This window comes from Trichoplusia ni, chromosome 11 (assembly GCF_003590095.1).
Source record: "Trichoplusia ni isolate ovarian cell line Hi5 chromosome 11, tn1, whole genome shotgun sequence".
NCBI classification, from domain to species: Eukaryota; Metazoa; Arthropoda; class Insecta; order Lepidoptera; family Noctuidae; genus Trichoplusia; species Trichoplusia ni.
Genome location: NC_039488.1, coordinates 2307383 through 2553195, shown reverse-complemented (window position 1 = coordinate 2553195; position 245813 = coordinate 2307383). Strand labels below are relative to the sequence as shown.

The 245813-nt window shown below is 35.7% G+C and overlaps 15 protein-coding genes and 1 long non-coding RNA gene across 23 annotated transcripts; 6 read left to right on the top strand and 10 right to left on the bottom strand.

The window, feature by feature from the left end:
• Positions 1-3346: 3346 nt before the first annotated feature.
• LOC113498432 lies at positions 3347-5698 on the top strand. The gene is made up of 2 exons (XR_003401021.1): positions 3347-3635; positions 3966-5698. It is a non-coding gene; the product is annotated as an uncharacterized LOC113498432 (long non-coding RNA).
• A 119-nt stretch (positions 5699-5817) lies between these two features.
• Positions 5818-8513, bottom strand: LOC113498431 (derlin-2). Its single transcript, XM_026878406.1, has 5 exons — positions 8093-8513; positions 7720-7953; positions 7278-7400; positions 6727-6890; positions 5818-6600 (listed from the first exon to the last, which is right to left on the bottom strand). The coding sequence occupies exons 1-5, from the start codon at positions 8183-8185 to the stop codon at positions 6477-6479; spliced, it is 738 nt and encodes a 245-aa protein (XP_026734207.1). The 5' UTR covers positions 8186-8513; the 3' UTR covers positions 5818-6476.
• Positions 8514-9150: 637 nt separating this feature from the next.
• On the bottom strand, positions 9151-10611 carry LOC113498428 (trafficking protein particle complex subunit 13). Its single transcript, XM_026878398.1, has one exon. It carries the CDS (start codon positions 10412-10414, stop codon positions 9206-9208), a length of 1209 nt encoding a protein of 402 aa, XP_026734199.1. The 5' UTR covers positions 10415-10611; the 3' UTR covers positions 9151-9205.
• A 294-nt stretch (positions 10612-10905) lies between these two features.
• Positions 10906-22442, top strand: LOC113498429 (cytoplasmic phosphatidylinositol transfer protein 1). Of its 2 annotated transcripts, XM_026878400.1 has the most exons (9): positions 10906-11190; positions 11623-11771; positions 12262-12350; positions 12479-12486; positions 12572-12643; positions 13180-13434; positions 14369-14494; positions 14891-15014; positions 21562-22442. In XM_026878400.1, exons 1-9 carry the CDS (start codon positions 11140-11142, stop codon positions 21585-21587), a joined length of 900 nt encoding a protein of 299 aa, XP_026734201.1. In that variant the 5' UTR covers positions 10906-11139; the 3' UTR covers positions 21588-22442. The 2 variants fall into 2 exon arrangements, with proteins under 2 accessions (XP_026734201.1, XP_026734200.1); XM_026878399.1 differs by lacking the exon at positions 21562-22442 and having other exon boundaries at positions 10909-11190; positions 14891-17277.
• LOC113498430 (trypsin-1-like) lies at positions 18696-25280 on the bottom strand. 4 transcript variants are annotated; one of them, XM_026878403.1, is made up of 5 exons: positions 24807-25280; positions 21790-22009; positions 21328-21434; positions 20796-20983; positions 18696-18877 (listed from the first exon to the last, which is right to left on the bottom strand). In XM_026878403.1, exons 1-5 carry the CDS (start codon positions 24913-24915, stop codon positions 18719-18721), a joined length of 783 nt encoding a protein of 260 aa, XP_026734204.1. In that variant the 5' UTR covers positions 24916-25280; the 3' UTR covers positions 18696-18718. The 4 variants fall into 4 exon arrangements, with proteins under 4 accessions (XP_026734204.1, XP_026734203.1, XP_026734202.1 ...); XM_026878402.1 differs by lacking the exon at positions 24807-25280 and adding an exon at positions 23412-23642; XM_026878401.1 differs by lacking the exon at positions 24807-25280 and adding an exon at positions 23361-23382.
• Positions 25281-28531: 3251 nt separating this feature from the next.
• On the top strand, positions 28532-58891 carry LOC113498857 (calcium-binding protein E63-1-like). The gene is given in 8 exon segments (XM_026879003.1): positions 28532-28626; positions 28628-28754; positions 35496-35528; positions 39643-39730; positions 50718-50861; positions 56427-56559; positions 57396-57544; positions 58056-58891. Coding segments are annotated over 8 exon segments (792 nt in total). The 3' UTR covers positions 58079-58891.
• Positions 58892-60092: 1201 nt separating this feature from the next.
• LOC113498856 (NADH dehydrogenase [ubiquinone] 1 alpha subcomplex subunit 6-like) lies at positions 60093-61872 on the bottom strand. The gene is made up of 3 exons (XM_026879002.1): positions 61639-61872; positions 60943-61058; positions 60093-60602 (listed from the first exon to the last, which is right to left on the bottom strand). The coding sequence occupies exons 1-3, from the start codon at positions 61757-61759 to the stop codon at positions 60474-60476; spliced, it is 366 nt and encodes a 121-aa protein (XP_026734803.1). The 5' UTR covers positions 61760-61872; the 3' UTR covers positions 60093-60473.
• Positions 61873-62130: 258 nt separating this feature from the next.
• On the bottom strand, positions 62131-63603 carry LOC113498855 (NADH dehydrogenase [ubiquinone] 1 alpha subcomplex subunit 6-like). Its single transcript, XM_026879001.1, has 3 exons — positions 63395-63603; positions 62812-62927; positions 62131-62346 (listed from the first exon to the last, which is right to left on the bottom strand). Exons 1-3 carry the CDS (start codon positions 63522-63524, stop codon positions 62218-62220), a joined length of 375 nt encoding a protein of 124 aa, XP_026734802.1. The 5' UTR covers positions 63525-63603; the 3' UTR covers positions 62131-62217.
• Positions 63604-63718: 115 nt separating this feature from the next.
• LOC113498849 lies at positions 63719-69263 on the bottom strand. The gene is made up of 15 exons (XM_026878994.1): positions 69078-69263; positions 68457-68604; positions 67758-68045; positions 67239-67361; positions 66900-67057; positions 66575-66607; positions 66413-66500; positions 65972-66124; positions 65526-65679; positions 65225-65444; positions 64921-64980; positions 64722-64848; positions 64509-64648; positions 64312-64424; positions 63719-64137 (listed from the first exon to the last, which is right to left on the bottom strand). The coding sequence occupies exons 1-15, from the start codon at positions 69123-69125 to the stop codon at positions 64023-64025; spliced, it is 1968 nt and encodes a 655-aa protein (XP_026734795.1). The 5' UTR covers positions 69126-69263; the 3' UTR covers positions 63719-64022.
• Positions 69264-69850: 587 nt separating this feature from the next.
• On the bottom strand, positions 69851-70980 carry LOC113498853 (putative tRNA (cytidine(32)/guanosine(34)-2'-O)-methyltransferase). Its single transcript, XM_026878999.1, has one exon. The coding sequence runs from the start codon at positions 70837-70839 to the stop codon at positions 69961-69963; it is 879 nt and encodes a 292-aa protein (XP_026734800.1). The 5' UTR covers positions 70840-70980; the 3' UTR covers positions 69851-69960.
• A 352-nt stretch (positions 70981-71332) lies between these two features.
• LOC113498851 (putative methyltransferase NSUN6) lies at positions 71333-81480 on the bottom strand. 2 transcript variants are annotated; one of them, XM_026878997.1, is made up of 7 exons: positions 81029-81480; positions 80704-80899; positions 80230-80386; positions 79908-80115; positions 79444-79734; positions 79087-79268; positions 71333-71579 (listed from the first exon to the last, which is right to left on the bottom strand). In XM_026878997.1, exons 1-7 carry the CDS (start codon positions 81149-81151, stop codon positions 71546-71548), a joined length of 1191 nt encoding a protein of 396 aa, XP_026734798.1. In that variant the 5' UTR covers positions 81152-81480; the 3' UTR covers positions 71333-71545. The 2 variants fall into 2 exon arrangements, with proteins under 2 accessions (XP_026734798.1, XP_026734797.1); XM_026878996.1 differs by lacking the exon at positions 71333-71579 and adding an exon at positions 78657-78797 and having other exon boundaries at positions 81029-81479.
• LOC113498850 (cytochrome P450 9e2-like) lies at positions 71541-78610 on the top strand. The gene is made up of 9 exons (XM_026878995.1): positions 71541-71998; positions 72261-72412; positions 72490-72613; positions 73806-73924; positions 74287-74465; positions 74740-74819; positions 75841-76056; positions 77225-77476; positions 77961-78610. The coding sequence occupies exons 1-9, from the start codon at positions 71743-71745 to the stop codon at positions 78122-78124; spliced, it is 1542 nt and encodes a 513-aa protein (XP_026734796.1). The 5' UTR covers positions 71541-71742; the 3' UTR covers positions 78125-78610.
• A 933-nt stretch (positions 81481-82413) lies between the features above and the next one.
• LOC113498854 (ADP-ribosylation factor 1) lies at positions 82414-87866 on the top strand. The gene is made up of 5 exons (XM_026879000.1): positions 82414-82524; positions 82908-83075; positions 83828-83937; positions 86160-86285; positions 86426-87866. The coding sequence occupies exons 2-5, from the start codon at positions 82928-82930 to the stop codon at positions 86588-86590; spliced, it is 549 nt and encodes a 182-aa protein (XP_026734801.1). The 5' UTR covers positions 82414-82524; positions 82908-82927; the 3' UTR covers positions 86591-87866.
• Positions 87867-92204: 4338 nt separating this feature from the next.
• On the top strand, positions 92205-157694 carry LOC113499108 (dorsal-ventral patterning protein Sog-like). 2 transcript variants are annotated; one of them, XM_026879468.1, is made up of 16 exons: positions 92205-92835; positions 124558-124661; positions 124863-124995; positions 149663-149731; positions 149831-150093; positions 150214-150347; positions 150945-151221; positions 151397-151672; positions 152319-152493; positions 153291-153451; positions 153858-154073; positions 154876-155055; positions 155347-155467; positions 155755-155996; positions 156103-156282; positions 156439-157694. In XM_026879468.1, exons 1-16 carry the CDS (start codon positions 92721-92723, stop codon positions 156583-156585), a joined length of 2793 nt encoding a protein of 930 aa, XP_026735269.1. In that variant the 5' UTR covers positions 92205-92720; the 3' UTR covers positions 156586-157694. The 2 variants fall into 2 exon arrangements, with proteins under 2 accessions (XP_026735269.1, XP_026735268.1); XM_026879467.1 differs by having other exon boundaries at positions 92207-92835; positions 151391-151672.
• Positions 157695-159195: 1501 nt separating this feature from the next.
• On the bottom strand, positions 159196-167084 carry LOC113498974 (serine--pyruvate aminotransferase, mitochondrial-like). Its single transcript, XM_026879254.1, has 8 exons — positions 166605-167084; positions 165235-165400; positions 164109-164301; positions 163603-163768; positions 160697-160852; positions 160424-160516; positions 159821-160069; positions 159196-159349 (listed from the first exon to the last, which is right to left on the bottom strand). The coding sequence occupies exons 2-8, from the start codon at positions 165391-165393 to the stop codon at positions 159196-159198; spliced, it is 1170 nt and encodes a 389-aa protein (XP_026735055.1). The 5' UTR covers positions 165394-165400; positions 166605-167084.
• Positions 167085-167933: 849 nt separating this feature from the next.
• On the bottom strand, positions 167934-173438 carry LOC113498878 (serine--pyruvate aminotransferase, mitochondrial-like). 2 transcript variants are annotated; one of them, XM_026879040.1, is made up of 8 exons: positions 173402-173438; positions 172465-172630; positions 170492-170684; positions 170041-170206; positions 169646-169801; positions 169000-169092; positions 168440-168688; positions 167934-168087 (listed from the first exon to the last, which is right to left on the bottom strand). In XM_026879040.1, the coding sequence occupies exons 2-8, from the start codon at positions 172615-172617 to the stop codon at positions 167943-167945; spliced, it is 1155 nt and encodes a 384-aa protein (XP_026734841.1). In that variant the 5' UTR covers positions 172618-172630; positions 173402-173438; the 3' UTR covers positions 167934-167942. The 2 variants fall into 2 exon arrangements, with proteins under 2 accessions (XP_026734841.1, XP_026734840.1); XM_026879039.1 differs by lacking the exon at positions 173402-173438 and adding an exon at positions 172917-172990.
• Positions 173439-245813: the final 72375 nt, after the last annotated feature.

Genomic DNA, 245813 nt, shown 5'->3' with positions numbered 1-245813 from the left:
TAACAAAAATATGATGCCAACATAACATAATACATACCTACTAATCTTGTCTCAATAGTAAAGAAACTTGCTAACATGACTTGTCAATTTTGACTGCACGTATAGAAACACTTAGAAACCTTGGCGTTTAAGGTCACTACTACAAAATATACGTATATGCTAAACACGAAGTAACATTGTTATTTAAAAAAAAAACATGTTTAAAACAAAATGCTTTATCAAGATTCCAAATTTTGCTTGAACAGCCAGTGTCATTCAATTAGTATATTTTTAAAATGACATTGTACTGACTGCCACCTAAAGAATTGCTGAGAACTTATTTATGTATGTTTATCTCGCGTCTTTGCTTATTTGATTAAAGAAGTGTAGTGCGTCATATTTTATTGATGATAAAATCAGAATTAGAGCGAAAGGTTACTTCAGTAGAGATAAATGTGTAAATGCTATTGATGGTTTCATGTATGTTACGGTTTAACATAATTATGTTTTAAAACATAGATTTGGCGCAAGGAAAATGCTCTAATGCATACATATCCTATTAGTGTTCACGGTTGGAAATTCCGCAATAGTTCGCAGACGTGTGTGCCTATTGTTGACAGTTTTGTTTTGGTATTGCGCCAAATCCTTTTTTATGAGACGTTATATTTTCATTTCATACTGTTGTTCTTTATTACAGTTATAATGTCGCTTACGAATAAACGGTAATTTGCGTGACTTGTCTGCTTTACCGCTATAAAGCAGTTGTAACTAGAGTGGCGACCACAAGCTGGTACCGTTCAGTTCCAGTTGTCGCAATTTAGCTACATTGTTAGGGTCACCAAACGGACCGCTTCATTAAAGAAAGATTTGGTACAGTAGACAACCGGCAGCAGGAAAGAAACTTGAGATGCACCGAGCGTGACACAAATACGCAAAATGTCGAACTATTATTAAATTCGCTATTTTAAACGGAACTCCATCAGTGAAAGTGTATTCTAATAAGTATTCTATTTTTAGCACGCAATCAAAGGCAAAATTAATGAAGCCTGAATTCATTATGTAATATAGGATTTACAAATGAGCATTATTTACAAACATTGTCAGTCGTAATAGTTTTATTTCAGACTCATCAAGTACCTACATTCATGAACTTAATATGACCTTGTATAACCGCGATAAGGGTCAGAGATTATCAGTATATCGAACAACAATATAATTAATGGATTAAAATAGTAGATCTCCGTTATCACAAGTCTACACAATTACGTCTACTCTCGTCCAGATTTGGTAGCCGCAGTCATAAGACCCATTATGCTACAACCACGAGAGTAGTCATGTGCTCATTCCACATACAGCTGTTGTATTTCTGTATGCACTAATATTAGAATTTTTAGCTCATTGGATATTTGCCAGGTCTTTAAACTCGCGCGTTCTCTTAAATTTATGGATTTGTGTTTACTTGTTTGCTATTGGCACTAAAATTACTTCTTTTAATTAAGATACGTATTGTATTAATCGCAATAGGCTCAATGCCGCCAGAAAGTGAGAATGAAATAGCCGTGAGGTTATGACACGATAATTGAATTACATCATTGACATCAAATAAATAGCATTGTCTGTCGTCACTGTGTAGATGTATGACTTATGTATTATAGATCTTAGATCCTTGAATGCGCTGTTACGTCTCAGCATCCCAATACGTAATATAGTTACTTAGTTGATATGTAAATAAGTGTAAAGTCCAACAATATTTTAACAATTTCGTAATAATTTTATGCGTATTTTCATTTTCTTTAGTCTGAGTTTGTACTCGTACAAGATTATCAATGTTATTGTAAATTATTACAAGTCAGTTATAACAGAAATACTTCTTCATGCATTGAACGCCTGATTTTCTTTGACTGATGTTTTGTTTACACATTTAAATTTGTGTGATCTGAAATTTGACACAGTTTACACCAACATGCTTATTAATTTGTGTTAGTGTCGGTATTAAATAGAATAAATTGAATAGTGTTTAAATTTTAGCTGACACTATAAAGCTAGCGAAATGCTCTTTCTTTGACAAGTAATCAATGATTAGGCTTTACGTAGCTAGTATAAAAGTATGATAATATCATACACATAACATTCATTCTGAGCTGTTTACATAGTGATTACTGATATATTAATGCGTGTCACTGTAAATCGTACCACTTTTGCTTTTATTCCTAGCGATTTAAAGATAACTAATGGTGTCAGTCAGTACCGAGTCACTTTCATGTCATGCGTTCGCCATGCAACTCTTTCATATTTAAATAGCTGGCAAAACACGCGCAGGAGTGTGTTTGCTACACACCGATCTGTATATCGAGGTTCAGGCAAATAGGTATTCGGAAAACGTTTAACCTTTCCTCAAAATTTAAATTTTAAATTCTAGCTCAAGATTTGTTAGTTGATAAATAGGTCTGAACGTCACAATACCGTCCTGAACGAGGTCAAATATTTACTTCACACCTATTGAATGTGTTTTAAGACTATTTCTACGTTAAATGTAATAACTAAAAAGGAACGATATAGAAAAAAGATAATATCTAAGATAGAAAGATAGAGCGAGGGACTTTTTACGAAGCAATATTATGAAGTGGCGTAAACACGTACTTCTTGCAATAAATAAAGATAATAAACACTGAACGATGACTCACATCCTCACTCACCGAGGATATTCTATGCTGAAGTCTCGTAGGATTTTACCTACAATATACTTATTTTTCGCTCCCTGAATGCAGTTTTAACTTGGAAAGTTAAAAATCCTTAAAATTGATATTTGTTAGAATTAGAAGTAACTAGCTGTTGCCCGCGACTTCGTCTGCGTGGTTAGAAGATATAAGTTATAATTTATACCTGCCTTTTATCTATCTATCTGCCTCTCTTGTAGGATTCAGTCAGCGTTTGCAATGTAAGCGCAAAAATGTGTTTTTTTACGACCTCATATTAGAAACCTCAAAAACTGTAGCCTATGTATTATTCTGATGTATAAGCTATATTGTGGTAAAGTTTCATTCAAACCCATTCAGTAGTTTTTACGTGAAAGAGTAACAAACATCCATACATCCATACTTACAAACTTTCGCCTTTATAATAGTAGTAGGTTCTAGACGACCTCCGTGGTCGAGTGGCGTACGCACCGGTTTCAAGGTGTCGCTAGCTCTGAGGTCCCGGGTTCGATCCCCGGTCGGGTCAATGTCTGGGTGTTTGTGGTACTTACGTTGTATCTGAATTCCATAATACAAGTGCTTTAGCAATTTACTTTGGGTTCAGAACAATGTATGTGATGTTGTCCACATTTATTTTATGTATTTACTTTTAGATTCGAACCGATTAATCATATTTACTTAACCAAAATCGTTTCTTTAGGCCAGAATCAGCGGAGACGTCAGAGTTCTCAGTGGAGTGCGGCGACGTGATCCTAGTCGCTACTGACGGCGTGTTCGACAACGTGCCGGAGCCGGTGCTGGTGGCGGAGATGCGGCGCGCGCAGGGCCTCGCCGGCGACACGCAGCGCCTGCAGGCCGTCGCCAACTCCATCGCGTGGATGGCGCGCAACTTGTCCTTCGATGGCTGCTATATGTCGCCCTTCGCCAAGAGCGCGCGACAGAATGGCATTGATGCTATTGGTAAGTTAACCAACATCAACTTTCTTGTAACGTTTAAAAATAAATGCAGAATGTCGACTGTCTAACGAATTTACATAAAAAAGATGAAAAAAACTATGATTTACACAATGTACAGGGTAAATCTTTTCGTTTATTACCTTCACGATATTCTACATAAATGCCTGCAATCTCTTCTGTCGTGGATCAGCTTCTAGTTTTTGTAGAAAGTGGTGCCATTCAATTTATAACAACACTTTGATTGATAAAATCTCAGTAGGTTTGTAATAGAAATATATATAAAAATTCAATTCTCAAAATATCAATTAAATAATAAATGTGTTTTGTTTACAGGGGGAAAACCGGACGACATAACGGTGCTACTTGCAATTGTAGCGCTATGAAAATGTCCCCATGTGATTTATGTAGCTAGATTCTAGGTACATTTTTGTTCAAAATTACTACAAAATTTAGTTAATTAATAGTGATAACAAATGAAGTTTGGACCTTTTTTTTGTAATTGATCTGTAATTATTTTTTCGAATGTCTTTGGTTACAAAGTGCAGGAGGTGCCCACTTCAAGCAATGTTTCATTGCGATTTATTATGAGACAGATATTTTCGAAAATCTGTTTTGTATGTATATTCGTCATTTAATTATTACATTGTGCATATTAATGTGTAAATAAATACCTTTTGTACTATATGACTTCAGTTTTGTAATAATAAATATTTCTGTATGATCTCAAAGTTGTTTGTATGTTTTTATAATTGTACAGGGCGAGTCATCAATAGGACACCTCCTAAACTTGATTCTGTCAACTATTAGTTATACAATAGAATTGTTTATTCAGAGTCATCACGCTGTGACGCCATGATCTGACTGTCTGCTTCTAAATAATTGTGATTCGAATGAAACTGCTTTGTGTTTGTTGATGACATGATGTAAACGAAGCAGTTTATTTTGTGTAAGATTAGAGAATTCTGAAAGTAATTGGGTCAGCGAAAGTTACCGTGACCTAGATAAACAATGTTTTGCACAGATCTACTTATGCTATCTGTTAAGATTGTACAAACATCTTTGTGAATTCATAACACCTGCTGTAAAAACACAAGTGATGCTAAACTTGTGTTTTACTTCAGATGAATGTTAGAACAAAATGTTTGAAGTGAAACAAACATAGCCACCATTTTTATTTAGTTGGCCCAATTGTACAAAATAGTAGTATATAATTTAATTACCAATTGCGTGATTTGAAAGATGATGATACTTCGTAAATTGATTTTTTTAATCAGCTGTGTCTTGGAATTGAGTGTGAAAGTTTGAATGAAGACTGAATACAACTAGATTTAATGTTCTTGTTGTTACTAGTAGTTTTAATGATGTTACGAAACTATGTTTGAAACGTTCACAACTAACGGTTCTATGTAAGACACTTAATTGTTCTTTTTATAAATTTTTATGTAAATTATATGTGTAATGATTGTATGTCTCATTATTTTTTATAAAACATTCAGACCTTTGTCGCAGCTGTTAATTATTTTTCGACTTAGTACCTAAAACCAAACACATTTTAGATGTAGATTATTAGAAAATTTGACACATGAATTTTATGAAATCGAAGTAGTTAACTTATAGCTGCAATCGTTTGTAAAGAGCACTTGACGATAATATATATTAATCGTGGCTAAAGCGCTACTTACAAGTCTTGTTATAAAAAAAACAGACTCGTTCCCCGACTTGTTTTTAGTAATAAAACTAAAAGGTGCATTTATACTTGATAATACATCAGAAGAGTTAAACTTATCTGCATTTGTTTTGCAAGTGTCGTTTTAGCCGTGACCTCAATGTTATTGATAGTGTTAGCTAAATCAGTGACAGGTCTTTGAGACAATATTTGGTTATTCTCAGGCTGTGGCTAATTATTTGTAAATAAAAATCGCATACAGATTACCATGCAGCTTTTATTAATTTGCTGTATGTAACAAGTTACTGAATAATCGCATTATCATTGACCTGATCCCTATCATCTTTCAATTATATCTGTGAAAATTGCGTGGAATTAGAATAAACAATTCTGATTACGATCTAGTCTTTGATTGTACCCCGACAATTTAACCACTACTTATTGTTATATACATTTAAAAAGTATGTAAAATAAGAAAATAGAGTTTCTTGATGTCATACACAAGGTATTTTTTTTATAAGCTTATCAGTTTCATTATGCTGAAGAGTTTATATCGTCCATGCGTTGAATATTACGCTTTTCAACCATATGATATCTTAAGCACGCAGTTAAGTTGTTTTGGTGCTGTGTTAATGAACGATAATTGATTCAAAAAGACTATAAACTTGTTTTTTTATGAAACTAAAACTCAGGTATTTATCGAGCACATCTTGTCAGTTTCGAACAATTATAATTTCGCACATTATCAGCCAAATATAGGAACAATAAGATCCTTCTCTGCAGTAAAACTATTTGTATTCATCAATCATTTGTATTCACAATTAACAGACCCTTAACAATTATCTTTTTACACAAAATACTTATATCAATTCATTGCAATGGCGTCAGCACGCCTGCATTGCTTTGTACAAATTCTTTGTTTTGCATTGAAAAATTAACATCTAAACCACAATCCCCAGAAAACAATATCTACAGTAACTTTGTAATTAAGCTCTTAATCATTTTTCCACTTACTATATCCTCTGAGTAACTTGGATATAGACTAGATTTTGTATTTAATTGTTTACAATAAAGAGCATTTCATCTGAAAGTTAAAAGGGTAGAAATATAATATTCTTAAATAAATATTTTGGCTTTAAAATTGCATTATATTAGGAGTATACAGTCACTGTTAAGTTTTATCTCGCGTCGTCTTCTTCTTCTTCAGGCCGACGGCGCCAGTCAAAGCCCCCAGGCCGCATGTTCTGGAGTTCAGGGAGTGGTACATAATCTGGCTCAGGGGCTGGATCAAATAGTTTCTTCCTAAAATAATAAATTAACTTAGTGATGGGAAGTTATTGAAGGCCTATGTGGGTGCACAAATAATAATAATAATCTTATTTGGTATGCAAATTCCATTAACAAGTTCCAATAAGAATTCACACTTACAAGAATCTCGGTGTTTTCAGTAACCTCTGACCTCCATTTTGTCTTGGCAGAACATCCTCCATAAAGAAGTATATGTGACCAATGGCCATCCCCACTAAATCTACTGATATGGCGTTGCCAAGGAGCACTGAGAATCCTAGTAACACCCAAGGTAGGTAAGGTGCCTGGAAACAGAAGAATAAAATTAAAAATAATTGTTTTGTATTATTAAAATTTGTTCTATCAGGATAAATGTAATTGTTTTATAGCCCGTTATAGATCCTTAATTATAAGCCATCAACCTAATTGATCGCGACGCCGCGTCAGCCACCGTGGAAATAGTTGGGCTATCCCAATAAATGCATAAATTTGAATCCATCACATGAAAGTTGTTATAATCAAATGTCTTGAACATTATAATTGCTTAGTAAAGATTAAAAAGAAAGTGATCTTGGTGTGAGGTGTTTTCTTTTTAGAAGCAAATAACTACAGTTACTAGCCTGGATTTTTTTTTATTGGAGTAGACATCATTCTTATTTTAAGCTTATATATTATTTTATTTACATAATTACCTGGAAATTCATCAGCCCAAAGAAGTTCATCCTTACAAAGACATTTCTTCGTGACCATACGTAAACAATCATAATGGTAAATGCTTGTCCTAAAAATAATAAGTTAACAAAGAAAGCACACAGCTGTAATAAATTGTTAAGGAGATTTTTGTAAACTTGGCAAACAGACCTCCTTTCTTATAAATTGGCAGTGATGATAGAGTAACAAGCCAACATTATTATCTAATTGAAATGATATAACATAGCTCTATTGCCCCCAAGCTCTACTGTTAGTTATTCAATTGCTATGCATTGTGTAGTGTCAATTGATATATTGTTTTACCAGATAATATATCACAATACAGTTTCATGTTGTTTATGTTGATTTAAAAGGGTTATATTTACCCTTTACATTCATTTAATACAAGTGAATATAAATATGTTAATACTATGAAAAGGATACAATCATTAGAACACCTCCAAACACAAACATTACAACAAAATCAGCTGTTCGCCCTCTAAAGGAGCCTTCCTCCAGCATCCTACAATATCTGTAGGTAAATATCATGTTGAAGAAGAAATTGAATCCCAGGTTTCCAAAGAAAAGGAATGTGCTTATTAACCTCCATAGTTGGTATTTTCTTAATATAAGATTTGGATTAAAATACAGCTGAAATGGTGAGACTAGGTCCAATTGCTGAAACAGTCAATGAAGTATATATGAGCAATGTAAAGGATAACTCAGTAAAACATATTTGATAGAACACCTAAATTAATAATGACTAAGCAAATAATAGGCGAAGAAGACACGTTTTTTGGTTAACAAAAATACTTACGACAGCTAATGTAGTGACAACACAAGCAGTGGTGTATGCTCTCGTCACCGGGGGAATGAGCATATATTCCTGAAGAATTGTCTGATATGCCATTTTTTATTTCAATAACGTACAATAGATTTATTCAATTCAATACTAAAAGAAAATTAACTAAGATAACGAAGCCACAACTAGACTTGTCATGATTGGGCCACATCAGAATAAAATTGTTCACAATAGTAACATTTGAAGTTGATAATTACAGGAAAAGGGATAGCGACGTTAACTTCATTTTGTCAATAAAATAAACGTTGTCGCACAGAGAAGGTCTCAGTAATTGTATTTAATAATTTGTCGCTGAAAGAATACTTATAAACTTGGAATAAAATACCAAATACAACAAAACTTGCAAACAGATGACAGAGATAGATAATCAGACAAATTAATTTCACAGATAACTTAAAAACGATCAACATTACTTTGCTCTGGCAATATTTACGATAAAATTAATGAAAAATTGCTTGCCTTAGATAAATTAGCAATAAAATATGAGTTTATATTTTATATCAAACATCGTACTATATTAATGTTTTCGATTTGAGCAAAATTACTTTTATATAAAATGAAGAATTTCGCTCAGTCCAGCTGTCCAAGCAACGCTGTCGGCTAGGTAGCACATGATAATCGTTTTAATTTATTTTGAGACATAAATTACTCAAACATATTAGGGTCTTGATATAATATGGTATCATACGCTGTGAATGTGGCATAGAATCGAGGCAAAATATTGTCAAATTTAAAATAAGGAAAATAAAATAACATGTTTTACCAGTTTCATTTTCAGTAAGATTTTTTGTTAAATCGTTCGAGATGATGAATCGCGATAAAATACTATAGATTGATACCACTTTTCCAAGATCATACTAGCCATTGGAGCGCGAAGCAACAACTTTTTTTTAGGGTACCCCTTACTAAAATAAATAAAAAAGTTGTTCACTTTAAATATGGTAGATGAGTTGATCCATAATGATTACGTTACTGATCAATATATAATAATCTTAATGGAATTAAAACAAACATTTCTTTGATATATAATGTATAATTATAACATTGACAACATCTAAATAAATTATTTCAATATACATAAACAGATGCTAAGTCATCATAATCATAGGTTCTTTTCAAAAATAAGTCTAGAAGTGACACTCCAGATATATTGCAAAGCCCAGTATTAATAGGAAGAGCTGTTAAAGTTACATTAAAAGCTTGACCAGGTTCCAAGGGACCTAGTTTCTTATTAGAAATACCACACCAAAGAAGACTAGAATCTTGAAGAGAGCGAAGTTTTAGAATCAAGTCTAAGGTTCTCTCACTTGCATTTACAATTTTGCATTTGAAATCAAAAGGCTCATCTGTGGATATCTTGGCAGGCAAGTTTTCAAATGTGAGCCTTATATCTCCATAGTCAGGAGTCATTCTCTGCAATTGACTAGTTTGCAACCGCCCCTTTTCACCCAAGTTAGATCTCCATACTATATCTAACTTGCCAATATTTTTAGCAGCTGCCAAGAGTTTTATTTCTTTTGAAATGTTTTCTCTTGGAGTCAAACAGTAGAGATACTGGCAGCTTTCTTGAGGCTGAAGTAAGGTCACATCTCCAAATACAGAGACTCCATCATCAATTTCATTGAGAGATTTGACATCAAACTGCTGGGAACTCTCCAATGATACCTGTTCCAGAATGATTGGACCTGAAGTTATGTTCTGCACCTGAGCTTCAAGATATACATCATCTGACTCAGCATTGTAAAACTTAGTTTTTACATCTAATGGTTTCATAACTTCAAATTTAAAGAACTTTCGGAAAGATGCAAGTGTGTTATAGTTAGACATGTATGTTACTTCACAGACCAGAATATGAGTCCCAAGATCTTTGACTTCATGATGTATTACGTCACTCAAAGTCTCATCCACATCAAGCATTGTAGGGGAAAGGTTTTGTTGAGTTGTGAGTAGGATCCTTTGAGAGTTTGTTTGTAAATCAGCTTTAATTGACACACTTTGCACAGGATTGTTGGTCTCATTGTGTACACATACATAACAGGAGAAGGTTTCGCCTAAATATATGTTTCCAAAACTTTGAGGAAGCAATAAAAACTGACCTGCCGATAAAGTCTCCATTTGATTAACGGAAGTAGCATCATCTTTAAGATAATTGTTTAAAATATTACCTGGCAAATCTTTCGAATCGCAGGTAACAATATTAGGACTTACTAAAGCAGGCTTAGTTAATCTCATTACTTTCAAAGCAACTAAATGTTCGACCACTTCTTTGGGATCCATTGTTTACCGATATATATTGATCTCCACTCTCCTAATATAGTTATAGATATAGAGATCGCTTTATGTTCTTCAGGCAATTATTTTTTTAGTTCCCTTAGCTTTCTTGAATTATAACATAACAGTATTGATTAATAAACACTCGTCCTGTTGACTGTTTTAGAATGATATGAGTTATGACATGACAGCCGAACGAATATTGACATCTTAGATTGACATCCCAGTCACAGACAACAGTCTTGACAGCACACTGCTTAGCTTTTTATATTTTGTGTTTGGAAATAGGGTAGTTTAGTTTTCATGAGCAGGATCAATAAAAATGACGTTTGGTAAACTGATATTCGGAAATAGAACCCAGTGTACTATATATTCGTCTTAATAAAATAAACTTTAGGGAAACGCCTAAAATTAAGCAGAAAAGTTGATTGATAGGATTATTGATTTTACGCATAGGACATTTTGACATAGGCAACCCTGTCCTATGTTAACGTCAACCCTCCAAATCTTCCCGTGTTTAGGAAATTTTCAATCAATCAAATCAATCGTTTTGGTTTCGTTCGTTCGTAGTGGAAAAGTGACATAAATAAAGAAAGACGTTTTGTCAAGTTGTCAGGTTGCGGTTCGATTCACATTGTTGTGAATTATAATATTATAGTTTAACTGTTATTTGTGTTTGGTAACCTTCTATAAACATATCATTTTCATAACATATAAAAGAAAACATAAAAATGGTACTAACAAAAGAATTTAGAATATGTATGCCGATGACAGTGGAGGAGGTAATATTTTTGTTTTATATTGTATTTATAATTATTAATAAAATTTATTAAAGTCTGTAAGTGTTATATTTAGATGAATCTAATAAATTCACGACTATTTGCTTGGCATTGAATGAATTTCCGTTGCAATGCTTACTTTGGCAGCATAAAGGACTAAACAACCTTGGAAAATGTACATCTTTGTATAAGGCATGTCCGCAATATTACGTATGTGATACTGCAGATTGATGCTGTGCAGAGCATTAAGATTATAATATATGTTCTTGAACACGAGACTTAGATAGTGTTTGTGTTAGGTCAACCTTTTATCATTTTAATTGATAATATCACTGGTTAATCTATCATAGATTTTAAGTTTAAAGTTCACCGTCTGAATAGCAATTAGAGAATCTATTTATGACATTTTGTGATAGTACATTCTCTTTGTTCTAGTATCGCATTGGGCAGTTGTATATGATTGCTCGGCATAGCTTCGAGCAGTCAAGCAATGGGGAGGGAGTGGAGGTAGTGGCCAATGAACAGGTCACTGATGAAGTCAATGGTGTGGGGCAGTTTACTGAGAAAAGAATCCATTTGTCCAGGTTACTGTCATGTTGCAGTCTAGACATTAAATTAACCATTGCCTGACCAATGTCATTCAAGAAAAAATACACATTTTGTAATAAGAATATAAAATACTGAGCACAGATTTATACTTCTTTCTTGACATCACACTTTATATAGATCTACTATGTATTTATGATGTCTAAAAAAATTGAAGTAGAAATTTTATAAACTATTTTTTGTTTTTTAATTCCATTTCATATCTGGAAGACTTAGGTTTATCTAACTTGAATTCTATTAATTTATAAAGGACACTGTATGTATTTCAATTTACAATCTCCTGATTTTTATAGATTTGTTTTTAATTGTAATTTTTTTAAATGTTTTATAAAATTGCAATATAAATGGCACTATGCTCATTAAAATTAGGCAAAAATAGTCCTCAAAGGAAGAAAATAAGTATTGATGTATTTTTAAGATAAGTGTATACATTATTTATATAATATTCTTGTTTTTCCTGTTTCACAGCCATCTACCTTATTGGGTCCAGTCTTTGATACCAAAAATATTCTATGTCACTGAGAAAGCCTGGAATTATTATCCTTATACTATTACAGGTAAAGCTATTTTATTTTTTTAAGGTAGGTACCTGGAGATAAGATTGCATGCCATAAAACTAAACAATTTTGATATATTTCATGTGAATAACTAAACCTCTTTTTCCTTTCATGTTGCTGAATTACAGAATATACAGTGAGTATTTTAATACTAAAATCGTACAATTTTTTTTTATTTCAATTAGGAAAACTGTTCCTTATATAATCTCTTTTCTTTTTAGTGCTCGTTCATTCCAAAGTTCTCTATATCCATTCAAACAAGATATGAAGATAATAATGGGACAACAGAGAATGTAAGTTATTTTACTGAATATTAAACACCACTATAGTGGTATCCTTTTTTTTGTTCTATTCTTCACTCACAAGATAAAAGGCTTCGCTGACTATTTATTAAATAATGGTTTGCTCATGCGTGTTTACCGGATAACCGTTATTGAATAAATAATTGCGAATCGCATCACAAACTTCATTTAAATGAGGCCTAGATAAGTTTAGAAATCAGTGTCTGTATTGTTAGCACATTAACTTTAAAAATTTACGAATGTTGAGCCACACAAAATAAATAGTTTGGGGAGTAGAATAGGAGGGAGGTCAACATGTGACCCAGACACACTTTCTTAAAATTATGTAATGAATTTATATTTTTATTTATATATATGCTCATGATTAAGGACTCCGGTTGGGTCCGAAACTAGTCGGGCTACCCCGATAAATACGCGTGAGAAAAACGATTCATCATTTGATAATATTATATACCTGTTCGTAATCGATTCTGGGCTTACTAGAAAAGTCTAAGGTATGATTTGAAAATTATTTCGTTGCTTTCCAGTGCCTAGGCATGACCCCTGAGGAACTAGAACAAAGAGAGGTAGATTTCCTAGATATCGCCTATGATGAGATCAAACCACATCATTACAAAGAGGCAGAAGATCCGAAGTTCTTTAAATCTGAGAAGACGGGCCGTGGTCCGCTCGTGGAAGGCTGGAGGGACTCCCATCAGCCCATCATGTGCTGTTATAAGTCTGTCAGCGTGAAGTTCGAGGTCTGGGGTCTGCAGACTAGGGTTGAGGAGTATGTACAAGGAGTAAGTGTGTTTTCGTTATTTGATAAAAAAAAAAATCTGTGTGACAGTTTTATTGGTGTTAAGTACGAGACGAAAATAATGACTACTTGGTAAACTAAATCGGTCTTCATTTATAGTGGATTTTGCTGAGTCTGAGAAGCCGTCTCTTATAAGCCGATCCGCGGCTTATAATTACGGATAAAACTTACGTATCCGCAAAATTTGGTCAGTATCATTACGTTTGAAACATCGTGGCCAAATTTATATCAATTTTCTAACATAAAGAAATTAAGGTATTCTTACATATAAAGAACATACAATATCTACTTCCTATAGGAATCTAAGAAGCAAAACAGGATATCGGTAGCGAGGTGAACCGCTAATCTTATTTGCGGCCTACCTGTACTATGATACTCTGCATTTGATTTAATTATAGCCAGTGATGTTTATAGACTATTGTATAGATGTGGGTATGGCATGGATGTAAGAACCTATTGTTACGTCATATAGCTATCATTTACCTTGATATCTTGAATATAACAGTCTATGTTTGTATTTCGTTATTGGTAACTCTTTATGCAGTAAAAGATTTTGATGATTGACGTCAGTGTTGAATGGGGCATTGTTTGCTTTTTCCTATTTGAATATCACCTTCAAATCAAGACAAAGGTATAAAAAAGTTAACTAGCGTTTAGTCATTTGACACCAATACTCTAAAGCCCCATTTATACTATGCAACATACTTGCCAATTTACAATAACAACTTACTAGTGCAGTAGTTCCTGAGATTAGCGCGTTCAAACAAATAAACAAACTCTTCAGCTTTATATATTAGTATCGATAAGATTTAGTAAAATAGCCTATTGCAATTCGGCTTTATCTTCTTCGTAGGCCTGGACGTAGTTTCAAACGTATTCATATTTATGTTTCAATTGTGTTGTTGTGTTTGTAACAGGCAATCCGCGAGATACTGCTGCTTGGTCATCGTCAGGCGTTCGCTTGGATGGATGATTGGTACAACATGACCATTGAAGACGTACGAGAGTATGAAAAGGAGATGCAGGCAAAAACCAATATAAAGGTATGTTAACAAGACAATATAACCTTTATTATTGCAGTGGAAATATAATCTCTTCTGGTGAACACATGACATAGAATGCATTTTCGCAAAATTACGTAATTTCTTTCATGGTCTTATGGGTTAGTCTTCTAAAAAAATCAGATTAAAATACTACCTAATAGCTATCGGCTTTCCGCTTATTGATTGTCAGTCAGTTATTTTTATCGATAACTACCAGATGCGACTAACAGTAAAAAAGTAAATTGCGTATCAGCTAACTGCGGACTAGGTCTACCATATCGTATTTAGTCACCGACATACGCATTAAGCACGCAAATCGGGCAAATCGGTAAAGAAAGTTTTCCTAGTATTTTTCCCAGTTACTTGGGCTAAAAGTATTGTATGCTTATTTTCCAGCTAAAGACCGCATCAGAAGCCGCCGAGGGTGCCGGTGAGGATAAAAACTCAGATTCTTCCAAACCTCAAACTCCAAAGACGCCTAAATCACCAAAGAGTACGAGCAGCACCCCGTCAGCAGAAGGTCGGTCCTGGTTCAACTGGTCTTAAGTTAGTTCACAAGAAGGGCTTGAACAGTGAACACTAGTCTTTTAGTCAACCCTGTCGCGTATCATTTGCTTAGATTAGTTTAAGGTCACATCACACATATTAACTCGGAAAGTGTCGCTGAGAAGGATAGTCAATCTGAAGACACCATGTAACAGTAACAAATCGGTCACATTTGGTCGTATCTTCTTTTCGGACGGTATATCATCAAATGATTTATCCCACTTTTGGTTGAGCGGAGAGTAGACTTTTACTGACTAAAAATTACCCACGTTCTTTCCTTTACCCTTTGTGTGCTGGGGGTGCCTAAGTCCATTCGGACAATCCCACTGGCTCGGCAGGCATTAGCCTTAATGGGTTTCACACAACTGGTCACCAGACTAGGTCAGATCCTATTCGGTCGCCGAAACTCCAAGTTGACCTCGAAAAGCAATGGGAATGTTCTCAGAGACGTTTACATTACTATTCCGATTTTTGTGTATTGTAGTACATTCAGAAGAGCAGTTTCAAATGAAGATTAATGAGCCGATTCAAATGATCCCTTTTCGAGTTGATATGTATGACCTTAGAATGTAATTATGTTTAGATAATGTAGCTTAGAAACTGACGGCTTGTTAGTAACTGGTTGAAATAATGTATCTGTGTTGTGATTGCATTTGTTTAGATTGTACACCAACTGACATAGTATAAGGATCAAATATGACTTAGTATAAGTAATATGGAGTACACTATTTTTGAAAGAGGAATTGTATAGGCTATGCATGAGTTCGCTTTTTAATCTATAAGACTGGTTTCAAGCCCTTCAAGAGGCCAAACAAAACCTCTTGAAGCAATATTGTTGTATTTGTTGAAGCGAGACGATATTATACTCTGTGTAATGTCCGTCTTTCTTCCACAACTGTAATCTTTCTTTGAGAGGTGGTGTTGGCCCAGAATAGCGTTAGCTTTGATCTCTTCTGCTGTCAGACAGGGTTTGATTTTGTCGAATTGATGTGTTCACCTATTGCCTTCGAAGGATCCCTTCCACAATAGTCCTTTAAATTATCGTTTTATATGAATTAGACACTTTGTTCCTAGTTAATTTACATTAAAGGTATACTCATGTTAAACTTTTTAGATAAATACAATATTGTTTAGGAAAGCCTAAAGAATGCGAGAAAACGACAAATACGTTTTATTTTAAGTTACACCCAGTGATAGAATATTTATTCAGTATATTCTATACCCAGAGACGAAATCAGAGGTGCTTATAAAATTATGTTTATCTGTCATCGAAACTGGCCTTAAAAATATTAGTTTCATCTATTTATATAATATCTACAGTCTACTTAATCATGTGAGGCGGGAAATAGAAAAAGGATATTACAAAATTTTTTAACAATATTTTATTCACTATCTATGAGTAATTAACTATTTTTATTGTCTATGGTAGAAAAACATGGAATACTAGTTTATTATGCATATATATTATCTGAATTCATTCCTTTAATATAAAAACTAAATATCGTCTAAATTATTGTTCCATATTTACATTTATTGATCTTATAAAGTACAATTATATTTTTTGTACTTAGATATAAACATTGAAAAGGTATCATCATTATTACTGATCAGCTAAAGACAAACAAAACTAAACCTTATGTAAGCTGCATACAGTACATTATATATCTATATCCCTACGACAGAGGTGGAATTTGAATATCGCTAGATCAATAAAAAATATGTCATTCCTAGTTAAAATTACGGCTTTTTATTATTCCAGAAGTATACTATTTACTCTATATATGTAATATAATATATTTGTTAGTTACTTCGTATGTAGCCTATATAACTATTGGATTGTTACTATATATACCTGTATAACTTTCTCTATTTAATTATATATCATGTATGTTTTAAATGACGTTATGTTAGTTGTAGTTGTTATTGGTATGTTGTATTTATTGTGTGTTATCCAGGGGGCCAACCAACAGTAAGACTATCGCAATAGTGTATTTGACCAGTTCTTAATAATATAAATCTGTATAGACCGTCAGACAGATTTAAAAAATATATTGAATACGTATTTTACATTTTATCACAACATTAAAAACTATAGAAGATAAAAAGCCCTTAAATTTCGTATTGGGGGCTTAACACATGGCTTACTAGTAAAAGCGTACCAGTAACTAGTAAGTGACGTCACAAGAGATTTTAAATCACAGAATCTCCTTAATTTTTTGTTTACGGGATATAAGAAAAAATACTTATCACAATATTTTTTTAAAAACTGTCAGATGGACTAAACACGTTTTTTTTTAGTCAAATAACCTATTGTGGAAAAGAGATAGCACTATACGCGTCTTGCTTCCACAACTTCAATCGCCTTACTGTGGGTAGACCCTAGTCCTTTTAATAAGGCCTTCACTTAGAAAATTGTTGTATTTTAGATGTCTAAAAATATGTGTTAAATTTAAGAGAAACGGGTACGTCGAATAAGCTGGATTATGAACAGTTAGCTAAGGATATTATGATTTGATGAAAACACAATATATATAAGATGTAGGTTAAATGTGCGTGTTAAGTGTGCAATATATTAGAATTTTGTTCTCGAAATATATGTATACTAATGACCAAAGTTTGAAAAGCCATGGTTTCCAAGTTTTTTTCTATGGCTCTATAACTACGTGTAGATAAGTAATTATTTTTACTATATACATATAATAGATCAATATACATCTTCTGAACAAACATTGACTGTGGTAGTTCCTGTCTGTAGAAACTCAGTTCCCACTACCCACTTCTTGGCTTAGTACCTAATTGTAAACATGTAAACAGGTAAAATAAGAAATTAAGTACAAATGAAGTGATTATACCGTTCAGGTTGAGTAAAAATATGTGACAACAAACATAACCAATTATTTATGATAATATTATTCCATTTTTTTTTCACCAATAATTGTGTCTTAACCTGTGTAGTGATGAGGTTCAAGAAAGAGATAGCAATACTAATCTCTCTGGCGTCATGTCTTTTTTTCTCTCAAAGAAACCGTCGTAGACTACAATTTGTAGTTCTTGGACATCATACGACGGACTTTGGCATAATTGTTGGTTGCGTAGAGAAATATTTCGCTTTCTTAGCTTGTTTTCTGACAAAAAGTCGAAAAGTCGTCCCAAAAGTATTGTAAAAAAATGTTATCGTTGATATTGTATAAAATTCGACTAAATTAGGTCACAAATACAAAACTACTACAAATACTCTAATTATATAGATTTTTGCTAATTGTTTTTAAAAATAACGTTTCGCTTAATGTTTAAAACAGTACGATAACAATGTGTTGTCTGTCAAATATAATTATTGTTTATCAAAATTTGTTTATATCAATTTCCTTCCCGTTTCCAACCTTCCTGTTCATCGTGAATATTAGGTATATGAACATATAATAATAATACTAGCCTTTAAACTAATACAATAAGAAAAAATAAGTTAAAATAATGCGAAAAAATTAATAAGAAAACTTTAAAAAAGGCAGAGTTTTGAACGTGGAATATAGACCATTACCTATATTAGGGGCCCAAAATAAGCCAGTCGGGAAAAAAACAGTGAAAGAGACTTCGTAAAAGATGGCATTTGGTGCAGATCGTAGGTGTTATGTTGGTTAAAAAAAAAATGCGAAGGTTAATCTTATTCCTAAATATTTATTACGGCGCATAATATTTCATATTTTCTCGGATCCAGTTCAGATGCGCCGCGACACTGGTATAAACGCCGGGCAGGCCGGGTACTGCACAGCTCATGCCGTAACTGCTGATGCCTTCTAGTTTACCACGAGAGCAGATTAGAGGACTACCCGAGTCTCCCTGTAATAAAAACGTGTTCGTAAAGAATATAAACTATGAAAAATGGTATTAGATGTCGGTGAAACGACCTTGAAGGTTATTCAAATTCAAATTTATTGTGCGCAACGTGTGGCGGGTTCGATCCCCACGTAGCAACACAAAAGCTATTGCGATATGAAAACCCCGAAACCATAACAAGTGCATGAATTTTAGGATTATTACATAAAACAAATATTTCAAATGAAATAGGTTAGGCCTAAGTCTATAAGTACCTAAACGCTCTATTTTAATTAAGTTAGCCCTGAACGAATATCCTATTTCTTTCTAAAAAGAGTACCCAAGTAAGTTCCACAAGGTGTTCCGTACATACGAGTGCGTAAACTAATGAAAACAAAACCCCATAAAGATTTGTTTGTAACGCCTTCGACCCTGAGATTCTGGCCAAGCTTTGAACTGACCTTTTTGTGGTTCACGAATTTGGGTCACAAAACTTAAAGTATCGTTGACTAACTTATCGATACCAAGCTACGCCGCCTACTTAGGAATTCATGTTAAGTAAATTTCGATTGATTCTAAACATGTGCAGCAACGTATAATATAATGAAACTAGACTATTACTTAGGGCACTTTATAAACTTACTTTACTTATTAAATTCCTTAGGTCTGTATTACAGTAGGCTACTCAAGTCCAGTTTGATCTTAAATCACCTGATCATGGTTTAAATATTGAATCTGCACTTGAGGGTCATTCTTATTTCAGAATATTATTCAAACTTCACTCAGCTGAATCGAGATTCAAATCGCGTCTCAAGAATATGTCTTGTCTATGAATCAGACAGTCTTCGTTTACAAATTTATCTTTCCCGAAATTCTGGTTCAACATTCGCAAAATAAGAATTTAGTTTCAAACCTAATTAATAAATATATTGTGATTTAAAGACGATTAAGCTTTCTAACTGTAGGTTTTATTTCAAAAACTTAATAAATTATTGTTAAATAACGTTGCGTGACGATAACGTTTAATAAATATCGTTAAATAAATTATCATAATAATCAAACTCTTCAAAAATATATATTATTTCTATTACAACACAATTATTTGCTTAACTCAATGGGAAATCTCTGCTCAAGCGCGGTGTCGACCACACTTGAGTAATCACAAATCAAATCTCTATTTGAGTAACTATCTAGAACTGAGTAATGATTTAGAATAAGATCTACACTCAGCTGAACTATGATCACCGAATCTATGCTTGAAACAGAGATTAGGACTTGAGTAGCCTCCTGTAATACGGACCTTAGTGCGGGAGAGTTTTTATTTAATTACATTAAAATAAATTTAAAGCCGTTTTCGTACGAAAGGATTTTTTTTGCCTGACAACCCGATCGTTTGCTTACCTACGTAGGTACTGTCTGCTTTTAAGGCTTGTATTCTCGCTAGTGACCCTGTGCATTTGGACGAGTGCGGATTTGATATAGATGCAGGATTTATACGGGTCGCATTTTTAAATAGTTATTATAGAAATCAGGCATATTTTAAAAAAGTAACCAAACCAAATCATTTTCCTATGTATTGCCAAGCAGTAATTTTTTTCTAATGTTCTTTTATTAAAAATAAAGCTGTAAAATGGTTTTATCTCTACGAATTGGAGGTGACTTGAGGTTTTTTTACTTGTTATGTGATGCTAATAGAAAAATTATGGCTAAACCAAATTACGTATCATATCATGTAGATTATTAACTATTTTTTGCAGATATAAATTCTCTGTAAGTGCCGACGAAAAGCTGTTTCATCTGCACGCTTTTTTCAAGCTTTTTACGAAAGAGGAGCCTTAAAGCCCAAACGCTTGCGCACTAATCTATCTCGCTCAATCTCTAAACTATTTAATTAAAATAGTTTCTGAGCAGTAAATAATATATGAACGTCGCTAAACGTTACCTGGCAGGCGTCGACGCCCTCGCCAACAGCGCATATCATCCCGCTGTCATAGTCAGGTGCGACGTACGGGCCCAGCTCCCGCCTGCATTCGTCCAATGACACTATTTCCAACTTGCCAGCCAGCAATTCCGTTGATGTTTCCTTTGTCTCGAGATCTTGGAAGCCGTAGCCATATATTGTACATTCACCTGAAATTAGCTGAGTTGTAATTGGGCTCAAATAAAGACGTTTTATATGTAGTTTAAATTTCTCAACTCTTTAGACGCCCGAAGTTTCCAGACACATTTTATTTAGCCACATATTTTTAGTAAAGTACTTATGCCATTCAATGGCATCGAGGCTAATCTTCAAAGATAATGTCGTTTTTACAAAATGATTTAGTAGATGTCTGGCTATAAAATATGACCCATTTGAAAGACAGTTCCAAAACAGTGTTTGGCAGGGAAATATAATGTGTATTTACAAAGCTCTGTTTTGAGGCAGGTAAGTTGTTAGGCACCTATCTGTCTGACTGGTTACTCAGATCAATTACCTGAAAGTCCAAACGATGATTTTGGTAGTATTTGCTCTTTTAGCCAGCTCTTATCGCAAAGGTGCAGGGTGATCCGTAAGAGAGCTATATCATGTGCTTTCGTGACGCTGAAAGAAGAAATATTTAATTGTCTCCAAGCAGAATTTTGTATTTCGATTAAAGCCCTACACAACACATAAGTCTACGTAACACAAAAACCTTTTTTAATATCAGTAATTTTTTGTTTTATTTCAGCCAGAAAATACAAAAAGCTTGTGTAATAAACTGCAATTTGCCCGTAAAAGAATGTTAAAGAGTTTAATCATGTCGCAGGGTTCTTCACAAACATTCAAGTCACAGCCCAGACCCAGGACAAGCATTGGTGGATGCCTAAAACTTTTATCCTATGGAAAGATCGAACTCGAGACACGTCGCGCAGTGAGTTTGGGGTGGTGACTTCATCTAATTCTAACGCCTTCTTACGGGTCAAACTTTTCGTGCTTAATAATCTTTTTAACGGTGGCAGTTGGAAACTTCGCTCCCTCAGGAACGCAGTAGTTGTTCAGCTGCAGAACATATTGATCCTCATTCGATTGCACGCAGTGGGCGGCTGTCAGCGCGTAATATGGCGAGATTATAGTTCCCCCGCATAGGTGTTGACTGGACGATGCATTTTGTAGAGAGACTGCACGTGGCTGTATTCCTGTCAGAAGAAAATACGGTCATGTTGAAGAACCACATTGAGAGTTAAGAGTCGACCTTGCCTCATGCTTCCTTGGTTACGGTAAAGGGGAATGTAGAGATAAGACATTTTGAGAACGTCACAAAGCAAAGAAAATTTGACAGTCGATATAGAAATACGTCAATTTATAACCGCGAAAGTTTATATGTATGGATGGATGTTTGTTAATCTTTCAAGCAAAAGCTACTGAACGGATTGGACGATGTTTGGCAGACAGATACTTAACATATAAGATAGTTATTTATCCTGATTTTATGTTTCCGTGGTATCATTTTCGGTATGACTTATTTATTGATGACCATGATTTATTGTTTCTTCTATTTAAATCTAGGTAATCCTTGCTTTTGCCATTTTAATTAAGTTCTTAAAAGCATTAAATAAATATTCATTGAAAGGGTTTTGTTCCGTCATTTAGCATACAAGTTGTGTGTTGCGCAATAAATGGTCCGCCTGACCTTTACAATCCTCAGGGAAATCAGATTTCCGCAATATGGTGTTATCAGTCTACGGCAATGTAAATAATGTAAGTGGAAGGTGCCCTCGCAAAATAATTGGAGAAAAATGAAGGTAAAAACGGTGATCGATGGAGCTGCGAGCTATTTGATAATGAACTCGCCGTCTTATAAGCATTGTGAATTTACGATGAACAGCTTCTTGTTTCCGTCCCTTTTGGCTGTTAATTGTCCCTGCTTTGTATGTTTTCTCTTGTAACCTACAAGAGAAAACATGTTTGTAAGGTTATTTAAAATTTAATATTAGGTGAAGATTAAGGAGTGGTCTGAACTGGGGCGATTTAAATGTTCAAATTTTGCTTGTTATATACCTTAATCTATCTGTCTTTAATAGGTACCGATTTTTTTTTAATAACACTGTTTAATTTGTTATTACTTAATTGGATGTCAAAGCTGAAGCAAGTTTAACGTCGTTTAAATGCCAATATTTAACTGCTAGTAGGTAAAACTACTACACAGTTAACACACGTAGACCCAGTGAAATACCTGAATGAGGCGCAACAAGTTACCAAACTATCTCATTCATATCTAATATTAGCCGTCCAGCGGACCTACAAGATTAGAGTATTATTTATACCTGACTTCACAAGAATAGTGCAACAGATAGATTTCACTATACTGCACATTTTGTAGCGACTGTCCAATACACATTACGTTACGTATACCTCACAGATTTATTTTTTAATTTTGTGCACAATTCCATCGTAAATACAATTCACGTGTCAATTCAAATTCAAATTTAATTATTTTCTCTGTACATTGAACTTTTTAGGGAAAATGATGGGTTATAGGTTATATACCCGTCATTGTAACTCCGTTAGCCAGGATAAACAATGAATCAAAAATATCACCAGAATATTCGGTGTAGGTAAACCAAGGAATCGATTGTCTATCTTGAAACTTGCAACGAAATCTACGTAACAGATCTCCGTGGTAACTATGTATACCGTAACTGTTCGTAAACTCACTTCTATAGGGAAGCCCCGAAAGTGTATTAATCATCTGCCTAGATGTATAACAATGATATCACTTTATCGAGGTTTTAGTCACGAAGCCGTCCTCGAAAAGATTTCAAAAGGCAATACTCAGACGATATCATTTTTTCAAATAAAGAACATTCAGTTTATGGTTTCATCATTCTCAAAACTACTGCTAGAAATGTGAAACTCTCCTTAATTCTTAGTCAGAAATATTTTACATATTATAATAAAATCGTAAGCTTTCTTGGTTACCACATAGATATTCATAAATTTCGGAAATTGATATTTTTCAGCATCCTTTTGACGTTTACTCTACTAAAAAAAATCCTTACGAAGGTGATACTTTTACGCTTTAACGGCTTTTTAAGGCGGATAATTAAACTCGCGTTGCCTGAACAGATACAGAGAATTAAAGGCTCATTTAGATAATACTATTTCAAGGGAGTTGCTGAGCATTAAAATGCCGGGTAATTTTGGACTGGCCAACACAACATACAAGGTAACGCGGCGTATTTCTTCCACAATCTTACCTACTTTAAAATATGATTAGTGTTAAATAAAGTGTTCAACGACAAAACACGATATTTCTCGCACCGTCTAAGAACGTCAACTTTAACACTCTTTTGACACAATATAAGTGGAATGCGTAAGTACGATAACCACAATCCTAGCACGTACGTCATAAATGTAATACATCGTGTCAGTAACATATCGCCGAAACGTGATACATTGACCTTTCTGATCCGCCGGCTAAAGGGTTGTGAATGTTGTATGGATCAAGATGGATAGAATATGCCTATATTTGTAAAGCTTTAAGTTTTAAGGTATAAAGAATAATGGAGAGAGCAAAACTTTTATTTATAATAATCGCATATATACATCCCACAGCTGAGCTAAATTCTCATCCTGTTTAGGAAGGTTTGAGCATTGATCGCCATGATTACTCACTGCGGGTTGGCGATTTTGGATTCCAATGTACCTGTAGAATCCAGGTGTCAACAGCCTGGATTTCATGTATTCATGCTTAGAACCGCGCAACCCCATCACGACACTGTTTTATTTGAGTTGTCCGAAATATTATAAATACCATTATATTCATAACAAATTGCTCATACTTTTCCCTCACACTGAAAATATATATGTATACCATCGCTCACCATTGTTAAGTGTTAATATTTGTAAATAGAAATACTTAGCCGTAATTTAAGATTTTAAACATTCAGTCAATAGCTATGATAAATAAAAATAACATATCGCTAATATTACCGCATTCAACCACTTCAGCTCCAATCACTCGTTTTACCCTCCCACATTCAACTGAATAATCAACAATTATCCCAACTATTACAATAGCTAAGGCATTTCTACAGCCCATTCTGAATTCCACAGTTATCACTATCAGTCAAAACTAAACACTCCACATTTAACGCGGTTCACGAGTTAAGTATACGTAGTACTTACTTACGTTTAGCCATTAATGATGACAATAAAACTATTGTGGAAAGTCGTGACGAAATGTACTATGTCTTCAGTATGTAAACAGGTGTGAAAACAGCTGTTTAAGGCAAGAAAATATACTTTTTCTGTTTTCTAATTATTAACCTTATAAGCCTTAACCCTAATACGCATAGATGTTAAACTTAAAACTCTCCTTTATTAAGCAGAATTTATTTCAGTGCATTCAATTCAGTTGAAAAAGAAAATAAATAATTTAGCATCCTCTATGGCAAATAAATAATTTAGGCTTGTCATTTAAGAACGAGGAATAGAGAGGAATCATTTAGTTGGTCTTTCGCGATTCACTTCTCACTTCCAGCCACACTTGGGTCTAGGTCTACCGCTGTCTTTTAAAGTAGAGAGGTGTTCGTTGCAGTTGTGAAAGAGAAAAAGAGACACTCATTCATCGAATGCTCTATCTCATTTCTACAATTACAGAAAAGATTGACCGTCGCACTTCCTTAAATTTACCTAAAGCACACACACGGTTTCATTAATTTTGGACTATTCATTCCGAAATTATATAGGTAAGCAATAAATGATCGTCCTTGTCTTAGTTAATTTTCCACTGACATATTTGTTTACACATTTTGCAGATGGTATTGCTGCAAACAGATCTATAGTTTATACCATGACTGTTGATGTATTGCAAGGAAAACCTTTGTGTCTTAAACTAATTATGTTCTGAAATGCGTGCGAGTGCCGTATCATGCGGTATGGTTATTATAATTTACATACTAGTCTATCTACTATACTATAATATAAATACCTTAAATAATATATAGGTATAAATGGTATATTATTTTATGTTATATCAAAAATGTATTAAAAGCCACGGAAATTTGTCAGAGGTTTAGATAAGCATAAAACTCAACCTTATTTACAATTAATATACCGGCCAGGAACTAGTGAGATAAAGGGTAAACCCTATTCTTATGCAAAAAAAGTAATCGTGGGTATTTAGGTCTAGACATTCCCCCCATGAGCGCACTTGCGAGATAGCAATTTCATATTCCAATTTTAAAATCTAGTGACATTAGGAAGCGGCTAGTAAGTTTTTTTTTAAATTCAGCCATTAGAGATATATAGTTATGTGACTGATATTACTTTTTCTCATAAATATAACTCGATTTTCTTTTACACAATCGAATTTACGAGCACTATGCCTTGATCTCTTTCTAAGTGGATCAAATCGCTAAATAATTTAAGATCTAATAAATTTGATCCATCTAAAGAATTTTAAAACTGAAAAGAACATATTTCTTTTCAGTTATTAACAAAGAAATGGATTAATCTAATTCTTAAAGTTTTTTTACGTGAGTGTGACTGTACTTACTATATAACGGTTCAGTTTTATGTATTTTTGATAGAGTTGATTAATAGCTAATTATGCAAAATAAAGTTTATCGTTCAGGAACTTAATGTCTATAAATCTATTTGTGGTAGATCTGTATGAGTGATGGAAAATTTATTGAATGTTTATTTTAAACATTTATTTTTTGCATTCAGCCAGTAATGAGACTGAAATTATTTTTTCTATTGCTAATGCCTAGATTACTCTGGTTGCAATCAATTTATGAGCCCTATTCTGTGGTATGCTGTGAAAACCTTTTCGTATAAACCGTGTTTGGTCCAAGCACTTTTAGAAAAAGCTTTTGTAGATCATCATTTCGGGATTGCAATACCTACGTCACTCAGAGGTCATCATGTTCTCCTTAGCTATCCATACAATCTAATCGTAGATGTTAAAAAACAGTAAGTCCAGTCCTCGTTACGGTCATTCCAATTCTCCATTTAGGTACAATAAAATACGGGTCGGAAGTCGGGATGAAGATAATCGGAAACTTCCTGCACATTAAGGAAACATTAATTTAGTTGTCACATACTTGGCATTGCACGTATTTGCAGTTCGTTGTGTGAGGTGAGTAAGCGAGGAACTGAATAATGGATCAGATTTGTTCAAGTGTCGAGTTTTTTGAGTTCCTTTTTAGATGGATGAGCTACTTACTTACTTTAATTGTAATATACCTAATCCAAGTTCTACTTGCATAAAGTATAAATTTGCAAATATTTTCTCGCGATTCCGCCGCGGTTATACATAAAATAAATAACAGTTTAATATGAAGATGTTATTTATAAATTTTGTTAAAAGTTTCTTTTAGATTCAAAATTGCGGACTAATAGTTGGTGAAGATTACACTGACAAAGATCAAGATTTATCAGTTAATCTTACCCTAACGATGACGTCATACTAAGGATCTTCATCTGTTTACGGCAATACAAATACCTATAATTATAAAACCTATCATAAAATTTAATTGTGTAATTTATTATCAAAAAATCTATTACGCAAGTTAGCCGACAAGGATCAAGATTGCACTATAATATTATCAATTAATCTTACCTGCTAATGACGTCATACATCATACGTTGGATCTTAATCGCCATGATAAAAATACCATAGTGGAACGATTAGACTAAGTAGGTACATATCTCTGTAGGTATTTATAAAATACCGCATAAGAAAAGATAAGATTTTAAAATTAATTATAAGACGAGTCTTCGTTAAAGTTGTTCAGATTCGATCGAACTCATGGCACATGCCATTTAAATTATTAGGTATCTGTTGTTTTTGCTAAAAAAAAACACATTCAGCAGTAGCTTCAACGTCAACAAAAATGCAGATAAAAAAACACAACCAAAATTTCCCTGGCTAAATTTGTAGAAGGCTAAAATACTTATATAAATATATACTTATATTTGAAAATACTTATATAAAAAAACACGAATTGCAAAAACAGCTTTGAATAAGACATTTAAATGTAACAATAGAAGGCAATAAAGTAGTGTTAAATACTGAGGGTAGCGGTCGTCGAAGGCCGCCCTAATGTTATTGTTATGTTCTTTATCAGCCTCTCCACGGACTACACGATACCAATTTTTCGCAAAATCCCTGTTGAATTTTGTACCAATTTTGTTTTCTGCTGAACTTACAATGTACATACACATTGTATACACACTGTATAGTGAACATGGTTTTAATAAAAGTTCAGTAAACAACAACATTGTTCTTAATACGTATTTTCACAACACTTCTATCTACAAAAAGCTTTGGTAAATAATGAAAAGCCTTGATAAATTTTTTCGATGTAAAGAAGTCGGTTGCGGCCAACGTTGAGTCCTCGGTCGAACGTAGGTCACCCTTGACAAGTCATTACTCATTATGAGTCTACGAACTTTGAACACGTAACGGCCCGCATTCACCGATCGCTTACTGCCCGACATTTTTTAACTCGAACCGCCTTCACGAATCACGGAAATCTGGTTACAACATAAAAATAAAAACATGTAGTCACGAACGCACACAGTTCATGTGCGTCTGCTTAAAATCATATGCTATGTTAAGATAAAGTGCTACAAATTAGTCTGACTCGGCGTTGAGTGAGCTTAAAATAGTATTTCTATAATTATTTAGTGTTATTGTTGTGGGCTGCATGTGATGCCAAAACGTAGCGACAACAGACAGGTGGGAGCGGGCAGCGGACAAGCCGCGAGGTTTATGTAACGCGAGGGGGCGAGCGCGGCGCCGGCGGCAGTGCTCCGCCGACCGCCGGGGCACACCGCGCCATGGACCGGGCGAGCGGCAGCCCGCCGCCCAGCCCGCCCGCGCAGACCGGCTTCAGCGCCTTCTGCAGCGCGCTCTCCGACACGCTCTCGGTACGTACCCACCACCTCGCGCGCACCGAAGCGCTACTTCACACCTACACACCTTTCCTCGTTTATTCTTTACGACACCGGCACCGTCCAAATCGCATTTTGGCGCAGATACACTTTATCCGTTCCCGATAAATAATGAGAATCGATGATGAGTGTCGCGTTGCGGGCTATTTCGAGGCGCACGTGGTCTTCGAGGTCGCCGAGAGAAGCCTCGGCCACAGCCGCTGGACATCACCGAGGAATCAGAATAAAAGTCATGGAGGGAATAAAAAATATAAACAAGTTTATTATTAGAGTGCTCGTTGAGGCCGGGTCGCACGGTCGCGATTTGTCCGATGGCTGTGATCTACAGAAATACCCGCGCATTAAACGGCCGCCCGCTGGTGCGCCGTAGTAAGGCCGGCCGCGACACCGCACTCTGCTAACTCAGCACCCCTGCAGCCACCACCGGCAGCACTCGTCCGCGCCGCCCGCCGCCCGCGTCTCCCGCTCGCAGTCGCTACAACTCATAGGTACTCCACTAATTACTCACATACCTTGAATTCTAACCGAGGGCATTTCCCTATTTACAACTAAGCCGCACAAATAACAAATGGTTTCGTTGATATATTTCAAAGTGTTGGTGTTTTTTTTTAATCCTGTGTTGTGATACAGTGACATTTACAGATGTCGGACAAATTAAACTTTACGAAATGATTTATTAGATATTGTGTTGTATTGTTGGTTTGTTATAATGAGTGCGGTTTGTTTATCTTATGGATGCGGCGAGTTGGTGTCTGCCGGTTGACCGAAGCTATGAGAAATAGTAGAGGTGTGCTTTTGTTTTCGTTCTACATTTTTGTATAATCTGTAGATCTTTTACATATTTGGAATAAAACCCCACTCTCTACTTAGAGGCTTTTTGGATTTAGAAAATAAATACAAACTAATTTAACGTTAATCTATAACCAATTCACACTTACCTGTTTATATTATCATTGATCTTAAATACCAACGTTATTCTGACTAAGTATCTATAATAATGACACAAATTACCCGTATCATTACTGTTATTCAGCCTGAACAAAGAGGGGTCATTTCTGAACGCTGATTAAGCACGTGTAAGTGATACTATAGGTATACTTTATATCCTATACACTATACCCTTGGTTACTTGTCAATAACTACCTACACTGTATAGGTATTATTGACAAGTGGGTACCAAAGCGTATTGCAAGGTTAGGTCCAACATTTAAACCGCATCGATCGTCGCACCCAGTTCACTTCTTTACTAACATAAACAATCTTATTTATAACTAGTATTTTCATTATATTTTTGAAACTACGTCTAATGTTTTAAAAGCTAAATAAATAACAATGTTTCAGTATAATTTTCTTTATAGTGACTTCAGGAAATTACCCAGACCTTTTAATCACGGCAATTTCAAAACTCTTTCATTAATAGTCGTCGCTTGAAAGAATAGCCTTGAAACTTAAACAATATAAAACTAGGCAATTTAATTTATACTTTGTCCTGAAATGGCATTTTATACAAATAAACAAAAATTATGTAGGGTTTCAAAATAATAAAGTTTAAACCCCGGCTTCTAAAAGGCTGTTAAATGTTAACTGTAATCAAGTCTCTGATTGGTCGACAACAATTTTAACTGCCAATCTGTACATAAAGATTTCGAGGTCAACTTCAATAATAAAAAAATATATTCTGACAATTATTTTTTTGTGTTGTGCAGCATTTGAGAATGCTGGCTGATGTTTGTTTTAATCAAAATAGGTTTTATTCACACATCAACAAGATGTAACTTATATTTCAGATATGAATTAGTAGACACTTGATTTGTATCCGAAATTTGACTAAACAAATATTAGAATTTTACCTAACATTTTCTTATTGTTATCAAAAATATAATTATTTTGATTATAAACGATGTTTATTAATAGCAAGAAACTAGCTTATCGTCTGTTTTATGCAAGGAGTATAAACGGACCTTAGTGAAATTTAAAACACTTCTTCTGTCACTAGATATTAACTATTTTTAAAAGGGATCAATCAAAAATCCATTCTTAGCAGCAAAATGTTGTAAATATATTATTATATTAGCTTACAAAATTGACATCAGTTGATCACAAATTGAGAAAAAGGACTATTTTCTTTTTAACCTGCTTATTTCAAAATGCAAAACCGGTACAATGATCAGGCATCCCTAAAACAAACTGTAAATGCACAAGAAAATCAAAACTACCGTTAACAAAAGAGAGACGTTCAATATTTTTAAAGAGAAACGCTTTAGATACCGCGACACTGGGGCTAGCTCGAGATAACAGCGTAATACAGAAACCGAGCCACCTTCAAGTCGCGTCTCGAGAATAAAGTTCAATTGAAGTACAAGAAGTTCATACTACGATCCCCTCAACGTTTTATGCATATAAAAATATTAAAGTCCAATAATAAAAGCATGTTTTCTAATAAAACCACACTAAAAATTTCGATAAATGTAGGTAATAATTTGAAATGTAGGTAGAATAATTTCAATTTGTTACGGGATTATCTCTGTTATCTAAAAACACGAATGGGATCAACTTTACAGTGGAAGTACTGTCATAAATTTATAATAATTGCACATTATTGTCATTCTAAATTTGCCATTTGTTAAACATCGTTTACTCTTACACTAATAAAAACTATTTTCTAACAAGAAATTATTTTCGACCCGCAAATCCAACCTAAAAATCTACAAGCAGACCGGATATTTTTTGTGTATCATCCAAGCATAATACAGTGACGCTACGAGAATTTAAAAGGTCACGATGATAATTACAATTTAAAACCACATTTCACTTTCAGTCTTTAGGAATTTGTTATTAATAGTCCATGAATTAGATGAACAAAAACCTTATTCTTCACTCAACTAAATAACAAGTAATGGATCAATCATATTGAGCGTATTGTAGAAAAAAGCTAAATGGCGTAGAGGTCGTAGAGGGACCGTAGAAGCGTCGTAGCAAACCGCTACATTAAATGTTGTAGCCGTTAATGGAATAGAATGCCGTGACGAATACTGAAAATATTATTGCGTCTTTTGAAATAACTGCTTTCGCTTTGGAATACATTACTAAGATTAGTTATAGGTTTTAATACTAGTCTTGGTTCTTGGTAGAGCAATAATTCGTAGATAAGTTTAAATAGATAGCGGGCTACGACATCTAGAAACTGGTTTGTTCTAAACCAATAATATCCCATATTCTTATCATAATGTTTCAAAGATTTCTTAAAAAATATTTTAAAATTAAAGTGATTTGTGTTATGTATTCAGCAAATTAGGGTTCTGCAAGGTAATCATTAAAACGGAACCCGTGTTTACGATGCGACGCCGGTATTCACAGAGATATCGCTGCTTAACTTTAACGGTTACTGTTAAGTTATTTTATTGAGTCAATGAACTTTCTTTGATATTTTATTTCAAGTGAATTGCATATTTAAACTTGAATTAAATGCATGTTACGAATAGAAGAAATTTCGAAATAAAATATGTACGAAACCCAAGGTATACAGTTGCGACTCGTGCGTTTCAGTTTTTATTGTAGCAATATTAAAAACAGCATCTGTTTAGTATTTAAATTATGATTTCGGATAGTGCGAAGCGTTTTTTCATTTCGTCCGAGTACATACGCAGTTGATGGAGCTTTTTAAAAAATTGCGTAGGTTTTGTTATGTTGAACCGAATCCAAATTGGTCGCAGGAGAAAGAAACGCGTGTAAAACTAAAGATGAATAACGTCTATCAGTAAGTCGTTAACGGTTGTGCAGTGTCGGCGATAGCGATTGTACGCGTTTCCCATCAGTCGGTACCGCGGACATTATAAATAGAAAATAGAGAACACAATCGGGATCTCGGCCACTGCTCCTGCTATTTCTGAACGGAACTTGTACCGAAATCAAGAACACGGCCAGCTTGCCGGGAACCATGAATCTGCGCTGTCATTGGGGTCACATGTTCCACAATATACGTGTCGGGTTACAGCGGTTCGCGAATTGCGTAAGTCCACAAACTAACATTCACAACTAAACCCCACCTCTGTTCCATCTCCAATTTATTTTCATGAACCTTATTTTGCATGTAAATTGCTTCTGTATAAATTCTCTCATGAAAATATTTCTAACAATAAACATACTTAAAATTCATAACTTGAACTTGACAAATAAGGTAGGAGCGTGTAAAAGATGAAAAAACTTGGGAATATCAATGCTTCATAACTTCGACCAATTAGGAGGTCACAACTTAACTGAATAACAATGAACCAGCTCCCTGTTGGGTAACCTTGACCTACATGCAGAAGGTCATTGACACCATTGGAAAGTCATGTGCTCACGTACGCAGTGTTAATGTACAAAATATATCATCTGTAACAGAGGTTAGACGTAAAAATAACTTCTTAACACAATGAATCTTGAAAATGGAAATTAATGCGCATTCGAGGAGGTTTTATGTAACCAACGTGAAGTATATAGTAGTAATAACATACACAATAAAGAATTTTAAAGTTTTAGAAGCGATAAATCAAATATCTCACAAACAACAGTGCTCCGCCGTGCATTAGGCGAAGTACGTTTATGTAACCGAAGTGTTCCTTTGAAATTATATAATTTTCTCGATGTTTACTTGTGAAAATAAGGTTTTATTCGAACAAGCGTGGGTGAAGATCTTATATAATATACCTAAAGGTTCGTCCTTTAAACCTCTTAATCTCCGGAATCACCAGTCAGATTTACAACGAACCCCGTTTTGTAGCACAATAGTTGATTAGGAAAGGTCTTAAGCTACTTAAAATTATGTTATTTAGGTACCCTTGGATACAAAGTTTCAAGTTAAACTGCGGAGATATCCCAGTAAAATTATAAACATTATTCAGTATTCTTCATGTCCAATGAGACCGGTCAAAGAATAAAGTATTACAATATATTCAATACATTTTCGTGATCAAAAAACACATATTTTCGGTTGATTGATTGTAGAACATGAATCACGTATTTTTTATCCAACCTTTGGTGGATTCAGGTTTAACTACAGACATTAGTTTTACGTTAAACTTGGTAACTTATACCAAACGATAAAAAACGACTACAATTATTAAGACTACGAGTAGTCAGATATCGATAGAGGAGCTCGTGGCTAAGCTCCGCATAAGTGATTCGATCACAGGTTAAGCTATGCTTGACGCGGTTGGTTCGTAGATGGGTGACCATCCTTGTCATAACGAGTTCCTCCGTGTTTCGAAGGGCACGTTAAATTGTGGGTCCCGGTTGTTATTCCTACATCTGTGACAGTCATTACAGGTAGTCAGAAGCTTGAAAAGTCTGACAACCAGTCTAACCAAGGGGTATCGTGTTGCCCAGGTAACTGGGTTGAGGAGGTCAGATAGGCAGTCGCTCCTTGTATAACACTGGTACTGGTACTCAGCTGAAACCGGTTAGACTGGAAGCCCAACATAGTTGGGAAAAGGCTAGGCCGATGATGGGACTGATATCGATCGATTATCAGTATTTGCGGATAAAATAAAAATGAACAAAAAATTCAACATTCGCATTTTAGTTTTTTGAAATCGTAAAAGCTTTTTGCAATGTATTACAATAGTTCCTCGACGTTAAATACCGATTAATGTCTGCCAAGCCAATATTACTAATGGGAATACTATTTACAGTCTTTCTTGAATATTTACTGTCACCTTAGTTTCAATGAATAGACGTGGAAACAATTGAACAACTATTGTATCCAAATATACAGTAGCACAGTAAAGTGATTTCGGTTATCAAGAATCACTTATAAATGTTCATTTACTAGAATAATAGAAATGACCTTTTTCAATATCATTGTCACATTATTGCAGATTAAATTGTCGTAACGTTATGAGGAATTAAATTTTAACTTGTTTGGAAAACGAAACGCTGATATAAACAGCGTATTTAGTTCACAAACATATTTGTGTTTCGTTATGGAAGTTTTCAATGTAAATTAATGTTGTTATAAGTATTGTTTATTATAGAAAATGGATTGTTTTCAACATGCACTTGTTTCGAGTTCGTATAAGACAAAATAATACTTGTAAACAAATCACTTGTCTTCAAGCATGTTTGGAGTATCAATTATCAAGCTCACGTTGTGTATACGTGAGTTACTTAGTCACATCCCATTAAGATAGACTTGTTTCCCACTTATTTTCTACGATAAGGACGAATATAATATTACTAATTGTAAGTTGGTATGTGAAATTTAAGTGGTGTTGTAATTAAGAGTGCGTGTAGACATCGGCTGTGTTGTAATGAGGCGACAGTTTTTAACAATTGTTTGAATAGAAATCGATCAGTGTTAACGTTTAATAACCGTTTGTGGTAGTCTTATTTTATAATTTTGTACCATTATAGAGGAAAGTCTGTCTATCAGTCCTTCCGTGACCAGGCTGTATGTAAGGAAACGTGATAGCTTGATGGTTGAACTTAGTACGGGTGATATATTTCTGTTGCCGCTAAAACAACAAACATTAAAAGGAAAGGGCCAGGTTAATTACCACTTGTTACTCATATTTCAATTAGGTGACAAATAACTTTACCCCACAATCAGTGTCCTTAATCGTAGTTTTTTTACTGCCAACTGTTTGAAAGGCATTGAAAACCAAATTTTATAAGTCCAAAACTCAGTTAAGCATCCAGTTGTGTGATTTGAATTTAAAAGAAATTTATTCTTTTCAGGGTATGGCAACTACGTCGAGGAGCAGAAGAAAAGTGAGTTGATTTCCATTACATTATAATCACAGTAATTTAAGAAGTGCGCAAGTATGTGCTGGTGTACGTTTGTTACCACTTAATCCAAACGGCTGGACCGATTTCGTTGAAATTTCGTGTAGAGTTAGCAGTTAGTCACCCTTTCTTTAAGCTTTAACCAATGTCCCGCGAAGTCGTTTGCATCTGCAAGTACAATAATATTTCTGAGAACGTTACTAAATACTCGTTAAATGACAGTGTTTATCTCCATAAAATTTACGACCGTTCCTACCATTGTATTTCCGTTTTTATGTTATAAGGAAATAGTGAACTGTAGCCAGAATTTGTTTAAAACGTCACGGTATAATGTAAATAAGAACAAATATACTGCCTGTGTCGTCGTATTTTAATGTTAGGTAGAGCGGTACGGCCAAGAATGCCTGGAGGCCATACCTATGACATTTGTCTGTTGGTCTGAAATGCCGGGAATCTTTCAAAGCGTTGTCCACAACGAGGGACGTATGCAACGTATGTTCCAGCCCTGAACATTTCACAACTATGTAATTTGAAACATTCCGGTTCGGCTTTCAGCTCATTTGTTTGACGCTTTTGACGGTACTTTGTTTGGGCCTGTTTCAAAGGGGTACAAACGGCACGTTGATAAGGTAACTGTGACGTTACTATTAAGATAGCGGCTTTACTCACATAAACAAAGACGATTGATATACTTAAATTGTATTTTTCTAAGGAATATTTTCTTTGAGCACAGACCAATTCTGACTTCTGGGGCCCATGACATTCTGCCCTCGTGTGTCCTTATCGCTTATCGTACATCACCGGTTATTACCATAGTTCTAATGTCAACGAACGCTCTCATTAAAACCTTTTTTTTTAAATGATTGCGTTCATTCTGATGGCCGGCGAGTGACCATCAACCTATTTACAGTCCGGTGATGAGATATTTTTTAACTCAGGTACGCCTATTAATAAGTAATTTATTACCCAATAATCGTCTATTTCATTCAATGTTTCTTGAAGTTTTATTGAAATTAGCCGTATTGCAAAGACATAAAGCAAAACTTCGTACAAAGTCTCTAGTATTCACATAATATATTTATAGTTATTGTTATTTTATCTATGTCAACGACCGTGTCACCCATTTTTACCTATTAATAAATCATTCAAAATGAGTCATTGCTAATCAATAGTAGTCATAATTTATCACGTCTATTTATACAATTGGATCAAAGTATTGCGAAAGCTTTTAAAAATCTAGTATTTATGTTTGTTTGTGTTACAATTAAACGCGTTGATTTAGGTATTTCTTTGAAAGCGTGTGTAGTTTATGCCCGATACATCACTCGCGTTTATTTACCGACGGAGAGCCACGCATCGCTGAGCATGTCACATTTTTTCACAAAGCGAGAGGTGTTTACCGGCCGCGTCGAGTTGACGGCGTGCCAACCGCGACACGGGCTATTTCAATGCGAACCCGCTCGGCCACACTCGCACACTCACACCCCACACTGCTACCCACTAATTTCTCTATCAATCATAGCATATACTTTTATTTAGACTACATATGAAAAATTTCCTGCAACCACGGAGGTAACGATTCAGGTCAATGTTAGTAAGCTTCGCGCATAAATTCGACTAAAGTAAACATTTCGATGATTTACGACGAATATTATCTAGTAATAAATAATTTTATTGCCTTAATATCCAAACAAAATATGTAATTGACTGATGAGTGTAGTTTTTCATTCGACGTTATAGATGTTTTCCGATACGGCGTGAGATCGTTTGTTTAATTAGGTCGTCAGAACTCACTTAGTACGTTTTGGCATGGTTATCGGCCAATATGAACGAATTGGCATCGGCCGCCGTGATCACGCGCAAGCTATGTCAAGGCTACATGGAACACCTTATTCTTATAAATAACGTGGATTTTTTTAACGCACAGTTTTATTTGTGTTCCTATTTTCGGGTGTATGAAGGTGCATTGTACTGCGATAAACATAAAATCTTTTAACAAACTGTTGTTATGCGTTTATTACTCTGTACTAAATTTAGGATTCTTAATTCAGACATTTCTGAATATAGAAAGATGTAATCCCATGCAGATGCTCAGGTGGGCAAATCATTGATAGGTTTCGGGCAAAAACTAAACCAAAGAAAGGACTAAGGAAAGCTTAGTGCGCAACTTACGTTTGGTAAAGTCTATTAAAATAGATACCTGTAGAAAAAGAAAAGCTAGTTGCCTGATTGATTCTTATTCAGATAAACTGTATTACAACATGTATTACAAGTGCGTTCGATGTATAGACCCAAAGACGGAATCTTTAATTTTGATACGAGTACTAACATCTAAGAATCTCACCATCTTACACCTCTCCAGTTAAACACAACTTTCTGGACCAAAAACTGTAGCGCCTTGGTACGTGCATTCAGCTTCTGTTTTTCACGAACAATTTCAAAACTATCCGTGGAACATGCAAGAAGGCCTTGACACAAAGGCGTAACTGTCTAAGTTGTAACCTTCCAGAGTTTTACATAAATTGGCTGAGAAGGTCAAACGGGCTTCCGGGGCCACGAAATGTTCATATAACGTGGGAAGAAGATGTTCGGCTGCGATATTACATTTTTACTAACTTTTTACTAGCCATAACCTTTGGGCTTCCTAAGATTTGTGCTGATTTTCAATTATGTTAACAGCAATATACATCTTAAAGTTCAGACACCAGTCCAATTTGTATCCCTTTATTTTGTTTGTCCACAATACATTCTAGCTCAGATTTTTTTCATACTAATTGGTAGTTGCTTTAAGTGAATCAATGGTTTTATTTGAACCAACCAGTTGTAAGACACGCAATGGAAAGCTTAAAGCTATTCCACAAATTGTTGCGTAAAGACGTATTTTTGAGCGGTTTGTAATTAGGTGACCCAAAGGGTAATGGGTCGAAAAATATGAACCAATCGAAGCAATCAATTCCATTGCTGTCCTAACGAGGCAAACATGAAAAGATTAATAACCGTATGCAAAAATAACAGTAGTTTCACAGTAAAAAGGTCGCCATTAGAAAAGCGTCGTTTCGTCTTTGTCATTTTCAAGTGGAAAGTACAGTGTATTTTTTACAACGTCACTTATGTAAGTGTCATACTTGCATTCTGATGTATGCCCTGTGTCTGTAGACAAGTTACATTTTCTCCGAGCGCTAACAAATCGCTTAAATGTATTGAACTAAAAGTCAAAGTCACGTCTCTTGTTCAAAAGGAATGTCATTCCCGTATATTTGAAGTTTCTCTGCGGTTTTATTACTCGAGTGTTCTTTACAGTTGACAACTATAGCTTCTTAATAATATCACAACATATTTTTCGTCTTATTTTTGCGTCGTCCAACAAAGTAGGTCCAATATTTGGCACGCCCGCATTTATGTCCAAAATTAAGATGTTTATATGATTATTTTACTCTATTTTTGGTTAAACAAACAATATTAGACAGGATGACTTTGAATTAATTACACCTACTTACATTAATTATATCTCATTTTGTACAACTGTAGTGATTATATGTAGGTATGGTGCATGGGTTGTGAGCCAAATGTAGTACCATGCATTTAAAGATTACAATGGTAATGACATGTTCCTATAAATAGTCAGGCGTGTACGACGCCAGAACAGTCCATTTCCCTACGTTGTCTTCTGGCTGTTGGCTGCGGGATCGTAAGAAGCGTAGTTTTAAGCTCACACATCGAACATGAGTCATGTACGTTTTGTAAACAATTTATACTAATAAAAAATGTCGCCTAATCGCAAAAGACTTAGACTCGGGGAGTAGGCGACGTTTTGTAAACTATTTCGAAGTTGCAAAATCATCTCATCTAGTACATGCTATTTTAAAACAAAATTATTATTATTTTAAGTTGATAAGCACGCTTTATTGATCAGACAATAGTCCGATAAACCGAATGACAAGATTGATAACACCAGTAAATTGATAAAAAAAATCCTGTATCAGTTGGCATTATTTTCTTACTTGTTGATAAACACTGTTGGTTAACGGTGCAGTATTAGTGGGAGATTTATTGTGCAATTGTGTGTATGTCTGATAACAGTCGGTTGTTTGATTCGCAGCAAGAAGATGAGAAAAAGAATAAGAAGAAACAGTCGCCGGTCGATGACAGGCCGGTTGTGCCGGCGCCCAGCGAAGCTATGCTCAACAGTAAGTGATGATTTTTAGAACCCAAACACTTAATTAATGTTTAATACAATTAAAACGTAAACTGAATTATAATAATTTTAATATAGCAAATGTCGTGTAAATTATTTTTCTCTTTCATCTCCTGGAGTTTCTTTTGAGTGGGTATTTTCTAATTCGAGTGTCGGTATCATTTCGTCAGCTTCCGTTGTTTTAAAGCTATGACACGGTCATGTCAGCGAAAAACAATAATTAATCATCTTTACGAAGTATTACAGAAGTAGTTTTCTCAGTAAAAATGTATTAAAATTTTTGCATCACTGATTTTGTTACGCTATGACATAATTTTAGTTTTTAAATTACAGTTACATGTTTTTTTTTGTACAATTTATTTTTAAATTTGAGTACATTACATTTTGATTTTTATTTACATTCTTAGTCGTTTTAAAAAAGCTTTTTATAACTTGATACTTTAATTGATGTTTACGTTCAGTCGAGTCGTAGGGTTGACGTGTAAATTGTCGGTTTAGGTTAATTGCATGATCGATTCGTACACCCACACGTTGACTTCTGGCTATCGGTAACCGTGTGTAGGAATCGGCGTTTGTTTATCTTTTGTTTTTTTTTAACACCACCTCTGCTTTTGTCCTCATTTATTTAAACACTCATTACTTTAATAAGAATAGATTTTCTTTGATGTATTTTTCAATGTTACGTAAAAGACTAGTTTAGTTCCTAACATACAGATTATTTTTACTTAATACTTTCTTGATTAAAAAGTTTAAATTAAAAGGAATTTCCTTTCAATAAAGCAACTTAAATTATTATCTCTATTATAATATAACATCTTTCCAATCATAGACAACCCGCATCAACTATTTTGACACTAATCCGAGAGGAAGATATTGGCACGCAATTAATTACATTGTCAACGTAGTGTGCAGAGCGTGATCTCATTAACAAAAGGCAAGATAAGTCTCGACAGTGCTTGATTATAATACATTTAAATACAAATTAAACTGCACTAATCAATCTAATTAAATGAGACATAACCTTTACATATAGATAAGATTAGAATTTGTAAGCTTTTCTTGGCCTAAAATTAATTTAAATTGTTTCTTGTGTAGGTACATATTAACAGTCTTAGTTGGAAAAGCGGAGCAACTCTTTGCTTAAAAGGGGATCTCCTGATAGCGAAATGTTATTGTAATATGTTACAGAAAAAAAGTTTTTTTTTTTTAATAATGTTACTGAGTGTTTCAATATTCGGTCGGATCGGAAACGTGACATGTTGGATAAAACTTATTAATGATGCGATTACAATTATATGACTCGCAAGTCGCTTTTAACTTGCTTTGTCACGATGCGCATTTTCTTTCGTGATTAGTTTTATTGAGGTCTTTTCATACCTATTGATATTAACCTCTATGTATAAGCTACGTTTATGATGGCAGTGTAGGTAGGTTGGCCAATAAAGCGGTATATCACCTTACTTTAAGGTTGAAAGTCGTTCGCGTTTTGTAGAACAACATGGTCGATTTTCCCACGCAAGAATATAGTGAAAATGAATATTGTCAAACTTATCACTATTTCAGTTACAAATGAAATTTTGACAAAACTGGTAGACCAATTTAGGGCCGGCTGTAATAGTGCGCTCAGCGACTTTTCAAGGCGCCGTGAGTCGCTACGAGACTCGTGCAGGTGCCTCGTTAATGCTTTCAAATGAATGTGAGATTTTGTCTTACGAAAATAAGATTCAAAATCATTTACAATACTTATAATCTGCGGCCGATGCTCTTCTGATGTGATTGGACCCTAGAAAATTCATATAACATATACTTACTTAGTTCAAATCGCAGCTAATTTAGGAAGAACACAGTCAATTGTTTCTGCATGGGTACTTTTTCTTATTAGAAAAAGGAATTTTAAGAGTAGGTGCTCTTTTATATGTGTACTTGAGTGATAACGACTCTTCATGTACTCAAGTTTAAGTGGAAAACAAACACGAGGATCGTAATTTCCTATTGAAGTATTTCAATTATTGATTTCAGAATATGTTTTTCAGTTACTTAAGATTCTTGAGAATTGTACGTTTTTTTTTGTTTATAATTCGCCAATCAATTGTGAAAGCGTTGTTTTGCAAGCAACATTACTTAAACACATTGAAATTTTAAAAAAAATGCTTAATTTTGATACTACAGCCTTAATTTGGAGTTTAATAGTTTCTGAGCTCATGTAGGTATAGGTATTGAATGAAAACCACTTAGATTTACGGAGTGATGTTAGAATCCTGACGTCGCTGAGGACGACATTGGCTACCGGCCGCTTTCTATATTCGATCCCGAATCTAAGATTCCGATCAATCCAGATTTTACTCAATCCTTCGATTGAGCTTGAATCTGCATTTCATTAATCGATCTCGTCTCGAAATCCATCGAAAAAAAACGGATAGATCGCCCTGCTAAACGTTTTGTTTTACGCATGTGCAGAAAAAGTACTTCAGCGATTATTTATGAGTAAAATGGTGGCTTTTTTCTTAAAGTTTATCTATTTTATGTATAAACACGAGAAATTGCAAAAAATACAAAAATAAAAGATTGGGAAGTCGTAGCGGACAAATACTGTAATTCTACCTCAAGATTAGAAAAAGCATAAACGACAATAAACGTTTATTGATGAGCAACGGAACGTCAGTCAATCAAAAAGTTGTCAGTCAGTTTGACATTAACATAATATATTTTAAAATCGCAAGTTTATTTGTTGTTTGTGTTTTCGATGTCTCAGTTGTAGAATAGAATACAGCGGCAATATTCGAGCGCGTTCAGAATAAGTTCACGCGCCATCTGTCCAAGAAACTGTATGGGGTGTATCCGTTCTACCTACTCATGGATCCCACTCTGTTTGTTCTGAGCATGGTTGGCAATGATCAACTGTATATGAGACGGGAGTTTGCACTGGTCGTCTCCTTGGTGAAGGTGATTCGTGGAATGGAGAATCACCCGGAAGTATTGCAGCGCTTGAGTGTGTGTACCGGACCGCTTCGTGCGGCGGCGGCGAAGCCCGCACCTACAGCGAGAACAAATTTGCTCGCCAAAGCACCTCTTACAAGAGCTCTCCACACCACCAACTTCTTCAAAATCAGACTAACGTGTTTATGTGTTTTTAATAATGTAATGTGTTGCAATTTTTGTTTAGTTTAAGTTCTAAGTTGTCGCATTAGGGTAAACCCTGTAATGATACTTCATGGTTTTAAATAAATAAATGAAAACGAGAATATTATAATCGTTATTTATTGATTCCAGTATTACAGATATTGGTAAAAGTGTACTTAGTACACAAAAACTATAAAACCGAAAGAAAAAAAGTTTAAGCGTCAGCTTATGCTTAGCAATCCAAAAGAATTACTGAGCGCTGGTCTTCAGCTTAAATCCTTGACCCCCGTTTACAAGTAAAGTACAGAAAAAAAAACAGCCACTCGATACATCACAATCACAATTACAAATTTTGAGGACAGATTTTGTTCGTCTTCGCTGTCACTACTATCCCAGTCCGATAGCTGAGCTAATACTTCAAGATCGCTATCACTATCACTTGAAAATATTTCCATTTTCACAGATTTCTCAGTACAATCCGTAAACATTTGGGGATCGCGATTATAGATCAAAAACGTCGAAAATCGATTTGTCAAAACCAGAGATCGGTTATAGAAAACGCATAACTGTCACTTTCATATAAATACCAATCTAAAATCTCGATCCGCCCTCCCAAAGATAGATTGAAGAAAAAGATCGAGAAAACGATCCATGGATCGGTTATAGAAACACTAAAAGTTGAAAATGGATTCAAATGTCAATCTCGATCCGTAAATTAGGGATTGAGATCGAATATAGAAAGCGGCCGTACAACATTTTTCAAAACAATAGATTCAACATGAATCATGCTTATTTTTCCATAAAAATTTATAACTAATGTTCTATTGTTTTTTAATCTGAACTAATAGAATATTTGCAATTAGTATTTTGCTATGATACGTATGTATAGAAGCTATAATGTAGAGCCAAATAAATACCATCTAGGAAGACCTAAGTGCGATATGTTTATTAACTCCAGCTTACAAATTATCCTATAAATATAGAAATTCACATTAATATTAGAATTTAGTACTTCCATTATATTGTGTTTACTTTTCCTGGCAGTTTGATATATTATTGTATCCTCTGCGTAGGTCTGTTGACGGGTTGAGTAATTATTATTGGCCAAACTAAATATTCGTCAAAATGTTTTGTAGCTTCCGTCAAGGAATTTTCTTATAGAAATCATGAAAAATTCCGTAATTTATTAATATTAAAAACGCTCGGTTAATACTCTTTGTAATTTTATAGATACGCACCGCTCTTCGATTTTAATTTCAATGTGATGCACTAGTAAGTATCATATGGTAAATCTTAATGCAATAGTGATGTGTGTTCTTCATTTAAAAAAAAAAGTTTTTTCCCATTACGCAATTACAATAACAGGAAAATTTTTAACACCGAAAAAGAAGAAAATGCTTTGATCAACATGCATCGAGATTCGATGTTTTTACAAAATACCCAATACTCAATACTCTTTCATTTATTGCATTCCATATGTTACAGAGATGGTAGAAAATAAATAGCAGTTCAATATGGACCCTGTTGGGCAAAAAATATAGGACACAATGACACAATCTAGTCGATGTTTTTTTTACACACACAATTAGTAATTAAATAAAGTTTCCACGAGTGTGTGCAAGCAAAAGAGCCACAATGCAGACAGAACTTATTATTATTATTCTTTTTCCCGGAGAACATTATCAATCAAAACGTTATCTGACCGAGTAAACATTTATATAGATAACGTATGGTCTCTAGCTATCTCTGTTCATTGAAACAGTTTATTATTGTATGCATGCAAATGTAACATGTTCATCTATATTGTTCCACGTTATTCCTTGAAAACTAGCATCTGCATTACTAGGAACATCTAAAATAATCAAGTAAATCAAAGAAAATGAGTTGAGTCACGTAAAAATTCGTTTCGTGGAATGTTCTATCGGTGGTTGATATTTTAAGAACGTTGGCGATACGCTGAGAATAATACGGAGTTTAGACTGGTCATTATCACCAAAAATACCTTCGTAATTCGTATTTAAATCAAACAAGTTGCCAAGCTGTTAAATGCGCATAGGACTTTGATATAATTTGAAAGTTTTGTTTGCTGTTTTCCATTAAAGAATTATATGAAAAACAGTACGTCGCGTGTAGATTGTAGAACCCAGTACACGATTGTAGTTTGTTTTTCAATTTGTTTTCTACAATGAAGGTGAAGGGCAATGTCATGCACAATGACGGTCAAACAAATGAAATTTGGAACGAAAACTGAAAGTCTTTGTTGCTTAAATTAGCTATTATGCTGAATAGTTTTAAGAAGGACTGTCTTACGTGCATCGCCGACGGGTAATGCAAATTTTATTACATTCATATTCCTAAAAATATACAAACAAGTAATTTAATCAAGTAGCATTATTAGCTGAGCATGTAAATATTACATTGTTTTGCCTGTTATTGGGAGTCTGAAATTGTAGTTAAATGCGTTCTATAAATACGACGAATGCAATTATCGCTAATTTATTTTTAGACAAATATTGATCTGATGTAAACGATAAATTTTATCACGTTTAATAACGTGGTAAAATTTATCGTTTAGTTTAGTTTCAATGAATATTTTCGTTTCGGTCTTTCTCTCGTTTTAAAGTTGCACCAATATTATCTAATAGGTTTTCGATTCGGTGATTTAACACTTGTTTTTCTATATAAAAGCTAGTGATTTTAATGTGAAGCATTATCATTTATAACGTAATTCGTGAATAACAAATAGGATATACGTATACCTAGACTAAGCATTAAAACTGCTATCTCGACAACTCCCTCATCCACAATTCCATATAATATTATTATTTTTATCTGTTTCTTTTCATAACACCAATAAACATTATCTGCTTTCATCCTAAAGTTTAATATTTAGACCTTCAAGCCATGTACTCATGTCCTTTGTTTTCTTTTATAAAACGCCGTTATCAAGATATCAAGAGCTCAAAATTATTTAGTGCTGAGATAAACACGTGAAGCGTAACAAACATACTTAATCTATTGTCAATATACCAGGGTATGTATATGATGTGTCGAGACGAGAATTTTAGTGAACTGAAGATAGTGGCAAGGAGTCTCAGATAGTGATACGTTAGATGTGATCGAATTAATTACGGTTCTGTAAAGGGTGTTTGTTAACATGTCCTTTAACAAGGGAAATGATTTCTGTAAGTATGGGATTATTGTTTTATAGTACGTTTTAGGTTTTAGATGAAACGTTTTTAGATTTTTTTACTAATTATGTACATTGTAAGAGTAAATATATAAGTCTGTCTACACTTTCGTTATGTTACTCCTTAAATATTTCTTCTTTCTTTAGTTATAATTAAATTTCTAAAAGAAAACCATAGCGTGCTGATAAGAATAATCGACAAGTAGGTACGTGTCAGACTCGCGATACTATTAAGGATTCCGCACAATTTTATTAATTACCCATACATTACCTCGGAAACAAAAAAATGTTAAAATTTCAACTGTTTAGCCATAATGGTTTATGAGATACAACCTGGTGGCAGATAGACAGGCATCGGAGCATCGGAGGCAAAAAAATAACTTTTCCTTCGGAGAATTTTCTTTGGGACCCATCGTTAATTCTTTTCTTCAAAATTGGAAGCTTACTAGCAGTTGCCCGCGACTTCGTAAGCGTGATAAGCGAACCCGTACATCATTTTGTTCTATTCTCAGCGTACGCAGAAATAGGTTTCCGATTTTACACATTTGGTTACATTATCGCAATTTCCTTACGGAACCTTAATATTTTTCAAAATAAATTAAAGCCTATGTTCAGCGGGGATAATGTAGCTTCTCAACAGTGAAAGAATTTTTCAAATCGGTCCAGTAGTTTCGAAGCCTATTCGTGTCATACAAACAATCAAATTTTTCCTCTTTATAATATTGGTATAGATAGGTATTTAATGTATAACCAAGCAAGCCTTAACCGTTGCCATTTTTCTGAAATATACTGCAGTTTTCTTATGGTAAGTTTTTCAAGTTTCCAAGCACTGATGAGTCATTTAAAACATGACAAAAATCTGTTTAAACACGATACATGTAACAACAACAAACATATTTTAGACTTCCACTTCAAACCAGTAAATAATAAAATAAAAAAGGTTCTTTCAATCCCGTGATCTTTGTAAATATTCTGAATTAATCTCCGCCGGTGTCTGCAAGAGTCATAACGGCAACGAATATAATTTCAAGCGCATATTAAATGGCTCCGGTTATTTTCTCAAGAATTTTACTGAGACTTGAAGGTGGCGTTTAATATTGTTTGTGGTCTTATAAACTTAATTGCTTTTTTAAACTGTATTAAAATCCTTTTAAGGCTGAATAAGCTAATACTTTAAGAATTATTTGAAAAGGTCGGTTAGTAATTTTACTTGAGAATAAGACTTTATATTTAAGGAAAATTGGAGGCTTAGAATAGATTTTGCTGTAGAAAAATTTGAAGCTAGGTATTTTGAGCACTAGTTTTCGTACTTTTTAGATATAACTGATATGATCAATAAAAATATCCAAAACCTTCCCACACAGAATATCTCGAAACGAACTCCAAAGCAATATGACCTCTTATAACCCTAGTTAGGGTTCCGCACCCAAAGGGTAAATACGGAACCCTATTAATGAGGCATCGCTCGTTATAGCAAGTTATATTTCAAACCGTGGTAGTAGATATGTATTTATGTTACCGTCATAAGTAACTACATATACGTAAAAACAAATATCGATGTTAAGCAATGATGTTGCGGTCAAAGAATCGTAGGGTGATTAAAACTGATTTGATTATTTTTTCCCAAGTTTTTATGCACTCACTTTTCTTTTTGTTTGTTGTTCCGGTTGGATTTTTGCAACTCAATTTTGAGGCACTTTCCCAATAAGCATGCTGAAATTGCAGGGTCGTTTCAAACCCGATGAAAATGAAATTTAACCCTCAACGTCGCAAGTCCGATTTACACTTGACTGTTTTTAATTATGAGTGTAGTTCACACAAGGATATTTTCCAACTGCTTTACTTCAACGGCAATTGACAAAGATACGGAGTATTATTGACCTTGAAAAAAGTATAATAAAATTTTCCTCCTTTGATAATTTTTCCTAAATTACCACCACTTTGTACTAATCACGGTAGTTTTGACAACGCCTAGCTATACTCACATAATTATATGATTCAATGGAACCCTCGAACCCCCCACCCTGATAGTTGACACCTACTGAGTGCTGATATTACTGAACAAACAGCCTGTAATCAATATTCAAGAAATGTCAAGGCACTTTTCATAATGTGGTAGGTAGTGGTGGTAGGTGGGTGATTCTCCGGAAAAAAGTAACACAAATTAAGAACATCATTATCCTCACCACACTTTTTCATACTACAGACTGCTTGATTTAATATAATTTTTACCTAAGCTTGTAAAGTACTACGGCTATTATTAGATGAAGTAAGAATTAAAACATTTTAAGCATCATAGTAAAGTGAACCAGTTGGCGAGGATAATGATATGACCTTATTAGTGTATTTTTTCCGAAGAATCACCCAGGTACTTGAAAACTTAAATATAAGGTGACTTTTTAGTTATATTGTGGCATTGTAAAGGAGAATGTTTATATTATTATCTCTTTATAGTCACGGGATCACTTCATGTGAAGAGACCCGGTCCTTTTTAAAGGCTTGCACGGGGACACAGGTCCAACATGTAGAGGCCTTGTTGAGAATTTTAATCTAATATGTGATGGGGTATCTACTAGGGATCATTCATCTCCGCTCTATGGGAGAACGGACATGAAGAATCCAAAGTAGATAGAAAACTATTGCAAGAATGTGTGTATGAACAATTAGGCTATTATATTATGATAAGTTATGTGGACCAGTTAGTTGGATTTTCCAGAAAACTATGACACCTGCCTCTCTACACATGGTAATGTAAATAAATTGGCAGGCGGTGACTCGCCGCTCACTAGATGGGCCCCCTATGATACCGTCACGATTGACAGCAGGTGGGCAACACCAGTGCGAGCGGCTAGGGGTGCAGAGAGGTGCGACACCGATTTCACCATCGCGGGCTACAGACCCGGAGCGGGTTTCCTCGTTATTACGCCATTAGACACTTCCACCCCCGAGCATATAGCTCTAGCGACCCCTCTCTAGCCAGCCAGTTAAGGCAAGAAAGAGCTGGGAGTCCCCATATTATTATTATTTGTATCTCTTTTCATTCACGGGCTAACTTCATGAGAAGAGACCCGGTCCTTTTTAAAGGCTTGAACGGGGACACAGGTCCAACGCACAGAGGCCTTCTTGAGAACTTTAATATACAATGTGATGAGGCATCTACTAGGGATAATTCACCTCCGCTCTATGGGAGAACAGAGATGAAGAATCCAAAGTAGATGCAAAACTATTGCAATATGTATGTAAAACTAAATAGGCTATTATATAAATGAGACATGTTAAGTGGACCAGTTCCTTAAAATGATTCGGAGAACTATGACACCTGCCTTTTTCCACATGGTAATGCAAACAATTAGGCAGGCGGTGACTCGCCGCTCACTAGATGGGCCCCCTATTATACCGTCACGATTGACAGCAGGTGGGCAACACCAGTGCGAGCGGCTAGGGGTGTAGAGAGGTGCGACACCGATTTCACCATCGCGGGTCACAGACCCGGAGCGGGTTTGGTTTCGTTACACGGGATATTATAAATGTCGGAGAATTAATTTTTTTGTTGTGAGCAGCAAGCACTGTGGTTTACTATATTATACGCGCTTAATATTAGTTTCCAAGTGTTTTATTTATCCACCCTCTCCAAGTCGACCTTCGTTCATGGTTATTATTATTATTATTATATTTTTGGATAGTTTAGGTTATGTCCAGCAGTGGACTGCGATAGGCTGATGATGATGATGATGATGATGATAGTTTAGATTAATGAAATAAAAAAATGTTGTTATATTTATGAAGGGACACAATAATAAATAACAGAACTGATCCAAATATCGTCCAAATTAAAAACAAATAGGTCAAGTGCGAGTCCGTCTTGCCACACTGAGGGTTTCGTACAAATACAGCACCTGTGAAAATTCCAACTGTCTTCCTATTAGGATTCATTAGATACAACCTAGTTGCAAAGGGACCAACAGTCGGTTAGGTAGCGGCGCCTCAGTAATAGGTTTCGTTTAATTTAACTCTAAAAACGATAATTATGTGAATCCTTTTTATACCTTACGAAGGTCAAAGGCTTCCTTCCTTTTCCAACCATCTCTAGCTTTTGGGACTTCCGTAAAACTTACTATCGAAGAAAATCATGAAAGAAAACGTGTATTTTGAATTTGTTTGGTATCAGTTACCTATGATAATATTTATGTATTCTGTTCCGTTATTGCGAATGTTAGCGAATTGACTATTACATTTGTTTTGAAAACATTTTACTTGAAACTTTGCATCACATTTCCACAGTTTAACGCATAAGTTCCTATCAAACAGCAGTTTTCCGTCAGTTTCTGATACGGAACAAGTTTAATCGCTCGTGTTTTAAAATGAATCCGATATTAGAACATAGAACTTTCAAAAAATCATTTAATTGTAAGCATTTATAAAATGTTTCAAAAGGTAATACGACTAAAGGGTAAAATTCGGATCAATTTAATGTTAACTTAAAGTTAAGCTAAAAATACTGTTGTTTCTATAAATTGTAACCACTAGCATAATATTCCAGTTTAGTTCGATTACAGGAATTTAAAAAAGCAATTATGATCCTTCGAGACTAATCTTAAGTTCTTTCAACCAAATAAATGCTTAAATATATTAAAATTATAAAAATCTCAATTGACCCCTCTTGTTCCAGATTTGCGCACAGCGTTCGGTCTGCTAGACCGTGACAGTGACGGGCACGTGACGCCGGCGGAGCTGCAGTTCATGCTGCGGAACCTCGGCATCACCGTCAGCGACGACCTCATCGCTGAGCTCATCAAGGATGCCAGTAAAACTGGTCAGTATAGCTTAGATAACGCGAAGAGGAAATAGGAATCGTAAAGATAACTGTAAAGCTGGTTCACTCTTAGGCGCCGTTTTGTTGGATTTTTTTGTACTGACCGATTTTTTACTTGTATACGGACATGTATCATAATAGAATCGGGAATAAATGAAAACAGCTTCAGTAATGTAGGAAGTTGCAATACAGCTCCATACGTCATCAATAAAAAGCTAATGTATCCGATAAAACGAACCATTTGTGAACCGGCTGATGGGATGTCGTGCCTATTTTAAATCTTGGTTTTGCGGGTAATTCAGCAAATATCTCGGTAAATCCAGGCCATCATTATTATTCCTTGATTCTAATATCGTAACTGTTGAAAAAAACATACCATAACTATAAAACAGTGATTTGACAAAATCAAAAGTTTCAAACATGAAAAACAAATAATTCTTGTATGTGTATGGTGTATTATTCAAAACGATAAATCACCCAAACTTAACACCAAGCAGTCGGAAATGATTAGCGGTATACATTAACAAGTGTACCTGGCTCACTCGGTCAAAGTGAACGTAACTCAAGAAATATAAAATAACATAGTAAGCTTTGTTCGCATGCAAGAAGACCATCAACATTAGTAATGGGCTATGGGCGTAATTCGTTCCTTCAGGCTCGCCCAACACGACACAATGTGCCTATCGACCTGAACATAGGTCACCTCTATTTTCTACAACATGATTTGTTGAATAAGGGGGCGAAAATTAATTTGTAATCGGTAATGAGGAAGTTTATTAGTCGCAGCGTGATGGTTTATAGCCTAAAACCTTCCTCGATGAATGGTCTCTTCAATACAAAAAGAATTTTTCAATTTGGACCAGTAGTTCCTGAGATTAGCGCGTTCAAACAAACTCTTCAGCTTTATATATTAGTATATATAGAGTATAGAAGTATAGATTCAACTCATCCGAATTTCCATAATTCTCATTTAAAAACTGTACCAAGCATATCTTTACGGTTCCCTGAATTATTTACTAAACTAAAACTCATTAAAAATACATATCTAGTAGATTTTAAGATTCTGTAAAAAAAACTTTAGCTTTGGATCGTTCCCAGAAATTTCTAATTAAAACTGTGGCTCTGCAAAGATTATAACGATATGTTTTTGCCTTTAATTAGCATGATAGGAACGCATATTATAAATGTATACGATATTTACGTTAACATTGTAATAAAAACTCCACGCTGTTAACGCAAGAATAGGAAAAGGAATGATTTCCATAAAATACTTAAAATACAGGTCAAAGATAACATATTGAGATTATAAAACGTTAGCTAATTTAGCTATGTTAATCCAAAGGTACTTTCAGAGGCTTCAGTCCTGACTCTCTACTATTTATTCTTTTTAGGGCTTAAAACCTTAGTGAAGAGATGGTTGTATAAAAGTAAAAAAAGTTATGCTCATACCCCGTTGTGGATCGTAGATTGCCGTTTGCAGCACAGCTAGGCGGGTAGAGGCATTGAGGGATAACGAGACCTAAAACTTTTGTGCGCTGTCTGAAAAAAACCATGATCACTTAGTGCTACTAATTAAAGGCCACCTAAGTAATATCGCTCATTAAAGTGAAGGCAATCGTTTACAATCATAGAAAAAAACCCGTCTAAAATTCTGCTATGCCGGCGACTTTGAACCATGACAGAAGACACGGCCGAAGTTCGAAAAGGATTTACCTATAATTTTGTTCCTTTATGTTTTCATATAAACTTTATATGTTTACTTTACGTTTCTTATTTATAGTTAGCGTAAATAATATATTGTTTATTTGATCAAACTATGAAATACGTTGCCGTGTCTTCTTAAATTCGGATAAAAGACGTAATGCTTTTTTGTACGAGTTTTTTGTAAATTTTAATGTGAGAAAACAAAGTCGTAAAAATAAAGGAACGTGTGCTGGAATATTGACATAAGAGCAGGAGAAATTCTATATAGTAAAGGATAGTTTAGGATTCCGAAACATATTATTATAATTATTTAAAGGATGTGAACATCGGCTTCTGTTTTAATATCTACTTTAACTTTACTTTTAAATTGTTACATATTTATTTGTCAGAGTATAAAATTGTACATAACACGTTTACAAATGTGTATTGAAAGCTTCGTAGGCGTAGGTATGTATTAAATATAACCCGAGTTAATGAATCGGTAGTTTATCTAATTACTTTGAATAATTGCCAACACAGCACGTGTTTTTCATAAACAAAGCGGCTGAATGATTCCGTGCAATCTTAATGAACACAGATTTTGCGACAAGACCTTCGTAGCTTGAGGAGCGAATAATTAATATAAATAATATAATTTATATCTATGTTCATAACATTGGTAGGTATTAAAAAATACGAAGTTTTATACTCAGACGTCAAGACGTCATGAATGATCGAAAACTTACATAAAAATGTTGTTAAAATTCGGAAAGCAAATTAAAAAGGCCTTATCAGGATTACTGCCTCATTATAATACGAAATTTCGTGACTCCATAAGTTTTGTTACCACATGAATAAACTAAAACTGATTGTATCGATGAAGCAGGTTTAATTTAGACGGTTATTGTAAAATGGCGTGCGAGTAGTTCGGGTGGTTTTCACCCCGACCCCGGACTTGCTGGGTTGATACCTGCGTCACCAAGACCGAGTAATTGATAAAGTTCCGCTTGATAACACTATTTCAACCCCTAATTATGTGACTTAGAAGTTATAACCTTATAACCAACCTACATGTATCCTCAAAATGATATTGCATGACTTCATTGCGTCATCGTGACGTTTGCCATTTACCGCCAAGTTTGAAGTAAAATTCTATGCCCATATTGGACTTATTTACGGTGCAAAGTAAAGACGAAACATTTAATATCACATTAGGACAGTCAACAAATGACGTAACATGTCACAACGAACAAATGTCGCCCTCGTTTATTGCAGCGACAACGAAAACGGTGCCAAATGCGTGCTCGCCATATTGAAAACATTGCATCGAAATATGGAGTAAAAATGTATTTGCTTTGTTATAAGAAAATCAAATACTTCAAGGTAGTACAAGCGACAGAGGAAACGAATGAGGTTTTGTATCAGAATAAATCTGAAGTACTTACAGTAATATTTTTAGACTCTATCTCTGACTCTGACCCCAGAAGACTAACAGCGGTAGAGCCACTTAAAAACTTGCGGAAGTGAGCTAATTTTTGACGAGCAAGATATTAATCAAGTATCTTTATACTTTCTTTTAAATACTCACCTTCCATTCTACCTTATCATTTCATTTGATGGCGATTAGACTGAAAAACATAAAGAAAATATCATCAGTAAAAGTAGTTTCATTTCAAATATAGTCATCTGTTATTTCAAAATATTATGATGTTTATGTGCATAGTCAATGGTAACTTGCTTGCAAATAGGCCAGTTACGCAAGAGAATTCACACAAAACGTTATAAAAGTCATGCAAGTTAGGGCAGTTATCGCGTGGTAACCCCACAACGCGCGCTACACGCTCTATCTACGATCGCACCCCTTAATCTCTTGATCCAATCAGAATCTGCGCAAGCTTCGACGAGGTTAGTGTTCAGGCGATAGAAAACTACCCACGATAGCATATACTGCACAAACTGTTATATCATCACTGTTAATCCAATTTTATGTGGTAGTGGGATTGGTTTTACTTACATCGCTGATTGCATTAAGGCTACTTTTTCTGGGTTTTAAAAAACCAGTCCAAGTTTTTTTTTTCTTTCAAAACGACTCCCGCACTAAGGAATTTAATCCTTGTATCGCGGGAGGTTTCACAAACATACAATTCACATGCACAAAGACACCCAATTTAATCCTTGTGTCACAGAGTGTTAACAAAAATCATATAAACGCTAATCCTATGCGGGCCTCGAAACGCGTCACTACGCTTTGTGTAGGTTTGGCGTCATGACCACAACCACTCGGCTATTCATGGATTACGAAAACTTTCAGTTTTTTTGCTTGCATTATTTTTTAATTTCAACAAGGAAATACTTAGGTCAACCTACTTAGTTGCAGCCAAGCCACAGGTGTCTAAATACCTTCTTCGTAAGCCCTACTGTCATTAAGACTAGGTACTAGCAACCTGCACATCTGGCACTCCTTGTAAAATTAAATACATTATACCTAAGCACAGCAAATATAAATTCCAAATGAACCCCGAATTAAGTAAAGGTAAAATTATTTTAGTTTATTAACCGGAATGAACGGTAATCTTAGTAAGCAACATAAAAATATATTGTGTACATAAGACTCCGTATCTTATAATAAAAGTTTATGAATGACGAGTCTCAGTTTATGGGCAAACATTGATAATTACAGTTATAATTAACAGGAGGTAATGTTGTAAAGGTGTAGGTACTGCTGACGTCACGACTTTAACGACTTCGCCAGCCACCGCGTTAATTAAGATTAAATGAGTTTAAGACCCTTTGTTAATTGTCACATAACATTTTGTTACGTATTATTTGGGCAATTCTAATGTTATATTAATAACACGGTAGCGGAATATACGTTTAATTACCCGTAAATCTTAATCTGAAGGCCTAAAATGGCTTTTGAATGTTATTTGGGTATGTGGAAACACATTACGAAGGAAAGTCGTTAAAACATGTTACTGTTCGCGTTTGTAGAGTTTTACACCTCAACATTATGTTTACTAAAATAATTGCTGTCGTCATTATGATATGGTCTGCCTAGAAACTACGTAAGACGGTTTTTTCAAATGGTTTTTTTTATACGGTTTGCGTAACTGGTTAAATGCCATCGAATCAGGTCATAAGTGTGTTAGGTACTCTTGCTGTGTACGATACCACTTCGGTTAGATGTTATCATAATTACATATTTTTTAAAGAAATTTTCATTACATTATTAAATATGCAACTATCAATCAAATCAGGCAGCCTAATCATGAAAATTATGTCGGTAATATTTTGGCTTAGTATTACCGGCTCAGTTAATTTTGTTCTAACGTCTTTTGGACACGCAGTTGTTCATTTTCTTTGCTTAAATTAGTTACTGTTAAAATAGTTCCTATAGCCGTAGCTGGTTTTATTTAGGGCGGCGGTGGGTGGTTAAACTATTACGGCGAATCGCAAAAAGGGGGCAAACACCATAAAACCAAGCCTTTTATGACTCAAATGTATTGGAATCTGGCTTTCGCCTAATAGGTTCGGAGTAACAAAAAGATTGCGGTTTCAATTGAGGATAGGTAGGTGTCTGCCTACATTCAACATACAATCTATTTATCTACAAAGCGTATTCATCGATATAAGTATAATCCGTTGCAATATTAGCGCAACGTGGTATTTAGTAATCTGAATTATATCATAAAAAATGTTATTGCTCAAAATAATACTACTTATATATCTTCCGAGGTAGACCTAGGCACCCTTAGGTATGATTTACGACTTTGAGGTGTTTGGATAGTCATGACTTTTTAAAACACAATGGGCGCCGGCAAACTGACGTGGCTGTACTTTTCATTAACTTTCTCGTACTAAAGCTAATCTCATTGATTGCAGGCAACGGTTTAATAGATGAGAACGACTTCATGCAGTGGGTGACGAAGATACAAGCAATACAAGGGCTAGACGTCACGACGAGCGGCGGCGACTCTGAGGAGGAGATCACAAGAGATCTACTCGCAGCATTTAAGTAAGTCTCATTTGAAATATAAGGCACATGTATACGATAATGCTAAGTGGCGTCATCAGGCCACTTACGAGTTATAGTCGATATGTACACTTCACATCGCCTCTTACCGACTTACCCGACTAAATGTGGGACCCATTGCACAGTGGTTCAGATTTTGTCAATCAAATCAGGTCAGTCAAGATTTAGATTTATCAGATTATGAGCATTTCTCCGCCGACCCAAAAAAAGAATCACTTTGGGTAACCCATAGATCATTGTTGAAACGGAGACCACTTCCTGAAGCAACCACAATTTTGTTAAACCCGATGAGCTAGATTGTCTTATGTAATACCCACCTACCTACAACTCCTACATAGTCAGTTATATCTATTTCGTAGGTAAGACTTAAATCTGTCATTTTCTGTTTAAACACGTTTCATAAACAGAGCATACATAAACAAATCGAGACAATAAATTATCGCCATCTTGTAATTTTGCATTCAATTGAGTCTTTGCCAAATGCACTTCTGGTGACAATGAACGCTATTTTGGAGGACCTAGACATTATTTTCTATAGTGCACACCGACTAAGCAAGCAATTTTAGTGACAAATCTCTATTTTGCATTAAAACCAAAGAATAAAGGAACCTACCCAGCCAAGTGGCATGCCCACAATAAAACGATTAATCAGAGCAATTTTCTATCGACGCTAATCAACAGTTATAATATATTTATTATTTAAAAGAGAACGAAGAAGATCAGAAGTTCCCAAACAGCAGCGCGGCTTACAAAACTGTAGCCCTATAGAGAAAATAACCCAAACGCAATAAACTAAAACGTACATCTACACATTACAGGGTCTTCGATCGCGACGACAACGGGTACATAACGCGGGACGAACTCCGATCAGCACTCGAGATGATCGGCGAACCGGTGACAGATGCACAGCTTAACCAAGTGCTGGCGCTCGGGGACATCGATCACGATGGCAGGATCGATTATGAAGGTACTGTTATAAGCCTTATTACAAGGCAATAGAGCCTAGCTCAGCTTTTCCTGTAGTGTAGTTTTCCATCACTGAAGTAGCTTATGGTGCATTTCACCCAGTGCACATAGGATAGAGAATTTAGTCGTTTGTCATTATTACCGAATTAACTGTCCTGGCTGGACTGGGAGATATTACATAATTTCAGAGTACTTCTTCCTCATAGCTTTTTTAGTACGATTGTCATCATTCCTTCATTCCCCCTTCTCTGTCATTTCGGAAACTCCCTCCCACGACCTATCCATCTTTCTTACTTTCTCTTCTTCCATACGTTTCCTTTTTAGCACATGTTAAAGGATAGCTCATAAGTGCATGAGTGAGTGATATCTACTACACGCAAGTCCAAAAATCCCTCAGAAGCGACACGCGATAATACCTCATACTTAGAAAGACCGTCTGGTGTCATGCTTACTCAAAAGCAAAAACAACCTATTCAACGAAAAGCCATCTAAATTCAAATCTCTTGTTGCAGAGTTTGTGAAGATGCTGTTGTAACGTGTACCTCGCTGAACAAGACCTCACTAGATTTAATGGTAGTGTTAAAGACATGCGGTCGTCGCCGAGTGTTCCTGATCTGATCCCGAGCGTCGGACATGTCGCAGCGTTACCTTGCCAGAGGCTTAAATACGATAGAATATATAATAATAATTCAATGCTGCACCTTTTTTTTCCAAACTTCTAAATAACCTAATAAAGCCCATTGGTGTTAACGCCGACCGTCCTGTGCCGCATTGAATGTGTTATAAAACTTGAGAACTGAGGCTCAAGAACTAACAAAAAGTTAAAACTTGCTTTCAGTACCGTTCGCGCCAATTTGCGTGTATTTTTTTTCCAAAGCTAATGGCATTGGTAACAAGCGACATAGATGTGGAAGTAGCAGTCGACAACTGTTGAAATTGTTGTAAATAGAAGTAATTTTGTAATTAATAAATCTAACATGTAATGTAGAAACTAATTTAGGGTATCGAAGTGATGTATAATTAAATGACTCTATATTTTGCATAGGTAATTTGTTTACACACGGCCTTATTGAACTCAAACAGTGATTTCGTGCCTAAAAGACATGTCAAGATAAAGCTTTACGTAATGCAACAGTTTAAACCATAAAATTGTATAATTAAGATACTTACCAACCTACTTATTAAATTATTTATTCATAAATAAATAAGGTTATGAACTAGTCAACATATTTGTTTTTTGAATAGGTACCGTTTTGAACCTAAGACCGTTACATAATTATTAATATTTTGATCTCTTTATCTATGTTATTCTTTTCGACAAGTATCTACCTGAAAACAATTTCCAAAATATTTTTTCTTTTCCCATCTTTGTTATGCCTAATATGCAAATACATGCTTACAATAATAATAAAATAATATTGTAATTTTATGGTTGTGAATGATAAGCTACATCGGAAATGTTATATTTACTTATGAATTACAGTGAAATGAGTACCAATTACCACGTATTTATTTTTGTTTAAATATGTCCCTTTTTTAATCGCCCGCGAATATATATTATACTAGCTTTTGCCCGCGACTTCGTTCGCGTGGAACAGTGACTTCCGGCAGATTTTTGGTTTTACTCACATAGTTCCCGATCTCGCGGGATTTTTGAGAAGCAACCAAGCTTAAAACTAAATAATTTAAAACGAACTTAGAATTACAGTTTTACTAAACAAAATAACTAAGTACTAATATTCGAGATCAAACCTACATCAAACAACGGAACCAATTTAGAATTTACGAAACAGGACCAATCCACATAAACGACCATACAACCGACAATACAATTTTACCACGACGGTACCGAAGCGCTCGGCCGATACCCAACCAAATGCGTGTAACGAAACCATAGCGCGATCTATTTCGATCCCAACGCCATCTATCGACCATAGTGACAACTCGGATTATTTATCTATACTCCGTTCGGGCATTTTCTTTGTACTAAAAGTAGTATTATATTTTTTATATGTTATTTTATAATTTTTTTCATACCTTTTTACTATTTATTTACTTTTTTCCGATGAATTAAAACAACATGAACCGAACTCGTGTAACGATCGACACCATTGCGCGTAGTACTAATAGAATTATCTATACTCCGTTAGAGCATTTTCTTTGTAGTAAAACTTTTATTATATTAATATTATTTTTTTTACACCTTTTTACTGTTTATTTACATTTTTCTGATGGATTTTCCGATGAATTAAAACAATAACATGAACCGAACACGTGTAATGACACCATTGCGCGATTAACGCCATCTATCTACGGAGCATAGGAACAGCTCGACATTTGACCAATAGATGGCACTATTATATAGTATGTCCGTAATAAATTTTATTTATTATTTTTATTTTTTGTAATAAAAACTATCCTATGTCCTTTCTCAAGTTTCAAACTATGTCTGTACCAAATTTCACACAAATCGGTTCAGTAGTTTAGGCGTGAAGAAAAGACAGACAGACAGAGTTACTTTCGCATTTATAATATTAGTTTGGATTAAGGGTTGCCAATGCACAGACTATAAAAAACCTGTATTTTTTTTTAATTTGAATTCGAATTGAATGCCACTTACTCTTCTTATTTGAACTATCCAGAGCCTATCTGCTAATAAAATGTCTGCTATAGAGAGCCTAACGCGAAAAGTACATGACCCGACCAATATCGTTATTAACTGCCCAGTTAAGTGTCTAAAGAGTGCGAAGAACCTAATACTGAACAATCCTAAGTTCCAAACTCCTGTTACAATAAGCCACGTAGGTACATGTATGTGGAATGAAATCAACCACTTAGTCTCTAAAGTGTTATTTATTTTAAGCAAACATAAGCCAGAATAAAAGATTTAAAATTAAAATTAAATAAAATCAAATAATAAACTATTTTAATCAATCCATTCCAGCTAAGAACTTGCCAAGAAAGTCGCAAGGCTTGGGCTCAATGCTTGGGTTCCAGTGCCTTATAATATGACCTTTTTGCTGCCATTGATGCGTGACTTCTTTTAATTCAATGTAACCCTGTAACCATTAGTTTTGTCAACATAAGTGATAAATATTCTAAGACATGCTTCTGATGACCACGCATCAGATCGATGGATCTCGATAGGCCTGTGGCTGAATTTGCGGTCTGCCTGACTGACTGCCACTACCCGATTTATGTTAGGTACTGCCATTTTGAAAGGGTTACTTCTGCAAGTCGTGTAGTAAGATGTCATATTATTACAACTGCGATATTATAACTATTAGAGGTGGCGATAGGCTCTCAGACCTAATTTTGAAAGTTTAGGAGGTAGTCTGTCCAGACGTAAGCCGATGATGAAACATTACCGAAAGATTTTAAATGATTGAATTGAAGTACCTTGATCACAAGCAGATCTATAATTCTTATATCGGTGATGCAGGCATGTTTATAGAAATACTCCCTCAGCTTCCAACGACAGTCCTCTTCATTTTTCTGAATGTCGTGATGTTTAACTAAGCGATCAAAGACAGGATAGGTAAACTATTATTATTATCCACAAATACCTGAATGTTATCACAATTAATGTATCTACCGACATAAAGGGTTACGTATTTATATCGTAGATGATGTGATTGAAGGCTTTCGACGATTTTAGATATGCGGAAAGAGAAGTAAGAAAGATACCAATTATACTATACATACCTTCAGCGTTCCTCTAATCTACGGTGCCCATAGCTGGGCAATCTCTCCCAAATCCTTCCACCTTAACCAATCCCGCGCCAATGCGAACCAGTCCTTTCGGTATATATTCGGTGCCGATTCGATTGGCTCAGAAAAATAATTATATTTGCACTGGCTAATTCAGAACTGAATTTGATTGCAAGTGAAGACTTTGAAGGGAAGCTAGTAGACAAAGTCTCTAAGCGCTAACGCTAACGAATCGGTGTAGGTAAGTCACACCATTTCTTCAAACGTATCGATATCTTTGCGATATCGATACGTTTAAAATATATATGTTTATATGCAAGTTTCATATGCTTCTGCGACGTAACATAAGCCTAGTTCGTCCAATGTATTGATGCTGGTACTCACTGATGTAGGGAATATATCGGTAAAACGCTCTGTATAGTCCAAGAGCTCGTCTTCGAGCTTCACAGAAGTCTGTGGACATCAAAGGCTTCACGGCTCTAGTTGCTGCTCGCTTTGTAGTCATTTTGAAATATTATAAAAAAAATAGTAGTTTCCACTGTCTACGCAGATGATTTAAAAATGACAGCACCTGGTGTCATAAAAAACAAAACAAGTGCAATTTTTGTTGTCTCTGTTAAAAAAAGTTTAGATATAATCAATTCTTTTTTAATTTATTGGCTAAGTTACTTTCTTAAAAACATTCTAAATAAATTGCCAACTAGAAGCGTCATTTCAGCAATTTGAATTATAGTAATTTTAGCTTGGAACCCAACCAAAACATAGCTTGAAAAAAGTTAGGTAGGTATGAGACATATTTATCTCCCTGTTATATTGTGACTGCTCGTGGGTCCATCATGTAGTATTTGCAGTACATTAATCTAAATTAAAACCACATTCACTTTGAACTGAATTGTCTATTTTTTACATTTGATTATAACTTAGATTCCGATGAGGCTATGTACAGATTTCTTTTTAAAATGTTCATTCATTAGCATTGAAGAATTTTGAAAGGAAATCTTTTGGTTTGGGTTCTTCCGTGGGCTTGAAATAGGTCATGATGTGTCCCTTTTGTTTCCACATGTTGACTGTTTCTTTGAGTTCCATCTGACCCTGTAAAAATAATAACACATTTATTAAAATATGTAACTGTATTTCCTCATTAATCTAGATTATCTAGATTTTTGTCATTATTGAAGAAACTGACTGTATCCGGAGACATTTTCTTGACCTTGTGGGATCAGATGTTTTCAGATATATACACTTTTCAATAAGTTATGACTTATTGAAAATGTCTTTAAAGAAAAAATGATATTTCTAACCTTAAATAGAAATACTCAGCCAAATATTTGTATAGTGTAGTGTATTTGTTAGTGTATAGTAACATCATGACTAAGTTTTCATATTATATGCCCTCAAATTTTTGGCTGTCCATACATGTTATAGCAGCAACAGAAATATATTATCTTTGAACATTTTAACTCTGGTATATTAGATGCAACCTGGTGAAAGACGTACAGACAGAGAGACGAGCCTCCCCGCGGTTAAGGAACCCTTAAAGATAGTATTATTATGTACCTTGATCACAAGTAGGTCAATAACCCTGATATCAGTGACATCTTTGTTCTTTAAGAACAACTCTTTTAGCTTAGCACAGCATTGTTCTTCAGACTTTGGAATATCATAGTCCTTCACTGAAAAGAAAAAATAGAATCATAGTCAATTTCTTTCTCCTACAAAATATGCAAAATAGCTTTGATAAATTGTCCAATAATTCCTAATGGTAGCTTATAATACCTGGAACAGCGGTGCACAATATAGCATAGTGGTTAGAAAGCCACTGTTTACTCGGTCTACAAAAATTGCAAGGTGCTAAACCATGTAATGTTTAGTATTGAATGTTCCATAATAAATTTAGAACTATTGATGATAACGGAAGATAGTATACTTTATTCTTAAAATATATAGGAGGAACTTGTTTCAGCACACAAAACACACAAAATGCAAATAGTTTACTGTTCAATTTATGAATTATTATTAATGTATATTTGGTTTTTATCAATTTACGCTATTCAGACATCAAAAACACAAAGTAACCTCACACATAAAGCGCAGAAGTAAACAGAACGAGGCTCTTATGATGACATAACAGGTTACTTACCGACGTAAGGAATCTGACGATACCAGGCCCTGTACAAGGCCAATACTCTGCGCTTAGCGTCTCCTTGGTTCAAAGAGAGGACAGCCCTGACGGTTTTTGAACCGACCTGAATCGATTGCCTCGCAGACATTATTTTATCTCAATAATATCTACTTCAGTCGCAATTTTCGTAATGTTTTGATTTGACGTGCTAAATTTGTCAGTGGTATGTCACTTTGACATTATTGATATGACAATGTTGCTATACCTAAAATTATGCTTAACTAATGCAGCCTGTTCAACATTTTTTAGTGTGGGGTCGACCAGAAAATGAATCTATAAACATATTTTAATACAGATTTATTCAGTTTTTATCCACACCATTTACAATCTTAAAGTCATAAACTTAAGTATTATTTATATAGAGTCAAATAGTAGTCATACTAAACATTAAACATTAAACAACAAAAACAATACTTTTTTGAAATAACCATTGAAAAAAAATACGCTACTTAAATTTACGTCACTCAGCAATAATTACAAACTTATATTTAACATGGAATACTTAGTTAAAACTAAAGTGGACAAATATTAACAGAACTGAACAAAAACAGGAACGAAATTGATGAAATTAGATGGGTATATGCCATTACGTGTCCAACGGACATGTTTTCGCTCCACATTTCGGGGTTAGGTCAGAGCTATACGGATTGATCAAATGTGTATCCTTCATACGGCCCGGCATGTATGTGAAAAAGATGTCTCTGAAAAACATATAAGTACCTAAATTATTACAAAAGCTGGTAAAGGGAAAGGATTCTACGTTCGGTGCGATTCGTGTTTTAAGGAAGGGGCCAGAAGAAACAGACTGCACACAGTACAAACAGTCAGGCAGCTTAGACAGATTAACTAAGTTAAAGTTGTTTATTTTAACTTACAGGAATGCTTTGCTTGGGTAGGCGTCATATTTCATTGTAGCCCACCAAAGGCGAGTTTGTTCACATTGTTTTCGTCGATTTCTGTCCACGAAATCTTCTAACAATATTTCAAACTGTAAAAAAGTAAAATTGATGATTTAAATTTACATCCATAAAATACAAATTCAGGGTACATTATTAAAAAAAAGATGTTATACCAATTTCTGTACTAATTTTCGATGTGACCATTTCATGTTTTCCAATTGCTTTAAAGTGAAGGGTATTCTAAATGCGCGAGCTCTGTGGTCCAAATGCTTTAAGTCAAGCCACCTTCGTTGGGACTTTAGTAGCATTCGTTCTACAATTAGAAATAAAAAGTTTTCAATATGTAAAATGTTGTTCGAGTAAGATCATTTGAAAGACAGTCTTACTATGTTGCTTCCCAGTTATTTTACCCTTAACCCGCTTTCTGACCCATTCTTGAAGACTGTTCAGCAGATTAGATTCCGGTAAATGTGGAGTCAGAAGAGGAGTATCCGTAAGATCAGCCATAAATGCCTAGAAAATATATTAGTAGGTAAATGAGGTTTGTTCCCGATCATCAATAGAAAAATATTAAAGTTATCTTACGGAGAGTAGCTCGCTTTCCTTCAGCCCAGATGCAGATATAGTTGGCGCTGATACCGTAGGCTGTGAATGAAAAACGTAACATTAACCGTGAACTGTAGGGAATCGATGAAAACGACACGTGACCAGATTTGTCGCTGCAATCGAGCGTCGATTGGCTGCACGCTGCACCTTTAGATGCTAGTACCTTTTATAGAGATTGTAAGAAAAACAAATTATGACATTAGAAGAAAACAGTTTTAACGAATTAAGCTACCAAAGTTGCAAAAAATATCATTATTCAATTTGTTGCGTTGATGTTACTCACGGTTGCTTCCTTTGATTTCAGCGCGTCTCTGAATGTGTCCCTGATAAAGTCTTCCATTGGGTCCATTTGGTAAATTTTCGCTGCATCAACCCAAAACGGTCCATGTCTTGTCGGTGGATAGAAATACTTTTCTGTAGATTTCTGAGATTCATGGTAGAAATCATACAAATGTCCGCATCGACATTTTGACTCCTTCAAATAGTCCATTACGACACCCTCCCTAAAAATAGTTTGAGTGATAAATATTCATTTTTCTTTTTATTTTTTTAAGATATCATTTATAGTTTAGCCATGTAAGTACCATTTAGTCATACAGTCGCATGTAATGTCGCATTTGTCCTCTATATCTCTAGGGTATTTCCAAAAGCCGATTATGCAAGTGACGGACTCTCCGTTCCGCGTGACTACTATGCCACCGTTGATTGGTATATACCCAGTTGGCAGCAAAGAAACATCTGTAAAAAAAAACGTCGAAATAATGATATAGACTTTCAATCTGCTGAGGAATTGCAAATTCAAGCACAGCTTTATCTGATATCGGTTTCAACAAACTATTTTAGTACTATGCATCTTCAAGAGAACTGAGTGATTAAAGAGTTAGAAAGAGACGTGAAAGAGTTGTACATTTAAGCGTTCTCAAAACATAGTCTTTTAGACAGCATGTTACAAAAGGGGAATAGCTCTTTGGGGGAGACCCATATCGAGCCATGTAAAAGGTCGATATAATGGTGAGAAAATAAGAATTACTGGCAAGTATGTAATGCGGTCTTCCTCCAGTAAACGAGACCCCGCTGATTAGGTACTGCACATTTTTGTAAGGTTCTTTGTACCGAGCTCTGGCTTTCTTCTTCAACATTCGTAGTTTATTTACGTAAGCGACCATCTTTGGATCCGTATTGCCTGGAAAAAGTATCTACTAATTTAAGTATTTATAGGTAGACAAGATAATTATAGGATTTTTTTTTATACATGGTTTTGAATGTTCAAATTATTAATGTTTTGTAGCATTCATCTACTCATTTATCATTACGATTAATTTATATTATATTACTTATATCAACTTTAATAAAAAAATCCTGATTGTTATTTTTTTCCTTTACAAAAGAAATGATTGAAAATTCAGTGATCTCTATTGGTACTTAGAAACTGGGCCCTAACTTATATAAAGATAGTTGATTAAAAACATACGCAAGGTACTCGGGGCTTCCCAGAATTTGTAATTACATATTCTCTCTTTTTGTTTCTCCTTTTTATTTCGTTCCTTGCGCTTTTCCAACTACAAAATAAAGAAAAGTGTCAATAATTTTGATGGTAAAATCAGAATTATAACTGCCCTTAACTTATACTCACAAAGCTGTCGTCATTGCATAAATCCGCATAGCTCTGTAATTACAGATTTATAAAAAAGTATATAATCATTATTGATGTATCGACAAAAATTCTTAATCGTTAAAAAAAGCGGCATCTACCTCTACTCTTGTTAAAATAAACAAACCCTGTATGTTGTTTTCGCAGATTTGCTCTATATATTGGGCAAATTATTAAGGAATGGCCCAAATCACAATCATCGTGATCTGACCAAGCAAGTCACGGTTGAACCTTCGGTCTACCACAGATACGGAAGCTCTACGAGATCTACAAATTTGAATGCTACCGTAATTAGGTATTAACTTACTTCATCACTTCGTAGTCTAAATTTGTAACCAAGAGGCAATGGTTTACTCCTCTGTTTGCTTTTATTAACGTAATTAGTACGAGTTACATACAATGGGACGTAAGTCTTTTGAAGGTATTCGCCATATTTGCAACTAGGTTGTGAGTTTCTCCGTTTTCCTAAAAACCATGGTTTTTTTTATATCCATAAATATCGGTGCAGTATAAATTACATAATTCCTACTAAATATAAGTAGTAGTACGGAAGGATTATATTAAACATTAGTAAGTCAATATTTTCGGATGAAAGTTGCAGTAATTTTAAAAAGACCTAAATGAGTAAGTTTTTGTGAATGCTTACTTTTCTTTGGAACTACTTCCTTCGGTTTATCAAAGTGCGTTAAATTTTCCAGCTTTTCAGTACATTCTTCCAAATCAATAAAAACTAAACAAGACATGAGAATCATGGCATTCATATCGTATTCTGTAAGAAATCATTACAAAAATATTTTTTCAATCAACATTAAATATTGAGTCAGTCCATAACTTGGAATAGATCAACTAAGTGATTTAGACCATTTTAAACACATAAGTCGATTAGATGATTAAATTAGATTAGGAAATAGGTGTCCATGAGGATCCCCCATGAGGTTTGCGCAGCGCCGGCGTTAGACGGCATGGGACATGGGTGACGCCGAAGGCCTGTTGCCAAATTTTCAGCTTCGAGGTGTGGAGCATACTAAATACTATTTGGTTGTGGATCAAAAAAATTCCTTTGGATATTTATAATTTATATGCTAATCCCTAAATGCTGAAGCGGTATTTTTTCCCGGGGTATCAATAACCATTCCACCGGAACTGGGTAGGTATAGGTACTTACTTGGGAGCAGTTCACTCGGCGACCTTTTATAAATAGCTTTATAAAGCGTCCATATAAAAACTCCAGGATCCTCAGAATACCTCATGGCATCCATTAACGTTTTTTTCGGAATCTTGAGTGTTATTCCCAAATCTGATAATGCTTGACGCATCCGCCGTGGTAGATCTTCTAACAAGTCTTGGTGGATATTCTGCTTTAAATGTACTAGAACATCTTTTTGAAACGATGATAGTTCGATGTACCAAGCTGGACCAGCTTCCTTCATTAGACGTTTTGTCTTTTTCCTTTCTGTTGAATTTTTAATTTTAGTTAGTAGGTAAGTAAGGCTCACGCTAAACATCGCTCTAGGCTTAGATATTAACTACAACTGTAAACCCATTATCTTTTAAAGCAGGACCGTTGTCGCCGTAAACTTGGAGAACTTACTGTCTGGGTAGTCACATAGGAAATGTCGACTCCAGCGTTCTCAAAAAAGACATGTAAAGGTCATTATATATCCTACTTACAGAGTAAATAATTTCATTTCTTTTTTCAGCAACGTTAAAGATCCTGCTTTATTTTTTTAATATGTTACAATTGCTTTATGTACATACGTGAAGTGATTCAGGTGATTGCAGGAGGTTCAGAATAATAACACCAGGTAGAAACTTTAACTATGGGTCAAATCTAAGGCATTGAAATATGTGTATAATATCTTACCTTCACAAAAATAATGATATCTTAAATCCTTTAGAAATCTCAGCCATCTGCCTGCTCTTTCGTTGTAGGGTTTGTTTTGAGCTACTCTATCCAGCATTTCCTTTTCCAAAATTACCCATATTGGGTCTTTTTTCTTGCCATAGATTGTCTAAAAAGAAAGTTTCACGATATAAGGTAGATTAGATACGCCTGTTTAACACGAGCAACAGCCTGCGGTGAGCAAGAGCGCCAAGAGCCCTCCCTGCTGAACTCTTTTTCAGAAATTGTGATTTCAACCACCACACTCGCTATTGTTGCCCTAAACTTCTGTAAGATTTAATAACACATGCGTACCAAGTAACTAGGAAAGAGAAACAGAAGTGATACAATAATAGTCTTGGTCTTGCAACACAATTCAAATTAATTGTATACCTGTCTTAAGTCATATCATTTTCTGAATAAACAAGTAGATACGCCACTGAGCACCTCATTTCACACTTCAAGCTTAGTAGCTTCAAGCTGTTTTTTTAATAACTTTTTTGATAAGCCTTTTTTTAGCTACGTATAAGTACAAGTTATGTGTATCGTATTAAGTGCCTTTATATTATATGTTTCGGAAAACGATAGGCAGCTGTTACCCACCTTTTTCTTGAGATATTGTTGAACTGTTGGCATTTTAAACTTCCCCATCTTGCTTAACTAATAATTTGTTGTTTAAACCAAAAATATTAGTTAATTATACTAAACAATTTTGACAAGGTGATTTACGTTCATTTTAAAAATTTACTCGTCAGAAATAGTTTTAAATTGGTTCCATCATTAAGTTGAAATGTGAAAATATTTTTTTTCAGGTTTTCGGGGCATGGAGTGGCCAAAGAGTTTTGATGCGAACGTTTTTTTTCTTTACCAGGATATAATAACTTCACCATTGCATTTCCATTCAAGTGAGATACTTCGTAATTACCTACCAATTTTTTTTTAATGCCGCGACACGGAACTTTCTGAATGGAATTCGTAGATTTCGGCAATGCTATGCTAAAACGAGACTAGGGTGATAAGTTAGTACTGTTAGCTGATATATCCACGTTGTGAAAAAGAATTAGAATAGGACCCCAAGACACAAAACAAAAAGTACTTATACCTTTAATTCCACCAACAAATGACTGGATGAAATAAATAAATTATGAATGGGTTTTACATTACCAGTCTGTCTAATGATACAACTCAAACCAGTTGCAAGTCTCATAGAAGAATCTTCTCCCAACCTATATTGCGGTTGGTACACATCTTCAAAATGTAATAACGCTTTGTTTGAATGTTTTGTCTAACAAGCTGATATTAGCTTTTCTATCATATAGGAAATGTATAGTTCTAGCATATAGTAGAACAGGTATACAAAAATTGAAAAGACTATATTTTAATAAGGGGTAATTTATTGTTCTCTAATCTTATTGCATTTATATACATATATTATACTAAATTTTTTTACTTAACATTAAATAATTTTAATCTTGTATACCTATAACTAGGTGTTTTTAATCTGTATATTTCTTGTCTTTTCTAATATTTCTTTGTAAGGCGGATTGATAGGGCTTTGGACTGGCTCTTTGTATTCATAAGATGTCTGTCCTTCAAGCAGCAGGGGGTATGATGTGTCAGAATCATAAGCACTCAAATCTCCACACGCATTAAAGGGAACAATTACTCTGTTGGGGCCCGTAAACTGATTGAAGTCACAGTATTTGTGATCTAAAAGTGGGTTAACCATATTTGGTATATAACCTTCAGGTGGTTGATAGTTTTTACACACAACAAATGCTTCTATACTTGAATTTCTCGAACTCCTTGGTTTAGAAACTGTGACATGTTCAAAGAATTGTTTCAATTGAGAATACAACAATGACACATCTTTTCCTCTAAATATTTTTGCTACAAACACACCACCATACTTCAAAACGTGAGTAGTTATATTAAGTGCTGCTAGCAATAACTGTGATTGCACATACTCGTCAATGTCATGCAGACCAGTTACATCTGGTGCCCCATCACAGACAACCAAATCTGCTTTAAGGCCTTCGAATTCCTGGATAATTGAATTTGCTGTAGACACTTTGGTAATATCGCCTTGTATTTGAATCACTCCAGGTAACGCAGCCATGGCTTGCAAGTCGACAGCAACAATTTTGACATCATCAACGTTTTGAGCATTCTGCCGTAGATTTTTAGTTAACACCTGACTCCAACTCCCAGGGGCAGCACATAGGTCGACTGCTCGAGTTACTCCTTTGAATATATTGTGTTCTTCATTGATTTGTAGTAATTTGAAGGCACTTCTAGCTCTCCATCCCTCCTCTTTAGCTAACCTATAATATATATCTCTTTTGTCTTTTGATGTCTTTCCCATTATTGGTGTTTGTTTTCAACTAATTATTTGCTTTAATCGTTAAGAAATTAATTGTTTATTATCAAAACTAAATAGGAAATTAATGGCACCACGCGCCGTATAATGACAATTTGTCAAATTCACATTCATTGAAAGATTGAATTCATTCACAAAATGACATTGACAGACAAAAGTAAATCTTAGACATAGATTATACACTCATACTGGTAATCTTAGCCACAGAACGCACTATGCAGATATGTACTTAGTACAGTCCAGTCATTTTTCCTAGCTCAGTTAAAGTAATAATTAAAGTTCCTCTCTATTTAATATATTTCAGTCCCGCGATATTGATGCTATCAATAAAACAGTTAATGGTTTCAGGATATTTGTAATTATAGAAGTTAGTTTCAATATTTGAATAAATAAATAAACATTCTGTTTGATTGGAGATTTTATTCCCATTGTGATATAAAAATAAATTACAATTTGAGACAATAGTGAAATATATACCGAATTTATCACCTACCGGGGAGGAGTGGTTAATGTAGAAAAATACGTTGAAATTGAGTCTTGAGTTCAAAGCCCGTAGCAGTCTTAACATTACCAGGATGACAGCCATGACAGAGAGATTTAATTGGCAGCTTGACAGCTGTTATCCATTACGATCTGCGTCTTCGTCTCTATCAGTATTTATTTATGTATGAATTGAAATGTATTGTCTGGTTCATAAGTTCGGCACAAAAGTCGACGGCGCAGCGCTATAAAAATAATTAAATTAATTTAACGTAATACCTAAAAAATTGGCACGTATAAAGACACAAGGAAAACAATACCCTGAGTATACGTAATAACATCACACTTTTGTGTGCGTCGCTAAAATTAAAAATTATAAAAAAATAAGTCTTTGTTTTGTCAGCAAAAATGGAATACTTTAGCGGCTCGAAGAAGTTATTATTATTTATATTAGAGGATTGGAAGTTACTCTTGTTTTTAACAACTCTGTTCGCATTATATTTTTACTATACGAAGAACTTCGACTTTTTCGAAAAGAAAGGGATTCCGTACAAAAAGCCAGTGATTTTCTTGGGCAATTTGGGTCCCAGACTTCGAGGGACCCAATCCTTCCACGATTTTCAATTAGAAGCATATAATTACTTCAAAGGAAATAGATATGGTGGTAAGTACTTTATTTTTACGAAACAAAGGTGATAAAGATAAAGCAGGTTTGTGGAGAGGATAGAGATAGAGGATATTCTTGACAAAACTTATGCTGTTGGTGTTTTAAAAACTCAACAATATCATAATAATTATTGACTACCCGAAAATTATGACTAACGAGTAACGCGTGATTTAATTTTTAATTAGGTATTTTGAAACAATTACAGAATATTATTACTATGTTTACTGCAAGATTTCCTTAAGGCTTTTCTTTTTTACAGGTCTCTTTGAAGGGAGAAGACCTATTCTAAGTCTTCTTGACCCTGATCTAATCAAAGTTGTTATGATAAGAGATTTTGATCATTTCACTGATAGAATATCATTGAACAGCAAAGAACCAAAATTTTGGAGCCGGTCACTGCTTAATTTAAAGGTAATTATTTTATTTACAATATTAAATTAAATTTGAAAAAAAAAATGATATACGAAATATATTTTCTTTCTTGTTAGGGTGCAGAATGGAAAGGTGTAAGAAGCACATTAACACCAGTTTTCAGTTCCTCTCGTCTAAGAAATATGCTGCCTCTTATTCAATACTGTTCAAATCAAATGGTTGACTTTTTAAAGCAATATGGTAAGCATATACATATCAAGTTAATATAAAGGTTATTGGAACAAAAGGGTTGGCATAGTGACCTATCAATAATTATCAGTATAGTATAAAGTAATAAATATTTATAAATTACTTGACAAATTGAAGTAAATAGGTCTGTAATTAAATGTACTGATTGCATCAGACATGTAACATGGCAATATGTAACACCATGTTTTATATTAGGCTTTGTCTAAGCCAGAAGAGCTAGAGGGGTAATGACATTTAACATGACATGGCAAAATTGCAATCATTCTTAAGTTACTTGTATTCTAAATAAAAAACGGATGCGATATTTATAAATGTTCGCCGGAGTTGCGACAGTGATAAAAAAATAAATACTCTTTTGCAGTTCAAAATAATCCTTTAATAATATCGTAATTACAACAGCATAGACCATTATACCCAGCATGACGTCAGGATATAGTGGTCGCCCTGTATTACACGTTCGAGATAAGCCTAGACGCGCACTAGGACTATTTTGTACTAGATGACGGATATTCGCTGCACCGTTATACCATTCCATATAATCTTTGGAACAAAGCGACGCAATGACATATCAAAGCAATCAAATGAATTGATCCTAGTTTTTGCGCATTCGGCAAAATCTCAGCAGTAAAAATGCATCAATGAATTTAAAAATAATACATTTATTTTGTTGCCATACTTCGGTACGACATTAGGCCGCAGGAGATATCACCGCGGTCAAAAATATCGCAGTCCGCGCCTTTTTCAGCCAATCCGGACTCTCCGGACTCGAGAAAGACTGAGGAAGGCGGAGAGGTGTGCCGGTCTCTAACCGGCTACACCACCGTAGTAATTAACACTTTCCCTATTTTATGAATCACGGAAACGCGATTCAATGCGTTGCGATGCGGCACCATAGAAACAGGAAAGCTCCTTTCTAAGAAACCACAACTTTGAGTCAAAGTTCCCACCTAGCCTAAACTTGGGACGAAGAGATTATTTCATTATCGCGTTAAGTAACATTGTATCTTACATCACATGACACGGATGAGTGATGTAACGATGCTTAAGCGAGCGAATGCGGAATAAAACGATGATGCATAAAGATTAGGTCGATTTGAGATGCATTTTAGAATCAATACTATATTTATTTAACTTTCTCTTTGATATTGGTAGGTTTTATGATAGTACTTTCATTATCTTACAGACAAAAAAGACGTTGAGATGAAGAAGACTATAGGGCACTTCACGTTAGAAGTAATTGGAACATGTGCTTTTGGAATAAAATCAGATTCCTTGACCGATGAAAACGCACATTTTTTCACCGTAAGTAATACCTACATACAAAAATATACGAATATTTACTGAAATAACGTCGCATTCATCAACCTTATCATTTAATTACCTTTTTTGTTTAAAAATATATTTTTCACAATGCATAGGTTATACTTTAGATTAAAAATTATCTCAGAATACAAAAAAGTTCAATCAAAGACCCCTAACAACTGATATTTGCAAGTGACAATAAAATTTTAATTGGATTTTATATTATACCTACCTCAAAATTTAAAAAAAAATGTTTATTTTGGAGTATGTGTCCAACTCTCTTTATCTAGACCTCTTACATAAGTAAAGCAAAACTCAAATTATGAAGATGTTGATTAAAAAATAGTATTCTATTTTTTCAGGTGGCTGAAAAGTACGATTATATGCCTTTGCACAAAAGATTGCTGTTATTCTTCTTCCTGATATTCATGCCACAATTGATAAAGTTTCTGAACTTCTCTTTTTTGAACCTGGACTCTGCAAAAGAGATGGTAAGGATCTTGAAAGCGGCGAAGGCTGAACGAAGAAAGTCGGGAGCAAAGTAAGTTGTTAAGAATAAGAAGATTTATACATACAAATATTTTTCAACTATTAAAGTGACTACATTAAGTGGTCTCAAGACCTTTCCCATTGATATAATTGAACAATAAGTGGACATCCTTACTAAGAATAGTTGAACGACACTTAAGCCCCTAGGTGTCGTTGCCCGTCGTTACGCCCGTTTCAACCAACTGCTATCATCCCACCACGTTGATTTAAGTTTCAGTGCACTGCTTTTACATCTATGAATTAATATTAAAATAACGCGTTTTCAGACAAAACGACTTCCTCCAAATTCTAATTGATTTTTCCGATAAAGAGAAATCAGAGTCGGGGAAAACGAAAGCTGATATTCGTAAGTATAGCATTCAGGTACCTCTATATAAAACAAACTTGCTACTTATCTGCTTCGTATTATGTGCACAACGATAAGACCGGACTCCTTGTTTATTTAAACTGTACCTATCGGTAAAGCAAATGATAGATGAATGTTAAATAGAATATGTCACACAATATTGCATTACAGTTCTAATGAGTGCAAAATGCACAATTCTAAATTGTTTTGACGTTGTATTATCTCTGTGTATGAATTAGATATGTATGTCATTATGATAACGTTTATTGTATAGTGTACATACTACCCGTGAGATCTCGTGTCTGTCATTGACCTGATTTCAAGACAATCACTCCATTCCCACTAGGTAAATTAGGAAAGATTTAATCTTAAATAACCTTGTGGTTGGATGGGAAAGAGTAGATTTAATTATTTCATTGTTAAGAAACACAAACGGGCTGTAATCTCCCTGCCTTTCTATTTCTTATGTTTTTTCTTTATTTCGAACTGGATTGCCATTCTACTCGGTACAAAAAATATATTATTAAGTTACTTAAAACAAAGTTGTTTCTATATATATCGATGTAGGTCAATACACTTCTCAAGCAGATGTGAAATATTACGAATCGTACACGTGTGTTGTATGTAGACAGTCGCACACAAATAAGCTTTAATATAAGATTTATTACAGAGTTTATTGTCCTAACGAATGGTAAAACATAAAACTTGAAAGTATTATGTATATTCGAATTCATACGTACATATATCGCCCCAAATATTTTTATACTACTTGAAGACCAAAAATATGTGCTCAATAAAATTTGTGCCTTATTTTTACTGAGTAAATGCCGTCACATGTTGTTGAGTTTAATATAGGTCACATTTTTTTTTAAGTATTTTTTTAAAGCTTGACAAAGGGTATATTTGAATTCCACTTTACGTACCTACGATATATCCTTGGTTGCGTTCAGTAACCTTTTGATGACTTATTTGACATTAAGCCTTGAATAAATATTAATAGCTTATAAATTGTGCCTTACAGATCTCGATGATGACACCATTGATGCGCAATGCTTATTGTTCCTGATCGCCGGGTACGAGACATCTAGCACTCTCTTATCCTTCGCTATCCACGTCATGGCTACCAAACCGGAGTTACAGGAGAAACTCCGGGCTCATATTAAGGAAATGACTGAAGGAAAAGAAGTGGATTACGACCTCCTTGCTCAATTACATTATCTGGAAGGATTTTTACTAGGTAAATAGTGTAAATACCTCTTCCTTTAACTGTTAACTGCTGTCCTTTGACTGTTAGATCCTCTCATACCCCGGCGAGCGCGTTGCTCCTAAACAAGCTGTGGCCTAGTTGACGACAAGCCCTAATTGCCCCCACTCTAGCACATTCGATGACCTAATACATGTGAATGATGTCACCTTTTAACTGTTCATTGCCTGCCTTTTAAGGCACAAAAACTTATCGAGACGAAAATATTGAGGATACACCTAATAAATGCATGTGGTCCAGAATCAGTTAATTAATAATTATCTTCTTTAAAAAAATACATATGTAGCTATTAGTAAGGGTTGGCACATATCTAACTCAAAGAGAATGCGCTAGTCAATAGTGCGTGAGTTCGAATGATTAAATTATCTACAATCTATCTGTTTCCTTAAATTTTATACATTACTAACTGTAACTCGCTACTTTGCCTGCCTGGATGTCGGTTATAGCTGCAAAAAAAATAACCCCCTGACGAAGTTGTATAGCAGCCAGAGTTAAAACATAACCCTCCTGTAACGAAGCTGGATAGTATCCTGTGTTAATCTAAGGTGCTAGCTCCATATCAAAGTGCATCGAAATCGGTTCAGCCGTTTAAGAACTTCTACATGAAACAGTAACAAGCATACTACACACGCACTAGCATACTATCGAATTTTTAATCATAATTTTAGTGTAACATTGGCCTGGTTTGGTGTTATACCTACCATTAATTTTCCGTGAGATATGTAGCAACCCTAAATGCTAACCTTTAACATTGACTTTAAAGCTGATAAAAATATGATGAACTCTGGTTGCAGAGATAATCGTAATGACCTCGATTATTTGTATTTAGAAACATTATTTGTTATCGGCACATTTTTTTTGTTGGTGTATATGTTTATTGTTTCAGTGCAGCCAATTATAAATTATCTTTCCACCTACTCCTCTATTTTTATTCATGATGCCGTCAGTATTACTTATAACATTTTTTTTTCAATAACGGCAAAGCAAATTTCAGTATAGGGTAAATATTGTAAATGGCATTTTATGTACTAGGTGCAAAAAATTAAACCATCTCTCTTACGCATGATTAATTTTGGTAGTTTTTATTACCGTTTTACATGGAAGTTCACGTACAGTTCTAAAACTAAGTTTCTTTTTTCAGAAACGTTACGCGTTTATCCACCACTAGCCCGTGTGGATAGAGTTTGCACGAAGCCATACGTTATACCTGGAACTAACATCACGCTGAGCCCTGGCAACGTGGTCGCCATACCTTTGTACGGTATCCATATGGACCCTGAATACTACCCAGAGCCGCAAGAGTTCCGCCCAGAGAGATTCATGAATGAAGACAAGAAGGACAGAGCTTCACATTTATATTTAGCCTTTGGTGCAGGACCTAGGAATTGCATTGGTATGTACTTCATCAGTACTGTTAAAGTAGCATTGTTGCGAGAGACGGCGTTGCGCGTAGTATTGCCCCTTGATACATTGTGTTTAGACGCCCTCTGACTGCTATACCCGAAAGTCGTGGTTTCGATTCCCGCCCAGAACCAATGTTTGTGTGATGACCACGATCATTTATTCTGTGTTTGGGTGTAATTTACTATAAAATATAGGTACATATTTAGAAATATATAAATACGTTTATCAGTTGTTAGAATACAAGTTTTGCTTGCGTTGTGTAAAAGTTGTGGGTTATTAACTACAGAGTTTACAACAGTAAACTTAATAATCAAAACCCAATAATTCACCTACCGTTACTTTAAAACTTTGGTTATGGGTTGGAGATATCGACGTACATTTACTGATTTTACAGGCATTTAAAGAAGTTGTGTTATATGTTTGTGTTATGTTTTATTGCTGGAATTTGATTTCGTTATTATTATCTATTGCAGGTCTACGCTTCGCCATGCTGTCGGCAAAATTAGCGATGGTTGAGCTCTTAAAGAACTTTAAGTTTTCGGCCTGCGAGAAAACTGTGGACCCAATACAGTTTGACAAGAGATCGCTGTTGCTCAAAGCCCAAGGTGGCTTGTGGGTTCACATTGAATCGTTGTAAGGCAAAATATACCGTTTGGGTATAATTTTAAAATGCATAATAAGTAAGTAGCTCGAATGCACGACATTATAAACTGTCAACTTTAAAAATACTCGATAGTTACCAGTGTTTAAAGTACAAATGATTGAAAGTATTGCTGTTCCTAATATGTTCAAGTATAATTCAGAGTTTAATATTATATAATGATTTGTTTGATAATGTGCATTTGATAACTTATACATGTGAATAGATTAATGAGAACCTTTTCGGGTAGGTAATTTACAATCTAACCTACCAATTCATAGTAATTTTGAAAAAATACCAGTATTATTTTGATTTTAGGTAACTAAAAAAAATGGATAGTAATGAAATTAAATTAACGACATGTATTGGAATATTTTTTGAAGTATTATTAAATAAGGCGTAAATTAAAAATTATTCTGTAGCCTTATTCATTAGATGATGGTATCAGAATTAAACTCAAAATATAAATGAGATTAACGAAAAGGTTTTATTTTATTAGTCGTGGAATCACGACATTTAAATACGGTAATATGCATAAGCTTTTATTTTTCATTTATAAGGTTATGGTAGTTTTATAAATGCCGCTATAAAGAATCCTATAGACTCCTTGTATAAGGTGTCTACTGGCCTTAGATCGTCAATTTCTGGTCCAAACCGCTGTACCAGTGATCTGTAAACAAAATATCCACAATAATGTGATAACAAAGTGCTGTGGAGAATAAAGAGTACAACAAATATTTAAAGCTTATTTAAATGATGCGAGAAATATCGTGCGAGCTACAACCTATTGTAGAACTACAAACAATTGTTATAAAAAATGGTGTTTTTATCCATAGCCGACTAAGAATCCCGACTTCCGCAATATCCTTGCATCATCTAGATCAACTTTAACGCAACAATATTCTTGCCAGTAATTTATATTTTGTAAAATTATCTAAAATAAAGATTTATATAATTACCTTTGTTCATCATTGAGACCCCTGTTAGGCAACCCTGGACCACCCAAAAGAGGTTCTGCTGGTATTAACTTTAAAGATGGAAACTTGTCAAGTGCCCAAGCTACCATCCCTTCATTTTCACTTTCTGTAATAGTACATGTACTGTAAACCAGTTTTCCGCCAACTTTTAACACTTTTACTGCCTGTAAAAGAAATAAGTGAAGTTGTGATCAATAAAAACAACATGTAATGATAATAAGCAAAGTTACAAGAGAATTTACATAGCCAAATAATCAAAACACATTTGGCCCATTCTACTACAGAGGCTGGCAACTAGTGGATACATAACTTTCTTATACATATTTATTTTACACTTACTTCTGCTATTAGTTTTCTCTGAATACATTTAAAGGACCCAACCATCTTTGGCGTCATTTTGTTCATAAGTTGGGGCCGTTGGCCCAATCCACTGCAAGGCGCGTCTAGTAGCACTTTATCAAAACTATTTGGCGGGAAAGGTGGCCCATTATTTATACCAGTGCTTTCTTCTGAGCAACATTTGGTTGAATCATAGGCATAAGAAGTAACACAAGAAATGCCTTGCAAATCACAATTTTCTTTGATTTTTGCTGTCCTCTGAGGAGTTTTATCTACTGCTATAATAATTGCCTGTAAAGATAATAGATAATATAGTAGTGTGTTAAGAATAAAATGTAAACAAAATAAGGAAAAACTGCGGCATGCAACACCAAAATATGCTTTTCAGGGTGGAAGAATGGTAGGAAAGTCTTAGCCCTGCAGTGGGACATGATAGCTAAAGAAAAAACAGCTTGATTACTAACTTGGTCTTTTGACATTTCAGCCAAATGTGTAGTTTTATTACCAGGTGCTGCACACATGTCCAGAATTATCTCATTAGGTTTAGCATCCATTACCCACCCACAGACAATGGAAGGTAGGTTCTGTAGGAGCACTTCTCCTTTGGGAAATAATGTTTCATTGACTACAGGTAATTTTGATGCTGGTAGGACAGTATGAATTGCTATTCCACTAAAACAAAATAAGTTATAAATAAGTGTCATTATAATGTGGTGATCTGATTTATGAACAGGTTGTAGGCTGCTTTATATTACTTATATAAAAATAACTACTGTTAATTCTCACCTGGGTTGGACTCCCTTATCATATAACTGTGGTCTTAACATTTTCAAGTATCCCGTCCCTACATACTGTTTTCTACCTTCATATTGTATTTTAAGACCTCTTTTGCAATGGCCTTCCAGGTCTCCATAAATATCTACTCTTTCTTCTAGTGTGCAATCTGAAATGTAATCACATAATTAAGTTACAGTTTTGTTTGGAAATTGATCAACAGCTAAACAAACAAGTTATTAATATTATATGACATTTAATTTATAAGGGTTCTTTTTAAAACTACTTTTAGGTATTTATTATAGTGTTGCAGGGGTGTCACAAACATTCAAGTCACATACACAAAGACATCCAAACTATACAGACATTCATGGATAAAATAATAAATATTATAAGGTATTCACAATTCCTTCCCAAAAATTTCAAAATCACTATTACACACATCACAGTATTTTACTCTCAGGATACCAACAAAAATAAACTTACTAACAGGAAGACCAAGAACTCCAGGTGCAAAAACATGAGCTCCCCTCAACACGGCTGCAGCACAGGCTGCATCCACAATCACATCCATCCCAGTTTTCTCTACTGTTACTTCATCTGACCATTGCTCAAGTACAAGGCAATCAGGTCTGACAAAGTAATATCTTGGGATTTGGCTTGCTCCTAGCTCTTTGCTTTGCTGAAATGTTTAACATCCGAGGCTGTAACTGTGACCTAGTCATATATTTTTAATTTGTTACTACAATTGATTTTATAACATTGATATTTTAGACTAATAATAAAAAGTCTAAATAAAAAACATACTTACAGACTTAAGAAATTCCTCTAATATACTTTTATCGAAGGTTTTCAATGCATTTATTCTAAATGTTGTGTACTTTGGGGGTTGCGATAACCAAAGTTTTAATTCGTTACATTCTATAACTTCCATGTTTTCACTGCTATTCAAAATTATTGTACGTGTAAATTAATATATAACATATTAGGTACTAACAATCAAAATTAAAATCTTGATGAAAATTGAAATTGTTTGCGTTATATAGGTTATGCCGTTTATAACTCATTGAAGTAAATAAATAAATGTATGGTTCAATAACCGATTATTCAACGTAATTTGATTATTTTATTTTAGAAACCATGTCTTATTCAACAAAATTCGAAATTGCAACTTATTGGGAAACAGTTATTATCCTGATTCACGCACCGACACCAGTAATGTTTACATCGCAATATTTACGTCGACATCCGTGACATTGACGTTTCTGTTAAGCCAGTACACACAATATCGGCACAACTTTACTGTAAATTTTTAATTACAGTCATTTTAGTATGAGTTGTAAAAATAAACTTTTGTCGTACGGTTCCGGGTGATCATAATGCTGGAGTCAAATGATTAAATTGCATTTCTTCTTAAACTTATTGACTAATAAGTTTTGCTGTTGCTTATCTTGCTGTAATTTCGAAATAGCTTCGACAGTATTTTTTAAACTGCCTACGAGTACATTTAAGACTTTTGTTAATAAAAACATTTCAAGAAAAGTTGCTTTATTTTTCTGTATATGATGTATACTTGGTTACTAAAAGCTTCCTTTATGCTGAACAAAAACTTAATCCCGTTAAACTGGTATCATTCAATCTTCTGCTTGTTAAAATACTAGATAAGTTTAAACTTTAAAACATTAGAAGAAAGACGACAGTATTCGCCTGCAAATTAGGCCTCCACATAATTTTAAAGTGGTTTTCCACTTCTTAACATCATCTAGCCTTTCATGAATCATAAGTGGATATGATGGAAGAAACACCGTGGCCACGCCACGTCAGCATTTAATAAACCCGATGGTATTACTCATGTATAATATTCAATAAAAGAGGAAAATGACTACCATTTGGCTACAGGATCTTGTAACTGAGGCGCATATAATACGAAAGAAGTGCTTATCACGCGAATTTTAAATTAATTGTTATCTAACGTATAGGACTCAAGAGCGTAGTGTGTCGTTTGTTGCGGTTTACCAAGTAGGTATTAATTAAGAGTGTTTCAATAAAACGATATTGTCACTACTTATTCCTTTAAAATTATAAGTCCATTATACTTAATTTACAGTAATAAACAATTAAAGACAGACGTGAAGTTATCGTGTATTTAAAATATTTTTTTATTGTGTCTGGCCACTTTTTTCCAATACGTGGCATAGGCACGAACAACTTCCACGTTCGCCGCCATTTTGACATCGAGCGAATTGTATAGAATCCACTGAAATAAAGCTTTTTTTCTTGATTGTGTTAAAATTGGCATCAGAAAGTGTAAGTTTTCCATTTGTTTGTTCCTATTAATCATTATTGGTATTGGAATATCGAAAAAACTCCGTAAGTTACGATTTGTATACTTTACAAACCGAGGGTGGTGACCGCAGTTAAGACCAACAGCGGTGTCGGGCAATCTTTGTTGTAAATTACCCTTGTTGAACGATGCAAGCGTAGCTAGTGCCTATTCTTTAGTCGTGTATATTTAATTATTTCGTTTTATCAAAGTATTTTGTAGTTGCAATTTACTACGTAAGAAAACATTCTACGTCAAATTTCAGTAAGGCCTGCCATGTCATTATCATTGATTGAAATAACGTGCAGACTTGACGGATGACTCAGTACGATTATGTTAAGTTTCTAATAAATGTTTGTTATTCCAGACTAATCGCAAAACTTCAAAATGGGGAATATGTTTGCGAATTTATTTAAAGGCCTATTTGGCAAAAAAGAAATGAGAATATTGATGGTCGGTTTGGATGCGGCTGGTAAAACCACAATCCTATACAAACTTAAATTAGGCGAAATTGTCACGACGATTCCAACTATTGGTGAGTATTCATTCATTAATCCGTTTTACTTTTTTATTTTGTCTTGAAAAGATAATCTAAAGTTACAAGAAAAAATCTCCACCAAGCAATATGTCATCATGATAAATGAAAAATGAAAACTAATGTTGTGCATGAACTTTATTGCCTCAAGAAATCATGTTATACCAAAAAAAAATAGTTCTAAGTATTTTTGTATCCATATGTTAAAAAAACAATCTGTGTAGATATACCATTTACTTAACAGATATGATTTCCATACTCTAAATAAGGAAATAGTATTCATGTTGATTTGATCTGTATTAAAAAATGATTGCCTAAAACATAATAAAGCTACAATGACTAATTGTTATCTAGCTTACTTAAGATTGATTTCATTTGTGATAAGTGATATTTATTAACTCAGAAAAAGGGATATGTCTACAAATTATAATCTAATTAGTATAAATACTAGCATTCTTAATTAAATTCCATAGCTGTAACTGTAGTGGATAACATGTTGAAAATCATTTTACAAAATGGATCAAATTTATGTTGTACACTGTTAAACAATTCAAATATGAAATTGCATGACAACCAATAAAAAAGTTTATTGAATCATTAAAAACACCATGAAAAACTATTGTTGCATAATGTACCAAGTTTCCACAATAAGTACTTTTCCCATACTTAAAACAAATGTAAATGAATGGTGGCAACAGTATTTTACAATTTTGTGTATGTGTGTGTGTCATCATTATGAAACTTGTTTTCAGGATTCAATGTGGAGACTGTAGAATACAAAAACATCAGTTTCACCGTGTGGGACGTCGGTGGTCAAGACAAAATCAGGCCGCTGTGGAGGCATTACTTCCAGAACACACAGGTCAGTGCTAATTCCCTTAAATTATTGTTTTTGTCTATATTTCAGCTATAAATCCTCAATCAGATTCAACATTCATTGCTATAGAAAAAAATGTCTATAATAATGTGATTTTATGGCAAGTGTAGGAGTGTTTGATTCAAGAATTACTGCAGTAATGTTAACCAATGTCAGGTATTAATACAAAATCTTGTTTATATAGAATAATAAAGTAAAGTATTAATATTCTAAATTTGCTTTATGTTATGTTACATATGAAATTAGCTATGGCAGGCATACTTCATAGGTTGGCAGTTCTCTGTGAGTCATAAGTTAACGTAGAACATGACAATGTGGCAGTTAGTATATATAATCTAGAGGTTCATTAGTAATAATACTGCATTCTTTCACAAAATTCAGTAAGCTTATTGAATTAACTGGCAGTATGTACACAATTGGTAATAATGGGTGTGGTCCCAAGTACATAGCTTATGCTGAATTGATTGATTTTTTTTTATTTAGTAAAAATATAGGTTAAATTACAATGTTTTATCAATTTATCTACAATGACAGAAAATGAATGTCACATGTGTGTCTCATGCTGTTTATAATCATACATTTGTGAAAGTAGGTCATTGTTTCTAACTTTAATACTTACAGATGATTTCACTTCTCTTATTGTTAAAGCCTAAAGCTTTCTATCTCATAAGATTTTAATGATACATATCCTTTTGATTTGTGTGTTCTTATTAAGAACTATTTTACTGCTTACATTTTTGAGGATGTATGTAGTTTGTTTTGAGTTATGGGACACCATTATCACACCACAATCATTTTTACTCAGGAGTGGATTGCTTTGTTGGGTAGGATGCTATGTTTTGTGTATGCATGTATGTGACTTTTATAGTTATCCATTTTAATATTTTGCAATATAGCAAACTTAGACATAGAATAAACTAAATTATGAAAAAAATCAGTAAAGTAGTGTAGTAACCCTAATTAGGTTAATTATTAATAAATTATGAATATCATTTTTATAGGTTTAATTATGAGTTTATGGCCATTTCACTTATTCACACATGACTCATTCATTAGTTAACAAATGTTTTATAGATAGTCCAACTGTAAAATTTTGTCACACTTTACACTACTTTTGCGTTATTTCTGCATCATAATTAACAATTACTGATTGAAAGGTTCTAATATTGTTTGGTAACTTAAAATTATTTATAGTCTAGATCAAACAAAAACTTCACATAGTAAGTCGTGTACTATTAACACACTAAATAATCATTGCAGTTATTTTGTTGTCTGTGTCGATTAGTAATTACGTAATTTATTAACTCATGTATTTAATTTTGTGCGTAGTTTATAGAATACGAATTACGACGTATGAATTAGCATACTGGAGTTGATAGGACGAATTTAAATTTACTTAGCTTCGTCTTAGACTTGTTTGCCTTGGCTTTTATTGTTTTGATAATAATTATTGAGCTTAGAAATATTACGATAAATTCGTTATTGCGATAAGAGTTATTTTCAACCAAATAGATTATCCGTGGCTCAGGCATATAAATATTAATTGATAAAAAATATCCAGGATCACTTTAATGGCTGCCCTGAAGGGCAAAGGGCAAAATTAATAAGTGGAAGAATTGATTTGTATGATAATTCATATAGTTATGTAAAATGCACTGCTCTTAAACTTTTTCATATTCAAACGTAAGTAGTATTCAAATTCACCATAAATGTGTGACGAATCGAAACTATGTATATAATAATACAGATTATGTTTTGTTCTGTTTCACATTCTGACAAAATTCGCAGAAATTTTATTATCAGATAATGGATAGGTATCGAGTTATATGTATGTGATAGTGTATGACTTGACTTGGTTATTTTAAAGCTTTACGGTTGACTTAAATATATTGTAATGAACTTTGTCCACAACTGGGCTAAAGTATTTGTGTAATCATAGATTAAACCAAGTTTTGTTGGGTATCAATTTATTGCTTCTCGAAAGTGTTGTAAAATAATTTCAAGATGGGCGGAATTATACTAGGTACAAATAAACTAATCTACTACTTCCAGCAATTTAATTTTCTCATATACATTATATTTATAAAGTCTTTATCATATACGGAAGTATTATCGTTAATCTTTTGAATGTTCCTGCCGTCAAGTAGTAGTGTGTAGAGGTACAATCGTCTCATACAAAATTCTATTCTATTGTGTTATTGTTTCAGGGTCTCATCTTTGTAGTAGACAGTAATGATCGAGAGCGTATTGGCGAGGCGCGCGAGGAGCTCATGCGAATGTTAAGTGAAGACGAACTACGGGATGCTGTACTTTTGATCTTTGCAAACAAACAGGTAACCCTATATTTTATAAAAGACTAGTATTTTTGTGTTAAACAACTTTACGTTTTTCTTAGCACATTTCCTCTGCTGATATTGGTGTAAATATTTGAAGGAGTACAATTATCACACTAAATGCTTTTTTGTGTTGCTAGGATCTGCCAAACGCAATGAATGCAGCTGAGATAACGGACAAGTTGGGACTGCATTCATTGCGCAACCGCAACTGGTACATTCAGGCGACGTGTGCCACTTCCGGAGACGGCCTCTACGAAGGCCTCGATTGGCTTTCCAACCAACTGAAGAACGCCAACCGCTAACCGCATGTGCGCTACCAACTCACAGACAAATCTGATTACTGAAAGAGACTATGGTTTAAGATATGTTAACTTTATTTGCTATTGAATATTGAATACAATGTATTATGTGAGTTAACCTGCGATGCATTACTGATATGCGTCGCCCGGTGACCGATCGAGCATCGCATTCACTCAGAACCACTTGCGTTCAAATGACGTATTAAATTAATTTTGGTATTTGAGTGGTAAGTGTACAAATAAACCATGCTACTTAGCGATGTGGTGTAAGGGTCCACTATATTTGAATGCGCTGTTTGATCGATCCCTGACGACGTCGAACAAAAAAATAGTGTGTAAAGACGATACAAAATTATTGCAGATTTGTTTTCAATATTAATAAATATACGAAGGAGCAAAACGGTGGTACCTAGACTCGCTGAATGATCGTGCATTGTGATGTGGATAGGTTTGTAGCTGACTCGTGATAAAGTGAATCACATCATAACATGTTTTATATGTATACTATGTGGAATAAGTTGTCGCAATAAAGTATTTAAAGTTAATTCACAATTGATGACTTTAATTATTTAGTTAATGATTAGTGACCTACAATATACATTACGTAGGTAGGTACATTTAGCAAACAGTATTCGGGAGCGTAGGTTCTATCGGTCACCGGGATGCGAGCAGGAGGGCAGAGCGTGCGCGGGCGCCGGTCGGCAACGCCGCTGCGGCCTATTCACATCGCTTTGTGGCTTTTACTTGTCGATATCCATTGTTTTTTCTGTATGATTGTCACCGGTTTTGTGCATCTAAGCGTAATTATCACCTGACCTATTATAACGATGGTAGTTTATTTTTATGAAGTTATCTAGGTAGTTTAAGCTGTTATGTATTTACATCCAAAACCCATTTCGTACAATTCTCGCTTATTCAAACGGCTCGTTGTGATTGACCTGCATTTACAGTCAACAGCTTCTCATGACGATCCGAGATTAATTTGTAATTTAGGTATAAATATGTATTAGATAAACGGTGTCATTTTGAGAAGTGTTTCCGCCTACAGGGAACAGTGCTCAGAATTTTCAGTGGTACATGCTCTACACAATTAATTGTAACTTAGCATTTTTATAATAATTTAGAAAAAAAAAATGTTGAATCGCAGTAACTATGTGGCAAGTGTGATGGAAGGAGGTTCTTTTTTATTTTTATGAGAAACAAGAAGTAATGAAAATGCGAATTGTGACATTCCGGTTTATCTTATGCTGTATTATGGAATAAAAATTATCCTCACGAATGTTTCATTTTTTGATTTAATACATTTACCACTCAACATCTGGCCGACGTGGGAAGCCAACTGTAATAAACCTTACTCATTCATTTTCATAAATACTATATTATTATGAACGTAATAAACACACAAAGTTACTTAAAAACAAGATCATTCATTTCAGTTGTTTTAGTTACGCTCATATTGGTAGCAAATATTTAATTTGTACTAAATATTTCAGATGACTTTTGTAGCCATAGTATTTAAGACAAATTTTTTAACACCTGACTTCTTCTCCCCATTCCTCGAAGTCATAACGCGTAAGATAACAGCAAATTGCCTTCCAGAAAAGTTGACTAAGGTATTTTAAAGTTTTGCTCAATTTCTGCCTTTCTCCCTATTTCTTCAAACATTTAATTGAAAGTCGCCTTTTTACACTAGCTTTTATCCAGCTTAGGCGTATGGGATGAGCAGAATTGCGAATGAGACGTTTTCAGATTGGCTTTCGACTTTAATGAACTCAACATTTCTAAATTTCCCTTAATTTTAAACATAAAATCGGCTTCCCAGCTACTCAGTGAAATTAATAGTCTTTTTTTGTCTTTGTCACATCAACAGAAATGCCAGCTTCGATGTTAATTTTCGCCCGTAAAGTTAATATAATTCGGCACACGCTTGTTCCCAGAGAAAGGTTTCTTGTTTATGGGCAACCGATATCTTATTTTTTCTAGGTTATCACTGGCAGGCAGCAGAGAAAATGTTTCAAAAAGTGAGCTACATAAACATTAGATACAGTTTTCGTTTATAAAAGTTTCGTTAATATGTGCATTTAATAGTTTATAGTTATTTATTCAATATCATTCAACAATTTACATTGTTTTTGATTTTCACATTAAATATAAAATTTAAAATTAGCATAGGAAATTATTTTTAAGTGAAAATTAATAATTTTTTAAGCACTTTTCCATTTTAATTTGATTTACTAAATTTTATTAAAAAGTGTAATTTGAATGTTACTGGAAAATATGAATAAAAAAATGTTAAAAACAATAATAAGGTATAAGTTGCTTACACGTACATTTGCTGCAGCAATTGTGCAAGGCACTTCAACTTTTATAATGCCTTTACAAACTTTATATTTGAAACATTACTTCATAATAAGTAGATATAATTAAATAATAATAATATTAACGTGTTGTACAATAATTGAAGACAACGTCTACGTCTATACGTCTTTGAAATTATTGTAAAAGGCGAACAAAAAAATAAAAAAGTATTCTTTGACGACATTACTTATCACAGTAGATCATCGATTCTCACTTAAATACGATACGCATTATTATGACGTTACGACCATTAATAGTTACCACATTGTGTAATGCAAGATAAAGGGAAACAGATGAGTAGGAGTTCTGCCTACTTAGTAAATATATTATTCAGTATAAAATTTCCATTTGTATACGTCAATAGTAATGCGATATATTGTGGAAGCTTTGTGTGGGTGGTATAGGCACTTAGAATTTATTGGACGGTAAACGCTTCGTAGCTGCGTAGTGCGTACTTCCGTAGCTCATAGCGTAGTGTATCGTAGCGAAGAACAATGTGGACAATAACCCTAAAGATATTGCGTAGATACAAAATTCATCCTACTTATATTATAATCGCGAAAGTTTGTATATATGGATGTATGGATGTTTGTAGCTCTCGCGCAAAAACCATTGATCGGGTTTAGACAGAACTTAGTAAACTGATAGTTTCTAATTAACACATAGGTTAGGAACATCCCGATTTTGTGCTCCCGTGCGATCATTTTAGTTTTGTTGCAGGCGTGCTCGCGGTCGCTAGCTAGTGCACAATTATTAAAAACGGTCAAGATTGTGCACATGTTGAGTAGTTATTTATTCTCTTCCATAGTTATAATTCATCGCATTGAACTGATATTTTGTGTTTTATACAAATCTTTAAACATTAGGACTATAAAAATTATGTAGGTAGGTACTGTAAGTAATGATATAGAATATTCAACAGTTCCTTTATAGGAAATCGTCAATAGGTAACTATACCTCTACCATGTGTTCCAGACAAAATTTTTTGAGGTTCATTAGGTTTTCATTAATTTTTAGGTAACATTGAGTTTTACCAGGTAGGCACTTAATTTACCGCGGAATACTAAGTATCTAAATTTGTTTTTTTTTTTTATGTTTTACGCATACCCTACTACATACATACATACTACTGTGCTCCAATACTGCTATTTACAATGGCCGATAAATAAAAGGAAATTAATTTTAATTTTATTATAATATATAGCTATAATTAATTAATAATTGGAGACTCAGTACGGGGCCAAACTCTGACGGTCAATACAATGATTTTCCAATGATTGTGTTGGCAAAATGCTTAGAAGAATACGAATAGTGTCAAATTTAATCAAATTTCCATTCATACATCGGCCATTGAAAAGTCTATTAAGCATTTTGCCAATACAATAATTGGAAGTTACTTGTGTTGACCTTGAGTATACCGTCCTGCACGGAATTTCCAATTATTGTGTAGAAAAATGCTTAAGAGAATAAGAAAATTGACATTCTAAGCCAAATTTCATTCATTCTTCGGTCGTTGTAAATAGCAGAATTGGCCCTGCTATGAAGCACGTTCGTAAATCAATTAAGAGAAATTGTTTATGACATAAACCAGTTTTTTTTGTATGGACTTTTAGATAACTGTACCTACCTATGGTATGTCTTATAACATGAAAAGGTATATTTATTTAGGTATACTTCTTATATTGGTACCTACCCCATGTATTTAATCTACCTGCCGATAATTGAAGTTAAATGTTGTGAGTTGTGATAAAACCATCTTAAAGAGATAAGTTTATGAACACTAACAATTTTTCCAATTAAATTTAAGATCAAAAAAAATCCCACGAGTGACGTATCTACATATTATATCATACTTTTCACTCTTCGATGAATTAAAATAGAAAGCTTTTTTTATTTGATACAAAAAATACCTAGATACTTACTAATAATGGTGAATGGTGGTTAAAAAATAGATTAAAGTAATCAGATATGCTAAAGATATTGTTCTTAAACTGAATTTATTCTTGTCGGTTAAAAACAAAAAAAAACAACACTGACATTAAATATTTGAATAATGAACTGTTATTAAAGTAGATTACCAAGACACATTCGGTTTTTTCTAGACTCACTGTCATGAAAAATTATGATCTAATATTATGCAATCCTAATCCAGTTACATTCGTAGTGATTAGCCTTGTACGATTATCCGTTGGTTTTAAATAACGATTTTGGCGCCATCGATAGTTCAGTAAATAATCCATTAGAAAAAATATAAACATCATCGATAAATTATCTTAGAAGATTTGAAATAGATTTTTTTATCCATACGTTGTCTCGTATACATACGTTTTTGAATACGCTCTCGTTTATATTTACGTACGTAGCGTGTTTGTGTGATTTCACGTCAACTTCACGCTACAGCCGTCATGAGGTCGTAATACTCATAATAATTATTTATAAATTCTCTCATCGGTTTTGACGTTAACACTTTTTACAGTAATTCTCTAGCATTGAGCTAAGTATTGATATTTCTGTTAATATTTGCCAAAGATATGAAATATTTATTATATGACTAGTTGGGCCCCATGCCAAATCCAGATCTGCACCAAGTAAATGTAAGTAATTTTGTAAATTCTTATGAATCTGTTAAACACGTCTGAATTAAGCGTATTTTGTCGCGGCGAGACAAAGCAATAACAATTTGCGTTTTTTTTATGACAGGCATTTAATTCCGTGGGCTCGTAAAATCAGGGATAACTCAATTCCCTTGTAAATTAAATCAGAAACAAAATAAATAACGAACGAATTATGTTTGACCTAAAATTAAATTATCGATAACTTTTGTAATTTAATTCGATAAATAATAATGAATATTAGTGTAGACGGCCGTAGCTACAACTAATAATAAATGTCGTTTTAATATAAAGACCGATGTTGATGACAAAAATTATTTCGCGTTTGAGAAATGCTTATAATGCTCATAAAAAATCTTTATGCCGACATTTCCCGCTTCTTGTAAAGCTTGTTGGGTTCACGTTGCCTAAAGATAAAGCGTTTGTATCTAGTAATTCACATTAACATTTAATCATTACTACATAAACAGAGCGACAAAACTAGCGATCAATATTCTTTTGGCTTCTACTCAGGCTAAAGATGTTCTATCGCATTTTTTAAATGTCTTGAATGCATAGACACATTTTTTATAAATTCGAATATATTTCTTGACTTGTTGACTATAAATTTTTACGTTTTAAACTAATGGCTCTACCACTTAAAAATTAGTTTTTGTTACTTTGATCCGGTTTTTTAAATAGTTTGGAAATTATATTAACAGTAAACGTATGCACGTTGCGTGTTTATAATTATACCCAGTATCCATAGGTTTATATTCCGGTACTGTTTCTTAACTTATAAAAGTAATGAAAGCAGTAGTAGGGATTAAGTTGTTATTATGATTGGTACTTGATAATGGTGTAGTGGAGTGGCGGGCGGCGCGCCGCGGCGACGGGCGGGGCGGGCGGATGACGGCGCTGCATTTTCCCCGCCCGCACCGCGCTATTGCCGCGTTTTCCACGAGGGGCGCGCCGGCCCCCTCGCCGCATCAGCCGGGAAATCGCGCGTCGTTCGTCTCAGTCCGGCTCAGCCGTCGCGCTACGACGACGCCTGCGAGTCGCGCGCTACGATCGCGAACCTGCGCTCGCTGCACCTACCGTACGAACACAGCGCGCGCGGCCAAAATAGTGAGCTCGTGGCCGGGAGCGCTCGGACCTGGTGAGATACAGTGTAGAGCGGCGCCATGCTGCTGGCGCTGGTGCTGCTGGCGCTGGCGGCGCCGGGCCCCGGAGGCGCGCGCCGCCACGCGCCCGACCTGCGCGAGGACGAGCCCGCGCGCCGCACCACCCGCCCCGCCGGTGAGTGCCCGCGGCGCACGCGCTGCCCCGCACACACCACATAGCACATAGCACGCGCTGCCAACGATACTGTCCGATGTAATTAAATGCACATCGATCTTCTCATCTGCCCAGCGTCAGCGCGCCGCCCGCCCGCGCCGCTCGGCCGCGGTGAGCGCGCGCACAGGGAAATAAGTGGCCGGCTATAGGCACGTGTGTTTATGTAAATAATTACATTCCGAGGTTTCCGCACCGGTCTCTGACTACTGGATCAATTAAAACGCACGTACGCATTAGTCTCACAGCGGGGACTAGCGTGCCGGTGGTGCTTAAAACTATTTATCAATATCTCGTCGTATCGTTATCAGTTGAGTCGATACTGCTTGGGCACTCGCGGATAATAAACACAATACCACGTGAGAGCGGTTGACTTTCGTCTCAACAATATCAACAAACCGAGAGAAATGTCGAGAGGTTCTATTTTAGGAGAATGATACAATAACTAATCTGTTATCGGACAGAGTCGCGTCGAAGGTAATCTCTTTAGTATTATAAACTGTCAAAATCTGAATATGCATATTTTCTGGTGGTTTAACGCTCACTAAACAGTTTGGAGGCAGGAAGGCTTAAAAAGCGTTCATCTTTGCTTGTAATAGAGTTTACGTTTGTTACATATTTAAATATCACCATTGTGAAATAACTAAAAAATATTATTTTACTCTCAAATGTCACGTTTTAAATAGATTCAAATTATGTAGACTTCCCAAACTGCACTCCAGAGAAAACTGAAAAGATTTTTTTAAAGTTGTGAATTCTAATAGAATGTAAAAACTTAACTTGAAAAAAGAAACGGCGCCAAAATATATTTTAATATCAAATACTGGTGAGAGCTTGAGTGCTTCTGTTTAAATTATAAAATCTAAAATATAAATATTCTTTTAAGTGCCAACTAAGTTGTACCCTAAATATAAAGCTATAACATCCGTAACCACTTAACAATAACTAATACATTAAAAGGTATTCTCGCAAAATAATTCGCAAGAAACGAATCAGCATGATAGTCCAATACATTGATTAATGTGATATAAACACGCCTGATCAAAATATAAAAAGGCTGCGTAGACCAGTTTTGATTGACAGCACTTGTTTTCGAACGTAGGCAATGTAGGTATCACCCAGGCATTGCGAAGGTCAGGTCCGCACCGACGAGGTCCAGTCACAAGACCCCTACCACGAGAAATGGCACTCGATTACTATTATATCCTACTAGTTTTCTGCAATTAAACGAAGTGGAAAATCCCGCTGCTTAAGTTCATGTATGATCTAATTATGTTGTTAGTTCAACAGACAGGTACAAACCGAGCTATCAATATCTTGTGATACAAATGTATTAATAGAAGGTTAATTTGGCCCACCCAATGCCCCTTATCACAATACAGTTTTATTAAGTTTTATTTGTGTTGTCTGTGTTGTTATATCATCGATACACGGAGCACATGTACATGAATATCAATGTCGTATGATTCTGCAATCTTATCTTATTGTATTATGACGATTGCCTCAAACGTACTAAAGATTTTATAATATGTTAGCTTAGGCCTTTATTTTATTACCCATTAATAAATCGTCTTATATTGTTATTGTTTATTGCTATATTTATGCATGTGCAAATCATTCAGATATTGCATAATACGTTAACTAAATTTAAATATATTTTTCCACAGTGCTGGTAACATGTCTTTATTTAATTTTATCGTCGCGTTGTATAACAATATAATTTCATAATGGATGTAAAATAATATTATCACATCTAATTAAGTGTTCGGCATTAACCTTGTGTCGCGTGTGATGTCATATTTTTTTATTATTTGAATAGACAGCAAGGACTGTTAAGTCCCGGTCGATGGCTAACGTGACTCACGGCCGACAGCTTTCATTCATTTTCCGGACGTGATAAAAGTTACAAATGTTTGCCAAGATTGTATTAAGAACTCTGCCAAAAATTGTATTACCGAGAAAAGAAAAAAGTTGTCTTCGTGTGTGATGTCTAGACAGCCAGCCGAGACAAGGCGTGACGTGACGGGAAATTTTGAGACCATTGTGGACACGTTGACAATCCTTTGACTAGTTTAATTTGGGGTCCCTCGTCGACTCAACAAGCTGTCTCTTAGAACTTTGTGGTAATTGCAGTGCATATACGATGTATACAGGTATGGTTAGTGATCTTTATTCGTCGTAAACGCGTGACGTGCGATGGCTGTGGGTGTCGGCTGAAAGGGCGTGCTAATTTCAGGTTTGAGGCTTGCGTAACTGTAGTACAAACGAAAACAACGCGGAACGACACCAATGCTCGTCACCTGACAAGTTCGGCTGTCACATTTGTGATTGATTGTGACGTGGTTTATCGTTATTATATTATCGATTGATACGCATATGTAGAGTCATGGAATCGTATCTTTACTGAACCTGAACACGTCACTTTAAGTATTTTCACTTTATAAACAGAATGCAAAACAAAAAATACAGGATGAGGAATAAGTCGATACGCCACGATCGTTCTTGGAAGTAGAGTTAGGGACAATAGGACCAATTTACGATTCAGGTATGATTTGCCTAAAAGGTTATTTATGTTATTCGACAGTAAAAAACACATCGTGTATCTTATAAAATATCATAATAAAACGTAATACCTAAATGCTTTAAGCGATACGGAGACAAAACTTATATAACCATGAAACAATGATGCAACTGAGATTGCTCAATTTATAACGTGCGATGCAATGTATGTATAATGAATATTATAATATTTATAACAAGTAAGGTTTTAGGACATATACAAAAATTTGAATTTCAAGTATCGAATCAATCAAATCTTCGAAAATGTCAAAACAAAGTGCATTATCGCAATTTAAAAAATAGAATATCTTATAATCTACCCATTTGTTAACATACCTACAATTTTACTAAATCTTAAGCTTAAAAAAAATGTACCTCATACGTAGGTCAAAAGACCTGTACCCCAATGCATCGAGAAACCGTTTTTACCTTAAATTCTTAACATTTTTTATTCAAACGAGCAACGGGAAGTCTCGAAACCCGCGGTTCGTTAATAAACGTGAAAACAAAAGTACTTCGCGCATTGTTATTTTTAACTCTATGATCTCTTATCGATCTGATCTTTTAACCCGTTGGCGGCACCGCATCAAAAATACTTTTTATGTACACTCGATAGCTTGTAGGTATAATGTTTGTTATTACTTCGGCTTTTGTCCAACTTGCTGATTGCTTTAAATGTGACGTCATTATGTTTATATTGTTTGTGCACATGTGAATTGGCTGCGTTTATAGAAAGTCGGTTATGATTGTGAAACAAAAAAATTTTTTTTTTTCAAATGTTCCATACTGTTTCCAACAGTCCACTTTTTCCGTTCCTGGCAATTTCGAACCATTTCTGCCCAATACTGCAATATTCCAAACATAAACCTTAAAGTGTTTCACTGTTGAAAATGTTGAAATCCTTAAGCTTATTATTTAAGGCAACTTCAAACCATGGGTCATTGTCACAAAGTTTATCATGAGTCTCTATTAGTGATAACCACAAACCATTTCGGTAACTAAAGTGATTGAGCTTAATGCTTATAATAGGTTAATATTGTGATATTAAAACTCTAGTCATCCTTACTTGGAGCATTTGTGTTGAGAATTTATTATGTAAATCCATAAAATCTAGTGAATAGTGATTCTTGTAACATAAAACCAAGTGTTAAACCGATATTTATTGTTTTTCTAATAAGGGCCTCAGGCGATGAATATAGTCGTTATTATATTCAAGGTAATGGAAGAATTACTTTAAGCATGTTTATAAGTAAAAACAATATAATGTTAATACTATGCACCGTATTTGTCTTCTGAAAGTATTTAAATTTTAATATAATTTAACGTGATTTTTTCTAGAGAAAAACTTATGTAGAGTCATGCAACTACAACATAATTAAACAAATTACGTCTATAAATTTATAAACAAATCAGTTAGATATACTCAGTAATTCTTTATAATTAAACAATAACTTACATAATGTCTAATTTACATCAATGTTTTAGACGTTTATGTGTATAGACGCCATTACGCACAAGCATTACGCTAGATAACAATCTGAACGTTCAAACGTCGAACGTGAAGTTGTAAAGTACGCAAGTTATTAGCGGACACACAACCCTTATTTGTGGAATGTTTTAAATGCGCATTTATACGCAAATATTATATAAGATTGTTTGCGTGCATGCAGTCGCATCGCGCGTGGAATGAAAATGTACTCGCGCTTGATTGCGCCTCATTGTAACACCGCGCCGCCGCCCGCCGCGCGAGCCTGCCTATATTGTTCACTAATTGTCGCTTTACCTACTCGTATTATTTTACAATCGCCTTCTCCTGTTTCGGAATTCTATCGGCATGTCATTTGAATAAACAGTTAATATAAACGGAGAACTTTATCCGATCTATTTAGATAGGATTTGAGTAGAGACATACCTACTTACCGTCGACTTTGTAAGTGGATATGTTTTACATTCATGCGTGTGCTTTGTTTAAGTGACTGTTAGTCAAATACTTGATGGGTTTACAGTATTATTAACCTTTTAAATGAACGGAAGAGTAAATTCTGCAGTTCATTGATGAAGTAAAGTTAATTTTGCAAGTTACAATCATATTGCATGGCGTCACTCGTAATGTCGTAAATCGTGGTTGGGTTGCGTTATGTCGGTAGCGCTGCGTCGCAGGACACTTATGTCCAATTTAGTCGCTGGTTCATTGCCCCGCAGCGAAGCTGGGCGTAACAAACGACCCGCTGACTGACGTCACATCATTACCATTGCACTCAAATTGCATTACTCGAGGGTACACAACATGTGCGCTCGCATCCTCCTACTATGCACTCCGTTTTATCTACGCGCGAAAACAAAACTGACACCCGTAGTCAAAAGGAGAGACATTCAACTCAAACTATGGTGATGCTTTACATCTTGAATATTAAAGAATACTTGAATAACATGAAACATGATATGAGAATGTCGGAGATTGGTAACCGTGATGATGAACTCCGATGGACAGACAAAATAAAATTGTAGAGTCAAACATGTGTTTTGGACTTCTTGAGTTTTTTCACCCCACTTTGGTAGAGAAGCATTTGTCAATTATTACTGATGCTGAAACACCATTTGAACTCTTTGTTATCTGCCACTTTGATGACTCTTTGTGCGCCATTCATTCACAATGGTCTTTTGCCAATTAAACACACTCAGCCTGAAAAAAAAACACGAAAATTAATTTAAATGTAATACCATCTACAATTACAATGAGTATGGTGTTTGACCGCTGGCGTGTTCTCCGCACAAATATTAGCGCACTTAATTAACGCCCGACGAACTCACTTCCACGAAATTAATTGGGGTCAAAGAATTTGTGTGCATACATCTCAATTAAACCCGACGCTCTACCAGGAGTCATCGCCACATCCGAACATCACATAATTCAATATATTTTAATCGGCCGAAGTTACTCATGGCCCCATGTATCTGGAAATAAATAACGCCGTGCCATTCCTAATCCCTGACGCCTCCTGCCTGCACGCAGACAATAGACATTAATTTTCAAAGGCGCGAGATAGGAATGTCGTCCCCGCAGGTAGAATTTTTGGCACCTTTATGATCAGATCCTGACGTGTCATAAGCCACCCACGGGTCCTCATTAAGCCGGTAGCCTACAAAGGCGCCGGGTCGACCATAATGCTGTCGGATTATACGGAGCGAGCGACGGGCGGGTCGACGGCCTGCGGTGCCCTCGCGTGCTACAATTGCACACAATATGCCCCCGCGCGACCCGCCAAACCAAAAAGTTAGAAAAGTATCGCACCGTGGTGGGACGCCGCACCGCCGCGATACCATCTCGGCGCCACGCGGCCGCCGCACCGCGCCGCGCCGCGCTGCGTGCCACCTACACCTTGTCTCGATCCTTAAATTCGATCATTTTGTAGCTGTCCGTGTTCCTAAGGAGCACGTCCGGTGTCAGAGATGCCACCGCTGGCATTTAATTAGAAGTTTACTCTTAAGAACCCGTGAAATATTGCGCACCTTGGAGAATTTAAAGCGCCCGAGATTGAATACGCAGAAACGATAAATGTAATTCGAATCTTTGAGCGATCCGATTTATTTTATGGACATTTTCGGCAAGACACGTTCGAATCCCGAAAACGGCTCAGTTTATCTTTATCGATAATAAAAGTTTTGGATAATGCGCGATGTCGCCGTCCGCGGGGCGCGGGTGTGTCGACCGAGTTACGGAGCTCCTCCCACGTACGGGTCTCGTTATGAACTTGAATTAAATGAATGACGCAGTTGTATGAATGGCGCGGGAATGAATGTGAGTCGGAAGTGCAAGCCGCGCTTCACCACGCTAGCCCATCGGCGGCGCACGTGCATCCGCCGCGCCTCGCGCCAGCGCCGCCCCGCCCGCCGCTCTAGTGCGTATGCAGCCGCTGCGTTTGTCAATCGTGACACAGGATAGTTATGATGCATAAAATCTAACGTCTTTGAAGTTGCATCATTTACTGTGAATGCAAGCAAAACTAATAATATCGGTGGCTTTACGCCTCTGCGCTCGCGACAAGGGTATAAAATTTCATCAGTCGGAAGATAAGAACAGTTGTAGTAATAATTAACATGATACAAATTACATATAACACTCGTGTACGAGTAAGTAATTTGCATGCGATTGTCTCGTAAACATCAGAGTTCACTGCGCAATATTTTAATTATTTATACTGAGGAATGAATAACGAGGCCCTTAGTGTTTGAGTTAATACTAGTGTCCGATATGGACGCTGGCGAGGCCGGGTAATTAGGACGCGGGCTGTGGCTAGGACGTTTCGGACGCGTTTTGCTCTAGCCGGACAACACTTGAACCTAATTGTCGAGAAATATCTACAAGTTAGTATGTTCACAGGTGTGACGCGTACAGTCATCTTTTGTTTACTGCATACACCCGCATATATTAGCAATTAATTACTATAATTGAAAAGTATTCTTATCACATGCACGACTAGACGAGTTACTGGCTTATGTAACGCAATGGAATGCGATACAGTACCTAGATGTGTTTTGATTAATATGCAAACGGTATTGCATTTCTAGGACATATTTTTAAATGATTCCGCGATCATATATTATTCTTTATGAAGGCTTTTCATCTATTCTGAAAATGAAAATTTATATTTTAATTTTGACTTTTAAGGAAACCATTCAAAGCGAAATGCTATTACTGAGTCTGTTTGTCTGTCTGACCACCTGTCACCAGGTTGAATCTCATGAACCGTAATAGGTAGGTAGTTTAAAGCTACAACAGCAAAGAAAAATATTCTTTTGCGTATTCGTCTTGTTCTGCCTATGAATCTTGAGACACTTGTTTTTATATGCCAACTTCTTAGATTTGTTCAGGTAAGTTCTCTATAATTGTATAATTTGCGTCGGCTAGCATTATAAATATTAAAATCTCAAAATAATAACATTTTGAGATTTATTAATGCTAGCCTACTTCTGTGTAATTCAAAAGAAATACTAAAACTATTATAATTTATATGAGGACTCAATTAAAATTTTATTACGGCTTCAAACCTTATGTGAGTTCTATTAAAATAAATGAAAGCTAGTTTAGGTACAAGTGGTTACTTATAATAAAGTTTTAATTAAAATACTGTTATTATGTGATAATTACAAGCCAATTAAATAACAATCAATGGCGTCTGTAATTATTAGTTAATTAAAATCCTAATATTCAACTTATTCAACATTTAACATATCTATATGTCTTTAAAGAAAACTTTATTTTACATATTAAAGCTCTCAAATTATTTTGTACTCAATATATATTACTAGTACATATTTATGTACATAAGTACCCAATAACATTTGACTAGAGTTTCTATTCCTTCTAAATCCGTTCAGTGTTTTATGCGTGAAAGAGTAACAAACATCCATACATACAAACATTCGCCTTTACAATATTAATAGGAATCATTATGCTCTCACCAAGAAGTAAGCTATTATGAAAATTGTCGCGAATTAAAAAGTCCGACATTTTTGTAAACATAAAAGCCGTTCTCGACGCGTACCTATCACCTTGAAGAAATAAAAAGTACTGGAAACCACATTTTAAAGTAATAGTATGCGGTTTGTTGAGGAGAGACGCCGCTAACGCGTTATAGAGCGTTATCTCCCTTCCACAAGAGCAGCAGTGGCAGTATGCCCATGGAACCCGTCAAACGTGCCTATAATAAAATTTCCTCGTTTCATACTCATATCACACTTGACTAACTGTAGGCATACAAACAGACCGACACACTGCAAATAACCGACAGGATGTGCCTATTCGAGTGTTTATTATTTGTTTAGAAGTTAATTTTCTTTACAGTACCTATTGGCATGAGAATGGTTAGCAGAGACTTGAGAAAACAAAAGGCGATCGTTTATTTTTTCACTAAGACGTTATGTACACATTAGTCTTGTTTGATGAGTTGTAGATTTTCTTAATCGTGCTTCTTCGTCGTTCCAGTATCTGTGATGTTTGTATTCTGAGCTGAACTCACTGTATTGTCTCTGATTCATAATTTACTGAGCGCTACACAAAAATAATACTGAACAAGAAATGCAATCATCTAGAGAACTTCACTTTACCTCTACATAGTGGGCCATATGCTTTCATTAAACAGTATTGTTAGCAGTATTTACACAATTTCTTCCTTGTCTGAAACTAGGTGCATTACAATAGGCCGGTATTGTCTGCTAACATTTGTACAAGTATACGTATATTACGAAATAAGTACAAACATTAAACCATTTATGAATCCAGACTCGATAAATATTTACCCGCGCTCAGTTCGCGCCAAATGGTGCACTCACAATCACTCACAGAGCTCCTTTTGGCGCCGAATGTCAATTTCCTAGAGATTGGCCATTGCCGGAGCCGTTCGAGCGTCGACAACAAACACAACTGTACTGGAACTGACGTATGAACTTCAGTCGTATTACGTTCGCAGTAGTGGCTAGAATCGCGTGGCGTCACATTGTTTATTCACGCAGCACGTAATGGATCCGAGCACTCTTCTCAATCGGTCGCGAAACGTGTTTGTATAAATGCTAGTGTGACTTTCATATCCAAGCTCTTGAGCGCTAAGCCTGTAAGTGCCTATGTGTGTAAACTATGTCCTTATGCGTAAGTATTTTAAGTTATGTTGTCAAACGACTTTGTGCTGTTACACAAAGTATGCAGTTACTTATTATCTTTCCTGACAGCGATGACACTTGAGAGTGTGCATTCAATTTCATATCAAGTAAAGTATTGTTGAACTTATATCTTTGCTAAGTAAGCAGCCATTCCTAATTGGCTGTCGTATTGTTATGAATAAACTATTCATTGGTTACATTTGAGACGCGCATCATGTCTCAGATGACTCTACATAGAGTAGGTTCGTTCTCATGAAGTCAACGGGTCGCTTTATGAAGGATATTTATTTATCTCACACATTTGTAGCATCATTATGATCCAGTCATTTAAATGTAAGATGCTTAAATTGCATAATTTTCGTGCCATTCCTGATCAAAATTTAAATAAATATTAATGTACGAAAGGAGCCGACAAACATTTGTCGCAGACATTTATTTAAATAAGATCATCCATTGTTTCGAAATATGTAGATGTAAGTACGCTTGTTTACAATCATGATTGTTTTGTAATTTCGACCGCAGCTAATGTAGTTGTCACACAACTATTTATAATTGTGTGCAGTACATAAATAATATGTGTGCACGTGTAGTTAGAAACAGGAGCGATTGATTGCGGTGTAGAGTATCACCGGTCGTCTCGCTGTCTGCGGACTGTAGCGACCTCGAGGGCATTCTTAACTAATCCTATATTGTGGGATAATCGTGCGGCGCGGCCAGCCTCGGCTTGCGAAAAAACTGGAACATCTGTAGTAGTGCGATTCCAGTATGCGATACGTATATCACGTCTGTAATGACAGTGCGACGACCTCGCGACAGGGGCGCTTCGAGCACAGCCTCGCGTTTGATGAATGTTTTCCTGCTATAAACCATTGTTTTACAGTGTTCATGTTCGATGTTCCAGAAAAAATACAATGTACACATGTTCGATGGGTACTGGAAACAAATCGTAGAGCCTAAAGTACTATCGTGCCTATCGAGTTGCACTGTGGCGTGAACTGCCGCAGTATGTGAGTGACGGCAGCCACTGAGCTCGCTCAATTGATGAACAATGAGCGTTCATTCATTTTGCTACACTATGATGGTTTCAAGCACACAATCTTTCAAAGTTCTCACTTTTACAATGCTAATGCATTGCGATATTGTAATAAAACATTCTAAGTTAAAACGGTGTGTTGAGTCGCTGCTCCTTGGTTGGTCATGTGCAACATGTCTGCCATTGCAGATAACGGTTTACACATTAGTAAATATGTAGTAGTCAAAGACAGTATTAATTAAAGCGAGTATTTATGCTAATTACGCGTTTACAAGGTTTAAGCTGAACGTCGAAGTAATATTGTAGTTTTATGAACACGGTTGGTATTTGAAAGTTCCCGATAAAATCACGGCTAAAGTTACTCAAATTAGTTTTAATGCTAAGCATACTCTCTTATAGTGGTTGCTTCTCTATAACCTATAAAGATTATTTTCAATTTGCTGATTACTCAAAGTGGCTAAGTCGGGACTCTGAGCTGAGATGTCAAGTCAAAATTACTGGCTGATCAGTCTAAATAGGGGGCAGTCGGTCCGGTTGTACAGTTGCGCTCCTTAGATGGGCACCGGCGGCGCCCGTTTCTCTCAGTGCGGGCTGAGCGCTGCGCGCGCGCCGCGGACTCACTCGCGGCGCGGATAAAGGGCACGCCTACTCTGACGACACACAAATACATTGAACGCGCGACGCCGGCGCGGCGCGCGGCACTCGCCGACCGATGTGGCGAAACGCACAAAGACTTTCATCTCTATTATAACCTACGCCCATTCTACTGGGCCCGAAATAACAACACTTAGTCTCATTAATAGCCACATCAAAATAGATCCTTAAGCAGAATCCGATGAATCACTATTACAAAACGCCGAGGAAATAAAAATAATGATAAAAGTCTCGGAGCCGGCTCGTAGTGGCCGGACTGGCCGGCTCTAAACTAAAGCTCCCAGACCGCACACTGTCAAAATATTGTCAAAGTGAATTCCACGCGTCCAATATATTATAATGATTTTCCACTTGGCAATAATCCTAGCGATTTATTTCGATCTCAGTAGATATTAACCGCATACCGCATATATCTAGACGAGGCGTCATTCTCGTTCTCAGCTAGGTTGTTGAACCTCCTTTTATTAAGGCTGACAAAGGCGGGCGCGTAGAGAAGTTTAGCACTTTCAGTTTTAGGCAATTATCGCGCGGCGGGCGGCTCGGCGGCGAAGTGTCTCATTGTCACGGCGATATATTTAGTGGTGATGGCGCGTCACGCGACGTCGCGGATGCGTCTGTCCGCACCGCCGCGCCGCGCCGCCGCCGCGCCGCCGGCCTCGCCCGCGCCTCGCCCGCGCGCTGCAACCCCGACCAGCGCCTGCACTACTCATTTGGCAAGGTCCCGATACTTAATGAGCTCGGGACACGTTTCCTGTACAACTCGTAAACGGTTCAACGTAATCTATTTGACGCGCTCGCCCATTGATTTACGTCAAACTTTTCCCACTGATAAACAACGCGGTTTTACTATTCCTTTGATAATTTTGTCACTTCCATTTTACAAACTGAGTACTCAACATCCTTAACGAACTGAAAACTTTCGAGTCTTCTTAATGTGATGATATATTAGTTTCTGATTGGTTTATCGCTTAGTTGAGGTGATAAACAACTAAGATGTAGGAGAAAACTATAATCCAGATTGGTGAATGTTCTCAGCAACAGACACGATGACATTTCTCGGAAGAAAAATCTTTAGGAAGAGTCATAGAAAAACACTTTTATAACACATAATTTATGTGTATTATAAAAGTTCGAAAGATTTACATTCCATGTACTTTTTTATTAAGATAACATTTTATTTTGGACTATTACTGTTAGAGATTTTCACGTCGCGATAACGAATCTGAATACCTGAGATAAGTATGTTTCCACAGTTTGACAGCTGATCGCGTTGCATAACACCGATAACATTGGTAAACAGTCAATGACCTCTGGTTATCGTGGCGCCGCAGAAGGCCGCCCCCGCCCAACACGCGCCGCCTAACGACAACACGCCCTACAGACATCACAAACACCGCGAACTCTGCAATGTATTCAATACTTTATAAAGCACCTATAAAAAGAATGTGACTGTAGAAATAGAAAAAAAAACTGCAAAGAAATGTTATAAAAAACTCATTTATCATTTTTATTTCTATGTTTGAATAGAAAATGTTTAAGTGATGTCGCTGAATTGCGAAGTTCTGAGTTGCTGTATTTGTTGTTGTCGCATAATATGTAGGGCGGCTTCGGGAACGTTTTTAGATGTACTGTGCTTCAATCTATTCTTCGTTTATTTTTTTCATTTTTCTGTTATTAATGGTAGAGATAAATTTCGCTGTGTGATCCGTTACAAGGTTCGAGTCATCAAGTAGTGTGGTGCGAGTGACAAGTCGTGTTGCGGCGTGAGTCACGTGCGACGGCTGCGCGGCGAGGCGCGGCGCGGCGCGGTGAGGACCAGTGCCGCTCGGCGGCGGTGGCCATATTTTTATTTGTCGATATCTGTGATCGGCGCCTGCTCCATTAGTCATGTGACAGTATCGACACGAGATCGGCTCTCTCGACCCTCTTTAATTCCAGTCGACGCCCGCGACTGCACTCGTGGTCGTATGCAAATTTACACGTTTGCAGCAGCTGATGAATGATGTACTGACACGATCCCGTCCGTCTGCTGGTCCGCGAACACTCTGCGCGCGATAAGCCCCTCAGATATTTGTATCATAGGCGGCCGTGTGGAACAAACTCAGTGACTCACTTCAATCCGTAGTCTCCGGGCTAATAAATAGGCAAACATTTTTTTCGAAGGTCGCATGAACTAATTTTGTTTACTAGAGTACATAGACCTTTGCTGAGATCATATAATATTATTGGTAGTACGCGTATAGTAAGATGCTGAGAGCGCGGTGGAACTGCACGCCGCTCGCCTCTCTTTAGTTGCGGAGGAAGTTGCCGATTGTTATGATTATGATTGACACGAGTTGTGATTTTTGAAAGTTAGCTAATGTTTCGAAATGTAGCAATGTAGTGCATGGCAGCACAGGAATAGTATGCGTCGGCGGGTGAGCGAGGGTCATTGAGCTCGCTCTGAGTCACCGCATGCGACGTACGAGTCTCTATCACATTAATACTTTCTTATAAGGTTGTCGCGTTTAAATAATGCATGTTATGCAACTGGTTGCAATTTGTGCTCTCTTGCAGCCGTGCTAAATTGTTCCACGGTCTCACGCCTCTGATACATACGACTTACTATGGATGCGAACATTATGTGCATATAAAACGACTTTATTTAGGTTATTATTGTTTTACACGCACTGTCGCATTGTTTGATGTTCGAAGTAAATTATGGATGTCAGGTGGTAACAGGAACTCATATTTTAATGTCGATGATTGATTATCAATCCGCAACTGTCCTCGAGTAATTTTGTAATTTCCTTACATGTGACCCTGATGGTATTGCAGTCGCCTACTGTATTTTTTCCTAGAAGCTTTTGTTAATCGGTTTATTTTTAACATAAATGGGCACATCATCGTATTTTTAAATGTCAGTGCTTTTCCTTATGCCGCTGCTTTAAGGTTCTAGAGTATATTGGTGTAGGTACGAGTACGTAGCGGGTTTGCGCTGACGAAAGCATATAAAAATCCGTGTTTGTGGTTGCCCAAGTGAGAAGGGCGTGAAGGCACGCGGCACCTTGCGCCTGCTCATATCAATTCCATCTTAAACGAGCGGCTATGTCGCATACCAACCGAGGGATCTTAGGATTTATGCGCCGACGCAGCTAACAAATCTAATGAACCAACCGATGTATGACGTTACTTCAAGTAAATTCACGTTTATTAGTCCCCGTACCGTTGTTGAGTAAGTCACGGCGCATGTGTGGAGAGATAATTATTTTAGTAAGTCGACAAGACAAAATGTAATGTTCAGAGCCGACACAAGCCCGGCATTAAAGACATTATCGTGTTATCGATCAGCGTCCTTAAAGCGGTTTGCAATTAGTGTTACCTTAAGCGATGCAAGTGCGGACCTCCCGCGCCGGCGCGAGACGCGCAGCGCCGGCGCCGCCTCTTGTCTTTATGAAATTATCACTAAATTGAGAGATAAAACTCGCTCTTTCTGACGCGATAATAGCCGCCCCCGGACCTGCGTTTTCCTATTTACGTCTCGCTTAACGTACATTCTGATCAAGCCTTTGATTGAATTGTAACTTAACGACTTGCAGTTTTTTCTCTTTATGCGCTGTAAATAATGTTTAATGAGATTTTTCCGACTTTAGCGTTTACTTACGCAAATAGCACCAATATCAACAAACTCACTGTAGCGTCTTCCACACGGGTGGGAAATATAGGTCAGGCTTATTGCTTTCCTTGTCACAAAAAATATAGAGTAATCTCAATTTTTATGATGCTTTGTTTACGGCACGGTAAACTACTCAAAACTTCCAATCTTACGTGAAATCATTGTGACACCATAAACCATATAAGCCATGATATGCACATACGCTATATTAATAAAGCGAATAAAATTTAGTTATATATATAAAGAGGCGCATACGACGTAAATGGTAAGTCGGTATCGCATAGGGCGTTGGGTTCCCTTAAAAGGCTCTGTCACTTTACAAGAGGCCTTTCATAACACTTAATAAGATGCAGTGCGAGTGTAAAATTTCGTGATGGATCCGTGAGAGCAGTCACGAGGCGCCCGGGGCCGTGGGACATGGCGACTTTGTTTTATTTTCATTGGCTTATGTAGTGCCGGCTGCTAATTACACGGCGGGTTGCTTTTTAACGAGCACTCATTCAGCTTAACGGCACGCGCACGCTCGCCCTCGTCGCCCGCGACGCCTGCGCCCGCGCCGCCGACGTTTCACGTCACGTTATAAATATGACCATGCTTTTTAATACCCACTCGCATTAGCGAAATTCGCTTTGCCGACTGCCGACCTAAAGTACATTTCGCATGAAATTGCGGGCACGCATTGCGGATTTAATTGCTGGGAATATCTGAAGTCATTCATGTTTACTTGGCGAGCCGTTCCATTCCTTGATGCACCAGGAGCTATAAAATGTCCACGAGTTTATGAACAGGACCCACCGGTAGTTAACGACTGTTGTTAGTAACGAGACTGTCGTTTTTAATATTTTTATCTCAGTTGGATAGTTGTCAGCATATTTTAATTGTGAGAGATTTCATCATATTTAATTTTAGTTATTATTTCATAAACATGGTCTCGAGACGAATATATTCGCGACTAGACTGCAGACGTTCAAGGCAGATCGAGGAGATACAAGTAAACAAGAGAGAAATTAGCTTGCTGTCTTTTATCTCAGCACCGAATAAATTGTCTTGAAATTTGTGTGATTTTTAACGACTTAATGTATGTTGGTCCATAAATTTATTAGCACATTTTACGTGAATGCTCAGACATTTTACGAGGCATTTGATAATAGAACAGAATGCGTTGAAAACTTGGGACGTTGTAATTCGGTCACAGCGAAATAGTGCTGCGTTGATATATAAGTATGAGCCCTCGTAAATGATCTGCTCGCACTAACTACACGCACTTCACTGCGCGCGCGCATGACGTCACGCTGTCCTTACGAGAGCCGTCGCCGAATTTATCTTTTTACAACTTACAACTGGATAGTAAATAATGAATAACCTTGAGGAGTTGCTAATTTCCTGCGTGATTCACACGTAACGTGAGTCTCATTTGATAAGATTATTATATGATAATAAGTAGTAACACGTATCTATACTTTTCATGAATCAAGATGACCAACTTATTAATTAGATAACAGTTTGTAGCATTTTCGCGTTCAGAACCAAAATTTAGTATGATTAATGATAGAATTAGGGAATAGGATAGGCATTTATGTAACTGCGTAACGTGTATACGTACTTAGTGCGTATTACTCAGTGTTAAATAATTGAGCACACGCTTAGCATAGGTCAAAATAATAATCGTGATTGTATATTTACAACATTATGGAAGCAATCGTCCTAGTATGTAAAGCAGTTTTAACATATATGACGTAGTTACTTATTAGAAATAATGTTGAATATTTCTTGTACAAAGTTGTTAACACATTTGAGCGCTCACTTCGAATTCAGGTTACCTTTATCGATTGTTTCAAGAACACATAAATTTCTGTGCAGAATAGTAACGATTTGAAACATGCAAACAATTTGAGGCGAGTTACATTTATAGTTGATGTAGAGTAACGTGGAATATCGATAAAGGAGGTTGCGTGAGAGTGACGGCAGGTTGACGGGCGGCATCGCTGCGCCGGCCGCTCGATATTGATCTCAACTCGAAACGCAGCCTTCCAAATAGGGAGCCCTCAGATCCCAAATAGGCAGTGGCCGGGCGACGTCGCCGCCGCTATCGAGGACGCCGCGCGCCGGCCTCCGAGCCTCTCTCATTGTCCTAGAGCTTTTTGCTCGCTATTTAACCAATATAGACCCATAGACCCATCGCTAGCCGACGCAGAACAATCGTACGACCAGCTCGTCTAGCCGCGTATTGCGTCATTGCAGATAATTGTCCAAGCTAAAGGTCGATGGTCATCAGTTCCTTTGTTGTTTGACGTTGTCAGTCGAAATAAACACTAAAGTACAGGCCTAATAGTATGTATATGATGCATGATGTATCACATGGTTTAGGGTGTACCCCTCGGCCACATAAACTGCACTCACCGCGTGATGAGTGGGCTCGGCGGTGTTGGCGTCTGAAGCGACACCCACAGTCAACAGTCCAGCCGTGTCAATATTTCAAACTATTCAACACAAAGTTTATCTTCACTTCAGACATGTTTATGCGGGCATTTCTCTTAACGAGTGGCGGCGGTTACCGAGACTTTATTGTCATGTGCGAACTGTTACGACTAAATGTGTCCGTGGTGGCAATAAGCCCGTAATTGTAATCCATAAGCTTCAATAGAGAAGGGTATGGAGTCAATAACACGGAGCTGCATTCAACGTTCGATCGTTAGTATTAATTGCAAATGGACTACAAATGGAGGTCAATTGGTACAAAAAGCATTCATGTCGTGGGCGTATGTCGGCGTATTGTTCACAGATTCGTAGATGTAGCCATCAGTCTTGCGGAGAATGTGGCAGATTTTAAATAAACTGCAAGGGATTATGCATGCGTGCACGCGGGCGGCCCTGAGGTATCGCGGCATTGTATTCAAATCCGGGCGCGTCACCAGCGCGGGCGCAGGGCGAGCGCGACGCTCAGCGCCCGCGTCGGTCATTACTCAAACTCGGCCGGCACGCCCTTCGCCCTCCATTTGTTATCACCTTTTCATTTTATTTTGAATTGAGCAACAAGCTAATTATAGAAAACACTTTTGTGACTGAACTCGTTTTCTCGCAAGTGGTCTGGCGAGCAGAAAAGGGAAACTAGTGCCGGTGATTATGACGCGAATGTACAGCGACTGGGGCCGTGTGTGGTGTCATTACTCGTACGTAGGTAAGGCACGGAGCGGGTCCTCATGCGAGCGGACGGGTCCGGGCGCGCTGTGCTGTGTCTAACACCCGCTGACGTATCACTCACTAGGACATCTATGGAAATGTGAAACCGACATGAGATACTTCACACAACGCCAGCGTAGGTCTGCTGCGGAGACCACACCTGCAAAGGAAACAACGAACCAAAGAGCCTTCACTATGCGACGGACAAATCAATTCTAAAGTAAAGTTTTCAGGAAATTGAAATGATTTCAAAATTGCTTTTCTTATTGTTGTATGACATTGTTTGTATGGAGTAATTGAGGAAGATTGTTACGCTACATTCGTTTGATCACATAACATCCGATGACCTTAGTTATTACGTCCGTCGCAGACTTCCACATGTTCCGCGCTTCATATAGGTATATATTAGATATTAATATTGAATCATAAAGCTCATGAAAAACATTTCTCACACTCCTTTTACTTTTATTATAAAATATTTTATTAAAATTAAATCTTGCTCAGTGACAGTATTTATAGGGTAAAGGTAGGTACCTAAATTAATCCTAAAGTCGGGATCCAAATTTAAATTTTAATTAGGGCGGCGCAGGCGCAGAGAGGCGCCCTGTCACCAAACACGTATAAATAACGCTTTTAGCTCACACCACGTGGATCTTTCGCCACAATATATTATATCTTGAGAAATAATATCACAATTATGATAAATTTAAAGTAAAATAATACAGTTTATAACCAAGTATAGATTTGAAAATATTATCTTGTAATTAAAATGATAATAAGTAATTCTTGGGATTAAATGATAGGCCTTTCCTTTCGTAGTTTAATATACTGGAAAAGTGCTTTATCATGATAATGCGATAAAAATTTGCGGAAAGTGCACATGCTGATAGAGGATATCGCCTTCGAGATAATCTTGACTGATTAGTTTGTTTCCAGAGAAGAGAACTGATACTCACTATTGTTTGTAGATTATCTTAAACGATAAGCTCTAGTAGATTCGTAATCTGTGTTTACATTGTAGAATAATGAACCGATTTTGAAGAAATGAAAGAAAACTGACGTTGTTTTGAGATTGTTGAATTGAGGGATACAAACGGAAAATGTAGAATGATAATTCTGCTGAAGTCGATTCTGTATTTAGAATTGGGGATGTTTACTGTAAAAGACTTTTTCACTCTTAAGTCGTTACATTAAGAAAGCGCTATTTAGTCGTAAATCACTAACAATTCAGATGAAATATATGTACCTATGCAGCTATTCCTTCGGTTCAATCAGACCAGTTTACTTTGTATCGCGTTTGCGCATTTGTGATGCAGATGTAGTTCAAATAGAAGTGCTATCTGACCCGAGGGAAAGTCAGCACGCACTTGACTCCACTTCAAATGCAAATTCAGTTTAAACCGTGTAATTTCTCCCCCCCACATTTGCCGCTCCTGCTCTAGCCAAACAGCTCTGCTCTGATATTTTAGTTTAAATATGAAAACGAAATCGATAAGATAATCGAATTAAAATGAGTGCCGCTCCGCGACGCGATCACTTGAGATGTAAATGACATGGTTTGCAACTATGCATCGGATATGTGTACAGGAGGCCACCCGCGGAGCACAGGTACAGTCAACGCCATCATTATAAACCAACATGCAATCATTTAGCCTTATTTTCAACTTAATACTTTAATAGGCCCTCATACTTTTGTCGATAATTATACGCACTCCTAGAATTGATGACGTTCCAATTTAAAAGGCAAGACCGTCATAAATAACTTAAGATTAAACTTTGATCGGTTTTCCCACTCAGTAGTCTGTCTAGTTAGGTTATATTTTAATTTATGTGACATTTATTGAGGCGAATTAATATAAATAAGCTAGCGTAGTTTTATATAATCAGTGTGTTTGGGTCGATGAGTTCCGAGAAGCGTAAGTGTCTGTAGCTTCAATCGGGTTCGTTACACATTAACGCGTGTTGAGTTTTGACAATTTAGTGTTTTGTTTACTCGCGTGGCTAGGAGGAGCGCGCGGCGTGTGCGAGTAGCAGTCGCGTGGCGGTGACGCGCAACAGTTCACCATGTCGCCGTGGTGTTTATTAACGTTTATACTGGCGTCCCCGCCCGCCCATTAATCTCCATATAATTAAATGATCAAGTAAAATTATATTTAGACCAGGAAATGGGGTCAAGCCCACGCGGCGCGGCGCTCAGTCTCGCCCTGTGACCACACCGAGAACCTCGTGGAAGTTCAAAGCTCCGTCTCGTAGTTCTGCTACACGAACAGCGCCTTATCTCGCGTCCGACCAGTTGACGCGCACTCTAGACCAGACCTGACACAAACAATATGTATCAAGCTCGCAGCAAGAGAAACTGTCATCGGCTTTTACACTTTATCTCAGCGGTGTCTGCTAGTGCCTATAATATACAGATTAAATCTTACAATTTAAAGTGACGTTTATGGTTTCTTATTAGTAGTAACATGATAATAATAATTTATTACAAGATTATTTCATTTGATTATAATCATAAGAGTAACATATTTTTTTAAACATAACAATATAATTCTGTCCACCGTTTTACTTTAAATTATTATATTAATGACCGTTCTGGGTTCCTCAAAACCCGTTTGTGAGTTAATATTAGTTAATTTACAAAGAACCTTAATAAAGTCCCTGTATAAATTTCGGCAGTTATTTGTGTTTATGGCAGATTTGTATATGATATGTTTACACGATGTTAGTAGCGTATGCAAGTGTAGCTGGGGTCTGTGTAATTACTTAGAGATTATTATGAGGCTTTCTACTAGGTCTGATAACGGTGCCACAAAACCATTAATGAGTGTACTCGTCTGGTGAAATCGCTGAGGAAAAATCTCAAGTCTTATTAACATAGTAGTAGAGCTAGTTTATTCATAATTGGCGGTTGTCTCCTCCCCAGCGCGGTGCGTGCGGGCCCGCCCCGCGCCGCATGCGCACAACGTCGTGCAAATAAATTGCGATCATAATACCGCGCGACAGCGACCCAGCCCCGGCCACAATTAAAATTTGCATTCTTGCGTCTGATTGATAACTCTGTTGAGTAAGTGAGGCGGTGTTTGATTTGGGTAGGCGTAGCCGAAGGCAGACACAAGCGTTTGCCATTCAATGCTTTATGCGGGTCTGCGCTTGCATCTGATGGCTCGTAGTTAGCACTTGTGTGGTGCTCGACGCAACGCCTCTTGATAAATGGCAGTGCATTAATCAGGACCAGGTTATAACAAATAGTGCAACACCTATCATGGAGCACAATCGCAAGAAAATAATATCGATGAGCGAAAGTGCAGAAGATGGAATCAGAAATTGAAAGCAACATTAAAATTTTCCCTTTATTTATTGTAGAAGTTTCTTATTAGTGAGAGACTGCTTCCAGTTCTTATAGAATGCCAGCGAATCTGTCGACTTGTTGCTATTTCGGCTCTGATTACTCACCATAGTTACAGTTTCTTAGTGACCTTACGGAACATAAAGGACAACTATTACAGACGTGTTATTTCGACAGAAAGTAATGTTCCGTCATTTGTTTTCTCCGTGAAAACTATTCCGAAATGACAGATATATTATTTTCCGTGAGAAATATAATATGCATCGCCGGCTAAATCCGTGGTTCGATGGCGACACATGTTCGCGAAATATTTTTTAAGTTTGTTTTTATGAGGTGCAACTGTATCACGCTCACTCCTCAAGCATCCGTAGAATGATACTCAATAAATTATAAACGATATTTTTGTTGAGTAAGTTGGCTCACGTCCACTGCTCGTTTCTGGACAGCTTGTTATCAAATTCAATAATAAGCCATTAAATATCGGAACGGTTTCACAAGTCGCGTCGCATACAGAGTTATCTACGGAATTGAACGCTGAAACACGAAGCTCGCGCCTCGTTCCCGATATGGCGATCAACGGCGCATTAAGAGCACCTTGTACTACTTAAACTGTCTTCACCTCGTAAAACTGTCTCAGTATAATAGTCTTCCGAAAATTATAAGAAAATAAAGAGCAGCCGGTCAACTGAAGCGCTCAATAAGGAAGGAGAATGATTTGTATGATTTTTATGGTTTCTACTAATTGGTTCGACAATGTAAACGGCCTTTACGTCGCCTTCTTGCATTTTAATCAGGATACACTGGAAATAAACATATATAAGTTGAATTATGGACATATAGAACGAGAAGAACCAGTCACAATTGCGACAAGCAGGCGCCAGGCCCAGTCAATGAAGTCTACAATAATAAATAAAAGTTGAGGGAAACGAGACTATTAATACACAGACAATTTATGCTCCGAGATACTGACGCGAGCCACCGTTGTGTTCTGCTTTTAAATGAATTATCATGTTTTAAATATCTGTTTAATTGAAAACTTTATCTAAATAATCTACATTAAACACATTCATTTATTTCACACGCCGCGACTAAATAAAAACGTTCGAAAGTGTTATTTATTTTTGGTATTCGTTGTAGCCGAGACGGCGAGAGATATGTATGTGGTGCTATCAATAACTAGCAGGCTCGATATGACTGGAGCATATTTATGTGCCCTTTAATTTAAATAGGATAAAGTCGGTTATGAATCGTTAAGGACCACCGGCGAGAAGTTAAGGAGGCCTGTCAGAGAAGGGAATGGATATGTCTGTAGGAGCAGGAAGGCGCGCCGATGTCGTCAACCTTGCAATGCATATTCCGTGTACATAATGTAAGCGAGGACGATTACACTCGAGCACAACTATAAAACGGCCTATTGCCATGATAACATCTCCCGCGCATTTCGCGAGCGACGCCGCGCCTGACGCCTCGCTGTCGCCCGCCGCCCGCCGCCATACACAACGCGAACACAAATTCACTTAAGTAAATATGCCAATTAGTATTTTATTAATGAAGTCGAGATTCCTTTGGCAACTGTTTATCCAATATCGATACCAATCGATTAATCCAATCTAGTCTATAAGATATGCTGTTCCACTTCTAAACCCTTTTAGTATATTAACATCTAGTTATAGCAACTATTAATATCAATTATGCACAGCCTGTCTATTTTTCTTGCCTCATGTTTAATGTTTTTGTAGAAATAATTTATTGCTTGCCAGGAGCATTGGTGATGACATATAAAGAGCGTATAACTATGCGAATCTATGGCGTTTTTTTATTATATGAATTTATTAAGCGTTTATCATTTACTAGTGACAGACAGTTTTTTTGCGAGAATGTCTAAAGCGTAGTCGAATTCTTTTTGTTGTTATTATACAATAAAATTTGTAGCAAAACAAATGACTTAATTCTAAATGTATTTTGAGCTAGTTCCAAAATAAAAGCAAAACATCAGTCAGATTCGCGTTCGGCGCAAGTTATGACAATTTTAAGGTTATAAACGGAACAAACGGCGCGACGATGTGATTCCGTCTGGACTTTGCCTCGTTAAATTAAGTGTGTAATAATTTCATTACACATTGAAATATTTTTCTTAATCCTCGAAGAAAAAATACAAATATTTATTGAACCCAGTCTAAATTTGTAAAAACGTATTTTATAGTGTTATTTTAAATTTTCCTGCTTGAGTATGTTTTTACGATAACATTTTTGTGCGTCATTTAATTTGGAAGGTTTGCATTTAATTTAGCGAGTTTGCGATTTCTTTGATCATACGAATAGTTTTCTGTCCATACCGTGACAATGTCGGGTTATCGTCAACATCTTCAGTGGCTATGCAGCCGTTGACATTAACAGTTTTTATTGCATCAATTATTCCACTCGCATTTAAACGACGCTAATTAATTCAGTTCACACGTTTAATAATTTAAAAAAACCTATTTCGCTGTTTTATTTGTTTGGACAACACGGGAATTCATGAGCGTTAATTTTTGCTGTTTTCTTAGAAAAATCCGACTTGTTTAACAGCTTCGTTAAATAGTAGAGCAACGTTATCTACTTGATTATTTGATCGTCGTTTATTCTTTATAATAAATTTGACTGAATTATTAACCGCTGTGACTAGATACAGACTTATGAACGCTTTTAAAAAAAAATCTTAAGTTCGGAAAATTAAGCACATCCGTCCTCCGTTGTTGCCATGTACTAAATCTAAAAAAGTTACAAATAAAAAAAGAAGTGATACGTATGTGTAACTTGAGAAGCTCCGTGCAGGTGGGGTGTGCGGCAGAGCCGGCCTGTCTGCCAAACTTACTCGTAAATGTTAAAATTAATATTAATTATTTAATCATGATGTCATTCTTATAATGTCACGGTAATATTCATAAGCTACGGTATTCTTAATTTTAAGGTCAATATTTTACTTAAAATATTTGTCTCTTCTAAGTTAGTTTAAAATAATAACAAAACTACTAAATGACCCAATTCAACAAGTTAAAAAAATCGTAATATTAGTGATAGTTCATTCGACATTTTTCAATTGTAGTCTGAGCTACAAATCACGGTACTACCGTTAAGTAATTAAAAATAAAATTATTTATTTTTTTTAAAGCTTGCGTTCCAAAATGTTATTTTTATGGTGAAGAACCGGCACGAAAGTCCATAAGTGATTCTTAAAAAAACGACTTATAACAGTTTAACCTGGTTGATTTTAAAAGTCGATTAATTCAACGTTAGCACTTTTAATAATGTCACTTATCCAAACGGTCAGGATTACAGCTTGCGATCACTAGCTACGAATGCGCCAACGACTCCCCATCATTCATACCACTGGGCCCCATTATTCATACCAAATGTGGTTCAGGAAGGATTCGTACCAAATGCGGAGAACATTTACAACTAACTTCTCTACATTAGGATTGGCACGTGACTCTATAAATCGTACAGATTACTGGTAGAGTCAGAGATGTACTAGAATCGTTCTTTGGTTAAAAAGTTTATCTTTTTACAGATTTTATTATTTTAAAATTCAATCTAGGAATCTGTTCATCCAGCCATAAAAAAATTAAGGCAGAAAAAGTAAAACCAACTACGAAATACCACTTTCTGTTAGAATTCAAAATTAAAAAAACTTAATGTCAAAGCATTATATTTTGCCGCTATAAAGCTGACTGGACGCGATCACTTTTGGCTAAATTAAAGAAACAACAAAATTAGAGACTCTCTTCCTTTATTTCTAGTGCCCATTAGAAGTTGCTAAACACAGTGAAGAAAAGATAGTGGGGAAATTATAGCTAGAAAGTCTTTTCAAGAATGTCTCAGTCCATGTCATTGGCCTACGGGTGGGCAGTTTTATTAAAACTGTAACGCGAGATTTTACACCATGCATACGACAAACAAAGAAAAGTTTAATTTGTGCGATATTTTAGACAAGGGCTGGACTACGATGATAAAGATTTCTTTAACAAATTTCCTCACACCATAACACTAATTTAGTTTATGTGTAACATTTAGCTTGGTTAGCAAACATTAACATCTAAATGAAAACTTCTTCAACGGCTCATTTAATTCGATTTATAAGTTGCCGACAAAAGCGTAATCTAAACTGCCCCGAGCTGATTTAGAGCATATAAAAATATGGCGTCGTTTATAGTTTTGTAAATAACGAAGGCATAACACGTTTTTAATGCACCAAGGAGACAACTTTAGTTTAAAATAAACAGGAGGCCTCATGTGACATTTCCTTGTAGAATCTCGAGAAATTGTTCAGCTGACAATTAGTCTTTAATGAAATAAGGTTTAATTTTCACCACTAGAGATTTGGCTAGGAACTTCTTTTCAGAATTTGCGTTTCTTTTACGAAACAATATTTTTGGTAAGCATTGGTGAGCACATAAAATTGATACATACCTATTAAATATTTAGTTAACATACTCTCATATAGGCATCAAAATAACTGGGGATGTATTATTAAAACATTCGCTGTAAGTCACCGACAGAGCAAAAGAGGCAGTGACACCTCTTACCATAATTTGATCCCTGTCTGAACAGAGCTAACATGGAATTAAACCGTCATAATACAGTTGATGTGTTTATTAAACGCGTAATGACAGTGTAACACTTGATTCATTGGAGCGAGTGATCAAATCAATGCGCCACAGTAATTCTTATTAGCCGCGATAGACACCTGTCGGTGACACTCGATACTCCGCGCTTTACATAATACGCGCCACTAGGGCTGTCAATTAAGAAAATATTTATTATTTTTATATACTGGTAATAATTTATAAATAGGCAAAAATAAAAATATAATATCGGTTTCTTTTTTTTTGCGAAGGTTACCTCCTTTTAGAGGGACCCAATGACAAAGAATAGAACATCAGAGGAATATTGCAACTGAACGTGTCTTGATATGAACTGAATTAAAAAAAGCAGGTGTGCAATCAAATGATTGCACACATTTCAATGTTTAATTTTTTTTTAAGCTAATCATGATCAAACTAGAGTATGTATAATATAGCTGGCAACCCTAGAGCGGGCTCGCCGCAGCCGGCCGCCCGCCGCGAGCTGAGCCGACCCCAACACCACCTGAGGACCAGTCCGCACCAAATCATGTCACACTATTTTTATAGATGTGACTACCTCTAGCCCATAGGGGCTTGCCATCTTGTGTCACACCAAGTCACACGACTCACAAAAATAATCCAAAGCAATGCCGAGCTAAAAATGGGACGCTCTATTTTTGTACATTTCGTTATGGATGTAAAATAAAACGTCTCATTGACTTCTAAAAAAGGAATAGAGGTAATTGGCAACAATGAGCTCGCTCATGCAATTTGACTAAACAAACAACGTTGAAATAAAACGTCGACCTGTTTAAGGTAACCAACAGTTTCACTTTATTGTTTCATACCAAATATGTAACAGTTTGGCGCAAAATAAAGAAGGTCAAGAAAAGGTATGAAGCTATAGATAGCAGTCGTGGGTTGGGTATGATAGCGTCACAGAGCGATGTATACGTAATACAAAGTGCAGGCCAAGGGGCGGCGGGCGGCGGGCGGCACAATGAGCAATCATTCAGCGTGTGGGTGTGTGTATCTAATGATACAGTGATCAAAGCAAATTGACTGATCGGCGGCGTCACCTACGCGCCGCATCATGCCACGCCGCGCCGCATCACGCCGCACCGCACCGCGCCTCGACGGCACCGGGCGCACTGAATCACTGCTGCACACTACACTCCCACAGCCGTTTGATATACACTAAAAAGAAAGTCAATATTTTATAAGGACTCGTTAAACGAACTGATACATTGTATGTTGTTGCATTTATTTGTGATGATAAATGATAATCTCCGCGGTCGTATCGTATCGTGAAGTATTTCCACACTTGGAGTGCGAGTGTAAACTAGTCAGCGTGTCGGCAGAGCGAATGTCAAAATATCCTGCTTAAGGCTAATTCAGAACGAACAATTTATGCGCTGCCCACGCCCGCTGAAATACGGCGCACGCCTCTTTCAACCCTTTTATGTAGAGGATTTATTGAAGCGACTTGCGCACACTTCAATGAGCCGACCATATACTTCTGGTTTGACATGCTGCTCATACTTATCGTGATCTATGCGGTGCTATGACACAATGCAGTAACCCTGAGGCCGAACATGCCACGCTTCGGAGATTACAAATTGTACCATGGATACCTATGTGACGGTCCGACGACCGCGCGCCGCTCACATGTGTGCCGCTCTACAGAGAATTCATTAATCCGTTGTGGCGCTTGCATCTTAAGATACGGCCTCCCACACCACACGGTCTAACACGGGAATGAAAGTTCGAGAGACGAGGTGTTCGGGTTAATAACACGTAGGTTCATAATTAGATTGAGTTATGACATCGAAATATTTTCCGATTCGCAAACGATAAATTCAAAATAAACAGCGGTTCGTATCGGGTACATTCCATAAACAGATCGTGAAAGAAGCATAAGACGGGCGTCGCCAATACTTCATTTCCCTGGCGAAGCGTTTTTGGCTAGTGGCCAACGTTTCCGAGAAAACGAAAGGAAGGTTACGCGATGTCTCGCCTCACTTTATATGCCTAAATCATGTCAGAGATAATATTTTTATATACATTCAAAAGTCCAGATACACGCAGCGGCTTATAGATTAAGTTGTGAGTGCGAACTGGGTGAGCTTGCGCCTCCCATCGCGACGGTTAACGATCCAGTAGGTGTGACGGTAAATAATGCTTTTTTGGCACTCCACGCACATGAAAGGAAAAAATAATAAACAAGTGCTTTCGTCTTGAGCTGCATTCATAATTTTCGATTTTAATGAAATGGACGTACGCACTTGTGCAAATTCTGTAATAAAATATGGAGATAATGTCAGGCGTATCGCATCGGTAACGCAATACATATTGATCGCTGCATCCTGAATATGGGTCGTCGGCGCATCATTGGCGTCACCCTTCTTCCTCATTACGCGTGACGTCGTTCACCGACTGTCATTAAACTAGACGATATGAAGTGCTCTTGTTTCACTATAACTAGAATTATTTTTCAAGCAATTTCTCATGTATCCAAATTCACTGTATTTTTATTTACCATGTGGTTCATTTCGTTCTGTCTGCGGATGTCAAACGGAGTAACATTTTAAAAGCTTTAAATTGTGGGCGAATTTTGTAACAATGGCGGTATAAAAGGTGCTCTAGGAGCAATATGTTCTCACGCAACATGTCTCATTCGTTATCAGTGCACTCGCGAGTGAGGTTAATTAAATAGTAACGAGAAGAAGATAAGAGTGACGCCTATATATAGAGGCCGGCCACCTTATCGACCCGACGCATCTGATACTGAATCTATCTGCGACACCTAATCGTTTGCAGTCTGTTTACTATGAACTATTATTACATAACTATTTTATTCAGATTTCGAACATTGATTTACCCTACCTTTTTTGTTTCGTGAATTGATGATCAATTGTTTTTTAATTTCGACGACGTGTTTCCATATTTCTTTTGTTTTTGTAGAGTCGCTCTACAGATGACTTTACTTAAAGCATATAGGTTCTATTTAGCGCGTAATTGTTGGTGTAAACCTCCTAGATGCTTAAGAGGAACATAAAAAAGGCGGGGTTAGTGGGGATGAAGTCAAGCCGTTGGATAACCACTCTCATCAGACGCTTCGTGTAAAATGAGTTAATTTATCGGAATAAATGTTAAGGTTATTGAATATTTTGTGGTTATTTGCCACATTTAGTCAGCAAAAGCTGTAAATACGTCATACGGTAATGAATTGGTAAAGTATTCGTTTAGAATTTGGTCATGTATTCAGGATCATCTTAGTTATTTTATGTTCTAGTTAATATCTTTACAATACATATAGGCTGAGGCTTAATTACATACCCATAACGTGCAGACATATTTTGTTATTGTATAACAATTCTGTTCCTTTCCAAACCAGATGCTATTGTAATGGGTTTTTCTGTTCGGGAATCTTTACTAGTCATACGATGAATAAACATCTGTAGGCGATTAAATAGCAAAATCTGCTTGTTTGTTTGTTTACTCTCCTAGATTTATGTTTGGCTTTTATTAAGTGAATGATCTAAATGTTTCAGAATTTATAGTTCATTTAGAATTGGCTGAGGGGATTTTTTTGGTAGATAAAAATTGCGCTACGTAGGAAAAAGTGTTCTATTGTTATATGAATAACGTGTCAAAATCATCCGTACTTCTACGTGATAATAGGGATAATTTGATTTCGCATCTTCAGGGTGGAATTTCCAGTGATTTTCCTTAGTTTCGCGTATAACTCTGATATAATAATATTCATATCCTGTTTTTGAAACCACTCTGTCCGTTCTACGAAGAAGTTTTCAGCATATCATATTTTTTTCCAAAAAAATCAGAAACTTCTGTTGCTATTCGAGCTGAAATTCGAATTGATTCCGGAATTTTGCTCTGAATTCCCTCGCGTCAGTGTTCGATCAATTTATGACTTGTCATAAGTTCATTTTTGAAACGGACAGTTTAAAAATGTTCCATTTCTGGGTCTGCCTTCCGTGACTTCAAATTTTCCTATCCACCTCCCCACCTCTCACAATCTCGTAATAAACAATCGATGTCATCATCTCGATTTAAATAATGACTATTATTGTAGTCATCAGTAATTTATGGCTACATACCTTCACGGCCATCTTAGACACAAGAACCATTTTGCAAGCACGCGTACCTTACATTCGTTTTAACACCACGATGCAACTTTTATTTTTAGATGTTCACTCACGAGTTCGGTATGTAAATGCAACTTGTTAACCTGACTTGAGCGAGTCCAAAGCCGCTAACTTATAAATCAAATAATATGGAGTACTACGAACTTCTTGGTTATTAAAATAAAGTTACTGACATCGGGCGCGTAAAGAATTTGTAGTTGGGTTTATCTTTGTTAATTATTCGTATTACAATTTCGGTTGTCATATATTTTAAACTCAAGCACTAATATTTGTAACTTTGCATAGAACTGGTAACCAACTTTATTCCTATTTGATTCGTCACATTTTTTTTGCATGCTATGGTCTTCTGTAATTGATAAAGTACACAACAAATACTTATTTTAGTACAGCCTTTGTTGAGAGCCATAAATAATTGCAATAATTATTACCTATGATCTATCGCATAATTGGACTTCATACCCATACTCTAAATTAAGGGCAATTAATCTATATTCAGTCATGTTGTCGTTAAAACAAAGTTGTCGCTTTTCCCTATTAAATACTTCGTTTTTTAGAACTTAATTTGTCTTGTCTTTCATTAATTACTTTTCATTTAAACGAAACTTACCTCAAAAAAGTATTTCGCTCTAATCATTGTTTCAAATAATTAAACAACATATTTAAGACGTTGTCGATAACATTAAATTATAGTTCTAAAAATGACAATCCTTTCGAGCCAACGTTTCCTAATTGGCTAACTTCGAGAAAAGTCGAAACAAACTTAGGGATCTATTGTAGCATAGTAAGAACCATCATCATCAGCCTTGAGTAACCCACTGCTGGACATAGACCTCCCTATTCCTGCCGCACTCCTTTCTCTTGGCCCTCGCTTCTAGTACAGATAATTATGAAAAAGTCATACACGTTTAATACACGCCAACACACGACTAGCGCTGCAAATCATTATTTGCATACATGAGAGATAAATAACGTTATGCCTACGTAACAAAATCAAATACGAATGTTTATTTCAAGATAATAGAAAACAAACTAAACATATACGTTTTGTTTATGCTTCTTGATATGAAATTTTGTGTGATTATTTTTAGGATTTAATTTACCGAACTGTTAGAGATTTATAATTAGTTAAATGACTAGCCTTTGCCACAGTTTAGCCTGCGTTGATATTTGTCATTGCTTTAAAAGTGTTTTGGCGCATATGACTAGAATGATTGCGCTACCACCCCTCGACACAAATCTCTTTTTATGTTGAGAAAGAGGAAGAAATTTTTCTCAATTATAAACTTCGCCAAGTAATTATCTATATAACTGTAATGAAGTGACCTAATATTACGTGTGACATAAAATATGAAACTTATGATGACATCTCACAATGAGGCAACAACTATATGTCATAAATATCTTTACATCTAGAGATCTTTATCAGTATAATCAAACATACAATCAAAATGACACTATGTAGTAGGTAGCGGACAGGCCGAAGTATGAAAAGCACTCATAACCACACATATATTAGAAATTCAAACCATCAGTGAGTTTTTCACTAAAAATATTCAATTAGTCCGTCAGATTTCCGAATGTTATCAGACCATACGTTTTTTTTATCGTGTATGCAAAAATGGAAGATGATAAAGTGTTTATGTATACTATTTTCCTTACTCATGTGACGTCACTTATTAGCCTTTCTTTCGGCTAAGGATAAGGGCAAAGACGTGCCTTAATATTAAATGTATAACACACAACACACTTACACATTTATAATTTTAAGACTCACTACACCTACGGTGTCAAATAAACATAAGATATTAATAAAAAAAATGTTGTTACAGAATGTTTGTTCGGCAAACAAGCAATGGAGCTGGGTTCAAAGTGGTTTGCTGACTTGGGCCCGCCCTTCGGAGTCATGTACTGCATCAAATGTGAGTGTGTTGCGGTACGTATTGACACAATTGTAGAATAACGGCCGAATACCGAAACGACAAACATTTTTAAGCCATAAAGTCTTGCGGTCTCTATCATTTTGAGGCGTATAGATGAAACAGAGATATTGAAGCTAAGTTGCGTTTCGGTATTCCTAAGCCAAAAATGTTGTTCGTAGAAGAATTCTTCTTCTCATAAGAGTGATGTGTTTCAGGTCCAAAAGAAAAGGAGAGTGGTGGCTAAAGTCCACTGTCGGAATATCAAGAATGAGTGCCCTGAACCGTCGTGTGATACACCAGTTTTGCTGCCAGGACGATGCTGCAAGACATGTCCAGGCGATCTTAATTGTAAGTCATTTTCAATTTTACTTTAACCTTGGATTCTGACTTATAGTAAAATGTATGATCGTCTTGTAACTTATAAGATCCACATCATGTCGATTCGGGTTGGGCGGAGGAAGTCCAATATTTATCAGTATTCTGGACACCCGGGAAACTATTTACTTTGACATGACTGTGTGTAATTCCATTTTATTGCCGTAGACGGAAAACCTTATAATTACCTTTAGACATAGGTAAAAACGACGTAACTTCAAACTCTAATACAACAGTATGTGTGTGTATATTCCTCAAAGGTACAGCTGAAAATATTCTCAAAATGAACTTTAGACTATCGAAATAACTAAACAAGTTCTACTTGGACTTAGTCGTTCGGTGTGGCGATTCGAGTGCGTCTAGTCGGTCATGCGTCAGTGTGCCGTGACGTACGCCTTCACGACATAGCTTCCACATCTTGTATCTCACATGTCTTCCGCACGAAAGTCAAACAATTGCGTGCATGCCGCAGACTCGTGCGTCAGCTCTGTAGCTATGTAAGAATACATTTAAAGAGAGAGAGAGCGATGTAGTAGTATTTAAACCTTATTCAACAATAGGGTTGGAATATAGAGGTTAACTCAATTCATGGCCTATCGTTCAAATCACAAAGGGTTGGACATTAAACTCTTCTGCAATACTTTTTTTTACTCATCCAGGATCAATATAACCACTTAATTCACTTGGAAATATTGTATTTTGAGTCGTTAGTAAAAGTAAACTTATTGGAAGAAAATTTAAACAAAATTAGGAGACCCTTTAAAACATCAAATACTATTTCTTTGATATCATACACTTTTATAATTATTTTACAACCATCCTCTTTTCGAATCTCGGAGCAATCTCTTTTGAGTCATCATACACCCGTACTTGTACAGTAACATCGTTAAATATGTGCTGTAGATGCGACAGCGCAGCCTGTACAGCCTGCCCTTGAACTCATTTGTCGACTTTTTAATACTAGTAGCGAGTGTGGCGACTGCTGATACACTTCCCATTAAAGTGACCCTGCATATGTTTCAATAGGTTATTTGAGTTAACTAAATCAGTTTAACTGTCTGCGAAGTTTTTCTTTTATATCGTAAACAAAAATGAAGGAGACACAGTGATTTGAAATCTCGTGTGACATCACTTATCAGTACGCTATTTACTAGCAAGTGATGATTTTAGCTCACCACCTAACTTAGGTGCTTTTTATTTTTCTTACTTCTTAATGATGTGATGAAAGGAAAAATACGTTTTTAATATTTTTTGGAAATCTTTCTGGCGTATTATACAGATTTATATTATAAAAAATATATAGTTAAATACCCTATTAGACCGCAAATAAGAAAACTTTTTTCAACGGGAAATGACAAGCTCATAAAAGTCAATTAAGTAGTAAACGAATACAGTCGTGTAATAAAAGTGTTTGCTTTGTAATTAGAGGATTTGATTACGTACTGAAATTGGACTTTGTGCATTTGTAACGTAGAAAACTCGTATATTTCCTAAGATATTAGTTAGTTATTATGTGTTAAATTGGTCTTATAATCAAGTACACGATTTAGGGTCTTATTTAGCGTAAACTAGATTACTCTTTCTTTTGGTCAAGAAAGATTGAGTTGTTCAGTAGTTTGGCAATAAAAAAGTATTCTTTTTCAAACTCCTACATCCTCACTGGTGACCAATAAAAAACAGTTTAATATTCGTCACGAACATTTTCAATTGCATTCCGGTATTCTGCCGGGTAGAGTTATATTAAATCGTGTTGGTCTTATTGTGGTGCCGTGAAAGAGCATCGTGATAGCAATAGGTCTGCGGCCAACACAGACGGTGACTTGAACAATATTAATGACGCGGGCGCAGTTCGGCCGGCGACTGTTTAATTAGGCGTGGTCGTCACGGGAGCAAGGCTCGCTCGTCGGCACCCCGCCTGATAATTTTATCGTAAACATGATAATGAAACTAGAGATAAGTGAGGTGATCGCCTGACATCTCCGCGCGTGTACTCCACGCCGTGCTCACCGCTTCCACGGCACGTATGCATCTCTCTAGAACTCTCTCGAAACGATACATATACAATGAATCCACGTCTCATTACACTCCGCGTGATGTCATCGCACAGTTTCGAAAATTCCCTTTCCTTGTTAATGATGTAATTTTTCCAATCATGTTCATAGTAACACGGCGCGGCGGTGATGTCATGTATAGACTAGACATTTGATATCCTAAAGTTTAACAAACAGGAGCGGTCGTTTATTAGGTAATAAAGTCTTTAATTTCGTCTTAATTGACGTGTTTAGTTTGAATTTGGAATCTGTTATTGGTGTAAAATGATTTATAAATATTGTCGTCTTGATTACATTGGAAACGTATATCACCGGCAACAGGTTGGTGAGTCACGGGCCATCTGTCGCGAAAACTATCCACACATGTGGAAATCGACTGAGCGATATACTACTATAAGGACTTTTTGCAAGTGGTCTCTTTGATGGCCGCTATTAATATGCCATTTTGGTGTGACCTGCTTCGCTGTAACACGAAACTTGAAACAGTTTTTGGTTAGCAGACATAAGTAGATATAAAAGAGAATTAATTGAAATGTTAAATAAAGCTATTTGAAATACTTGTGCCCATATTCGTGTTGAGTTTGCAATTTGCCTAGATTATCACAGGAAATGGCAACATTAATACTACATTATGACATTTAAAGTGATTATCGTGTTTGTAATGTTCGCCTTTACCTCAGCGTACCGGCGTCGGTGTAATTCTTGATTGTCGTCGCTCATCATCCCATTAAGTACATTTTTTTAATGCGATCGGCAAATTTGCCGACTTTAAAAGGTAATTGCAGAAAATAAGAAAGTATGCGTATGCGATGTGACAGGAACTGGCGATGACAAATGACAGCGGAGCGGCGAGCGGCGACCAGCGGCTCCCACGACCGAGTCTCATCAATATACATTAGGTATAGCAGCTACACATGGACGCCACGCTCGCGCCCGCCGCAGCTCATCATCATCTTCGACTTACTCGTAAATTCGTAATCAATTCAATAAAACATAAATAATGCTGTCAAATTATTGGCATGGCGTTATCTCGGATCTGCCATTGCCGGTGGCGACAGATAGTGATTTATGAGCTGCTTGTTCTGAGGCTGCGAGGCGAGGGCGTGTTGCGTGGCAGCGGGCGGACAGCGGCCAGTGGGCAGCAGACGCTCTGCGGTAGCCGCGGCGGCGACGCTGCCGACGCCGCGTCTGCCCGCCCGCGTCCACGCTTTACGACTATATCGAGAGCATTACAATGGCATTACTCAGATGCACCGGGCGGTGGTGCAGAAATGGCACGCGTTGGTCCCCCCTGCGCCCGCGCCGCTGCTGCAAATATAGCTGCTGCTGCTGGTTATTCCGGGCGCGGCCGTCGACCCGTCGCCGCGACGCCGTCTGCTCGCCTTTTTAGCGAACACTACTAACTTACAACACACATTTTTTGCAAACAAATATCGCCGATGTCAACGTACGCGCTCTTTTACTATATATACTAAGTCATATTCTTAGAAAATATGCGATGTATTCGTTCCAATAAATGTCGCGCCACTCATTTCGTACTCGTCGTTAAAAAGATTTCCCTTGGTTGAATATAATTTTGATTTACAGAACATTTAAACGTAACAGCTAATAAGTAACGAGAAATCGAACCATGGCTCTAACTCTAAGCTCGTTAAGAAGAATTTACTGCAACTGTTCTGTTGTTCTAGTTGCACAATTACCTATTCAGTGAATTCAATCCAGCTACCACAATGAATTAATTGTGATTCCGATATGGTTTATAAGCAGTTAAAGCACGCCATGGCGGAACTGTAAGCCGGCCGTAAACTCTATCTGAGGCTCGTAACTATAAAACGCATCAAATCTGATTCAGAGTTGCCTTTGTGAGAACTCCAGTTGGCGGTCTGCCGGCCGCCTGCCGCCTGCCGTAATAATATAGTTTATCGCGCTTTTAATAAATCCCAGTAGGTACCATACGTAGACAGTAAAACGGATAATTTTTAATTGAATCTCGGCCAGGTGTTGCTGTAATAAACTAAACGAATTTCATGCCTCCCGACAAGAAATGGCTAGAATAAGAGTTGTCTGAGCCAATACATATCCTTCAAAGAAATTGTGTTGATTTATTTGTGCTCAGAATTGTATAACCACGATTTGACGGTATCGTGTTGGCGTTGAGAGGATAATTTGTCTTGCTAACTACATGTGTATATATTTGTACTTGATGGCTTGTTTATATTGGCCAACAAATAACTCGCTTGCTATATTGAACATTGTCACTTCCCGCATTAGAACGGGGCATACCGATACAGTTTCGTAATTTCCTACATAGCCTACTCTTATTCCAGTCAATCCTAGAACAATCTCAAAGTAAAAAGGGTTACAAAAAAGAGGCTTTATTTTCGGTTGCTAACCGCGTTCTAAATTTGTCTTGAAATTTGAATGAATACGACACACTGCAAACAGTTTTCTGACTGTTTTAGTAACCCTAATCATTTTATAATAGATACTAGGTACTCCTTAAATGTATTGTGCTGCTAACTGTCCAATCACGTCATCAAGTCATTGACTCATTCAAGTTTTATAATCATGTATAAAATTTACACTGCAATAAAACGACCTAATTATTTTAATCAGAACTACATGCAAAGGTTAACTGTCTCACAATCGCAAATAATATCATGTCTATATTTAAACTTGGAAAAAACGGAACCGTATCTTTAGATAACCTTTTTATATAACTAAAAGTTTGCTTGCTATTGTCCGCACATGACGTCACGGTAACATAGAGGTGCAGTGAGTGGCGGCGTGCGTGCGCTCAGCAAGGGCGACGTGCTGCGTCAGTTGGTGTTCACGGTTCATCGGGCAGCCCCTCACCAGTCGATCACGAGTGTGTCTAATTCAGTGTACAGCAAGTGGCTCCGAGGAATTTGTTTTGTGCACGCCGGTCGCCGATGCACGATGCCGCGCACAATTGACGTTTTATTTTTGTGAAATCGGCGTCTCGCTGCAACACATTCCGCGGCGCATAATTTACTTTGAGCCTTTTTCGCCGTTTAATGCTTGATGCCAAAATGCTCTTTTTATGAACAGCATCACCCGATGTACGACCGTCGGCGCAGACGTGAGTGGACACGGATGATCGTTAATTCGGGATATATCACCGCGGGATCAGAGAGCGCGACAGACATAATTACTTTTGTAGTTGAGTTAACATTCAGGACGTCGCGACGGCGTTATCTTAAACGGTCTCAAAGGGGATGGTTGTCAGCCGCAAGCGCACTCGTTATTACTTTAATGTTGGCTAATGAGCCAGTGTTAGGTGAGTGCGGTTGCGGCGGATCATGAGTAATAGCGGGCACTTTGTGGTGCGAACTGTGCGTGACTCGGCCAGCCCAGCGACGAGCGCTGTGTGGCGCCAGGCCCTTTCTGATTACCTTAAGCATTAATCTTTTGATTAAACTGGGTCGCTTAGTTCTTTATGTATACCTAAGCGACAGTTGAATATCTAGTTATTAGCTTATCGAATTACTCGGCAAGCTCCTTTGCCTGGCCCGTTTAAATGTTTGCGCAGAAACATTTCCTTAACTCGGCCGCGCTGTAGATGCTTGAGGTCGCAGTCGTGTAAAACATAAATACCAATGGGTTTAGATATTCACAAGATTGCTGACGTCATGATTTTCGTAAATTTGTACGTGTTTGTTGAAATAATGCGAAAACGTACTTGCGTAAATAGAGAACATACGCGATGTGCAAACAAGGCGGGCGGCGGCGTCGCGACGGCCGGCGCCGGCGCACCGCCTGGCGCCGCCGCGCGCGCCGCGAGGACACGCGATCTACGACGCGAATATTTATTTCATTACACTAATTACAATATTTTGAGTGGCCCCCAACCTCTGGCGACAAACATCTGTAATCTGATCACATACTATGACAACAACTACTGTTTAATGAAAGATTTTCTTAAGGTTAAGCTGGAGAAACGGAATGACACATACATACTAAACATTTCGTTTTTACACAAATGCTAATTAGATTACGAAACTTTGAATAGATTTTTCTAGGCTAGTATTACTAATAGACATAAAGTTGTTTGTTAGAAACAGAATTTGATACAACTGACTTTAAATAAATCTAGATATCCTATACGCAACGTAAAACAATTGAACACGCTAATAATATCATCGTAGCGGAGAACAACAAGCGTTACATTCGTAAGTTATTGTTAATAGCCTGTTACAAGATAATTTTAGAACATTAATAATTTTGTCAAGACGCAACATTAGTGATGCGTCGTGATGTCAACGCTGCGTACGATAAATCCTTTTATCTAATCATTAATGTTATTGTTGTTATTAAGTAGATAGATACAATGGAAACGGTGACAGATAGTGGCGCCAGCGATATACGGGTTAAAGTGAGCACGATTGTTGATTTTATTTCGCACAAAACGGCGACACGACGCAAGAGTACGCAGTAAATCAACCTGATGGAATATTAGAATTCCAAACGCGCGATGCCCGTCTTTTTTACAGTAACTAACTGTCTTTGTGTTTGGATGTTCAGCTGGCAGTTTTAAGTGTTTAATTTGTTCAAAACAAGCAGTCATTGTATTGAATAGCAACTATTAATCACTATAAGAATCGTTTGGAGCTGAGTAATGGAGCATTAGGGGACGCATTTGGAACGGCTCTTGTTATTTGTCGTTTGAAAGGTTTCTGAAGAGATTTTATTAGCGACAGATGTTTGTGGCTCACCTGGATGGAAACTTTATTTTCCGGGATGGGGAATGCATTTTAATTTACGCCGGAAACGTTTTACTGGTGTCCTAAATTCTCAAAATTTCCGAAATTTTCCGAAGATTTTTTTGTCCATTCTACCGAATTATAACGCTCGTTCATGACTATTACTGCCAATACTAATACTATTCCTGGTAACGGCTTTGCCTGGAAATCAAACATCAAAAACGTAAGCCATGTATTCGCCATAAATCACATGGTCACCCATTGTTTCGGTGATTGATTGTGTGTGTGTGTGTGTGTGTGTGTTGTTGGTGACAAACGTTTCGAGCAATTAATTAACACTGCCTTTGATTGCATTTCGTTGGTATTTATTATTTGATGACGTATAATTCAACCTTAGCTTCTGATTAGTTGTATTGGTTTACTGTTGTTTGCCTATCGCAGTATAAAGCTTTACTTGCATCTACTTCTGTAGCTTCGCTTGTGACACTTAATAGTACTTGTGTGACATCAGTCTTAGATATTAAAATGTGTTGCAACTTTGTATTTGTTGTTGTGGATTATGATTATAGTATTATGCCATAGTTCTAATATCTCGCTTTTTGTTTTTCTCGTAGTTGCGATATTATTAGGACTCTTGGCCTGATTTTTTCTACTTTTTCCTAAGTAAATTGTGGATTTTCTTATAATTACTCTTATTAATCTACTTAAGTAGTGAGTACAATAAGGAAATCCTATTATAAGTAGCAAAAACCTGTATTATAGAGTACAAAATGATACCTTCAAACAACATTCTTGCAAAAATAATGTAGGTACCAATTTAAAAATATACCACGTTCAAATTAATATAAAATCTAAACATAAATGACGGATTAAGCGCGCGCCATAAAAATGGACCGAGTAATGTAATATTGATAATTTTATATTAATTTGATACAGATTATTTAAATTTATTCCGTACGAATTCTGATTATAAGTCGAGCACTTCAATATTCGCGCTCGAGCTGTGTCGTCGAACTAATATTGTTATCATTTTGAACTGTAGCAGCAATATGTTGTAGTAATTACAAATTTATGTCATCTACGTAAAGGCTCTTTATAATGTTATTGCGACATACTTACAAATGTCTGTTTTGTTTGTACTTGTATTGAATGGAGCTCATGCCAACAGTACGAGATAGTAAGTGATTTACTCACACCTTAACCTTACGTGGACTATCTGTGTCGTGTCCCTTTCTGTGGAACAATCAGGACAATATATCTGTAGGTTATGTAATAGCTATAGTAGAAATCCTTGTTCGAAATCTCGACACGTGTCGTCTTACTAAAAGTTAGTAAACTCAACATGAAACTACGGCGTCGCGTCTTTATGCGTATTATCATTATGAATGCAGATTATCCCATTCTAAAATAAACATTATTCTACCTGTAATTTACTATAACTTGCAGAGTAGTTTCCAAAGCGTATTTCTCAGAATTGCCTATCATCATCTGAATGGCACTCAATTGAATGTATTGGCTGATCATTGATTAGCCCACATACGATCTCGATACTGCACTTCGGACTAACTTATGACAGGCATTACGCGCCCACGTTCGCGCACCAATCACACCATTCAAACGTCTAATGTGTAATGTGCACTGTGTACTAAATAATCATCAGTGTGCTCGACTCCTAGGGTCCCGCACACGTTATAGCCGTAAGTCGTGATTAGTTTATGAACTAGGAGGTAGACTTGTAAGGCGTGTATTACGTGCGTAAAAGGTCACTAGCGAGACGCGAAGGCTATTCGGAAAGTAGACTGGCGCCGGCGGCAGCGCCGCTCTAAGCAAATTTGGTAGATTGCACGTGCGCACGCGCAGCCACCCGCCGCCGCGCTCTAAAAGGAAAGTACGAATTCGCGAGACTCTGGTATCCACATAGCTCTGTTTCTATCACTTTATAAAGAGCTTGTAGAATGGAGTAAGTGGCGGCTGTCATAATGGCAGTCTAGACGTTTATGATTTCCTACCGAGCGCTGTACGGAACTCGGAACGTATGTAGGTATTCCGAGTCTGTATGTGTGTCGTGACTCTACACTAATTTATATTTTATGGCTAATACGACACGTTTTGTTAATATATTAGATTTTTTGTTTATCAGCAAATATGTGCCAAGAAAATCTATCGCGTATTATTTTGTCAAAGTAGTAAGTTTCGCAGGCCATGAAAGTTTCAGATCTCTTTATTTTTATGGTCCATACAAAAGTCAACATGTCTACCTTACATCCGGCAATCTGATAGAGCATAAATAGAACATACTTATCACTTTTAAAACCACTCAATTAATCTGATAAATTTTAGATACTTGTATCATTTACACAACACATTTGTAGAGTAGCGAATACCAATGATCCGTGATTACCATTGCAATTTGTAATGTAAGTATTTAAATGCGCCAATTATGAATATACAATAATACCAGTAATTGAATTCGGCTTTTAATGAAAACCAGCAGTTAACGTTTGATTCATAGTTTTCCATTAAAAGCCATTTAATTTAAATCATAATTAATTTGAATAAATTATACACTCAGGCGCCAAAAGCCAAGACCAAAACAGTATCGGCGCAGGTATGCGAGTCCAATAGCTGTTCAATACTGAAATGTTTTAACTCTACGCGAAGCGAAAACGCATAAAAAAGCGAGCAGTATGGTCATTAGCCAAGGACGTGACACAATCGGGCGCACTCATAACCGGAGCGTAAACGTTAATACATGCAGTTTTATGGCATGCGCGTGCGGCCATATGATGGAGGGTTTGGCGCCATTTCCATACCATTTCATTGTTCATAGAAATCTGGCGCCGCGGCCCTGCGGTCACTCGTTCATATGTAATTTTATGATCCGACGTTCGCGAGCGCTGTTCTCTCCGCATCTTAAAAACCTCGCTTGAATGTGAATAGCGACATCCTCAAACTAACTGTTTAACATTTGAATTTTTAACATTTCACCAACGTACGTGTTTACGTGCGCCGAATTCTCGTGTATTCTTAAATATGACAGACTTTCGTCTGTTATTCTTTGTAGGAAGCGATCGACAGGATTAATAAACATCGCATTACTCAATCGTATTTACGGTAAGTGCACCATTCGATCAGGAAGGACTGAGTCATGAGCCATTTTTTAAATCGATTTAGGTCACATCGAGATTTAAGTAGATGCGGTAATGTGTTTAAAAATGTTCCAGAGGAAGCGTAGACGCGTACCTGCATCGTAAACACGCGGGCACAGGCTGGGATCACTCGCACGCCGTGTCAAATTAACCTGAAACATTAGATGTAAAGTAAGACACAAGCGATGGCATGTATGTTTATTGAACTATGTTAGTGCGAAAGCCCGATGAGTGGAATTTATAAACATTTAAACATTGTGCCTTGAATTCTACACGCGCCGCTCTATGGCGCGCCGCCGATGAGAGATTTATCCTTAAAACTTACCGAACGGTATCTCGAGCACCGATTGACTTGTAGATTCTAAGAAATGTCGATACTTTACTTGACAATGTTACATACATAAAATATGAGGTTTTTATAAAGATTATTTTATCAGCGTTGACATCGCTACAAACATCTTGATGAGCGCCTATAAAATGTACATGTCATTATAAAAAGAGGCTTTATTTATGTACAATAAATATGCATTTTATTTATATTTATGTAAGCCATTTGCAGGCACTTATAAATAGTCAAGAATCTAGTTGTAAAATTTATTGGACTGATGTTTAATATTGGAATTATAATAGGTACTTATTTGAGCCCGTTTTGGTACGTAATGTTGCAAAAACATGACGTTTTATTGTTGGAAAGTCCAGCAGACTCAATAATTACGCATAAATATGTGAATATTATTAGATTGGAGGTCTATATGTAGAGATAAAATACATAAATGTAGAGATCCTGTACGGTAAATGTAATTTGAGCTCCAAAACAAATCAAAATAAACTGTTTAGCTTTAAAACCAAATCATGCGCGAGTATACTCTCAACTCTTAACTCTCAACTAAGTTAAATCTGGCTTGATATTTAAATAAAAAAAGGATTAAACACAAGCGTGACTGTAGAGGCCAGCAAATAGGTCACAATGCCTCACCAGATTTATTGCCCCGACAGCGGGTACTAGGCGGTCACACGATCAGATTTCAATAGATAACGACTATAATAGGATTACTATCTGACAGTAATTGTAACATAATATAAATTCACGACCGTAATCCGGTCGGAGATGATCGATTTAATATCCTGAGGAACCCTAATAAGTGTTCAGTGTACAGTCACGCACTCCGCTGGGAAAATATTATAAGGCACAATTTATTATACCTGTTGACAACACTTCGTGGCTGATTTTCTCTTTGAAATATTTCTTACTTGTTAAAAGAAAACAAACCAAAGTATTTGCATTTAATTTGAAATTCTTCAAAGGTAGCTCAAATATCTTCAAAATAAAACAGTCTCTTTAATTACAAGATAAATGGCACTTGGTTTTCCATTTCAAAATCATAGCGAGATATTTCAATTCGGAATGTCGATATTTAGACTCAACGAAGATAAGTATCTAGGTATTTAATTCCACGTTTAGAAGTGGCTATTAGTAGCAATATCAACGGCGTTGGTAATAAGAAATGTAGTGGCGCTTAAATCGCGGGCTATCAGACCAAAATATCATTCGCTCTATCTCATGTTTGTAGATAAGGATATTTCCTGCTACATATTTAGAGACACATTAAGCTTGCCGTCGCCAGCGAGCGTCAATTGTCTTCGCAAGCATTCGTAAGCATTGCACAGACACGGCATACAACGTTACGCAACCACGTTGCAGCAACCGTTTGACGGATCGTTATCACAATAAACATCATAATCATTATCATAATTTACACAAGTTTGATTTAACAACGTTTTTGTTTGTCTCCTTCACATTTAACCTATCGATCAGATCGATAAATACGCAAATATAATTGAAGCGATAAATTCATGTGCATCGTTGTAATATCTATGCCGGACAATTAATTTTCATGCTAATCAATTGATTCTCGCAATTACAGGATTGACCTCTGCCCTGAGAAACTAATACAAGCGTCTTATGAAATAGGTGCGTTCGCCACGAAAATACAATTTATCTATTCAACATTGTTGATTAATAATAATCAATGGTATTAAAAGGTTGTTCACACTCTGTTAATCTTTTTGTGGGATTAATTTTGTTGTCACTGAAGTATTTTGTAGTTATTAGGACTAATGCGAGATTAATGTTATTTATAGAATAGACACTGGCCATAGTTTTTTTATGATTCACAAATGTTGGTTGCATGTGTACTTTTGATATCACTACACATTTTAGCTTTACAAAATGTGATTGTTTATTATTCCTCTTTAAGTAGGTACATGTCTGTTTTGCAACTTTTCATATTCAGTTAAGTGACACTTAAGGAGGCTCCTGACTTTACTAGTTGATGACAGATCGTCATAACGTAGTCAATAATGATAAGTTCAATTCCGGACCACTAAATATTTTTTGAGAAAAAAGTAACACCAACATTTTACATTGAATTACCAGAGAAAAAAGAGCAACATTACAATTTAATAAAACATCAAGAAAAATCCAGAAACGATCGTTATCACAACAAATACACTCCATAATAAAAATATAACGATTCAATATAACAAGAAATATGTCTTCATAAATCGATACTAGCACTCAAACCACACCAGTTACGATTTAATCGATATAGTCGGTATAATCGCAACGTGTTCTAGTGAGAATAGTATTCTACTACATATTTATTATGGCTATTATAGTTCGCGAGATCATGATCAATAGGTTCTGACGTCAGATCGAAATAGTTTCACTATCTGTATCAGAATAAAAACTTAAACAAGTGGCTATGTGCTGTTGTGTGGTTTATGTGAGTTAGGTATTGATATTATTCTAACTGTATTATTTAGGGTGATTTTTTTGTGTTTTGATGAACGCTGAAAAGATGAAATCCTGACTCTGGCACTGTTTTTTTTCAGTGCTGTTTAAAAAAGGAGGTTATATCGATCCTCTTTTGTATATCAATTAAAGATTCAAACCTCCGTACTTGAAACTTCGCTTCATTTTTAAACTTGACAGATATACTGGTAATCGACTATTGTCAGTTTAATATAAATAGTATAAAAAAGAACATTTTCTAATTTACACAACGTTCCTTTCTAAAGCTTTCACATATGTCCGCAAAGGTTTACAGCATTTGAACTCAAGTCCGTGGTTTCTCTCCATAATTTTACGCAAACAATACTTTAATAGGCACACGAAGCGAAGCCAAGACAAATGGTCTTTTAATATACCCACATAATATACTAAACATTACGGTGCATTATAAATGTGTATAATATAGACACGCATATTAAATTATTTGCTGCCTCTGTAAAATCCAGTAGTATTTTATAATAGGCGTCGTTAATGTATTCGTTGTCGCTTCTTCGTATTCTAGGAGACAATATCTAGGAATGGCGAATGAGGTGGATTAGAATGGGGGTCACGGCGGTGGATCTTTGACCGTGGATGGCTACGGCTCATTGCCGGCGGCGCCCGCGCCGGCGTCGCGGAGTCCCGGCCGGCGCGTACCGACGCCGACGCTAATCACGAAAACTGAACGCACTATCCTTAATAATAAAGCTCTGTATTCTGATTTCAAGATCAATGATGACTGTTTCTTGCTTAATTAACCTCAAGAGATTTAAAATTTAAATGTTTTTTTTTTTAATTAGCATTCCTCCTCAATGCATCATCATCTTTAAAATTGTAGAATGTTACTTTAAAGCACTAAACAGAAATCAAGTAAAGTTTAATACAACACAAATATTAAATTTAATCATTAAATACATTTATTGAATTGAAGAGCCAATGATAAAGTATGAAGGCTTCATATTGTTACAGACGGGTATCGGCACATTTATTTATAATTAGGTATTGAATGAACAATACATCTGCAAGAGACTCATCTTGCCGAAGCATAACAAAGTCCATTGTGTTTGTTTTCCAATCATTGTTGATATGACCCGGCGGTGTTTTAAATCTCAGCTGACCTTTGTCTACTCGTTGAAGTCGCTCATTTGCGTACCTACGCTATGAATCATTGATTTATTAAATCATTCTGTTGTATGGGCGGGTGTGGTAGACTGTCCGCGTTACCGAATACAAATTGTTCCTTTAATTTTTCAACGTTTTACGCATGATTAGAAAAAATAAATTGGCGATTCGATTAGTTAGATGTTTCTGTTTTGATCGTGTTTGCTTCTATTTGTAGTGAAACTGGCTACCGGCTAAAGCACGATAATTAAGGAAATAGAAATATATATAGGTACATATGAGTAATAAAACCGTTTTAAAATGTAGAGCAACATTTTTATCGTTTAACCTTTGAAGTATTATAAAATATAATTGTTCTGACGAGCTTAATGTGAGTTTACGTATGGCCGTACATGGCGTACTTGGTATGAGTGACCTTGAGTACGCCTTAACTGACCTTGGCTTGGTTAAGGTCGAGGATAACGTGACTAAGAATCTCCTTAGTAGTCAAGTTTTTATACCTGACAAACAGACTGAGTAAAAGAAATACATGACCGTTGAAATATGCGGTCTTGATAGTCATCAGATGTTTACGAACACGAACACTTCCTCCCATCTTTTACTGGTTTAAAGAAATACTCGGTCAGAGTATTTTATGTTAAAATCATTAAATAATCCTTTATTTTTCATTAGTCTAATAATCCTTTGCTTTTTACAAACAATTAATAAAAATACCATTAAAATGAATTTAAATACATATCATATTTTTAACACCACACTTTTGTACTAAACGCTAAACTCGATTAAATTTTTGCAGGAAATATTGATAGTTATTGCACGTTCAATAAGCAAAAAATCAACAAAATCATAGCATAAAATCCGAAGTTCTGAGGAAAAAAAAACCAGACAAATTGAGAACCTCCTGTTTAAAGTTGGTTGAAAAGTTCGTTTTATTGAATAGTAAAGATTTGGACAGGATTTGGTTTCATTTTGTTTGATCATAATTATGAATTTGACCCAGACGATCAACAAATATTAGTAACTTAGACATACCCCGCGGATTTAAACGTGACAATTTTTCTGTCTCCTAAAACTACATTAAGTACATCTTTTCTTAACAGTTCGTGTAAAAAAAAAAACAACAGAGTTTTTTAAGGAGGTCGGAGTTTTCATAAAACTCTTTAACTGCATTATCTACTAACACAAATAAAGTAAAATTCTTTTGCATAGAAAAAACAGACTACATTTCCGTACCAACCTACCACTCACCGAACAATTAACTTGTAAAACATTGAATTTTAAATACACGTAAATGCGTTAACTTAGCCAGTGAATATACCCGTTGGTTCATTCTAAAATAAACCAGCTAATGAAGATGAATGAGTGGCCTACCACGTGTGGTCATTAGGCCTTTACTCAGCTTGCTCAACAAACACTGCACTTAATTAATGTTTATTAATTACTAACGTTTTAGCTGCCATAAGCGGACTTTCTGCGAGCCTAAATTCTCCTAAATGGCATTGTGGGTGCGGAAGCGGGACAGCGCGCTATACGTGATATATCGGCGTCTCTGTCCCACTCTGGCAATAATGTTGCTTTGATGTGTGGTGGTAAGATTCTTGTGTTACCAATTGTGGAGAGATGGATGTGCTGAATAGCTGTTTGTTTTGCTACCGTATCTTTATTAGTAGTTTCAGTGTAAGCGTGTAATGTTTTGTAAATGTTATCTTGACGTGAATGGAGAAATCTATACTCAATTCTGCTTTGGTGGTTTTCTTTGAAGAAGTTCATTTGATTATAATGTTACAAGCTAAAAAAGTTAATCGAAAAAAGTATTCACTCATGTACATCTCTTCATCCAAAAAACGAATTGACAGTAAACGAATTCAATTTAAAGCTTCATATTTCGAACGATCTTCATTTGTTCATGTGAATAAATACAAAAATCTTCAAATAGAAACTGCTACAATACGACACAAACTTTCATTTTGGCAGACGAACAAAACAAAAAGGAAACCACTCCAGTTGTAAAAGCAGCCTTGAATCTTAGACTGATTTTATAGAATCAATGTTATAAACACGTTCGTTGATATTTAAACAAAGCCGGGGCAAAACATTCAGAACAATGGTAGGACTAAACAATTATTACATAAGATACAGTTGACTGCGAAACTATTTGAACTCGGATATTGCAAATAGTTGGCAATATAATCGTAACTGTTTTAACTTGAACAATTAAAGTTGATATTGCTAAATCAATAATATTTTTTCCTGACGGATCTGAGCTTTTCATTCTGTAAGAGGTCGGATAAAAATAGAGGAATATCGTCTTTATAGATACGGGACTATCGCTTCATGACAATGCTTCATTAGAATAGAAATCTTTAATATATGTATGGGATTGACATTCTAGTATGACTTTGACTTGTCAGTTTCATCCATTTGAGCGATTCGTCAGCTATGACGTTCGCTTGTCTAACCCTTTAGATCGATTCCTTCAAACTCGGCAATCGATTGTAAAACATTTGAATAACTTATGTCTAAATATTAGTTCGATATTCAAACATCCCTAAACAATTGACGTCTTGGAGTACGTCAAGTCCTTCACTTGGTACTTGGTACTTGATATTGACGCACCAAAGCTTGAATGTGCTAGAAATCAGTGCGCCTCGAGTGATGTGCGCGTTCTCACGTACTACCCCACTTTATCAGTTCATTGTACGGCTCGTATTCTACCATTTACACATAAATAACGATGATCCCGTGTGGGAAAGATTGCCGCGAAAGATTGCATTATGCAAAAGCTTTTAAAAGAATAACGATTTGGCAATGAAATATGTATAAACAGTCGAAATGGAAGTGGCACATTGACGTGTGTTTTAATGTAATGTTATGAAATAAGCTTTTGGCCTGAATAACAGGGAAATGTATTACTGTACTTGTTATATTTCAGGTGTTTGTGGTCTATAGTTTTTTTTTTTTGCATGGGAAATCACTTAATAACTCCTCCTGCTTTGGTTTGAGTGGAAAGGAATGCCAGACATTCACCGATTCTTTTTCTGTTTTTTTATCAAAAACCTCCTCGCGCACTTAGTCCTTGTGTCGCGGGGAGTTTCACAAACGTTCAAGTCACATGCATAAAAACACCCGGACTCAGGTTAAGCATTTTTAGATCTCACAAAACGTTAGTTCAAACCCGCGACACGTCGCCCACAGTGGGTTTGGCGTGGTGATCTCAACCACTCGGGTATTTGTGCAGTCAAATTCAGTCATGTTCCTTCCGTTGCCTTTGTTTTCTGCGGTAGCTCTTTTGGACTATCCAACTGAGATCTATAGTTCCTATCAGAGAAATTTCTTATGAATTACTCGTTGATTGTTAAGTGTATTTACGGAGTTGGCAGTGTTTTTATAAGTTGTTTGTTTACGATATTGATGGTTATAAACCTACATAGATATGCGAAGTGCGTAACATATTGACAACATATTATTGATACAACATCATTCAATGCAGTCAGGAATAAATACGATAGTTATTGTAAAACACTGTTATGATGCCGTCTTTAAGTCTACTGCGTTAATTAGTTTTATATATCACTTTTAACTGTCAGTCTTTTAATAGAGTCAGCAAGTCTGCTCTAAGTGTCACATTTGTAATAGGAATTCTAACACGTGAATGGGAAACTAGTAATTAATATTAATACTTGGGTGTGTGTGCGCTGTCAGATGAATATCCCTTATTCATAGTATTTGCGTACGCCTGTTCACCTATTCAAGCATACAACACGTACCTTGACAACTGGGTATTTCGCTCAGGGAAAATCTCACGCGAATTCCTTTGTATTTCGAAGTAGGGCTGTCAATAATGTGAATGGAGATCACGATTTTGACAGATGGTATCAATGACTCGTTAACATATGGTTCTCGTAATTAATGATTCACGGTAGGTATATTTTTTATAACTTGTATATTCAGAGCGGACCGTGCCGGCCTTGTTGCAGATACTCCGATGATAGATACGCCGTCATTCGCCAATCAGCACTCGTCCGCCTCATTTCTAATTAATTCCATCAACGAGACGCATCGGCCGCCGTTACACTGCACTTCATAATTTGAATGTAAGCTGTGTAGCGCACTGAACTGCACTTCCTTCTAAATCTGTCAGTGTCATTCCACAGAGCGCTTACTAATATTTCTCATAATAAAAATAATGTATCCAACATTTTATATGTGGCGTCGCCTGGAAATTATGATGTACTAAAATATTTAGAACGTATATAAAATCTAAAATAACTATAGAAAAGTCGCGTATTTGCCGCTGGTGTTCGAGTATTTATCTCGATGAGTATTTACATAGTTAAAAGAACAAACAATTTTATGGGCGCTTAACTTAAATGTGACAGAGAAAACGCAAAGAGGTGTCTGTTTTCGATGTTTGTTTACATCTTATTATCTCCGCGTGCGAGTTAACGAGCGATTAAATGGTCGCGCTAGACAGGAAGCAATTTACACCGTGAAACAGAAGTCGCTCTTGATATTAACGATACGTTGATTTCAGCGCAGATAAGGTTTGAATTGATTCATTATAATTCTAGATATGTGAACATGTAAGTGTGCATGGGGAGAAATGCAAAACACGAGGCGGCGCGGGCGCGGGGGCGGCGTCCGCGACGCTCCGAGCAAGGCTGTAGGCGTAAAATGCAAATCGGCGACGTTTCACCGCAGGACAATGCGGCCGGAGTGTTGCGCGTCTTGTAAACAGCGCGGACGTGGTTTGTTGTTCTACTTTTTTGGGTAAACGGTTGTCCGTAAACGGCGGCGCATAGGCCGCCGCAGAAATACCGCGGTCAGTACAATGGCTCGTTCGCCGCCACCGTACAAGGGAGTCGCGGGCGTGAACGCAACGATTCTCCTTGTTCAATGTTTCCCAGGCGTGTCCCTACACCCATTTTAGTTAAACTTGAAAATTGTGCAGTTTTGGTATGCTACTGCAGACAACTATGTGTACCGAGTGTACATTGGTGACAAATGTTTGTTATGCATTCGGATGTAGAGCAGTTTACGTCACTTGCGTTAATTTTCGCAATCCACAGCATAATGTATGTGGCGGCGAGGGCGTCGAAACATTCACATCGAGATGCATCCAGAGCGTCGAGGCGAAATTATATTTTATGGAAATGGATGTTGAATCGAAGCCAACGCTCGTTGCATTCTTACAGTGCGACAGTTATGCGGGCGTGTGTGCGGGCACGAACACTACGCCGGCGTGCCTATCGAAAACAATAAGACCGCGCCTTGTGCCATAAACATTCTTTGCCACAATCATTACGAATATAACCTATAAATTAGCACAAAGCCGACTGCGAACAAGTCGCTTGCCGTCGCGGGAATTTGCAATGAGGGCCGTACGCTCAAGCGCGCTGTCAGCCTCTGTGGAATAGCGACACACCGCCTCGCAGCCGCGCCGCAGCTGCCACGCGGACGCATCGCCGCCGCGCCGCGCTCTGCACGCGCACTGGCTTGTCATGCAGCGCGCCTGACAGGAAAGCATGCTCAAACATATCACTGACATGGCCTAATCGTACTGCCAATAAGGCTTTGGGTTTGCATCTTACTATAAAGAAAGCTTAATGCGTCCTGAATGATACTACATATGTCTTGTCATATTAAATTTAAATATGAAGCATCTCTAATGCTGTAATTTCAGTATCATTATAATCACACTCTCACCTTTTGCATGCCATTACATAATGTTGTAAAGTCCCTTGCCAATAAACATTACATTAAGCCGTGATTAAAACATGTAAGTGCTCGGAACAATAATTATATCGTATTATTTTTATTCACAGTAGATAGAGTCATTGTACAACATCTGATAAGAAAATCGCGCATGTAAAAGTTAAAACAATGGCACGCGATATATCAACGTTATCTATTAGCTTGTGTGACAAACATTTAGGTTAATGGTTAATTAGGTCGAGTACTTAGTGTAAGAATGAGAAGTAGTATTGATTCTAGTAGATTAATGTTTCGATATGAATCAGCTCGAAGTCGTTTGGGTAAAATATTGCATTAGCTGAGTACTTAGTAGTTTCTGGCATGACGACAACTTAGTTCAGGTACGCGGTTGGATGTTGGGCTGACATGAGCGACGGTGTTTTCAGCGGAGCGTCGCGTGTGACGTAGCTAGACGCGTCGTCATTTGTTCAGAATAGTTCCGCCGCCGGCGCACCGCGACACGGCATATGAATTTTTTCAGTCGAGGTCAAGGTATCATTTGATGCGTCTGAATGTTCAATGTTATGTTCATAAAACAAATAAAAATTTAAAATGATGTTGAGTGCTTTATATGTAGAGTCAATTTATTGTTTAACCTCTAATACTGATGTCGCGTACGTATTATCTGTAATAAATCAATCGTTAGTACTTGATATGTCATCGATAGGAACCGAATTACACTTGCATGTGGGAGTCACGTACAGCCTGTTGAGATGTAATTAACCTGAGCACACATAAGTATGCGCGGCGTTTACTTAGGAAGCACTTACCTACGAAACATGGAGTTGTCTTTGGAAGTCTTATATAGTCACGATTGATTGTGCAATCCGTGTTTAAGTTAGCTATCCGTGGTGGCGTGTTGTCAGCGCGGTGACTGATCCGTCTGCTGGTGACGGAACACGGCCAGTTACGCCATCACTCGGCGCCTAAACACTTTATAATTCCATCTGAATTAACATAGTACTCACATACTTTCCGTACAAATTACGATGTTCAACTATTTAATTTATTTCCGAGAGTTTTCATTCTAGACATCATAAAACAATGAAGACAGGCTGCCGACTGATGAACTAACGTCTGAAATATAAAAAGATATTTGAGATCACCTATACGTTGTAATTCATATTAAAATACGTTTTCTGTAAATGACAGATAGTCGGATAGAAGTATTAATCTCTGTTGCGGAGCGGCCGGCGCGCGGCGGTGATATCTGGCAGCCGTCGTGCAATATCAATCGTTTGTGTGATATGACATCGAATGAGTTTTATATCTGGCCCCTTTGAACCGATTTAGTGGCGCGCTTCTCTAGCCAGTTTGTGTTCGCGGCAGCGGCGTCGAGTGGCGGGTGGCGGCGCGGCGGCGCCTGCTTACATCACACCATTGGAAAACTCGTCGCGACGCAGAGGACTTAAACGCTAGCCCGCGACTAGACTCGAAATGAAGCGGACACGGCTCTAGTCGCGTCACGTTTTTTAAGTTTAAATTTAAGCTAAACGACATTAATGAGTGGTATCGGTTGAAATGCTATGTGTCCGTCTGTTCGCAGCGGCGGAGTAGCGAGTGTGCGCTATGCAAGCGCATAAATATTCATACCCGCACAGGCGCGACGAGTGAGCCAAGCTTGGCCGAGTCAAAGGTGTCCGACGACGATCGCACACTCTCTACTAGGGCTGTCGCCTAGCCGCATTCTTTCTGCAAACATTCAGATCAAACTTACCTAACTTTCAATCGAATCATTTATTTTAAATGTATACAATAAAGCTGTTGAGAAACAAACTGGTAAATAGCTGTTAGGATTAAAAAGTGTAGGAGAAAGTGACTGCATACCTCCATCATAGAATGTTAAAACAAAATCTTGCCAAGAACGATAAAATGCTTTTTCACATTATGATTATATTTCCTCTGGTAAAATTCCTTGGTCAGTTTCAAGTCAGGTGACCAAACGGCGAGGAAAATTTTCAAAAAAGTCGTATCTTTTTTTCGATTGCCACGTCTCTGCTATTTGAAGTAAATGATAAAGCTTCAAGAATACCCAGTGTAGTGTCGGTTTCTTGACATAAATGTACAAATAAGCGTGTCTTTAGCCACGCCACGTCTGAGCCGCGCCGATCTAGCGCTGGTATTTGTCACTGTTAATGCATTTTAATGGTCGACGGCATATTTACTACATTTTATTGATACTTGAAGCCCAGATACAACACGTTAGTCTAACTAACCAATAAATACCAATGTGGAATAAACATACATAATCATTAGTTCTAAAGATCAGACGTTTAATGTAATTTGGTATGTTTAGTGGAGAATTACGATTAATTTCGATTTCGATAGTGATACTAGACTTAGGAATTTAAATTCAAAGTACCTTGTTTCGTAATTGCGTAAGTATAGTTAATGTAAGTGGCGCCAATGTTTATTCTAATATGATAAAGTGGTTAAGTGTGGTTGTGCGCAGCCAATATTTAAAAAAAACGGATACTACAGTTTTCATGCATAAATAGTTAACTAAAATTCGTCCATTAATTTTGTAATTGGTATTTTTTTGCGATCTTATGCAACAACAAAACAACAAGACATGTTTGATTACTTAATTCTGATCAACTTTAATTAATTATGCTCTTATTAAAACTTAATTGAGATATCGCTTGCTTAAGTAAAATTAATCACAATAACACATAATACACTGTTTCTTCTATAGCAAAAACATGAAAAAACAATGCTTCAATTTTAAAACATTTGAGAGGCGTGATGTGGTCAAGCGTCGCCGCGCGTTCGCACTAGTTTATTATTATTGAGGCGCGTACAATAAATGTGTCGTCAGCCCTGTGTATCGGCACATTCCTTCGGCAGCCATCTCGCCGAGCGCTACTCTTTGTTGTGCTTGCAAATATCCTAGAGCTACTCATCCCCGCCTTGGCGCCATTTGCAAATAAATTTAGGGCTGTCTCGGATATGTAATGAATTTACAGAGTGAATTATGAACGGCGCCAGAGCGTGCCAGATCACAATCCGCCTCCGTACTTGTACGAGTAAACAGGTCTTCTCATCACAATGTTTACTGGTCACTGTACCCAATATACTTGTTCATCATGTCCTATGATCAGATAACACGATTTATTAGTTTAAGTCGCAACGGTCCTACACACCTATACCGAACCAGCATTTACATAGATACCGCGACTTACTGCATACAATTATGCTATTATTGATATTATATTACAATGACATTTACATGATTATTAATACTAGGAGCATTTATTCTATTAAAATAATTACTCGTAAAGACAGGCAGTTATTGAATATTGACATTTCAAATTAATGGAAAATTATTGAAAAATGTAGAGTCGTTTTTACAATTTGATATCCGATACGTATTATTTAGTGCTTGTGATTGGATCCTGTTAAATTGATTTCTTAGGTAATATAACCTTTTTCTTATAACTTTTGTACTGAGAATAAACAGAGTTGTCGTATAATCAGAACGTAGGCCCACATCCTTAGTACTCTGCACACGCGATCCGCTCGGCCGCGCTCACATGTATAGAAATGACTGATTAGGAAAGTGGCCACCGGTATTAGACTAGAAATGGGAAAAGGCTACTCAACATCCTTGCCGTGCAAGTACCAATAAAACTGGCACCAGTTACTGCGAATAACAGTTTGTCAGGCGATATCCGATGACCTTACCGGATGCGTATCGCAGTTGACGTCCAGACGTGTACTCAGGCTCCCTTTGAGGCAGTCTAACTTGCATACCTATGTCATATTTATTCAAAAGTAATATCGTAATCATATATTTAGCCCGATCCGTTTCAGAAAAGCGTAAATCATGCAATAAAATTGATATTTTTAAAGAGCATATACCAAGTAACAAATTTCTTTATGATAGTAAAGCAATTGCATGTTCGAACACAAAACACAGATATTATTGCCATCAAAATTGAAAGAGCAAGAGCATAAAATACAAAATTATCAAATATCAAAGGTTTCTTGAGTTTACGACCACTGCTCTCTACTTCAATCCTGTCCTAATAGACGCTAACTGACATAAACGACTATCTTATTTACAACCTAGTCAAGTGACTAACTTGCAAGAACACTGAAAACATTTAATTATCATGATTTACATACTATGAAACCGAACTCGGTCGTAATATCGCATAATGTACTTGGTTTTAGTTACGGAAATGTGATAAATATGATTCGCAGCTGAGATGCATTTGGGTTTACGAGCATTTAACGTGCGTACATCTACAAATCGGGTACCAATCAAACTGTCGCACGAAATGTCAGTGCTCTCTCTATTTCTGTCCATAGCAGACCCAACAAGAAAGCTATGCAAAACGCAAATTCTACCGTCGCCGTCTAGACGCCCGCGCCGGTCCTGTTACGATTGAATAACAGTTGATCCAATCAACCCGAATGGAGGGGTCGGTGGGGTCTTGCGAACAGTGTGGACCTCGCCGGCGACGACGCGACGCTCCCTGTCCGCGATCAATTGATCCAACTGTTGTTTTTATGAGCAATCGTCTTGAGAAAGTGCCCGTCAATACCCACTACACTTCCACAGGAAAACATTAAGTTATACTGAATAGTAAATGTCATATTTATAAGGTTAACGTCAAGTCTCCGGTGATTAGGTTCTAAAATGCTGATTTTATTTGTCTTTATAAGCAGCAGTCTCGCCGGTATAATAACCATGTCCGTTTATGGTGTTTATAGAATACGTCGTCTTTCACCGTTTTCTTGGAAAGTAATTTCAGACTGGATATTATTTAACGGTAAAATTTAAGGACCTATTTCTCTAAAGTTCTTAGTGGTTTTGGCTGACTGCTTGCAGATATCTCCCTCAGTCATAAACTAATAAATCGAATCGCCATTTGATTCTTACACCAGCTGCAAGTCCTTAAGCTGCGTCGACTTGGAAGGCAATTAGTCAAGCGATTAAGCGATGAACGTTTGGGTGAACGTTCCGATTCATTATAATACAATTGAATTGTTTTGTTCCAGCTCCCGACATCGTCCAAGAAGATAGTCCGGTCGTTATAACAACTGATGAGGATGAAAAAAACATGAAATGTAAGTTTTGAAGACAGAAAAATACGTGTTTTGGTAATGCATACAACTTTATTAACTCAAGTATTTTATGAATTTTGAAATCCTGAATCCTTTTTTCAGTTTTCGCATCATTTCTGACGGGCCGGTCCCCGCTGTGCGTCCGGCGTGACGACATGTCCGGGGTGCCGGTAGCACCGGGCGTGGCCACAGCGCGCTTCACCTTCCGCCGTCGTCACCTCTACTGGTCGGTCCTCCTCAGCCCTTCCATACAAAACCAACCTCGAGCGCTCGCCTTCCTCGATCGCGAAGGACGAGTACTCCTAGAACAGTCCCTCAAGAAAATCCCGGGGATACACGCCACTTACGAAGAAAAAACTGATAAGGTATTTCAAGGCATAATTATACGTCATACAGTAAATATACATTCAGTTCCCAGAAATATTGAAGTAGGCAGTCATTAAATACTTGTATGTTATAAACCGAGGAATCTGTGTTGTTTACAGCTTTGCGGGGTCTGGCGTCGAGTGCCGCGCCAGTACAAGACTTTATTAAGAGACGGCGACCTGCATGTGGCTCTGCTGTGGGGCGACGCTCGTAACAACACCATTGATAGCGCTCTGAGTGGCAGAATCGACAGGTAGGTAAGGAATAGGAATTTTAATCGAACATCAACTTTGTACATGCCGCTGACTTGATTTATATTGCCTTATGAGTAATTCCAGACAGCCTCACAAATTGATGTAATAAATATTATTGCAGTAATTGTTCCACTGAATCTATGAATGGCAGTACTGTTCGCCTTGGATTGTAAATTAAATTAACCGCGTGATTAACAACGGAAATCTTTAGGTTCACTATTAGACTTAATTCTGGGAAAAAACCTGAGCGCAGATGTTTTATGACATACGTATCATACTGTTAGTGGGAACCTAATTGATGTCTAGCTTTAATTGCTTTAGCACTATTCAATAACGTTGATGCAGACAACATAAACATACAGCAATTTAAAACAAGACATTATTATGTTTCTAGGAAAGTAAACAAAAAATAATTTGACCTTATTTTTGGTCAATTAACCTCACTGCGTAGAAAGTTAAGGAAAAATTAATATTTGATCAGTTGTTTATTGCTCCACATTTGGGTCATTACGGCCGGTGCTGAAACTGATCATAAATCTCTGTTATAGTGTGTACCACGTTTGGGGTCACAGTTTTGACATACTTCCTTGTTTTAGGTATCCAGCGCTATCTTCGGAGATGTTCACTACGCTTTTGGAGCCGGAGCATCCTCCCACGTCTATCGGGCAGGGAGCTTGTCGTGACTATCCTGCATTGGAGTACGAGGATGGTTGGTGGGGAGGCACTGCCGTCATCACGGCGGTCGCTGGCGCCACTCCCAGCCTCTACTTGGCTCTGGTCTTCAACGGCGTCTTCCCTAAAACTGCAGTTACTTCTCATCTGGTCAGAGTGATACTCACTTTACCAGAAAAGAATCAGACGATCATTGATCAGGTATATTCATATTTATTTATCTTGTTTTGAAATGCCACGCTCATTCAATTTGCTAGCATTACTTGCTTGGGTCGTCGGTACCAATATCTTAATTGAAAGTTTCCTTGAGTTAACTGAATACCATTTCAGTATCTTGCAGGTCTTAGATGAATTAATGTGTTTTTTTCAGGTGCAGAGGGTAAGCAAACCCCATTACGATTTTAACGTTTTGGAGGTGTCGACTCCAGTGTCGGCTGCGGAACTGCGGTCTTTGGCTAGAGGCCGACTTTTGCTGACTGTGGAGGCTGTTGGAACTCCAGAGAGGAGAATTGTTGGGAGTGTGAGGCAGAAAGCCGCCTGTGAGGTGTATAATGCACCTCTTGTGTCTGAGAGGCTTCCAGCCACTCCCGCGCCAGAGGGTCTTGCGTTGCTCTACATCGATAAGGAGGGGTCTCTCGTCTATGATATACAGGTACAGCAATTCATAAATAATAACAAAAAAGAATATTTATACTTATTAGAAAAACACTATCTTGTTACAATATAGGAAAAGTTAACGTTCTATTCTTGAATAGGAAGAAAATACAAATACAAGGAAAATGCAGCGAAACATACTGTGATAAGTTATGATTTCGACACATTCTAGATTCAACTACGAGTCATGATATCACCTGACGATAAAAATATGTTTTTTCCACTTAATTATCAATCAGTTAAAAAACATGTAATCATTCCAATGGCCAGCTCGTTTAATTTAGAAGAATTTGAATGACTTTGATGATATTTATCATAAATTAAATTACTAAAGAATCTCCTTAATAGGTTACTTGAGATCGTTAAGGCCCACGATTTATTATAGTTGTATTAGGTACATGACTCGGTTAATGATTTCCCTTGTAAAGGTACCTAAATGATTATGAACTGTTTAGTCATTAGAGCCGGTGGTACTTAGGTATTGGATGAAAATCGACATTCCCAAGAATTTGGTTTCATCAATGCAAGGGGAACCAATAATCAATAAATGCATTTGGACGGGGGCATATTTATAGTAGCTAGAAAGTGAAGATTGAATAATACCCTTAAAATTGAATTTACCTATTGAAATTGCTTGTTTTCAGGTGGATAATTTAGGGATAACAGATCCTAAGATCACTTTGGTGGAAGAGCAAGGCAAGAGGCATTCTCAAGTGGAAATACTGGACACAAGGATTGGTGTGCTGGCGAGACCAAGTGCGAGGATCTTCCAGCCTTTGTATGAAGACCAACTTGCCGTGCATATTAGCGCTGAAACTGGTAAGAGCTGTTCTTTAAGGTGCCTATAGAGTTTTGGGTACCTCTTTGTAAATTTAGATTTTAAAACCTTACCTTGTCAAAATCCCACCGTTTCTTATTACAGAGAAAAGAATAATAAAAGAAAATACGATATGGTTATAAAATAAGATTAATAAAATATTAATTTCGGTGTATATTCTGGATGTTATTTTGGGAAAGCGCTCTAAACGTAACTTCAAACAGTCAAATATTTTAACAAAGTCCATTTGAAATGGGCCCTACTGTTATATTAGGGCGTGTAACCAGGACCTACAGAAGTTTAATCAAGTTGCTAATGATTGTTAATCATGTAAAACTGTATCAAATTACCAATTAATATAAAAATGAGAGAAACATAATTTGCAGCTAATTGCTCTTTGTTACTATTGTAAATACGTTATACAAGTTGCTGGTAGTTAGACCCGCGCTCAATTGGAACGAACTTGATTATATTAGGCCTAACCGACTTTATGACGATGCATTGTTGACTTTAATTGAGCGAGTTTATTTTGCAGTAAAGTTGTTAAGCTTTTGATTTGTTCCACTCTAATGATGTTTGTTTACTAAAAACAAATGTGGCAAAGCTTTTAGCTTTACATTTAATAAATCCGTGAAGAGGAAATTTAATGTAATTTGGTTCAACTTTAAAAGAGGCGATGGCTCCTGAGTTTGTTTTGTTCATTTCAAAATGTAACATTCAACTTCGATCCATAATGTTCAATAGCTTTCTCTTTCAAGTATCAATAGTGCGTTAATTTTATGAATATCGGATATTTCAGGGCCTCCTATTCTTCGTGGTCGCCTGACATCTCGTATGCTCCCTGACGCGGCTGGGTCAGGCCCTGCTCTGCTGCGGAGAACAGGCCAAGTTCGTCTACCAGCTGCCATGGCTGGGCTTGCTTGGCTCTCCGTGGATTCGTTGTGTGGATTATATTATGAGGTAAACATTATTTCTAGTCTTCTGAAGTTTACCTGACAATAAAAGTTTGAATAATGATTTTTTTGATTCTTAATTCAATGAATATACATAGGGTGCCCCTATAGACTTGCAAAGTATGCTTTATGTAGGAGGTATGCGTTTTACCTTTTTTAAGTAAAAAAAACTAAAACTTATTTATTTGGCAATAACGCAAAATGTCATCAATAATTAGAAATAATAAGAAATAATTTAATCATAACTTCCATGAAGATAATTGATAATGAAAGAATGCTCCATGTTACTCTGTATTTTTTGGGAAGCGCAACTAGAAAGGCAATTCCGATAAAAACGCGTGAATAAAGCGTTGCGTCAATTAATTGTCAAGGAAAGCACTGAAATTAATAACATTATCTTCTATTTTTATCAGACGGTAGTAACGGGCGGTAACGCTCGGTCCTGGTCATCCTGGTGGTTGGAAGCCAATGCAGGTGGTGACACTGGGGCAAGAGAACTAGGCGGTGAAGAAGGCTGGGTTCTAGAGCCTACTGCAGCAGAACTGGTCGCGCTACATGTTGGTGCGGCGTTCTTGGAGCTTCGGGCTCATGATAATGTCACCGTCATTCTACGCACGCGAGTACCACAGGTAATTATTACCGTACTTTTTTTATAAGTGGCTGTGAATGTCTCATCGATAGGTACTATTGTTTTCCCTTTTGTTTTCTGTGATTAATTGGGTTCAGGTTCTGGTAAAAAAATTGATAGAGAGTGCATTATTTTTTTTGGGCATACCACATTTCTATTCATACCCTCGTAGATCCAAGAGCAAGAGTAGAAAGTACATCTAATATGCGGAATAAACCCAAATTACCAAGTATTTCGTCAGTATTTTTTTCTAATTACCCTTTTAATATAATAATCAAGACATTGACCTAATTTCATTGAATGTTTTGTTAATTGTAAAAAACATCCGAAAAAATCAACTTAATATATAGTCATAAAGATTAAGTTAACCTGAACCAATTCTAATAACATTAACTATTAAGATAAGCTTTACCTGACTAATTAATCGATTAACAATTTGTTTATGCCGCGACAGATTGGAAATATATATGGTGAGTTATGAATACTAACATTCTATGTAGACAATGGGGATGATAATTGGGTGTCATCATTATCATCGTCAAAATTTAGACACACGTATTTTTTCCTTTTTCTATACAGCAAAAATTGGCATCGATAAACTGCTGACGTACTGATATCGTAAAATGTATACAAAATCGTGACGTCATGCGTGTGTTCCATCTCTGTTAATTCATAATTTTTTTGTTTACGAAAAAAAAATACGTATTGTTTTAAATTCCCAGAGAGACGCAAAAAAAAGTCGTCGTCCCCATTCGAATTTTCGAAAATGCTCTTTAACAATTTCCTTTGTTGTTTCATTCCAGATAAGCGTGCCAACATCTTGCTTGCCCGCGGTGCCGGGGACTTCGGACAACGAGCTGAATGCCAAGTACACGCCAGGACCAATGGAAGACCAAATCACGGACCTGTTCCGCCTCAATGTCAACTATTGTACGCAGAGGGATAAGTTCTACAAACTGGGAGAAACTTGGACAGATACTGAGGTAAGAGTTGATGCTGTGATAAGTTTCTTTTGACAGTATTAGACGTCTTAGATTCTAGCACATGAAACTATGACCTTGACTGACTATTAAGGATATCTCAATGTAACTTCTTTTAGGGTTTTAAAATAAAATATAAAAAATCAGTTATGTTTGCTTAAACATTCTTATCGTTTTCCATTTTTTCTTTTGCAAATACCTCGATTTGGTATTTGAAATGTGATGTATAGTATGTATAATGCCTGCTTCATAACTAGTTTAGGATTTTTGAAGAAACTATTTTTATCTTTCCAGACATGTTCAAAATGTTGGTGCGTCTTGGGCATGCCGCGGTGTGAGCCGGTGCAGTGCCCACCTGTGAATTGCCTCGTCCCGACCATCAAGCCGCCAGGACAATGCTGCCCTATTTGCACAAGTAAGTTGACTAATCTTTTACCACAGGTCGGACCTTGAAAACCCCTAGAAGTACGATAAGGTAAGGCCAGACCAGAGAAAGAGCTCTGCTTCAAGCTGTTGAATGTCTTTAGTTAGGGACTCCTAACTCTGACTCCTTGATATCACGTTTCACCCAGGAAACTATAGTTAAATAAAGATTCATTAAATTTCCTGCTTACCATGTCTTTTCATATTTAAGTATACACTAAATATTACATAATAAAAGGTTCCTGTGATAGTGTACTAATTAAATTTTACTGCTTCCAGACTCCACGACTGCGGTATGGTCGGAGAACGGCAGCTGCCAACTAGCTGGACAGAGCTACGCGCCAGGATCATCATGGCATCCTTACCTGGTGCCCGGCGGGTACGACACCTGCGCCATCTGTACCTGCAACTTTGCCACCAGGCAGATACAGTGCCCTAGAGTGAAGTGCCCGCCTCTACGCTGTAGCGAGAAGGAAGCCTACAGACCTGATAAGAAGGCCTGCTGTCGCCTGTGTCCCGAGGTAAGCGAAGAAGAGATTTTAGATTATTTGGAAAAACAGATTACGGTGAAATTAATCTAAGTGTTCACTGATGATGTTGATATCAAAATTTTCATTGCTTCTTTAGGTAAAGGCGAAGAAACCGGATGAAGAAACTCCGAAAGACCAGGGGGCGCCACGTACAGCAGATGAGATTTTGGCAGAAGGAGGGTGCAAATTCCCCGATGGGCCACTTCCCAACGGCAAGGAGGTGCACCCCTCCATACACTCACACGGGGAGCAGAGATGCGTCACGTGTCGGTGCAAGGTAATTTGCATTTTAGTCACCTTAGTCCGCGGAAAGACTTACTTTCTACCTACATGAAATTAAGCCTTATCTGATAATCATCAATAGAAAAGAAAGAAGTAGGTTTTCATGTCATCAGTTGCATGTGTTTTAATGTGTTGTTTATCTGGCTTGCAGGATGGAGAAGTGACGTGCGTGCGCAAGCGGTGCGGGCGCGCGGCGTGCGCGCGGCGGCGGCGCGTGGACGCGTGCTGCGCGTGCCCGCGGCACCGGCGGCAGCGCGCGCCGCGCCCCGAGCGCCCCGCGCCGCCGCCGCCCAGCTGAGCGCCCGGCCGCGCTGCCCGGACACAGTATTACTGCGCCCGACCACCCCGTCTATACCCCAGACTGCTCGTAGGCTAAGTGAGTGACTATAGACTGACATATTTTTATGTACTCGTGCGATTCGAATGTGTCTCTAGTTTTAGTTTGCGTCATCGGTGACGCGTCGTCGAACCGAACGATCGCGGTACGATTGAAACGCTGACTAAAGTTTCTGCCAACGGAATACCACTTTGTTTGCACGAGTATGCATAGTACAGATTTTAATTTGCTCTAGTTGATAACAGACAGTTTTCGAGTAATTAAAATGATTTGTACAATATAAAGTATGAGGCTCGGCCAATTAGAGGTTAATAGTCGTGATCGGAGTGATTGTGGAGTGGTGGTGTTGGCGCAGGGCGTTCGGTTCGGCGGCGCGCGAGGTATCGGTGCTCGGTACTCGGCGGCAGAGGGTCGGCCGCGCGGAGGCTCGGACTCGATCGGCGACAGGCGGTAGCTTTACTGTGTATTATTATAACGGCGTTGAATATTTACTTACCCACCGGTATTTTAATTGGTATTATGGTAACCCAAAATTTAGGCGCATTACATCATCCGATACTGATTCGTATTATTTTAGTGGTAGGGCTCGATGCTCGGTCGTTGGACAAGGATTGCGAGCGCGGTCGATAACAGATGTGCCATATTTTCTTAAATGTAAATATAAATTATAATACTAATTATGTGCATATTTATTTACGTTTCTATTGTATATGATACGGGATAACCGCACGTTTAGGTAATCAAGTATGAACCATCACAAATGCTATTTAATTGGTCGCCTTGTTTGTGCATTTGCTTTTAGTTTTGTATATCTATATTTAATACCACACAACGTGTCTGTCGTGACCGGTAACTTCTATTACCTGCGTTATATTATCTAGTTGTAGTACTGTTGACGAGGAGGTATTTAAAGTTAATTTATAGACATGTGATTATGGAATTAATGTTGCTTCAAGATGGAATGTAATCCCAGTTTACTACACGTATCCGACAGCTTTTAGGGACTCTTAGCACTGGTTATAAGTTATATACACTTGCGGATACTTTTCAATACATACCTATATCATATTATTTCTATGTTTGTCTAAAGGTATTTTGTAAATATTTATTTCATTTTATAGTCTACGTAACGTATTGTACCGATATAAATCGATATAAATAAGATAGTTTACGCAAATTACGTGACTAGTTTTGTTTAATTACTAAGTTGACGGTTTAGTTACGTAATTAAGGAAGCTAGTCCAAATGTTTCGATGTGATGGATGTGAATGCCATGTAGCTAGCGATACGTCTGTTTTCAATACTGATTATAATAGGAATTTATTACTATTAAGTTGTAACCATGGTAACGTAGTCACTAGGTGTCAAACAATAGAGTCGTAGTGTTCACGTTAGGGACAGAGACGCCTTTATATGTTATGCGCGGGCGCTTGAGGCGGCTTCATAAATTGAAATTGGAATTAAAAAAACGTTAAAGTTTCACACCTAGTGAAAACGAAACCAAAAGGTAATATAATTAAAGTGCAAACCGCACATTTTTTAGTAATTCGACTTTTTTCGCGAGAGACCATTTACCAAAAAGTTGTAAATTAAAGATTGTTTTTCACATTTCGTTGTGGGTTCTAGTCCAGTCAAAATTATGTGGAGTTGTTGTATAATAATGTTACATTGGCTATTATTTTAATATAATTTGACATAACGAGAATATCACTCGATTAAGCAAGAGTTATCTTGGTTCTAATATATTTTTTGTATAATCTAACAATAGAGGAGTAACCGATGGCTTGCGAATAACAAAACTAATAGCCATACAAGATACTACGAACTCGCTTATATTGCATTGTTTTTTCTATTAAATAAACTGCATTAAATACCGGTATAATGGTATGTAACCGGATGATATTCATATTATTTTTATTTAAAACTGTATTAATTAATATTTGAAATTCAAAATGTTTTTTTAAACAAGATGTTACATATTTGTGGTATAATATCACACAATTTGGGTTGTCGAGGTGCATCCAGTCAATAGTTTGTAACCATCATACATTGATATGAAATAAATGACCTGTGAACATTTATGTGTTTGACTTCCATTTCTTTACCCTTTATGAAAAAATATTACTTCAAAGTGATGTCAAATGTCTTCGTTTTTATACTGTAGATGATCTGAACCTGCATTATACAAAAAACTTTTGGCTCAGCAAAATTTTGTAGCTATTGACACGATGAGAAGAAGGTGGTACTTCAGAAAAAGACTCATCGACGGCTGTATTAAGTACCTTGCAAATACAGGTAATGTAATTGTAACAAAGAAACGATTGAGTAAGTATAAAAAGTACTTTGAAAATGAAACATATTCCGGCCCCTTTAGTTCAAGACTAATTGTAAAAAATGTTACCACACCACTAGCAGAAAACAGAAAAGTAGACGCTTAATTGGAAGGAAGGCGAGTGCAAAAAACTTTTCAATTCTTAAACAAACAATTTTAATTAAGGTTGTGCACAACTTTCGAAAATACATGGTTGCTGTATTACCTTATACTATGTACGCATTAAACAATACAAATATTTAAAGAGAAGACTTCTTAAGGGCTACAAGTGTATCCACCATAGCGTCAACTACAGCATCAACAACCTTGATGGTTGAGTTGACACCCATGATGCCGACACGAAGAGCTTTTCCTGCGGTCGGTCCAAGGCCGGCGAATATCAGGATGTTGTGCCTGTGACAAATAAACTTGTATTAGAACATAAATTGTGGTACCCGACTGTTATTTGTACATCTTTGACAGTTGTTACGGAGAGTTAGAAGCGTGAAAGATTGACTAAGAGGTGTCGTATTGTCTAGGTAACTGAGGTTAGAAGGTCAGATAGACAGTCCCTCTTTGTAAACTCTTATGGCATCTGGAAAGAATGGAAGCCGACCGCAACATAGTTAAGAATAGCAGCGTTTGTTTTAAGAAACCCGTTAGGAACTAACTCCTTTTCACCAGCTTTCTTTCAATTTTCTAAGAAGTTTTATATTTCTCTATAATTCTATAATAGATTTAATTTACCTTAAAGTTTTTTAGTATCGTAGCTTTTATTTGTAGGTTAAAATCACGTCCGTCACAAGAGAGCACAAAATCTATATAAGAAGTGAAAATATGACAAAGATTTTAGTATGAGTAATCCTCAGACATTATGAAACTTACTTAGCTCTCATATATTTAACGAACTCCAAATAATCGTATCCTTTAGGTAGGACTACAGTCGTTACTGTTGCCAAGCGGTCTTCTGGCTTCGGGATTAGGAAACCGAAGGTGTTCTCCCGAAGACGTTTGTGGAAGTAAGCAGTACTGGCCGCGTGCCGCGCCCACGTCGCTGGTAGAGTCTCCTTGCTAATCTCTTGAAGACAGCACCGGAGAGCCCAGAATAGAGGAGGGCTGATGGTGTGGTGGTATCTGAAGATGTACAGGAGTAAGTAATTGGAAGTTTTAGTTGAATGAGGATTATTTTTCTTTATTAATGTGATCTGCACTTTTTTTTAGTAACCGCAATATTCACTGAAGAAAATGATTTTTTAGAACTTTTACGTCACTGTTTGTCGATAGTATTCTTGAAGAATAACTAAATTTATTTGCTAAGTAGTGCAATAAAATTGACACACCAAGTAATTTGCCCGTAATTAAATCAAGTCAAGAAAAATCATTACTGTTATCTGTCATTACCTTTGTAAGTACAAGGGTAGGTACATAAGACAGGCAAGAGACTAAGTATTAATAGTTGCATAGTCGGGAACAAAGTAAAATACTCACGCTCTTGTATTCCCGTAGCAGTTCCACTGTTGGGCTAAAAGTTTGATGTCGAAGTAGAAAGGAGGATCATGCTTCCTCGTCTTTATTTTTTGCCTGAAAAAAAAAATTGAAATAAAAAAAATAAACACGTCTTTTTCTTGACTAAATACACTTACATTTCTTTCCTTCATTAGCCCAGAAAAACGCAATGCGCAATGTAGAGCTTCATTCATTCCAAGTACTATTCATTAAACTTTTACTCCATAATTAATGTACCCAAGTTGATGAACTTACTCGGCTCGAGCACTGAATGCCACAGGAGAGATCCCAGCTGGCCCGCTGAATGCTTTCTGTGTGGAAGTGTATACGGCGTCCACCCCCCACTCATCCATGAAAAATGGTACTGCGACAAGTGACACGACAGTATCCACTAGTAAAAGAGTTCCGTATCTGAAGACAAGAGAAAAATACATTTAGAGAAAATAAACCATTTAATTTTCCTTTTAAACAGCACTGCATGTAACTACGCTTCACATAATTGGATTTCCATAATGATTTCATGATTGAGTTGCGGTAACCCAAAATTTTCTGATTTTGTACATGCTAAATCACTCTATTGCTTTCACATTTTTCTATTTTAACATACCTCAACATTATCTATAGTTCTCAATATCAATAATGTTCAAAAATTACTGTTATTCATTCCTAAATTCATTATTCTTAAGCCATTTGTACGGAACCCGTAACTTACTGTAAAAATACTTTAAGGTAAATAATATCGATGCCTATAAACGGCACACTCAAGAACCATTAAAAATTAAACAGAGCAATACCTATCTATGATATTTCGACAAAAAAAAGTTTTAGTCAAAGGAAGTATGTGTATTTGGTATTCCGAGACACTGTATTATGTATGTGATGTGATCTCCGACATTTATTTGGCCGGTATTACAGGGTTTATCCTTCTTTATTGCGAACCTCATTTCAAGTCCGAGCGCGTGATTGCGTGATATTTACTATGTGGGTATATCAACTACTTATGGCCAGTTTTTTTAGATAACCTTGAAAATACATTTTAGCTTTATTTGCGTATATTTTCACCGTGTTTCTTTATTGGTTAGAAGCGTAACTTTTTGTTTTTTTTTTGGACTTCTTTTAATGAGTTTAATTCGTAAATAAACGTTTTGTTTCAAAGATTTCTACCAAAAGTCTTGGCGTGTTAATCATCCGCTGCAAGTTTAGTTATTATTGTAAACCTAAAAAGGCATTATTGAAATTCAAAATAGAAGTTGATCTTTTTTCAAACTTTCATTTTCTCACTAATTAGCACAGCAGAAGCATTATTTACTCAACTAATGTTCTGCAGGTGAAAAATTATTCAAGCTGAACGACTCGTTTAAGAAATAAAGAGAATTTTAAAGCAGTCGGAATCACCGAAAACTTTTTATCTTAACTTCTACCGCGCTTGGTATTTTCCACTGCATGCTAATTGCAGACTCCTTCACAGGATGCAATTAAAGAGTTTTCAACTCGAACGTATTCAGGAGACCTAGATCTAAGTAAAAAGCCAAGTCAGGAATGAAAGAGACAACGAGCGTAATTAAATTGTTTGGGTTCCGTGTTCCAGTTCTCTCGGCCAATCAAATACTTTTTCTGCTAAAGTTCGCTGCTTTTTTAATTTAGAAGTGAAAGGTCGACAAGAGAAATGGTTTTACCGCAGATTGGATAGAACCCGGATTTGTAATGCGGTTTTTATAACTGTTCGTTTATTTGACAGAAGGGGCTCAAGATTCGAGGAATTCGATAAATTAGGGGTATTGCAATGTTATATTTGTTACGGCAAAAATCAATTTGTTTTGATTAAAATTGTTCTATGGTGAAATTACGTACCTACTATGTATAAGGAAAGTAAGAATATCTGACGATATAAGTAAAGGTTTTTTTTTATTATAGGTACGTAAATATATGGGCTACATAGCACTGATAGAGTTTTTCAAATCTGACTTATACTTCCATAGATAAGTCCGTTCATACAAATAAACTATTCGTGTATAAAAATGTCTAGTAGGTATTTACGTAGATATGCGAATAAAAATTTCGTTACATATTTCATCTTATTTGTTTATTAAAATGAAGATCAAATATCGGTATCCATAATATAAGTAAGCATGCCTTAGTAACTTCGTCACTCTGGGCGTCTAATACACGATACTTATGATAAACTTTATCATCTTGCATACAAACTTGCATGGAACAAATCAAGAAAACAAGTACATGTCAAAACGGCTGTAGTTATCTCTAGAAGTCACGCGTTCTGTAGCGAGAAGGCTGACCGAGCCTAGACTAAGTGTAACTCGATAAACACGTGGCACCTTAGTACCAACTCAGACCAAAACTATTCCCGTTGTGGGAGCAAGATAGCACTATGCGCCATGTAGAGCACTGTCCCGCTTCAAAAAACCAAAATTCGTACTTTATCACGTAGTGGTAGCACCCCTGATCTTATTCTATTACGAGCCATTATCCTTTCTTTGTGAACTAGTCGTAACTAGGTATAGTTGCCGATTCCATTATCCCTTATTTGCTCTAGAAAATAACAGTCGTAGTATTTTTTTAAGCGAGCTCTTTTCTCGTCGAAGCTAATGAGTAAATAAAGGTGTTTTAATAGTATCATGGTGTGGACTGTTACTACTGAAATTTCCTGTCTGTTTTTATATAGAAATGAAATAGTAGCAATGTTGTCTCATGTAACGCAATTATTGGGTATTTACTTTCGATAAGACAGGTCCACAATTATAATAATAATGTTCCACAACTTTCTTACAACGCCATCTTGTCTGAACCTAAGCAAAGCTTGTATTATGAGTACTAGACAACGCATAAACCTACTTAGATATTTCTAAACACAAACATAATATTGTAGAAGAATTACACAAAGACACACGGCAAATCATTGTGCTCATCACACAATAATTTGTCCTGGGTGGGAATCGACCTGTGAAATCCGGTAAAGCAGTCAAGGCAACTAGCCACTAGAACAACAGGCCAGTCAAGGAATTGGACTCAGTGAATAACATATTTGACAAGTTCTACCATCTAAAATCTCACGTGATAAATAGAAAATACCAGCCAATGAGACGTCCCACAGCTGAGCTAAGGACTGCACATAATAGAAGTGTAAAAAATATAAAAAGGCTTACTTGTGACACAGATCCCCTAAACCTTCAAGGTTCTGTACGGTTCCAGTTGACGAGTCTCCGTGGGTGATGAACAGGGCTGTGGGACGGTACTTCTTGAGCGCTGGTTCCAATTGTGCAGGAGTGAAGGTCATGTCCATTGGAATGGTGACAGTCTCTGTCTTGATACCTGGGAGCAAGTAAGTAACCGGTATATGAAAATTGTAATGAATATGAGTATCAATAAATTGTAATTACTTATAACAAAGATTGGCAACACTAATGGTTAAAAGAGTGGGAGTTGATTAATGATATTTTTCTCATACGATGATAGAAATTTATAAGTCAAGTGATTCATATTTGTCCTTTTCTCAATTCGATTCAAATTACTGATCGTAGAAATGGACTCTCCTTTTAGCCCAGAATCCAAACCATAAATTTTGATGAAAGCTTGTATAAAAAGCTAGGAAGGCTCACGTAATTTATTGAAAAAAAGATTTTATTCTATCATAGTGTATGTATGAACTTACCATATCGGTTCGCCATAATGAAAGCCCTTTGGTCCCATATGCCTCTTGAAGCGATGAGTAGAGTTTCACCGGGACCCACCAGGTTGCTGATAATGGTCTCCATGCCAGTGTGACCGGACCCGCTCAAGGCCAAAACCAAATTACTCCTAGTTTGGAAAACATATTGTAAGCCAGCACGAATATCATCCGAAGCCTGGAATATGGAAAGGAAATTATTACAATTTTTGCGTTTTGAGTTTTTTGTTTCCTATGACGATGATAAAGCTAAGCGTTGCACCAAAAGTACAAAAAAAAAATTCTTTTCAATGTAGGAATTGTTACCCGGTACTTATACTTTTGAGTTTTCTGGCTTAATATCGTAGAAAGGAAGTGTCCCATCCTACTAATATTATTACCGCGAAAGTTTGTATGTCCAATGTATGGATATTTGTTCTTCATTCATGCAAAAACTAAAAAGAACGGATTTAGACGAAACTTGGTAGCCAGATAGTTTAGAAGCAGAACTAAAACATAGGATAGATTTTTATCCCGATTTCGTATTCCTGTGGGACCATTGTCGATTTGTAGCGCTCCAATAATTTTTATTTTGAAAATAATGATGTAAATAAAAATCCTAACTTCATGGTCAGTAAGTAAGTAAGGGTCGGAATATTCTAGTTTACTCTTTGCAATATGACAGTCTGACATAGCACGGTCTTGTGTACGATCCCTTTGTAATGAGGTCAAACTCAAAAGGGTTGTTTACATACTCCGTAGAAAAGAGAAGTGTATGCAATTTAACACTACGGGGCTATATCATCCGTTATTCGTACCTGAGTGTGGTTAAATTCAAGTATAAAAAGTAGAAACAAAAAAATAGAGACTTATACATTTTTTAAATGGGAATAAACGGCCTACATCTCGTTTGGACTCATGCAATGTAAAACCATTTAAGTAAGTGGGTTTTGTTCTAAAATAGTCAATTTTCGACAAATGAAGTGTATTCTAGATATATTTGTCGATAAATAATGTAAAATAAACGTTTCCCCACTTTTACTTTTAACTTAAAGCAGTTAAAGCATTTTTTTAATACTTTAAAACCATTTAAACTCTAGCGATCTGGAACAGTTCCTTTGAGTAAACTTACTTTAAAAAGTTCATCACAGATGGGCGATAGGATAGGTTTGGTGAGGGCTTGAGCGACGGAGGGCCAGACGTCACTGGGCCCTGGACCACATAGCAACGGCTTCACAAACTCCCGATCCACAATCTTGGGGGGAGGCACGGTCAGCTTGTGGCACGACATGATTGATCTGCAATAATGAATCCAAATGTTACTATCATGTGTTGTTAATACATGCAGTAATGATGGTCGTGGTAGAATACATTAGGGTCTTGCTAATAACCAGTAATTACTTAATTGTATTGGCATAATAATTATGAAAGTAGCGCGACTTAATAAAGTATATCAATGTTTTAGGCCATATGTTTCGTCTGCATCGTGGTTTAGTGCATTAAGCAACTACCGACTCTAATGAACACGTAATTGGTCAATAATCCTGACTAATAACGTACTAAATGCGTTCTAATTGGGCATACTATTTGCATCCGAATGTTATTACAAGGGAGTCTCGCCAAGAACAAGCGAGTGTCGAGTGAAATTATCTCGCACTCTGTGACCGATATTCTGCACAAGTATCCGTGAAGTTTGGTTACCGTAATCGGGTTAATGTTTAGATTTAGTGCTAATAGGGTGGTTGTAAATTTGCTGCAATGTTCTGGCGCTATCGGATGGCACATTTGGCAAGAGCGGCTCGCCCCGGGCGCGCGACGCTTGCCAGCCTCATATTTGTTCCACATGCTATCGTTCGTGTCGGTAGCCTGCGGTTTAACAATTGTTTTTATATCCCGGTTTAACATTAATTCTGTACATGTTCGGTAAAAAACGGGACACGAAGGTATAATAACGTTTACCCGAGTCGGAGATAAGGGGGGTCAAGAGTGCATTTGGCAGCGAGCGCGAGTATTGACACGATAGTACGTCACTCGCGCTAGATCAGGGTTATGTAAGACTAAGACGTGGAATGAAGATCGAACGAGCGCAATGTTGTCTCGACAAATTGATTCGATTCCCATCGCGACTGTCGAAGCGATCCCGGCTTCCCGGTGGGACAAAGCGAACGAGAGGAACGAGTCGCGCGCCCCGGCGGGGCAGACCTCACGCTCGCGCCGACACGACCCCGACAGGAGTATCATCTTCTCACCAGATCACCCGTGAAATGTCACTGATCAATATTTACTGGTTTACACTTTTCAACCGGCTTTGTGTTTGCGCTTTTCTATCGAATGTTGGGTTGAGAAAGATTTGTTGTTATGAGGACGAATTCGTTTCGCAACTCGAAACCTATAAAAATATTATAGGTTTCGATTTGTTGTTGTTGAAATTACTCGTAAACGTCTAAACGTTTTGGTTAAACCATAACATTAGATAGATAAATAATAATATTAGGTACTTACCTGAAACTTTTAGTTGTTTAAAGTTCAATATTTAAACACAGTGACCTTTCTAATTACTTATTGAATTGATGTCACATTGATGTACATAAAAAAAGTCTTTTTAATTATTTTATTGTACCTAATTCTCGTATAAACTTAAGGTCCGCGTGTTATCGTGTTGTATCACTCGGATGACGGACTATGACTGACGAAGAATCGATCTTTGTTTTATAGTAATAGTTTCCCATGATAACAAACTTTAGGTGCCTACTTATACATCGGTATTCGTAGGAACTTTTAAATGTAGGTATTCGTGGGAGGTAGATTTCGTGACAACGTTTTATTTTTGCGATATAGTCGGCATAGTTCGGCTCTGCTATTGGGAAAGGATCTTTTTTTCTTAAAAATAAATCAATAATAATAAAATTAATCGTATAACGTTCATATTCCTCACTTATTTTCGCCCATACGTAGTCGCATTTTATCATTTTCCGTAAGTAATTGCTGTTACCGGTTTTTAAAGGATTCGCGAAAAATTTTAGGGATTTTTGATCAGCTGTGAAATGTTTTCAAGCTGTTATCTTTATTTATTTGAATTAAATAAGCGTTAAATTGACTCAGTTCTAGGATTTCTATCAGATTGCCTTACAACTAGTAATTAGCACGGATGCGTAAAGGAAAACATATTAACTTGAAATATTAGATGATTTAGCTATTCTAAAATACAAGAACAGTATTTCCCAGATAAAATTCTACTTAGTAACATAATGTATCTGTCTTTTTGCGAACGCACTCCAACGTTTTTTTTAAATATAATTATATATTTTTTCACGTAAGTAAATGCAATTGGTTTTGAAGTAATATCTACAAATTGTATAAAGCAACATTTTGTATTTCACAGAAAGTCTGTTTATTTAAGTTCAGAATTAGGTTTTGTAAATAAAGCCTGGAATTATAAGTTTAAAACTGGATTTAATTTAACAAAATATATGGTACACAAAGTCTTACATCTAAAGGAGAAGTAATATAATATTCAAAATAACTTCGACTTACATTTGAAAAATAATGTGACACTAGTTATATACAAGTATGGTTAAAGGGTTTATCTACTAATTATCTAAATTTAAATGAAATAAGTACTGACAAGTTGTTTCTTTATGCTATCAATACATATATCTTATAGGGAAAGAGGATTTTATACAACAGTGATACATTAATAGGCTAGTATTTTTTTTTCAGACTAAGTGCATGCATTGCCTTTTTTATTTAAATAACTGGTCCAATTAGTGTAATAACAATTTTTTTTCTTGGTTACCGACAGTTAAACGGCATTAACGGTTTTGTGAGGTCTTGGTCCAATTATTTTTTTAGGGCTTGTATTGAGTCAGCCAAGGCGTCTGCTACTTTGTCGGCCACTTCTTTCGTGGCGTTAACGCCCATGATGCCAACGCGAATAGCTTTGCCCAGCGTTGGGCCACGACCTTCGAGGACCAGGATGTTGTGCCTATTGGATGAAAAAATAGAGAGAGCGTTTAGAAGAGAACATATCGTTTATATTTTTTGTCGTAGTATGAATTTGATTTTAACATAGTTATAGATTTCAATATAGATTTAATCACACATAAATTACTGTTCAAAGTAATTTTTATAAAACGTCACTTGTATGAACTTAATATTTAAAATTTCGTGTCATCGTGGCTTCACCAAGATTCAAGACACAAGAAAAAGACCCACCCAGACCCAGAAAGAGCAATCTTGATTGATTGAACCCCCGACAAGTCATGCTTATTGGATTTGGCGTGGTGATCACATCTGGTGTAGTTGTATACCTGCAGTAATTTTTTTACAGAACTTACTTTTCCCTCATGTAATTGTGGAACTCCAAATGATCATAACCTTCAGGCAACATGACAGTTGTTACTGTATTCAGTCGTTCCTCAGGCTTTGGAACGAAGAGTTCTATGGAGTACTCCTGAAGGCGCTGGTGGAAGTAGGCCGTGCTGGAAGCATGACGGGCCCAGGAGACCGGCAGGGTTTCCTTGACAATCTCCTGGAGACAGCAACGGAGAGCCCACAGCATAGGCGGGCAGAGAGTGTGGTGGTACCTGATAAGTTTGTGTAAATATTGCTTTCGTTTATTGTAACACAAAAATCGGAATGGGGTGTACAAAGGTCCCGTTTACTCCTTTAAGTAACTTCTAAATTTTATTAAGATGACAAGTTTTTGTACCTTTAATACTAGCTTTGATTTTACCAGTTTATAGAGCTAAAGAAATAAATAGGATTCAAAGTTATATCGGTATATCTTAGACCTGCAGTTCACATATTTGTAACCAGTTTTTCAAAACCAATGCTTAATAGATGTAATTACCGCAAACATGAAGGGATTTCATGAAAAATTAAAAACAAAACTCACGTTCTTGTATCACCGTAACAGTTCCACTGATTTGCCAGCAGTTTGATATCGAAGTAAAATGATGGCTCATGTTTCCTGTTATTTATTTTTTCTCTGAAAGCAAAAATGTATCAAAATACTACTATATCGAATTTACTCTAAAGTGAAATATAGACTCAATTCTATAAACCTATAAATATAAAGCAAACACATACACGGAATACTCGAAACATTTATTATATCAGAACATTCAACCTGTTTTCAGAACCGATATCCAAATTCGCCCAACAATTCGTGTTCGACAGAATTCTAGAAACGTTATTTCGCAAATTCATTAATAAAGTTTATTTACTACCTGTACAGTATATAATTGATAGATATAGGTAGTATAATGTATACTTAGGTGACCAGTATTAGATTGAATATTGAATGTGACGGGTTCAGGATTGACACTTAGATATGCTGGTAGATTTAAGCGTACTAGCTGTCAGTGAAAGAGTTGAAGAAGTTGGACCGCTAGATTGAGGGTCACTTGCGTAAAGTTCATTTCCTTGAATCTTGAATCCTTAATCAATTATTTGGAGGGGATAGGTGCGGGGGGGGGTATTGATATGACACTAATCCCCTTCCGCTTTCCCATCTAGATCCTCCAATGTGATTGTCTTACTCTGCAAGAGCACTGAACGCTACGGGAGCGATCCCAGCTGGTCCACTAAACGCTTTCTGTGTTGCCGAGAATACCGCGTCCACTCCCCACTCGTCCATAAGAAACTCCACCCCAATGAGGGAAACCACGGTGTCCACTAGGAGTAGAGCTCCATATCTATAAAAAAATGGTTTGAAATGACAACAAAACAAAAGGCCCAGCATTAAAAAAAAAATATAAGTAGGTATCTCATATTTTCTTAATGTTTATATCAGGAAGCCTTAGAGATTTAAGTTATGATTTCTGATGGTTTTATTATGATTCTACTAAATATAACTACGTAATTCAACAACGGTCTACTAGTTGTATGTAAGAAGTATTCAAAACATTACCTAGGTCCTCGAAGCCAAACTTACTTGTGACAAATGTCTCCCAAGCGCTCAATATTCTGTATGGTTCCCGTCGATGAGTCTCCAAATGTGATGAACATTGCCTCTGGACGCGTCCTCTTTAGTTCTGACTCCAGTTGTTCCATAGAAAATGTCGTGTTGCTAGGAACACTGGTTATTTCAGTTTTTATTCCTGGAATTATGAAAAGAATGTTAAATATTGTAAGTATTTTTGAAAAATAAAATATGGACCAAAAGGGCAAAGTTAATCAGGTAAATTTCGTAAAGTCGAATCGACTGCACGTATATCGTCATCACGCCAAACCGAATATGATCTTCGAGTGCTTGTTCCAAGTTCGGGCGTTTTAGCACATCCCATTTGAAAGTTTGCGAAAGCTCTCGCGACACAAGATAATTCGTTAGTTCGGAGTCTTTACAAAAGAGAAATATATATCTAAAGTAACACTATTATATTTACCTAATCGGTTGGCGATTATTATAGCACGTTGGTCCCACATTCCCCTCGACGCGACGAGCAGGGTTTCTCCTGGGGCTACCAGGTTGCTGATCACCGCTTCCATCCCTGAATGACCAGCCCCACTCATAGCTAACACCAACTTGCTCTTAGTTTGGAAGACGTACTGTAAACCAGCACGAATGTCGTCCAAAACCTGAAAAAATCGATCAAATTAAATTAGGGCGCGAGGTACTGAGGGATCAGTATAAATGGGGTAAAAAAACTAGTTGGGTAAAAAAATAATTCGAAAAAAAGCAACCAATTTTATGTCACCTAACTAATATGCGTTCGTAAAAACTATTGCTTGACCTAGATCTTTATTTTTTGTTAAGTAATATGTACAATGCAAGGCGTTTCTCATATCTTACTAAATAATTGATCAGATATTTCTCATCAGAAAAATTGGTCAAACAATGGCATTCGTTTTGACATGAACTTTTTGGTTTCGTACAACCCTGACTTTCTTTTTAACACTTCACTTAAGCTGAATTTTTTAGTGTGACAAGTACTCAACAATAATTACGTCATCAAGTATATAAGTGTCTTTTGAGTTTGAATGGATGTTTGATAATAAATACAAGCACTCATAGTCTGATAACAATGTTTAATGTTGATTATAGAAACAAGCCTTTAATTAGGCTTAATTAGAGTTGTTTGTGAAGTGGATAAAACGTTTTAAATCAGAATACGTAATTACGATTTAAGTCTCAGTTTGTTTTTTTTAAACGATTCCCGTACAATTCTCAAACATTGAAGTCATATGCGCAAAGACGAAAGAGAGATTTGTGGATCTCATAAGTGCTTTTACGAACGCGGGGATCGAAGCCACGATATGTTATACGCATTGGGATTGATTCGAATATCCGTGCAGTCCAAATGTAATACTAACGTTGCATATTCGCAAATTAATAAATGATAATGATTATTTAGACATTGAAATACAACTACTTTTACGGATTTTATCCCGGTTTAATTTTAGATTTTAGTTCCCGACGTTTCGACACCTTTGCAGGATGCATAGTCACGGGCAAACTGAGAAGGCGTTCGTCATGACAGAAGATATTGCTCGTTCGACCTTCATATTTTGTACACTAAGAAACGTTGCGAACGAAAATCTAAAATTAAACTGCGATAAAATCCGTAAAAGTAGTTTTATTTCAATATTTTTATAGTTGTTTAAAAAATATACATAAAACAGAGTACAGATGTATTTATAAAAACAGTGACAAACTTTAAAAGATTTTATTCATTCAAATTCTCGAAGCCGGTTGAATCAAACATTAATTTTGTAAGTGGTCTATTGTGAGTCGGACTTGCACAAAGACTTGCAAACCTAACTTTGACAGTCGAAGTTACTCGACTGACTAAAGTTCAAGCTTTACATACCGCGATAATAAGACCTCCTTGGACTATTTTGTTTATCTCGATTCGCACTTAAGACTTAATAAAGTAAAAGTTTCACAATGGATAGTTAATTAAGTTTCATATAAGCTTCAACTGCACAAGTGGATCGATCACAGGTTAAGCCAAGCTTGATACGGTCTGACTATGGATGGGTGACCAGTAGTAGCTAGGATGATGATAAACTGCACTATACTCGAAATGAAGTGAATATCAAAATATCGATTCTAAGTAAAAACTAAATATTGTTGGTGACGTAATGAATGTATTGGCATTCCTAGTATCTGTCCATGGCTTACGAATAATCTGTTTCGAGGAAAATGGCCTCAACTAGTCAAGTAGCTTTGGCTCTACATTAGCAAATGCTGTAATGATGTTCTCCTACTAAAGTAATACCATAAAATATGTTGGCAAATACATATGTTGTGTATGGCCAGAACCCTATAGTGTTAAATATGACTCTTAGTATGATATTCCGTAGCAAAACTTGTAGGCATCTTCAAAAATAAAAAGATAGAGTGTTGATTACTTACATTGTAGAATTCATCGCAGTTGGGGGTGATCACGGGTTTGGCAAGGGCTTCTGTGACAGAAGGCCAGTAGGCGCAAGGTCCTGGACCACACAGCAGGGGTACCACAAACTTACGGTCCTGTATCAGCGGCGGTGGCACTGTTTTCGCAGACATCTTGTTTTCTTAACTGTGAAATTAAATGTCAATAAATGATTCGGTTTTTTTTTATGAAATCAATAAAGGGCATAGAATAAATAACGGTATTTAATCTGACATTAATCATGCGTTCTATTTTTAAAGCAAAAGGTGTGTTCCTTTTTCAATATTTTGAATGTAGAAGGCGTAAGATAGGTCACATTTTTCGAATTACTCTTCGGTACAAAAACAGTTTGCTTATTTCGTTTTCGTCCTACCACCGTAGTTTCATTTTTACATTTAAGATTCAGGGATAGATTATTTACGTAAAAACATACCTTATTCTTATTAAACGTCTGTTCTGAAGTACAGCCTGTCACTGACTACCAATAAACAATAAATATTGAAAGAGCTTCATTGTTCTTGATTAGTTGGATATATCTACTCATTGATATATATTCGATAGTCACATGAGATACAGTTCTATTTGGCCGGTACGTGGTTTGGATTTATTTTGTTCAAGGTTATTATGTTTGAAACAAAAATGTTTCATTTGTTCATTAAAAGAAAACTATTGAAACTGATCAAAACCTGGGTTGTATGGTTTTAAAACCCCTACGCAATATGAGCGGTTCTAAGTTCTGCGAGTCAGGCTGTCCGTCTGTGGTTTCGTAGCTACCGAACGGATTGACCGATTTCAAATTCATGTTGTCTTAAAGGTGTATTTTGCGCGGGTGTTGAAATCAGTCGTACCGTTTAAAAGTTGTGGCGGATCAAAATTAAACCGGTCGGCCATTACAACAACTATTAAATTAAAAAATACCTGCAGTTTCAGTGATAGAACGTGTTTGTAGTTCACAATAAGTATATCTAATCATTGTTATGGTTTGTATGGACAGAGCAATTTTTATCTGTATCTTATCTTTCTTAATTATACTTGTTTTGATTACAAATTGCGATAAGGTACTAATGAGTCTCGATAAATATGCACTCAAACTTTAATACAACCAAAACAAATTTACTTTTACAATCTTAATTTTGTATAAGGTCTAGTTGAATCGGAAAACTTTATTTTCTCATATAATTGAGATATTCTGGAAGAGAAAAAAAGCATTCGATAGTATATATAAGAAATTGTTAAAGAATGACATGCCCCTCATGAAAGAAGATAGTTGCGGATTCTCAGTCCTATTCCTGAAATCGCCCAATCTTTTTTGGAAGATTAAGTTGGCTAAATAAAAGCTCGTGCCAAAAGACACGAGAATTTTATATTTCAGATAAAATTATCTAAGTGTTTATTTTTAACCTAATCCCCGTAATCAGGTATAATTATTGGCATCATAAATTCTCATTTTTAATTAAGTGTTCACCGAGTAGTCAAGTCTACCTATCTCTTACTTAAAATGAGGTCTCTAAATATAGTCTCTATTTGTCTATAGATCCCAAAAAAAATGTTTTTGTTTTATTTAGGTATACTTGGTTCATTAAATTCACTGCATGACCCTATCACCAACAATTGTAGCCTTTCTGGAAAACTCACGCGGTTTTTAAACATAATAAATTAACATAATTGCAGTAATGCTAAATATTTTTCAAATAATAAATAACTAGTTAACAGTATCCGCTCCCAACTAATCGCATTAAAGTTAGTTGAATGTAAATTAACCAAAAACCTGAAAGTTAGGAACAGCGCAGACTGTTTTATAATGAGGATTTATTCAGCGTGTGCTGTCAGAAGTTCCGGTGCCAGCACTCACGGTTGACGTTGATTAGAGGAAACTATACGGGTTATTACCATCTACTTTTCATTATCCGGGTTTTCCGTTGTAGTTTTTATAATGATTTATAAAAATATATTTCTTTTTGTGAAAGGCTTGGATTGAGATACGTACGTGTAAGATACGCTGACTTCAAGGCCAAAAACTGTTGTTCGTCTTTAATTGTAAATAAAATAAGGTTTGGATTTGCGACACGGCTAGAAAAGAATGTACAAAAAAATGGTCACCTATCAAATTTATGATCTCACTAAACGTTGCTTAACTTCAATTATAATTTTTATTACTTGTAACAGAAATATTTCTGAAACAATTTCAATTATGTTGTTATCATGGTTCATGAGATACAGCCTGGTGGCAGACAGTTAGACAGCGGAAACTCAGTAATATGGTTCCGGTTTTCCATTTCGAGTACGGAACCCTAAAAAATAAATTTCAAGAGAAATAAAACTACATTTAAAAATTAACTCCTTTTTTAGACGGCAAATAACTGTTGCAAAAGAATTCCTATAAATAATTTAACTTTCAGCTCAGCCTTTCATTTCGGAGCCTTTTAAGGAACGAATATTTTAAACAACCATCACTGAAAGCATTTTACGTCGAGCTCCGGAAAGTACTAGCACTTATTCATCTTTCCGCAAACAAATATAAGCCACGAAACAAATTTTAAATTAAATCCCTTTCTCTCGACGAGTTAATGTCCCGCGAGACTTTTCCCTGGTTTTAATTTCCGGAGTGTTTTCTGTGAGGAAATAGTTGGTGAGGCAAACACTGCCCAGATCTGGGGAGGTGTGATAGAAGGCTAAATTTCAGCCAGCATTACTCAGTTTCTACGTAAAGTATCTAATATGTTCAGTTTGCACTCCTAAGCAATGCAAGTTGTTTCGTCAGTACTGAATTTATATTTAAGTAGAACATTTTTACATTTCTATCATTTGAAAGCGAGTGTCGACTTCATCTCGTCACTCTTTTGAGAGACTTCAGTATATTTCAGGCGGCACTTGTGAAGCCACATCATTCGCTGCCTGATAAACTATGTACTTAAAGTTTCATTAGGAATGTACAACATTTGTATCAATAAAAGAAATGGATAAATCTTGAATGCTTACGAGTAAATCCGTTTTGATGAGTACTTAGCGACAGTAGATATTATTGTTAAAACATTAGTTACTGCAAGTTTAGTCAATAAAAAATTGAAATTGAGTTGATAAGCATAAAATTTTGACTAAAATGATCAGGAAAACATGTAAGGCTTAATTTAATAACCAACCTAAGCACTTTGCCATTTTTCTTGCACTCCTAATTAATGATTTGCAATATCCATTCCTATTTTATGCTGTTACAGCTAAACCACTGATCAGGATTTGATGAAATTGAGTAAAGCTTAATTCTCAAATGTATTTGAACAGCTTTTCCGTGCGATAACCGTTATAAACATAGCCAGAGCCAAAGCTAATACCTAATAACTTTAAAATAACTCTCAAAGCGTCTAACTCCCGAAAGCAACAATTGTTTATTTCGCTTGTTATCCGTCGATGTTTAAAGTTTGTTGGTGAAATATGGCTGAGCGGTTGCTGTGGAGCGTTGAGTGCATTAGTCGATTTAAGACGCGCATTACTGTGTGCCCATTATTTTCACAGTTCGTTTGGCAGCCGGCGACGTGGCCTGCTGTTGCCGCAATTTTCTGTAAGTCGACTAACTCGGGGCCGTGTCGTGGGTCGTTAATGTACTGGCTAATAGTTCACAGCGGGTTTTTATGCTGGCTTCTGTTCGTCTTGTAGTTGACTTAGAATTTTGAATGATAGGGAAATTGGTTATGAGTATTTGTCATGTTAAGAAAAAGAGTAAAAGGGTTTAAAGTATCCGGGTCGTGCCTCAATTCGGTCGAAACTTTGAAGGATCGAGTCGTCTCTACCTGAATCCTAGCCTACCTAGGTGTAATTAAGATTATGCAATGCCTGTTTTATTTGACGCACTTCTGATTATAGAGATTAGATTAGATTAGATTAGAATATTCTTTATTGTACACCATGGAATTACAGCAGTGATATAGCTTTTACATCAGAATACGCTTTTGTTAAACTAATTAGCAACTATATATGTATATTTACATAAACACTTAATACATAATTAATTATCACTACATCACATCATTAGTTAGGATACATTTTAATGGGTACATAATATTAACGGTTATTATATTTGGTAGAGTACTTACAACAGTATCGGGCACTCGGAAACTTGCACAAGCAATTTTATATGGTTTCGCTCTTCCTTCACTAACGTACCTACTCTTGTTCAATACTTGAAATATTATAGCGTCTAATCAATCAGAATTGTTCAGCAGATAACTCTATAAAAATCCATGCAATATGATTAACTAGAAAAATAAATATTATTTGTATTTTGCTACAAAATCGTAAAATCAATTTCCAAAAAACATCTGATTCGTATTTTTCTTAAACCAAGAAAACATGTTACAGAAAGTATACAGTAAGTCAAAATTTCGTGTGACGTCACTTTTCGGTACTTTCTCACCGACAAGTTACGTTGTTAGCCTCCACATCCATGGGTTTTACTATCTTACATAAGTTTCATCATTGTTTTCATTTATTCAATGAAATGAAAAATGCTTATCCCACCATATATCTTTATTTTTTTCCTGGTGCTTCAACAATAAGGTTTCATTTTAGCCGCTTGGGGACGGAATCCAGAAAGACACAAATTAACTTACTTACAAATTTTTAGATCGGGAACTCGGTGTGTCAGCGATGAAAACTGAATGCTAATTTATTTATCATGATAATCGTATTTATACTCTTCCTTTATCACTAATCTCTTGAGTGGGTATTAGTACCTTTTAACTGACTCTTATAATTAATCCGATACGAACATGTTTACTACATCTCCTTATAATACATGGGTAAGTTGCAATAGATGTAGGTACTCAAGATTAAAAATCATCATTTGTATAAAAAATAGATAAAATTTTAAAAATTACATAAAATATAACTTACTAGCTGTTGCCCGCGACTTCGTCCGCGTAGTTAGGAGATTTAAGTTATGATTTTTTCTTCGCTCATATTAGTCGCAGCGTAATGGTTTACAGCCTAAAGCCTTCCTCGATGAATGGTCAATTCAACACAAAAAGAAATTTCAATTTGAACCAGTAGTTCCTGAGATTAGCGCGTTCAAAAAAACAACCAAACTCTTCAGCTTTAATTAGTATAGAAGTATAGATATTGTACGTATTTTCGTCTCACTGTAGGCTTCTTTCTCTCTCCTGCTGTATGTCTATCACTAAATTGTCCTAGTTCTTCCTGAATGCGTAAAAAAAAACATATAAAAATATCCACTCGTTTGAAAAAAAAAATACAGTCGAATTGAGAACCTCCTCCTTTTTTTGAAGTCGGTTAAAAAGGGTCGAACTCAACAAAAATTTCATTACTGTAACAACGCTGCTTATCTTCTAGATCTTTATTTTTACTAAGTGTTAATATAGTGGCAGCAGAAATACTTCTGTTAAAAATTCAACTGACTAGCTTTCATGGTTCACGAGATTCAGCCTGGTGATGGACAGACAAAAAGGCATAGAGAAGCTTCCTTTTGGTGTGAAACACTAAAAATATACTAATATCGTTAACATTAAATCTTAGAGGCAATTTTCTTCATGCTGATTTTTCGCAATCTATTCTATTCTATCTAATATCTAAAACAAACCCTAACATCTTCAAACATTTCAAGTTGTATTTCCTTATAATTGTGTAACATGAGGCCATTACCCTCCACCACCTGCAAATAATACCACAGTACGTGAGCAAATCTTAACTGACACAATTATCTTACCAACATTTACATAATATACAGATTTACCCAATTTGTGATTGCACTCCCACAAATAAATTTGCATTTAAAATGCAGGTCTAAGCATGGGGTCCCAGCTTGCATGCTAAAGTTAATTTGAAATTCTTTAGACGATAATTTTTGAGAATTTCCGTTTAATTTTACCCTACACTTTTTCTTTTTGGGTTTTGATATCGGTGATATATAATTTTAAATATTTTTAGCCTTTAATTTTGGTATAAGCAAATACTAAGTATGTATAAAATAATAAGTTTTAAGTATCTATATTTTTTTCCTTTCTTCAAAGATACGACTCTCGCACTAAGTTATTAAAGATTTGGTTTCACAATTATTCAAAATCAAAGACACCCAGTCTCAGGACAAGCGTTTAATGTTTAGATCCCACAAAGATCCAACGAAACGTCATGCATAGTACGTTTATTATGGTGACCTCAAACAATACAGGCTATCAGGGCCGTCCGTCTTCCTAAAAAATTACAGATGCAAACCTTATATTCATATTTTTATTTATGTAAATTGTGTATATTTTTCATCTGTCATTCAGTAAAATGGAACATGTAAATATAACGTATTTAAAAATTTGTTCGTTTACATAACTATTTTAACTTCCATAATATCTTCCCATGTTTTTCTAGGTATTACATATTACATTTACATCATTTTTGCTTAAATCTTGTGCAATGCATAAGCAATAACGATAACCTATGGGTTCAAGACACCACATAGATATCCCATATAGACCCCATTATCAATACGTGATAATTAACACTCGTCACATGATATTATGGGTAAATTGTTTATCGGGAGGTCAAAAGTCAATCAGTCACGTAAATTATAATTGTGGTTATGTTTATCTTTCTGTAGAATGTAGTTTTTTTTTAATAAAGATAAGGATTTATGACGTAATTATGCAAAGCTGAAGATGATACAGCTATTTTAATTAACGATAGCTTTAAAAAGGAGAGACGTTGATTGAGTTCAAGTATATTACCTATTTTTGATGAATTTATCATGCAAATTTTATAAACACTTAGTGTGTCACACGTAAAAATCAGCTAAAAAATGAAATAGAATGTCAGTATTTTGTAATATCTTTTAAAGCAAAATAAAATAACCGATTTCAGTACCTAATGCTCACAATCCGATTGCAGAATACGATACAACTGTAGCACTGCAACGAATTGATAGATCACAGGTAAAGCCACACTTAATACGGTCGTTCCGTGGATGGGTGACCGTCTATGTCATAACCAGTTTTGCCGTTTGGATAAGCATGTTAAATCGAGGGTCCCTGCTGGTAATTACACATCTTTGACAGTCGTAACGGGTAGTCAAAAGCTAGAAAGTCTGAACCAGTAGAACAGATTGTGAAGATCAGATAGGCAGAAGCTCCTTGTAAAACACTGGTACTTAGCAGCATCCAGTTAAATTGGAAACCGATCGAAACATAGCTGGGCAAAGGCTACGATGACAATCCTGGTGATCACAGTACGAGATCAAATCTCGACAAAATTGTTTTTGTGTTTCGAAGAAGAAAGTTTCAACTGCAACTGCAAATACACGTTAAGAATTATGAAATGAAAGTAATTAAATCTAATGTCAGTTGGTGGAAACAGAGTATTGTGTTATCTCACGTTACATAAGAACTAATGTTAACTTCACTAGACTTTTAGTTTAGAAATGGTTATAAGGAACTTTCAGAAGAAATAACTGCGATGAAAAACTATTCTAAAGTTCCTTTATATCTAGGTTGCTATAACTATTTAAGTTTTACATTAACATTTAATGTTAACGGAATCCCTTGCCTCATGACATTACAGTCAAAAACTTTTTTAGACTAAAAAATTCAATCACTCCAATAAGTTTGAAGTAAGTATTATTGTTAGATTGACGTAAAACTAAAAATTTATTCAGATTTCAGTCTAACTTTTTTTAATCAAGTAAATGGTTTAGACCAAGATAGAGACAAGCTTTAGAATACACAGCCTAAGTATGCTGCGAAACTTAGTACTAAGTAACGTTATCCCCAAAAGGGAAAAGATTATCTAAAAAAAGAATAGGATGCCTGCAAAGTAAGCACTTTATACCCTCCTATATTGCCTACTTATTGAGAGATAAAACGAAACTAAACTCCTATTTTCGTTACACCGAGATTGGTAAGTGTATAATGGTGTTGGAATAATCGCGTGAAGCCTCCGCAGTTAAACTTCCACACTTGTTGGTTAACGAATGTAGGTGTAAGTTTGAGGCAAGTTTTCAAGCAATTTTGGACGAACGCGTCTACGACAAAGATTCTACGCTACGTTTATGCCTCACTTGTAACAGTTTTAATGAAATAACTCCCCTGATTACTGATGAAATAATTCGAAGATTTGATTTAAACCTTGGTTTGATTTTGGAACTTAGCAACAGTATATTGTTTTTGTTTTGACACTTGCTTTGTTATTTTGTTTACAAGTAAAGAGGGTACGTTTATCGTTTATATGAACAACTGTTTTCCTGTTTAACATGACATCTAATTTCTCACGAAGATATCTGGTGTTTCAAGCCCTGTCAGTTTTTTCCGAGGAATCGAGGATTGCTAGACAATAAACCGGCGATCGGCCCCCAGGGCGCTTGAGTACAAATCCAATTATTTCCCGTGGCGCCGCCTGGTGGTGTGTAATTGATTTATTTGCTCATTTCTTGCACATACTCTCTATCTTCGGAATACAGACACCGCATTTCTCTCTTTATATCGGTTAACGATAACTAAGCTTCAATACAGTAAATATCAGGAAAATTCGATAGAAATGCGACTCTTTGGTAGTGTTTGAGGCTTCAGTTGTGTGACTGCGGAGGAGGTAATAAAATATTACAGCAGTCTTACCTGATATTCACTATCTTTGGAAAAATAGGTACATGGAAATATACTTGAAGTAACTCTATTGAATATGCAAGCAACTTTTCACAATGCTTTGTCAATTTTTAAGCAGTCTTAAATTTCGAAAACCCTAAAGCATTGAATCGGTTAACCCGGAAACCTTACAAAAATTAATAAGTGGAAACTGACAGACGCACGTACGGGGTTAATGGTGTAATCCGTTCGTGAAAACAGTGGAGCCATAGGTTTATAGAGGAGGATGTTATTGATCGCGGTGAGCATCACTGTGGACAGCGGAGCGTGGGCGTGGGCGTGGACCGTGGGCCTGCGGGGCGGACGCGACGCCCGTATTTAAGAACGCATTTAAGGGGCTTTACTTCGGACATTGACGGATTGCCGCCACTCGAGCTTAGGTCGTGCCGACCCGACCGCACCGCACTGTCCAATTGACGTTATAAATTGATTCCTGCGATCCTATATTCCATTTTCAAAAGATGCTCTGTTTTTTTCGCTTAATTTACTCCACGACTGGCATGTTTTGTTCACGCTCTGTAAAAGACCAAATAAGATACGAATTGATATTTTCAACATGTAAATATGGAGTGTTTATTTCGTAAACGGAAAGAATATTAAATACTGTTTGATGTCGGTAAATAAACCTTTCGAACAGTGTTTAATGATTAAGTCAAATTCATTAATTATTCTTTTAGGAACAATAAACATGAGTCGAGTAAATATAATATTGTAATGATGTTGAAATTTAGTCGCATTTGTGTTTCGTATCAGGCTGTGCGGAGTTCCCGTTTTAATTTAGCGTATTGCGTCGCGATTTCATTTAATATCTATGAATGAACGCGAAATTGTAAAGGTCCACATTGTTCTGTGGTCGCTATATACAGTTTCGGATATAATGCGTTCATGTTTTGTCATGTTTCATGTTACACGTCACCGTTTGAACATGTCGTAACATCAAAATAATTGTTTTCCGTAATATTAACAAAGTGAACTTTACCACGTGCCGTAATGAAATTGTCTGTCGCTTTAATTAAATGCTGTTGACCACATACCCGTAGACAGCCTTGATGTGGTGTCATATTTAATGGACCTTTTGTGTTTTTACTTTTCAATTTGCCGTATTTATTTTAATTATAGTAACTGGCCTGTTGATCTACTGGTTAGTGACCAGGGTTTCATTCCCAACCAGGACAAATGTTTGTGTGATGAGTACCATCTTTTGTTCTGTCTGGGTGTAATTTATATGTATTAGGAGTATGTATGTATTAAAAAAAACGTACTGTTAAACAAGCTTATATTATAAAGTATGTTTATAAATTCTAGAACTCATAATACAAGATTTGCTTAGTCTGAGACTAGATGGCGTTGCGTGAAAGTTGTGGAATGTAATTATATTATTAAATTATAAAACCAAATATATGCTCTCTTTATCGTATTCTTCGATAAATTTCAAAAGTAAATTGGGTTTAAAAGTCATATCGTTCATTTACCTAAGCATGCGCCTTCGGGCATTGTTACAAATTTTCTATGAGGCCAATATTTTTACCCTTTTCAATGGTTTGACGTAATAGCTTTCATACTTTTTCATGGGCCACCTGTATCTAATCGCATTTTAAATTGATAACGCTGCTAAAGTTTACTTAATGGCCTGTTAAGGTAGGTACTCTGTAAATCTTAGCGATGTAGCCATCTGTAAAGGGTTCTGTGAAAGATTTGCGTTTTATCAGGATTTTTTTCAGTATATTTAAGTAATTTATCTTTACTAGTAAGTATTTTGCAGTGGGTATTTTAATAAATGTTTTCAACTCAATGAGTTGATGTCTCGTTTATGTTAATCATCAATTTCCTTCAACATCATTATGTATAATTATAATTTAATCAATACCTATAATAGTATTATATGATTTTAATCACAATACATCTTAGGAAATAACCATGAATACGTACTTTTTAAGTTAAACCTCACAGAATATCAGCTATTTTCAATCACTCAACCCACTCAATCTCCAGGCATATAAATATAAAACAATTTTTCCTCAGTCCGTTTGGGAATTGCAAACAAAATGGAGTATACCTACCATGTACCAGGTTTTAAAATGAGACTGTTGTATTAGTGGGAGCAAGAAAGCGCACTACATGTCATAGAGTGCTATCTCTTTTCTGCAATGAACACAGTGTTGGTTTAACAGGTCATACAAGTTTGTCGATCGTAAGATCACATCGTAACCTCATGGGTTACGGAGTTACGGCTGAGGGATTTGTGAACCGCCACTCTTTATTTTTATATAGGTCTTAAACTTTTTTGGAGTATTTTGTTAGATTTGTGGTATTATTATACTTTAGATATCTTTCAAGGTTTGATTTTCCTTTACAATTGTATTTGAGGTTTTTTGTATTGTATACAACGGTAAATAAATGTATGTTGGCTCTATTGTAGAGGTCGATTAACATAGATAATAACGATAATTATGCAGTAAACAACGTTGATTATGGACAAGATAATAGTACTACAAAATAAAATGATGCTTTTACTCACAATATATATGTAAAATGTTTATATATACAATTGAGAAACAGTAATTAGTCTAGGATCCGCTAGTTCTATAATGAATAATGAAGGTAAATTCTTTCTTTGCTTGCTTTATGTGCTTTCCTATTATTTTGGGGAAACAACCAAACTCTTTTATTAAAGCTGTGTTTTATCTTACCTAAATGTACGGAATAATGGTCTGAAATCCATATTCGATAGATATGTGAAATACGTTTTATAATATTTGAACGACAATGTGACGTCCAACAGTGTCATTTTGCATTGTCAAATGGAATGCAGAGACTATAATTAAAAGTCCGAAACGTCACTTTGCGAAGTTTTGAAAGTAGCCGATACAAACATAAAGATTTTTAAAGTGAAATTTTTATAGTCACGCTTCATGTTTTTTTAGTAATCTACTAAAAAGTATGAATATGAGCAGAGCCCGTGCCTCAAGCAGGGTCGAGGCGCCTCGTTTTTTTAATAATACAAGTGTAAGTTCTAGCAAGTCTACGTAGTAGTAAATATTTCATCGTTGCCGGCGCACGACCGGTGTGTACAGACAAATTAATAAATTATCGCTACAAGGGACACGGATGCAATTTCCCGTACATGAAGTCAGCGAAGATCCCGGGAGGATAAATTGTACGTATGATTTATTTCTCCCCACATGAGTAATATTTGCTCCGTACAAAGTGGGCTTAAATAAGGTGAGGATGTATTACAAAGAGGTTTTTTCTTTTTATATTTGAGTTTTTTTTAGGTAATTTTTTTAGTGTAACTTTTTGTATAAATGCTGTGTTTAGATATAAAAATAGCCATTTGCAAGACAAATCAGTCAGTAAATTTATATTAAAAAAAAACACTTAAGTGCGAGTCGGACTTGCAAAAGTAAGTTTCCGTATAAGGCAAAAGAAAATCTGCAGAAAAATAGTTATCTATAATTTTAATGACTGTACCAACTGCTGATTAAACTTGGTCTTTTTTACTTCTTCTTTGTTGTAATCTCGACAACAAATTATAGGTGAATATGATTGTCTATATCTATACTATACTCTCTAAAAATTACAGTTTATGGTGACAGACTGTTGGCAGTAATCTAAAATGCAAAAAATTAAACACACTTATAACGATGTTCATAAAGTAATTGACTATTAAGTATAAACTGCTGAGCGGCGTTATTTAATCATTTTTGTCTCTCTCTGTCACTTCACAGCAACAGTGAGAGTATGAGAGAGTAAATAAAAAAAGTGTTATGCATGGTAAAGTTTGTTTTTTTCTATCCTATTTGTACTCAACCCTCAAGTCAGGAGGTAAACTCGCTTTTTACCGGTTTCATTACCGCCTGCCAATTATGATGCCAACACATAACATGCACTATATAATTCAGTAATAACTCAATAAATTTCCAGTATATGTTATTATGGTGTTTCATTATACAATACCTGAAAACTGAACGTGTGACGTACAAGAACGCGATGTCGCGTGTTTTGTTTTCCTGTACATCGACTGGCTTTAAAGTCTTGTAAACAATTTATCATTTGGTAGCAACAGCTGGAACTTGTGTTAAATATTATTTTAGGTCGATGCACTTTGTACTTAGTTAAACAATATACATAAGTTGAGTATTTTTGGTAATAAAAGAAATGTTTTATTACTTGGCTTGAAAACCTTACGTGACGGTTAAAAAAAAAGATAGAAATGTTCAGATTTTTTTTTATATATCCTGGGACAACAGCTTTTTCAGCAGAATTACAACAGAAACGTGGGTATTTTACCTTAAAATACTATTTTAATGATGACATAATATAGTATCAAAAGCTCTTTTAATTAAAAAGTATCAAGATAGATAAAAAATAAAATATTAGGTGGACGAATAAACAATTTTGAAATAAACGTTTTTGTCTTTCATCAAAAATTTTCTATCAAGAAATTTTGTAATCTAGTATTCTAATTAAAAATAGTTGTCTAAACTTCACGTATAACTTTACATCTTAAATACGTATCAAAATACCCTCTACGCATTCTATACTTGAACTAACAAATTATTAACACTCAACTGACACGACCGTACATTTTTGGCGAACTCACTCGCAAGAATGTATGAAATTGAATGGCTTCAATTACTCTGAACAATGAAGCGGGCACATGTTTTGTGAGCTTGGGGGTCTACTACTAAAATTTTGTAGAGTCTTAGAAGAACCGAGAAGCAGCATACCGCTCATTAGATTTGTAGAGCGCCGTCTTGCTTCAACACAACAGTCTAACTTTTAAGAGTTGGTAGTAGACCCCCAGAATATACTGTATCTAATATTACACAGCGTTGATTACACCACGGTTAATATCCTGGTTTTAATTAGCCGTCTCTTTGTGTAATTAGTTACTATGGACGCCACTAGCGTACCCTTTGTAAGGCGCTTGGTTTATGTCAGTTTAAATGTATTATATTTTGTGATAATTTGAATACGGGTTTATTTGTGAGTCATGCATTAATGTGAATAAAGGATGTTGTGGAGCTTCGTAAAGGTATCCGAAATCATTGCATATTCGAATTTTTTTTTTCAAAACTTTTATTCAAAAACGTCCTCCGCTCTATGAATTTGTGTCTTAATTGTTTACATCCCGCGTTTTCACAAATATTCAAGTCACACGTACAACCATAACCAAACTTAGAACAAGCATGTATTAATTATATCGACCATACAACTGCTTGCCCTAAGCGAGTATCAAATCCGCGACACATCACGATCAGTGGCTTTGGCATAGTGACCTCAAGAAACCGAAGCCGAAATAAAAGTTTCGGATAGTGTCAGACTTTAAATAGAATAGGTCCAATTACGTTACGATAAATTCTTCTCGCTTGATAAGTCATACAAAATTGCACTATTGAATTGCATATCCATTACAGCAATGGTGAATATACGTAAACGTAACGTAAACTAAAACCTTTTATCATCCACAATCTTAACGCTTTGTAAGGTATTAAAATTATAAGGTAATATCTAATATATAAAATTCCCGTGTCACGATGTTAGTTACCGTACTCCTCCGAAACGGCTTATCCGATTTTTACCAAATTTTATATGCGTATTCTGTAGGACTGAGAATAGAACAACATCTATTTTTCATACCCCTAAGTGATAAGGGTTGCCCTCACAAAAAAAATATATTTTATTTTTTGGACGAAATCGTTTGTTTTTATTTTTTTTATGATGTGGCATTAAAAATACCTACAACTAGAAAAAAAAATCGGCAAAACAACGTTTGCCGGGTCAGCTAGTAATTATGTAAAAATGAGCTGCAAAAAGAAAACACTTTATTTGCACTAGATACTCAATTTAAAAAACAAGTGAAGTATTGGTGTACAACCCCTGAACAATTTCGCAATAAAAATTGCTTTCTTTTTCAATAAGCAAATACTATAATTAGTAAACCAATCACTTGCACTCCATATCCAATGAATTACAACCAGCTTTTAGTACAGTCAGCAATAGAATTCGGACAATATACAAAATGCCAGTATTTGCCACTGGTGTGCAGGAATTGGTGTTTAGTATGTTAATGCTACTATGTGTTAAACCTAACCTATCTTAATAGGCCCAGAAGGAGACGGAAACATCGGTGGTCCTGCCCAACCGTTCTTATGAGGAGTGATGGATGGGCTTTTTACACCCACCCCTTAGAGACTTTCTTGAGTTTCTTTCCTTTCCTTCTCTGTTTAATCCAAAGGACTATGGACAGCCAGTCGTCCTGGTTATACTGTTTTTCTGGTTAAAGTAGTAGAAGGGGTTTTAGTAGTTGGTGGAAGTAGACACATCCCCATGCCGTCGATTCGACATAGGTTGATATCATAAGCGTTTTATCCCGGAAAAAAGGTTTCAAGCTCAGGTTGTTACAACACGATGGCAACTTTTTGAATTTTATCGCGCACAGTTAGTTGACTTCTAATTCTAACCGTACGTAGAAGCTCACTGCACAGTGTGTCCGGACTATTATTCACAGGAACGACTTCAATGCCGACAGCTGCGACTGCTGTCAATGTGAACAATAAATCAAGTATCTATGTACTCATTTGTGACGTCATATTGGCTCCTGTTAGGAGATAGATGCAGACAACGTACTACTAGAAACTTGCTAATTAAGGCACTAGCAGTTGATACTTGTAAGTTTGCTTTTGTTTATTGATCTGACCGAATCTTAAATTTATCGAAAGTCAAACGAAATTAGAAGACTACAGCAAAAATTTTTAAAACGTTCCTAAGCCAACATTTTGTAGAGATAATTGAACGCTAAACTGTTTACCGGCCTGTCACTGTATTGCATAAACTCAATTTTGAGACAACAAAGCGAAACATTCTGTATGTATAAATCCCATTACCTACTCGTACTATAAGCGGAGAGTGCATAGCAACTCAAAATATCCCCAACAGACCAAAACAAATTGAGTAAACACGATACAGACAACAATTCCTTTAGCATTAAAGTTAACTGGGTAACAAATAATATAATACTTTTATAGGAGGGTAACCGCGGTTTGTTATCAGAACGTCTGAAGCCGCGCATAACGAGAAGCCAAAGACAATGTTCCCCTTTTGTATTCCACTCCACATGTACTCGAAATAACAAGGGCTCTATTTTCAATTCCTCCATCGCATTCTGTGGTCTACAAGCACACGGAACCCTCGAAATGCATAAAGAAATAAAGACTTTTTGCACACACGAGCACTCCGTAGCAAACAAAAGCAAAATGAAAACCAAATTGAATATTAAGATTCGAATTACATTTGAAATTTAAACACGTAAAGCGGTTTCGAATTGCATCAATCGCAGATCCGGTACTGGTATAAAACGATTAATTGTATTTTGTACGCGACTGTACAATATGTACTCGAGCTTAAAGACTTGATTGTTTAATTATGTTCTTTTGCCTTCAAATAGAAGACTTACCCTTAATAGCTGGGTGATTACGCATATACATGATTAAGGCTTTATTTAGAATTACCCTTTTGTAATTTCGTTAGCGTCTCGTTTGTCTGTTTTCTTCGCACCCTTAATTCGTTCCGTTGAAGAGCTGAAGACTTCTGAAGCATGTATAGATGTAATACACGTGCGTTTGCCGTTCAAATTGGCTCCTTATTGAGTCTAAAGTTATTTCCCTTTTTTGAGTGTTTTCGCTTCAGCACGAAATAAAATCTTACAGAACGGTAAACGTTTGAAATTGTTTTTTTTTCATTTTTTCAGGGGTGTTGAACATACGACATAGGTACGGATTTAGTTACTCAAAGAATTACATATAGTCGTTGCCCTGGTTTTATTAAGTCAAATAGTGGTACACAACAAAACAAACAAAAACATTATAAAGACCAGATCTTCATGTATACAAATGCAACAATATCTCTTATATGAGTCATTTATGTAAACGTAACGGAAGCATTTAGTTGAATCTTATGACAAATTGCAGCGGCGTTAGGAGCGTCATAAAACGACGTTCCATGGAATGACGGGTTTTACAACAATCGTCAATTTAACGAGCAAGGTGTAACAGAGCTCCATTCGGCTCTACAAATTCATTAGATATTCTATTCCGGTGGTACTACGTTCACTTTGCACTGTTATTTAGCGCTGGTAAAACGGAACACTGATTGGATTTATCTAGGTGATTGTAAGTCCTCTCCTGCTGTTGTTTTAAATGCTATTATTTAGGTAAAAACGTTCGTTTGGCTTTTTTTTATAAAATTTTTATTTGAACTGTGAATATAGAGAATAATTAATGGCATTTAGAAACTCTTTTAAGAAAACTGATATCACAGAATTATAGTAGTTTTTTTTGTAATAAATGAAACCGGAATCAGATAAAAATCAGAGATTTTTTCCTTAAAATTGGAAACCATCAATGTTATAACCGTGCTTAACCTCGATTTTTAATAGGTATAATGGTAGTATGCACTACTTCTCTTACGGTTTAGAGAAAGAGCCTAGTACCAGACGGACGCTATGCCAGGGTGTCACAGACGTATAGGCAGGCACACTTATAACACACCCTTTTTCCGACGGAGGTTAAACAAGAAAATTTCCGTTAACAGGTTAGACAGGAAAAAATAAAAAGATTTTAAATTAAGAAAATTAACTGCCAATTAATTTATAAAAGGGTACAGTCTCTTGTTTATAAATTTCTAGAAATGTTCATTATAATAAAGCAAACAGAATTCTGAAAGACGTTTGTAGCAAGAACTTTAATGAGTGCATAATAAGTTTTTTGAACATTATTATAGTAGAGCTTGTGTGTCTCTGTTTCATGCACGTGTATAAGGAGAACTTGTAATTGTTTCTTACTAAGAATAGTAGAAAAATATTTATTAGTAGGTACAGAAAAATATTGTTCAGGTGACTTTGATGTACCTTTTTTAACGACTTCAATCTTAGTGTTACGGGGGGTTTCATAAATATTTAAGGCACATGCATAAATTTACTTTGACTCAGGACTGCTATTGGATTACCTACACAAACGCATGTCCTACGCGAGGATCAAACTTGCGGCACTACTAGCGTGCATTAAGATTGGCTCGATGACCTTAGCCACTCGGTTATCCGTAATTAATTGTACTTAGAAAGCGGAGTCCCACGAGTGAGGCAAAGACCTCACCCAGGTCACGCGGTTTGTGTTCATATCATCATGACTTAGGTGACAACGGTGGAGCTGATCATCTGCTGGCTCTTGCTTGGCTGCTGTTGTGCGGGGTCCTTAGCCTAGCCCCTGTATCCTCATATTCGAGTATGGGAAGAGTATCCTTTTAAATGGACAAAAAATAAGTTTAACAACTGTACATTCATTTTTTCCTACATAAATTCTCTTTGCTCGTTGCACTCTTGTAAAACAGTCTCGCATTTTATAATTATGAAATTAATTACACCCCTTGTTCGTCCTCAGTCAAAGCTCATAGTTTGTAAATTAAATATTTTTCAATGAACAGTAGCATTTTAGTATTATTTTACGGAAATCATTTTAACGAAAATTCATAGTCATATTGTTCTTAGTATCGTCGTAGTATGTAGTTTTGTAATTTGTCTTCATGTGTGTATATTAAAAATAAGCCAAAAATACACTATAGTAGATACTTGATATATCATTTAAAAAGCATTTTTTTTGCTAATTAAATACCAGGTTCAGGTGCATACATAATTAAATAACAAGCAAACGCTCTCCTTTTTCATTTCAAGAAAAGCAAGAGAACCCTTAGGGCAGAAAACTAAAAACTCAACTGTAATTCTTTCAGCGAATGTTCGCCAATCTTAAACCACGTTTATAAATAATAGGGGGAACGTGTCTCAACTTGTAACTACATTGTGGAAAGCTTTCTGGGGGCGTACCATCACCCCCTGAAGTCATGCTGTTAAAGTCGTGGAAGAAGGATGGCGCTCTACAAGACGTAGCACTGTCTCGCTTCTTCGGCGACGCTGCCAAGCAGTGGTACGCTAGTTACCGGGAAGGGAAGACAACGACCGCCTCTAACACAGACATCATCTTTATAACAGTAATTTTCTTCGCTGCATACTATTTGCGGTAACTATAAGTAGAGAAAAGTAAACAAAGCTATTACGTTTCTATAATAAGTTTGCAGAACTTTATGAGACGTAAAAAGTATTGTACCGGGCTAACAGAAAGCAGAACGGTATAAGTCAAGTTATTTTCATTTTTGTTCGTATTAAAGTGTAATTTCTAGAATGATATGGACGAGGGCTGGTGGGGGGTAGCGCAGGATACGCCTTTGCCCAGCTGTGGGATCCCGTTGAGTAGAGATATAAACTTCTATTCCTGATATTAACAAATTTATTTCCTTAGTAATTATGTATAAAATTTTAAGGAGCATTCGAAGTCGCTGTAAAATATGATGAAAATTCCTGAAATTTTCGAAATCTACGATTCCTATAATTGGGGCGATTGTACGAGTGAATTTCAAACGACCTCCTCATAGACGGGGGAAGTTGAAAGTAATAAACTTGTTCGTTTCGATGAATTGGCTTCGGCCAAAGTTAATCACGGTCGAGTGAGCTATTGAGAGCTAAAGAGGTCGCCACTGTTATAATGTTATGACGTCACATTATTATCCAGACGACGGGGGGCCTACCACTTTTTGTAGTTATGATTCACTTGATCATTGACTTGTAACAAAACAACGAGTCGCACACCAAAATGTTCTAGTATCCTTGCAATTTTTTTTCGAGCCCGAGGTCCGAAATCAAAAAAAATATGCAGCCATTACTCAAACAGTGCCTTTTTTTATAAATTTATAAACGTAACAACCGTTGTTTTATTGCAGTATCTACTTTTGATATTTGCAGTTCCGGCAGCAACAAAAATACTCCATCTGTAAAAATTGAAATGTCTGGCAATCACGGTTGAAGAGAGACCTTCAGCCTTCCTTCTTTATGACGGACAGGTGGATAGACAAACAGAATGAAGCCAGGAAACTACGGAACCCTAAAAACAACGAAAAATATAAGCACTCCAGAAAACATAAAAGAAAAAGGCAAATGTTTGTTAGAGAGACCGAAGTGTATACTTGCTAGTTGTGTGAAACAAAACCCTGATGAAATAAAGGGCCATGACTTTCCACATCGGGTCATCTTTTAAGGAGTTTTGTACCACAATCGGACACCTATAACGATATTTTGTAACTCTTTCACTGACGTGCAAAGTTACGGTATACAAGCCAAAGAACACTAAAGGAAAATACACGAAATAATTGATACTTATGCATACTATTTACATTTTAAAATCAGTTATTTTTGGAGTCGGTGCCAGCCAAAACAAAAACAATATATTAATGACACAAAAAGAAATTCAATCAAACAAAAAAAAAATCATTAAAATCCATTCATAATTGGCGGAGAAATCGAGTAACATACATACATAAAAAAAAACATACGGGTCGAATTGAGAATCTCCTCCTTTTTGAAGTCGGTTAAAAAAATTACAAGTAACCGTGCATCTCGCTATTCCGCTTCCACACTTTCAACATTCTCTCTTTAAGCCACTATGGTAGACCCCTGAAATCGAAGTAGACAACCCACATCGTTAATGCACAGTGAATAGCCAATACACACGTAAACGAGACATAATAAAAAAATAAGTGTTCGGTACTTTGTCTAAGCAAACAACGACATACATTAACTTTAATGTTGTTTGTGTACGATTATTTATTCTAAATTGAATTAGTAGGCAAAGTAAAAGAAATTTGTATATGAATTAGGAAAATGTTTCGGTTGTGAAATTTCTTTGGGTATATGAACTAGATTTACAGGTCTGGTTTGTGATTCTGATGGATTGGGTTTATTTACACGCAGGTGAAAAACACGGTACAAATAGGTTTTGGACTATAGTTATAGCGGTTTTGTTTTAATTAAGGTATTTTTATTAAGAAGTATTTAAGTCCTTTTCTGTATTAACGGGACGACCAAATTTAACAAGCGTAATATTTTATTTTTATAAAAAAGTCTGACAATCGCATTTTGCAAAATTGGAGATTTACTGTCAATTTTATAAAACCTAAACATTTTTTATTATTGTATCTCATATGTATTAAGAGACCAATACACTGTACGGAAACCTAGGTAAGAAATTAACAAATTTCAAAACCATTAGTGACATTATGACGGTCATGTTTCTGTTAGTTCAAGAAATTAGTCTCCAACAAATAACTTTATCGATTAACGAGGGTCGAAAACCGTCTCTTATCTTATTAGTTTTCTTCGGATCCCCGCATTTCGTTTGTTTTATTTATTATCTATGATAAATAAAGGGAAAGTTCCTTGGATCAATGTTTGCAGAATAAACACACACCCCCAATTGTTTTTACAGCGAGAGTGAAAGATATTGTATCCGTTTGTCGGTTAAAAATACAATATTCTTGGAAAGACTGTATCTGTTATGTAGCATTCTTGATAATATTTGATTTCGAATCATATATATTAACGATTTTCGTGTAGCAATCATTATAATATAGTATAGTCTAATCAGGATTTGTAAATAATAATGTTTATTTTTCTACCGATCACAAATCTATACTAATATATAAAGCTGAAGAGTTTGTTTGTTTGTTTGTTTGAACGCGCTAATCTCAGGAACTACTGGTCCAAATTGAAAAATTATTTTTGTGCTATAAAACATCACGCTGCGACTAATAGGAGCGTAGATACAATGGAAAAAAACTGGGCAGGTATAAATCATTACTTGTATCTTCTACCCACGGGGACGAAGTCGCGGGCAACAGTTAGTGATTTATACTTTTAAAGAGGTGGATTAAAAAGGTAATTAAAAAGTAATTTTGGTTTCAATGAATTAAAAAATAAAATAATATCGTGTTACATTGGATATTGTTAATAATGCTTTTGTGGTGATAATACCCACCTTATGGAAATAAATGTGTTTACGTATTATAGAAAAATGGTTTAAGTGCGGGTAGCATTCGTAACAGTGAGGCAAATAGGCTAACGAAAAAAGCCTGCTTTTTATTGGGTGACAAAAAATAGCATGAAATTTATTTTGATGTGTGAAAGTTTCAGCTGTTCAGCTTGCACCGTTCCTGACGAACATCCTGGTGACAGAAAGACAGACAGCGGATCCTCAGAATGACTCAGAGAGTAAAAGAAGACTCTATCATTGAATAGAAAATATCATGATGTGTACTAAAACTACAAAAAAATGTTTATTTCGTAGTTAATTTAGTTCGCTTTAGAAATTATAATAATACTAGCTGACCCAGCAAACGTTGTTTTGCCGAATATCTAATTGGATGTATGTTTAAAGCCACATTAAAAAAAAAATGTGTGAGCAACCCTTATCACTTAGGGGTATGAAAAATAGATGTTGTTCTATTCTCAGGCCTACCCAATAAGTATACAAAATTTCATAAGAATCGGTCGAACCGTTTCGGAGGAGTACGGTAACTAACATCGTGACACGGGAATTTTATATATTAGAAGATAATCGCTAGAGAAATTAAGGTAAGTATTTAATACACTAACAAAATATAAAGCTTACTTGGAACTTGGAAGCCTTCACTGTCACGCTTAAGCTTACTTATCTTCGACCATAAAAACGTTATTGTCATCAATCTATAATTTTTCACTTCTATTTTGAAGAGTCACCATGACCAGTGAATTGTGTACATAGTTCGCTACGAAAACTCCCAGCATGTACAGGGTGTTACCAAAAAGGCAAAGTTATATTTGTAAATATTGGCTTGAAGGTAAAAGCTTTTCCACTAAAAAGTACAAGTGATTGTTAACGAAATATCTACTGATTTATTTATAAGCTGATGAAGTGTCTAAATTACCTAAAGAAAGTATATTTCCACATGTTAAACCAGCACATCAAATTTGATCGTGTTTGATGTAACGCTTTACGCATTTCCGTACCACACTGTATAACAATTAGTGGTTTCGGTGGCTCACATCAAACTGCCTAATTTCCTCCATTGAGTGGTTTACAAAATGTGATTAACAAATACGTTATCTGTGGCAATCTGTCACGTCCTGATGAGTAGAGATTTGGTAATTAAGAGTAAGTAGATTGAAAACCAAAACATTGTCTTGATAAAAATTTAAGTCAATTACAGATTTTTGAGAACTGAATGATCGAATTTTTGTTAGTAGGAATTGTCTATCAAGATACGATTCCCAGAAATATTCGACAAGAAATCCCAACAAAATCGACTCTAAGATATATACAAAAAATATTCATAATCGAGCTATCAAGAACAAAATATAATGCCAGATTCGAAAGTACTTAATTTAACAGTATCGATAGAAAATAACTCAGAAAACTCCATGATTATTCAGCTGTACTGAATAAAACACTGGCTATGTGTAAATATTTCCGTCTGGACTCTATCTCCGCTTGTTATCTTGATTTGTAGTCCACTAGGGGCACTTGCTATAAAAATAACAGCTAGTATCCTTTATAATATGTTATCCTCGTAGCGAGCTCAAATGGCCTGTACCCTGGTTTATAACGACACGTGAGTCTAATGCCATGGAAAATAAGAGGCATTTTTTTAGATGACGACAACTAATAAGATTAATAGGAAATATTGTTTTATACGTTTAAAAATAATTATCAATTTGCAAGACGATCTTTGGCCATCGCGATCAGTCCCATGGCACTTTAGCTTGGCAGTTTTTTCTCTGATATCGGTAGTGGTGTGATTATTTCAACATAGTGGGAGAGTTCTAGAAGAAAAAGGGGAGGTCTTTTTTCAGCAGCAGGATACTAATATTTGCATATATAATATGCAAATATTAGGCATATTACAGTCATATACTTTATAATTATAAAACAAAAACAATATGAATTTGAGACGTGTCCGTGTCCAATAAAAAAACTGAGAGACTTTACTAACATTTTTGATCTAATAGCTTTTTAAATAAGTTAGGCATGTGGGTTTTATTACATTTTACCAGCTAAGGAACGGAGTCGGTAAATTCATTAAGGGTTATAATATCAAGGTAAGATTGATATTTAAAATAAGAAATCTTTTTACTTTTGATGTTTTATGTTCTTTCATTGACGTGAATATCAAACTGCAGCAGACCTGACGTCACGGGAAACGTAGACGAGAGACAGCACGTCGTTGTTTCGAAGTTGTCTTTCTTTCACACAATAGGAGCAGACTTATTAACTCCTATATTTATAAAATAACTAGCTGACCTAGCAAACGTTGTTTTGCCGATTTTTTTTTCTAGTTTTATGAATTTTCAACGCTAAGTACATTATAAAAAAATAAAAACAAACAATTTCGTTCCAAAAATAAAATATATTTTTTTAGTGTGAGCAACCCTTATCACTTAGGGGTATGAAAAATAGATGTTAGTCGATTCTCAGACCTACTGAATACGCATATAAAATTTGGTAAAAATCGGTTAAGCCGTTTCGGAGGAGTACTTTAACTAACATCGTGACACAGGAATTTTATATATTAGAAGAAGATGATTAATTCGTGAAAATTGTAACCAGAATTTATTTTTGTGAAAACGACGTAGAATTTTTAGATTCAACCAATAAGCAAATTCAAATCTCTATGCTGAATAGTTCATTGAACCAACCCTTGAAGCCACCCTGATGCTAGCGGGAAGAAAGTATTGTGCAATATTGCTAGATGTTACAGTGAATTGGGACAAATCTAAAATGTCATAATGTGTGACATAATTATAGTGGGTGTTAAATTTTTGAGTCCTCTAATAAAAGACATCATGAAATCGTGACGTCAGCCTAGTTATTTGTATTTTTAAGCAAATTAAAAGGTGGTAATGTTAAAATACAGATTTTTCAATGGTGTTTCTATTAACAGTTGAAAAGAAAAAGTTACAACGTCAATTTCATTCATGAGTCAAAACAAAACAGAGCTCCCAAAAATTAATCTTACCACCAGATATTAAGGACACCAGTGTCCGTCCTAACCCAGCAATTTATTGCATCACTTGAATATGTAATCAGAGCTAGGTTTACTAGCTGTAGTTCTCTCTGGAATATGCAAAGCTTAATCCAGCGAATGCGTGTCAGGGTATAACGTACTATGACGTGAGACTGCGGATAAATGTACTCCCAGAATTTACTGTTCCAAACACTTCATTTGTAGATACTGGTATAACATTTCTTAGTCCAACAAGACTCCGCTTCCTCGGGGAGAATTATTAAAACATGCAGTATTATGTAAATGCAATTCATACTCTATTCTTAGACTATTAAAACTCATTTTGTGTTGTTCGATTCAGATGATATTATTACCTTTTTTCGAATGGATATAACCTCATGCGTCTTTCTGTAATAGGGTTGATAGAGTAATTTGTTTTTGTGTAATTTAGGTATGATTATAAATAAAATTAAATGGAATAATAACGAAGTGGTTTGGATACGACAACCATTAATGCCAACACACAAACTTGATATCTAGTAAATTAGTTATTACGTAAGACCCAATATACTCAGTAAACAAATATTATTTCGATTCTATTGTCTTGTTGATACAGATAAATTGATAAATGTTTGTTTCATCTTATTAATATTGAACAAGAAAATATTGGGGGATGCCTTGAGTCTATTGTGGCAAACTTTTTGGTTGAAATGTAGAACTAGACATTAACCTCTTTAGTTTAAACAGTCGAAAATAGTCGAAAAAGCTTAGGGTAATGAAGAATTACAATGCATTGCATCACCGTCACCAAGACGCAGATGACGTAGCACGGTCTTTTAAGCTTAGCCAAAGAGTCTGAAAAAATCTTCCCTGGGAGTGGATGTCCAAGATGATTCACCGGCAAAATAAAGAGGGTTACTGCATAAAGCTGTTTTAAATATCTCTAACATATACTACTCCCAGTATTCATAAATTTGAAATGGAATGGAATGGATTTCTCGGTTCTTAGAAAAATAGTTACTTAAGACTATTCCAGAACTTGCGATGGCTATAAGAAAGGAACACTAAATATTAGACACTTGCGAATAAACTCTTTGACTTTGAGTTTGAGACTTATGACGATGAGCTATTTAAAAACTGCTGCCCAGCTAGCTTTGACATATAATATGTATATATCTATATACATATTTCATATTTTATATATATATCTATAATATATATATACAATATATATATATTGCCAAAAGAAGTCTATAAGTAATAACCAACTCAAATATGAAATACAGTAATTAAGACCTAAAACCGAACCAAGCTTGTCCAGCATTAATTTATGACCACGGAGTTAAATACAAAATTTTAAAACACTTAAAAGATTACCGCTGTGTAGAAAACAAAAGAAGGTGACCATTAAGCTTCGTAAATGGCCGATAAAAGAAACCATTAAAGTTTTTGCGGTCACCGTGGCTTGACGATGTCGTGTCACAGTTTTTATAACGCCTCTTCGCTTTTTGCTATGTTATATGAGATTTTATTAGACCTAAGCACTAGTAAAACTTGTGTCATAACTCCCAAGTACTTGGCAACAACTTTGTACGGGGCCGCGATAATTGTAAGCGTGGTTATTTTTTAGGGAGTTGTCTCTTATTGGGTCGCATAGTTTAGAAGATTTGTTTCTGTTTTTATTGTATTGTTTTTAGTTTGTTTATTCCGTGTTTTAATCTATTGCCGCTTATTACTTCTTCGCGACGTGTACGATGTGTCGCGTGTTCAACACAGCATTGAACCAGCATTAGTGAAATCTACGAATGCTTATTATGAGTTAAATCTTTCGCAGTACAGGAATTAAATAGCTTGCTTCGGAAGCCGTTTTCTTAAAACAACGAACAAAAATTGCCTTTGGGTTCACCAAAAAAACATAAGTTTCGCACACTTCATGAGATTCTTCAAATGGGTAACGTTTTTTCATAAAAGTATTCAAAAATAATGTTTTGAATGCTTTTATTGTATTGAGCTCTATCTGTTCCTTAGTCTGCACATTAGCTTGTGTAACATAGTAAATTATTATAGCGAAAACTCTGTTTCAAGAAAAACTAACCGCGCTTCCTTGAATAATATAAAAACTGACTCTACATAAACAGGTGCACTTTACCAACAGTTATACCTAATGTAAGTTTTTATTAAAATGCAAAGTAACAAGAATATTATTTCAACTGTAAGTGCCTAAGTATTGTTTCAGTTTGTTTCGAAGTTTATCGCGAAATCACTTAAAACTGTTCCGAAGCGCAGGTAAGAGCGCTCAATTTAATTAAAAGAAGTTCTATTGGGATTTAAACTTGGAACTGTGTTCTGTGTGGTGCAGTTCCGATTTTAAATATTTGTGGATTGTCTGTTCTGTATTTGATTTCTATTTGACAAATGTCAATTATTGTTTTTTCTTTGTACTTAAGTTAGCAACGACTCATTCTTTTTTCGAAGTATCTTGGTTTATTTTATTTTTTTATTATCATACCTTGTTCAAAAAACATTATTACACGCAATAGCGTACGATATGTTTAAAAAAAAAATTCATTTTGTTTTAATAAGTTATGTCATTAGTCACTAGAAACATATAAACTTTTTGTATCGCGCTATCAACGCTAAAGTAAATAAAAATATAGTTTTTTTGTACTATTTTAGTCCCTGTTTAAATTATTCGGTGTATTCCTATTAAATAATTCTCTTAGAAAGGTTATTTATAAATTCAATAATAAACAGGCATTGCAAGGCATTACTTCAAACTATTATTTAAGACAACTGACCACTTAGTTTAATGAAAATTTCACCCTCAAAATGATGTTCATTAATTTTAAACCGTCCAATCCACTCAGTATGTACATAACAGTTATTCAAAGGCCGAATGTGTGGTAATGCCGAGGGCACACGAACGGGTCGAACATTCGATTTATTGTATTAACGAATTGCAGGTTATGATTAATATTTTTTTTTCAATTATGAAAAATTTTAAATAATGAATTTTCGATTAATTTGATAGTATAATTCATATTTATATTGGACTTAATGCTCTTTTAATAGTTTTCTTTTCATCCTTGAAAACTTTTCCGAAAAACTGAAAACATTTTATTTTCTACTTATAGTTATAAAAAAAGTCATCCACCTGAAATTCAAGCAATTCAATTTATGGATGGAATGAGCCGGACAGTTTTAGAGTATCACATTTCAACGGAAAAGATAATTTAATTCCAAGCATACAAGCGGCATTAAAAAAAAGAGACTGTTCAGTTGGAATATAATATGAAAGCAAAGGATAGAAAATTCGATTCATATTAACCATCATTACTAGACATCAAAAGGTCATAAGTAAGTAATAAAATATCCTAAGTCATACAACAATAATGTAGATATGACATTAGGAAAACATTATCGATAAATAGAGATCGATGGAGTATACATAATCACATAGGTTACTCCATTAAGAATATTTTATTGGGTCAGGGGCGTCTCTTTATCGGCACTATGTATGTAAATAGGGCCTTTCTATAAAGGCATGGACACTATGACAAAAATGTAGGGGAGAAACTTCTTGCTTCAGAAGCTTAATGTAGAAGGAATTCTTAAAGTTAGACTTGTGGAAGCGGGAGGGAATACTACAGTGCGGAGAGCGTTGTCTCTCTCTTTTTCATTTGACAGTCTTTAAGATTCGGTGGTAGCGGCTGCTAGATAGTCGCGTGGTTGAGGTCCGCACGCCAAAGGCAGCTATGTGTGACGTGTAGCGAGTTCGATCCCCGCGTAAAACAAGCGTTTGTGTGATCCACGAGTGCTTTCTCTGAGTTTTGGTGTCTTTGTGCAGTTTGACTACAAGCTGACCTCAAAAAAATATTAGGACGATGAGTACGAAACCCCTAATCGTTATATAAATTGTTTATAGATTGTTTTTCGGCAACGACGTGATTTTTTTTACATAATATCTCGAACGGCATAATATCAAGGTACATCTGCAAATAAAACACACCCACAGAGTCAACATTAGCTTCAACTGTGAAAATTGTATCCGACATATTTCAACTAAATGTCGCGGATGTAAACACAGGTTTACAGTAACATCGTCATCCTAGCAGTCGGTATTAGCCGATAACTATCAAACGGGAATTAATGTCGGCTATTTGTGTAATGTACTGTGAATTTCTGTTTAGTGTAAACTGCGCTAAACTAGTATTGCACTTTGACATCGCATGTCGAAGCCTGTCATACCATCGGAGGAAACGTTTGCGGTTCGATGAGTGTATCGAATTGAAATAAATGTATCTCTTGTATTTTTAGTGGCATGTTATATTTTATACGTGAGAAGATATGAGGAGTAAAAATAAAAATAAGACTTAAGATCTGAATGTGTAGGTGTAAAATACAATACTAATGATATTGATATCACAATGAAACGAGTACTTTATTAATGTATCCTACAATATGGAATTGTATACTTACAATTATGAGGGCAATTTTAAAAACAAATATATATTATTATTTTGTTTTCTTAGTTGTGATTCAATCAATCATACAACTATCGCATATTGCGGTCCTCGGCAGGGCATGTGACTCGTTAAGTTGCGCCATAAACCCAATTTTTCACCTTCCATTTTCAGTCCGATCAACTAGCTTAGATTTTAATAAATAAACCTAAAAACACAATTAAACCGCACACATAATTTTACAAGTAAATATCAAACATTAAACACATACATATGTTAAATTAAATCAATCAATCGATTGAACACAGATGATAGAAATGAAATATAAAGAAACGCGTTCAATTTTATCAGGAACCACCTGAAATTCGTTTCGTACTTGCTCAATTCGGTATACAATCTCATTTAGTTGGCAGCGAACGTATAGGGCATCACCCCACCAATCTATCACCATCATTCAATAAAAGAACTATTTATTCTTCGTATGGCAGCCCATATTTTCTTAACACCTGACTGTTAAGGAAACGTATGCGTCAGGAAATCAATCACAAATCTTGTTTCTACTCCCACATTTTACGGTAACAAAATTTGTTAGCTGCCAATATTGTCTGGCGGTACTGCGTCCGTAATTTTTCGGTCACCGTTTATATATGCATGGTTTTACATAAATGTTTTACTCCAATGAAAAAGGAAGAGGGAATATAACGTTTGAATCGAGTTAGATTTTAACGGGAACTGGATTTTTATATCCGCTGTATTGGTAAATGTTGGAGTGCTTGTATGCATATTTTAAAAGCAGAACTTTAAATGAGAACGGTGCTTAAACTGACTATTGTGACCAGATTATTACCCACAAAGCTTTATGAGCGACGATTTAATTGATTTATGATAATGTAAATACCATTCCCAGGACTTTTAACTATCATTTTAACAGGTTTCAAAACAAAAATGTAAGCGTAGTTAAAATAATGGAATTTACGGCTGTAAACATTCATTCAAAATATTATTTTAACAACTTTCTTCAATACACAGATTTAGGTTTAACGTTATCGGGGACGAGTGATTATTCGAAAAGCAATAAATGAGAGTTGACAAGCGACACATAAAACCGAGCCGAGGTTTGCAATGGCCCATAAAACGCCATTAAACGATTTGTGGTGACGCTGCCTCGCTTTAAAACAACAATGTTACTGAAACTGCTTCGTTAGATACCGATCGAGAACACAAGCTCCTAAGTCTCTATAAAACCATTTTTTATAGTCTAACCAAGTAAATACCATCGTAGAGAGAAAATTCTTAATCCTCTCGCAACTTTCCTATGAAAAGTTGTGGATAATCCAAACATATTGCTTGAACATTCCTTTCCGTTTCATGGAAAAGCTATGATTTTATGTTATAGAAACATAAAACGTAACCGGTTTACGGAAAACGTGGCTTAATTTTATGCGTTGTAATAGAAGATTGGGTTTGCAACACACAATTTCGACAGGTATAAAAGTTACAATGAAATCGAATGAGTTTCAGCATTTTAGAATGTAAGTAGAATTTTCCACGCCGACTTGGCATATTAAAGCGCAGTATAACGTGGGAAAAGCCGATGTTACAGGAGTATTATGTTCAGCCGTTCCTTTAGCGAGACAGCTATTGTTTCAATAGATACGCCAATCTTACGCGAGATTACAGCGAACGAGATCTTTATATGATTTTTGAGGAAAAAATGCTGCATTCAAACATGTGTTTTTAATTTTTTCCTCGTTTCATAAACATTCTTTATAGATATCATTGATTATTTTTGAATTGTTATACTGTTTTACAATTGTATGTTCGTTGTTTAATAAACTTTTAATGTAACAATATAAGCCAGCACGGATAACCGAGTGGGTAAGGTCACCACGCCAAATGCATTGCAAACATTTTGTATGTGTACAAATACTTGTTTCGCGTCTGGGTGTCTATGTGCGTTTGATTTGAACGTCTGTCGTTCTTTTTTTTAATTAAAATAATTATCATCAAAAGCTCATCCACAGCAAATAATGTCAGTGCCCGATTTACGGTCTAAAGAAGTATAAATCTAAAATTCCACATGGTTCCGCTTGCTTCTAACACATGGGACATCATTTTATAACTCATACGCCGTAAACTTGGTTTCGCAAAACAAGTTTATTCCCTTTCGACGAATACAGGTGTGGAACAAGCTTCAGTATTTCTTAGACAGTTTACTTACGTTCCCTATAAAAAGCCGATTTACCAGATTGTTATAAATTTGTTGTTTGTTAATTCATCATCGCCCCTATAGCATCTATAAAACAGTAGGAGTTTGAGAGTAAGGAGGTCGTACATGCGATGTCGTGCGCGAAGCTATTTCTTTAGTTCTCTTATGTTTACGACGTTAATGCCAGCGGTGGATTTCCGCCCTTGCTAGCTCCGGAAACTGACGGAGCGGCGCGCTTCCTGAGCGTCAGCTTGTTTGCTACCTCCTTATCTCTGATGCCTCACGTGTTTATTTGCCTTTCTGACCGAATGTTTGTGTACCTTAGAATTTTGAAGCAAGTCTACCTCAGGTAGACTCCAACGATCCCTTTAGCGTTCTTGTAAACTATCTATTATGTGCTCTAAGTGTATCTAATGAAAATGTGTCTACAAATTAAGTATGCTCGCTTTTATTTCCTTTATATGTTGGATTAACGCTTGCCTTGTTTTCTTGTCTAGACGTTTATATATTATGGGAGTTAGGTTTACCTCGCGTTAACGAATCGCGAAGCTTACAAGGTTATTAATTCCCCCTTACATCCTTTCGTAACAAATACCAGACGGCTCATAAAATCATAACGCACTTATTTTTCTTTAGTTATAAGCCTCCTCTATAATCGTACTCTTGTTATGAGAAAACTTAAACCCACTACGACAAAGTTAATGAGTTGAATAAAAAAATCCCGCTTATTTGTTCCCAACTTCCCACTCGAAAGTTGGGGACTGAATCACGGACGGGATAGTCAACAGCGAGAGATCGTAACTCAACGCGGATATCTCCCAAACTCGTCACGTAATCTCATTTGACGAAACAAACAAACTTTTCAAGTATCCAATATGACTTGATAGATGATCAGGGTATTCAATAAATACCACTATTCGTTTTGGGAAAATCGTAATAAGTATTGTAAGAGTATTTCATTGACACAGATTCGAGGCTCGCTGAACCAACATCACGTATCCACGATAAATTGATTTGGTAGCAGATGTGCACGGCTTGTACACAGCCAGACACCGCAATTTCTTGACATTATTATTTTTAAGGTTTATTTTGTATTCGTAAAGAGACGCGAGTAACCATGCCACTTAGGTATGCTTTTATTTAATTATAGAAAGTAAAAAGAGAAGGGCGTTTTTGATACGATTACCTCTATAATAAAAAAATAAATGTTTGAATATAAGGCTATTTCGCATTTCAATAGGTAAAGTGATTTATCCAGGCTCACTGAATATCAAGGTACCTTCAAAGAATCTGCTCCAAACTTGTGTAATTAAAGACTTTTTGTCAATGTTTAAGAAAGATTACCTTGCGAAAAGATTAAAACAAGGACCAGTTTCGTAATTTATTAGACGTGAAAGTTTTTTAGAACAACTTAATAGTTTGTATGCGATGAGTTGGCGGGTCGCGGCGCGGGAGGATCGGTCGGTAGTCGGTACACGCCGGTGATGGATGACACGACATCCCTCCAGCCCGGCTTAGAACTCATTGAGGGGGGATTATATCGGGACGTTGACGAATTGCTACCACTTCACACACAGATACCACTATTCAATCGATTTAAAACTTCAGCTGCTGACCAACCGGGACATTTGTCGCCGGATTAAATGCTTCTTTACTTCTCGATAGGTTTAGCTCTTGAAGTTTGAATCGATTCCAACTTTATCCGCACAACAACGAGAATTTCAGAATAGATTTTCCTAATATCATTTTGCGTAGCTCCATTTATAAGGCTACCACTTAACATTTAGTAAATAGATTCCGCTTTATTTAAATGGATATCCTTTGCCGAACACTTTAACATTTTCAGAATTTGCTTGAAAGTAATGATTATAGAATATTATAAAAGTAACATTAAAGAAGTAATAGTTCTTACGATCACAGTTATTCAAGTCAAATCAAGGCGGCGGCGATAAGGCGGCAAGAATTAAATTTCATTTTGGGGCTTATGAATTTATGTGAATTGTTGGTAGTCTAGTGACTGTTGTAACTTTCGTTTCGGCTCGACCTAAAGGCGGAAACTTTGTTACAAAACAAAATTACAATAGAAGGGAGTTTATAGCTACGGTTCCTTTGGGAGCGTGCACCGATCAAAATATAAACGGGATTTTCACTTTGCGCTCCCAAATCCTGAAAGTTTAACAAAATCCAAACGATTATTGAAAATTTATTGCGTTGCCGACCTTTCGCGAAGCCGATATGGAAAACAATGTTAAGGTCATTCGATAGCTGGGAAACGAGCCACGGAAGGCCGGAGAACGTGACTTTTCGCTTGTATTGCTCGTTTATTCGGGCATTACTATAAAGACATTTTGTTGGCTATTTACTTAGCAGCGTTTTGATTAAAGCAAATATTTTAGTGGGATTCCGATATCATTTAAAACGTTCTAGACAGCTCAGACATAATATGTCTAGTAGTAACGTATATCTATGTACCGTTTATGTAATAAGTATGGTAATATTAATTACAGAAATACCTACAATTATAAACATGCGCAAAGCCGTATGAAGGTTGTATATCAAAGACTACCAACATAGACTAGTCTTAACAACCTTGGCTTTTTATCTAATTAAAATATGAAACAACATTTTCTCAGTACCTACACATAATGTAGGTGAAGCTCAGTAGGTAAGTAATACTTTAATTTGGGGTGCCTAAACTTACTCCTCTCTTGTTTATGTTTACAAACCTTTAAGTAACAACTTTATGGTACGAAACTCTTTCGTAATTTCGTAAATATCGTTATTATGAAGATGTTAAAACAGAATTTAGAAGGTTATTCCTCTGAAGTGGAACTTTTACAGCTAGGCCGTAAAATCTGGTGTATCTTTTTTAGTAATATCATAATATTCATGTGTCAACACAATAAAAAGTAGGAAGAACTATGAAAGCTGTGGTGTATAGAACTGTGACTCGTAAAGTGAAAAGGGGACGTTTAATGTGGGTGACACGCGATGCCTACTCGCCTTCAACTTGCAACATTTTAAATTTAATGAAAGTAGTTTCTGTAAAGGTATTTCGTTTCATGGCTGAACTTTGAGTGGTTTTTGCTGCGGTCGCCACTAAAATATTACGTAGCGCACATTTTGATGATGAAAACTATGACAAAGTTATCTTTAGTAAAGTTTGTTCTAAATTAGAATGTAAATTAAAAAAAATTGTGTGTGAAACACTAACACACAGCAAAAAGAGAAATGAAGGTTGTAGATGGTAATTTAAAATATAAACCGTGGACTGAATTATATTAAAAGAGCTTGTGTTCCAGACGTTTTAAGTTGAATACCAAGCCAATTATTTTGTATGTACCTTAACTTTAATTAATATAATTTTACCTAACCTCATTGTGTCTACATAGTTAACTAGTTGCTGACTTACTTATGTGCCTACCTGATAATTTGTATCGAATGTTCATCACTGTTCGTATACCTAGGCAGAAATTATTATCTATAAACTGGTCCTCTAATAGGCTTTGCTTCACAAAAATATATTAAAATAATTAGTTTTAGATGTATTCAGGTCACAGGTAGTTCTACACGAAGCTAGATTTTATTTCTCGGTACAGCGTCATAACGCCTTATTGCCGACAGTTTACGATGCAATACGCACCGTTGCCGCACTTTGCCTGTAATTGAATCGCAGGCGCTTGCTATAAATGTGGATTTGCTAAAGTTCTAACACCAACAGACAACGTTGAGTTCCGTCGTACAAAGTTTAAAAGTAATATTTTCGTTTAAGTTGTAATATGTAGCACATAAATATACTTGAAGGGGTTACGGAATTTATTGAAAACGTTGGAGGAGCGATATGTATTATCGTACTGTAGATAAAATAGCTGGGAACAAGTTTAGTGTTCTTTCTTTTACATTGTTTTTTTTTATCTAGCCTAAAAAGGGCCTCTTCTAAATACCTATCACACAATGTTTTAAATAGGAATTAATTAATTTTAATACAAATATAGATTATTTATACTGGTGTTTACGTGGTCGTGTTTATTTCATCATTTTCTTGGAATATCATGTTGTTTTCACTGTTTTGTTCATATAGGTAATATAAAGAAACGTTAAAAAACAGTAAATTTAAATGAAATTGGACACATACATATTTCGTTGAAACAATATGGCAACAATTTCTTTTACAAAGCCTTTTTTAACAATTTGGATGAATATTTCAAGACAGTTAATTACTTTCCTTGCACACACTAAACTTTAAATTAAACAAACCTTAAATTAAATACAAATTCAACCTCCACTTTTCCCCCTCAAATAAAAGTACCAACATAGTAAAATTAAACGATCTGAGTAAAACATTTAGACATTTTCAGCAGTAGCGCATTGTATAATGGGTCATGGTACTAAGTCGTCCCGGTAGTTAGCCATTTGTGGCCGAGCGGTTACCTCCAGTCACCGGTTTTGTTTAGGAGCGGCTCCAAAGGCTTATTCCCCTTAGTTCACTGCGACTAGTCGCAGTTACTGAAGACAATATAGTTAGGTAAGTTAACAATTAATTTGTAAGGAGAAATATTAAGCTATGTGATATTCCTCGTATTTAATTTACCTTAGATAATCGCAGATATCTTCGTAAAAACACAGAGCAGAAATAGACTGTTTCATAGCATTAGAAAAAAGCAAAAAAAAAATGAAAGAACGGCATTATATTCCTATTCGATATGTGACTTTGGCGTCAATTGAGCGATTCCTCAGCATTCGTCAGCGTCAGCACCAGAGAAATGTAACATATCTAAAGGCCAGTTTCTTGACTTGAATTAGATAATCAAATTCAATGAGTGTTGTTTAGTTATTAGGTATCGAAATAGGCCTATCTAAGTTTAAGTTAAGTTTCGTTGAAATCAATTCTTATATATGATGAAAGATACTGAACGATGTATTTTGAAATCGAAATGTATTTACGACTTCTGATATTGAATGTACATTTATTTTTCTCAGGACTTTAAAATGTATAAATATCAATAACACTTAGGTTTTTCTGAAATGTGGTTTTACATTTAATTATTATTACAATTATTTAAATAATACTTAGGCTTTGCTTAGATGTGGTTGTATATTAAATTATTTTGTTATTACGATCGGTCCTACATTTAAGCTACGCAACAACGGTTTCGCCAGATTAGGAAATCCTTTAACATAAATTATAGCTATTTAAACTATTATTAAAATATGCATAAAGTTTAGTATCGTAGTATAAGCTTATCATAAGCTGTTTATGCCAAAGCAGCAGCGAATTAAATGCATTATTATGTGAGCTATAAATGTTAAATAAAATCATTAGCCTTAATACTTTACTGCATTTATTGGGCAGTAAATGTTTACTTATAGATAATCTTGAATTCAATCAAAATTAAACCTTTTGTATTATTGCTAAAGTCACTTTTTTATTTCTATAAATGACTGATACTTGCAATCTTATTACCAGTAAAACTTACCTTCACTTCGAAAATAGGCAACGATAAATTAATTGAAAATAAAGTGTTTCAATATTCAACACCTTAATACCCACTTTTCATATTGGTAGGTACATACGTGTATGAACTTTAAAGTGACATTAAAAAGAACCCTTCGAATGCGCGCACCATCGAAACTCGAGACCGTTGACTTATCAATACGTAGGCATACCTAGGGCTAAGGTACTTAAATGTACTGACATTAATGAGGTGTATTGGGACACCAACGCGTCTGCACCCTTCCCTTTATGCGAGGACGTCAAACGGGGGGCGTATTCGAGCTCGCACAAAACATCCGATAGTGTTCTTTGCGCCTACAGAAGAAGCTAATTTTGCTTAAGTGGGCTACTCTCTACGAGAACGGCATCGTCAGGGGCTGCCTCCCCAATGTGGCCTGTGTTTGACTCCCGTGCAAAGCTAAAATGGAGCTAACTACAATTAGTAAATCTTCTCATTTTAACACGCCGTTAATATGTTCCTCGAAATCGACGCCATCTTGGTTTTTTCTTTCTTGTTCATAATGTTACGAATACGCCTTTCAATCACGTATCGGTTTTCTCCGCGAACATTTGTTATCGAAAGGAATAAATCAAGTGTATTCAGTGTCAAAGAGGTTACACAAAAAATAAACCTACATGTAAAAATATATCGAATACAGTTGTAATATCACAGCTGCTTTACTTCCTCGTACAAATGATTGCGAAACTTGACTGGAAAACATTCTGAGGAAATAGGATTTGTTCTTGTTTTTGTTACGAGAATGTGTCACCAAGGTGTGTTTATCTGAGAAATATAATTTTAAACGCGTAATTATCTTTAAATGTTCCTTTGGGTTTTAAGATGTGATTACATTGTATACTTCATTGAACATTCTAAGAAAACATTACAACGTTTTTCATAGTTGTCATTTCTTAATACATTTAGTATTAACAGAGTAATTTAGTCGTCTTCTAAGGTTCTTCTTGTGTCTGTACTACCAGGTTATGAAAAGTGACATGTTTATTTTATTGTGAACTAAACTGTTTTGGAAATATTAGGTGATATAAAAAGTCCATACTTCATTAAAACTGATAATTCTTCAAGTTTTTTATTTCTCTGGCTCTCAAGCCTTAATCAGTTGTCTGCATGATTTTTCTGTTTTTGTTGGACTTGTCGTCTGTCTATCGTCTTCATGTTTGTTTGTGACATCATAGCTCCTGACCTCTAAGCTATACCTATTTAGATTGTTTTATATTAATGATGAAATATGTCTATTTCAGACATGTTTGATAAAAATCGCTCGAGTCATTTTTACTGTCGAGTTTTTCAAAATTTTATTAACTACTCGTAATTTTAGTTAAAGTTCGCCAGTTTGTACAAAAGCGTCATATTATCGGCGCCAGCACTTGAGCTGGTTGCGATGACGTGCATTGTTTAGATGTAAGCACGCATGTGCTCTCTGTTCGTGTGTGCAATACTTATGAATTTCCTAGGGGAAGTTTTTATTGTACTGCACTACGATAACAACTTAACTATATAGTTTTAATATATATAGCTTTATAATGTGAGTGATATGAAACGGGGAAGGGGACTTTAGGGTCTATACGTATATTTATGTATGTGTGGTCAGATATTTATTAATTGTTGATCCTCAAAAATAAAATATTTAAGTAATTACTTTTTTATATTTCTTCTTATAGTAAATAATATTGTGTAATAAATATTGTACATACATTTATTTTTAAAAGAGTAACTTAAGGAATTTCTTGTGAGTTTTTATTAAAGAACAATATTTTGGAAGGTCTTTTACATAAATGTTGGTATTATATAAATCATTGTGATCCATTACTATTTATTTTATTGTTTTTTTTTATCTACGCTCGATCTACGGTATTTTTCGTCACCGTGTCAATTCATTAAAACGCTATGTAGGTACTTAATCAAATAATTTTTATTTTAATCGTAGAGTCTTCTTGCTTTTACCCAATAAATACAAAAGCACGTCGCTATTGATGTGTATAGGTATATCTACGTAAATCCTATATCTAAATCTGTAAGTGCATTAGACGCGACGTCGGGAAAGGCTGACTTGTAAAAGTGCGCACGGAGTCAAGGGATTAGGAATCCCGGTTTTTCTAATCCTGATATTTACTTCCCTTTCAGGCTTGCCTCTGCCTGTTCAGACTCCGTTACTGAACTCAGTTTTGAAAGCAAATTTTTGTATGGAAATTAAAAACTTTATGGGAGAAAATTATTGTCTTATCATACGAAATTGTCATCAGCTGATCGGAATTTAAATTATGAATCCGCCTTCCGACAGAAAATATTATAGCATACTTAATCAAAATTTGAATGGAAAAGATATAGCAAAGACTTCTTTCTTAGAGCTTTTTTCTTTGATCATAAGCAGTAAGTAAGTACCATAGATATGATTGTTAGTTTAAACACTCAGTATAACCATTCAAAAAGTTCTTATTCGTTAGAACACAACTTCAATACAAATACTAAATACATAAAAGTTGTTAAAAGATTGTGCGCTTTATCACAATTTACCGATACGACGACGTCCCGTTGCAAAGACAAAACTCTTACAGCAGGGGTTGGAAATGTTCGCAATTCCATTGGGAGACACAGACTTTAGTGCAAGCGAAGTATAGACAACATACAGTCATATAACTCTTGTAAATGTTCATGAATGTGACCACAGGAAGATGGATCACTGGTCTGCAGATTTTAGGGACTTCGAAGTTGAGACTGGTGTTAGTACTCGTAAATAAAACTCGGATTTTGTTACCTGAAGCCAATTTTATTTACGGTTTACGAGGAGTCAAATGGAGGTTTCTGCTGACGCTTTGGCGTTTGGCTTTCGACTATTATATCCTTGGAGTAAAATTTAAAAAGAAGATTATGATGTTAAAAGGTTACGGTTTGTCTTTAACGCATGTCTGAGTGTTGTTAATATATCTTTATCATTAAATATCATTTTTCATCTTTAAAAGATTTTTGGTATATTTTGAGAAAATCTTTTAAAAGAAAACATTATCATCTCTTCTTTTTCAGTTAAAAAGTATTTGTTAAAACATTGCAACATTAAAACCATGTTTGCTCTACAATGTCGCTTCTAGGCGAGGCTATCCTGAGCTCATGACAGGTATAGCTACCAAATATTTTCCGATTAACTAAAGAACGTTTACATTACCCGAGATAGTAGCACTATTTGGAATTTATTGCCCCGTTATAGTGGTGAGTGCATCCCAGCTACCTCGCTCCGCACTCGCGTTAACGTTAATTTCATTATTTTGCCTTTGAGGTTTTTTGAGAAAATGTAGTACCTATTCCATTGGGAATTATTAAATAGTTAGAAAAACTGAAAAGCTATTTTTGCATGTAATTAGCGATTTTTTTTACAATTTTAATTATTTTAGCACATTTTGTTAGATAATGTATTTTTATATTAAATGACAAGTTTATTTGAAAAAGGTGTGATACTTATACCTAAATACGTAAACAAAAGTACAGGCACTTATCTCAAAACACATTCGAGGAGAGGCAACTGATACCAAAAATACATAACAAAAATACTCGATCAAAATATTGTTACCATCATTCGTGTATTTTATTTATACATTTCGAGCGTCAAATACGGCGACATTAAGTGAAATAGTCGACATACTGTCGAGCGGGGAGTTCAGGCTGACGCGAAATTGATTCAGTGCGCGACGTGAGCCGACTTCACAAGAGCGCAATTCAAATGTAAGTCAGCGGACGTTGGCAGACGAAACGAAACTTTATGTTGACACCTAACAAATTTAATTAGACACTCCGCTTTAATGCCCGCCCCTGCACGTGTAAGAAAATTCCTTCCTCGCTCCTAGCTGTTTCGTTAGGTACGTACCGTTTTTAATACCGTTTAATCGTCTTAACTGGAAAATAATTGCGATTGTCGCGTTTGAGGTACGAATTAATGTTTACTTCAGTGTGTGAATAGGTACTAATAGAAGTAAGTGAGTCAGAGCGTCGTGAACGTTATATAAACATCATTATCGGGAAAATATTGTACGGAAAACCATCGTCAGCTTTATATTGTTTTCTAAATCGGAATCAGTAGTGCCTGTCGCTTCCGGCGATTCAGCTTGTTTTGCGAGAAAATCCACTTTTTCTTCTCTCTGATTCTTTGATTTCTTTTTTATGCCATCATTGTTCCGTTCTTGGGGTGAACTGTAGACTATAGTCATTTATATTTTCAATGGAAATAACATGTATTTAATATTGCTCACATAAAAGATACACAGCTTTCTAATCATGAGATAACGATTTGTGAATGACAAGATTCAATAATTGGAAAAGCTTTGGGTATTTTTATAAGATGATAAAACGATTTTATTAGAATTTGACAGACATCCGATATAAAATGAAGCAATCTGAAGATTAATACCGGAAACTGGAACAAGTTTATTTAGAATAAATTATGTTGTTCGTATTCCGTAGTGTTCTATCATTGTAGGCAGGTAACGGTCCACGTTTCTGTCGGTCATAAAAACTTAACACATTAGTCGAAGTGTCAACTAGCTGTGAACCTGAAACTACTAAAGTTGCGCGAATAAACCGCAACGCGATTACGACGGGTCGCGTCATACTCTTGTCGGAGCTTGTATGAAACATGTCGAAGTGTTTATAGGTACTAATGTTATTTTTGAGGCAGACTTGGGGGAGCGATGGTGCACACACTCGTGTGGTGATTGCCGCCGCGTCGGGGGCACGGCTGCATTGCGAGTGCCCCACTTGAGGTAGATTACAGTCTACTGTGCGCACTATCGGATGTTTTGTGTGAGTCGCGAACTACGTCACTGTGCATCACACGAGCGCAATCTACCCGTCTTGGGGGCGCGAATAAACTCAACGAGCCCCGAACAAATATCGAGGTATTTCGATGGTTTTCAAAGGACTCATTTCGCCTCGCGTGCCGCTAATGCATGCACCGTGCATGTTTATGCATGTGTGAATCGCTAGTTGCCAAGTGTGGAGATTAGTGCTAGTTATACAACTTCTGGTTCACATTAATTTATTCGGAGTTATTTGCCGTCTTTACTTGACAAATTTATTACTAGTAGCTGGTGTACTTGTTTAGAAGTTAGAAAGCTCTTTGAAAATATAGAACATGTTTGCTAAATGTATTTTATAGTACAAGGTTTACGTACCTTGTACCGCGTATAAAATTAAGACAAATATGAAATTTAATTTTACTTCTCATATAGATGAAAAATTCAATTTGAAGTTTCCTGAAATACTAAGGAATGAGGCAGAGTAGCGGAAAATGAGGATGCTTGTAACTTATTTCGTCTAGTTATATAGTGTGTAAACAGTGTGTGCTTTCGTTCAGACGACCTAGTTCGTAAGGTTCAGAATATCTAGGTTAATTTGCACTTGTTATGTATTATGAATATAATATTTCTAGATAAAAATAATATGGTCATGATATAAATAAGAAGGGCCGATAGCCGATGTTCAGTTTTATTATAGACCATGCTGCATTCAACATATTTTTTTTATTCGACTCAAAATGATCATTGAGGTTTAGCCAAGTACTTAGCGTAAGAGTACGCTGTATTAATTTTGGTCCTAATGTTGGAAACATCTATCCTCACCAACCTTCCATTTAAACCTTTATTACTATAAAAAATATTCCACAGCTAAAAGAGTATGACCAATTGAAGAAATAAGTTGAAAATATGACCCGAACTGAAAATCAAACGTTAAAATAGAGCTTCATCCGTCATTTCAAGTTCTGAAAGTTGTCACAACGTCAAAAGCACAGTTCTTTGTGGAAGCGTGGTATTACTGACCCAGATATTGCAGCAGAGGTTTTATGATATATTATTCAATCCCACACTTGGTTTTAACTCTCAATGGGTCGGTTACAATGATAGAAGTTCTCACTCTCACGTAGGGACTTTGTATGTTCAAGTGAAAATACTTGTGTATTCTGATGAGTTAAAAAACCCATCAATATTTTTCTCAATAACGACTACACTTGCAACTTATAAAGAGCTATAGATTATAAATAATATCTTCAGTTATTTTAAGAGATATTATACTAAAAATGGAATAATAAACTTGTAACATTTTATACGCTACATTCTCCATACATCCGTAGCAGTTGACCCGATATTTTCCAAAAAATCGTAGCAAGGCGAACTCCAAATAAAATTTAAAATTCGTAGCACCTCGGCCGCAAAAATCGTAGAGAAAATCGCATGAGCCGGCCCGCTTTGCACCCATGGGCTATACAGAAATATTTTCCGTTTAACTAACGCCCTCCGTGTCACACGGCTACTAACATGATTTGAAATTTATTTCCCGAACCGGCGGCGAAGTTGAAACGCGAATGCACCAGAAGTAGAGCTCTCGCGAAATAAAATGCCATCTAATAATCGTTTATACCGCTTACTTCGATCTTGTATGGGATATTGCGTGTTAAGTATTTATTGAGATGTTTATTATTAATTTTTTATTAACCCGAAGTTTGGTTTGTTATTTATCTATCAACCGCTTGTTCCATTTTTATTTTTGGGTTTCATAGCTAAACGGGTCTATTTGAGCTACTGTAGAAACGTCTATTAGCAGCATCTAAAATTGTTCATATTTTTGTGTGTATTTAGATTCTGTAACTACTTTATCAAGCAAAGCTTACTATTCATGAGTAAGCCGTGTAGCAAATTCCAAAGTTTCGATTGATTTATTTTTAAATCTTATAAACTAAACTCCACGGTACCTACTCGTATATTTGCAGCTAACTTAGTTGCGCCGATGGCTTCGCTCGAAATGTTTAAGTATTGTTGGTATCATTCTTTTATAAAACTTCTAGCCGTTATTAAATTCACTCTAAGAAACTTGGTCTAACTTGAAAAAATATGGTAAGGAAGTGCAAAACAAAGCGCATGAATAAATGAAAAGCTTGTTCCGTGTTTTGTTTTATCAAGTCGTCTAGTTTCTGAGCTCAATTATTTTACTAAGTTGTGTCGTGGTGAGTTAGAAGGCGTAGTGTGGAAATATTGGAGCAGCTCCCGTCTCCGGATGCATACAGATGTAGGTATGAATATGTAACAAGTCAGCGCTGAAAGAGGGCATCACGTAGGATATTTTAGAGCCCGATTGATAGACTCAATTTAAATGGTAAAATTATTGGCGAGACGAGAGCTTTAGTGCATTACCGTGTTCGCACACACGAGGCAAACTTCAAAAGCAAATTGCACAAGCACGGTACATTTATCTCTGCTGGTTGAACGATGAAAGCTTCCATTACGAACGGTATCGGAATGGATATATGCACTTAAGGTTGTCTTTAGTTCGTCAATGTAGCTGTGTCGCGATCGATTCCGTGTTTTACGCCGACGACGATCTCCCTAAGATCGGTTTATACAAGCCTGCTATGATAGTGTGGCTATAGCTTATCAACCTAATCACCATAACTGACGATAAGGAGAACGATTTCACGGCATCTGATGACGTCTCGGACACGTACCGGATGACTTAATCTTTATCTCAAATCGCTTTAGATTCTCGTTGCACTATCTATACAACTTTCTCTATATCTATGTAAAACGAATAAGTTTAATTCACGGGTCATGAGATCTTATGATTAGTTATCTTATGCTTGAGTCGGACGAGTTCCGTTACCATTGCCATTGTTCATATTCCAATTAATTTTGATAGTTCAACTTTGATACTTACGACTTGTTTTCCTCGCAGTAAAGTTGATTTGACAACGTTAAGTAATAAAAGTTGATGTTTGGTTTGTGGCTATTGAGAAAACAAGTCCGACAATTAGGTTCAATGGCGCGTTAGCTAAAAACTGCGAAATTACTTGGGTTTATCTCCGTGTTTTTCCTGGAATTACAAAGTATTTTGTAAATTGCCACCGTCGTATATGTTAAGTGACATAAAGGGTTCCAAATTAAGTGTTAAAATCTTGTACTACAAGTGCTGTGAAGACAAAGAATAGTACTTTATCCTAGATGTTAACAATAGAGTCACGTCAAATTTAAACTTACCATCTAGGGCGGCGCTAAGTGAAACCATCTGTCGCAACTTATGATGTACGGCCACGCATGACGCGGAATGTTCACCCATAAATATTGTTGCTGCTACAATTTTTGTATCAAAGACCGCATAACCTAGATCAAAAATAAACCTTATTGCATTGCAATAAAGCTCACGGATGTAAACATATTTCGGAATATATAGAACAAATGAAGTAAAGAATCGAAAAAAGTGTATTGTAAATACAATGACGCTGATTGCGTATATTGTGTATTGACAGTCAATCAGCTAAAAAAGCTTGGTGCATGAAAATTTATTGCGTTTTCGCGTTTGTTTGTATTTGTAAAAAAATCATGTGTGTTGTAAATATAGGTCAGTGCGCGATAAAATGTAAATAGAACGGGAAATCGATTGTTAGGTTTAGAGTGGTGGTTTATAAGGCCATATGGGGTTAAGGGAATTTCATGCTTATTGCTGTAAGTAAATAAATGTTTAAAGGCTGTTTAAGCAGCAATAAGTTGAGAAATTTATTGTTTTCTGAAGTAATTAGCTTTTAAAATTGGTCATATTCTGGGTAAGTAGTCGATTCGAATGCAATTATGGGCAGATTCGCCCGAGACAAATTTAAAAGCGGGCGAATCCGGTACACAAATATAAGTCGTACAGCAAGAGTATTTGATGATATATAATTATAAATCAGGAATCAAATCGCCTACTATTAAGCCCATATTCTAGCCTATTTATACATCTGTCGTTGTTACTAATACATGTAATACTCGAGAATAGAAAGAGAGGAAACTCTCTATCTTTCTTAAGTCATCATGAGTTTAACTAAGTACATAAACTATTAATGAAAACGAGCATTGACTAACCCAAAATGAGCGAAATCAGTTGAACAACTAAATCAATATAAATGTAACAGAATAATATGAAACAAATTCACTCAAAACTTCGTTGTATTCAATACCTCAGAGAGGTGAGCACTAAAATTTTAACATAACGCATTGTATGTAAGCCGACTGGTGTGAAACTAATGAAAGTGCCGCCGGCACATCCAGGGTGTTAGTTATCAAAGTTAATTTTCTAGTTTGCTTAGTTAGTTTACTTCGTCAATCAAGGTTCAAACTTGTAACCGTAGTATTAAGAGAACGTCGAATGAGAATTTTAAGTGGATGTTATTCGAGAATACGAATAGTCCCGTCGAGTACTCGTTATCAAACTTAATCAAATCTCGCTTTCCGACGAATTGAATTACTTTACTAATAATTAATTTTATTGAAGGTAAGTTTCGGAGTGCGGCGGTGACAAAACGGATTTTAAATTGGAAAGACCACCCCTTCATAACGCGCACTAATTTAATACTTTTGATTGATTTATTTGGGACAAATAAAACTTTATTAAAGTAGGAAGTTTGCGGATGGTAGGTATATTAAGAGAGTTGGAATTAAGAATTTATTTAATACATAATATTTATTTGTATAGGTACCTACTATGTCTAAGCTTTGGTGATCAGGACTAGCAGGTAAGTTAATATATATTACAAAAGAAAATTACCACGAAATCATAATATTTTTTTACAGATATATTAAAGTAGACTACCAGGAGTAGGTTAATTCCGAAGATGAGAAGCCTAGCTATTGCCACAGTCTAGTCTATACCTAGCCTATGGATTATATGGAAAGAAGGCTAATAAAAAAGACCTTTCAGTTCAAAACATGTACACTTATTCATAGTTTTTTTGCGGTACGAATGTCGTTATTCCCCATCGCTAATATATAATCTATATAGTGGGTATTGATGGCTCAAATAAACGAGAGTAATAAAATTTTTATTTTCTTAAAACGCTGTTGAAATGCGTCAAACTATTTTCGAAGGATAAAATAATATAATATCAAACGAATAGTTAACAAGTATGTTGCTTTAAACATCCAATAGAATGTGCCAGAATTTTGAATCAAGAGTGCCTTAAAAATTCAATGTTATAACACTGTTGTGTCTACTTTGCAAATAGAAGAAAGATGAAACCTTCAGGGAAATTAGAAATTGTAACGATCCCTTTTATAACGATTTCAAATAACGAACATGAATCGAAAATCTCCCGTTGTTGGCATAGAAAAAAATTGTGAAAACATTCTTGATAGGTAGACTTCATTTCTCAGGATCGCGATTTATAATATGTCAACTCATTAGGTTCGTTTATAGAAATTGAATAATTGATAGGATTTTTTTTTAGCCGTCAAAAGTATAAAGTATAATGAGGTCAGACTTCTAAGGTTGTTCATTGCTTGGAATATTTTAATTTTATTATATTTTATTGATTTGTTTTGAGTTGTTGTCTAAATAAAAAAATATAAAAAAATGTTACAAAGAGTCTCACCGCAAAAAAATGGTTTCTTATTCTGAAGTTGGCTGATCCGTTTTCTTAATAAGTAGTTTCACTGGTAAATAGGACTTGGTTCGATTCCCACCCAGGACTAGCATTGAACGCGCATAGGCGCTTGTTCTGTATCTTTTACTTATATATTTCTTGCATTAACGCATTAAAAATATATTAGGGCAGAAAGAAAGAGGACTGTGCACTGCAGAGGAGAATTTTTAGGCAAGATTAAAAAAAAATATCTAGCACCATAAAAACTAATTTCCAGTTCCAAAATTACTTCAAAGACCTACACACGTACCCATGAAGCATTTCTAGCATATCAACAGTCAGCCACCATTTATTGTCTGTCACAAACTTTAAATCCAATACGGTGTAGTTTCGAGCGATTTCAAGCGGTCGCAATTTATTCCACACTCCTTATATTTTCAGGGGAACGTAAGCAAAATATTTGTACATACATATTGCTCTAACTCCGCATGTTTATTGTTTAACGACTGCGTTAAATATTTTACATTTGTGCTGGTGGCTGCAAAGTATAGGATGCATATTTGATTCTTTTGCATTATATATTTTTCTTGTTGTCCTAAAATTGTACTCTCTTTTGTTTTTAAGTCTGGAAGAAGGTTAAATAGGCGTAGATCACAAAGAGGCTACCTTTTAGGTCACTTTACTTGGTGATAGAAGTTTATTGACCTTAAATGTCCTAGATAATTAAATACAAATAAACTCAGCTCACAAAGGAAATATAAATGAAATGAATGGCAATTTACGAGAGTAGGCCAATGGAATAATATAATTATCATATTTTTTTGTACACACACTAGAGTGAAGAGTATAAAATGGTCTAACATTTTGTTCATGTGATCATCACTCAATTTTATTACGCAATCATCTATTCCACATATTATTCGCTATGATCTAAAAATAAAATTATTAATTTGCTTTTAATTTGTACTAAGTACTCAACTACTGCTCTTATTCATGGAAAAAGGCATTTTGCCAGCAGTGGAATAACTACAGACTGGTGTTTTTCATTCATAATTAACTTTTATTTTTTTTACTTTCCTTATAAATATCATATCATCTATACAATTTCATTGATTAAATTCAGTACGTCTGTTTCCGATTGTGTTTTGTTTTCTGAGAAATAGTTCATTCATTGTATCCGTTCCGTAGTTAAACAATGTTATCTTGAGACTTTACAAATTTCTAAGTGCGAGTAAGAGCGTTTCTATTTAATTAAAAGTTGTGCCGTCGGGATCCAATCGCGTCCGATCCTGCTTTGTGCCAAATGATGAATGGGAGGCCTTATTAAAACGAACCTATCTGTTTTTGCTTTGTTGATCAACTGTTTTATACTTTTACGGAGAAAAATGAAGGCTCTAAATGTTCTGAATTGTTCAATTATGAAAAAAGTCTTGAATATAATAGTCTAAAAAAGGTTTGATTACTTTTTTGTCTACCTATTACGTTTATTTTTTAATGTTTATCAATATTTGGGAATTTACAAAAAGCATTATAAATAATCAATACGTCGTATATTTTATTTGAACTAGCTGACCCAGCAAACGTTGTTTTGCCTAATAAATTATTTCTAGTTGTATGTATTTTTTAATGCCACATTATAAAAAAATGAAACAAACAATTTTGTCCAAAAAATAAAATATTGTTTTAGTGTGAAAAACCCTTGACACTTAGGGGTATGAAAAATAGATGTTAGTCGATTCTCAGACCTACTGAATACGCATATAAAATTTGGTAAAAATCGGTTAAGCCGTTTCGGAGGAGTACTTTAACTAACATCGTGACACGGGATTTTATATATTAGAAGCTTAAAATTCAGCTTATCTGCCATTTTAATAACACAAAATAAAAGCCAGAATTAAATGCATGTACCAGAAATTATCAACCCCTTTTATTGTTTGAGAACATGTAAGTTACTATGAAGACCATATTAAAAGACGTCTATAAACGTAGCAAGGAAACAGTCTTACGATATGAGAGACGTTTATGCAGACGCCATTAAAGCCGATGCTAAACCGTGGGTGACCATAAAGTGATGTGTCGCGGAAACTATTGCTAACGACCTACCACTGTATCTTGAACTAATACTGTTCTTGAGGAAGGGAGATGGCGCTCTATGTAACGTAGCGTGCTATCCCGCTCTCACAAGTACAAAAAATTTAGGTTTTGAGATTGTAGAAGGTTCCCAGCTATTACGTCCGCGACATATCATTTTATGGTAATACAGGTTGTTGTCGAAGTGAGACAACGTTCAATGCTGTGTATAGCACTGTCTCGTTTCTACATATCCTATTTGAGATGTGGTGGTAGGATGTCCAAGTGCTTCGGTGATCAGGGTATACGAGGTATATATTGTATCCAACAATGGGAGGGATGTCTTCCTTCCGAATGTAGGGAAACTATGCATTTGCGGATACTTAGAATGTTGCTGTGGTTTCGGAGATGATATACGAATAATGCATAATACTTACACAATTTATTTATATGTTATGTGTAAGAGTTTGTTTGTATTTTAGTTTGCTGATCGCACTTATCTTCAACTCGGTCGATTTGAATTATTTCAGGATAAGATAACAAATTCATAAAGGAAAGATTTAACAAGCTGTGATGAATGGGAGCAGATCAGTTATGTATTATGTTAAAAACGAGAAATAAGACCAATAATCCGATTCAAAAATTCTTAGTAAATGATAAACTCATTAAATTAAAGCCTCTGGAGTGTAAAAAGCGTAACTTCGTAACCGTTATTTCGGAATTATGTCTTCGCAAATAAGCAAGGTATTTTTCAAACATGAAAAAAAAAACCCTAAGAAGATATTTACTAATAATTTTGTTTTGATCGAAACTGAAGTAAGTTATTTGAAACCTTCCAAATAACTGACAAATTGTTCCCATTTATAGTTTTCCTCTCTAAGAAACCCTTAAAAATATACATACCAAACCCATTTCATACTGTATAATCAATGAAGGTCTCAATTTGCGGAATATTATACAAAAAACCTGTATAATAAAGGAGAAAATTTTCGTTCGTGAATAATTTTATCGATGCATGTATGTGGCGAATACAATAACAAATTGTTTATAGTGTATTATCTGTCGGTTAGAGGGAGAGAGACGGGGCCGGAGCGTCATTTATAGCGCAATAGCGGATCAAATGCCCTGGAAGTGATACACCCAGTGAACGTTTAGCATTTACGACTGTATACTGCAAATACAAGGATTGGTACCTATTGACATGAATCCCCTTTGTTTTTAAATTACTTTAATGGTCAGTAGCGTTTCATTTAAAAAAGAAAGCAGGAAACTGCCTTTATAGATAGTAATATTATCTTTCCCTGAATCCAGATCAGAAAAGTTAATTGATTAATTTAAAAAAAATAATTAAATATGGAATACAAATAATTGTGGCGGGATTATATATCAAATACTATTTTCGAATCTTGAAAAAAAAATATATCTTGAAAAATAAAATATTTTTTCCCGTTTTGATAGACGAGTGGTTCTCCCAATATCTGCCCAGTTAAGAGCGACTTGACAAAGAAAAACTAAAAGGATGTATATTCTATATTCAAATTCACTCAACGATGCCAATATATGCGCCCCTTTCACTAAAACAGGTTTTGGCATAAAATAAGAGTCGTACTTATACATGCAGGGGAAACACATTATTACCGTGGACACTTCAAAGAGCCTCTAGATTGTTGAATAGCCTTCAATTTCCTTTCGCAAGTGCCTCTTACACTGCCCCAATAATAATGTCATGCAATAACGCAGTCAGCTCACAAAGAGTACTGCACTTACCTTTTTATTTGAATGAAGAAGTCTGTTGTTTATGTCTACGTATTTGTAGAATGGAATGTAATTTGAAACACTATGTTGCAGGTTTAGTTACTATGGTTTCATGTGTGACTACTGGCTGTTTATAGTTGTATGTATGCATAAGCATGCATACAGAAATATAAAATTCAAATTTTACTTCATAAATTTGCGTCTTAAATAAAATGTTTGTGAAATGAAACGGTTTGATAATGATGTATGCAAAAAAACGTTGCGTTTATAAAGTTTTTGATTTTTTAAGCAATTTGTGACAGAATCTTAATTTACTATTCAATTAAGTTACCATTGTTAGAACAGTTGGTACCGAGAAAATTAATAAAAGAAACAAAAGTCGCCGATAAATAAATCCTCGAAACGTTAAAATTCGCTAAAGCGGCAACACTAAATAACGGTGACACAAATTAAAAATAACGCGCGCCCGCGATCCCTTTCAAATTATTTGGGGAAGAAAGTAGGATAAAAAAAGATAGATAAGAAAATTATTCGTCTGACGTGAACAGTTTCCGACGGCTGCCCGGCTGGCCGCAATTTATTCAACTCACAAACACGAACCGTGCTGATTCAATATTGACACTGGCTGGAGCGTACCTAGCCTATTCCCCAGTGCTCCTGATAGAATCTAACTTCGAAGATACGACTTTGTAGCCGCTTTTTAAGTTGCAAGCATATCCCTTCGAATACAGTTGCTCCCTATTTGTTTATCTTGCGATTGCTACTGAGGCGAGACGCTGCGTGCGGTTGGAGTGTCGCCATGTTTGTTTATAACTTCTTTTGTTTCCTAGAACTTCACGTGTATGCTCATAATAATATACATTTACACATCCGTTCGTACTAAAGGCGTTTTATTTCCTCACAGCGTTGACGAGGAAGTTTCGCTTGTAAGGTCACCAATATTAATTGTTCGACGGTTAAGGAAACTGTAAGAACACAAATTGATTAGTTCTCTGTTATATCTCTCGCTCGCAAATAGATGCCATCACTCAAAGTCATTGTTAATCCCTTCTTAATGAGTTCGAAAGCAGAAATTGTTGAGAGCGGCTTACGTTTTGTTACCGATCCTCGACTGAAGCATTGCTGGAGCCATTTTTATTTAGATCAAACGGTGTTTGTTAAAGCTTTCATTGTTCTCTATATTTTAGCTCTCTTCCAATTCAAAATTCTTCTCTAAAACAAATTATACGTCAAAAATGTATTCGTATGTATTGAGAGTTTGTGCAGTCACCGAATGAAAATAATAAACAGTTCGCTTTCGAAAACACTGACATTAACATTTCGTAGAAATACAGCTAGGGTACGAAACTGTGTGCCGATTGAGCACCGAGCACACACTCGTGTTATGTTGTCAGACAAACGTGCCGAGCATTCGGAAACGGGGAGCGATGTCGGCGACACGCGAAAACTGCATCAATCATAAGAAGGGCAGGACAATGGCGCTTTTTTATCAGGAATTCCCGTTCTTCCCATTCCAGAGGGATTCGTTTGTGACTCCATTTCACATTTGTCATATTACCTACCCACGAAATCTTTCGCCTTTGCTTTTTGGTCTCATTAGAGACGTGATGTCAAAAGTTATACCCAAATTTCGTACGCATTGTGTCCCGGGGGTTCTTCGATAATTTTATAGGCAGCGTTTATTTAAGGATGTGAGATATTCAGGTTTAGGTGCTCGACTGATTTACATGATACTGAGAGCTTGGTACAAGGGTTTCTAAGCCGCAGTTAAGTGTTATTATGCATGACGGATACTTAAAGTCACTTTTATAAACATAAATATTAACATAAAACTTCCTTCCAACCTTTTAACGCATTTTAAGTATGAAAAAGTTGTCTAGCACATTTAGATGTTCAACTTATTTTTTACCCTGATACGAGCTGTTAACCTCGACTCGCGGAATCCGCTACTATTTTTTACATCCACAAAAAGGGAGGAAGTGGACTATTCTTAGAGAAAACGATACTCAGTTTTTGTTGGTATGTTGTAAAAAAAAAGACAAAATAAGTCATCAGATACCGCGTGGCTTTAGAAAGGATTTCTTTGCCTTTTTATCTCAGTCCTAAGGGACAGTTGAAAGCGAAGAGGGAAATCTCGGGGCTAAGCCGTCCGTGATTTAACAACCCATGCAATGTTCATACGGAGATCGTATAACCACATCGTAAGTCAAAACACTTATTCAAAGTGGATGGCGATAATAATAACGATGTATGTTTTATATTAAGTGATGCGGGATTAAATAATCTTGTTTTGCAAAAAATAACAGAAGACGTAACAAGTGTAACTGATGGAACAATAATATTTTATATTGATTGAAACTGAGACGCCATCTAAATGCACAATATTGGCCAAGCATTATGCAACAATTTGGTATTTCCATAAAAATATTGTCGGCTAATTAAATTGTTTGTCAAAAAGATTTTTATGTCCGAATTGAATATTGCTTTACTTAATAAATTAAGCTTTGTGTAATAAGAAAGAAATAAGCAATATTAAGAGTTTCATAATCAAAGGGTACCGAACTAAGGCGACCCTGTTAATAAGGCTTCTCTGTCTACGGGTGACCAAATTTTTGTTCCACCGGTTCTCAAGTTAAACTCGCCTTTGGCTGGTTATGTCTGGCGCCTATGTTTTCTAAATCTCGATAATGCAGTTTTGACGATGTAATAAACGTGAAGTGAGTAGTCGTCGGGAGACGAGTGTTGCTCCCGTGGTATTGAGGGAAACTTCCCCTTTTCCGCATGCTATGAAATGCCACTTGAATTGCTTCGCCAGACATGATTGATAAGTTCTGTTATATTTCCGATATTTGAAATATTGGATTTTTAAAATTACTTTATAAGCTGTGTATCAGAGTATGAATAAATTTTCAAAATGCTTTGGATATTTTTAGTGTTGTAGTATGAGAGCTCTATGATTTTCAAGTGTATGTAGAATACTGCCTTTATGTGCTGAGCTTCAGAATAATATTGCTGCTTTAAATATTAGCATAAATTGAGTTAAAATAATCTAAATGCCGCTTCTGGAATTGAATTTATCAATTATTTATTAAAAGAAAGAGGCCTTCCGTCCTTAATTGTCACAAGTTTGCTCAGTGATCAATTTTTTTTCGAATAAAATATTACTTTCTTTATAGAATACAATGAAGTCTGAAATGAATCACACACGGAATTGGAATTTAAAATACAAGAATAACGACGGTATGTTTAAATATAATTATATTCAATAGATCGATAAATGAAGCACACAGTCAAAGTGACATTAAGGGTCAAATCACGAATGCAGTGTAGTTAAAAGTCAGGGACGTACATAAGGTAAGTTGGTCCGATTAGAGCGGTGGCTTGCGGTTAGCAGGGGTCTTGCGCCTCAAATATTTATGGGACCTGATTACGTCCCCCCAAACCGACACAATTGCTTTTGCACTGCGTAAAATTAGCTCCAAATAATAATAGTTTCACTGATAAACGATTAAAAGACGTATCGTTAGGTTAATTCTGTTTAGTTACCTAGTATTGATGCTTTTATATTTTATATCTTCATCCCGAACATTCAATGATACACGATATTTAAACTAAAAATATAAAAAACTATTGCCTATTACATATACGCCTATTTGTACTGACCTCTCAGTGCTGTAAGTCCGTCTCTCATTTAACCTCTTTTATTTTGCATTTTTCAATAGGCACCTACTTACTGAGGCACTGAAATACATAAACCAATAAATACATTTATTTCAAGATTAGCTCTCAGCTGTTACAAACAAATCTAAGTGCATTTTAATCCAAGTGTTATTTCGTCGGGACCGCATTTGGCGTGTCTCTGCAGTTATGTTTGCATGGCAACAACATTTGCCATGTAAATCTAAGTGTTGTAGGGGCTGCCAAGAGGATCGCGTGAACACCGCCTGTCTTCCGCACGCCCGCCGAATTTCTAGATAATCTATTCGCCAAGAAAACGTTATTAGGAATGTTAGTACTACGTCTCTCCTTTTGTATTTTAGTCGCTCTATCAGTACTGTTTGGCCTCTATTTTTTTTAAGTAATATTTTTTTTAGTTGAGATAGGGGTAAATAAAAAGGAAATTATTAAAAACATTGGTATAGACGGTAAGAATTTATGTCGCAAAATCGACAATGAAATTCTTATCACATTTCAAGTTAATGCGCTTTTTTCCTATTGCTCCATTTACATTGAGTTTCAATAAATATCAAAACAAGATTAGATTAGTACAACCTAATCTTTCATTCATATGTGCATTTATAATCAGGTACCGTTAAAGCCTGCATCAAATAGAACGAGCCTCTCCCCTGCAGACTACTGCCACGAACTATCCTGTGAGGGTATTTCCATAATCATTTACTTCGTTAGCAGATTGTTCGTTGTATCATGATATTACCACACAAAGCGGACTCTGAGCCACATTGTTACAACTGAAGGGTACATGCGAAGCGGAAATCAAAGGGAATCCGTTATGCACCGCGCGGCTACTTAAAATCGCATAAACCAACTTACCCATGAAATGGTCTCTCAGATTACCAACTGATTCAATTTTGTTTTTTGCTTCGTTTCCATTTGTCATCTCAACATCAAGCTGCCTCTGCAATATTTCCCAAATATTCTCCAGTGTTTTGTTACATGACACACAAACAAACAGCTCAAAGGTTCTCGAGTGTCTGAAGGCTCTCAGGCCATCAAAGGATTTCCCAGGAGCGTGTTTAAGGAACAAAATATAGAGTATCCTAGTATACGAAACAAAAATAAGGGCGATCGTTTTAAAATCGTGGCTTAATGATACTCATGGCGATAGAACGCGGGTCACTCGAAAAACTCAATGTTACAGAAAATACGCGGCGAACGAAGTTTTTACGAGGAAATTTTACACATAAATTACGTCACATACGTTCTCGGCCGCCATTATTTGGTCTCACTGAAGTTTCCGGCTGCCTACATTTTTACAATGTTTTGCAAGTGCTGTAATTTGTCTTAAGGGCGTCACGACACGGTTTTATTTGAACGCTTTAAGACTTGCGTGAAGACTCGCTGAAAAGTCAATTTCTTTGGCTTTTTCGTGTTCGAACAACAAAATCATAACAGACTTCAAATAAATACTTCTGAGCGAAACTTTAAGAATCTACAAAATCTGTTTATCCAGTTCGAAGTTCAGAGGCAAAAACGACGCACGAATTTAGAACCCCCCATTCTTTTCGAAGTCGGTTGATAAATAATAGTATGTCTCCTCTTTCAGGCCTATATTAGATTAATATACGTGCTACATATGTAGGTACGGACATACACTTGATATCATTTCTTCCTCATTACCATCTGCAATAAGCTTTCATATTTTGGATCTGTATCGAGTAATATCTAGTTTATATTTAGCGGAATATGCAGCTTTCTATTATATTCGACGCTTGTGCCACGTTATCCCCAAAGGTAATTACAGTCCATACCTAAATTTTGACTCGTAATATGCAAGCTCATATAGCGATAATGAAAGGACTGGCTATTACCATTGAGCAGCTTTAATACTAGGATAAGCCTTCTTTTACCAGGCTTTGTAGAAGAGAATATATTGATATGCTTGTATCTTGGCTGGCCTGTTGGTCTAATGGTTAGTGACCCTGACTGCTGTAACGGAGGTCGCGGGTTCGATGCCTACCCAGGACAATTGTTTGGCAGATGACCCAATCACCGATCACGTGTTCTGTGTCTGGGTGTAATTTATCTATATTGTGTATTTAGAAATATATAAGTATGTTTATCTTTTCTGTAGTGCTCATAATACAAGCTTTGCTTCAAATTTGAAAGGATCTGGCAACCTATAGACGTTTGTCACCTTTGGCTTCAATACTTATTAGTAGATTTGAAATTGGCACAGAAGTCATTTGTGAACACTAATTATGGAGTCTCGATCCACACCTTTTTCGATGGCTTTCGTAAAAGAGGCATGTTCTAAATTCAAACTACGAAATGATACATTTTTCAATGTTTACATGTGGGTTAAGATACCTGAGTAGAATAAGTTGTAACAGACAAACGCTGGTTAATTCAATTATTACAGGAAAAAATTGTAAAAGAAAAAAAAACGAAACTTGATTCAATTAATATTCATAAACGCAAGTCATCTTATCGTCAAATGTAGTAAGCTGCCATTTTGTCACAGCAATAGGTAAAGATTTTACTCGTTATTTGCCACAGTCACTGACGTATGGTCTCTAGATCTAAGAACCAGTGTATGCAGAATCGTGCCAAGAAATGACGGTTATTGCCAACAACAGTTGTTAGTATAACTATACAAAGCATCATAGACATAAGAGCTTCTGTTCTTCTAGAAAATCTTTATTGGGTCAAGTCTTTTGAAGAAAAATGTGGAAATTGTGGATAGTTTTGAAGATCGTTTCATGTATGGGGTTTAAACTTCAAAGTTACAGACATGTGTGTATTAATCGATAAGTCGTATAAATCGTCTTATCGAGAATATTATTTAATGACTAATAATGATTTAATCGTGTTTTTATTAAGCCAGAATAGCTTTCAACTTGATTAACAGTAGCTACGTCTTTTTTGGGATCCTTAGCCAAAGAGTAGAAACGGAACTATACTTATGAGGCGCCCAGTCCATCCGAGCGTTTGGGTCAGACGGACTGGCCGATTCATCCGTCTATCACCAGGATGTATCTCAGGAACCATGATATCTACACAGTTGAATTTCACTGATGATGTATTTCTGCTGCCGCTATAACGGCAAACATAGATCAAGGATATAAAACGATAGTGTTACGATAGTGTTACAGTCATAAATGTTTTGGTGGGTGATAAGTACACAAATTGTCACTCCAACGTTTATTAATCTTCAGCCTTTTTATAAGAAAAACCTAAATCTCGCGAGTCCGACTCTAACTTATTAAGCGTGGTTTATTTATTTTTTGCAGTACCCTACTTTTGTGTTTTAACTTATAAAACGTTTAGCTTGACTGAATAAAATATAAGTTTTGAGCAAGTTCTGCCTTCGTTGAAAGTTATAGTGTAGAGCATATTGCCATTTTGTAACATGTAAATTATTTTGTAAGTTTCAGTTTATACACAAGTGCTTCAGTAACAAACAAATTCAAGATTCTTAGCAGTTTCATAAAATTCTCAGAGTTTTTGTTTTTTAACATTTGAAATTTAAGTTCTTGGTCTTTCTACATCCACCATTTTTTGTGCTGATATTTTTTTCACTGTCATTATTCAATCAGGTGCTATCCTCATATACCTAAGATTTACAACCTGATATTCCTCGGGTGGCTTCCTAAGGATTTAAAATGTCATCCAGAGTCTTACTAGTTACAACCACTGGAGTGCTTCTTTCTTGCCTATACCAGCGACCTCTGGAAGTCGATGCAAAATCCTGTCATATTGTTTGGGCTATCTACTCCATGTCAAAATTTACTCCAAAACGTTTCCGAATTGGTCAGTCTTACATTATTCCAAACACCTATTCAGGGTCGCCTTATATTATACTCGCTCCGTCAATCCTCTTTCATTGATCCTCCCTATATACGGATGTTACAATTCCCATAAATTCTTTTTATAAAAACGGTTTTGTAGCTGAAGATGAAAAAGGATCAGACATCGCCATTACAGAACGTTAATATGATTACCAAACTCTTTTTTCCGGGTCAGATACCCCCAATAAAATGAGGTCGGTACATTTTATTGACAAGTTTAGTTCGGCTGTTAGGAAAAGCTAAGCGCTTTGGGCGGTTTGAACCTACTTCGGGTCACCGACTTAACTTGTATAGACAGATTTATTTCGTTTTTATACACAAAATGGAAACACGAAATGTTTGTATTTTTTTCTCATGTTAATTCGATAGCTTTGCTGAGTTCGTGAATTTGGTTTTGCAACTGTATCTAGTTATTTTGGTTTAGTATGTTATTTTAGGTTTTTAAATTAATTTCGTCACTGGCAAAAAGTCCGATCATTATGATAATTCCTACACAAAAATTGAACAAATGATGAAAACTTTTCTGAAATCCAAGAAATCATTAAGTTCAATTAAATCATTTGATTTTAATTTGCTAATATGTTAAACTAGCTGTTGCCCGCGACTTCGTCCCCGTGGGTAGAAGATATAAGTTATGATTTATACATGTCCTGTTTTTTTTCACTTCTTCTATTGCGTCTTCGTTCCTATTAGTCGCAGCGTGATGGTTTATAGCCTAAAGCCTTCCTCGATGAATGGTCTATTCACCACAAAAAGAATTTTTCAATTTGGACCAGTAGTTCCTGAGATTAGCGCGTTCAAACAAACAAACAAACTCTTCAGTTTTATATATTAGTATAGATAAAATGTCTTTAAAAATCCCAAACTTGCTTTATCTCTAAAGGTCACGTGATTACAAAAGTCACGCACTAAAATAATTTCACTTTTAATACAGAATAACTGAATTGTCTTTACAATAAAATCTTTTGCCAGCACACCTCGAGGGCCGGAGCCTTAACGAGGAAATAGTGGTCGTAAATCACGGGAAATTCGTTCTTATTGAATTTCCTTTTGTCGGTGAACGGAAGCACCGCCTAGGTTTTTGCCTCAAATGGACGTCGAAAGACATGATGGTTTTTAGAACCGCTCGCCTACAGACTACGTTTTTCTATTGATAGCACGAATAAAATTATAGGGAAATTGATTATTTTGTGCCGGGGAAAGGTAGCTTATGGTTGTATATGTAGTACGCCCTTTTCGAGGGATTTTTTTTCTGATTTATCAACTTATTTTGCTTGTACTACGTTAGCTAACAAGACTTTTTCCAGGAATTTTCTACAGTTCTATGATTTTAAATACATGTTTTGTGTAAATATTTATTTTACTTGAAAATCCAATTAACATCACGTAAATACGTATCTATAGGTATATTTTAATATTTAGGCACGAACATATGGGAACTGGATTAATTTTATTACGTTACAGTTACACTGAATTCTATGTTGACTTGATAACTTAATGTCAATATGTGCATACAAACTGCCCAACTCAACCCTTCCTAGAAACAACGAAATACGATTCATATTGATTTTAGAAATAAAATCCGACTGTCAGTTTGCGTTTTTGGATCCATACCCAGAGGGCATAAACGTATTACTGAGGCTTACTTGTCTCTGCATTTGACTGGCTATTTCTCATGATCTCTCGTGATACCTAGATAGTAGTCAGATGATGCATCAAGGTTAAATAATGATAATTTTATATGCAACTATTTTCTTAATATTTTTTAGCCTTTTTCTGATTTCAACTTGTATTTGAGCAATTTTGAGAACAAGATATGGCGTCTAAAAGCATCATTACACCTAATAGATATGGAATAATGTGTACACAAGAAGAGAAATCGGTAAATTTACGGATCATAAAAACAACTTCCATGCAAAAAGAAAATGCAAACGTAATAAATAAGGGATTATTTTAATTTATGGCGGCAGTCTAGACGACCAAATCTTTTGCAGATCGCACTAATATCTCACCCGCACGAAGTCATAAGCAGAATCAAAACGAATAAGATCTAGTAAGTACTTATGGCTTTCCCTAATCGACAAATACATTTTTTTAAACGACAGTATATAATATATTATTATAGACTATGATATAATATTCTACAAATTTCACACAACGCCATCTAGTGTCCATCTAAGCGAAGTAAGTACAAGTACTTTAAGTACTTACTAGGCAACTGATAGAAATACTAATTTATTTCAAAAATATACATTTATGAATAAATCACACCCAGACACTGAATAAATGACTGTGCTCATCATACAAATATTTGTCCTGGGTGGGTAGCATTCACGGCTACTAACCGCTAGATCAACATGCCAATAAGAAACAGTAAAAATATACGAAGTCAAATAGCATGCATGCGTCATCAAAAGAACAGTTTTAAACACAAACTTATCAAATAGAATTCTAAAAATGCTATAAAGATACTTTTATTAAGTCATACTGGCTTCACGAAAGAAACTTACAACATTGAAAAATTAGGTCGTCCGTCCCGAAGCGGGGATCTTTATTCGAAAACTTTTCAAGTTTTATCGACTCTTATTCGTATCGCATCTACGATCTGACCTTACGTACTTCACGCTATCGTTTACAACAACTACAGAAGCTAATTCTTTTATCGAACAATCGAGAATCGAGTCAGGTATCGATTTCCCGGCGTCTTGGTTTATGTACTCTTACAAGTTAAGCCCTGCAAATCTTCACAACTGTAACAAGAGCTACCGAATCCAATAAAGTTTATCAAAGTTATCCGGTTATGAAAATCGCAGAGTTTTCAGACGGTGGAAACTAATTACTATTCTAGAAAGTTTCGGTCTCAATCAGGCTCTTTTTAGGAGTTCCATAACACTGGCGAATCCTGTAAAAGTTGGCCTGTTTAACGTTCGGGCCGCATAGGAATAGGTTCTAATTTAATACAGGCTAGGTAAAGTCATACCGTTACCTGCGAGTTTGTTTTTAGAATATTCCACATTTTATTCCATAAAGTACACGGAACGAGTTCAAACTAAACTCAGTTTTGTAACTCTCGAATATTATAAATCTACACCAACATTTTATCATATGTGGTAGAATTTATGTAAGTATTCGCGACTGTATAACTCAGCAAAGTTATTAAATTCTTCCTGAAAGTCGTAAGATTAAAAAACCGTTTGAAAGCGTAAAACACATTCCACAAAACGAAGCACACGTGCAAATCTTAATTGCAGGCGCCCAAGCCTCACGTAGTCCAACGAAACGTTCACACTTGACGTTTTAAAAATATTACTTTTGCATTTTAATAACATTTATTTAGCAGGAAGCCGACTCGAAGCGAAATAATGAGGCGACGCGTGAATTTACCGAGGGAACGGAGTCGAGTTGCGGAATAGTTGAATCGGCGCTTGCGCCCGCCTTTTATGCTCGCTCGACCGTGCCGCGCCAGGAGCCGGGCGGAAAATGTTATGATACCGTCACTTCAGCGCCGCCGAGCCACAGCCACGGGCAGCTCTCGTGACGCCCGCGCCGCCGAAACGAGCGAACAAATTAAAAAACTTTCCCAAATTCAAACCACACACCAACTTCGGGTTTGCATATCACCAGTCCATAATCACGTTCCTTGCACATTTCCTGTGTTTTTAAACGATTTAAACTTTCTCTGTTCAAAGTAGGTACAGGTCCCGATTAATTTTGTTGGATGAAATACGTAACTTTGTGTTACCGAATACGTCAAAATTGTTCGATCGGAAAATTCTGTACAAAGGAACGGAACTAACAAGAAACCAAATATTTGTTACTAAGTTCTTTAAAATTTCTAAAATAAATCAACGAAGTTCCGAAACTGTTGTATAGAAGTCTGGGTCGGTATGGAACGTGCATTCGTCGCGTCGGGAAGGGAGTGTGACAGAATTTCAGTAGTAAATCTTTGGTGGGAAGGCGTACGCGACGCGCGACGGCACGCTATCTGTTGCGACATATTTGGCAAGCGCGCTGGACTCCCAGCCAACTGTGACAATGCCTCCGTAGGTAGGACGATACGACGCGGAAACTTATCTGATCGGCTGGCTTTTCAGATTAATACCTACTTACGATTCTGTATTTATTTAGTATAAGCACATGTCACGTACACGTTGGCAGGTCAACTTTACGAGGTTGCAGAGCGATTGCCACTCTGTGAGCTTCGTTTTTTAAACTTTTCGCAATTTGTAGCGAATAAGTTTGAGGTTTCTGTTGTTTGAATGCTTCTTATACTACCAATGTTGAATTAGTACTGGACTTAAAAACCAGGTCACGTGATCGTACTTCATTATTTTGCCTATTCCCCCATACAATAAGTTGGAATAAAAAAAAGGTACTGACAAAATATAAATAGATCAAAATTGAAAAAAAGAATTACTTATCAGACAAAATGAAGCTTTCCACGAAACATTCAAAGTTTATCAATACGTAGTAATTGAGATCTAAAAATCTTCTTTAGGTATGTTAAATTACTGATGCATGAACTTACGCGTTAAATGTAAGTATTCACAAAGTCAGATCTTTAGAAAAAAACTTGATTTCAGACAAATTCGGAGAACTAGTAATTTTTATTTAGGTCACACAAGGGTATCTAGACTGCTTTGCAGATATTTTACTTCGTTACCAATTTTTTTGTCTGTTCATCTTTCATATGGTCTGGGTGAAGTTCATCACATTTTTAATTCAACAATAGTTTTTCTACAATTTGTATTCAGGAATCGGCTGCAAAGTATGTAGATGTAATGTAACTAACGAGCGAAAGCAATAAACATTTGTGCGTAAACCAGTATCAAATTATTATAAATCCATCTTATGAGAGTAGTAAAAACATTGAGAATAATTCTCATAAATGTCCCAGTGCTGTGGCGCTACTTGTAGACGGCCTATGCCCAGCAGTGGACATTGATAGGCGATAGTCTTCAGACTTCTTTTATAAAGTATAGACATATTTTTTTATTCTTTTGACGATTGCCACATAAATAAACGCGTTCGTCATTCGAAGTATTTTCTATTCAATCTTGATAAAATATTATCACTAGCGTTTTCCTCACTCCTGTCACGTTTTGATATTATCTTAATGACCTCAATGCTTGCATCAACTCCTTTCCTTAAAAGGATATCAGCACCAATATCACCATACTAATTAATTGTCCTGTTTAGCAGAGGACCTAATAGTTAACACTACAAGTCTTGAAGTAATGTTAGTGCAGTCGTAGGAACAGAGATGCCACTATACGCCATGTAGAGCGCTGTCAGACTTTCACAATAGCAATGATACTATTTTAAGACGTACCAGTAAACTCTAGAAAAGAAACAGACGAAAACAACTTAAAGGCATTCTTCCATGCCTTGTTGTCTAAAGTACAAGTTACAATCAAATTAGGACAATTATTGTAATTACTTATTATAAATAACATGCTTTTCCACGATTACGTATCACGACAGTGTCCCAAGATAAGTGGCTGTCATCAAGTCTATCAAAATAATAACACTCCACACATGACAAAAGCAGTTGAAAGGTATAAACGCGGTCGTCACGAATGCCTTGGCCCAATTAACTTAGCTGCAGTTCCCAAATAAAAAAAGATATGCAGAAAAAAAATCGCAAAAGATACTCGTTCTGATTTAAAACGTAGTTTACGGACCTCCTCAGCAGGCATAATTTTAAAACTTACCCTGCCAGAAAGACTACAAGGCATTTGAAAATTTGGTAGATAAACAACAACAAATTTACTGCACAGGAATAACTATAATAATCATAAATATGACATTAGTAAGTTTAGGAAAGATTCTCGTATTTAAAACGTCAAAAAACAGAAAAAAAAGAGATTAATAGTTCTAACGTTTAAAAATGACTGTAAAAACATAGAGTCAGAAAAACTGTCTTATTTTCATCACATTGACCCTCCATGGTATATTAGAGAAGTGGACACACTGTCAACACACACAAAGACATTCAATTATCCAATTTGTCGCATGAGAAATCTAAACACGCAACCCCTTAAGTCAGAGATGGCAAACATTTGGATTTTCGTCTAATAGAATTAAATCAGAGGCATTATAAGCCTTCGTAGTAATTTCATAGTTTACGGCGATCGTTCATTCCGTTTACAAGGGTAGGTACTGGCGTAGTTTTTATTTACCGGGCCAAAACTATCAGAATAGGTCACGCGAACCAGTAATTATGGTTGTTCATGAAATGTATGAATGCAACAAATCGAAAATGCTTCGTTGGGAATAAGCCTACAGTGATGGACGATTCTGTTATTAGTTTTCGCTTTCCTGGTACAATTAAGTTGCTTTTCAAACTAAAAATAAGGTTTGTTGTTAAAATGTTTCTTTACTAATAGAGTGATGCATGGAATTGCAGCTATTTATAAATAACTCATATTCGCTGTTTACTATTGGACAGTATCAGATTTTTTATATGAATTTGTGCGTACTAAATACGACGTATGAAAATTGAATAAAAAAATAGAAATTATAAAAAAAAAGTCGGTCTAGCCGTTTATGTAGAGTTTAGAGACACGGATGTGTGCATCAAAATAATAAATCTAAGCAATTGTAATTTCACCATTACTGCAAGTATATAATTCTGTCTCTATGATCGGTTTTCAAACATACTCTATGTTTTTATTTTAAGTATAAGGTTTGGAAGCCAGTGCTACCACTCTATATTTAAAGGAATTATTTTTCAAGGTTGTGTAAAACCACATCAAGAGTGCTCTATTGGCATAAAGTATGAAATTGATGAGAAGAGGTATATGGTATACCAACAAACTCTATGTATCTTATAAAAAATTGAAGTCAAACCCTATGCAAACCCTTCGATCAATATGAAGCAGTTCGAACATTTGCCACAACGTTTAACAAATTTGTTTTGGGTCGCCAATCTCGCGATATTCAAATTTTTCCTATCGGGGTCAAGGAAAACAATGAGTGCCCTCGAAAAGTTTCGTTATTTCTTTGTTTTGTTTATTAAAACTGTGAGGAAATCACTAAACTTTGTAACTTGACGGGTCCGTTTATTTGCTATTCCATTTAGTCTTAGGGTGAAGGCAAACGAATGTATTTCAGTATAACTAGAGTCGAGATGTTTGCTAACTAGTAGTTAACGCTTTCTTGTAATGAAAATTGGAGTGATCGGATAGCCGAGTGGTATGGTCACCATGCCAAATCCACTGTGCCCGACGGGTTGTGAGTTTGATCCCATCCCATTTCAGACATGCATTTGTGTGATCTAAAATTTGCTTAAACGTTTGCGAAAATAATCGCGATACAGTTTGTGGCTCACAACTTAAAAAATACGTTTATCTGCCGTCACCCTAACTTGTTTACATTTAGGTACCCACTTACGAAAATATAGTGTTTGTTGAATAACTATTGTGAGAAATTTGAGTTATGAGATATTAGGACCATTATTGCAAATCACTCGACGATATAGTAATAACTCTGTTGCCTACTAAGGCTGTAATAAATGTCAGAGCTAAGTAGACACGCAAATATTAGAAGTATTAATTTATTGTGATAGAGCGTAAATATTATGTTTTGGTAACTTAGGTTGAAGTTGGCTGGAGAGATAGAAATTATTCTTGGTTTATACATAATCAATAAGCGACCTTTAAGTGCAAACACTTTTATGTATTTGTTAACACCCTTCAAATATTTAGTAAGTATTTCACAGCTCGGTATAGGCATATTCAGTTACGATATTTCTTTCTAGGTTGTCTACACTGTCGCTATGCAATGAACTGTCTATAGCTATAGTTGTAACTCTTAAATAATAAGCAACAAATATTTCATTTTAAGTTATAATAAAATTCTCACAATTCAATTAATTGAGTTAAACCGAGACTACTTCTCTCATTTTCAACATCCTTTAACCGTTGACTGTTAACAGAAAATGTAGAGAAAAGTATTTTCTTTATCCCAAGAAAATAGCGTCAAAGTAAAATTTAAGCGCAAAATACCTGAACCTCTTACAAAATACAAATACGTATCATATAAACACGAAAGTACTGAAACTTGAGATGATCGCGAAACTAAAAAATACCTTAACATTTTCCAACCTTTTCACATCTCTACAAGTTTTCTCAAGATTTTCTACAATGTTTATAAATTGATAAATTTTAAACTTCCATACATAATTTGGGTACGATCAACTACAGAGGTTTTTTTCAGGAATAGCTCGCCATACAAGGTTATTATTGCAACTTCTGTAAACCGGGATTAATATTGTTAATTAACGAATATCACCCAGTACCAAAATCCCCAGCTCCCTTGGTATTCCACCAAGTTCATTCTCGCCAAGGGACGACTATCTAACTACTACACTGGAGGTCGTGGGTTCGATTCCCGCCCAGGACAAATGCTTGATCTGGATTTTTTCTTTTTCTTCAAATGTTTGGAAATGACATTTCGTTTAGCTAAATCACGTGACTTTAACCTGTCACCTTCATACGTTCAAGTGACTTTTCATATTGACGTCAACGATTGTAGAAATGTCGCCTTGGCTAGAGGGGCGGGGAAACAATTGTCTGTCTTAGGACTCGCTGCGAAATTAATGAGGAGTAGTTAATAAGAGAGGATTAAAAATATTATCAGTATTCTTTATTGACTGATAAGTTTTTGGTACGTTTGTGCTTTACAGTTGAGCACATCAGCACTACAGCCTCTCATTATATTTAATAGTATACAGTTGTTCATAACACTTGGTTGTGTTCAACGATCTGACCGTACATGTATAATTTAAACATTCTCTATTTATGAAAACATGTAAATGGCGTGTACAAGTCTTACTTGCGGCAACATGCGGTAACTTGCGTCTTCTTTCATCGCCCAGACTTATGACTTTCATTACGCATTCTTATGATACCATTTCGTACATGATCGTCCATCCTACATCTTTTTATTCTTGTGACATGTTCCCTCATTTACATTTATACATTTTATGAATGCTTTGGACATCTACATTACTATTTTTCTTGACCAGTCAAATTATTATAAAGGAATATCTTTTGAAAGAGTGCAGACAATTTCAAAGCGAACTACACATATTTGGTTTCAACGTTTTATGAGTCTCTGATATGGACACATAAAACAGAAGTCTTTTAAAACTAAATCAGTATTACTTCTATGCCAAACTATAATAAATATTTAGACTCTTCCACATAATCACAGCATCCTAGAATTCAACCCTCAATTTAAACGCAAACAAAACACAAAACTTCTCAGACATGTAAATAATGGATACTATTATAATATACGGCCCTCAAGGAGCCCAACAGCTTTAGAACTGTCTCTGCTTACCTATAGACACCAAAAACCTACTACTATTCAAAGTAACATTTTCGAAAGGGATAGAACTCTACCCTTTGTAGAGCAGCGCCTCTTTTCCACACCAGCTATAATATAACTTTGATAGGTGATGGTAGACCCTCAGTAATAAAGTAATTTAGCTGACGCAGCGTCTACGTGGCACGGCGTCCGCGGACCGCTTGTCATGAATATCAACAAGGGAGCTTCTTGTCATTGCAGCCGTTATGTCGCGAAGTGAGACGCCCCTCCTATTCATAATGATAAACAAAAATAGTATTAGAAGACAAATATAGCTGAGGAGGACATTGTATTCCTTTTACAAACAGCGATAGCTTTTAGATTTTGCGATTAAAACAAAAGAATATAATATTGTAAGCAAGTGTGTGCAGCAAGAGCGTATGAATAAAACCTTCTTATAAACGAACTCAAGTGGCTTGGACAAAATTATTAAAATTAAATCAATCGATTAGTTAACTGTCAAGTTGCAGTCGCTTAAAGTTTCATTTCCAAATATTGTACGACGTGTGACAATCTTATCTAAGTAGCCATCGACAAATTCTAATTTTATCTACCTTATAAAAATGTATAGGGTAAACAAAGAGGATTTGTTACTTTATTTACTCGTATACATCAAAAGTCGCTTGTCTCCTTTTAAAGTGAGATTGTGCGGTAGCGAGACAGCACTCTACACAGATACAGCGACATCTCTCTCCCACAACCGCAACGTTTTTAAGTGGAAGGCCCCCAGTATTCACAATTTTCAATCTTACCTGACCGGTCGAAGGGATTATTTATAGATTATATTATTTGATGGCTTTAATAATCTTAATGGAACCAAATGCCTAAGGGAAGGACATTAGATAGATTTATACATGCTTAGATTAATTTATTGGATGTTGATTGAATCGTGAATGGGAAACTAAATCAACTAGGGACCTTAATAGTTTTGGCTAATTAATACTTGAAAATAAATAGGGCTATGTATGATAGGGCTAAAGGGCACTAATTAAAAATAAAACTAGCGTAATCTCGTAAACGGATATCTAAAACTGGAACCCAAGACTTGTAGGTGTAAATACTGCAATTACAACTTTACAAAATGGTATTAATTAAAACATAATTGTGTTTGTAACTTTCGGCTCCATGTGATGTAACAGGTAAATGCTCAAGTGTGTAATCTCCTTTATTTTGAGATGACATACTCGTCTAGGTTCTTGTTATCGCTGCATCATCCTATGGTTAACTAGTAGATAATGCCTCAATCATATCAAATATTGCATTCTTTTATGTACAAAAACCTATGTATTTTCTTTATAGTGAATAAAATAGTAGGCATGGGAAAGTAAATAGCATTTTCCATGTTTACTCTACAAACACTTACTTCTCTTAAAACATAAGGCATATTGAGTGACATTAAGAAAAAAAAACAACATGTTTTTATAAGTAAAGTTAAGTATTTACCTCAAATAATAGGTCAAAGTGAACGCTCAAGCTTCGCCCTACTTTGTGACATATTTCTAACTCGTCTGTATGTTTGAGAACATAAATCTCACCAAAACAAACATCGAGACGGGAAACCAAAATCTGTTAGTTATTTAAAGTTTAACGTTTTACATTATTCTAGAATATCCTAGCCTTTTTGGTATAATAAGATGCATATACTTTATATAAAGTGGTGTATTTCCATCTACTCATCGTAACATCGTACATCGTAGCATTGTTCAAATAAAATTGAAAATTATAGTTGGGGTAGCAAACGCACTCTTTAAAACTTGAATATTAGGTTTAGCTTTAATTTGTTTTTCCTTTTAAAATTATTTTATTAAATTTTACTTATATATTTACGAACTAGTTTTAACTTATATTCACATAAAATAGGTACTTAAATATTGGGTAATTTATCAACGATTTTTTCCAAATAAATTCCTGACAAAGTTTTAGAAATTTACTACTTTATTTTGTCTCCTATATTCGGTAGAGAGCAACTGTTTTCTTAACACACTTGCCTACAACTCTAAAAAATGAACGATGTTTCGAAAAAAATCAATAAATATAAAATTGCTTCGTTCCACAAAAGAGTATTTCATTTTTTACTGGCGCATAGACACTGATAAAAGCCTAATAATTGTTAGAAGCGCGAAAAAATACAGAATAAAAATTCATGTTTGCTCAAAGGATTTTAATGGGATTTGCATGGATCCAATCCGTAAAGCCCTAGTTATCAAGTAAGCTATAAAATCATTACGCTACGTTGTCAGGGGTTATTTTTTATCAGTTCCGGCAGTTACATGTTATATGGCGACGTTTTCACTTTATAGAATTTGGAGCTGGTAGGGTGAAATAGGTTAAGAATTACGAGGTTTCATCATTTTTTATGTTTGTATCTTGCTTCATATAATATAGTTGAAGATTTGCCATTGCCATTGAAATTATACTGTGAGCTACTCATCACATTAGTTTCACATGATTTCTCCTTAAATATGAGGAAATCTGAGGCGTAATTTTAAAGTTTAGGGTTAAAAACGACATTCCATTCTATAATTCAACTGATTGGTCAATGAAAAAAAAAGCAACTCATGAATAAAAAGTACATCAAAGCAAATAGAACACATTCTAAAATAATTTAAATATCGAAACGTCCACCCATTCGCAATAGCAAGCTAATTAATGATGGAGTTTGCAACCATGTTTACATCGACAATCTGGTGAACAAGAAAACTGCAGTATTCAAATGTATTCAATTACATGAATTGCAAAGTGAGTTTATTTTTGTACGAAGCTCGTTTGGCCCCAGCTAATGAGGTGTTGAATCCAGTTTACACTACTTTATTCACACCTCCATAGAGCTAAGAAGATTTAGAGAGGAAATGCCTCAAGGAATTACTACTTTCCCAGTTTATATTAATTTTATAGTTGTCTCCGTAACATGTTGAGACTGGTTCGTTTGAAATTAAATTAAAACTATGGCTTGTTTGCTATATCAGGCTTTGCTGATTGGAATTCTAGTACTTAAGCTTATCTTATGCAAAATCTATGGATGTTTAAGATTATAGAATCAAGTGTTGGTACATACTGCGTTGAAAGCAAAACATTTGAGAAGCACGATAAAAACTGTTGATTGTAATCAGTTTCAAATTAAAAATGAAGGAATATTTAAGTTATCTTATAATTAGGTGAGGTATCTTATGATGTGTCCTTCATAATCAAAAGAACTCTACAAATTGTATTAACTACCTGAATTTTCTAAATGTTTTACTGAAAGAAAATTAGGGCTTGTGCAAGAATTTCGAAAATTAATATAACCTGAAACAAAAAAATAACCAAAAAAAAAGTATTCCTTTAAGATTTTTATAAATATTCTCTCCTAAAAAAAGGTTTTTTCGAATTTAATCCAGAGCCAGCAAATAACAACTAAACACATCACTATCAAACGAGGTGCTAACTATAACACGTTAAAAGCTAGTTTGACTCGTTCCCTCCTTACTCCTAATATATGCAAGTGTTATTGATATCCCATCGATAAAAACAACATTAAATTCTATACTTTTCATTTGAATTAATAAACATGTTATCTTAAATGTTATAGTTCGTTATAACTTGAGATAAGCATCGGTATATTTATTTTTAATTGCAAAATTTATATCTAAATCGATTTTACGATCTTTTTATCGATTTGCACTTGTAATATTTTACTAGGATTTTATCTTTGGTTATACGAGTAGTTATTTTTATGAGAATAGTAGCGATGCTATGTCTTGATGCATAAATAGTCTTGAGTCGAACATTATAATGCGTTTTTGGATCAAAGGCGTAATCTAAATAGCCTAGCAAAATTTTAAATTTAAAATTTTAAGTTTAAAATACGGTAAATTAAAAGAGTAATACACATGCGATAGAAATGTCGAAAAAAAATCTAAACTTAGTTACGAGTAATGAGTTACTATCCATTATAAAACATAAGTATAGTTAGGGCAGAAGGAAAAAGCATCCTAGTGCTTTTTCAGCCATTTAAAAGTTAAAACAAATTAGGATAATTAATGATTGCAATAACATTAGCCACAAAAGATATTTTTCTCTATGTAATTATGTTCTTACAATAGTCAATGATTATCGGCAAGCAATAGAGTAAGTAGCTATAATTTGCTTCATTTCAAGCTAAGCCATAATAACAGGAATACAGGATAACACTTACTATATTCCTTATAACTAACTTGTTATATTTTTACGACAAACCCTGGTAAATAAACAATAGTTCAAAAATTGTTGAAAATGTTAATTTATCTATATTAAAAAAATATAAAAATATTTTTGTAAAGAGCTTTTAAAAGTTACTAACAGCATATTTTATTATTTGTACCTATTTTTAGTTGAAAGCAACTTCGATCTTATTTTTACGTAAAGTAAATAAAAAAACAAAAATAAAACCTCTTTAATGGTTATTTATGCAATCAAAACACCATTTGGCCAGAAATAATTAAAAATATAGCGCTACATTTATAAGTATAATTAATTCACATTAGTACCAATTATGAATGTTCATTTATAAGAAAGGAACAATAAAATTTACAAGTAAAGGGGCGTTGCGTCACTTAGTCAACTCTTAATGGCATTTGTGTTTACTTCAAAACGTAGAAATGTCGACTCTACCAAAAATTCTGGAAAGGTTGTGTTGGATACTCCGTAAAATTACGCTGAAATGGTTAATTTTAAAAATATCAGTTATATTTCTTCTAAAATATTTTTAACATTATAGAGTGTTATTGAAATAAGTTAAAGCTACTAAAATATCAATAAAGTGCCTAAAAGAAAGGGTTTATTAAAAAATAAAATAAAAGAAATAGTTTAAAAGTTCTCAAGAAATGCAGTCTAGCTAGCAAGGTTCATAAATAACAGATTGATGAATAACAGATATAAAGCAATCCACTTATATTAAATTACAAAACTATTCATGAAAGTAAACTAATTTCATAATTTTCTTAATTTTATAAAGCAATAAAATGAGTTTACAATAAGAGAGAACAAACCCATATAGTAATTCACGCATAGTGCCACGGCGCCACTCTACCCTTTAATTACTAAGGCATCATATTGTTGTTCTGATACCGTAGTTCTAAACAATTTATTAGCAATAAACTTTAATTGCTTCTGTAATGTGAGTTTTACTTGTCAACTATATTTTATGCAAGTATTTCAAATTGTAAAGTGTGTCAAAATACTTTATTTTAGCCTCTGATGCAGTAAGTTAAATATCAAAAATGAAAAGCTCTGTTAAAAGCTCGAACAAAGTTGCATTTTTTTCTAAACAATGTAGAGTCACACAAGTGTCTCATTGTTGATATTTGTTGTAGTTTTATGTAAATGCAGTAAAGTTCATTTTTGCTTATTTTTCTTATTACTTGTACATACTGACTAAGAGTGTGCTCTCGTTTCAGTTTATTACAAACAACAATAAAAACTAGCACAATTCTATTACTTTGTTCAGCGCTGGAATACAAGAGTGATGCATCACTT

Excerpts from the sequence above, each read along its gene's own strand:
- LOC113498854 (XM_026879000.1), top strand. The coding sequence starts at position 82,928 with ATGGGGAATATGTTTGCGAATTTATTTAAAGGCCTATTTGGCAAAAAA. Across the intron at positions 83,938-86,159 it reads ATTACTTCCAGAACACACAG|GGTCTCATCTTTGTAGTAGA; the intron begins GTCAGTGCTAAT and ends TTATTGTTTCAG. Across the intron at positions 86,286-86,425 it reads TGATCTTTGCAAACAAACAG|GATCTGCCAAACGCAATGAA; the intron begins GTAACCCTATAT and ends TTGTGTTGCTAG.
- LOC113498428 (XM_026878398.1), bottom strand. The coding sequence starts at position 10,414 with ATGGATCCCAAAGAAGTGGTCGAACATTTAGTTGCTTTGAAAGTAATG.
- LOC113498429 (XM_026878400.1), top strand. The coding sequence starts at position 11,140 with ATGGTACTAACAAAAGAATTTAGAATATGTATGCCGATGACAGTGGAG. Across the intron at positions 11,191-11,622 it reads TGCCGATGACAGTGGAGGAG|TATCGCATTGGGCAGTTGTA; the intron begins GTAATATTTTTG and ends TCTTTGTTCTAG. Across the intron at positions 13,435-14,368 it reads TTGAGGAGTATGTACAAGGA|GCAATCCGCGAGATACTGCT; the intron begins GTAAGTGTGTTT and ends TGTTTGTAACAG.
- LOC113499108 (XM_026879467.1), top strand. The coding sequence starts at position 92,721 with ATGCTGCTGGCGCTGGTGCTGCTGGCGCTGGCGGCGCCGGGCCCCGGA. Across the intron at positions 124,662-124,862 it reads TCAAATGTGAGTGTGTTGCG|GTCCAAAAGAAAAGGAGAGT; the intron begins GTACGTATTGAC and ends GATGTGTTTCAG. Across the intron at positions 155,468-155,754 it reads ATGCTGCCCTATTTGCACAA|ACTCCACGACTGCGGTATGG; the intron begins GTAAGTTGACTA and ends TACTGCTTCCAG.
- LOC113498853 (XM_026878999.1), bottom strand. The coding sequence starts at position 70,839 with ATGGGAAAGACATCAAAAGACAAAAGAGATATATATTATAGGTTAGCT.
- LOC113498974 (XM_026879254.1), bottom strand. The coding sequence starts at position 165,393 with ATGTCGTGCCACAAGCTGACCGTGCCTCCCCCCAAGATTGTGGATCGG. Across the intron at positions 163,769-164,108 it reads CATTATGGCGAACCGATATG|GTATCAAGACAGAGACTGTC; the intron begins GTAAGTTCATAC and ends ACTTGCTCCCAG. Across the intron at positions 160,517-160,696 it reads GCATTCAGTGCTCGAGCCGA|GCAAAAAATAAAGACGAGGA; the intron begins GTAAGTTCATCA and ends TTTTTTTTTCAG.
- LOC113498856 (XM_026879002.1), bottom strand. The coding sequence starts at position 61,759 with ATGACTACAAAGCGAGCAGCAACTAGAGCCGTGAAGCCTTTGATGTCC. Across the intron at positions 61,059-61,638 it reads CCGATATATTCCCTACATCA|TTAAACATCACGACATTCAG; the intron begins GTGAGTACCAGC and ends TTGATCGCTTAG. Across the intron at positions 60,603-60,942 it reads TAGATCTGCTTGTGATCAAG|GGTTACATTGAATTAAAAGA; the intron begins GTACTTCAATTC and ends TAATGGTTACAG.
- LOC113498878 (XM_026879040.1), bottom strand. The coding sequence starts at position 172,617 with ATGTCTGCGAAAACAGTGCCACCGCCGCTGATACAGGACCGTAAGTTT. Across the intron at positions 170,207-170,491 it reads AATAATCGCCAACCGATTAG|GAATAAAAACTGAAATAACC; the intron begins GTAAATATAATA and ends TCATAATTCCAG. Across the intron at positions 168,689-168,999 it reads TGTTACGGTGATACAAGAAC|GTACCACCACACTCTCTGCC; the intron begins GTGAGTTTTGTT and ends CAAACTTATCAG.
- LOC113498855 (XM_026879001.1), bottom strand. The coding sequence starts at position 63,524 with ATGTCTGCGAGGCAATCGATTCAGGTCGGTTCAAAAACCGTCAGGGCT. Across the intron at positions 62,928-63,394 it reads TCGTCAGATTCCTTACGTCG|TGAAGGACTATGATATTCCA; the intron begins GTAAGTAACCTG and ends TTTTCTTTTCAG. Across the intron at positions 62,347-62,811 it reads TTGACCTACTTGTGATCAAG|GGTCAGATGGAACTCAAAGA; the intron begins GTACATAATAAT and ends TTATTTTTACAG.
- LOC113498850 (XM_026878995.1), top strand. The coding sequence starts at position 71,743 with ATGGAATACTTTAGCGGCTCGAAGAAGTTATTATTATTTATATTAGAG. Across the intron at positions 72,413-72,489 it reads GGTCACTGCTTAATTTAAAG|GGTGCAGAATGGAAAGGTGT; the intron begins GTAATTATTTTA and ends CTTTCTTGTTAG. Across the intron at positions 76,057-77,224 it reads TCTGGAAGGATTTTTACTAG|AAACGTTACGCGTTTATCCA; the intron begins GTAAATAGTGTA and ends TTCTTTTTTCAG.
- LOC113498849 (XM_026878994.1), bottom strand. The coding sequence starts at position 69,125 with ATGGGGAAGTTTAAAATGCCAACAGTTCAACAATATCTCAAGAAAAAG. Across the intron at positions 64,849-64,920 it reads AGGAAAGCGAGCTACTCTCC|GCATTTATGGCTGATCTTAC; the intron begins GTAAGATAACTT and ends TATATTTTCTAG. Across the intron at positions 64,649-64,721 it reads AATAACTGGGAAGCAACATA|AACGAATGCTACTAAAGTCC; the intron begins GTAAGACTGTCT and ends TTCTAATTGTAG.
- LOC113498431 (XM_026878406.1), bottom strand. The coding sequence starts at position 8,185 with ATGGCATATCAGACAATTCTTCAGGAATATATGCTCATTCCCCCGGTG. Across the intron at positions 7,954-8,092 it reads TTGTCACTACATTAGCTGTC|CAATTGGACCTAGTCTCACC; the intron begins GTAAGTATTTTT and ends TGACTGTTTCAG. Across the intron at positions 7,401-7,719 it reads TTGGAGGTGTTCTAATGATT|CTGTGTGCTTTCTTTGTTAA; the intron begins GTATCCTTTTCA and ends AATTTATTACAG.
- LOC113498430 (XM_026878402.1), bottom strand. The coding sequence starts at position 23,562 with ATGATTAATACACTTTCGGGGCTTCCCTATAGAAGTGAGTTTACGAAC. Across the intron at positions 20,984-21,327 it reads ATCATCGTTTGGACTTTCAG|GTGAATGTACAATATATGGC; the intron begins GTAATTGATCTG and ends AGCTAATTTCAG. Across the intron at positions 18,878-20,795 it reads AGGGCGTCGACGCCTGCCAG|GGAGACTCGGGTAGTCCTCT; the intron begins GTAACGTTTAGC and ends TTTTTATTACAG.
- LOC113498851 (XM_026878996.1), bottom strand. The coding sequence starts at position 81,151 with ATGGAAGTTATAGAATGTAACGAATTAAAACTTTGGTTATCGCAACCC. Across the intron at positions 80,387-80,703 it reads AGTTCTTGGTCTTCCTGTTA|ATTGCACACTAGAAGAAAGA; the intron begins GTAAGTTTATTT and ends ATTACATTTCAG. Across the intron at positions 79,269-79,443 it reads AGAGAAAACTAATAGCAGAA|GCAGTAAAAGTGTTAAAAGT; the intron begins GTAAGTGTAAAA and ends TTTCTTTTACAG.